The sequence below is a fragment of the Myotis daubentonii genome, chromosome 3, assembly GCF_963259705.1.
Source record: "Myotis daubentonii chromosome 3, mMyoDau2.1, whole genome shotgun sequence".
Taxonomy (NCBI): Eukaryota; Metazoa; Chordata; class Mammalia; order Chiroptera; family Vespertilionidae; genus Myotis; species Myotis daubentonii.
Genome location: NC_081842.1, coordinates 17,101,390 through 17,389,747, shown reverse-complemented (window position 1 = coordinate 17,389,747; position 288,358 = coordinate 17,101,390). Strand labels below are relative to the sequence as shown.

The 288,358-nt window shown below is 39.6% G+C and overlaps 1 long non-coding RNA gene, 2 other non-coding genes and 1 pseudogene across 3 annotated transcripts; all 4 read right to left on the bottom strand.

Moving 5' to 3' along the window:
- Nucleotides 1-144,891: 144,891 nt before the first annotated feature.
- On the bottom strand, nucleotides 144,892-268,883 carry LOC132229210 (uncharacterized). Its single transcript, XR_009451654.1, has 3 exons — nucleotides 268,611-268,883; nucleotides 252,160-252,250; nucleotides 144,892-145,007 (listed from the first exon to the last, which is right to left on the bottom strand). It is a non-coding gene; the product is annotated as an uncharacterized LOC132229210 (long non-coding RNA).
- On the bottom strand, nucleotides 158,512-158,618 carry LOC132232037 (U6 spliceosomal RNA). Its single transcript, XR_009452201.1, has one exon. It is a non-coding gene; the product is annotated as a U6 spliceosomal RNA (small nuclear RNA).
- Nucleotides 182,284-182,397, bottom strand: LOC132231938 (U2 spliceosomal RNA; annotated as a pseudogene).
- LOC132232263 (small nucleolar RNA SNORA81) lies at nucleotides 216,707-216,875 on the bottom strand. The gene has a single exon (XR_009452380.1). It is a non-coding gene; the product is annotated as a small nucleolar RNA SNORA81 (small nucleolar RNA).
- Nucleotides 268,884-288,358: the final 19,475 nt, after the last annotated feature.

Genomic DNA, 288,358 nt, shown 5'->3' with positions numbered 1-288,358 from the left:
ACCACAGCTTTGTCCAGAAGGATGTCCAGAATGATATCTGGAAGGTCATTCAGCTCTCCAGTCTAATTAGCATACTATACTTTTATTGTTGTAGATAGATAACAAAGGGAAGGTGGAAATTCACAGTACTAAAAGGAAGTGGGAAAGAATTATTCATTCATTTATATTTAGTTTATGCACAACCCATTTTAATTATAATTGTTTTTACTAAATTTCAAAAAACCATGGATCCACAAACTAGAAATTAAATTGTACCTGAGAGTTTATTTCACCATCGATATAAGATATGGTAAGTAGGGTAGAGACTAAGTGGTTGTTCTGTATAGCATAAATTAAAACATCTCACCATGTTTTCATTTCAAACACATTTTAGTTACATATAAAGCCAATCCTTTAGAATAAAGGCTAATAAGCAAATCGACCGAACAGTGGAACAACCAGTCGCTATGAAGCACACTGACCACCAATGCAGATGCTCAATGCAGGAGCTGGCCCCTGGTGGTCAGTGCACTCTCACAGGAGGAACACCACTCAGCCAGAAGCCAGGGTTACAGCTGGTGAGTGCAGAGGCAGTGGCGGAAGCCTCTCTCACCTCTGCAGCAGTGCTAAGGATATCCCTCAAGGGCTCCCAGACTGTGAGAGAGTGCAGGAATTGAACCATGACCTCCTGGTTCATAGGTCGATGCTCAACCACTGGTCTGGCTAATAGTTGCATTTTTATAAAGTTTTGCATTTAAAAACATATGATTTATTTCAATTTTCAAAAAAAACACAATCAAAATATTTCCTTAAAATGTTCATGCTTATCTTACCTAATAATAGACAAACATGTAAATTGACCATCCCTCCACTAAGCTCACCAGCCAATCAGGAGAGTATGCAAATTAACCCCAAAAAGATGGTGGTTAATTTGCATACGTAGGCGCGAAGTGGTGGAGTGAAGACTGAAGGCTCCAGCAGGAGCAGTGAAGACTGAAGGCTCCAGCCGGAGCGAAGGACTGGGTCCCGGGTACCAGAGGAAAACCGGTGCCGGCAGCCAGCAAAAGGGAAGGCCTATTGCACGAATCTCTTCGTGCAATGGGCCTCTAGTCTACACTAATAAAATCAAACATGCAAATTGACCATACCTTTGCTATGCCTTAAGCCACACCCACCAGCCAATCAGAGCGACTATATGCAAATTAACCCAACCAAGATGGCGGCCGGCAGCCACGGAGCTGGAACAAGTAGGAGGCTTGGTTGCCCCAATGATGGAGGAAGCCAAGCTTCCCGCCTGCTGTGGGCAGCTCTGAGCTCCACTCAAAGCAACAACGTTTCAATTATAGAAGGTAACTAAACCACAGATACCTGCTTTCAGCCAGCCGTGGCCGTGGAGCTGGAGCAAGAAGGAGGCTTCCCTCTTCCCCACGCTGGCCAGCTCTGAGCTCCTCTCAAGGCTATAAAGTTTCCAGCCGGCCCCCACCCATGCACCAGGCCTCTATCCTATATAATGAAAGGGTAATATGCAAACTGACCCTAACAGCAGAATGACTGGTCACTATGACACACTCTGACCACCAGGGGGCAGACGCTCAATGCAGGAGCTGCCCCCTGGTGGTCAGTGCACTCCAAGCCAGGCTGACGGCTGCCATACAGCGGTGGTGGTGGGAGCCTCTCCTGCCTCCTCAGCAGCGCTAAGGATGTCCAACTGCAGCTTTGGCCTGCTCCCCGCTGACAAGTGAACATCCCCTGAGAGCTGCCGGGCTGCCAGAGGGATGTCTGACTGCCAGCTTGTGCCCAATCCCCTGGGGAGTAGGCCTAAGCCAGCAGGTGGACATCCTCTGAGGGGTCCCAGATTGCAAGAGGGCATAGGCCGGGCTGAGGGACCCCCCCCCCCCGGAGTGCACAAATTTTTGTGCACCGGGCCTGTAGTCTATAATAATAAAAGGGTAATATGCTAATTAGGCAGGACGTCCTTCTGGACAACCTTCTGGACAAAGCCAGGGCTGCAAGGGAAGCCCAGGTCCCGGGGGCCAGAGGGAAGCCAGTGCCGGCAGCCGGGGGATGGAAGGCCTACTCTTGCACAAATTTCGTGCATTGGGCCTCTAGTTAATTACACGTTTTCCTTAAGTTTAACAGATTTTTTTATTTTAAAAGAAAAAATATTTAATACATAAAAATAATTTTGATTTTTCACTTATGTGTTTAATATTTTTATTAAAATATGCTCAGATTTTATAAATTGTGCACAGAATTGCATTTAATTTTTAATCTCTTTGATATTGAGAAGTAATATAAGTTGATAACTTGATAGAAATATAACAGAGAAGCAAGGCTCAAAAAAGATAAAAGTCTGAAAAGATAAAGAAAGAAAATCTTCAAAGGGGAGGATTGCTTACACTTTTAAAAACAGAAAATAAAGGGGGCTGATTTCTGTGGAGCATGACTTACATAAAACTTATAAACAGAACATTTTAAACATTTTATTTTAAAAATGTAACTACTGATTGAAACAATGAGAATGAGCAATATAACTCTCATCAGATTTACAACTGGAGCAGGTAAAATGAAATCCCTGCAACTTCTAACTATTTAGTAAAGATTTTATTACTGATCAAAACAATGAAATTAATAAAGAGAATTTTCATATCAGATTTGCAACAAATGTAACTCTGGCTGCTATTTAGAAGATAACAAAAATTAAATTTATAACAAAAGAAAAATTGAGAAAAGAAAAGTAAAACCTCTGGTTTTATTATGTTTTTTAAATTACTAGAGGCCCAATGCATGGATTTGTACACATTGAAAGGAAACTAATTAGAAGAAATATTTTAGGGACTGCAGGAGGTTGGCTAGCTATAGGGCATGCCCAGCCCGTCTCGCCCAGTCCCGATAGACCAGACTCTAGCAAGCTAACCTACCAGTCGGAGTGTCTGCCTCTTGGTGATCAGTGCGCATCATAGCAACTGGTCGAAGGGTCAAATGAATGATTGGACACTTAGAATATTAGGCTTTTATTATATAGGATGATTCTGAAAAATGACTACTGCATTCCTCTCATGGTATGAGAATGCTTCTAGCTAAACACAATCTGACTCAAATTAAATTTTGAGATGTTTCCATTGGATGACCAGAGTAGAAAATTTAATAATTTATTAGATATCAAAATTATTTCAAATTAAGAAAGTTGAATGTTATATATCAGGTTGTTGCATGTTTCAAACCAATTTTTAAGAACAGCTTTGTCAAATTTGTTATTTGAAATACTTTGGTTTTCAATTAAAAGAATATGAAACTTCATTTACATTTTTAAAAAGCACACTTTCAATTATTAGATATGAAATAAAAGGGGCTGGATAAGTAGCAAATTATCAGTAGTATTAGATATAAACAAATACACAAAATATGATATTCTTGAAAAATGTTATTTGACACTAATTTGAGAGGATATGTTACCCCTATGTTTACTGCAGCATTTTTTACAATAGTCAAGATATGAAAGCAACCTAAGTGTCTATCATCAGATAAATGGATAAAGATGTGGTGTAGATATTCATATACAATGAAACATTATGCAGCAATAAAAAAGAATGAAATCTTGCTATTTATGACAATATGGATGCATCTAGAAAGTATTATGAAGAGTGAAATTGTCAGGCAGAGAAAGACACATACCATATGGTTTCACTTATATGTGGAATCTAAAGCAACACACATATACAAACAAACAAACAAAACAGACTCATAGAAACAGATCAAAGGGATGGTTACTAAAGTGGAGGAATTTAAAAAAAAAAAAGGAATGAGAATATAGTCAATAATATTGTAGTAAGTTTGCACAGTAACAAATGATTACTAGAATTAGAAGGGGTAAGGTATAAAAATGTCAAATCACTATATTATACACCTGGAAATAATTTAACTAATATAATATTGTATGCCAACCATACCTAAATTTTTAAAAATTAAAAAAAATTTAATTTTGGCTCATAATTAGCTGATCATAATAATGCTTTTCAAAGCACAAACAGCACAGTGATCCCAGAAAATAAATGAAATTTTCTAGTTCAGTAAAAATCATTTCAAATTTGATTTCAAAAATGGCCAAATCTATGATCTACACTAATAAAAGAGAAACATGGTAATTGGCATACGACCGCTACCCTTTTCATTGGCTAATCAGCGAGATATGCAAATTAACTGTCAGCCAAGATGGCGGTCGGCAGCCAGGCAGCTTGAAACTAACATGAGGTTTGGTTGCCTCAGTGACGGAGGAAACCAATGTTCCCCGCCTGCCGCTGCAGGCCTCTGAGCGGGCAGTTTAAGAAACTCTGTAACAAATACCACCGGACTTCAGCCAGCAGATTCGCAACATTGTAAGCAAAGGCCAGAAACCTACTTTCAGCTGTGGAGGCCTAAGAGCTGGAGCCAAGCCTCAAGGTAAAGCTGGCTCAGAATAAAAAAAAAAGAAAAGAAAAAAAGGAGCAGTTGGGAGCTTCAGTCACCCCCAGCCTGAAAACAGCCCTCAGCCCCTCACCCAGACTGGCCAGGCACCCCAGTGGGGACCCCCACCCTGTAGGGTGTGTGACCAGCTGCAAACAGCCATCATCCCCTCACCCAGGCTGGCCAGGCACCCCAGTGGGGACCCCCACCCTGATCCAGGATACCCTTCAGGGCAAACCAGCCAGCCCCACCCATGCACCAGGCCTCTACCCTATATAGTAAAAGGGTAATATGCCTCCCAGCACCGGGATCAGCAGAGCCGAGAGGCCTCCCGGCACCAGGATCAGCGTGACAGGGGGCAGCGCCCAAACCCCCTGATCGCCCTGCGGCTCTGTGTGTGACAGGGGGCGGGGCCACAACCTCCCTATCCACCCTGCTCTGTTCATGACAGGGGAAGGCGCCCCAACCCCCCGATCAGCCCTGCTCTGTGCCTGATAGGGGGGAGCTCCCCAACCCCCCCCCCCACGGGCCCTGCTCTGTGTGTGACGGGGTAGAGCCACAACCTCCCCATCGGCCCTGTCCTGAGTGTGATAGAGGGCGGTGCCCCAACCTCCTGATGGGCCCTGCTCTGTATGTGACGGGGGCAGCGCCCCAACCCCCCGATTGGCCCTGCTCTGTGCATGACAGGGGGCGGCGCCCCAACTCCCCAATCGGCCCTGCTCTGAGCCCGACCAGGGGCTGCACCTAGGGATTGGGCCTGCCCTCTGCCACCCGGGAGCAGGCCTAAGCCAGCCGGTTGTTATCTCCCGAGGGGTCCCAGACTGTGAGAGGGCATAGGCCGGGCTGAGGGACCCCCGCCTCCCCGCCGAGTGCACAAATTTTTGTGCACCGGGCCTCTAGTATATTTATAATAAACAATTATCACTACTTAGGATGAAGAAGTCAAAGTCAGATTCACTTAATAGACAATAGAGTGAGAAAGAAATTTTACACAAAATTAAGAAGCAAATATTATTTACCAGTTCAACCAGAATGCACAGGGGGTGGGAAAAAAACCTAACCTGAAAATGACATTGACTGCACATATTGAATTATCAGGGGCACAAAACAGGGGAGTTGAAAGTAATGAATATTTCACTTATTATTTTTAAAAGTACATGTTTTGACTTAACTGAAAAAAAAAACAGGCATTTTTTTAAGTGTTGGATAAAAAGATTATCGAGGACAAAGCTATCATGATGTCATTAGAATGACTGATTAAGAAGGAGGCTAACAAGTTAGAATTTTGGCGGATGATCCTGAAGCATCTCATTCCAAGTGCAGCACATAGTTTGAATTTGTTATCAGGAGACCTCAGCCAGACCCAAAGGAGTGATGAAATACTTTGAAAGAATTTTAAGACTAGATGTGATATTTTCTGCATCTGCCCAGAAGATGTAGTATCTTGAAGAAAGATATCAATTTTACAAAATTCTTGGAAGCATAATAGGAATGCTAACTGAATACTGATAAAAATATCCAAAATGAAAAATGAACTTGAAAAGATAAGCAAAACAGTCAAAGAGGCTCAAACCAAAGCAAATTTTGGTCTTTGGTGAAAAAGATAACATTGAATTAGCATAATTCAAAATTATTTGATATTAACTTGTTGAAAGTTATTAACATTTTTATAAAAGTTATAATAATAAATGTATGTAAGTTTGGCTATTTCACTTTTAAATGATTAAAGTTTTAGAGAAAATGCTCTTACATATCTATAGAAATTTGACATATATAACATGAGTGGTATTCCAGTCCTGGCCAAGCAGCTCCGTTGGTTAGAGTATCATCCTGATACACCAAAGTTGCAGGTTTGATCCCCTGTCTGGGCATATACAAGAATCAACCAATGAATGCATAAATAAATGAAATATAAGACAATTAATATAAGAAAATGAGAATTTTTGCATGACTGTGAAGAAGAAAATACACATAAATAATTCCCAAACTATTAATAGAGACTAATTTCTGGCCATTATAGATCAAGGTATAGTCTCAACTTTGTTATTTTGAGGATTCTCTATCATAGACCAGCATTACAATTTTTTAAGGAAGAAAAATTTAATAAGTATTCATTGATATAAGCTAGACAGCTTAGCCTCTCGGGACATAGATTAGGGCAGAGAAGGATGGAGAGTAGATCAAGCAGGGAGAATAGTTACCTGGTGCACTACATCCTCCCCTTAGAATAGTCTCAACCTTCACCACTTGGAATTTTATCCCCACACAGGAAACATACAAATAGCATCAGGTACCATATAATTGTGGTGATATTAATTTGGCCATCCTCCTGCCTGAAACTGAATAGCACCTGCCATTCAGGTTCTTTTTTTTTTAAGATTTTTTTTATTGATTTCTAGAGAAAGAGAGAGAGAGAGAGAGAGAGAGAGAGAGAGAGAGAGAGAGAGAGAGAGAAACATTAATGTGAGAGCAAATCATCCATCAGCTGCCTCTTTCATGGCCCCTACCTGAGCTCAAGCCCACCTTGACTAAGAATCGAACCAGAAATCTTTTGGTGCGTGGGACAACACCCAACCAACTAAGCCACACCAGCCAGGGCTGCCACTCATATTCTTCACTTAAAAATTTCAAGAGATATTTAGAGGGGTATTTTAACTGTAAAATAGCTGCAACCTTCTGCTTCTTTTGCTGATTAAAAGGCTTTAGTCAGTAAACAAAGTTGTCTACTTCACAACTTATTCCATGTTCCCCTTACATTCTGCTAGCACCTCACTCAGCTCAGACCACTCTTGACACCTACTGTCACAGATTCTTGGAAACAGATGGTGATTGATTTGCAGGAAGTTCATTTTGACATGCTCAAGATCAACAGCTATGAAGTGAAGAAATAGAGAGAATTTGAACAGTAATGTAGTTAGGACAAAGACCTACTGATTCTACGGCTTACTTTGGAGTTGGAATTATTCTTCAGAGCTGTTCTGAACTGTGGCATAGCGTCAGGCCTTGATAACTCTGCATGACTAATTCTTACATAGGGCTGTCCCCAGGAAGGAGGCCTGACTTTAAGTGGATAGACTCTCTTCAGCTAAGAGAGTCTTGGACAAGAACTCAGTTGAGAACAGTTGGTTGCCAAGACTCCCAACTCAGGAGAAATGAGCCCGTCAGTCCGAGAGGACAGACTCAGGACAGTACACCATGACATCAACTACAACCACTGTCTTTCAAGGTCACTTTAAAAGCTACTGTCTACTTCTATCTCATGTTGGCATAACAGTCAGATCTACCAGAAAACTAGGTACATTTTTTTTTCCCTTCTTCGTGGTGGCAAAGCAGTAAAACAGGTACCATGTTAACGAGTCTCCCAGAGCAGCGAGGTTTGCGCTCAGTCTACTCTATACCATCTCTCTTTTATAAAGTAATGCTGCTGTGCTTATCTAATTTTATAATGGATTGATCTGCTATACCATACATTCCATCTTGGAAAGTTTGATTCACATAATCACAAGATGTTACAAGGCCAAGCATCTACTTTCTACCAGAATCCAATAGCAAACTGGAAACTTTTCAAATGGAAATAGTTGAAAGAATAGGGAGAGCATTGCATCACTCCTACTCTGCAGATGCCTGAGCTGTGATTTCTCTTATTTGAGTTTGGAAGAATTTCACACAGCACTGTGTCTGCCACAAATACTTCAAAAGAAAATCACTGGGTGTGTTAGGTTATTAGACCCAAATGGTAAGATGGCTTGAACCAAACCAGCCTGTTGCAGAGCTCTTTGGTATTCAAGACCCAGATCAATACTAGCACCTTTATAAGTCTGGATAATTCAATGGGTTGGAGAAGGCTGATGATGTACTATATACTGCCTCCAACATCCAAAGAGGCCCGCCAAACTGTGTCTCTTTCTTTGAGTTAGGTAGAATAACTAGTCTCAGAGTTTAGAAGGGGTATCTTACCTAGACACCAAAAAATTTCACTGATTTGGCATACCACTGAACTATTTCAACATTTCACTTCTGTTCTCTAGCACACATATGCCTGGCTAGGACATTTATGGTGCCTGTTACTACCTGTTCACCATTTTCAATTAGCATAATCTCTTAGATGTAAAAGATTAGGATAATTTTCAGACCACACCCAGCTTATTCCCCAGACTGAATCTTAACCTGCATTTCAATAGGATTCCCAGGTGATTCATATGTACATGCAAATTTGAGAAGCACTGCCCAAGACTGTTTCATGCAGGAGAGCAGATTTGACACAGCCTTGAGGCAAAACAGATATGTACGTTTTTGTCCCTACCTTGTAAATATTCCTATTTCATACATAAGGGTTCTATTCCTTCCCCACCATGGTCCTTATCTTACTGTGAGATAATTAGCAAGTTTGCATATTAAATTAATGTTTACAATCAAACCCTGTTGGTCTTCAGTTTTTACATTCCTTGTAAATTCATGAAGGATTTTTTCAAAACAGCCAACAGGTCTTCTGGATCTCCACAGGTATTCATAATTGTCTGTTCATACCTAATATTTTTGCTTTTCTTATATGTACATCTCTAAGGCTATAAACTGAATCCAGGGAATCAAACCATCGGATAATCACTGTTGTTGCCATAACTACAAAGCACCACAGCCACTTGATCTCCCTCCATCTGTGCTTCCTCTAATGACTTGATTTGATTAATTGTAATGGCACTCTATGCCATGGATTAGCCAGGCCTTATCCCCGTTAGCAAGGAGTTATTATCCTTGTATCCTTTGCATATATAAGTGATTCTATTCTAGAATTTCATTCTGAGGACCTGTTTCCTAAAGCTATTTCCTGAACCAATTACTGTATTAGTCAAGACCAAATATGGCAAATCTAATTCTCAGTATGGTCCCAGTAAGGCACACTCTACTTAGGATATTTTGAAAAAGTGAAATCACAAGGGGACACTGCATTAACCCATGGCTAGTAACAATGGAACTGTCAACACCTCTGGACAGTTTACCTTTGTCAGTCATCCCAAGTAGATGGTTCAAAGATTTTATTCTGAGGTAATATATTTTGGCCTTATGATTTGATTGCTGCCATTCCCAAGTCTTGCTTAAAGTTAAATGAGAATGAATTCAAAGCACTAGATCAGCATTTTAGGAAATTTAGCTCTGAACAGAAGAAATATTTTATATTCTGATTAAATTGCACCATAAGAAATATCAGCATTGTGAATATGCACATTATAGACAGACATTAGATAGATGGATAGACACAGAAATACACAGAGATTGAGCTTGATCATATCCAAGTAGAAATTTCTAGAAGGCTGAAATTGACCATTATACACACAAAAAGTGAATTGAATATATGAAGGAACAGGTTTCCAACATTTTTTTTAAAACCAGCACACACAAAAAAATGCTCATATATCTTCCTCTAAGAATTTAAGGAAAAAGAGAAGCAAGTGAAGATACAGGGTTTATGATGTAGAACAGAGGAATTTCTCATAGAAAAGAACTTTTTATATCAATAAAATTGGAAATAAGATTGGAAATACCACTAGATAACCTTATTGTTTGAATAGTGAACAACATAATAGAAGTTAAGTAGATACAGAGGCCAGAAATGTATTATGCATTGAATATAAAAATTTGTAATTCCTAATGACAGGAAGATTACTGAACAAGTGTGAAGAGGTTGGCTAAAATTAAATAGAATAATGTATTAGTGAATACATTCAACCTGTGGTTAATTTTCTCTGATAAGCTTTAATAGCAGGAAGAAAAATTGGAAAAAGGAGATAAATGAATTAGTGTGTAAAGTTAAGGAGAAAAATTTAACGACATTAAGAAAATAAATGCTGTTCTCTAATTATAAAACAACAAGCAACATAGCTTTCAAATACTTTAAGGTCTGATCTTACATTGGGAAATAAAATTAATGATTTATAGAATAATATAAAAAAATTAGTTAAGAAATGCAAGTACTATTTACATCATTGTCTTTTATGTTAAAGATAATCATTAGTACTATTATCCAAACACAGGGGCAAAAATGAAAACTACACTTGATGAGGCCATAGGCTTTTTCTCCCTTTTCAACAACAAAAGTGATTAACTGCAGGGGTTGGTGTTTTTATGTAGTAACTAGAAGCCCGGTGCACAAAATTCATGTGAGGGCAGGGAGTCCCTCAGCCCAGCCTGTGCCCTCTCACATTCCAGAACCCCTTGGGGGATGTCTGACTGCCAGTTTAAGCCCAATCTCTCCAGTCGGACATCTCTCTTGCAATCGGGGACTGCTTGCCCCTAACTGCTCACCTGCCTGCTCACCCTTAACCACTAGCCTGCCTGCCTGTTTGCCCCTAACTGCTCACCTGCCTGCCTGCCTCCTTGCCCCTAACTGCTCACCTACCTGCCTGCTTGCTCCTAACTGTTCAACTGCCTACCTGCTCAGTGTGCATAATAGTGACCAGTCATTCCAGTCATTCTGGTTGCTCTGCTGTAACCTTTTATATATATAGATACCAGACTGCCTCAATGACTCTGTTCTGTGAAATGAGTGTATTCATTGAGGATCAATAACTAAGTGTTATGGATGTATCCAGTCTGTGATATTTTGTTATGGCATCCCTAGCAAACTAATACAGATTTTGGTACTGAGAAGAGGGGTGTTACTGTAAGAATAAATATCTAAAAATGTAGAAATAGCTTTGGAAGGCAGTAATGGGTCAAGGCTGAAAGAGTTTGGAGGTACATATCAGAAAAAGGCAAGATTGCTTTGAAAAAATAGAGAAGCAGCTCTGGTGAAGCATCAAATGGAAATGAGGAACATGTTATTGGACCCTGATAAAAAGATATTCTTTGGCCCTCACTGGTTAAGCTCAGTGGATAGAGCATTGGCCCTCAGACTAAAGGGTCCCAGGTTTGATTCCAGTTAAGGGCAGGTATCTCGGTTGCAGGTTTCATCACCAGCCCTGGTCAGGGCATGTACAAGAGGCAACCAATTGATGTGTCTCTCTGACATCAATGTTTTTCTCTCTGTTTCTCCCCTTCCCTTCCACTTTCTCTAAAATTCAATGGAAAAATATCCTCAGGTGAGGGTTAACAAACAAACAGAAAGTTATGCTTTGTTATAAATAACTTGACTGAATTGTGTTCTAGTGCTTTGTAGAAAGTAGAATTTGTAAGCAATTAGATTGGGTATTTAGTTGAGATTTCTAAGCAAAATATCAAGGTGTGGAATAGAACCATAGAGCCAGATGGCTGCAGATAATCAATGTCCTTCAATATAAAGGAAGAATAACCCTGAAGGCGAAGCAGACATCAGCGAGGTTGCTACCATGGGTGCAAAGGGCACAGGACCACAGGACAGGGCTGTCTCTTTTTCAGTTTCAGAGGGAAAGGACTGTCACCCCAGTTGGCTCAGACAATGAGACCACCGCATCGATGGGCCTGAAGGAGAGCATTGAGCCAAAAAGGAGTATGTCAACCACTAAAATCTAAAGAACTTGTTTGGGATCCATGCCTAAATTCTTCTTTCTAATTTCTCCCCTTTTCAATAAAAATATCCTATACCTGCCACACTATTGTATCTTATCAGCACATAACTTGTGTCGTTTCACTGATTCACAGCTGGAGAGAATTTTACCTCAGGATGAATCACCCATACTTGAATCAGTCATGGCCCCGGAATTGATTTTAGAAATCTCCAATTTTTTATAATGGGCTGCAAGGAAGCCTGCTCAGCCTTTGCCCAGGGCAGGTGCATTATCATTATTATACTTGACAACAAAGAAACCTGTCATCTGCTTTAGAGAAAAGACCCTTTCTCTATCTTGTAAGGCTGTTTGCTATCCCTGCCTCCTGGAAAAAATGGTCTTAAAAAAACTGTGAATGCCTCTGCTGGCAAGTTCAGCAAGGAGAGACCTGTGAAGAATTCTCTCCCAACAATTGTTAATGGATAGACTCGAGAGTACTCGGGTACTTACTAAGTATAAGTAATAAAGAAGCACACAGACTCAGGAGTTAAATTACTAGTAAAATTATACAATCATTGATTATACAATCATTTACTTCTAAGTAAAAACAGAATTGTTTAAATTTAGGCATGGTGAATATGAAGTGCCTATAGGACATAAAATGGATTATCTAGCATGAAATTGGAAATTGGTCAGGATATCCAAGAAAGATTAAATACTGGTTATACCAACATGAGAATACATTACCAACATGAGAATCATTCTTATGGCAAAGTAAACAGAAGCTTTCTTATCCTTTTTTAAAAGTATATTTTTATTTACCTCAGAGAGGAAAAGAGAGGAAGAGAGAGAGAGAAACAACAATGATGAGAAAGAATCTATTGGCTGCCTCTTGTATGCCCCCAACCTGAGATCGAGCCCACAACCCAGACATGTGCCCTTGACTGTAATCAAACCCAGGTCCCTTCAGTCTGCAGGCTGACGCTCTAGCCACTGAGCCAAATCAGTTAGGGCAGCTTTCTTATCCTTTTTAGGAAGATCTTCTAGCCCAACAGTCAGGAAAACTAGGCCCATAGGTTAAATCCTGCCCACCAACTCCTCCATATAAACTAAAGTTTTATCAAAACACAGCCACACCCTTTCATTTATATATCATCCATAGCTGCTTTCACACTACAGTGGTAGAATTTGTTACAACAGAGACCATTTGAACTGCAAAGACAAAAATATTTACTATCTGGTTCTTTAGAGAAAAAGTTTACTGACCCCTACTCTGCATTCTTGACTTTGTGCTATCATTTTTGCTTCTCTAGGTCCTTTCTGGACATACAAAGCCATTTGTGGAAGTAGACAAAATTCATTCTTCCTTTCCGAAGTCTTGTATCATGAAACCATACCTACTTTTTCTCTGTAGCTTTGGAATTTGTGGTTACACAAGTAATTATAATCCAAAGAAAGAGTTAAGTGCTTATCTTTGTGGTACAAATTGCAATGATAGAACCAAGAAAAAAACTAATTCACATGGAAATAATCTGGAATGTCCTCTAAGAAAATACAGTTTAAGAAAGGCCTTGAAGAACATTTGAGGCATTCACAATCAGAACTTCAGAGCTGCCCTGGCTGGGTGGCTCAGTTGGTTGGGACGTCATCTGGTACACTGAAAAGGTTGCAGGTTGGATTCCCAATCAGGCACATACCTGGGTTGTGGGTTTAATCCCCGGTCAGGGCTCATTCGGGAGGCAGCCAATCAATGTTTCTCTCTCACATCAATGTCTCTCTCTCTCTCTCTCTCTCTCTCTCTCTCTCTCTCTCTCTCTCTTTCTCTCTTCTTCTTTAAAATCAACAAACATATCCTTGGGTGAAGATTTAAAAAAAACAAACACACACACAACACACAAAGTTCATAGCTGGCGAGGGCCTTACATGAGCAAAGAAAAGAGGTTGTAGAAAAAAAGGTGGACACTTAGAGGCAGGGAACCAATTTGCAAGGTCAGGTCAAAGCAATAGGATATGAACATACTTTTTCATGTTGCTTTGTGATTCAAATTCTGTAACTGCTGAAATGTCTGGGACATATTTCACGTGTATTATGCAGAACAAGAAGAAACAGGCAGAGTCAGCAAAAAGAAGTCCAAGATAACCTGCTGTGACAAGCAGAGCAAATGAGAAGCTTGTCTGACAAAAAATAGATTCCACAGTCCACTGCCTGTTCCTGATGTTAACAGAGGCAGAGGAGATGTGCATAATATAGAGCCGTTTTCAAGGTGATGTCAAAGGATAGTGATTGGGAACTCAGTCTAGAATTGTGATTTTTAAAGAGCAAAGAAAGGCTGGTGAATGTAGAGTTTATTGCAAAAAAAAAGAAAATCTATCATTACAATTTTTTTTATCATAATGGAATTTCTTAAATTTCTCATCAACTTAAAAAGTTATCCTTTTGGAATTGTATATTAAAATGTTTTGGATGTTTGGAAATTATATATTAAAATATTTTAAGGATCTTGGAGATTAAAAAATATCTTCCAGTTTCCCCAGGCTATGACAAGTAAGTAATGATTTCATTAACTCTATAGTTTACCGCATCTTAAAAAGTTTTTGAAAAGTATTTGAACATCTCCTGTATGTCATATAGCTTGTCTTTGGCTTAAGGCCAGTTATCTGGTTATATTATGGTATGTTGTAATTACCCTGTGAATGTATAACTGATGAGTGTGAACACAAAATATCTCCATGCTTGTCACATTGTCAGGGACAACTTCATGATACTTTCTATAAAGCTTTTTCATCCTGGAACTATATTTTCAATAGACTCGGTGTAATGTCAGCTGTTTAAAACTCAGTAATCCCCAAGAAATGAGTAAGGAAGAAGTGTGGAATTCATCACTATTTCATTGTGCTATTGAACTTTTTTTTTTTTTTACAGCAAAAAACCCTGGTCACTTCTACATGTCCCATATATAAGTTATAAACATAATAAATTGAATAACATTAATAATGCTCTTATACAAAGAAGAATATAACCCTGGAAGATCTTTTCTCTTATGTTTTCTTGTAGAACTTTGTAGCTGAGATCCACATCTTAGGCAAATATCAGAAATATTTCATGTTCATTGCTGAAAATCTGATCAGTAACATAAAGCAATAATTTTGACAAGCTCTTGATTAAATACTTAGCCTCCATAGATTCAGAACTAGAAGGAATTATCTTATTAAATAATTTGTATAGAGTCTACTGTTTTGAGGTTTAATTAATGAGAACTAAATATGTTTTTGGTTAGACATGCTGCTCATAATTCATTTTCACAAGATATGAAAGGGACAAGTGAGATTTTTTTTTCTTGGAAGACTCGTGTCCTAATTAATATACTAATTATAAGTAAATAACTAAAATTCAAAACTATTTCAGTTTAATGTTATGAATACTAGTTTCTTACTTTAATTACTTGAAGTTCTTGATCATAAATGAATATAAAATTATATTACCACTAGAGGCTCAATACACAAAATTTGTGCAAGAGTAGGCCTTCCTTCCCCCAGCTGCCAGCACCGGCTTCCCTCTGGCACCGGGACCCAGGCTGGCTTCCCTCCGGCCGCTGGCAGGCACCAGGACCCGGGCTTCCTTCGCAGCCCCGGCTTCGTCCGGAAGGACATCCGGTCTAATTAGCATATTATGCTTTTATTATTATAGATACTTAATTAGTAAAGTATTTAAAATAATATCCATACATTTTAACTGATGTATTTTCAACACAAAATATTTAGGAGGATTTTCTACTTACATCTAGTATGTTCTATTCATCTATAATGCATATTTAGATGCCAAAAATAAATTTCAATGATATAGCTATGTTCCTGAAGTTGATTGGATGTGATGAAAAGCTATGTTCACAAATGATCATTGATAACATATTAATTAAATGTGAAAAAAATGACACTGCATTAGGCATTCACTGTTTGATATCACAAACACTAAAACCTGATGAAATCTTGTCAACCACAAAAACCAAAGCTAAATGTTGGAACATACAAAATCAAGGCAAAACATGTTATCCAATATTCTTGTATTTTATAATATATTTTTATTGATTTCAGAGGAAGGGAGAGGGAGAGACAGAAACATTGTTGATAAGAGAGAATCATTGATCGACTGCCCCCTGCATGCCCCACACTGGAGATCGAGCCCACAACCCAGGCGTGTGCCCTGACCGGGAATGGAGCCTTGATCTCCTGGTTCATAGGTCGATGCTCAACCACTGAACTACACCAGCTGGGCATCACTCAACATTCTTTGAGAATTTGCCAGGCATTGGACAGGCCACCGGGACATTCCAGAGAAAGTGCAAACTTTACAGTTTGCCTGAAACAAATACACATAAACACAGAGAGGTATTCTTAATGTTCTTTACTTGATGTAGCCAACAACATTAATACTTATTTTCTTGTAGAGCCACAAAAATTTGCAAATAGTATCTGCCTTCACCTACACATCTGGATTCAAGGGACAATAATACCTTCAAACTGCAACAGCGACTTTTCAATCTAATCTCTTCCACTTTTCCATTCACTGCCTTTTTCATTGTATTTCATTTGGTTATTAAAATTCGCATAACTGAGCTGTTGAAATAGATACCTGCAGAATGCTACTCAGATTTGGTTCTCTGTTTATATTTACATTGGCCACGTGGGAAAATTCAAAACTCTTAGTTGTTAGGTTTCCAAAGAGAAGGGAGAGAATGTGAATCTATGTGATTTCAATGGTTTTGAATATATTTTGGAAGCGATATCTATCCTATGTCTTTCATGCACATTAAAACTTTTGAAGATAAAATACCCATTCTTGAAACCAACACTGTTCTTTCCTCACTGTGTCTACTTTATGCTCACAGAGCTCTACAACAGACATTTCTATTGACATCAAAGCAAGTTCTAAGTCCTGCTGCATTCAGCAAGCTGGGGATGGAGGGCAGATCCCAATAGAAATCTATTCTATTGTCTTCATCATAAACATATTTTATTTCAAACTCTGTCAATACTACGGCAAGAAGAGAAGAATTCCCAGAGGAAACTACAGATTAAACTATGAACCACAGAAGTGAACACACAGGGCATAGATCTATTTAAGTGTTTTGTCAATAACGGCTCTAGTATTGCCATGGGCTTTATAAAATTTTTAGGACTTAGTTTTACTATTTTCTTTTAGAGAAGCTTTGAGCTAAATTTAAGATATTGTGATCAATCAGAGGGTGGAGGTATTTTTTAAAATCTGAGTTATCATTTGGCGAGAGTTTAAGAGTTATAACTTGCCTCCCACCGCCACCCAAGAGGGTCCATACAGATTTCCCCATTCTCCCTTTTGAATCTCCCACAAGAAATATCCATTGTGTCTTATTCTCGACCAAAACTCTTCCTGAGCTGCCTTAATCATATTTCCTTTGGCATGGAGCAACCCTGAAAAGGATATGGAATGAATAAAAAAAACATTCATGAGTTTTTGCAAAGTAAACCCATGGGTTTGTTTTAAAAACAAACACCAAGTGTTGTTTCAGGAAAGTCTTGCCATTTCAGTAGAAGTTGTAAAGGAAAAACATTTTTTACATCACTATCACGCATTGGGTATGTAGTGTCCTGTCCAAACATCACCTTTCTTAGTTTTTCTTTTTAAGGAAAAAAAAGTTATATAAATTTATGCAAAACTGTGTGTTTAAAATAATATTCACTTAACAAAAGCAGTATGCAATACAAACACTGAACAAATCTATATGGACTAAATCAGAGTTTAGAAAAATAGTTCCCAGAGATTTGAAAGCTCTAAAAGAAGTCTTCTTAAACTTATGGAAAACAAGATTATCTCCACACTATACAACTGGATATCCTAGTAGAGTAGAGTGAAAAAGTAACATATAAAAGAAAAGTGCTGTGCAAATGGGTCAGTTTGAGGAGCCCTGTAGGCAGCGTTGAGATATATATATATATATATATTAGAGGCCCGATGCATGAAATTCATGTAAGAGTAGGCCTTCGCAGCCACGGCTGCCTGGATCCCTCCCTCACAGTCGCAGCCGGCTGCCTCAATCCCATGGCTGCAGCCCTGGCTTCATCCCGAAGGATGTCCAGAAGGATGTCTGGTCAAATTAGCATATTATGCTATATATATATATATATATATTCAGAATCTACAAATTTATTACAAAATAAAATCTTAAAATGGAGAAATAACTAAAATACTTATTTACCAGTTCTAACCTTTGGAATGACCATGTACTGGAGTTTAGCAATTTTCTTCACACCAAAGGATTCTTCTGGAACTTTGCGTCCTAATTGTCTCTTACTAAATCTACATGACAGTACTCAATTATCTTCTCTTCCAAGAAATGTTGCCTGATTTGGAGTCCCCTCCTGTGTTCCTCTACCACCCAGTATATACCTTCATTGCATTTCTCAACTTACAATTTTTGGTTTCACTGTTTTCTCCACTGGACTACAATCATTTTGAAAACATAGGTGTGTTTTCTCCATTGTTGTGTATACAGTGCATTAACCAAAGTAGCGTCTCATTCAATGTTTGCTGCATGACTGCTTAGTTGCAAATGCCAGGAAAAGACAAAGCGTGCAAGAACTAGTGCACTTACCAAGTACCTAGCCCCATGCTAGACACTTAAATATTTTACCCATTTATTTCCCCCATCAACACCGTAGAGCGGCTGTTTTATGTGTGAAGATGCTCAAGTTTTAAAAGGATTGAGTTCCATGCCCACGTCTTCACAACTAATAAGTGATGGAGTTCAGAATTTAAATCCAGCAGTTCTTGGTTCAAACGATCACTGTCTCTTCCTGAGGCCAGCCTCCAAGAGGTAGAATCAGCTTTAGGAAGTAGATTAGAGAATCCAAAAACAAAGCAAGGTTCTATACCGACTGCCAAGAAACAGCTTCACATCCTTAACCCTCCATGCTCTTGTTTCTTGTTTATCCCTGTATCAGCAGACACTAGCTTTCTGAATACTTCCCTCCTTTTGATGTAGGATAATTTCTTGGACTCAAACTTGGATTCCTCCCCTTTGAAGTTTCATGAGTTTGGAAATGCAGAGGGGTGACATCATGGCACTCATTTCATGGTACATTATCAGCATTGGCCCATGCAAACCCACAGTTGCTTTAAATAATATTTAAATATTCCACTTGATTCCCATAGCTCATGCCTTTTCCCCTCCTACCACAGGCAAGCATTCTAACAGGTTGAACAGGGTTTTTGCTAATATGTTCTTTCAAAATGCATGTTTTTGGTACGCACATATTTTTAATTTAGATAAATTCGTTTTGTTGTATATCTTATCATTTTTTACATTGTTATGAACACCACATGTTAAAACAGTAACGGTGAACCTATGACATGCGTGTCAGAGGTGACACGCGAACTCATTTTTGTTGTTGATTTTTCTTTGTTAAATGGCATTTAAATATATAAAATAAATATCAAAAATATAAATCTTTGTTTTACTATAGTTTCAAATATCAAAACATTTCTATATGTGACACGGCACCAGAGTTAAGTTAGGGTTTTTCAAAATGCTGACACGCTGAGCTCAAAAGATTCGCCATCACTGTGTTAAAAGGTCATCTTTGTTGGTGTGTATACATTTAATACATTGCTCCATAGTGTGCACCTAATTTTCTATCAGAATCACCTGGAAGTACTCACCCTTACCTGCCTCACCTGTCCTATGTGTCAAAGCAGGTGGAAACCAGATAAACGGGAAGTGAAATAAATTCAGTGTCACCTAATCTTTCACCAACATAGATTAAAATAAGCTATATATAATGTGTTTATTAATAAAGCACATTTAGTGTGCTCAGAATACACATGTTCAAGACATTCACCTGTTCATATTTAGGGATTTCATGGGGATATTTCTTTGTATGTAACATATAACATAAGGTAGAAGAATTATAAAGAATACTAGAGGCCCAGTGCATAAAATTTATGCGGGGGGCGGGGGGTCCTTCAGCCTGCCCTGCACCCTCTCCAATCCGGGACCACTTGGGGGATGTCCAAATGTCGATTTAGGCCCAATCCCACAGGAATCGGGCCTAAACTGGCAATTGGACATCCCTCTCGCAATCCGGAACCAATGGCTCCTAACTGCTCACCTGAAAGTCAGGGAAAGATAAATATCACATGCTCTCACTCATTTGTGGAATATAATGAACAATATAAACTGATGAACAAAAACAGATCCAGAGACAGAGAAGCATCGATCAGACCATCAAACCTCAGAGGGAAGGTAGGGGAGGGTGGGGGTAAGGGGGAGAGATCAACCAAAGGACTTGTATGCATGCATATATGCCTAACCCCGTGGTCAGCAAACTGCGGCTCATGAGCCACATGAGGCTCTTTGGCCCCTTGAGTGTGGCTCTTTCACAAAATACCACGTGGGGGTGCACAGGTACAGTGTGATTGAAACTTCGTGGCCCATGCGCAGAAGTAGGTATTTTGTGGAAGAGCTGGTATTTTGTGGAAGAGCCACACTTAAGGGGCCAAAGAGCCTCATGTGGCTCGTGAGCCTCAGTTTGCTGAGCTGCAGTTTGCCGACCACTGGTCTAACCAATGGACACAGACACTGGGGGGGGGGAGGGGGAAGCGGGGTGGTTAGGGCATGAATGGGGGTGGGGTGGGCAAAGGGGGATAAGTACACATATGTAAAATCTTAATCAATAAAGAAAAAAAAGTAAGTTCATGGAGCACTAACTATAATATAGTCATTTTAATTTAATTTTGATAACCCATAAAGTTTAAAGTTATTACCCTGATGTATTGATAAGGAAACTAAGATATTGAGTGATATGAAAAAGTTATAGAGGTAAGGCAAGGCAGGAATTCATCCAGACCTAGAGTTGGATGAGTACAGGCTCTGCTCAAATATTTGGCTCAAATCTCAACTCTGCTACTTATCAAGTCTCTGACAGCAAGTTACCTACACTCTCTGTGCCTTAATTCCTAAGCTGTAGAATGAAGTTACTGATTCCTCTATAAAGAATTACTGTGGATATTAGAGATGATCTATGTAGTGTCCAGCACAGTGTCTGACACATAATTGTCATTCATTCATTCTTACTAAATTCACACATTTCATAAATGGCATTAGAACCCATGCTTACTATATACTTCTGAAGCATCTGATCTAACATGTTTTGTGTCTTTATGTGTTCTGTTCTCTCTTCCCAAAACCTATTGACCAGAGTAATCTTTCTTCTGGTCTTTGGCCTGGATCATGTTACTAATTTTCAAGAGAAGCACCATATTTAAAACTCCTGACAACCTAGACTCCACCTACATTCCAAATTCATCTGCTTCTATTGTTTGGGCGTCAGCTTGCGATAGGTCTAGTGTTTACCTTGCCTCCACTTTTGTTCACCAGTTCCCTTGCCCCTTCATGGCAACCTTTCTGCCTCTTCCTTTCAAATTTGCACCTGTCTTCGTGGCCAATAAAGCTTTTGTCTTCCCATTAACTTGATGTGTGTAGGACAGAGCTCCTTTGACCTTTGAATTTAAGACAAAGTTTTAAATTCCTCTTTTTATATGACAATTTACATAGAACTTCAAATTGTAGATATTCATATTCTTACCTCATTCTCCCTCTATTAATGAAAGTTTCCTGAAAACAAGAACTGTCACAGGCCAGCGTGGCTCAGTGGTAGAGTGTCGACTTATGAACCAAGAGGTCATGTTTGATTCCTGGTCAGGGCATATGTCCAGGTTTTGAGCTCTATCCTAGTGCAGGGCATGCAGGAGGCAGCCAAGCAATGATTCTCTCTCAAGGGTGATGTCTCTATCTCTCTCTCCCTTCCTCTCTGAAATCAATACAATGAAATATTTTTAAAAAGAACTGTCTTACTCATTTCTGGTCAGCTGCTCCATCTAGTAAAACCTTATACACAGTTGGTACTTAGTAAATATTAATGATTACATTAAAAGCTTGAAGGTTTTCATCCCTGGGCTGCTGGAACCATGTTTCTGAAACGACTTCAATCTTCCAGGTAACATACAAAAGCAAAATTAACTCTCGAGAAGATGATCAAGAACAATGATGAATAAAAGAGTTCAGCTTTCAGGGAGCAGGGACAGAATTCATTTTCTTCACCAGCCAAGACAGACTCAGCAATGCAATTAAGAGCTATTGAAGTGAGCTGGGCCCCTTGATGAAACAACACTGCATAATATCTTACAGAGGCTCTAAGTCACCACCGTGGGTTAAAGCATTTTCCACTTGGAATCCAAGGCAACTTAAAAGGATTATTGATTTTTTCCCTCTACTTATAAATGAGACTCACATATTAGGAGTGAGAGCTGCAGACACAACATAATGACCTTTCTACTTGGCTTCTTTCTCCTAACATAAACAGAATTACTTTCAGTGGTTAAGAGGATATTAAGCAGTAAATCTTGTAATTGTGTGTGTTTGTGACTGTACCTTGAGAGCAAAACTTAGAAGCCACATTTTTTCATTTTAAAAATATCAGCTCTGCTCATTTAGCGTTAGACCTCTCAACATCACGCTGTGTTCTCTTCCTTCTCTGGTGTTGAAAAGTCTCATGTTTGTTCATGCCTCAGCACTAATACACAAGTTCAACTTGAAACAATGACTTTATTGAAGACATAAGACCTTGCTTGACCTCGTTTTTAGATGTAAGATTTAAATAAATGTATTGATTCCTGCCATGTTATCTTAAGGAGAAAGATTCTAAAATAGGAAACAGTGGGGTAGCCCATTTTAAAGTTGCCCCGCAACAAAAGCTATGAAGGTGATAGTCATTAAAATCAGATTTTGTTTTCTACCTGTCAGATGTCATCGTCATGGTTTAATTAGGGACTTTCTGAAAACAAGTTGAAGCTTGGTGGGTTTCCTGGGTTTGGTGCTAGTTTCTTTCTCGGGGATTTAAAATAATTACTTTCTCAAACTTTTCACTCTTTGGAGGTGACCTCTTTAAATCATGTCTGTGTTTGCTATAAGAGGTTGTTTTTATTTGGTTCCCCCACCCCTTCTCCCCAGCTATTCAGTGAGATCTATTATCCCCAAAACACCCGAATGGGAACATGCTCCCATGTGGTCACCCACACCTAATTCACTACAAGTAATCAAAGACATTTTTATGATTTGCAAGGTACTAAGTAGGTACTTGCTCTGCATAAACATACTACAGTACACACTCACAGAGCCAGCTATATCTGAAGTTCTCCCATTAAAAATCTGTTCAGTTCAGTTCAGTTTATTCAGCAACAAATACATATTTCACAGACTTCCTATGTGAGAGTCATTCTGTTAGTTATTGAAGTTGCAAAAAATAATAATATTCTGCAATTTACCCTGCACCATCTGTGTGCCAAGCACAAAGTGTCATATATATTTTTTTTTCTTACTTCATCCATATATATATATATATATATATATATATATATATATATATATATATCTCACTTCATCCTTATAACATCACTATGAGGAAAGTACTACTATATCCCTTATTTTTATATGAAAGAAGTGAGGTTCAGAGAGTTAGGTGACTTAGCTGAGGTCACAGAGCCTGTGTCAAAATGAGCAGGTTCTTCTGATTCCAAAGGTTGGGCTCTACCTGAAATTATTTCTATGAATAAGGGTGTCCCTGTGTAAATGGTGGCTGGTCAGTGGGGAAATGGAAGTAACTTTTAAGAGTTTGAAAAGAGCCTTCAATTCTGGCAAGGATTCCATCTTTACAGATAAGAAAACAGGTTCAGGGAATTTTTTAATGCTCCAAGTTTATAAACTTGGTGTGTGAGTCATCAGTTTGTATTATTTCAGCTTCCAGTGCACTCTCCACTATCCACCAGTCAGTAATACAGTGGGGCCTTGACTTACGAGTTTAATTCGTTCCGTGACGGAGCTCGTAACTCAAATTACTCGTATGTCAAATCAGTTGTGAACGAGTGAGACACGTGATGCTGGGCTGATATTGTGGCGTTCACTGTGACATTCACTGCGCCAACTAGCGGTGGGGTATCTGAAGCTGGCTCGTAACCCGAATTTTAGCTCACAACTCAAACCAAAAAATCGGCCGAGAGACGGCCCGTATCTCAAAAAACTCATTAGTCGGGACACTTGTAAGTCAAGGCCCCACTGTATAAACAGACCCTGGGTATTAGTTTGCTATGGCAGCTATAACGAAGTACCACAGACTGGGTGGCTTACACATCAGAAATTTATTTTCTGATGATCCTGGAGGCTGGAAGTCTGAGATCAAGATGTTGGCAGAGGTGGTTTCATTCTGAGGCCCTTCTCCTGGGCTAGCAGGTGGACATCCTCTCTCTGCATCCTCACCTGATCTTTCCTCCGTGTGTGCCTGTGTCCCAGTCTCTTCCTATAAGACACTAGTCAACACCTACTCTGATGACTTCATTTAACCTCTTTAGAGGCCACAGCTCCAACTAAAGTCTCATTCTGCAGGACGTGAAGTTAGGGCTTCGATTTATGAATCTGTAGGGGCTCTCCCGGAAATTTGAATTCCATCCGTAAGACCGTGCAAATGTTTCTCCTTTGCAGCCTGCAGGGTGCTAAGCTCTGTCAGCAGGAGGTGCTGATGGCACACTGGAGGAGGGGGTTTCTCTTCCTGGTTCGGATGTGCTTCCATGGACAGACTCCAGCAGCACTGTGGCTTCTGCATCCCGTGGCTCTAGCAGCACCACCCGGAGGCAGCACGGGGCAATTCCCATGGGCAGCTTCTACCAGCTGCCTCTTCAGGAGCTTTTTTGTGAAGAGTCGCCAGCATGACTCCAGCTGTGAATGGCTTCTTCAGGCATCCTCTTGAGTGGCTGTACAAGAGAATGCTGCTAGCCAGTACTCTCAAGGAAAAGGCTTTACCAGGCTCACCCTAGAGGCAGTTTCCCAGAGACTTCTCCACGGCAGCATCCCAGCATCATAGAGAATGGCTTCCCACAAACACTGCCAACATGGCAAATCCCTATGGATGGCTTCCCCTGGATCCCACCCAGGACCCATTTGGATGGCCTGGCAGCCTCAGTTAACATCTCTGCCATCCAGTGGGCCATGGTTATAACCTTTCCCACGAAGTCTAGATCTCAGGCCTGGGTAGGAGGAGTGTTCCTGATGTTTTCCTTCCTTGAATAATGGTTGTTTCCTGTATCTGCTGTGCCTCTATTCTTTAGAGTATTTTGCTCTTCACTCATCAATCTTTTGTTACTTCAATCCCGTGTTAATAATTATTTATATTAATTGCTTCTTCTTCAATTTACTTTGTGGTTTCTGTCTTCTAGTTATACCCTACCTGATAAAACTAGTAAGTGGCAGGCTCTTTATTCAAATATTCCTAAAAGAAAGAAAACTGCATAGGTGCTCTAAAGGTTGGAAAGGAAACTGTAAAACTACCATTCTTTCCAGAGGATAAGATCATCTATCTGGAAAACCCAACAGAACCACCAGAAAAGTTAATAGAACTAACAAGAGTATTTTATAGAGTGGCCATCTCATGCAAATAAATAGTATTCTTTATGTTCCCAATAAACATAGAAAATGTAAAAGAAAAAAATAGGAATGTATTCTTACATCAACAAATTTGTAAAGAATCTAAGAATTAAGCTAACAAAGAATGCATAAGATCATTATAGAAGAATTTTAAATAAAGGATATAAAGCCCTAGTCGGTTTGGCTCAGTGGATAGAGCATCGGCCTGAAGGGTCCCTTTCAATTCCAGTCAAAGGCATGTACCTTGGTTGTGGGCACATCCCCGCTGGGGGGTGTGCAGGAGGCAGCTGATCGATGTTTCTCTCTCATCGATGTTTTCTAACTCTCTATCCCTCTCCCTTTCTCTCTGTAAAATATCAATAAAAATATTTTTTAAAATTATAAAAACTAAATAAATTAAATTTTAAAAAGGATATAAAATATGACCAATAAATAAAAAGAAATATATAAATAAACTTAATAAATATTGTAAGTCAATTCACCACAAATTAAATTCAATCAAATTTCATTAAGAGTCTTGAAAAAATTTTAAGAGAATTTGAAAATTAATAAAAATTTGAATAATTGTTATAAAAATTAGATTTAAATTAAAAATAATGTTTAAAAAATAAAACAACGTATTATAGAAAATTAATATATGGTAAAAGTAAACTAGAGCAAGGTGAATAAAATACATTGTTATATAGATGACTTTGGGAGAACTGGTGCACTCTAAAGAGAAAATAAAACAGAACTCATGCCTTATACTATGCACAATGAAAAATTTAGAATTATTGAACTACATCAAAAAGTAAATTTATAGTCACAAGAGAAGAAAAGTAGTAGAATACCTTTTTTCAGTTGGAGAAAGACTTCAACAAGCTCAAATGATAAAGAAAATATAATTGGACTCCTTTGCAATTTAAATTTTCTTTCATAAAAAGGCCATTATAGATCAAGTTAAACACATAGACTGAGGAAAGAGTTGCAATATCTATAAATGATAATGTGTTAATAGCTGAAATATACCAAGAGCTCCTGAAAAATCAAACAAAATGACAGAACAGCCAATAGAAATAATAAATAAAGGATATAAATAGGCAGTTTGGAAGATACCCACGCATATTGTAAGATGCTAAAACTCACTAAAAAATAAGGAAAATAAAAATTTTTGGAGGAAAAAAAAATTAAAAGCCAGGTTTTAAAGAGACATTTGCACACTCATGTTCACAGCAGCACTATTCACAATGGCCAAGAGGAGAAAACCACCAAAATATCCAACAATGGATGAATGAGTAAACAAAATGCTGTATATACACACAATGGGTGTTAATTAGCCTTAAAAAGGAAGGAACTTCTACCACATGCTACAACATAGATGAACCTTGAAGATATTATGCTAAGTGAAATAAGCCAGCCACAAAAGACAAAAACTACATGATTCCCCTTATATGAGGTACCTAAAGTAGTCAAATTCATAGAAACAAAGTAGAAGGGTAGTTCCCAGGGGCTGGAAAGAAGTTTAAAGGGGAGTTGTTTAATGTTATTTAATCTAACAAGTTTCAGATTTGCAAGATGAAAAAGTCCTGGAGATCTTTTCCATAACAGTGTGAATATACTTAACACTACTGAACTATATACTTAAAAATGGGTGAAATGGTAAATTTTTATGATGTGTGTTTTTACCGCAATAAAAAAAAGGGGGGGGGGGGAATGCTTAAGGGAGATAAGATAAGGGACAAAAAAATAAAAAGCAAGAAATGAATAATAAAAAGAAAATCAGTTTCTTGAACAAATTAATAATAAATGGCTATAAATTTGAGTGTGATGAATATCTCTCCAATAATTTCAAAAAGTGTAATAAAATGTAATGAGATAAGATAAAGTAAAAGGCTATCAGAATGAATGAGATCACCTACAGAGAAATGGATAACTGGAGAAGACAGGGCTGATCACAATGAGAAATGTAGTGGAGAAAGACTAGCCAGAAAAGGGTCTGAATCAAAATGAACAAAAAGTGGGGAAGAAATTGTGGATGTGTGATGTAGACACCTAAAAAAACAGGACAAAGCAAAACTATAGCCTGGGAGTCAAATCTGAGTCTTTTTCCACTCCCTGACTCCAAACTCCCACCCCACCTGTTTTTGTTCAACCCTGAGCTAAGAATGGTTGTTGTGATACAACAGAAAAATTGAATAGTTCCACAGAAACTGTATAGGAGGCAAACCTAACATATTTATTATCTGGCCCTTCACAGAAAATATCTGATGAACCCTGCAAAAGAATGATGTTAAGAGAGAGGAATTGGTGAGCCATGTCAAATGCTATTGTCAGATGGAATAAAATGAGGACAAGAATATAACCATTGGTTGTCTTGGGTTCTGTGTCTATCGAATGTGAGTTTCACATCACTAAATCGTAGATACAATTTAGGAAAAATCCAACCTTTTCCCCCCTAAAGTTGAATTTTACCAACTCTGAGCTACAATTCTCAAAATTCAAGATAAAATCAGTCACATTTCCATTGTGTTTTCCACAGATTCTTTAGAGTAAACAGTCAATCCATTCAGATAACCCTGTGCCTAAGGGTTATCCAAATTCCAGGAAGTTTGCTTATCATTTAGAATTGAGAAGGGCTGTCTGATTCACAACAATGCTGTCCTCTTTTAGGGTGGAGATGTGGGATCTTAATGTGTTTAGCACACTGCATAATGTAAACATTGAAAGTTGGATACTTGATATCAAACTCAGTTTCTCATTGTAATGACTAGTCTATCGTCACCTTGATACTAAACTATTTTACTTTCCATGGCACTTAGAAGTTAAATTATTCTCTTTTTCTCCTTATGTTTGTATAGATGGGTGCTTTAATTCAGGAACTACATAATTATAGTGACCTTAATACTTACGTAAACTTGTTTTAATCAATAATTTACTATACACTTACTTAATATGTATTCTTCCTAGAAGTATTCTTTGCAATTGCTATTATGTTGACTTTCAGAATTCTTTTCTCTGATATTCCTCATCATGTTTGGTAGCAATTACACAAACTTTGATCGTATCCAAAATACATCTAAAATGAATTTACTTTGGAATCTTATTTTATACATATTTTTCAATACACAAAGAACAGCATTGAAATTTCAACAAAGATTCTACTATCCCGGTGACAATAAATCTCTACTTTAAAAGCTAGAGCTGAGTCAAAGTAATTTTCTATATGTGTCCCTTCATAACTAATCACATTATTTTTACACCGCTTGACAGATATTAGAGAAAATATTTGAACTCTGCTGCCTTAACATCACTCCAGGCATGAAACACAAGAAAATGTAATCATAATATCAGCAGCTCTGTTTAAACATACTTCAAAAAAAGTTTGAATCAGGTCTCCCACTGTGTCTGAAAGTAGATATTTATAAATTGCTTTGAATTATATGACACCTTCCTTCTCCTAAGGAGCTTATTCTGATAGTGTTTATTCTGTGGCATTTCAAATAATTGATTGTTTTGGTGTGCATGTCCAGAGGCCCTACGGACATGGCCATGGTTTTCATAGACCTAATAAGTAAAATTAACTTGGGGCAAAAACCAATGAAGGTAAGCTAATGCAATCTAGTGAGAGGAACGAGGACTCAGCATGCTGTGTGTCATTCATCTCGTGGACTGTTTTTTTGTGTGCTGCAAAAATATTGAAGATATATAAGTTATTGAATTTTCCAACTCCATTCCTGGCCCTTCACTGACTCAGTAACTAACCATGAGTAGGTCATCACTAAATTCTTTGCAGCTGCAATACATTTTAGTAGAAGTTATGTTATTGGTCAGTTGTGTCTTAATAGCATTTACTGCCAGACATTGCAGTGACTAATGAGATCATATTACCATAAATTTGTATTCTTTAGATGGTGAGAAATAGAAAATCATAGCTCATATCATCCTTAGTGCACATGAGGCCTCCTGCCACAGTTTTAGACTGGTCCCACCCTAAAGTTACTTGACCCATGAAAATTCCTTGAATTCTCTAATAAATCCTTGCTTCAAAAGAATTTTACAATATTGCCTGAGTAGAGGTACCAATGATCAGAGTTTATCTAATACTAGAGGCCCAGTGCATGAAATTCGTGCATAGGTAGTGTCCCTAGTGGCTGCCAGCTGCCATCCAGGGCCTCCCTTCATTCCGTGCCGCCCCTTAGTGGTCAGCGCATGTCATAGAAAGCAACTGAACTCCTGGTCGGTCAAACTCCCGAGGGGACACTTTGCATATTAGACTTTCATATATATAGATAATAACAGAAATTGGTATAGAAAATGGTGGTAACATTTTCAGTTTTCAGTAAGTACATTTCATAAGACAATGATACTATTCCTTGAATTTACAATATATCTATTTTCTATTCTCTGCCCTGAATATAACTCTAATGTTAGTTAAATTAGGCTTTCATGAAACACTGTAACCTTAAAAAACAAAACAAAAACAAAAAAAAACAAGCATTTAAAGTCACCATTTATGTTGTTTCACTCTGAATCTAGAGTCTATTTTTACCCTCAATAAAGTATTTGTTTTGTTTCAGTTTAAATAGATATTAAAAGTTCATACATTTCCTTGGAGTATATTTCTTAGCATTACTGTATGCCCAAGCTGTTGATGTCAGAATTAGGAAAGAAGAGAGTAAAAAAGCATGATGTCTATGTGCACATTTACTTTCTGTAAGTTAATGGTCACTCATTTCCTCTTGAAATAAAATGCAATTAATATATTAACATAAAATGCTATCTACCATTCTTGGTAAAATCTTAGCATTAAAAACAGAATTCAATAAAAGCCTTTTTTTAGACATGGTCCATTTTCTACTTCTTTCCATTAGTTCATAGTTCCATGGGACTTTGCCCAGAGCCAATATTCAGGTTCTGATCTCACATTTCTAACAAATATCGGCCAGTGTGGGCAACAGATCTGAAGTTGCCTGCCAGTTTTCAGTCCTTACCTCTACTTCTCATTGCTCTGATGTCCTCAGCATCCTATGTGCCAAAATGAGCTGTATTTCACAGCTCCATGTGCTTGAACCAGTTTCCACAAATAGGAAAACACCTCCTACTCTAAGGCTCCTTTCCAGATGTACAGGTTTAAGCAACTCTATACATTCACTATGTAAACTTCTAAAAGTTTACTAGGTCTAGTTATGAAGATAAAAATCATGTAAGACTCTTCAAATCATTCTATGTTAACTGTTTTAGTTTATTTAACAACCTTGATATTAGTCTTTTAACTTAACACATATATGACAGTGATGATGGATTTTAAGGGGGAACCATTGTCCTTGTGATTTTCTCCAGTGACTTTCAACTGCACAGGTGTAGGCACTAAGTATGTGGAGAGATGGATTTAACGTGGGTTAAGGCAAGGGAAGTAAAGGCAAAAGTAAAAGAATGGGACTATAACAAACTAAAAAGTTTCTGCAGAGCCAAGGAAACTGACAACAAAACAAAAAGGCAACCAATTGAATGAGAGATGATATTTACAAACAGATCCAACAGGGGTCAATAACTAAAGTATATAAAGAACTCATACAACTCAACATCAAACAAACAATCCAATTTAAAAATGGGCAGAGAACAGACACTTCTTCCAAGAAGACATACAAATGGCCAACAGATATATGCAAAGATGCTCAACTTCACTAGGTATTAAGGAAATGCAAATCAAAACTACAATGACAGCACTAGCCTGTTTGGCTCAGTGGATAGAGCATCAGCCTGCAGACCAAAGGGTCCTGGATTCGATTCCGGTCAAGGGCACGTACCTTGGTTGCAGGTTCCCATTTGGCTGGACCCTGGCTCATGCAGGAGGCAACCAATCGATGTGTTTCTCTCACATTGATGTTTCTCTCTGTCTTTCCCTCTCTCCTCTACTTTCCCTAAAAATCAATGGAAAAATATCCTCGAGTATTAATAAAAAACAAAAACTACTAGTACAACGAGATACCACCTCACACCTGTAACAAATGTTGGAGAGGTTGTGGAGAAAAAGGGACCCTCATTCAGTGCTGGTGGGAATGTAAACTGGTACAACCACTATGGAAAACTGTATGTTGGTTCTTCAAAAAATTAAGAAGAGAGTTACCGTATGACCCAGCAATCCCTCTTCTGGGTATCTACCTGGAAAATTCAAAAACACTTATTTGCAAAGATATATGGACCCCTATGCTCTTTGCAGCATTATTCATGGTCATCAAGAGATGGAAACAACCAAAGTTTCCTTCAATAGAGGACCAGATGAAGAAGATGTGGTACATATGCACTATGGAATTTTTACTACTCAGCCATAAGATGAAATACTGCCATTTGCAACAACATGGATGGACCTTGAAAATATTACGCTAAGTGAAATAAGTCAGTCAAAAAAAGCTAAGAATCATATGATTTCATTCATATGTGCGATATAAACTGAAACTCATAGACCCAGACAACCGTATGGTGGTTACTAGAGGGAAGGGGATGGGGGAGTAGTAAAGAGTAAGGGGGGCAAATATACAGTGATGGAAGATGATTTGACTTTGGGCAGGTGGGCACACAATGCAATATGCAGATCATTTATGATCAAAATGTACACTTGAAACCTATATGATCTTATTGGCCAATGTCACCCCATGTACACAACTACCTATTTTACTATTTTTAAGTAAACTTTCAGTCAAATAAGTACAACTCAGAGATGAGATAGAAATAATGATTTGAAGAGAAAATCATAACAGAAAACAAGGGCACTGAGAAAAGAACACACCAAGGAAAGTTTTTCCTTACCTTATACAACTTTTTATCCACTTTATTGTGCTTGCATGTTTGTTATTTCATTTAATCATTTCTACAAATCTATGAGATAAGAAATTAAATGTTATTATCACCATTTTCCAAGCAGTTAAGTAATTTTTCCAGGGTCACCAGGCTGGGGATTCTAATCCAGTTGTCCTACTTCAACCCTAATGTTCCCTCTACCAGCCCACACTGCATGTATGAAATGTCCTTGCAAGAGACACTGTGAAGATCTCTTTCAAGTTCACATATAAAAGGTTCAGTTAAAGACCAAAACAAACACCCTGAGGCATTTGCTCTCATGCTGAGCCAAAAATCTGAGTTTGATGTTAAAATCAAAATTGGCTTTGAGCTAAAAAAGCATATAAACATATCTTTATTTCAAAAAGTTCTATTGTCTTTTCACCTAAAATGAAACAGCAGTCAGGGTTAAATTTTATGGTAAAAATATAGAACTTCTGAGATTTTTTTTTCCAATCTGGAGAGGTTTTTTCCATCAAGTAGTTAATTCTAGTGATTTCCAGATGTCATGTTTTAAAAGGCACGGTTCTCAGACTTCTTTCTACTCACCAAAGAAAATCTCCCCTTTTTAGGTAAATTCACTGTATTTCTACAACCTTTTATCCTGGAGTCAACCATCTATTGTATGCTTTTTTTTTTCCTTAAATGACGGTTCTCCTTGATTTCTTCTTAAAGGGCTTGACAGAATAGATAAAAAACGACACCTAGAAAAGAACATTTCTGCTTCTGAGAGTCATCAAATTTCAAACTTAAACTTGGAAAAATATCTGAAGCAAGCCAAAATGAGCACAGAACAAGCACAAAGACAAATGTTCCTTTTTCTTCTTCTTTTGTTTGAGTTTGGGGTTGGTGAGGGGGAGGGTTGTTTTGTTTTACATTTGGTCAGCTGGCCATGGCACAGAAATTTGAGATTTTTTTCTTCTCCTCAATTCAGTTGTTGGATGTGTCCTAAATTAGCTTTTCTTTACGTCTTAAAGGGAGTTGGCCTCCATTCCCTAAACGAAACAATAGTTCCTGTTGGGTGAGAGTGCCAGCTACATATATTATGTGTCCTGCTCCCAGCAGGGAGGGACCTTCTAGTGCTTGCTTAGAAAAATTAGGCACTGGATTTTTAAATTTGGGTGGGGGTGGCTATCATCAGTTGTCATCTTTAATTCGTGAGAAAATTGTACTGTTTCTCTTTTCATGTCTCCCATGCACCCATTTTAGACTTTGGTACGGACTTCATCTTTTCTTCACGACAGTCAAGAGTGAGCCCATCTTTGGAATGCTCAAAGAACTGGGGGCATGTCTAGCCTGTTAATGCGTCTTAGTTGGCCCAATTCCAACTTTGGCTAATTATATTCTGTTCCTCAAAAAAAATCTCCTTGCATTTTCATTTGGAGGTAAAAAAAAAAAATCCTTTCAACCTCCTCTTCTGAGCTAAAGCTCAACTCTTGAAAGCCCAGCACGGATCCACCTGAAGTTGCCTAAGGACAAATGCCCAGAGTGTGGGAGAATCCAAAACACAGCCATTCCCAGAGGATAAAGCAGCCATCTCGCACCCACTCCAAACTCAGTATTCAAAGAAAAATATATGATCAGTGGTCCTTCGTCTTAAAGAGATACTTCACTACCAAGGAATAGTGATGACATACTTGAGGATCCACACCAGTACCACCCAAAAGAGGCAGGAATTCCCTGGAAACACACTGTTTTGTTTGCTTGTTTGTTTTGTTTTTAATAAAAAGCACTGCAAAGTAATCCCACAAGTCAAATTCCTATAGTTTCTAACGTCCTCTGTGATGCTGCATGTTGCATGCTCCAAATGTGTGTACTAAAGACATTCATTGAAATACATACATCTTACCAGGGTGGCTTTTTTTTTTTTTTTTTTGCTGCAATGTTTATAACAAGAACTCTTCACTTTTATTTCAATTGCATGAAACAATGTGACATTTGCCATTGTGGTTTTAGCTTCATTTCAGAAGTTTCTAAAATGCTTGTCTCTGCAAGATTTCCTTGATAAGGCACAGGAAATTGCTTTAAGCTCTGCTGACTCAACATTTACACATTTTTCTTCTGATGAAATATTTGTTTGCTTTAAAACCAAATGATGTAAGGCAACTACAACAATGTAGAATTATACTAATTACGGTTTAAGTTGACAGATTTAGATAGAATCGTACTTTATGTCTGTCCTTGTAGCATACATAGTCATTATCTATCAAGTATTGACATGTACATCGGGAATTTTCACACCAACTGTCAAAACTACAAAACAACCACTTAATAAAAAATTAAACTTCAAAGGCTTACAGGTATAGTTTGGATGGCAACACCAGGAAGTGATCCGTGAACAGATTCATTTTGCCAGTCTTTGGGATAAGAAAGTTCCCATGATTAAGCATTTTTGGAGAGGTGCATATTAACTTTAACATTCATGGGCTAAAAATAGGTTCATGAAAAGTTTACTGTTGGTGTCACGCTTTTACATTTTCTATCACAAGTTTTGTACAAATGAAAAATTGCATTATTTTCTATTTCATAAATAGCCTCAAGAAAAAGGGATGGCCCAGCCTCAGGGGCTCAGGGATTGAGCATTGACCTATAAACCAGGAGGTCACAGTTCGATTCCCAGTCAGGGCACATGTCCAGGTTGTGGGCTCAGCCCCCAGTAGGGGCCACGCAGGAGGCAGCCCATCAATGACTCTCTCTCATCATTGATGTTTCTCTCTCTCTCCCTCTCCCGTCCTCTCTGAAATCAATAAAAATATATTTTAAAACAATTAAAAGTGATGAATCATGATAGAATTTTACTCCAGATATCAGTGGTGATAAGGTCTTAAGAAACATAGTTTTAGGTGATTAAAAAAAGGGGAGACACTGGAAAATCTAACAATCTTCACTCAACCTTAAGCTTTCTTATACAAAAGTAAATGAAGTTGCAAAAATTCTCACTAAGCTCAATAATATGGCAGAGAAATGATAGACAAGCTTCCACTTGGAAGAATAAAAGATAATCTATTTATGAAGAAAAAAATCACTATATATGAATCACATAGACTGGTCTTAGAAGAAAGTATCCTAATAAGAAAGGGTTCTTTTTAAGTCATTTTGCTTGTGTCATCAACATGAGTTCTTGACTTTAGCAGCTCTAAAATCTATACATCGGTGGGGGCAGTAAAAGAAACCAAGCTAGGTATATTCATAGAAAAGTATCCATAATGAATAAATTATAAGCTTAGATCTATTTAAAGCTTTTAAAAAATCTAGATATCTTTACCTGAAAATGTGACTACATTTGGAAAATGCAGCTACAATAAAAATAAAAATAAAAAAATATGTGAAGATTATGGACAGAGTAAAAGCCAAGTCTTAAAATATTTTACTTAAATGTCACTCTCGTACTTGAAAGAAGTAGAGTTAATAAAATACTTAATAAAAGGAAGAAACATTTTTCCAAATATGTAGTAAATTTGTGATATTCATGACTCCAAGAAGAAAATATTCTGTGCTTTAGATAGGTGTGGATTATTCATTAAAGATAAACTGCAAGCAATAGAGGATAGTAAAACAGGTTTATAAAATTTAGTTATAGTCCTAAGCTTTTTATATCTATAGTATAAAGATCAGTTAGCATGCTCAGCTAAAATACCTTAGTTTTATTCTCAAAGAAAATTTGTGAGAAAATACAATACTTGGCCAAGGAGAGCTTTTTTTTTTCCTAGATAGCCATTATCTATAGGACAAAATTCTGATGGTAATGGAAGCACCGAGGAACAACAGGTGGTGAAATATAGATAAATGCATCCTGAAGAACAGAATTTCCAGAATGATGTAGACTCCACTGAATCCTTTATTGCTCTCTCTTCAGCCCTTAAGGCACTTTTTGAACTTGGAAAAATCCCAAATACTTCACAGATATACTTTCTTTTATAATCTTGGTTACTATCCAATTTATAAAATGTTGTTTCTTTCAGTAGTCCTATCCCACATTTTTTAAGTTTCTAAGTATATGGAAAATGATAGCCAGACTTCTGTTTCTAATATGAAGTGCCATCTTCCCCCTGAGGGACCAGAGTCTACATAAATTAGTCCTTAACAGCTCTGGTTGAGTTGCTTAGTTGGTTGGAGAATGGTCCTATACATCAAAAGGTTACAGGTTTGATCCCTGTTTAGGCATGTACAGGAGGCAACTGATCAATGGGTCTCTCTCACATCAATGTTTCTCTCTCTCTCTCTTTTTCCTCTCAGCCTTCATCTGTGTTACTCTAAAAATCAATAAAATAAAAAAAAACATATCCTTGGATGAAAATTCTCTTTAATGTTCTTTAACATTTTGTTACTTTCTCTTTGAACCTCACAAAAATAACAAAATGAATGCCTAGTAAGACTAAAGCTATGTAAGATCTTTAGTGATATTTTTTTATTTTGACCAAGAGATTTTTTTTCTTCTCCTCATACTAAAATAATTGAAACAAAAAACTGATTTCTACTTCAACATGGAATAACTATTGAAGGAGCAGCATGTTACTCGTTGGTTTTCTCAACTACATGTGACTTTTAAAGATAACATACTTTTGACAGCAGTAACCCAAAGGGGACAGAAGAAAATGTTATAATGCCAGTGACCTCTGCTTCGAGGCAAGCGTAGAAATTTAGGATTTAAAATGCCTAAATACTTTGACAGTGTTATAATCACCCTATCCTTAATTTCATTTGCTTGCTCAATTTTAGCTATGTCATTTAGATGATTTAACACAATAACAAATGAACATTTAAACAGTGCCATTTGGGACATACTAAACTATCTTTCATGAGCAATGTAATTATTCCAAATTCTAAGTTGTACAGCAAAGGATTATACTTGCATGAATATTAGCTGGAGAATTTTGGCTTCGATTTTAACTTTTGTAATAGCTGCAGTAAAATTTTCCTATCTGAATTTTTTAAGGCAGAATGTCTTCATAAATGAGCAAAATGTTGGATATCTGGACACTCCCTGGAAGTAAAACATAGGCAAGTGTCCAAGGGCAAGTTTTCTCATTTATATGTAACAGAGTTTGGATATAACTAAGCTGTTTAGCTATTTCCTAATGAAAGATGTGGGCGTAAGTACTCTTGTTAGGGCTCTGTCACTCTACCTGCTTGGCATCTGGGCCAATCGTGCATGGAAGATTTTATGGTGGAGCATGGATAAAACAACCCCTGATATTCACGTGGGCTAATAGAATTTAGTTGTTTCTAGCTGGTAAAACACAGGCCAAGACTAAAATGAGAAGATGAGAGTAGAAAGTCACAGAAAACTCATATATATCTATACTAATAAAAGAAGAATATGCAAATTGTCCAGGATGCCATCACAGTAACAGTAACAATCAGCAGGCTGCCTGGGACGACAAGGCCAGCAGGGGGGTTAGTGAGGGATGACCAAACGACTGAACAGCAGGCTGCGTGGGGTGACCAGGCCAGCAGGGGGGGAAGGCAGTACGGGGCAACCAGGCTGGTGGGGGGGGTCAGTTAGGGGCAACCAAGCTGGCAGGAGGGTCAATTGGGGGCAACCAGACCAGCAGGGGGGGCAGTTGGGGGCAACCAGGCCAGCAGGCAGAGGTGGTTAGGGGTGATCAGGCTGGTGGAGGGGGGAGTTAGGGGCCTAAACTAGCAGTTGGACATCCCCCGAGGGGTCCCAGGTTGGAAGAGGGTGCAGGCTTTGCTGAGGGGACCCCCACTTCATGCACGAATTTTGTGCACTGGGCCTCTAGTATATATATATATAATGATTGCAGACTGGCTAACCACAAAATTTAATTTTTAGGCAAAGTGACATCTTGGAAGAATACATAGACTCTTGCTCACTGGCATTGTAATGTTTCTTCTGTCCTCTTTGTAAAGTAAAAGGCATGGCCATATGATAAGCTCAAGCAGAAAAAAAAATCAAGAAGAAAAAAATGAATAAAAACTGCAAATAAGGGGAAGGTGCTGGCACTGAGCTTCCTGAGAGCATCAGTAGCCAAAATCTAAGTCAGAGCAGTCAGAAGCACACTAGAAAGAGATAAGAAAGCTAGGTTGAATTATAATATAATAAATTAGTTCATGGAATTGGTGACATCTTCTGCTCTCCTTCCTTCCTTGGAATAATTCTTTTAAGGAGAAAGGGAAAACTAACATTTTCCAATAGCATACTATGAGGCTGGTAAAGTGCTACATTGACATGTGATGATTAATACTCATGATAATGAATGGTGGGGATGAGATCCTGTATGTAATTCAGTGCAACCTGCAGTTTGGGAAAAGACATCCAAAGGCAACAGAGAGAGTAGAGAGGGGTGGTAGCAGGGGGTTTCCATGATAAGCAAAAAGAATGGACCTATGGCCCAGCCAGCCTGGCTCAGTGGTTGAGTGTCAACCTATGAACCAGGAGGTCACAGTTCAGTTTGATATCCAATCAGGGCACATACCCAAGATGTGGACCTTTCCCCCAGTGTGGGACAATCTTTCTCATCATTGATGTTTCTATCTCTCTCTTCCTCTCCCTCCTCTCTGAAATCAATAAAATTATTATTTTTTTTAAGAAAAAGGGACCTATGGTGTAAGACATTGCTCAAGGTCTGAATGGTCCATGAACATTTTTAGTAACCCAAAAAAGACATCACACCCTATTTCTGTTGAGGAAAGTTAAGCTCAAAGATATCTGTGCTGTGTCCAAGGTCAACACCTAGCAAATAATGGAGTTGGAATTCAAGCACAGCTGTGATCTACTCCAAGGCCCATAATCATGCTCCTTCATCACAATGACAGGCAGATGAGAAATTTAAACCAACAGTGAGAAAATGGAGCCATAAGAAACAGAGGACAACTGAAATATGTAACAAGAAAGTTACTTAACATACATTAGTACAGCTACTTTAATTGAAAAAAGAGAAAATATTTCCAAATTTAATAAAATATTACAGCATGAATATTTATTATTCTAATGAAGTACAAGTTGTAGATGAGTAAAACTTTGGTGAAACCCCCTAAGTTAACATGAGAAAGTGTGATATGCATGAAATCAATCAGCAGATACTTTTGAGGAACAGGTTGGGAAGAACTAAGTTCCGTTGTCACTAAGTAGTGGGATCTTATGATAGCCTGCTTTTATTACATCTGCGCATTACTGGACTTATTCCCTGTAGTTTGGAAAGTACAAAAGAACCCTAAGCTGGGCCTCTGATCCTTATCTTGTTATAATGGCTACCATAAATCACTGCCAGGCATGTCTGGACCCCAGTTTCCTCACTTAGCCAAGTGAGGCACTTGGCCTAGAACAGTGGTTATTATATTTTGTTTTCTTGTAGAATTCCTTTTTCCAAATAAATGCTTCAGTTCATTTCAAATAGTAATGCTGATAAAATGGCAGCATGACAAATACCAAAAAATAAAGATATTTTTCCTTGAGCTCTTAAATTTATGTTTTATTGGAGCCTTAAAACAAGTGGAAAATGACATTAAAATGAAATACATTTTAGCATTTCACATACTGGTATTATAGTCTAAAAAGGCCTCGTTCTTGGAAGTAGTGTTTTAAAAAGAATTATTTGGTTAATAATATCATTGAATGATGAACACCGCACCTCTCTTTTAGAGAGAAATAATATATGTAACATATTAAGAAATCGGTGAGATTCTGAAGAAAATAAACTAGTTTCACTTTGCTTATTCGCATGTATCACAAGCAACCTCAGCTCACTTTTTTTCATCTGAAGGGAATATTCCAAGAATCATGCCTTTAAATATGATTACAAGATCACAAACTCCAGGGACATAAGTTTAAACATCTTTGTCTGCTTACAGAGTCTGAACTCACCCCTACTATTTAATGGCCACTCAATGAACGTTATTTCCATGAATGTCAAATTGAATTCCATAAGCACAGAGTTAACTGACCATAAACCATGGTATATGTAAGGTATCTTTTGAAAGGGAAGTGAAGTTGATGACACAAAGGATATTCTTTTAAAATCTGAAATGGTGTAACTATACATACACAACAGGGAAAATACTTTGAAAAGTCTTCTATCTCCCCTTTTCTCCTTAGCTTCAAGCCATTTAAGACTTTGTCCTTTGTTCCTTTTCTCTGTTTGCCAGCCTTTCCTGTAGTCAAGGTCAAAAGAAAAAAATCTAGCCTGGCCGTTGTGGCTCAGTGGTTGAGCATAAACCTTTGAACCAGGAGGTTCAATTCCCAGTCAGGGCTGCATGCCTGGTTTGCAGGCTTGACCCCCAGGGGTTGGGGGCATGCAAAAGGCAGCTGATCAATGATTGTCTCTCATCATTGATGTTTCCATCTCTCTCTCTCCCTCTTCCTTCTTCTCTGAAATCAATAAAAATACATTTTTAAGAATCTAAAGAAAGAGGAAATGCTGGAATCGCAGTAGCTGCCCCACTCTACCCTGCTCCTCTCCTAGCCCTTGTCATTCCTACTGGCACTGTGTCTTCATCAGCTGTTACCCTGGCTTCCACAAGAGCTTCTCTTCATCCCAGAGCCAGTGCCTCTGAGAAAGCTCCAGTGTGGCCTCAGACTGGCTGCCATGGAAATGAGGATCGATGTCTTTAAACCCCTCTTGTACAGAGATTATCTTCCATCGTCCATATGCACCTTTAAAATCACTAAGTGAAAGGACAAGGCTGATGCCACATAGGAAAGACTGCTATTGCTTTATTCCTGCAAGTGGAAAATAAATAATGAGACAAAGAGAATTTCTGTTTGTTTTAGAAATGGAAAATAAAGAAAAAAGTAACACTTTTTTTCTATATTGGTCCATGAGGAACAAATACTTCACTTCTAAGCCATTGATGACGTTGTGAAAGAAAAAAGATAGAAGATTTATAAAAAAAAAAAAAAAAAGGGGGGGGGGAGTCAATGGGGCGGGAAAGGGGACATATGTAATATTTTCAATAATAATGATTTGAATAAATAATTAAATAATAAATATACAAATGGAAATTAAGGACAGGACCCAGTATCAAAAAGAGAGTTTATCCCCAACACTTCGGCTGCTTAAATCCCTAAGCTGACCCTGGGGGTACCCACAACCATTAGTCTAGGAAGATTGCCCCTGCTCTTGCTTAAAAAAATAGGCATGTTGGGGAGACTTCTGCTATGCCGTCACAGTATAAGAAGATGCATTGTTGCCATGCCAAATTGAAAATGTGTGGTTTTTCATGAAAACAGTTTAGTGCGCAGTGTTAATTTTCATAGCGTTATTGACACAGTGCTCGACTTTGGGTATACAATTTGACTGGTGAGCTGGCTTTGGGGCTGAAACTAGTTGTAACATGATTCCTGCCCTTTTGAAACACAACCTGTTCATGAAATGAAGATTGCATTTATTTTCAAGAAAAGTACTGAGGTTTCTCTAATCCAGCATAGTTTAAATATAGGAAATGTTCCAAAGGATAGCAATCAAAATGATGAATGAGTTAGATGGTTTCATTCATGTGGAAATAGAAATGAAGCATAAACTATCCCTGAGAAGTCTGCTGAGAAAAAAGCAATTTCGGAAAATTGCATGATGGTCTACAGAATGTGAAAGGCACAGACCTCAAGGCTAAAGAAATAACTGAGTATGATTCAAGTGTTAGTACAGATCATGAGAATGTTCAGAGTAGAACAGAAGCGGCTTCTCCGATTGAAAAGGTAGCAGAGAAATGACATTGATTTCAATGTGGTCTAGAAATCCAAACCAGGTGAGAATTTAGGAATACACTCTAACAGCATGAAGTATATTAAAAGACATAAAACCACATAACTAGGGAGCCAATAACAAGTCCTCTACATTTTCTATACATGTCATTTGACTCATCCGGGTCATATTCTTTCATAAATATTGGACTCAACCAATTAATTACCAACCCTTCCTACCATGGGAAAAGTCTATCGGAAACATTAAGGTTTGAGTGCCAAACTGTGCTTTTTTTCTGCATATACAAAAATATCAGTAGATGCATGCTAAATAATTCAAAAATCACAATCAGCTTATTTTCAGTAAAAAATAAATAAATCTCACATACACTTTAACAGTCTCCAACACTATCTAATAGAAATATAATGTGAGAGACATATGTAATTTTAAATTTCCAAGTAGCTACATTTAAAAAAAAAAAGTAAAAAGAAACAGGTACCATCCTCTCAATATCTCTGTGAATTTAGAACTTTTTAAAAAATAGTCAATTAATTAAAAAATGAATATTCTGACTGATGCATACTTTAATATAAGTAATATTAACTTTTGGAACCAACACAACTGATAACCACACCATTAAAATGAAGTGCCAAGAAGATCTTGTCTGGGGATTTATTCTGGGGATGCAAGGCTGGTACCATATTCGCAAATCAATAAACGTTATGTATCACATAAACAAATTGAGAGACAAAAATCACATAATCATAGCAATTGATACAGAAAAAGTATTTGACAAAATTCAACACCCTTTCCTGATAAAAACTCTGAGCAAAGTGGGAATAGAGGGATCATACCTCAACATAATAAAAGCCTTACATGACAAACATATAGCCAACATCATACTCAATGGGCAAAAACTAAAACCATTTCCCCTAAGAACAGAAACAAGACAGGAATGCCCACTTTCACCACTCCTGTTCGACATAGTACTGGAAGTGCTAGCCATAGTGATCATACAAGAAAAGGAAATAAAGGCATCCAAATTGGAAAAGAAGTAAAACTGTCATTATTGGCAGATGACAAGATATTGTACGTAGAAAACCCTAAAGATTCCATCAAAAAACTACTAAACTTAATAAATGAATTCAGCAATGTAGCAGGATACAAAATTAACACCCAGAAATCTATGGCTTTTTTATACACCAATAATGAACTCAGAGAAAGAGAAACTAAAAAAAAAAAAAATCCCATTTACCACTGCAACAAAAAAATTAAGATACCTAGGAATAAACTTAACTAAGGATGTAAAAGACCTATACTCGGAAAACTATAGGACATTGAAAAAAGAGCTAGAGGGAGATGTAAACAAATGGAAGAATATATCAGGTTCATAGATTGGTAGAATCAATATCATGAAAATGTCCATACTACCCAAAGCAATCTATAGATTCCATGCACTCCCCATTAAAATACCAATGACATATTTCACAGACTTAGAACAAACTCTCCAAAAATTCATATGAAATAAAAAAGACCCCAAATAGCCACAGCAATCCTGAGAAAGAAGAACAAAGTTGGAGGGATCACAATACCAGATATCAAGCTGTATTACAAAGCCACTGTTCTCAAAACTGCCTGGTACTGGCACAATAACAGACATATACACCAATGGAACAGAACAGAGAACCCAGAAATCGACACAAGCCATTATGCTCAATTAATATTTGACAAAGGAGGCAAAAGCATACAATGGAGTCAAGACAGTCTCTTCAATAAATGGTGATGGGAAAAAGACAAATACATGCAAATGAAACTAGACCACCAACTGACACCATACACAAAAACAAACTCAAAATGGCTAAAGGACTGTAAATGTAAGACAGGAAAGCATAAAAATCCTACAAGACTCCCTAGGCAGAAAAATAGCAGACATATGTCATAGCAATATCTTTACAGACACAGCTCCTAAGGCAATGGAGACTAAGGAAAAGATAAACAAATGGGACTACATGAAAATAAAAAGCTTCTGCACAGCAAAAGAAACCATCAACAAAACAACAAGAAAGCCCACTGCATGGGAGAATATATTTGCCAATGCTATTTCAGATAAGGGTTTAACCTCCAAAATTTACAGAGAACACATACAACATAACAAAAGGAAGATAAACAATCCAATCAAAAATTGGGCAAAGGACCTAAATAGATACTTTTCAAAAGAGGACATTCAGAAAGCCTAGAGACACATGAAAACATGCACAAAGTTATTAATCATCTGAGAGGTGCAAATCAAAACAACAATGAGGTACCATCTCACACTGTCAGAATGGTGATTATCAACAAATCGACAAACAAGTGCAAGCGAGGATGTGGAGAAAAAGGAACCTTCATGCACTGCTGGTGGGAATGCAGACTGGTGCAGCCACTGTGGAAAAGTTGCCTCAAAAAATTAAAAATGGAACTCCCATTTGACCCAGTGATCCCACTTCTAGGAATACATCCCAAGAAACCAGAAACACCAATCAGAAAGGACATATGCACCCCTATGTTCATAGCAGGACAATTTACAATAGCTAAGATTTGGAAACAGTCTAAGTGCCCATCAGCAGATGAGTGGATTAGAAAACTGATACATCTACACAATGGAATATTATACTGCATTAAAACAGAAAGAACTCTTACCATTTGCAACAGAATAGATGGACATGGAGAGCATTATGCTAAGCTAAATAAGCATATCGGAGAAAAGTAAATATCACATGATCTCACTCATTTGTGGAATGTAATGAAAAACATAAACTGACGAACAAAAATAGATCCAGAGACAGAGAAACATCGAACAGGCCATCAAACCTCAGAGGGAAGGTGGTGAGGGAGGGAAGTAAGAGACCAACCAACGGACTTATATGCATGCATATTAATTAGCATAACCAATGGACATGGACACTGTGGTGGTTGGGGCATTCCATGGGAGGGTGGGAGTGGCTGAGATGGGGGAGAGGAGACATATGTAATACTTTAAATAGTGAAAAATAAAACTTGTGGTACATCTACAAAATGGAATACTACACTGCTGTAAAAAAGAAGGAACTCTTACCATTTGCAACAGCATGGATGGACCTGAAGAGCATTATGCTAAGTGATATAAGCCAGTCGGAGAAAGATAAATATCACATGATCTCACTCATTTGTGGACTATAATGAACAACATAAACTAATGAACAAAACTAGAACCAGAGGCGTAGAAGCATGGAACAGACTGTCCAACCTAAGAGGGAAGTTAGGGGAGCGGGGGGATAAAATATCAACCAAAGGACTTGTATGCATGCATATAAGCATAACCAATGAACACAGACAGTATTGGGGTGAGGGCATGTTCTGAGAGCTGGGAGCAGCTGGAGAAAGGTCAATGGGAGGAAAAGGAGACTCGTGTAATACTTTAAACAGTAACGAATTTAAATAAGAATAAAAGAAGATCCAGTCTGAAGGAATTTGCCATTCTTCCTCATTCATTATGAAACCTATAATTCCACAATTCTCTATAAAACCAATTCTTACCGGAATATAAACCTCTCAAGTCTCCATAGTCTTGCAACCTAGTCCAACAACTATCCTAACTCTTTCTTCCCATTCACAGCTCATTTTGGACGATTTCTCTGTAGACACTATCTCCTTATTTTCCATTCATTCTTTAATCCACAGTAACCTAGCTTATGTTCCAATTCCTTTGTTAAGGCCAAAACAGCCTACCTAAATCAGTGGGCACTCACCTATTCTCTCACTTTAATTTTTTGGAAATATCTGACATATTATCCACTCCTTCCTTTTTAAAATATTTTCTCCCTTTGCATTCATCACATTTCATTTTCCTGGTTTTCTTTCCACCTGTCTTGCTTCTTCTTGGTGTGTGTGTGTGTGTGTGTGTGTGTGTGTGTGTGATTCCTATCCTGTCCTTAAATGTTATTGTCCTTAAAGTCCAGCTAAGCAAATTATTTTCACTCTACATTGCTCTCCCTTAATTTCTATGGCTTTAGTAACTACTATATCTTGATTTCAATCTCCTCTCCTGGGCTCTCTTCTGAGCTTGAGAAAATATTATTCTACTTACACTGGTATTTCTACATTGCAGCTCCATTCACATTTCAAAGTCAACATGTCCCAGAATAATCCATCATCTCCTTTTCCCAAAACTCCTTGCCTTATTACATTTTCTATCTCAGCATACAGTATCACCACTGTATACTCAAGACAATAATGTAATCATTATAATCAGCTTTATCCTCTCTTCCAACATTTAATTGTTCCTTAATTCTGCTCAGCATACCTCCCAGAATTTTTGCAAATCATTGACTTCTATCCATCCCTAGAACTACCATCTTGGTTTCTCATCTTACATATATTCCTACAATAGCCTCACAATGGTCTCCAAATCTCTGTGTTTCTTTGCTCTAATGCCAGTGATGGCGAACCTATGACACGTGTGTCAGAGGTGACACGCGAACTCATTTTTTTTGGTTGATTTTTCTTTGTTAAATGGCATTTAAATATATAAAATAAAGATAAAAAATATAAATCTTTGTTTTACTATGGTTGCAAATATCAAAAAATTTCTATATGTGACACAGCACCAGAGTTAAGTTAGGGTTTTTCAAAATGCTGACATTCCGAGCTCAAAAGGTTCACCATCACTGCTCTAATCCATTCTCCACTCTATCTCATCATTCCCTAATTCAAGACACTTTAATGAGTTCCCTTTGCTGATGGCTGAGTTTCAGATGATTTGATGTTGCCTTTAGGGTCCTTCATAATTAGAACTCTGCTTAACACTTCAGTAAACTTTCCTATTTCTTTTCCTACTTTCCTACTTCCACCTCACACTATGCTAAACTGCTTTCAGTTCCTCAAATATCTCTGGTGCTTCTCTGCATGTGTCATTTCTCTACCCCACTTTCATTGTCTCTTACTCTAACTTCAGGGTTCAGTCTAAATAGTCCTTCTTTCAAGAGACTTTCTACGTATCCTTAAATCCCAGATAGTTCCTTTTCCTATATATCACCACAGAGCCTTTTACTTCTGCTCTCAAACCTTTAATACACACACACACACACACACACACACAATTTTAAATTTCCTGATTACTTATCCCTACTGATAATCAAACTCCAAGCTCTCTAAAAGTAATGAGAATATCTATATTATTAATTATTACCTCCTCCAAAATACCTGTGACAATGACTGACACTCAGAAAATATTAGACATATGGGTTGATTGATGGAAACATAAAGGGATAGTTGAAGTAGCTCAGAAAGAACTTGAAAGGTGGAAAATCTATTTAAACTTAGACATTTGGAAAAAAAAAAAAAACACCTCTGGGTTGAGTTACTGCTTGTCTGGTGCTTTTGATTCTAGTACCTTCTCCCAGAAATAGCCTTGGTTTCTGTGTGTATGAAAAAATCATAAAGAATACCCATTGTATCTGAGGTTTAAAGTGAGGATTTTCCAAGAGAGTATTATTGCTTTAGGTTGCAATAGTCATGTTAATCACCTAATACCAGGTTTGAACTGCACATGAATGGACAGGACCAAAATTCCAAGACATCAAAGGATTCAAGCTTGCTAATAACAGATTGGAAGCAACCAGAGGATGGTTAAGGAAAGAAATGTCAGCAACGGAGGGATAAGAGTAGGAATTAACCAGTATCTATCATGCGGCTATGACCACGAATTCAATATGGACTATGTAAATAGCTAGAGAAGCCAGAATGCACCCTGGCTCAGGCAGCCTTTAGTATATATCAGTGATGGCGAACCTTTTGAGCTCGGCGTGTCAGCATTTTGAAAAACCCTAACTTAACTCTGGTGCCCTGTCACATATGGAAATTTTTTGATATTTGCAACCATAGTAAAACAAAGATTTATATTTTTGATCTTTATTTTATATAATATATTTAAATGGCATTAACAAAGAAAAATCAACCAAGAAAATGAGTTCGTGTGTCACCTCTGACACGCGTGTCATAGGTTCGCCATCACTGATATATATTTTATTGATTTTTTACAGAGAGGAAGGGAGAGGGATAGTTAGAAACATCGATGAGAGAGAAGCATCGATCAGCTGCCTCCTACACACCCCGTACTGGGGATGTGCCTGCAACCAAGGTACATGCCCTTGACCGGAATCAAACCTGGGACTCTTCAGTCCCCAGGCCGATGCTCTATCCAGTGAGCCAAACCAGCTAGGGCTTAGGCAGCCTTTAGACTTGACAGTGGGACAGTCCAGGAAGATTTCAAAGCTCAAAAACAGACCTAAAGTAGGTTAGGAAAGTTTTAATATTAGCAGCAGCAAAATATATAGAATAATAGAGGTTATAGCAAAGATATGCTACCATGTTTATGTGCAAGAGAAGACTGAAAAACAAAAACATGGAGTGAAAAACTTGAAAAGTCAAAGATACATACATTATTATCTCCAACTCAGCAACAATAGCCAGATAGCTTCAAAATGTTTTATTTTTACTTTTTCTTTTGGGTGTACTTAAAATTTTTAAAAATTCCACATAAAAAAACTAACCTATATATATAAAAAGCCAGCAACCATAACGCCACAACAACCAGAATGGCTGGTCGCTATGACGCCCACTGTGGCCAGCAAACCGGCCTGATCAGGGGGTGGGGCCAGCTGGCCAACCTCCCACAACCCCTCCCCCTGGCTGGCCCCGCCCCTGATTGCCCCCCCCACTCTGACCCCACCCCTGATCAGCACCCCGGTCAGCCCCCTACCCCATTCGGGGTGGGGCCAGTCAGCCCACCACTCACAATGCCTCCCTATGGCTGGCCTCACCCCTGATCAGCACCCCAATCAGCCCACAGTCCCTTCCCCAAGCCAGCTCTGCCCCTGATTGGCCCCCCAACTCCAATCAGGGGCAAGGCCGGTGGCTACCACCCACAGACCCTCCCCCCAGCTGGCCCCATCCCCAATCGGCCCCACACACACCAATCAGGGGTGGGGCTGGCCAGGCAACCTCTCATGCCCCTCCCCTGGCTGCTGACCCCCGATGGACCCCCCACCCCATTCAAGGGTAGGGCCCACCACCAATCACCCACGGCCCCTTTCCCTGGCCAGCCCAGCCCTAATTGGGCCACGATTAGGGCGGGCCAGCCAGCCAACCTCCCGCCATTTCCTCCTCCCAACAGGCCTGGCCTTATCCGCCCCAATTGGGGTCAGGCCGGCTGGACCCCACCCATGCACAAATTTGTGCACTGGGCCTCTAGTCAATCATAAAATAGTTTATTTTGCCTTCTACTTTAAAATATATTATATTACTTATAATTGTTAGTAAGTAAAGACACTGTCAAAAACCAAATGGTTATTAATATTTCATCAATTTTGATCTCCTACCATTATATCTTTCTTCACTACTGTCATATCCACTTAGATCATTCACAAAATTGTTTGGTTAGGCAACAGCTGGGCTTTGTTTTTATCCTAAATGTTTTAGAAATTCTAGCTAGAAAGAGCCAAGTTAATGGGTTGTTGCAAATCCTCCAATGCCCTTTCCGGATAGATTTCACCTACCACCTTTTCAGCATCACTCAAAACCTCTTGAGTCCATGAGCATGATTCAGCTTTTCTTTTTTATCTCCCCTGGGTAGCATAGCAATAACCAAAGGAAATTGTCATAGTAAGTGCTCAAAAAATACTTGTTTGATAAATGAGTAAGGCATCAGTAAGAGAAATAAATCCCTAATCCTTTGCTCACCTAGGGCCAGGTATTATATCTAAATGAAAGGAATGAATTAGACATATTTGACCGCCTATCACTACCCACAATATCATGCTACTGAACTGCTAATTTCTGAAAGGTGTGAGATAACTTGATATATCTCTTTTTTAAAATTCTTTTGTTAATTTACTTCTAGGAATGTCACATGTTCTCATTACCTCTCTTATCCTGCAGCCATTTGTGCATGTGATTGCTTTTAAACTATAAAGTTTTCTTACCAATAGTGCTCTCTTTGATAAAGACTATACTTGACTGATAAATGATATTAAATTATTTAGTAACCTCCTATCTTTAAATAAATTACAAGAAATGTAATTCATTTGTTTATTTTTAGTCCTCAGACTTTACATAGGCAGTTAATACATAGGAAGGAATTAGAGCAAACTCATTTCTGCCTCAGGAACTGGAGTTGAGCTCTTCTTCCAACGCTGAATATTTATTTTAATTTTCATGCAGAGTCAAGTGCCAATTACATAAAACAATCTGGACATCTTTAAAACCTAAAGTCCCATTCACTGGGTAAGGTGGACTCCAAAATTTATGGAAATAGTAACTTCATAGAAGTCTGGAGTAACTTACTTGTTCCCTTGCCTAATGTGCCCATTGAACTAAACAACACAAATGCAAAATTTTAAGGAAAAAAGTTATATTAGGTAGCCAAAGATAAAAACATTTGACTTCTCAAGATGTTTCTCTTAAATAAAGAACATTAAGTACCATAAAATAAAATCTACTATTAGATGTATATCCCCCTAAGACTAACCATTCCTAATTTTAGAAAACAGGCCTACCTGTTTATTTAAATGTATTGTAAAAATGAGAATTTGCTTAAGTGTTTTCTGTTTACTCTTTTAACTCTTATATTTAATTAGATTTTTTTTTTGGATTTTTTTTTTTGCATGTGTTTACTTGTTTGATTTTGTTTTTCTCAATGTAAATGCACTTCATCTAATTTCCTTTCCATATTTCCATTTGCTTTGTAAAAATAACAATGTACACAGATTTGAAAAGAACCCATTGTAGGAATACAGAAGATTTTAGTGAATTTAATTTGATTTTTATGAAATATTATCTTTTTTAAAATTTGTAGATAAGTTTTAAAAAACTACTTATTCTTGGTTTGTGAATATATTACCTAATTTTCTAACATACATTTATCTGTTTAATTATGCTTTGTTTATATCAGTTGTGACATTCACTTTCAGTTCATAACATAATTTTTTAAATTTCAGCACATCAGATGTCCCACATTAAGTATACTTACTTAAATTTATATACTGTGACAAGTATTATGATTGCACTAGAGCCACAGAAAAACCTTCATTTATACATTTGTTTTCCTTAAGATTCCATGTGGTGGTGGCTGGCTGCTTCTCACCCTATATAATAAAAGCCTAAGATGCTAAGTGCCTGGTTGTCCAGTCAGCTGTTCAACCAATCAAAGTGCAATATGCTAATCATATGCTAAGGCCACTCAACCGGTGGCTATGATGTGTACTGACACCAGGGGGCAGATAGTCAACTGGTTGGCCAGTCGCTATGATGTGCACTGACCACCAGGGGGCAGACAGTTGACCAGTCAGCCAGTTGCTATGATGTGTACTGACCACCAGGGGGAAGATGCTCCAAACGGTAGGTGAGCTTACTGCTGGTGTCCAGCCAAAAAGGACTGAGCAAGACAGGTTGGACATGACCTGGAGCCCTCCCGTGACCCTCCCTGGCTGGCCAACCTCCCGCATCCCTCCCCGGCCCTGATTGTTCACTGGTGTAGTCCCTTGGTCTGGCCTGCGCCCTCTTGCAATCCCCTCGGGGGTTGTCAGAGAGTCAGTTTCAGCCCGATCCCACAGGCTAGGCCAGCTGTGGGCAAACTACGGCCCACGGGCCGGATCCGGCCCGTTTGAAATGAATAAAACTAAAAAAAAAAAAAAAGACCGTACCCTTTTATGTAATGATGTTTACTTTGAATTTATATTAGTTCACACAAACACTCCATCCATGCTTTTGTTCCGGCCCTCCGGTCCAGTTTAAGAACCCATTGTGGCCCTCGAGTCAAAAAGTTTGCCCATGCCTGGGCTAGGCTGAGGGACCCCACTGGTGCATGAATTCATGCACCGGGCCTCTAGTTTAAGTATAAATGTTCAAAACTGTAACTTTTCTTTATGGCATACTTGAACAACAATTTAAAAATCATTCTTTTAGAAGATATATTTTCCGAGTAACATTTAAGGAAATGAATGCCTTGGATAACCTTCAATACTGATACATAACATTTACTTTAATACATTTTGTGGCCTAGCTCTGTGTTCTACATTGTACACAATCTTCAGCTCAGGCCTGCAGTCGAAGTTCCCATGGCTGCTTGTCTCGGCCTGGGCACTTACTGCCTTTCTCATTGACAGTTCAATCACTACATATAGGTTATTTGAAATAATCACAGAAAGGGAGTTTACTTTTTCAGATTTCTACTCTCATCATGAATTCCAAGTTTGTATTAATCAGGTGTCTCCAGAGAAATAGAACCAATAGAAGAAAAAGTATATATAAATAAATAATAAGTGTGTGTGTTTTTTTCTGCCGGATTATTGATGGGACTTTCAGTTCCCATCCAATGATTGTTCACATTCTCTTCTCCCTGCCAACTCAGATATGAAATTTGGCCTATTTTTTCTTGAATTTCACTAAAATTATAATAATAAACAAATTAAAAATGCACATACAAAGCATATAGTAGGCCTTACTGGAGATTTTGGTATCAGAGAGAGTTCTATATCGGAGTGATGCAAATGTCTTAAAATTCAATATTACATAATTCTGTTCTTAAAATATTTCAGCCATTTGCCCCACAGTATTTATCACTGTAATTTCAGCTCACTTCCTTCTTCTGTGCACACTCATCATTTTCCATAATTCCAAGTTCATTTCTTGTGCAGGGAAATTTAGCAATATTTTTTAAATCTGTCTTTTGCTAACCCATGTCCTGGAAATCATACTTTCAAGCCATGAGCAGTTTATATTATTTTTCTTACACAAACAATTCCTTTCCTTCAAAAAATAATATCATCAGTTAAGATCATAATTTTTTATTACTCTATGTCATACTTTTAAGTTTATAGTATCTTCAAAATAATAACTAAGTGACCTTATTGACAATACATATTTTCATTATGAAAATAACTGCATAGTAAGAAATTTCATTCCGCTACAAAAAATGGTGACTTAAATCAGGGTGTTTGCTTTTCTCGTTTGAATGGAGTTCAGAGTTAGACTCCTATGGCAGGTCTGAATCTATTCAGGAATCTTCATTCCACTCAGATGTCTTTAACACATGCTTGTCACCTCATATTCACAAGATAAATGCCTCCTCCAGAGCATTACATCAATGTCCCAGGCAGGAAAATAGAGAGATAAAAGGAAGAAGGCATGTGCCACCTTAATCTGTCTGCTTTTTAAATAGATTGCACAGAAGCACCAGCAGGTAGTTCCATTGCTATCTCATTCTCTAGATCTGTTTCACATAAGCACCTTTAGCTTCAAGGGAGGCACATGATTACTCTCATCTAAATTGAGGTACTCTTGTTAGCGAGAAAAAAATCATGACACCTACAAAGTATTTGGGGTATTTTCTATATTCTCTCTCTAAACAATTCTAAGTTTATTTTTATTTTATTTATGTGGGAATGTATATTTGTTTGTTTATTTATTTAGAAGAAGGGAGGGAGAGAGAAAGAAACATTGATCAGCTGCCTCCTGCACACCCCCTACCAGGGATTGAGCCCGCAACCCAGTAATGTGCCTCGTCTGGGAATCGAACCAGCAAACTTTTGGTGCACAGGCTGATGCCCAACCAACTGAGTCACACCAGCCAGTTTATTTTTGTAGCAAGGTCCTGTGTCCTTGTTTCTCTTCTTACTGTCTTTATGCCTATCTCATCGATATCAGGTTGAATACATCCAAGGTCAGAAAAATATTTTCCTTTTCTACTCTGTCCCAAACCCCAAGTTTATCTCTCTTCCTGATGTCTCCCTTTCTAATACATCTATTTTAGTTTATTAAGTTTGCCATAACAAAACATCAGAAACTGAATCACTTACCCATGTAACAACCAATATAAAATGAGCCACTTTAAAATGGAGGAGTCGGAACTGCCATCCCAGAGAAATGGTCTTGCATATCTTATGTCTCAAACCTTTGGAATGTTAAAAAGGGTCAAAATAACCTTGGGACTAGGCCTAAAGCAACATCGTGTCCCAAGGAACTGTTTGTAAGTTTAAAAAGACAGCAGATATTTATGGCTGCTGGACTGAGCACTACCGGACTAAAAATTAAAAGCATTGTTTACAATTGTGTCACTGCGTATAAGTTAAGGTTAATAAGGACTCCATTGTAGTTTTAATAAATAATTCTCTGTATTGTGTCTAAAATACCTGACCGTTATGCTGGGTATTTTGTGTTTTTTCTCATCACAATACCATGCACTTGAGAAGTATAGAATGACTAAGGTTACTGATTCAGTGAAAGCCATTAACCTGGCAAAATGCTTTGGGGAAATCAACTCCTGAAGGTCTGGACTTCAGATCCAAACCCTTCTTATCAACACACAAATGAAAAAGAAAGGGCTCCTTCCTGAATCCCAGGTTGTCTTCAAAAGACATAACCCCCGGCCTCATTCTGCCACCTCAATAGCGCTCTCTCATTCTCTCATCTCCTGTCCTCTCAACCCTCATCTTTCTGCTCCCAATAAATTCTAATGTTTGCATCTGGTAACAGTAAAAAACAAATGGTACTCAGCAGAAACCTAGATAACCAATAAGTCAAGGTCAGCAGTCCCAAAGAATGCCCCTTTAATTTTATCCTTCCAAGTATAAGGGGGGTGGGGGGTGGGGAGGAAAGAGAATAGATTTCATGAAAAATGGCAAACATATTGTATGCATTTAAAATGGATGATCTAAATATAAAGAAAATTCCTTTCTCCCTCAGTTCACTCTTCCTCCACAATGAGGGCATGAAACTTTAGAAGGAATCAAGAGGGCTGTAAGACATGAGAAACTTTTCAGCTACTCCAAATCATTATCCATATGTGGGTTTTAAGAACCATTACTCCTATGAGGTTGCTTTTCATTTCTAAGGCTCCAGCAGGCATTCTCTGGTTTTATATCCTGCATTCCTCCTTTGTTCGGATGATATAAAGTAGTACAGAAACTCTATAGTTCATTCTGATGGATACCTTGATTTACTCGGAAATATGATCTTTATCTCAGAAGGACTAGATGTAACTTTTGACACAGAGGTCTCCACTGCTATACTGCTTATGAATTATGAATTTTAATAGCCCTTCTGCCTTCCTCTTTATACGCCTGGCATAAAAAGAAGACCTGTTCTTCCAGCAGGTTAAATGCACAACACTACGGTTTCTGTTTAAATGAAATCATTTTCAACAAGGCCTCTCATTAGTTCAATTATGCATACGGAAACTTGATGGAAGCTGTAACTTGATACTGCTCTTATGTTGTTCATTTGAAATATGCTATTTTAAATTACATTTTCAACTTATCATATCTTTTGCTAAAATATTTTAAGCCAAAATTTCCTGTCCATCGAAGAGTTTGGCCAATTTTCAAATGTTTTCTGAAAATCTCTAATGTATGTCAACAAGAGGTGATGGCCACACAAAAGAAAGACTATGCGCCCTGCTCTGCCCTATCTAGCTGGGCTCAGTGAGGGGTTGTGCTCACACAAAAATAATAATGATAATTAGTAAATAATTTTGAAGAAATTAAATCTAGACTGATCCCTAGTTTTGCAAACGCAATGGCCTATAAGGCCATGAGTAGACTAGCAAACAAATGCTCCATCTCATTGACTGGCCACTCTTGGCTCCATGTAGGCTTGCGGTCCTTGATGTGCCAATTTTTCTAGCTTTTCAAAAATGAGCATCAGATTTTATAGGTGAAATAGATCAATTTATAAATGTTGGACACTGACTTGATTTTGAAAAAAACAACAACACTCTATGAACAAAACTAAAAACACATGCAGACCAGATGTGGCTGGCAAGTCGTCAGTTTGCCAGCCCTAGTTTAGGCTAGTGACTCCTAACCTTGTTGATTACCAGTATCACTCACTCAATTATTTGCGGTTTCTACATTGAACCTACATCCCTCTATCTGCCTGCTTCACCCTTCTATGTTTTACTAGAGCGAGATGGGCTCTTCGTTACTTTGTTTCCTCTGAACCTATGCAAATGCCCTCTTAGAATGCCAGGGTCCAACCCCAGCAGGTCCAGGGGTCCCCAAAGGCGTGGACGGAGTCGGCGAAGAAGGAATGACACGGAGATAGCGTTCAGTTGATCAGCAGCCTAGCCAGGATCTCCAGCCAAGTTGTGGTCTGGATCTCCAGAGAGGTTCTGCTTCGGATCTCCAGTGAGGTACTGTAGCCATGTTCCCTCGCTAGGTTCTCCAGCCAGGTTCTGTCCAAGTTCTCCAGCGAGGTTCAGTCACCATGTTCCCTCGCTAGGTTCTCCAGCTAGGTTCTGTCTGAGATCTCCAGCCAGGTTCGGTCACCAGGTTCTAGTCAGGTTCTCTTGCCATATTTCTGTAGTCAGGTTCAGTCCAGGATCTTTTGCCATGTTCTCTCCAGCGAAGTTCTTCTGTCTCTAGAGAACGTTCTGTGTAGGTTCTGTGTTCTGAATTCTGTCTGTTGTTGTCTTGTTGCATCTGTATTTATACCAGTTGATTCTAATCCTGTCAATTTCTATTACAAAGGTTAGGGCGTTTCTTATCTCTATTCCAGGGAGTAAAGATTATGTAGCTTAAGCATGATTGTTTGTAGTTAAATTGATTAACTACCCGCCTGGCACTTAGTTAAGGAGTTTCATCCCCTCCCTAACTTCAGGGGAAAATCCCTACCTGGGGATTCAACCTTTCTCGGAGGGGTGACCTTGGTTAAAACACAGCACCAAGAAGGTGAGCAAACATATTAAGAACCGTATGCTATATATGCCAGGTCCCTAGAAACAGCAAGGATGGACCGGCTCCCGGCATTAGAACATGATTATGATGCAAAGTTACAAAAGATAAGCCCTGGTACAAATCCATATATACAGAAGGATACAATTTTATGAGGAGGAGAAAAGATAAAAAAGACACACAGACACATGATTGAAAGGAAATAGAGCAAAATGTCTCCACTGTATATACCTCTGGGTAATAAGATGATGAGCACCTTATTTTTACATTAAACTTCTGTTTTTTTAGGAAGTAAATGTGAAGGCGTGGGCGTGGATGGGAAGGATGAAATTAGGGGAAATCATATTTTTCCTGGAAAAGAATGACAAGGTTGACTGTGTTAACGCCTTTTCAAACACAGTTTATCCCATCCTTTTTTAGAGTTATAAATGTTGTAAGAATAAAAACTAATTTTCACCAACAAATAAATGCATAATTCAGTTTTGTGTTGTTTTTTCTTTTAAGAGGTTGCTACACATTGGTCATCAAGCCTGTTCCGTTCTGCTTTCATGGAAGTAAGAGATCGCTCAGCGTCTGAGCAGCACACCCCACAGGGCTCTATCTTTCATGCTGGCATCATCTGAGTTTTTGAGACCCAACATGCTCAGCTCAAGGACCATTTTTCTTTTATATGCACAATTAACATTGATGATATATATATATGATTTGCCTGAGAATTCTCAAGAGGTCCTCCATAGAGTGGGCAGACCCACATAAGGAAACAGGCAAACACTGGTCATCAGATGGGCCTTCGTTCCACTGAGAGTCATCACATTCTTCCTCAGAGCAAATGTCCACATCTTTGCAAATCAATGTCATCATAGGCATTTCAAAATATGTTTTAATAAATTAAGGCATTTGGAGACTAATGCAGGTAATTAGTCACATAAATTATATTACATTTTCAAGTTCACTATTATATTTTACTTTTTTAAATTTATCCCTTATTTTTCTTTCATGATAACCCCTCCAACTTTCCTTTCCTACAACCTCTTCTCTTCTGTCTTTTCTCTTTCTTTTTCATTTTTTCTTTTCCTACTTTTCTCCCTGAAAGCTTCTAAAGGTATCTGATATTCATATCTACAAACACACACCTCTTAATATTAAATGCATCACTTAAAAGTAGATTTGACTACAAGTGACAAAATGCCTAAGAATGACTTAAACAAATGGAATTTATTTTTCTCAAATAACAATAAGTCCAAAGGGACATATTTCTAGCATGAGCTTAGCTGCTCTTAGATACCAGGGACCCAGGCTCCTTCCACCTTCTCCTCCACCACGGTCATTCTATTGACTTTCATCGTCTTGCTAGTCACCCCATGGTGACAAGCTCTAGCTCATGCTGCCACCCCAGATAGTACATCTACACCAAGCATGTCAAACTCAAAGGCTAACATGGGCCAAATAAACAAGGTTTAAGTTTATGTGGGCCGCAAAAAAACAAAAGCTTCAATGTTCATAGAAACATCGGTATATTTCAATAGAGACATGCTGAATACAAAGGGCTGAAGTAAATGAGTAATCGTTAACATAAAATAATAGAACATTTTAATAAAAATTAATATTTTTTCTTGAACATTAACTTACCAGATACTGAATAACTGCACAAATTAATAAGCATAACACAAATAAACCTATTTTATTTTGTTCTCCAAAAGTGAAATATTTCCTGTTGCTCACATCAAACAAGTCAGTGCAGGACTAATGACGTGGCAATCAGCTGCTAAAATATTTGCCGCTAGTATTAGTGGAGAGAAATGGTGCACCTGCAGGTAAGGCACATAAGGGAAATGAATGCAACACGATTACAGTAATCAGTCATTATCGAACATTATAGCTCGTTATTAATAATTATGTATAAAAGGATATTATAAAAATTAAGTTATGAAAATGTTATTAAAACGTTTCTTACATACCGTTATATTGGCTGAGACAAAAAAATATATTCATTGTGGGCCGTTTATGGCCCGTGGGCCGCGAGTTGGACACGCTTTATCTACACTATGAAAGAACGAAAATATAAACAGTAGTGCTGCCCTTTTATTGAGAAAACTGAAGCTTTCCCAGAAACCCTTGAAGACATTCACTTTGAGCTCATTGATTTTAACCCTTCAAACTATTAGAACTATGTCATGTGGTCAAACTTAGCTGAAAAGGAAGTTGGGAAAGAGAACATATTAGTATACCTAAAGCTATTGTCACATCACACAAAATTGTTGTTTTGTTTTGTTAACAGTATGAAGAGGAAAGTAGATATGAAGTAAGCAAATAACAGTATTTACCACTGTGTACTATTTAAAGGGTAGCAAAAGCATTCCCTGTTCTCATATGCACCAACTCAACAAGGCTAACAGCGGATTAAGTAAGACCCTTAGAAACCTACTTAATAATAAATTGTAATGATCTTTAATTCACATAATGTTGTTCTCAGTGGAGTGGGTACTTTTGAAGTGCTTGGTGCTTTTGAAAAAAATCTTAGTATGTAAAATTTTACCATTGAAATTGAAATAATCATTTAAAAAAAAACATTTGTTTTACAAAGATAAACTGAAGCCCTGACTATTCATATTTTACCAATTCAAAGCCAGTAAAATGTGAATGTTCTATCATTACATTGCTTTAAAACAAAGCATGATACTTAATTCAGAATGGTAAATTTCGATATTGGAGTTGGGTATTTAATAACACACAAACAGTACTAAAGCTCCCATTGAAAAGACAAATGCCTTCATTTCAAATCCCATATAGTTTACAAGGTCCTAATAATGTAGTTTTGACTAAATAGAAGTTGTCAAAATCTATGATGTTGAAAATAGCACTTACAGACCATAAAAAAGACATAGCATGGTCCCACATTGCCAGCAAAATAATAATGGTGACTCCAAGGAAGCCTAATTTCTTGATTTCTAAGATTGGTAAATTGTCTCTAGGAGAAATTGTTTCACTCACAGGCTCCTACCATTGCTTTCTTTTCTAAACCTTCTGGAATATACAGATGTCAAACATCTGAATCATTTTTTTTTCCAATTATGCCACACTTCTCCATTTGTCTCACCCTCCTTTCAGGTCTGCCCTGGACTGTGCAGATTCCCCGTTAGTCCCAACCTTCTGCCACTTCCCATCTTCCCAACTGTCTCCCTTTTCAATTTCCTTATGTTGTCCCCAGGTCTCTCAGAAAGTCAGCAGCAAAACTAGGGGGAGGGATCTGGTTCCATAACCCTGAGGCAGGGTGCTGTCAGGATGCACCTTATAATTTGGAGCTTGGCTGGTACAGGAGTAACAACCTAAATTACTAACACACTGTCTTAAGAGCTTCACGACCCCAATAAATTTAATTAAAAAAAAAAAATAATAAGCCCAGCTGGTGTGGCTCAATGGTTGAGTGTCAACCTATGAACCAAGAGGTCATGGTTAAATTCCCAGTCAGGGCACATGCCCTGGGTTTCGGGGTCGATCCCCAGTGAGGGTGTGCAGGAGGCAGCCAACCCATGATGTTCTTTCATCATTGATGTTTCTATCTCTCTCTCCCTTCCTCTCTAAAATCAATACAGATATTTTTAGTTATTTAATTAATTAATTAAGTAAGTAAAAAAGAGTGTCATGGTTTCAGTTTGGTTTTTTGGTCGTTTTAGAGGATATTTTCAGCTAGTTGACATTTTTTCTTACTCTCATTTTGTCCTTTTTTTTCCTTTTCAGTTTCGTTATTGTTTTTAGATATTTCATACCAAATGATTTAAATTAAACTTAATTTATGGTGACTGAGAGGTTTTTCAATTTTAGAAAATGAAAAGGCCTCTTGGTACTTGTCAGCCCCCTTCACTCCTCCTTGCCACCCACACAACCCTAGTCATCCAGTACAAAGTTGCAGTAATAGATTCTGATATGGGCTGCAAAGAAGGGAAGGAATTTTTTCAAACTAAAACTCCCTTTGATAATTTTTAGGCCTCTTTAAATAGCCCAGTTATGTGTCATTAAATTTATCTTTAAGGCACCTCTTTAAATGACTAACAACTCTCATTTCAACTGGCATAAAATTTAAATGCAATTACGTATACACACGCACAAAAATTACTTTTTTCCTTTGTACCTGATAATGGTAAGATCATAAGCTGTCCTTAAGCTATATTCTTTGCTTAGCCATTTACAATATAGTTGATTGTAAGTATTAAATGCTATTTAATGAAATGGCTTATAATAGTAAGAAAGCATTGTGTTCTCTAGAGGCAAAGTGGTAGCTCTTTAGACATTAACTCAAAAGCGTTTGAAAACTGAAGGTTCCAACCTGGTTGTGGTATGTGAATTAATTGTGTAGTTACCTGAATACTTTGCCCTGACCCATCACTCCACATTTCTTGATTATCAAAGCAGAGCCTTAAGGCACACAATTGCCTTTCTTGAGAGGAGGTTTTTAATTGTGAGTATTAGATATGTTCTGTTTAGTTTATTCACATATTCACTCCCTTATGTAATACATGGGACCTGCTATGTGCTGCTTAAGTTAAGGGGAAAAGGTCACAAAGAAATAGGTTTGTCACCCTCAAGTCAACCAGAGCTGAAAAATGGCAGTCACTCTAATGACTAATTACATTGCAGTTCCTAAAACATACCAAATAATTTAAGAAGAAGAAAAAAGTGAGGAGGAGTCTCATGGCTTGAAAACTAGATTTATGTGTTTTGATTTTTTTCCCCCTGGAACTGGGAATGGCCTTGGAGATAAGCTGGTACAGACTCTTCACTCCGTTCTGACTGAAACCCAGAGAGGCAAGGCCAAAACCGGACTGAAGCGAGGGTCATTTTCCCAGCGCCCTCGCTCTGGAGCTGTGGCCTCTGAGGTAATGTCTCAACCTTCTTCTCCAGACACAGCGAGAACTTACTAATGCATGTTCAGCATGGTTTTAAAACGTGGCCATTTTCCTTCAGAGGAGGGAAACTGAACTGAATGAACAGGATAATGACTTTTAGGGGAGCTTTTAATTGAAGGCATATATATGGTATTATTAATGTATGGTATTAATTAATATATGGCATTAATTATAAATACCCAAAGCCAGGGCGTTTCTAAGAAAGTGTGTGAGGAGGGTTCAAAACTAGTACGAATACCTGAATCAATACTAATGTCTTTGTGGGTTTATGACCTGCCAGATGTGAATTCTCTCCTCAAATACACATGTGAATTGGGTGTTGATTATTATTCGACAGGACACATTTTACCTGCAGCAAAATTCAACATTTTACTACTCGTAGCATTATGTGAGAGCTAATCAATACTTCTTGCTAAAGCTCCGGGCACTAGACGCCAACCATAGGCAACACTGCTGGATAGAAAACATAAAATCAGATTTACATGTTTCTGACCCCCTTTAAAATGGTAATAGGGTTATAAGATTTGCTATTGGATCATGAGGCTTTGGATTAGCTGTTAAGACATGAGAGTTTCAACAAACATTGACTATGTTTCTGATAATATTTTTACATTTAATGAGATGATCAATGTCAGGTTAGGAAAAAGAGTGACTCAGAACTATATTTTAGCTCAGAAATGCAGAAAAAAGTGGTAAATGTAATAGTAACCATCCAAGAGAGGGTCTGGCTTTTGGCTCAGTTTAGTGAATGAGAATGTGAAGAAACTCATTTACTGAGATTCAAAACTATCCTGGTATCAGCAGACTTTCAGACCAAGAAAAGAAAGCTTATAGCGGATTAAATTAAGAGTATACATTTGCTTGGGATAATTATCACCTTCAGTCATATACTCTAGACTGGACATATAATTCACAGGTGCAGGAAACCAGGATTACACTGTCTTCTGCAAAATGCTTACTCGGTAACTTAAATATTATAGGATAGTTTACTGTAAATGCCACTAAAAATTTAAAAATTCAATGACATCTACTGTTTATGTTTTAAAACTTGACTCTAAGAAATAGTCAAGATATTATGATCACATTTCACAGAGGTGACAAAGGCGGGAAGCCAATATGCTAACATGAAAGATTAATTCTTTAATCATGTTCCTCTATTGCCTGTGTATTTTTAAATATTGGTATTCATGTTGCATGCATCATATATCATCCAGACTCAACCAACAATTCACCTTGATAAACTATTAATAATAAACTAATGCAGCTATTAACATAAAGGTTGGTTTACATAAAATCTTAAACCCAATTCCCAATTCATATATTATAATATAAAACTAAGCAGTGGAATAAACAGCATTAGTTTTGCCCTGCTAAAATACAAGGTTGCTTTTAAATTAAGTCAGTTTACTGTTGTAACTTATGAGTTAATGTGCCTTATAAATATGCCTTGTTAACTGATTAATGAAATGCTCATAATTGCAAATTGTAAATTAGATTGAGGCAGACGGATAGATAAACTGATCTATTTGGAATGTCTTTCCTATGGCATTAAACTCAGCCTTCATTTGAGCTTGAATAATAATAAATTTTTAGGTAATTTGGGGTGATTTTCCTGCCCTGAGTCTTATCACACTCTCAGTCAACCTCAGAGACTAAAATGAACATCGTTCTCCACCCCGACACTCAACACGTTAACTCGAAATTGATTTTTTTTACTCATTTTTCAAGAATGGAGCAATCCACGGGTGATCACTTCAGGAAGAAAACCAGTGTCTTCATTCCAGCCCCCCTCCCCCACCACCACCACCCCCTCCTGGTGCCCAACAACAATGGCTGGTGACCATTTATGGCCAGCAAACTCACAGTGAATTTTACTTGGATTTCATCTATGCTCCTCCCTCTGACACCTGCTTTCCTAATAATCCCCCGAGACTTCAGCCCTCGTCCACAAATTTAGCAAAAATGTAATAAGGGCTGGCTACACGAGCAATGGCAAGATATTCCAAAAGAGAGCACGGTCTACATGGGAAACGGACAAACACTATTTAGTCAAATTCAATATAAAGATACTGACCTCATGGTTGAACAAAAGGAGGAAAGATTACTTGAAGAGGAAAAGAGGAGAAGTCATTTAAATGGCCTTAAAGATCAAAATTTCATCAAAGGTCTCAGATTGAAATCGCATCTTATTCTAAAGGAAAACTGAGCAACTACTATGAATTTTAATTTCCCTTCTTAAATTTAATGCAAATCAAATTACATCACTACATCTTTTCTGAAAAGTTAGTAGAGCAAGTTAAAAACCACTCACAGTGGACATCTTTAGAAAGAAAAAAGAGTTGAAGTCAGGAAAACAAAAGGGAGGTCGGGTAGACAGAAAAGAAAATCAAGCAGATTTTGGAAAAAATCAAATAGATAAAGCCAAGGCACCTTCTCATTGAAATTGCATGGCTGTATCTGCCAATGGGAAAAAGTTCTAAAATTCATTCTCAAGAAAGAGATGGATCCAGGTTAGGGGATGTGGCTGTACACTTGCGTGTCTATTGTGAAATTTTTGTGAGACTCTGGGAATTTTCATAAACACATCTTGCCATACTTGGGATGTGCCTGCTGTGGTATATTTAAGAAGATCGTAAATTTTTTGTGGAAAGACTATAAAATGGGAAGGGAGGGTGGTGAAGAATTATATCTAATTGTATCCAGGGTTTTCTCTGGAGTAAATTCAAAAGTTAGTTCCAGCCTGGCCGGCGTGGCCCAGTGGTTGAGTGTCAACCTAGGATTCCTGGTCAGGGCACATGCCAAGGTTGTGGGCTCAATCCCCAGTAGGCATGCAGGAGGTAGCCAATCAATGGTTCTCTCTCGTCATTGATGTTTCTATCTCTCTCTCTCCCTCTCCCTTACTCTCTGAAATCAATAAAATTGTATTTTTTTTAAAAACTTAGTTCAAAATTATATGAAAAGAACTAGCTTGAATAAAGACTTAGGTTTGAGTGTGGGACCTTCCATGTCCTTATTTTGAGTCTTTGAATAATGTACTAATTTGATTCGTTAAAAACAAGAAAATAATACTTGTCAAACCCAGTTCTCTCAGTCATTCATTCAGTCAGTCAACTATTTATTATGCACTCACTACCCGTTGTACTGAGCCCTGGCTTGTGATGGATAAGTGCAATGCCTGTATAAGCTCTGATGAAAGAAACACCTAGGATCCCACAAATATTCACCCACAGCTCGCCTGACAATCCAGTGCATCCTGCTCTACCACGCTTCACACCTGTCTTTTGCAACTATTGATTCCTTGGCCACAGGCGCCTCTGCCTTCAAAGACTGAATGGGTGTATTCCTCCATTTCTGCGCTTGCTGTCTATCTCATCCTCTTCCGTGTGCTCTATGCTGAGGAAAGGATTGTTATCACTCGATCTTTCCAGACCACATCCTAGCTGGGGCCACGTGGACGGCACTGCTGTGGGACGTACATCAAGTTATAATGTAACAGGTACTGCAGGTACTAAAATGTTCACGCCCACGTGCTCATTTCTTAAGTAACATATGAAGAAGTGATCGCAATTCATTAATATGTGAGTTTTAAAGGTATATATTTAGGGGTAAAAGAGGGGTAACTGATGGTAGATAAGGGTCATCAGAGAGGGGGATGGACGTTGGGATTCAAGGACAAGGGCGATAAAGTGCCAAAGCAAAGAGAGTGATATGCCTGAGCAACTACAAACATCTTCTGATAAGGACAGCATAGATAATTCCTACAATGTTTTTTTTCCCCCAAGCAACTATGAACAACTGGGAAAAAAATAAAATGGGTTAGGACATGAGTTAGAGGACTAAAATTGCTGTAAAGAATTAGAGCAGCAGCGAGAACACTGGAGGAGATTTCTGCCAAGATAAAAGACTGCCAAATGACTTTCTTTCAAAGCCCAACTGAGATTAAAAATCTCAAGAGTGCTCACAGTTTTGTGATTGCTCCAGCACCATTTGTCAATATTAGAATCAAAGACTAGGAAAGGAGACAGGCCAGCACAAAAGGAGTGAAAGGACAGATTTAATAGAGGGCAATGAGAGAGACAAGTGACAATACAGAAACTGAGCACAGAGAGAGGATTCTTTTCTAAAATTGTGTGACCATGATGCTCCTTATAAACTCTAAAGCCCTATGCAGATGGGAGGTACCGACTTTATAATTGGAATATTGTGTACATGTTCCTTCTAACCACTTGGAAAATGGCTACAGGTGACCAGCAGTCAAAGGAAGAACATGCATAAGACATGTGCTCTGTGCTTTTACTTTAATTCACCAAAAAGTTATTAAGTATCTAAAATTAAGACTTGAAACTTACCATCTTACTGTCAGTGATGGGAGACAAATACATAATTAGAAATTTTCAAAATAATATGCTAAAATCTACATTAAAAATCGGGAGAGACAATCTGAGGATCCTAACACTTTTCTTCTCAACAAACTGCTCTGGTTGTGCCCTCAGGAAAAAAAAATGGCCCAGATAAGAAGTAGAAACAATTTTCAGATACAGGGAGAGTCGATTTAATGAAATTGGGCAGTTCTGTGAAAGTGCCTAGTCCAGTGCCTGGTGCATAGTTGTAGATGATCAAGAAGTAGTTGATGCGTGCTCACGATAAAAGCTCTCCTGGGGATTTTCAAGTTCATGCTCATTTGCATTATGATGGTGGCCGTGTAAATCCTGTGGCCTCTTCAATGGTGCCGTTAAGAGAGCAAAAGTCAGGAAGGTTCCAGCTTTGGGTTTTCATGGAATTTTCAATGTCTGCTTTGACATTTAAGTTTCTGATTTTCTGTGATCAGTCACTTAGGAGTGCTGCCCTGAATAAGTAGGAGCCATGCAACAGCTGCCCGATCTGGAGGACTTTTCACAGCCCCATCCCAGGACTCTGCAGGGGATTGGTGAGGATTAGGCACAAGAAAACAGACGGGCATTTTAATTTGAGTGATATTAACATCCACAACTGTCATATTATGGAAGCGTTGGCAGAGTGTGAGCTCTGCCACTGAAGCAGGGGCAGGAAAAGTAATGCCACGGAGCTGGGAACTTCCAGGATGTCTTCAGTGCTTGGCAGCTGACGCAACCGGGGAGCATCTAGTGAGGCCTTCAGGAGGAACAGGTGCAGGGCCGAGGAAACATCCAGGAAAATCCCAGCCAATCCCAGGGTTCTCTAAAGCACCTTTGCCCTACTATAAGGCATTTCTACAAAGAGGCCACTGTGTTCTAGTCCTGGGCCAAGAGCCAGCGATGTTTCTTTATTGAGAAAAGAACATTAGAGAGACATAGGAAGGTAACATAAATCGATGGATGACACAGTCCCTGAATTCAGGGGCTCTTGATGAAACTATTTATACACACAGGAACCTACATTAAACCAATAGCTGAAGTACACATGGGGAGATAACATGTGAGTGAATTTAGCTTGCTATACCTCAAAATGCATTTCTGAATACTGTAGCAATAAAGTTATCAAGACTGTGAAGCTAAGCTAATCATGAATAACTCCTTATAAGAAATTAATTTTGGGATGAATTTTGACAGAAACAAAGGATAAGGACTGGTGTACAAAATGGAAAAAAATGCACAGATAAGAAAATCATATTCAACATGAACAACATATATAAAAATGCCAAGACAAAATCCTAGGGCACAAAGAAGAAAAATATGTAAAGAGCATAAAATAAATCAACGTCATACAACCTCATGATTAGCTCATATAGCTTCAGGTATTTGTAGTTGCTCAGTGGGTACTAATCTGGTAATATCTTTGCCAAATGCAAGCCCAACCCCAACCACTCCTGAAATTAAAGACACATGCACAGTTTCACAGGGGAGTACTATTTGGGAACATAACTGAAGGTCTCCAAGTTATATGATGAAAGGAAGATGTGGTGGGCATCAAAGTGACAGTAGCTGGAGCTCTGTGACTGGTGAAGCACCAACTAATAACACTCTTGGCCCTTAATTATATAACTAGAAGCCTGGTGCACAAAATTCCCTCTCCTGCTGCCCCACCATTTTTGCACCCGGCTTCTAGTTATATAATTAAGGGCCAAGATTGTTATTAGTTGGTTCTGTTCCATGTTAGGGCAGAGTCCAACCCAGCCTTTGGGTTAGCTTGGTTTGTGTTTCCTCCTGGAGTCCATCAGTCCATTGTGTGTGGGGTCCACATAGCCATCGGCCATGCAGCTATGGAGGGAACACAAGCAGGAGCAAAGCCAAAGGAATCAGAGAGCCAAGAGAGAGCCATGCAAGAGAGTGGGCTCCCTTGTTTGGGGGATTATGTATCATCAAATGTTCATGGAGTTGCATAGGCTGCACCCCTTATAGCCAATGATTTCTGTTCCTAGGTTTGACTGACAGCAAGCACCTTCCCTGGGTTATCTCAACTTCACTGCACATGCATCCATCCTCCCCTTTGTCCAGTCCCTTCCTCCAGCAATCTGCAGGGAATGTGAAATCACAGCTTCCGGTGAAGCTGCCCAAATGACATGCCTATCACGTCCTTTGTTCCTTTCCTACTATTAATAATTAGCTAATTACAACAGTGTTGTTTTCATTTCTTATTATTTTTCAATTAGCCTTAGCATTTTGTTCTTCATCTCTTAGTCAGATAGTCAGAAAATAATCAGTTGACACTTAACGCTTAAATGAAACTAGAGGAAAATCAAAGAATCCCTTCGTAATGCTGACTGACTTATATACATATCGAAGTGACTTTCTAAGACTTAAACATATCTTCATGTTCTTTATTTTATTACTAGAGGCCCGGTGCACGAATTCATGCACAGGTGGGGTCCCTTGGCCTAGCCGGCAATCAGGGCCTATCAGGGCCATCTCACCCAGTTCCCATTGGGGCCGATCAGGGTGGCCGGCCAGCCAGGGGGAGGGACCGTGGGAGGTTGGCTATGGAAGCGCACTGACCACCAGGGGGAAGCTCCTGCATTGATCATCTGCCCCCTGGTGGTCAGTGTGTGTCATAATGATCAGTTGACCCCGGTTGTAACAGTTGCTTAGGCTTTTATATATATAGATTAACCATATCATCTTTACAGTTGGACTTCTCAGGTATTAGAATTAGTTTATACTTATTAAAAGTGGGTGCTTATATTCTTCAATATTTTTCAATCTAATGACACATGAGGCATCTTCAGAGGGCTCAGGGGAAAACATACATTGAGAAGACAAACATGTCTCACAGTACATCTAATAGGTACTGAAGAAACTCTGTAATGCTGTAGAAATTTATGACAAGAGACCCTAACCATGACAGGAATCAGGAGGGCCTACAGGAGGAGCTCTCACACCTCCTGTCAACACAAAAGCCCTCCAGGAAGAACTCTATGTAACAGTTTCCCACCACACCACTCCCTCTTCCTCTCCATAAAAGAGCTTCCTCTTCTTTGTTTCACTCTCTTCTTGCACGTGCTTGCCATGGCTCTCCGGACTGGATTGCAATCCTTTCTTTATCCCAAATAAATCCTTTTTGTGGAAGGAATACCTGGACGACCTTTTGTTTGTGACTGACACTGCTTAGTTCAAAAAGAAGCAGTAAACCCTCTGTGCTATCCCTTTTTAAAGAGCTATGAATCAGTCATTTAAGGAATATCTCTCATTTTCTACATCGACGCTTCACTGTAATTCTTACTGACAAAATATGTCAAGATAATATACACATATGGATAAAGCTTAAATTGCCTAGGTATGTATGCAGTCTTTGAAACATCCTCTCTTAATTTCAGGTTTTCAATTATTTCAAAAGTAAAGATTTGCCTTCTCTAGTGCATTTTCTGAAATAATAACACTTCAATAGAAATCAAGCAAATTTTAGCAAGTATGTATCCCTCCAAGATTTTTCTTCCTTTGCTCTTTAAGCCTCTCTCTCATCTCACAACATGCCTTACTAGCTATAGACTCATATATGAAATATACTAGTATGCACTCTATACTATAAATTCTTATAATGTATTTAGATAAAGGCATTTCAACACAATGCATTAAACAGGTGAGCTATGTTTAATTTTATCAAGGGAAATATGTGAAGTTAATGTGAAAGAAGATAAAACAGAATCCCAACTCACTGGTTTTTTTTTTATTGGTAAAAACACTCTAGATGTTTTGTGAAAAGAGAAAAACCTCTATAGGATTGGGTTGCAACAGAACTTTTATGTAAAGCAGTTTTATTCGAAATACGTTGTCCCAGACGGCAGCAAAGAGAACAGCTATAATCCAAAATGCTTCCAGGCTCAGTCCCTTCTGGCCAATTAATTTGATTTCAGTAATGCTCTGGTTGCCGCTGCTTCGCACTAGCTATTAAATATAGTGCTGTGCCTTTTAGAAAACTTTTACTTTACATGAGAGCCAAAAGGTAAATCTGTTCAAAATTGGACTGGGAGTTGATTCTGAGATGGAAAAATGTATTAGCTCATATTCTGACAAATGGGAATTTTTTCCTAAATTAGGTGACAAAAAGGACCAGTCAATGTCTGTCAACAATCAGTCACATTTAGACAAAGACTGGGCAAAGCTCACGACTAACCACAGGTTTTTCAACTGTTTCGCTTGGATTTAATTCAAGTTTGGGGGTAAAGCCAACATTTTCTGATAACATTAGGATTAAATTTAATTACTATTGGAAAGCATTGCAACAGGCACTGTATAGAGATAACTAAGAACAGACAAGCTCTGCCCTTGGGTAAAATTAGGTAAGTCTTAGAATAGAGAAGGAGTAAGATGACTGTATCAGATATCTACACAAACTCTTAGTAGTTTAAACATCAACCACTTATTTTGCTCACAATTCTCATGGGCAGTTGCTGGGCTGGGCTGGGTTTCGCTGATCTGGCCGGGGCTTGACCTTGTATGAGTGGCATTTGGAAAGTCAGTTATGGGATGCCTGGTCCCAGATGGCCTCATCCACGTGTTTTGCCATTTGGCAAATAATAATGATAATAATAAATAATTCCTGCCAAAACTAGTATAGTTGGGGAGGAAGTAGGGAGTAAGGTGTACATATACACCTTAGAAATAAAAAGAACATGCATTTCGGATTTAAAGCTTACACTGGTATAAACTAGGTAAATTAATTTATTTTTAAATGAGGTATTTCAGTACTGGTTCATTTGATTCCATTTTAGTCATCTCACTGTTGTCTCAACTATCTTCTTAAAAAAATTATATAAGATATAAGGTCAGGTTAATAAACCCTTTTACTCTTCCAGTACATAACGTAAACCTTGGCTGGTTGATGGCTTGGTATCCATAACTCAATACAATGAAAGGGAAAAAGGATCAGACCAAAATCACATGTTAAGAATTAGCAGCTCTAGTTCCCAAAAACCTATCACCAGCATCGTTGCCATCAGAGGAGTGATCCATGATGGGGATGGCCAAGTGGGCTGGTATCCCTTCACCTCTCCCTCCCAATGCTCCGGCCACCCTACCTGTCACTCATCTCCACCCACACGCTGGTGCTGTCTCCCCCACAGATCTATTCCATACACTAGTTCTTCTCTCCTAGACCACCAGCTCTTCTTCATTCATCAAATGTTCCTACCCATCTGAACTTGTTATGTCATGAATGTCATTATGCTTTTTCATTTTGTCTTTCGAACACATTGTAGACTTCCACGAACGTTTCAAAAAATAGTACACACTTTCCATGTAGTATTCCTCACTTAGCTCCCCCTCATGTTAACTTTTTTATTCTCCCTATAAAATAAATTATCCATTTCATTGTGTCACTAAAATTAACTTAATTCTATTTTTAAAAACTTTATTGTTTTTAGAACAGTTTTATGTTCACAACCAATTTAAGAGGAAAATACAGGGATTTCCACATTCATAGCCTCTTCCATTAACAGCCCAACCAGAGTGATACATTTGTTACAATTGATAAACTTACACTGACACATCATAATTACCCAAAGTCCAGAGTTCACGTTAGGGTTCACTCTTGGTGTTGCACATCCTATAGGTTTGGACAAATGTATAATAACATCTGTCCACATTATATTATTATACAAAGTATTTGCACTGCCCTCCAAATCCTCTGTGCTCCACCTATGCTAGCCTTTCCTCTCTCTAAATTCCTAGAAATCACTGATATTTTTACTTTCTCCATAGTTTTGCCTTTTTAAGGATGCCATATAGTTGGAATCATAAACATTGTTCTAAGTGCCAGGAAGGGCCCTAGGTTTCAGGAGGGCAAGAAATAGGTCTGTCTCGTTCACTGCTATATTCCTAATGTTTAGCGTAATGCCTCACCCACAGCAGACACCCATCAAATAGTTGTTGATGAATTCATGGTGAATTCACCCCAGACCCTCCTCATTACTTCTTCTGTATTTTTATTTGAAGAGGACCCCAGGCTACCTACACAGGACAGGAACTAGTTAACCTTTTCATTTCCAAAAAGGATAAATAAGGAACTATACAACTCGCCCTCGCCGGTTTGGCTGAGTGGATAGAGTGTCGGCCTGTGGACCAAAGGGTCCTGGGTGTGATTCCAGTCAAGGTCATGTGCCTTGGTTGCAGGCTCCTCCCCGGCAGGGTTTTGGTCAGGGCATGTACAGGAGGCAACCAATCAATGTGTTTCTCTCACATCAATGTTTCTCTGTGTCTTTCCCTCTCTCTTCCACCCTCCCAAAAAAATCAATGGAAAAATATCCTCAGGTGAAGATTTTAAAAAAAGAAGAAAATTTAAAAAAAGAAACTATACAACTCAATTTGCAGAGAGTATGCAACTGCTATATTTCTTAAACATAAACTCTTTTGCATGTTAGTTATATATATGCTGCCCCTGGTGCAGGTAAATTGGAATGTTATTTGTGAAAGATATTTTACCCCTTGATTTATGCCCTCACATTATTCTTTATTTCTAGGTATAAGAATCCATTTCTTACTAGTTTGTCCTTCTCATTTTGAATTGTAGGTCTAAAATTTTTGTAAAAGTAGATCTTATTCAGCTAGTTTCATTCACTTTGGCATTCTTGGTCTATAGAAGTTTAGAAATGATAAATCAGAAAGAATAGAGAATACAAGAAGGAACACTATAGAAGTAAGAAGTAACATCTAAGGAAGAGTGACAGCAAGGGGAGAAACAAACAAAAAAAAATGACAAAGAACAGACAAGGCAATAAGCTTAGGAGCCTGGCATTTAAATAAGATCAAGAAACCTTCCAGAAGAACATCTCTGCATCAAGATCACAGTAATAGCTGCAAGTCCCCAAGAAGAAATTAAATAATGCCAAAGGTGCCTCAACATAGAATGTAGAAAGTTCTACCCATTTCAAATGTAAAATGATTAAAATAAGATGCACTTAAAAATATAAAGATGATAGTTTCAATTATCTTAAAAACTAGCTTCAATTCATTTCTAACCAATAATAGATTAAAGATGGTTACTGCACTTTCAACTTAAGTCGGCATTATAAACAAGTATTCTACTTCCTTTTGTGAGATATCTATTATGTCAAGTATTCAATTTTTAAATTTTGTGTCAAATATTTTCACTTGAAAATCCAACTTTTAAAATTAAAATACAAAAGAATGAATTGGGGAAATATGCTTTACTACCACCTAGAATCAAAATTGTTCTCAAGGTAAATCCTAAAATGACCCCATAAAGGCATTAGGTACTAGTACATGTAGAGGGTAGAATTAAATTCTTACCCTCCTGTATAATTTTTAATGATTCCATGAAAATGAGTGGATAATTCTCATCCCAAACCTCGAGCGCAATGCAAGAACCATTTCATCATTAGGTTTCTAAGATTTGTATGTAAGATAAATTTGGATCTCAGATTTTATCAATGAGAAATTGAACAGAGTTAGCAATTAGCCTGTCCAAAGGAACAGAGCAATTTATTGGTAAAGAACGGGACTCTAAGTCATAATATGCACATCTGCCATTCCAAGACAAGTGCGATTGTTTGCTTTATAATCTGGTTTCCACAAACAGATCTATGAGAGTGAGAGAGAGAGATTCACTATAGAATTGCAAAATTCATAATCTTCAAGTTAAATCATAATCTATCACCCTAAGTAGATGCTTCCTTGAGTGGTACACACTTTATGCTATCACAAATCCCATCTGAACCATAACTTCACACATTTAAAGAATAGAATCTCAAACAAGAAAGACTCCTGAATTCAAGTGATTTTTTTTTTGTTCCTCTTGAATTCTACGTTACATAACTGATGTTACTGACACTAGATAGTATTTCTCAGGGTATATTTCTTACATTTATTATGTATCTTACCTGGTAAATTCATTCCCCCTAACCATGAAACTGATATCCTACCAAGCTGACCTCCTTCAAATTACTTTTCTCCTTCTCTCAGAGCCTGTAAATCCAATTAAGTAAAAGAAATTTCCATCTGTTCCTGTATTTTACTAGACTATGGGCCTTTGTGTCCCTTTCCTGGTCTTGAGAGAGCACATTCTTTCTAAACAGAAAGTTTCAGATCACTTGGTGGTTGTGAAGGACACAAACAGAACACACACACAAAAATGCAGTGTCTTCTCTGTTCTCAGTCTCAATTTGGGTGTTCAAATATTCTTTCCTCTCTTTTCCTACTATTGGTAGCTGAATAGAAGTAATTGTCAGTTTTACTTAAAACTTACTCCTTTCTTCCCTCTCCTATTCACGGGAAACCCCAAGGGTTTAGGAAGAAGTGTGACTAAATCACCTGAAGAAATGAGAGACTGGAAGATGTAGACTAGAGGAATCAGGAGTTAATACATATATTATAATAAATATGTAGCAAGTAAAAACGGTGCACGTGTATCCACTAAGGTAGGAAAGGAAGCAGTGACCTAGTTACTAGATGCATGGCTCATCTGCAAAATTCATAGCTGCTATTCAATAAGGTAATAATACCCAGGAGACAGAGGAAATGTTTAATGTCTAGCAATTTCTTAAACACTATGAATCACATTGAGACTTGTACAGTTACCTATTTCAAGTATTGTATAGAAGAAACCATACTTTCCTTAAATTCTGAAACTGTTCCTGCTTCAGCATTAATACAAACTCAATAAACCCCACCACAGATTTAGGGACCATCAGATCTCACCATCCTATGTAAAACAATGTTGGCAGCTCTAGAACTTAAATCTAGGAAGTAGTAGGAAGGAAAAGATAATTGGAGGGTGGGAATTAAGCTGCTTTTGAAACAGCTTTGCTATAACTAGTAGATCATTGTCTTTACATAGATTTTATAAGCATTTGAGACAGCTATGGGGAGAGGAATGCTCTCCAAACCAAAGCCACAATCATTGCTGCCACTGCTTCATAAAAATATTCTGCAAAATGAAGTGCAAGGATGAAGCAGGAGGGATTATTTTCATGCTCCATACTTGGTGTGGGTTTTCTTTTCTTTTTTTAAATGTATTTTTATTGATTTCAGAGAGGAAGAGACAGGAGAGAGATCAATGATGAGAGAGAATCATTGATTGGCTGCCTCCCGCACGCCCCTTACTGGGGATCGAGCCCACAACCCGGGCATGTGCCCTTGACCAGGAAGCAAACTACGACCTCCTGGTTCATAGGTGGACATTCAACCACTGAGCCATGCCAGCTGGGCTAAACTCCACACTTTTAATCCTGCTTCTCTAAAGGTCAGAACAAGCAAGATGGATTTCTAGAACTTTTGCTTAGACTGTGTACTATGTACTGAACCAAAGCAATGTCCCTCAAGCTACTCAAATAAATAAATACAAAGTTAAAAGCAAAAACAAAACATACATATCTTTTTTAGATGCTCTTGAACTGGAAACTAATTGATATAAGAATTCCCCTCCGCTCCCCACCCAATTTGTTTGCTTTGGAAAAAGTCAAGAAAATTAGTGCCATATTTTAGCTAATTGTTCATTTAATAGTAAATGTCTGTCACTGAATGTTTATCTATCATCTACTTTGCATTTATTTCCTGCTTTTGGATATTTGACAATAATCCATCAACCTAGTGCTGAAGTTTTATTAGCTCATGCCACCAACAGTGGCTACAACACTGTGCCTGGGTCTTCCATGTAGTAGGTAGAGAGTTAGGTATTCTGCCTGGACATTTGGAGACATATGTTATGGGAAGTGGAATGTAAGTCTCCTTTAAAAGTCAATGAAGGACTCTAGTTAGCCCCATATCTGAGCAGAGATGACTGGGAGAGGGTGCTGGGCAGGGTATGGCAGGAGAACAGGAAATCATGGTTAAGGGAGAGTTTATCACTTTTAGAAATTGAAAGGAACTCAGAAGCTAGGTCTGGACATGACCTTGATCTAGCCCCATGGCCTGAAAAGCCACATTAGTACCAATAGGCATTTTTTAAAAATGTATCTGATAACCGCCCCTCCTCACAATAATACAAATAAATAAACAAGCCTCTTGAGCAAATTATGAAATGAATCAAAATTATAGAACCTCCCTGCCTGTCACTTGAAGAAATAAATCAAAAATAGTAAAATGTTTACAAAATGAAATAACGAAAGGGAAATATCTCTATGCCATGAACCTTGAGAAGTGATCACCCGGGGAAAAGTCAGCAGATCTGTTACCCCCACTATGCTCTCCACACCAGACGTGCTTAGATGGACAAAGAGGACCAGCTGAGCCCAGCTTTCTATATTGTAGGCTCTTTGCCCTACACATGCTCCAAACACTCTAAGACCCTCGAACGACCCTTTCCCAGGGGTTGCCTAAGACCATCGGAAAACACATATATAATTACATATTGTTTTGTGATTAATCACTATGCTTTAATTACATTCAATTTGTAACAATGAAATTGGGGGTCACCACAACATGAGGAACTGTATTAAAGGGTCGTGGCATTAGGAAGGTTGAGAACCACTGCTCTAAGATTACCTGAAAGAGCACAACCTGTGGCCTGGCTATCCAGCCCCCACATTCCAAACAGATACCCTTCTCTGGGGAATGTGTGGGTAATTCAAAGAAACTTGAGGGGAGAAGTGATGGGAAAATATCTGAGCCGTACAAATACCAAGAAAGACAATAAACCATTAAAGGAAAAATAAATAGATAAGACAAATAATACCTATTTTAATAAACTTTTTCCAAGAATATAGGAAAGTAAATTTGTCAACTCATGTATGAAGTTGGTATAATTTTAATATTTCAACTGCATGTGGAATAGGACATAATATAAAAGTTAATCCAAGTCCACAGAATTTAATATACAAAGATATAGTTATACATAAAGAGATATAATGATACTGAGGTAGAAATTTTTCCAATAATGCAAGGATGATTTAGTCCCATATGTGCAATTTAGCATAAGAATGAAAGAAAAATATACAATCTTCTGAACAAGCGCAAAAAAATGATATAACATTCAATGTCTATTTATGATTATGAGGAAAAAAAAAACTTTTAGCAAACTGAAACCAGCCCAGCCAGTGTGGTTCAGTGGTTGAGCATCGACCTATGAACCAGGAGGTTATGGTTCGATTCCTGGTCAGGGCACATGCCTGGGTTGCAGGCTTGATCCCCAGTAAAGGGCATGCAGGAAGCAGTTGATCAATGATTCTCATCATTGATGTTTCTATCTCTCTCTCCCTCTCCTTTCCTCTCTGAAATCAATAAAATATATATTTTCTTTTTTCAAAAAGAACCATCCAGCCCAAAAGTCCATAGAAAGGCTGTTGAGAAATCCTGCTCCACACCAGCAAAGTAAGCAGTGAGAAAGGATGCTTTTTAAAACAATGCCATTTACAACAGCAATGCAGACTGCAAAGTATTTTGGGATTAACCTAACAAGATAGTAACTTAATGGAAACAAGGTTAAATTCTCTTAAGTGCCCTAAAAGAAAATCTGAATTCATGGAAAGATATTTTATATGAATGGGTATATGTACTTAATATTATAAGAATTATTGATTTTTTTTCCTGAAGTAACGAATAAATTTTAAATAATTCCATATTAAAAAATCACCCGTATTTGGGGAAGTTGTTAATCTGATTCTAAACTTTTAATCTTACCCTACATTATTTGAATAATTGGTAACTTCTTCCCCCCAAAACAAATGCAATAAGAGGCAGATGTAGAAACAAATTGAACTCTGGTATCTACAGGCCTTGGTTTCTTAGTCCAGTGTAATTTGTAGCAATCCTTAATATATAGAGTTTAATCTATTTGAAGATAACCAAAGCTTTTCATATGAAGAATAAAATTATGTGTCTACACTCACTAAAACGTTAGTTTTAAAAACAATATGAATGATCCTTTAGCATCCCCATTGTTTAAAGTATGCATACTAATAGCTGCCCACTAAATAAAGACCAGATAATCAGATAGAAAGTTTTGAATATCATTTTTCCTTCCTTCTGCCCTGGCATGGCATTCTAGTAATTTTGGTACATGTTTTATATCAAAACTCCTGAACTCTAATCTCTCAAAAACTCATTAATCTGCATTAATAGGTTTTCTGGAAAGCTCTAAGTTTAATCAATTCTTATTTGATAAGGGTCTCTAATGCTTTCAATGATGGCAGACATATTGCGCAACAAACTGTTTCAGAACCATCAGCATTTTCTAAAGGCCGGTCAGATGTTGATAAAGTGAAATTCCTCATACAGTCGCAGAATGTAATTCTCAATTCTTCATCCACTGAGAAGGTTAATCACATGGAAGGCCCAAAATGGTATCTAAATACTTGAAGAAAGATAACTTATTAACACATAGTATTTCTTCGTAATCTGGGCATTTTTATATTCGGTGCCAGCTGTTTCCTCAGCGCCCTGATGGAACTATAGAAGTCACAGTAAGACTCAGTTTTTAAATGTCTATCCACCATAACGAAGGCGATGGCTGTAGTTAACTACCACTTTTTTGCAGCAAATGCCCCACCTCTGAGCTGCACCATAATTCATTATTTCTATGTGGCGGGCGGGGGGAGAGGGGGGAGGTTTGTAGCTCACATAACCCTTTACATCAACCATTTTATCGCCGCAACTCTAAGAGGCAGAAGATAGGGGTGTGGCCTTTGCCAATGGGGAAAATGAGACTCAGTGACCTTCTATGCTGATGTCTGGAAAGTAACAGAATTAGAATCAGACCTGGTACACTGCCCTTCTACCGCATTGTGTTTGACAAGAACCACGATGGCCCGAGTAAAGCTGCTCCAGGAAAAGAATTAAAAACGAATGGACACAAGTCAGGCTTGAAGGAATTTTGTAATATAATTTATTAATTAGGTGCATAACTCTAATGAGCCGTTCTTCACATGAAAAGTTAACATGAAAAGTTAACCATCAAAATAAGTTAGCCATCAAAATAAGGTGTTTGTTATTTGATTTCCTCCAAATTGGGATGGTTTTGTACCAACTCCTGTTGCTTTTCTTCTGTGAATGCTCTTATCCATGCTGGCAGGACACACAGAGTAATTTTATTTAGTGTAGACATCAGATTGTTTTATTCATAATAATATATAATTAAGGCTTTGGTTCTGACCAGATTTTAGCATGCATAAATATTTGAGAACTCCAGCGTATAGTGTGAAGTCAAGATTTATAAATATAAAATAGTATCCCTTGACCTCCAGTTTGAAATGAAAATGAATTAGCTTTGGGAATACAATCATTAAAAGAAACATGACTCATGAAATTGCTAATATCCTTCTTCTTTGGAAATTTTTGTGATTTTTCTGAACATAGAAATATCTATATATTAAAACCAGGAGGAAACAAAACAGTCTATATATTTCTTAACCATGGATTGAACCTCCTTCTCTGACTGATCTCTTAATGTGATAAATCAAAATGGATCTAGCTCGGCCTGCATTGCTCAGTGGTTGAGCGTCAACCTATGAACCAGGAGATCACAGTTCAATTCCCATCAGGGTACATGCCAGGGTTTCAGCTACATCCCCAGTGGAGGGTGTGCAGAAGGCCGCCAATCAATTATTCTGTCTCATCATTGATGTGTCTATCTCTCTCTCCCATGCTCTTCCTCTCTGAAATCAATGAAAATCTATTTTTTAAAAATAAATAAAATAAAAATATATTTTAAAAAACAAAATGCATCTAATGAAAAAACATGAAATCACTTGGAAATTAAAAAGTTCTGTGTGTGTTTAATAATAACTGTTACTGTTCAACTGCACTAAACTAAACCATCTAAAGATCAATAATTTGCCATCAGTTTTTTATTTTCGTGGTTCCAAGCTAACCATTGGCTTATACTGCCTTTGTTAGAATCTCTGCCTAGTCAACTCTAGGAAGAAAAGCAAACAAATCTAAAATATTTTTCTCCCTGCATATTAGAGGAAAATCTTTATGGATAATTCCAAAGAGATAATCAAATCACTTTAAAAATTATTAGAGCAAGTAATGTGTGTTCTATTTCATTTTCAATTTGGTCTGCTGTTTGCTTTTTATTTTGCTTATTGAAAAATATGTTTCCCATTGTTCTCATTTTCTAGAAACCATATAAGTTGACTTGGGTCTCTGGTTTTTGCTTATTGAATTTTCTCACGTGGCATGGAAGTTTAGCTTCACCTTTTCTAACAATATAAAAGGATAGTAAAGTACCCATGAAGAAAGCTTGATTTCTCCCATTGTACAGGTTTAACATAAACTTAGGCAGGCGAACAAAATGTCCTATCTGAGTGAAGGCAGGTCAGGATGCCAGCCGACCCTGAGGGATGAGACCCACAGCAACACTCGGGAACAAAGGGTGGCGATCCGGCTTTCTCGTGGCCTCTGAAACCGGAGTTATTGTAATATTGTCTAGGAAGAGAATGCATTTTCATTTTCATTTTTTACTTTAGTTAAGCATGTCTGTTCCTGCCATGGACTGAATATTTGGATCCTGCAGATATAAAAAAAAAAAATAACACAAAAGTCTGAAACTCCTGCTGATAAACCATTTTCGCTCTGACAGGGGAGAAAGAAAGAAGCCTGGGTTTATATTTGGCATGCTGGAAGCTCTCTACTTTGCCTTCCAAATGGAACAGGACAGTGACCTTTTACAGGATCTTACACACTGGAGCGTGAGAAATGCTTTCATGAGAAAGGCTTTACTCACCTTCCGTGGGAAGCTTCCCACAATTACATGATTCTCTTTTTGAAGAAGTGTCTCTTTCTCGCTTTCCTGATGTTTAGTCAACATGTTTTTCTTTCTAGACTTAGTCTTATTAATTACAGTGTACTCTGTCTTGCCAGGTTAAATAAGTCTCTTTGCTCCTTGAATCTTTTTAAGACCCGTAGGTGGTTATTATGTTCCCTTCCTTGTCCTTTTGCCAGGCAAGACAAATGCTATACCCTTTCTTTTCCCTCGTAGGATTAATTCTTCTATTGTGTAAATTATTTCAATTTCTCTTCTCTGAATTCTCCCCCAAGATTGTTTGCAAATCTGAAGTGATTAGATGTCCCAATACTAGTTGACCCTGTACCATCACTATGCTGGACTGTTACCATTTATCAGCCCATTTAATCCTCACAACAGCTCTACACGACTCAGCCTTGGATTTTAGCAATTTTTTAATATATTTTATTGATTTTTTTTTACAGAGAGGAAAGGAGAGGGATTGAGAGTTAGAAAGATTGATGAGAGAGAAACATCGATCAGCTGCTTTCTGCACACCCCCTACTGGGGATGTGCCCACAACCAAGGTACATGCCCTTGACCGAAATCGAACCTGGGACCTTTCAGTCCGCAGACCGACTCTCTATCCACTGAGCCAAACCAGTTAGGGCTATTTTAGCAATTTTGCTGAAAAGCATGGGAAGGTTCAGTAGTGTGCCTAAGTCACTCATCTCAGAGGTAGCAAAACTAAGATTGGAATTCAGGCCTCTGGGTCTAGACCAGCTGTGGGCAAACTACGGCCTGCGGGCCGGATCTGGCCCGTTTGAAATGAATAAAACTAAAAAGACCGTACCCTTTTATGTAATGATGTTTACTTTGAATTTATATTAGTTCACACAAACACTCCATCCATGCTTTTGTTCCGGCCCTCCGGTCCAATTTAAGAACCCATTGTGGCCCTCGAGTCAAAAAGTTTGCCCACTCCTGGTCTAGACTATGTCTTAACCACCATACCACATTGCCTTTCAGTCACTGCTGGCCTTTCGCGTTAAATGTGAATTATTATTTCTACGCCAAAACCGGTTTGGCTCAGTGGATAAATGTGAATTATTATTTCTTTTTAGCTGCCATATGAGCATATTTATAGAAAAGCAAATGTCAAATCAGAGTGAGGAGAAAGTATATGTAACTGACTTTTTCTGATGCTGTGACATACAATTCAGTATACTTCCTATCTTCTCTTACTACTTAATCCCAACTCGAAATACAAATCAATCTGCCATTTTCTGTCATTTCATGGGCTCCTTGAGATATTTTTACTCCTTTTACAATGCAAGTATTCCCAGAGAGAGTTATGTTTTAGCTATTATCATTTAACCCTGTATGTATATCTTATTGCCATAAAAAAATAAGTGAAAGTTAGGTGACAACATAAATTGGACACTTGCATATATTTTGCTTGCCTGAAAGTGGACACCTCTACTCTCTGATTTTCTACAATTAACATTTATCAATAGGTAAAAAAAAAAAAATTCACTTTTTAAATGGATTACTCTGAATTGTAGAGTATGTTGGGTTATATAATATCTGCAATCATTATTTTTTTGTTAATTTTGACCTGAGGATTTTTAGAGAGTGGAAGGGATTGAAGGAGGGAGAGGAAGGCAGGGAGAGAGAGAGAGAGAGAGAGAAACATCGATGTGGGAAAGACACATCAATTAGTTGTCTCCCACACACTCACCCCAACTGGGTGGGGGATAGAACCTGCAACACACGTACATGCCCTCGACCAGGAATCAAACCCGTGACCCTTTGGTGTGCAAGCCGACGATCTAGCCACAGAGCTACACCAACCAGGACTTCAATCATTTTTAAGTTTAACACCATCTGCCTGGCCAGTGTGACTAGGTGGTTGAGCATTGACCTGTGAACCAGGAGGTCACAGTTCGATTCCCAGTCAGGGCACATGCCTTGGTTGTAGGCTCGATCCCCAGTGTGGGGTGTGCAAGAGGCAGCCAATCAATGGTTATCTCTCATCATTGATGTTTCTATCTCTCTCCCTCTCCCTCTGCCTTTCTCTCTGAAATCAATAAAAATATTTTTTTTAATTTAACACAATCTAAAAAATTATATATTCACTCCTTCATTCACCAAATCTTTGTGGGGTACCTGTGGTGCCGTAGGCATTGAAATAAGTGTGATATATTTAAGTGTGAGAGAAGTTGTCAAATAAGTGGGTGTCCTGCCCTAGATCATAGTAATGGAGATGAAACAAGAATTAAAAACATTTAACACTGATAAAACCACTACAGACAGGACATATCCCCAAATAGAGATGGCAAACTAAACTCTTATCCTAAAATTAAATCTGAGTAAACATATGTACTTACAAAAATTAAAGCCATGAAACAATCAATCTACTGCCATAATAAATTGTGTACTGAAAAAGTTAACAATAAGACTTTCTTAAATAGCATAACTAATGAATAAAATGACTAGCCTAATACCTTACTTATAGAAAATATTAATAAATATTTTTAGAAGGAGCACTCATGTACACAATACAACTCCAGCTGTGCAAAAGTTGGTTGCTTCTTTCCTTTATATCATGGATCTGAATCTATCATCCAGGAGCCCACCTACTCCTAGGAAACAGGGGAATTACGTCATCATTATCATGCAAATAATTATCTTACTCTCTTCTGTTACAAAACAATCTCTTTCCGGTAAGCCCAGTCTCTAAATTATAGACTTTCAGTGATTTCCCCAACCTTACTCTTTGAACATCAAAAAGAAACAAAAATAAAGAAACAGTGTGTCAAGATGGGGGAGGAGCATGTTGTCACTTCACTGTAGGTAGGGCCTTCACTGTTGGCTAAAACTGTGTGACTCCTCTGGTCAGAACCCCACACAGCTGGCTACCTCCCCACCTGAAGTCATAGCTGGGGGAACCCTGGTCTCCTCTCTCCTGAATCTAACTACAGATGTCCTCACACCTGTCTAAGGTTGGCTCTCCATGAATTCAGCTAATGGCTCTAGCCAAGTAGCATATTCAAAGCATCTGGGTGTCTAAGTGAGTACCTTCTGTAATCTTCCAGACGTGGTGACCCTAAGACAACTCTCCCTCCCACCATCCTATTTCTCTCATCTGAGCCTCATTCGCATATATCAAGAGATCTGAGTCTGAAAATCTAACTGCACAAATATTGAAAACAAAACCAATGGAATGAGGAAAGGCAGGGGAGGGTGAGTGGGAAGAGATCAACCAATGAACTTGTATGCATATACACATAACCCTTGGACACAGACAATGGGTTGGTAAGGGTCTGGGGTGGGGCGGGGCTGGCTGGAAGAGGTCAATGGGAGGGTAAGAGGGGAATAATATAATACTTTCAACAATAAAGATTATAATCAATTTTTAAAAAGCCAATGGAATGGCTCAATGTCTTCTTTGAACAACTAATAACCATTCAGTTGCTCTCTATTGCCTTCTCAGTTTATGAGCCCTTGGCCCAGTTTGCTATTGTTGTCTCCTAATACTTTGAACATTAGGGAACCTGTTCACTTTATTTTAACTTTTGGTATTTGTTATGTTTGCTTAATATGTATAGTCTTTATGTCAGGCACATTCAAATTCCTTAACCAACATTTTTTCTAATAAAGGGGAAAAGTTTGTCTTTTCTTCATAAAGTACAGAATGACTGGCTGTACAAAAATATTAGCTTTCTTTTCTTCCTAATCAGATTCATGTTTTAGTGTATACATTAAAAAGAAGAGGAGAGAAACATGCTGAGAAAGAGCTATTTTTATAATCACCATGGACTTGCCCTTTACCTCATCCCCAGTTTCAAAAAAAGATAATATAAAGCTTCATGCTGGCATCTTCACCACAGTCAGGAAGAGAATGAGCTCAACTGTGTATGTAAAAACTTCGTTGTTTTCCTTTGATTCATCCGATAGCATCACACTGGGTCAGTTTCTTGTTTATGCTATCTTTATTGTTTCTGGTCTTAAAACAATAAACAACCCTAAGTGGTTTCAATTACAGCAGCAAAACTGAGCAAATGAACTTTGGCTTTGTTTCATGTTGAATCGGGGGTTTTTATGATTTTATAAATGGTGATGTTTAGGAACCTAGCCAATGCTGTTCTATAAACAGTGAAGAGTCACATTTGCCAGCTCTAGGCCTTTAATCACCCAAATATTCTTCCCCTGATATAAATAAAATACTTTTAACTTTGTTCCATGGAGATGAATAGGGATGATTAAATTATCTGTGGCTTCAACGATTTGCATAAACAAGATATTGGAATGATTTTGCAGGTCATGTATCCACAAGCTGATACTGGAATTTTTTTATGTCTTCTTTAACTGCAGGAAAATATTAGCTGTCACTCATTTTTAACTAATATAATGCACAGTGGTATCAGAAAGGATAAATTAAATGGTAAATGTGCGGTGGCAAACAATGACCTCCCCCTTCCCAAACTCAGTGGCTTCACAGAGTGAAAGTATACATTCAAAAGCATATAGTCAGTCAGGGAGCAACCCTACCTCATGTTTCCACAATCACCTGGGCAGAGGGAATTCTGGAGGTTCTTGCACCAACAATTAAATGCTCCAGAACTAGTGACATTGGCCCTCAATAAACAAAGAGTCCAGGAAATCCAGCCTTCCATTTGCATTAGAGCAGTGAAAGCACTGATTCATTAACAGAACCTGGTGTTTCAATCTTATGGCATACTCGAGGCCCAGTGCACGAATTCGTGCACCAGTGGGGTCTCTCAACCTGGCCTGTGGGATCAGGGCAAAACCGGTTCTCCAACATCCCCTGAGGGGTCCCAGATTGCAAGAAGGTACAGGCCAGGCCGAGGGACCGCACCGGTGCACGATCAAGGTTGGGGAGAGATGAGGGAGGTTGGCCGCCAGCTGAGGAGGGACCACGGGAGGGCTCCAGGGCAGGTCCAGTCCATCTCACTCAGTCCCAATTGGACGGACCCCAGCAGCAAGCTCACCTACCAGTTGGAGAGTCTGCCCCCTGGTGGTCAATGCATTGCATAGTGAGCAGTTGAACAGCCTTAGCATATCATCAGCATATTATGTTTTGATTGGTTGAACAGCCGACCGGACAACTGGACAATTAGCATATTAGGCTTTTATTATATAGGATTTGGAGGGGAAATATCATCTGTTAGTGAATGTATCAGTCAACTATGGCTGCCATAACAAAACTCCATAGACTGGGTGGCTTAACCAACAGAAATTCCTTTCTCACAGTTCTGAAGGCTGGCAGTCCAACATTAAGGTGTAGGTAGGTTTGGTTTCTCCTGAAGCCTCTCTGCTTGGGTTTCAGATGCCTGCTGGGAGCCGGTCCATCCTTGCTGTTTCAAGGGACCTGGCATATATGGCATACTGTTCTTAATATGTTTGCTCACCTTCTTGGCACTATATGTTTTAACCAAGGTCTCTGAGAAAGGTTGTTTTCCCCAGGTAGGGATTTTCCCCTGAAGTTAGGGAGGGAATAAAACCCCTCAACTAAGTGCCAGGCGGGTAATTAATCCCTTTAACTACGAACAATCATGCTTAAACTACATAATCTTTTCTCCCTGGAATGGAGATAAGAAACGCCCTAACCTTTGTAATAGAGATTGATAGGATTGAATCAACTGGTATAAATACAGTTGTAACAAGACAGAAAGACTCAGAACTCAGAACACAGAACTAAGGACACAGGGCTTGGAAGACAGGATCAAGAGAGACAGAGCCTAGGCACAGAACCTACACAGAACGTTCTCTAGGGACAGAAGAACTTCGCTGGCGAGAGCATGCCGGAGGATCCTGGACAGGGACTGGCCTCGGAGCCTGGAGGCGGAGCCTGGCGAGAGAGCATGGCAGGGGATCCTGGACTGAACCTGACTGCGGAGATTGGCAGGAGAACCTGACTGGAACCTGGACACTGAACCTGACTGGAGAGCCTGGACAGAACCTGGCTGGAGAACCTAGTGAGGGAGCATGGCTACAGAACCTCGCTGGAGATCCAAAGCAGAACCTCTCTGGAGATCGAGACCAGAACTTGGCTGGAGATCCTGGCTAGGCTGCTGATCAACTGAACGCTGTCTCCGTGTCATTCCTTCTTCGCCGACTCCGTCCACACCTTTGGGGACCCCTGGACCCGCTGGGGCTGGACCCCGGCATATGGCGCCCGAACAGGGACCCCTAGGTAAACGCCCCACACTCGGGACGGATCGGACTCCACCGTAGGAAGAGGGTGGATAGTCTTCGCCAACTCCGTCCACACCTTTGGGAATCCCTGGAACAGGATTCCCCTAGGTAAGCCCCCATCCCCCACTGAGAACCCCCACACTCGGGACGGATCAGACTCCACCATAGGAAGAGGGTGGATAGTCTTCGCCGACTCCGTCCACACCTTTGGGAACCCCTGGAACAGGATTCCCTTAGGTAAGCCCCCCCCCATTGAGAACCCCACACTCGGGACGGATAGGACTCCACCAGGGTGCTACAGACCCCCCTATAGAGGATAAGTAGGGTAAGAAGGTGGATAGTACAGAACTTAGATTGAGAAGATGTGCCATACTGAGTCCAAAGAAAGAAGACTCTGTATTGATTCTTAGATTGAGAAGATGTGCCATACTGAGTCCAAAGAAAGAAGACTCTGTATTGATCTTTAGATTAAGAAGATGTGCCATACTGAGTCTAAAGAAAAAAGACTCCATATTGATCTTTTAACATATATGCTTGTTAGCAGAGGAATTAAGGTTACTCCCAGTCAGACAGAACATTTTATACAAGAAATACGTCCATGCTTTTCTGAGGAAGGAAAGGTGCCGGAAAGGTAAATGTAGAGGCATGGGAGAAGGTAGGCCCAAGGAGCCTTATCCTTAACCCCACTGCAGCCTTTCCACCCCGGGAAAGTGCAGGATTGGCAAGCTCTCCCTGGGGTGATAGATCAGGACTCAGGTAATAGGAGAAAGCGCCAATCCTACTCTTAAAATGGATACAAGAGAGCGTTTGAGGTTTTTCTTTTTAATGCCTGCTTTTAAAAAATAAAAAAGGGGGAATTTGCCGGGAGCCGGTCCATCCTTGCTGTTTCAAGGGACCTGGCATATATGGCATACTGTTCTTAATATGTTTGCTCACCTTCTTGGCACTATATGTTTTAACCAAGGTCTCTGAGAAAGGTTGTTTTCCCCAGGTAGGGATTTTCCCCTGAAGTTAGGGAGGGAATAAAACCCCTCAACTAAGTGCCAGGCGGGTAATTAATCCCTTTAACTACGAACAATCATGCTTAAACTACATAATCTTTTCTCCCTGGAATGGAGATAAGAAACGCCCTAACCTTTGTAATAGAGATTGATAGGATTGAATCAACTGGTATAAATACAGTTGTAACAAGACAGAAAGACTCAGAACTCAGAACACAGAACTCATGAGACAGAATTCAGAAGACAGAACCTACAGGGAGCCTGGAGACAGAAGAACTTCGCTGGAGAGAACATGGCAATAGATCCTGGACTGAACCTGACTACAGAAATTGGCAAGAGAACCTGACTAGAACATGGCGACCAAACCTGGCTGGAGAAGTCCCTGTGTCATTCCTTCTTCGCCGACTCCGTCCACACCTATGGGGACCCCTGGACCCGCTGGGGTTGGACCCCGGCAGATGCCCACCTTCTCACTGTGTCCTCACATGGCCTTACCTCTGTGCACATGCATCCCTACTGTCTCTTTTCTTCCTTATAAACATACTACTTATATTAGATTAGGGTCCACCCTCTTTATTGGCCTCATTTAACCTGATCACTTCTTTGAAGGCCCAATCTCCAAATATAGTCACGTAGATTAAGGCCCACCCAACTGATATCATTACATCTTTCAAGTTTCATTCTCCAAATGCAGTTACATTCTGAGGTACTGGGGGTTGTAACTTCAACATACGAATTTGGGGGAGACTTAATTCAGCCAATAACGGTGAACATCACAGTGTGTCTTAGCAATTTAGATGTACAAGTTGAAAATAATTTGCAAACAAAAGTGAGATGGAACAATACTGTGATGCCTACATGTGGAATTTTAAAAGCCTCAAGTATGAGAAAGTTTTCTAATAGAAAGCCCTTCTCTAATTCAAGTTTATTAGGAGATACTAATAGAAAACTTTGACTAGAAAATTTAGAATATTTCCTACGTTGTTCCAACAAGCTGGTTCAAGTTTTCACAGAATATGGTAAGTCTCAATTATCATTAAATTTAAAAGAAAAAAATTCCAAGTAAAAACTATTTTGATATTAAGAATTAGAATTTATTCCTCATAAAAGTGAACAAATTATGTCAATAAAACTATTTGCCTTTAGAGGTCTGTGGCTTATTCTTCATCTAACCATTCATTAAACATGTTGACTCAGCAGGCTTAGGGAAAAGTATATTTACATTTATGCGCAATGCATTTTCAAAATGTAGTTCTGTGGAATAAACTTGTCTTGCACTTTTAACTCTAAGCCCATAATTATTTATTATTTTTATGTATCCTTTTGCTAATCTGTTAACCTCACTGAGCTTCAATTTCATTATATGTACAAAAGAAGATAATAAGACTGACTTTTCACCTTTAACAGATGATAATAGTTGAAAGTGGGTTGTAAATAGGCAATCATATAAAATGTAATGAAAGCCAACATTAGAAGATAAAGATCTCTAAAATATAAGAGCTGAGTTTTATGAGGGGTTGGCGGACATGGTGAACCATCAACAGAGAAAGGTTGTTAATTTTTGTAAGATTCATTTATACTCTTCTCTACTGTAGATGTATAAACAAATTCAATAATTCAATTCAGATTTATTTCAGTGGATCTTTTATTATATCATAGAACTGTATTTCAACTAATATAAATCATAGAGGTCATCTAATATGAGGAATAGTGCTGATCACACTAAAACTAATCAATTTAAAATACACTGAACACGTGCCAAGACTGCATAACTTTATTTTTTTAAACTGCACAGATGTTTCTGCAAAGAAAGCAATATTGCAATGAGTCCAGAAGTAATATTAAATGCTATTTAAGAAATAGAAAATAGGAAGGGGATAGTAGAAGGCAAGATTAAAGAACAGAATGCAATTTGTACAAATTGTCTAAATATAGGTTTTGTGCAATGGTTTAGATCATTACCCCTTTAAGATAATTATACCATTGGTATTAACAAATAATATGCAAATCATAGTGCTCCAATTCTTTACACATTTAAAGGCATTCTTAGTTTTTTTCCTCAAAGATCCCTTTCTATAAAAATATTGGGTAACAATTTTTACCCAGGACAACTCAAATCACATTCATTTCTAACCTCCTTCCGCTCCTTATAAGAAACATTTATGCGTTGTATATGACCATCGCACTGAATTTTTTAATTTCTGAAATCCAGAACTCAGGATATCCCCTGTCCTGCCATCATGTCCATCCTAATAATCCTGTTGTCCTTTGCCCTCACAGGCTCTATTTCCTCCTCTCCCTGGGTCCCCAGGCAATTGTCTCTCAGCATTGCTTTGTCTCCTAGGCTGCCCTGAAGTTCACAGATAGTCCATTTAACCAGGTTCTCACCAGCATCTTAAAAGCCCATATATACCACCTACCCACTTTATTCATCCACAATATTTAGTATATTTCACAACTCATTTTCCCACTTTAGCACAGAGGCTACCAAGGCAGTGCCAACTAATGACCTCAAATGACCTCAAATTCTTGCATTCCAAACACCTCCAAATAATGAACACCTTTTAATTTACCTTTTATCAAAATTAAAATTAGTTTACTCATAAGAATTCCTTTCCTTGCGAAAAATACAGGAAGGAATACAAATGAAAGTAAAAATGACTTAAAATCCCAGTCTCCAGAGGCTATTAACATTTTAGTTAATATCCTTCCATCTCTCTCACTCTTCACCTTTCAGAAAATATTTTGGAGAGGATCAAATCTATCAGTCTTTTCTTGTAAGTTCTGAATTTGTTGGTAAAGAACCACCTACCCCAAGAGTTCTCAAATATTCACCACTTTTATTTATTTAACCTTGTTTTTATACTTAAATCTCTGGGTCATTCAGAAATTTTGATATGTAGAGTAAGGGAAAGATTGGACTTTATTATTTTTATAAGGTTAGCCTGGTTTTCAACAATTGAAAGATACTAACAATTTTACAAGGTTGATCCAACATATATTGAAAAACCCACCCTCCTCTGATGAGCCTTAGTATCTTCCTCATTATATGTTAACTTGTTATATTTACTCAAATCTATTTCTGGACTATGTATTTGGATCCACCTATCAGCCAGCCTGGTCCTGTGGCAAATCCATGATGCTTTAATTGCTGCAACTTTGTTATATGTTTTAATATCTCACCAAGCACATTTTCCCTCATTATTATTCTTTGCAAAACAATTTTTAAAATTTTATTACTTTATTTTATTTGTATTAATTAAAAATAGCTTTAACTTTTGGTGATCATTCACTTTTCCTCTTCTTTCAACAAATCCTCTACCATTCAAGAATTTTTTTTCCTCTCAGCAAATTCAGTGACCTCAGCATATAAAGCACATGGAAATTGTTCAACCTGAAATCTTTACCTTCCCAGGCTACCTCTCTAAGTGTCCTAGATTAATCTCCAATGTCATATTATACCTGTCTCAAGGCACTTATATTTTGGCTTGTATTGCAGTTATTTAGTGCATTTTTTATTTCATTAGTAGATTATAAACTCCATGAGATCAAATATTTCTCGTTACATGATACACATCTACTTGGAGGCAGCCTATACTCCTTGGCTCATGGCTCCTTCGTTCATTTCAGTCAACAGTGGAGTGTTTTCCCGCTGCTCTAACATCTGCCTCCATCTTTTATCTTCTCTCTCACTCACTCTGATACTGCCACCTCCCTCTTGTAAGGATGTTTATAATTACATTACCCATATAACCCAAGATACTCTTCCCATGTGAGATTCTTTTTTTAAATTTACTTTTTAATTTTTCCCTTTACACCCATCCCTCCATGCCCCTCTCCATTGTTCAGCTGTCAACTTGTCAGTATCTATGTTTCTGTTTCTGTTTTGTTGGTTCATTTGTGTGTTTTTCTATTCCACATATGAGTGAAATCATGTGGTATTTTTCTTTCTCTAACTTATTTCACTTAGCCTAATACCCTAACTTTCTGGCTCTTTAAATACAGTTCCTCATATTGTGACCCAACCATAAAATTATTTTTGTTGCTACTTCATAACTGTAATGTTGCTACTGTTATGAATCATAATGTAAATATCTGATATACAGGATGGTCTTAGTGACCCCTGTGAAAGGGTCGTTCGACCACCAAAGGGGTCGCGACCCACAGGTTGAGAACCGCTGCAGATGCATTCATACTGTTGCAAGTGGCGAGGTTTCATTTCTTTTTTATTGCTGAGTAACATTCCATTGTGTATCTATTATCTATTCATCTAATAATGGACTCCTAGGTCTCATCCATATCTTGCCTACTGTAAATAATACCACAATGAGCATAGTATTTACAATCCTACTAACAGTGTATGAGGGTTCCCTCGTCTCCACATCCTCACTAGCACTTATTTATTTATTTTCCTCATGAAGATATTAAGAAAACAAAAAGCTTAAACACAGCTGTTAGAGCCACATTTCTAGAACATCATGTTCTCTAGTTGATAGAAGAATGCTAAGCAGGATGAAGATGGGGAGTGGCAAGCTGTATCTACCACCTCCTACGGATTCTGCTGTCTTCTCTGACCAATAATTCAGCCAGAATGAGCAACGCTGGACATGAACAAAGTAGTGCTAAGCAGAGAACAAACAGAAAGCAAGGACAAGCCCAGGTGGAAAGTATTTGAGGACATAGCTATCACAATTCTATCACTGTGGTGGCCCCCCTTAAATTCATCTTGGGGGTGAAACCCTCACCCTCAAGGTGATGGTATGAGGAGGTGGGGACTTTGGGAGGTGATTAGGTCATGAGGACTCCAGATTAGTGTCTTTCTTTTTTTAAATATATTTTTATTGATTTCAGAGAGGAAGGGAGAAGGAGAGGAAGATAGAAATATCAATAATGAGAGAGAATCATTGATTGGCTGCCTCGTACACACCCCGTACTGGGGATCAAGTCTGCAACCTGGGCATGTGTCCTTGACCAGAATCAAACCCTTCAATCCACAGGCCAACACTCTACCCACTGAGCCAAACAGGCTAGGGCTGGATTAGTGTCTTTCTAAAAGAAGCTGGAGAACATTCCCTTGCCCCTGCCACCACGTGAGGACTCAGTGAAAAGACGGCCATCTATGAACCAGAGGGCAGGCTCTCCCTAGACACTGAATCTGGAGAGGCCCTGATCTTGGACTGCCAAGCCTCCAGAACTGTGAGAAATAAATGCTTGCTATGTATAAGCCACCAGTCTATAGCATTTTGTTATAGAAACCCAAATGGGCTAAGATAACCACCAAACAATAACAATAATCCTATATGATAAAAGGCTAATATGCAAATCGACCGAACAGCAGAATGACCAGTCGCTATGACGCACACTGACCACCAGGGGACAGATGCTCATCGCAGGAGCTTCCCCCTGGTGGTCAGTGCACTCCCACAGCGGGAGTGCTGCTCAGCCAGAAGCCTAGCTAAGGATGTCTGACTGGTGGGCCTAAGCCATCCATCGGACATCCCCCAAGGGCTCCCAGACTGCAAGAGGGCACAGGCCGGGCTGAGGGACCCCCCCCCAAGTGCATGAATTTCATGCACTGAGCCTCTAGTAGTAATAATAATTAGCTAGGTAATTATTACTTAGACACTTTGCTATTTACAAATAGCATTCAAGATACCCCTGACCAGAAAATTCTGGTGGACTCAAGATGTGTGGGAGTTCAAGACTCAAATAGAGCCCAAGATAAGCATGTTGTCTTCATGACTAAGTGGGTATATGGAGCCCTGAGAAGTCATGCTACCCATTAAACCAGCACTTGCTTCAATTGCTGAAAGAAGGTGATAGTATTCTAAGAAATAAAAAAGCCAAAGGGATGCCATCCTGTTCTTTTTTACTTATGTTACTTCCCTGTGTTACCCAATCACTTATGCTGAAAATGATTACATAAAAGGCAGGAGAAAGATAGGATATTCCATAGTACTTTTTTCTTTTTCTGATTCCTTTTCAGAAAGCTGAAGGTAGAGGCTATTGGTAGAATGTGTGCTCACATTATATAAAAGTAATATCAAAGTAATATAAAAACAGTTGAGTTAGTTTTGGGTAGTGTTTCCACTGTTCTGGTGTGAATAAAATATATATGCATGTAGGAGCTACAAAATATGAATTGTATAATTTGGGTGATTCCTCATAAGAGTGAAATGCTCCTAAATTTGCATTGAAAGCTGTCAGAGGGGAGGGGCCTTGGGCAGCTGGGTGAAGAAAAGCTATTATGGATTACCATCAGATCGCACCCTCCCTTGTGGGTCCCCGAAAGTGCTTTTCCTTCTGACACTGCAAGAACCCCACTTCCACAAGCAACAAAGGAATTAAGCAAATATATATGATACATAGACCGGGACAACAGTATGGTGATAGCCAGAGGGAAGGAGGATTGTGGGGAGGTAGATGATGGCAAAGGGGGAATAAATGGGAACTTGACTTTGGTGGTAAGTGCACGCTGTAGTATGCAGATGATGTTTTATTGAGTTGTACACTTGAAACTTGTATGGTTTTATTAACTGATATCACCCTAATAAATTCAATTAAAAAAAACTGATATTGCACAAAATAAAGATGAACAGTGAAATTCATGCTAATTTAAATTTTTTATTTTTCTTTACTTCGAACAATATGAAATAACAAATAAAATTTATCATAATAAGTCAGAGAGAAATCATGAAAGGAATAAAAAAAAAAACTATGTTAGTACCTTTAGCAGAACTTTTTTTCTGCTTTTTGAACAAGGCTACTCACATTTTAATTTTGCGCTGGACACTAGCTTATTGGTTTGAGAGCAAGATAATTGACATGGAGTTGGGTTGCATGAATATCAAAACCTTGAAAGAATGCAATCGCATTTCTGCTGTCCTCTCTTGAACATAGCTTAATTCTAAACATTCACTGCTTTCTTTATTAACTGCATCACGTAAGTCTCAAAGGTTCCTTTGTTCTGCCTTAAGACCCTTGGTAATGTGCCTCTTTCCATACATAAAAAGTTATGTCCTCTCTTCCTCATGTTACCTGGACTCTGTAACCTTTGGTTCCACAGCACCACCCCGCAGATTACCCTCGCTCATATTAAAATAAAGGCTGGTGTGTGTGGCACGCTGAACCTGCATGCAACTGTCTAAATAAATCTTTTATGGCCTTAATTACAGGTAAGACCACGTAAAATTTAACTCCTACAGATGTTCCCCATGAAAATGAGATAACTCAATCATTTTAATGGCAATGTTGTAATTCAAACATTTCCTTGGTAGGAATTGTAAACTCCTCAAAGCTGACCAGAGTTTATAAACTCGCAGTGTTTTAGTGGAGCTATTTTTAAAAGTGTTGATGGTAAGAGGGACAATATGTGTATTTATTTCTAAGAGCAGAGCTGTGTTGCTTTATACTTCAATTTAGGGGTTTAAACTGGCTTCTCCTGGGGCGCAGATCTGCGGAGCTGCATGAGGGCCAACAAAGAGAAGAGGATCAAGGTGGACTCCGGACCTCTTTCCTACACCGCTGCCCCAGGCATGGCAGCTCCAGGTATAAAACTACACCCCCAGCCAAGCTTTTGTTTGAAGAAACCATTCCAAGGCCTCGAGGGAAACACAGCAAATAACAAAATTCTCCCCATCATTTCACAGAATCGCCTGCTTTAAAGGACAAAATGAATCAAAGATAAAGAGAACATGAAGAATTTTCTAAATAAAAGAAGTTTCTTCTTTCAGCAATGATTTTTATAAGCTCGCCACTGGCAGACCAACTGAAATTATGCATTTTATACCCTTTTCTTCTGAAATGGAAACTTATCATTTTCACATTTCTTTCTTCTTCTACTTTTTGGGAAAACAGTCTAGATTATGAAAATCGAGGACCTAGAATAGCAATGCATTCCTTCCCATATCACAGGATGCTGACTGTCTGAACTCTCATTTGGAGGCATTGCAGTAGCATGCTTTGGGACATTTTGATTCATGCTACCCAAATCAGTGTGAACTGAGAGAAAAAATCACCAATCCACGAACCACATTCTCAGAAGATCATAAGCTGGGTGTCAAATATAGCCTGTGCAGACCCTGGATGCTCCATACTCTATCATCCCTTTGTGTTCATAAAGAAAACCTTGCATTTCTATATTTATTTACATCAAAGATATCCAAGTTTTCATCACTCACTTTTTATACTGCAAAGGCTACATGTTTTTTATGAACTTAATAAATAAAAAGAGATATTTCTATAAATATTTAAATGTGTTTCCTTCTGGTATTTTCCCCAATACATAGCTGTATAAATAATTTTTCCTTAAAAATAAATGATTTATATATGTATTTTTCAACCACAAAAAAAGTGAAATAAGACTTTTTGGCATATACTCTCTATATAAACTTTTACCATAACAATATCATGAACATTTTTCTATATTATTAAGTGTTCTTCTATACTATTCTAATGAATAAATAGTAGTGTAGAATAATAATGTATCATAACATTTTAACAAATTCCCTTTGATGGGAGTATATCTTGCACAAGGCTGTGATGACTCTCCTCATAAATCCATTTTTTCAAACAATTTGTTTGGTTAGGTTTAATTCCTAGATAGAAAATTAGCAGATCAAAAACTAAAGAACATGTTTAAAATTTCTGGGTATATTATATTAATTTTCCCAACTAACCACTTCCTTTCCCTTAAGAAAACCTATCACCCATTGCCATGTGATTAAAATGCCTTTTGTAGAAGGAATATTTCTTCTTGTCCCAGTATCTTTGATCATGAATACACACACGCTTTGCTTTGGCCAAGTGCATATAAAAAGATGTGACCCGTACTGCAGCCAAGTAGCCGTCTGAAGGGCCACTGCATTTTTGCCTCAGCTTTCTTGCCCCTTTTCCTGACTGCATGTTCCAACTGAGGGTTGTTCCATCATCTTGAGTTCCAGCATTTAAATGACCCACAAAGGAGCTATGTGGATCACAGCTATCAGTAGCCAGAGACACAGCCACGGCCAACAGGAAGAGAGTGAAGCCCATCACAAAATAAAATAAAATAAAAAGACATATAACATCAGCAAGAAATATACCTTTTTCTTTACAACCTACTTAGATCGGAGGGTTGTTTGTGACTAATACACTGTAGCAAATGTTAATTATGATAAAGTATACAAATGGCTGCATTTCTTCACATTTAACCTGTTTCCACACTTGTATCACTCAGGATGGACTCCAAATTGATGTCAAGACGAATGATGCCACACACACACCAAGAGGGAATGAAAAGATGTACCACTTGGATAATAAGAATATTAGGGAAGGGAGAGCATTCTCCCATGTTGATTCAAACATGGCTTGAGCGAGCAAGAAAAAGATCTGCCTTGGGGTTTTATGATAGTCAGGAGGTGCTGCCGGGGTAAAGGTCCCTGCGTGGGCAAGGGCTTGAGTGGTTTGAACTTCCCACTCGATCCAAAGGAAGGTGCACCGAAGCTTTCTTACCAAGTTACCCAGATGTGGGGAGAGGGGAAAGAGGGAGGAGTGAGGATTAAACGCTGCCAGCAGTTGAACATAAAAATATGAGTCAGACTCTTATTACACATGCTTTTACAATGTGGCTATGCAGCACTGCTCATTGAAAAGTGATATCTATTTCTCCACCCCTTGAATTTGAGTTGAACTAATGACTTGTTTGGTCAATATAATTTGGCAGAAGGGACTTGGCAAATCCCAAGCCCAGATCTCAAGAGGTTTTGCATGCTTCTTCTCAGTCTTAGAATCCTGCCACCACATGTGAACAAGCCTGTTCCAGCCTGCTCAGCACAGAGGGGAGAGCCCATTTACCCCAGGGAAAGCCATCCTAGACAAGCCAGTAGTGAACTGATTTCAGACATATAAAAGAGTCCAGCCAAGATCAACAGAGCTACCCACCTGACCCCTAGCGGACCACAGATATGTGACTAAGAGTAGCAAATACTAACAGGTCCTTTCCAGCCAACTTATAGACTTGCAAGGAGTAATAAGTGCTTATTATTTTAAGCCATGAAATTTTGAGGTAGTCTATTATGCAACAATAGCTAAATGGTATACTGTTTAATATAAATACCTACCCAAATATTTATATTAATTTGCACTCACACCAGTATTATAGTAGGATATCTATGGCTCCATATCCTTGCCAATTCTCATTGTGCATGTTTTATTGTTTCTTTTTTTTTTTTACTAATGTAAACTGATCATTGCTAAGGCAGATACAGAATACTGGAAAGGATTGTCTTTGTTAAAAGACATTATCACCTGAGTGAGCCATGTTAGTTATGCATGGTTAAGGCAAAGAGATAACAATTTTTATTTGATTTTGTAAGTATACTTTAGCCTTTAATATTTAAAAAAATAGGTTCATACCACCACCCTTGAACCCACACACTCACACATCCCAACAGGAGCTATGGATTGAGAGGGGGATTTCCCAGATTGCGAGAGGGTGCAGGCCAGGCTGAGGGACACCCCCCACCCCTCGTGCATGAATTTTGTGCACCAGGCCTCTAGTATTTATATATAATACATTAGAATATTTTATTATTTTTTTAAATATATTTTATTGATTTTTTACGGAGAGGAAGGGAGAGGGATAGAGAGTTAGAAACATCAATGAGAGGGAAACATCGATCAGCTGCCTCTTGCACACCCCCTACTGGGGATGTGCCTGCAACCAAGGTACATGTCCTTGACCGGAATCGAACCTGGGACCTTTCAGTCCACAGGCCGACGCTCTATCCACTGAGCCAAACCAGACAGGGCTAGAATATTTTAAAATGTACAGTTTCTGCTTCTCTGCTTAAACCCCAACTGATACAGATAGTTAACAGACATCGTCAAGTCAACAAGTCCAAAACTAAACTCCAAAACTTGCTCAACCTGCAGCCTTTCCCATATCAGTTGATGGCAGCCTTTCCCATATCAGTTGATGGCAACCCAATTCTTCCAATTGCTAAGGCCCAACCCTTAAAGTCATCATTGATTTCTACTTTTGCTCAGACCTCATATATCCAAACCATTGGAAATGTTATTGTGTCTTCTTTCAGTACACATCCAGAAAAAAAGAATAATTGACAGAATTAGAAGATTATCCATCTAAAATGAGTCCCAAAAAAATGATAATCAATGGTTGCTAATAACACAAAGAGAAACCATCAGAATTATGTGCCTCCTAGGTGTAATGTAAGTCTATAACACAACCTCTGGAGTAACCTTGCCAGAAAATCAGGCCTGAGTAAAATCAAGCCTCTAGCTACAATGACAAATTTTCATGAATTATAAGAGACAAAGGAACTTATGTGACCCAGCAATGATACAATTAACATTATCTAGAATATGTCAAACTCCCAAGGTCAGAGTGGTCAAACTTTGTTTGAATTTCTTTTAGGGATCATATATTGTTTTTAATTTGAAGGGGAAAAAAACACTGTTAGGACAAACAATTATAATGACTTTTCATTAGTAAAAAGCAACTGTTTTCAGATTAAGCATACAGGAAAACTTCAATTCATAACTTTCTAAAAGCATGCTAGAGTACTTTCCCTTTTCCTTCCTCAGTTCCTACCACATGATTCTATGCTATTTTTAAAGAAAGACATTTTGCCAAGTGGAAACGGCTTTTATGTGCTATAAAAGATAAAGAGCTCTTTTTTCCAAGCATGTTTAGCATATTAACCTGTCTTGCTTTCTGACTGTTAATCACTTGCCCTTTGCTCGTATCTATTGACTTGTTTTGCACTGATGAAGGAAAAACCATGCTTGTGAGGAACATCAAAGTTATTGAAATCCTCCAAAGATATGAGTTCCTCAATAAACCCATGTCCTATGCCTGCTGTTTCCAGACCAGAACTTTGTCATCGGGGCTATTGACAAGCTTCTGCAAAGCCGAGCGTTGGCTCATCTCGATAGCAGCTGCCGACTGTCATCCCCTCGGTTTGAAACCCAAGGTCCCGCTTTGGTGTGGAGGCAGAGATTTTTTGGCAGGTGAAAGGCTGCTAAGAGGAGGAAGTAGTGTCAAATGGAATATGTCAGACACCATCTGCGGACACGGTCACCCTGACCCTAAATGCATACCACAAAAAAACGCTGGAAACATTGTTCTTCAGATCTGGACTTCAAACTAAAGGGCAAGAGGACCAAAGTTACCCCAACCTTTCTCACCCTTTAGACTGAGGCCTGGAAAATAGAATCAAAGGCTCTCTTCATTTTCTCCTCACTGCACCCCTTCCCCGCGTGGATTCTCAAGGTGGCCATAGGACAATAGGAAAATAGGTGAACACAGATGGACCCAAATGAGGATGCTTTGCATTTGTAGAAGACCAGTGCTGTACACAGTTTACCAAAGATTGCAAATATTCTTTCTGCTCAACAACATCACCCTCATGGAAGAGTTATGACTAACCACATTTCATGAGCAATAAAATGAGTCCTGTCATCTCAGGGACCTATGAGTAGGCCACACATTGAGTAAAGAGGAAAACGTTGGGCGATCCATCCTTGTGCAGAGCACTCTTGTGGCAGTTGTTCAACTATAGTGAGGACTTATCTTCCTACCTTTCTGCCATTCTCCCACCTTCCTCTCCCCTGATAGTACCCAAGCCCCAAAAATAAAAAGCCTCAAACTCTTCCCTAACCACATATTCCCTTGGCTGAGGACACCCCATGACCAAGCAGTGATTGGGCAGCACCCTGAGGATCCCCACTGTGGCCAAGTAGCAATAACTCTCAGGAATGTCCTATCTACCCCATGAACCAACACACTGTAAAAATGTCGTTTTCACATTTCCCCAATAAAATCCAGACAATAAATCTGGTTCCTTTTATATTTTTAATGGTGGAAATGTGTTTGTGATTAAAAAAAAAATCATTTCTTCCCTAAGGAAGTATAAATACATATTATTCAACAGTTTCAGGATTCCTCGTCAACAGAAACAATTGCAGAATTTAACATAATGGTATGGTAAATAGAATATAGAATATGGTATAGAAAAAGAGCTTATAAAATGCAACATGGGTATTATCTCATATAGATGATATCTGAAAATATTCAAGTCAGTATTTATAACCAAATGACAGGGCAGTTCAAGGAAGCATGGCATCAATTCTGCTGGAATGGATTAAGTAGAAATGAACATTTTCTTTCACTGGGAATAGCTCCCAGGTTTGCATGGAAACACAGATTCATGGGGCTTTGTAGCAGCTCCACAACTGTCCCTAATAATAAGGACAATTCATATTTTCTTCCCCTAACGATTGAGGGTGATGTTTAGAGAAGTCGTCTGTAAAGGGAGCACAAAGGAACTCTGTGAATCTGCCCTCAGAAAACTAGAGTTGGACAGTTTAACTTCAAACATTATTTAGAAGAGACAAAGACACTGCTTGTTACCCATGACTCACCTCTTTCTCATTGTCACACTTTCACCTGTATTGGTTGGTGCTCATCAAATTTTAACTTAAGAAAATGCTGACACTCTTTCAGGATTCTGCGTCTTCCCAGATCATTCTACCAGAAGACTCTGCCTTTAACATAATTCTCATGTCTATGAACTAGCCCAGCACCTACTGTATATTCTAATCACCATCACTGGATAACAGATAAAACTCACAAAGAGTCTGCAGACATACTTTATACACCCTGGACAAAAATTCAATAACATTGCCATTCCTATAATAAGTACTGAAAAAAAAAGGGCTTTAAATGATTTGATCTACCTAATAAAGGATAGCACATATAAGGTAAATAAATATTCTAGATGATGATGGAGAAACTAACAAAGAGATTACTACTGAAGATGAGAAGACTTTTAGGGATTAAAGCGATTCTAAATGGAGACTAGTAAATAACAATTTTTCTAGTGATCAATGGCACCTGCAGCTGTGTTTGAGGTGGAACATGAATTAGAAGTTTTATTTTGGAGAAGTTTCAACCTTTGCAAAAGCAGTCAAGTTGAGATGCCCAGCTAGAATACTATCTTGAGTTTTGACTTTCCTATTCAATTTCTCACTCTATATTATTCATTATACATTTAACACCATTGTACCATTGAAAAAAATTTGCCAAACTGGTACATTTTTTTTACCAATAAATAGTCATCTCTTTATTTTCCTACTTCTGATTAGATATTAGACCATCAGGTATGAAAAACAAGAAGCGCACAAAATTGGTTTTACAATCACTTTAAAAAGCTAATCAAAAAAATTATAAAGAATAGCTAACTTATCAGGAAGAAAAGAATTTCTAGTTTTGCCCTTTTTTGGACAGACTCTTCCTGGCAAAATTTAATTTAAGGAAATCTTTTTGTATAGATATTTTTAATTTTCCCCAAAAACTAATTCAGTCTATTGGTTGTCGTTGATGGATAATTAGTAAATTAAAAAACTCATTACCTTTTAGGAAATTTTATTGTTTCTGTTGTTAGATATTGGCTTTGATCAAACTGGTACATATAAATTATAGTCTATCGTTATAAAATGAAAAAAAATTGTTGAGCAAAGGTGCATGTTTTCATTACCAGAGAGTTTAAAGAACGAGATAGGAACAAAGGTATAAGCAGAGCCTAAGAGAACTCAAAGGAACCATAGTATGTTTCCTTCCAACTCTTTCAACTTCACACTGGAGAATCAGCTGAGCCCCCCAACTAACAATAATATTTATTCCCCTCGAGTCCCACAGAGTAGTTTTATGTTAAGAATGTTTTTATGATTATAATTAACATAATGAAAATCTTATACACATACAACAGGCAAATACATCACATACATCATTAAAGGTTCGCCAAGCAAAAATTTCCTTAAGGAAAGGCAAGCTTAGAGCACTAGAGATCTAGATTTAGTTCATTCCACCCAGATTTGCTGGATGACCTTTAAGCCATTTATCTCCTCTTTATCCATTCTTTCAAGTGAAAAAAAAAATGAGAAAATCATTCCTGGATACCTCAGAGAATTGGTAAAAGCATCAAATAAAATAATCATAAAGCATAAAATGCTCACCCAATCTGAAGCACTATTTTTTTTTTTATTGTGTGTACTGAATGAGAAAGGAAAGTTTGAGGTCTCCAGCTAATTGTCTTTAAAATCTGAAACACATGTTGTAGTAATTATCCTTTTGTGTCTTTGTATCTCTCCCCTGCCCCCCTTCTCTCTCTTTCTCTCTCTCTATTCTAAGAATTCTTGAGTGATGGATGCTACATATCTGAAAATCATTACACTGGAAAATTTCCAGCCCTCCCAGCCACAAAAATGTGTCTATCAAGCAAGACTGTATGTTGCTGCAACTCCCTAACTCCCTAATGGTATTAATAGAAGCAGGGATTCTAAAATATTGTTACAAATGTTTAAAAACTTCTCCATTTCTAATAGGTTAATGGATATTTAAGAAAAATCATTAGTTTATTTTGAGGCAACTCAGAATAAGCTTTACTCAATCCCTCTATTTAATTTCGATGCGAGACTCATGTGATAAGTTATACCAAGGTTTTCAATAGGCAGTAAAGAAGTGAAAACAGGACATTGCATGGTATCCTTGGGAAAAATTAACAACTAAACTGTCAATGATGGAAGTATGCCAGTTTATAAGTACATTACAGATGTTTTCCTGCCAATGTTTAGAGCAGCTGTTTTCCTGCTCCAAAGTGGGGTACGCATACCTCAAAAGACACGCTAGAGGGGCTACATGGAGGTATATGAAGAACATATTAGAACTTCTAACATCTCTCCCAAAGTCAGTGATCAAGCTTTATTAATAGACTTACGCGTTTACATAGTACAACTTATAAGTAAATATATATTGCAGAGTGTTGGTTTGCTCAAATATTTCTTATAAATCGAGATACAAATCAAATATTTTGGCCCTACCCAGTTTGGCTCCATGGATAGAGCATTGGCCTGTGGACTAAAAGGTCCCAGGTTCGAGTCCAGTCAAGGACACATGCCCGTATTGCGGACTCAATCCCCAGTGTGGAGCAGGAGGTAGCCGATCAATGATTCTCTCTCATCACTTCTATCTCTCTCTCCTTCTCCCTTCCTCTCTGAAATCAATGATAATATATTTTTAAAGAAATTTTGGAGCAGAAGAGATTGAGACAATGAGAGAAATTTTACATTAGGTAACATTCTCTCTTAGAATAACAGAGTCCACAGAGCAAGGTCTTTTAACCAAAACTATATTAAGTAGCAATCTTAAAACTAGAAAATGCCCCACGCATCTAATTCACTGTTACTTAAAATGAGTAAAACTTACTATGAGGAAAATGGAAAAGAAAACAAGAAAGAAAGAGAGAAGCAGCAGGGGAGGGAGAGAGGGAAGGAGTTGGCAGAGAGAGGGAGGGTGGTTGGTTGGTTGGTTGGTTGAGGAAGTGGAATAGTGTGACAGTAAAGGCTAATGTTTTATATTAACAACAAAAAGAAAATATTTTAGTGGCTCATACACTGTTTTGAAACCTGACTTTGGCAGATCTACTTTTTTTGTTCCTCAGTTAGAGACACTCCAGAAAACTCTGGTGCAGAACAGTATTAAAGCAAATTGTCTCTGATGTGAAATTGAAAAAAATAAAACTGCTGTCCTCATATTTTCTGCCATGTTATTCTTAAGCCTCTAGCTCTGCACAGTGTGTGATTTGAAGAAGGAAGTAGCCAGCCACTGTGGGTCCTACTTCATTCATCCTGGGAACTGAAATTACACAACTTGATACAAATCCTGGTTCAAGATTGTCAAACTAGGAACCAGAAAACATAGACTCTAGAACTATTTCTATCTGAGTATGACTTCAACAGGGCATTAACTTTGGAAAAGTGGGTGGGGTTGTTTCCCCTTTTGTAAAATCCTAATGTTGTCCTCATTGATTTCTAAACACTTACCCTAACTATCTATAATCTTACCTTATTTCATCACTAGAGGCCTGGTGCACGAAATTCGTGCACTGGGGGGTGGGGTTCCCTCAGCCCAGCCTGCCCCTCTCACAGTCCGGGAGCCCTCAGTGGATGTCCTACTGGCAGCCACAGTCTGGCAGCAGAGGCTCAGAGCAGTTGCCATGTGTGTGCGTGTGTGTATGTCCCTGCTGGGGGCCTGCCCCCAGCTGAATTGGAGGCTCAGAGCAGGCGCTGTGTGTGTGTGTGTGTGTGTGTGTGTGTGTGTGTGTGTGAGAGTGTGTGTGTGAGTGTGTGAGTGTGTGTGTATTCTGGGGGCCTGTCACCAGCCACACCACGGAGGCTTGGAGCAGGCGCCCCTCTGTATTGATCTCTCAGGCTCTGGCCTCCACTGCATGTTGTTCTCTCCCTTGAGCTGTGGTCAGGGTGGGGTGCTACCTGCAGGCCGCGCTTTCCTCCTCACGGATCACCGGGGAGACCCAGGACAGGCCCTGCTGGGTGCTGCCTGTGCTGCACTTTCCTGCTCTGGAATCGCCATGGTGACCCAGGAGCAGGCCCACCTGGGGGCTGCCTGCCCTCCGCACTTTCCTGCTATGGGATCGCCATGGGGTCCCAGCTGGGGGCGGGTCTTAGGCGGCGGGGCTTAGGCGGCACATGGGGGAAGCTGGGCAGCCATATGAGACCCAGGAGGAACTGATTCCCATCAACCCCTCACTTCCACTGCCCAACTCAACTAAAGCTCCTACTACTACTCTCTGTGTGACTATCAGTATTACTATGACTAATAGTAATCATCTTTTCTATAAACAACTGACATGTTTTAGTAAATTCTTAGTACAATCCTCTTTGAAACACATTTCTAACTTTTTACATCTATCTTAAAACATAAATAACATTTTAAGAAAAGGCAGCTTTAAGACAAGCCCCCTAGATCCCTCTCCTTTCCCGGCAGTCATAACTGAATGTTGCTCCCAGATAGAAGTTCATACCCTAAAAACTGCAAAAACTTACAATGGGACAAAAAATGATCTGCAAGAATCTACTTACTTACGGAACCAGCTTGAAAAATGAAATTAGTAGCCAGTCCTCCGTACCTTATCTGCCTGAAAATGTCTTTTGTTCCCTCAAAATTCAACCAAGTGCCATGGAAGGCAGCCCGGGGCAATGGCTAAGAATAAGTGCTCCAAGGTGGGGTCACACTTACAAGAGTGGGCCAAGTGCTTTAAAGTTGACATCCTGGGTTTATGGCAACTTGCTGGAACGCCAAGGACACTGTTTTGACAGAAAGATAGAGGGGGTGAAAAGAAAATTCTTAAGACCTTGAATACTTTCTACATGCAGAAACAAAGGATCATGTTGTCCTGCTAATCAAATGTTAAAAACCAAACAGACATCTTTAAGGATTAGAGAGCAGGGCACGATATGAGTAGCCTTAGGAATTTAAACTTGAAGGAATAATGTAGATAATTATGAGGTGGCTTCCTTTTTGGCAGTTCATTTGGATACATTAATCATAATCAACTCTCTTTAATCAGAAATTGGGATTTCCTGAGGACTTTTCATTAATTGCAAACCAGAGCGGTAGGCAAATTATTCTTCACTATAGATCAGAGTACTCCTTTGTGGGTTATGTTCATATCCCACAGAATTAAGTTCAAATAGAATTTTTACTGAATTCTGCTATCCTATTACCACACATGTCCCATTAATTCATTATTGCTAATAGGAAACATATGTGTCCTGAAAAGGGCATCCCATGAAATGACTGAGCTGATGAGTCAAGTGAACTTCAGCAGGTACAGCTGGGAGCATGTAGGTGAATGGTTTAAGGGCTGATGTTTTATTTAGCACAGAAGCAGTTAAGCCAGCTCCATCTTTGCCTCTAGTTTGCACTGGCTCCCAATGACATCAAAGCAAATGATATTTCTTTATAAGATTTCATATTTAGCTGCTCCAATTTTACTTTTCTAATGAAACTGTGCGGTATTTTGGATAAAACTGAAAGTGCCCACAGCTATGTTCTTTAAACTAAATAGCAGCCTTCTTTGTTTAACTTTAGTAAGTGGTCCAATTGTTTTATGTAGACATTTTCTACCTCTTTCGTGGAAATTTGACCAAAAGCTCTGAAATTGCAAGTGAAATTACCTATCATAAATGGAGAATTCCCCGACAGAAAAGTTTACTCTTAATGCAATTGTTTGAATTAATATGTTTGTGTTTGATTGTGTATATGGTGTACGTGTGTGAGTGTGTGTGTGTGTGTGTGTGTGTGTTTGATATTTACAGTTAGCCATTCATGTCCTTTCATTTAAGGCAATATCACCAATGCTGTGGTTTCCAGAATCACTATTCTCTTTCATCATGAACTTAAAAACTCTGTGTGAGGGACATCCTTGCTCAGGGAAAAGCACTGGTGTGGGACCCAGTGGCCATCATCTCTTTTGGGTTCTGAAGCAGCTAACTACACATCTTGCCCAAGTCCTTTAACCTCTTCTGGCTTCTTGTTTCTTCAACTATAAGATTAGGTAACAACGGTAGTTACATGCATCACATAGTATGCTGTAAGATCTCATTTAATCATCACAAGGGCTCCATATACAGGAAGAATTATTACCCCATTTTACTGATAAAGACAGTGAGATATTCAGAGGGTTGGAAACATTCCCAAGTTCTCATAAAGGGCAGGGTCAGAATGCTAACTAAGGTCTAAATTAGCAATAAAATATATTGAAAGGTTCCTTCAGTTCTAAAGTTCAGATTAAAATATGAATCACCTGCTGGATTATCAGGCTGCAAAAAGGGAAAACTGACTTCTTTTAAAAAGCATACTATGAAAATTATATTTATAAAATAAACATATTACCCATAATTATAAAAATTATTCTCTGTTGGAATAATTTTATAATAATATCTAATATAATGTATCTTAAAACTTTTTTTAAAAAACAATTATTTGAAAGAAGGAACTACCTTTAATTTTTATACAAAATACCAGGCAAGGTAATATTACTTCTTGCTAATTTTCAATTGTCCCTTTTCCACTTTTAAGTCATGTCCATCTGATCTTTATGGAGGGGCAAGGGATGTGCAGGGGGAGGGGGCGGGGCTCGGGCAATTGAAATCTTTGACTGAGATTTCATTATTTGTAAAGGCAGAAACAATAAAACTGTGCTCATATGAGTTTCAGTAGAGCATGTGCTCTAAAATGTGTAGCCAGAATAACAAAATTCGAGTTAATCCTAGTTATTGTCAATTTAGACATCTCTTGGACTTGAAACCCATTGTGAAGCCAATGTAAAGGTTGGAGTCTCTTGGTAAATCAGGATGGACTAACTTACTAAACTTCTAGGAACATGGACTAACTACCTTCATAGTTTTCTTCATAGCATGTTGGAGATTGCCCCTCTGCCTTTGCTCACACTGAATTTTGGCTTCTAGTATTTTCCCACTTGGTAAACTTTTCCATATCCCTTCCATTCTTTAAGACTCAGCTTTAAAGTGTCACCTCTTTCTAGACATCTTCCTCATGCCCCAACAAAACCCACACACATTCAGAAAAAGTTGGGTAGGTGGCCTTCTATGGAGAGCTCTATTGCTGCTTATACTTCATTATAGTACAATTACCTGTTTTTGTGTCTTTCTTCCCTACAAGATAGCATATTACTTGTTTCAAGCAGCTTTTGTATGTAGAAAACCACCACAAAATTGCAAATGGGTACAACAATAAACATGTTTCTAACAGATCTGTGGATCACCTGGGAGTTGGCTGATCTAGGCTGGCTCTCCTGGCCAATTCTGCTTCAAGCTGTGGGTCCAGCTCCTCATTTTGATCAATATGTGTATGATTTCTAAGGCCCAGTTTCTACTCATGGTGGTAGAGAAGAAATAAATAATTCAAGAGAATATATAAGCCCGGCCAGTGTGGCTCAGTGGTTGAGGGTTGACCCATGAACCAAGAGGTCACTGGTTCAATTCCCAGTCAGGGCACCTGCCTGGATTGCAGGTTTGATCCCTGTAGGGGGTGTGCAGGAGGCATCCAATCAATGTTTCTATCTCTATATTCCTCTCCCTTCCTCCCTCTCTATAAATCAATGAAAACATAGTTTTTTAAAAAACGCCTTTACATGTTCAGTATAGATGCCATCATAGGCCTAACTACATAGTACACATCGGCAACAAGATAACTCTTTTTCTTCCAAAATATGTTCAATCTGTGGTTGGTGGAATCTGTGGGTGTAGAACCAGCAGATACAGAGGGCCCACTGTCTGCTGTTTTCCCTCCTTTCTCGTGCACCCTTTTTCAATGTGACTATGCCACTGCTCCCATGGAGGCATGGAGTCTACTTCCACTCTCCTTGAATCTGGGATATCCTCAGCTCTTGTGTGACCAAGATCAAGTAGAATACCGTGGACCTGATCATGTGCAATTGTCTTAAAAGATCTTACAATGTTTGTTTTTGATCCTTCAGAATTCACCTTTTATAAAAGAAACTCAGGCAAGACAACCAAATGGTGGAAGACTAGATGAAAAAAAGACAAGATGCATGGAAAAGAACCAAGATGCCTGCCAACATTCACACCAAAGTCCCCGTATGTGACTGAGGCCATCTCGGATCCTCCTGCCTTGATGGAACCACCCTGGCAACACCAGATAATGCACAGACCAGCCATCCCCACAGAGCTCTGCCTGAAATCATGACCCACAGACTCATGAGTAATAAACTTGTAGTTTTTAAGACATTAAGTTTTAGGATGGTTTGTAACACAGCAATAGATAATAACTAAAAGAGGGTTCAAAACTGCCCTCAACAGAACAGAAAACTGGTGCTGCAGACTCTGAAATAGACCAGCTGGAATCATTTTACAAATAACTATTACAAAATTACTTCATCTGAAATAAAGTACATTTTGTATTAACATATAAAGAAAATAAGCACAGAAATGTTCAGACAAAAGGAAAGCAGACCTCCCACTGTCTTGTCTAAACTTGAATGTATAGATATAAATATTGTTCAGTTTAACTTTGTTAAGAAAAATCAGCAAGCTGTCAGAGTATTTTAAACATTAATAAGTGTGATCTAAATGATATTGATATACTTGAGTATATTACGATTTTAAAGGTCTCCACATTCATCTAAATAATCTTTGTACTATTTTTTTAAATCTCCAGTTTCTATACCACTTAAAAATTAAGCATTTAAACTCATGTAAAAATTGCAATCAGTAGGCAAGTAAATTAGAAAAACTTAATTCCTAGCAAAATTTAACTGGCTAATTTTTAAAATATTTTATTAACTTTTAGAGAGAGGGGAAGGGAGAGGGTGAGAGAGAGGGAGACATATCAATGTGAGAGCAAAACATTGATCAGCTGCCTCCTACATGCTCCTACTGGGGATCAAGCCTGCAACCAGGGCACATCAGGAATTGAACCGGCAACCTGTAATATATTGTAGAGAGGAGTCTTATAGCAAGGAAAGTCTTATAATCATCCACCTAGACATCTGACTAAGAGTACAATTTTATTGGGGAGAGTTGGTGCACAGGATGACACCTAACCAACTGAACCACACGCACCAGGGTCAACTGGCTATTTTTTTTTAAAAGGTCCACTGATCATATAAACGTAAACTGATCTTCTGAAAGGTGTGATTTCAAATCAAACAGAAGAGGTAACATTTTCTAGGAATACTATTTTTTCCATCTTAGTGATATGAAAATGCGCTCACATGGATGCCAAGTTTCTTGAAAGCTTGTGTAATGAATGTAAAAATAAACACATTTCAAGTTTGAATTCAATTCCACCTGAATATACTACAAAGCAAGCATGTCACATCTAATATTGAGGGAAACATGAGGCTTCTTAGGAAGTGTAAACATTTCTACTTTGGCAAGTCTAATCTGATTCATCATCATCAGTGAGTACCAAAAAAAGGGGGAGGGAGGATAGCTTGGAAAGATTCCAAAGACCATTAAAAGTGACAGAGAAAAATGCTATTAATTTTTTCATTTTTACTATAGAATTAGCAACAGGAGACCATTTTAATTAAGATCACACTCCTTTCACATTATATTTTCTAATTCTTTATTGTTATGAGGAATATGTGCTCCCAACATGTTAAAGAGAATCTCTCTAAATTGTGATTGTTTTTCCTGAGGGAAAATACTGTTCATGATTACTGTGGAGAGACTAGAGTGGGCCATGGAGAAAAGAGGCATAACCAAGAGTGCTTCATGCTAAATATTCATATAAGAATGATTCTGTGATAGTCCACCCCGCCTCCTTTGTTGCAGGGTGTGTTGTAACTTGGCTTCTCCCTTTGAGTACTGTATATATATAGTTCAAGTTTTGCCCAAAAGATCCACTCATCTTTGCAATATCTCTGCTTGTTCCCCAGCGGGCCACAGTTACAGCATGTTATATGAATATGTGTATCACTGCATCCTGAAACCATTGTTCCAGGTTGCTATTGCTGGCCTTCAGCTCACCATGCAAGAAGCATGTGGCTATCTGGTCCATACCCTTCAAGCACATGAGGTGCGCCATGATGAGTTTTCATTCTAGAGCCTGTCTTGTCTTTGTTGCTGAGTTAATTAATAACTGGATGATCTCGAATATGTTGCTTATCCTCACTAGGCTTTAGATCTCTTGCCTGCTATCAGAGTTGTAATTTTTGCTGAACATATGGTAGGTCCTACTTCCTCGCCCCTATATATCAGGTATGGCCAGGTGACTGGTTTTATCCAATGAAACATGAGTAGAAGTGCCATGCAATACTCGGGAGCAAAAATATTAGGTGTCATTGTGCAGATTTGCCATATTTCCTCCCTAACTTGAAAATCATGGCAATATATTTAAAATGGAACCTCTGTCAGCTTTTATCTCTCACTGATCAGAATGAGCAGAGCCCTCGCCAACAAGGATGAATATGTGGCATTTATTATTTTTAAGCCACTGAACATTGGGGGTTGTTTGTGATGCAGCGTAATCTAGCCTTTGATTACTTAATATGAGTACAGCTTTCACAGTACTGATTAGCAAACATTTTTACAGAAGCGTACCCTGATTTTCTGTATTTAGGACAGGAGATGTGTAATGGTGTTGACAAAGGAATTAATTCTGAGAAAAAGAAAGAAATGCACCTGTAGCTTGGGCCCCAGTCATGAAGATACTTTCCCTATCAAATGTTCAGAACACCTGTTCCAAGTGCAGTGCAGCAAAGAAGGGAGCACATAAAATGACCCACTCAGTAGGGCAGAGAAAAGAGGTGCATGTGAGCAGAGAGAGGAAATTCACTTTGATAATATATAAAATAGACAGCAAGTATTCTAGCAACCTTACAGGAAAAAGCAATCATCTCCAATAATTCACAAAAGTGATAAAGGCTGTACGTTAAGTAAGATCATTAGCATACACTAAGTATTAGAGTCCAGATACACAAATGTGACCCACAGTACAGAAGGGAGTGAAAAAAGACCATTTCAGCAAGCAGAAGTGAACCAAGAGAACAAAAAGAATGGCTATTCAAATAAGACCAGAATCAGATTTCAGAAAATGGCTTTCACGTCATAAAGTAGAAATTTTATCAGAACCCTAATGATTATTAATTATAGTCATTGTTTACAGTTAGAGTTCATTCCATTACATAATGTAGGATTTCTTTTGCTATCTTTAAAAAGTCATAAATTAAAGAAACATTGTAGTTTCTAAAAATAGTATCAGATATCTACCTTGAAGGGGTATACATACTTTCCAATGACTAACGCAAGTTATGGTACCCAGAGTAAGAAAACCAGAAAAACAGTATCAGGTACTTAGTGTGGTGTGTACCTATTTCTGTCTGTGTGGTATATTTCACAAAATAGATGGCCTCTTATGTACTTGTCAAATTTTAAGTAGAATGAATCTAGATCTTGCTAATGAACTATTCCTGAAGCTAAATATATTAGGAGTCTTATCTCACAGATAGATAGATATAGAGATAGAAATAGATAGCGATAGAAATAGATAGAGATTAGAGATGGAGAGAGAGAGAGAGAGAGAGAGAGAGAGAGAGAGAGAGAGAGAGAGAGATAATTTACAATTGCTTTAGTTTGGTCTATTGTCTAATACCATGTTGGTTACTATATTCTGTCTGCTAACCTTGAAGCTCTGTATTGTCAGATAATTATAAAAAGCAATGGTATATTATGACACAGAATTGTTTCAGTGAACTTAAGAATGAATTTGGAATTCTGTTATCTGGGATTTTAAAAATCAAAGACAATCCGTACTGATCTAGAATATGGTCATGATTCCTTTTTATACATAATAATTGCTACCCCTTGCTATATTCACATTCAAATGACTAGAAAATAGCAAGTCTGAAATGTAAAAACATTTTAACAACAAAATCCTTTTGTGTTCTTTGTACTGCACAACTTCCATTTAATTAAACAAGGGTAATTAAAAGACTGTCTTACAATCTTATAATGATTCTTTCTCATATTCCTTCTCTTATTCTTAGCCAAATCTAACTGCTTGCAGATTTTTGTATGTGTCCTCAGTTTTTACTCACAGCCTTTCATTCTTGGCTTAGTCAACAATAATTTTTTAAAATATTCTTTTTCTCCCAGACACTTGTTTAACCTTTGGAAACTCAAAAATGGTCCTTGATCATGATGATATTAGAATCTGGTAGAAGAAGAAGAAACACACTACCTGCCCTAACTGGTTTGGCTCAGTGGATAGAGCATTGGCCTGTGGACTGAAGGGTCCCAGGTTCGATTCCAGTCAAGGGCATGTACCTTGGTTGCAGTCACATACCCAATGGGGGGGGGGGGGGTGTGCAGGAGGCAGCTGATCGATGTTTCTCTCTCATCGATGTTTCTAACTTTCTATCCCTCTCCCTTCCTCCAAGAAAGAAAGAAAGAAAGAAAGAAAGAAAGAAAGAAAGAAAGAAAGAAAGAAAGAAAGAAAGAAAGAAAGAAAGAAAGAAAGAAAGAAAGAAAGAAAGAAAGAAAGAACACACTACCTGGTAAAGCTAAAATATGGGCTTTCTTCATTCTTTTCTGAATGTGTGTGATTATTAAGAGCATCTACTTATGTTTTTATAAAACCATAAGACCATTGGAGTCCCTCAGAGTTTCAGAGATCGGAGACCAGATAGAGGAATTCATCAATACTGGTTGAATTTTTAGGATTTCATGACTTTCTTAATCCATAGGAAATGTGTGATAGAGGGAATATAAGTGGAGGGTAGGGTGTGAATTTCCACCTTTGGGTGAAACTTTATGAGTTTTACTCCTAACGCATAACTGAACATAAACACCTTTTCTACTTATAAAGGGAACTTTTCAGTGGAGTTTTCCATAGCTAAACAGAAAATTGTAGAGACATGTTTTGTGTCTAAATAAATCATGAGAGAGAAAAATAATAAACCCTTCAACAGAATTAATGTTATTTCTGCAGGGTCAGTGACTAATAAATTTACAACTCAATGAAATACATACTGTCTTATTTTTATATGGATGTGTTGCATATGATTTTCTATCAAGGTTCTCAGGACATATTTTCAGGACATATTCTCTGAGGTCTTTTCGTTTTTTAGAAATTTTAAATTATGAAGATACTCTGGAAAACAACTAAGAAATTCCTCGAAGAGCTAAACAGAAAGTTACCATTTAACCCAGCAATTCCACTCCTACACATATAAATCAAGATAATTGAAAACATATGCTTATTTAAAAAAAAAATCTTGTATAGGAATATCATAGCAGCATTATTCATAATAGCCAGAAAGTGCAAACAATTCAAATGTCCATCAGTTAATGAAATGATAAGTAAAACGTGTCAAATTAACACAATGAAAAATTATTCAGCCACAAAAAGGGATGAAATATCAACACATGCTACAACATGGATGATTTTGAAAACTTTATACTAAGTGGAAGAAGCCAGATATGAAAGGCCATACATTGTAAGATTTCATTTATATGAAATATACCATATACATAAATCCATGCATCCAGAGAGGAGGTTAGTGGTTGCCAGGGGCTGTGGGGTAGGGGAAAAGGGAGACAATGTCTGCTGGGCATGGGCTTTATCTTTGGGGTGATCAAAATATCCTAAAAGTAGGTAGTGCTGATAGTTGCACAACTCTGTGAATATGCACTTTAAAGGGATGTATTTTATCTGTAAATTATCTATACATATAAAAGCCAAAATACCAGAATGACCAGTCGCTATGACGTGCACTGCAGCTGGCCAACCTCCCGCAGCCCCTGTCCCACCCTACCCCCCGGCCCTGATCAGCCCCAATCAGGGCAGGCCAGCTGGACCTCACCCAAGCTCAAATTCCTGCACTGAGCCTCTAAATAAAGTACCATAAAAGTGTATTAATAAATAAATAAAATTCAGCTGGATTTCCAAAAAATAAATGCCCAAAGTCATCAGCTAAAAGGCAAAGAAGCTGGCAAAGAAATACACTTTTCTTATTCTAAGCCCAGTTTAATAACCATTTTACTATGGTGTGGCCATCTGTAAGTAGTAAGTTGAAAAGATCATCAATGAAATGTACTCAATCCCTAATATTTCTCAATTCAATGATTTAGTGCAGGAAAGCTGTATAGGTTTATACCTTATTAATACAGAAAAAAAATGGATATGAGGAAAAACAGACTCCAGGGACTTTAATGTGAAATCAGAATTAAGACCTAACTCTGAACTCATAGTGTAAGGATCATGATTCTAGAGCACTAGGCAAGAAGTTCTCAGCTTTTAAAAACATACATTTTTCCCCTCCAGTATGTTGAATTGTCCATTATTGACCCATTTCTTCTCTCTCTACCTTAATCACCAGTACTCTACTTCTCAACACTCTGCTTATCAGCCTTAGTGAACGAAGTCCCCCATCATCAAAGACAATTTGCCTCATAGAAGTACCTCTGTGATTCCAGAAGAATTGATTATGTTCAATAACAGGTCAATCAACAAGTCAATATAAACTGAATCGCCCAATCAGTGTTTTTCAAATGTTAAATTAGTAAGGCATAGATTTCTAAAATCCAACAGAACAGAAAACAGAGATAAGAAAGATAGTGGTAAGTGGGGTGAAACATTCAAATATTCACACGTCTTTGTCAGATATTTATTACCAATTTATTATAGTCAGTATATTAAGGAAGCACAAATGTTTCAGTTCTTAGATAAAGCAAACCTAGAAACATCTGTTGAAGAGACAGAATTCAAACCAACCTCCTTACTTTACAGGCTAGGATGCTACACTGTTAAGAAAACCGATATGATTCGCTCATATTTAGCTGCAGATGTGGGACTTGAATGTGGGTTTCTTGGTTCATGGACCAGACATCCTTTGGCAAGTTTTAGTTCCACCTCTTCAGAGCAACTGTAAATTGTTTGGGAAAGTTGCCCCGTCTTTTCTAATAACTAAAAGTGTGCAACCTATAGGAAAGTCTATATGAGGAAGTTTATTTTACTTATTGTTTCCTTTTTATTGAATTTATTGGGGTGACACTGGTTAACAAAATTATACAGGCTTCAGGTGTACAATTCTACAACACATCATATGTGTTCATCACCCCAAGTCAAGTCTCCATCTATCACTATTTATCCCCCCAAATCCCTTCTCCACCAGCCCCCAGTAATCACACACTGCTGTTCATGTCCATGTGTTTTTTCTTTTTTGCTCAATCCACTGACCCCACTCAACCCCCTTCCAACATCTGTCAGCCTGCTCTCTATCTATGAGTCTGTCTCTATGTTGCTTGTTAGTTCATTTTGTTTATTAGATTCCACATATGAGTGAAAGCATATGGTACTTGTCTTTCTCTGACTGGCTGATTCACTTAGCATAATGCTCTCCAGATCCATCCATGCTGTCAAAAAGGGTAAGATTTCCTTTTTTTTTTTAATTCTCACCCGAAGATTTGTTTATTGACTTCAGAGAGAGAGGGGAGGAGAGAGAAAAACATCCATGTGAGAGAGAAACATCGATCAGGTGCCTCTCATACCAGATGCCATTCAAACCAGAAACTTAGGTATGAGCCCTCATCTGGAATCAAACCTGCAACTTTTGGGTTCTAGGATGATGCTCCAAAACTGAGCCACCAAGCAAGGGCAATTCCCTTCAATTTTTACAACCAAGTAGTGTTCCGTTGTGTAAATGTACCACAGCTTTTTTTATCCACTCATCTACTGATGGACACTTGGGCTGCTTTCAAATTCTGGCTATTGTAAATAATGCTGCAATGAACATAGAGGTGCATATATTCTTTAAAATTCATTCTTTTGGCTTTCTTTGGATACATTCCCAGAAGTGGAATTGCTGGGTCAGAAGGCAGTTCCATTTTTTTTTTTTAGATAAACCATATGAGGAAGTTTAAGTTACTTCTCTTGACCCCCTAAATTGCTGAGACAATCTTAGTACCATGAGATCTGTTTTCTGCATAGTCTCAGATCATCCTCTTGATTTAATACTAAGAAAACTACGAAGCTAGGTTAACAGTCTCAAAGACATGACTCATTAGAAGACAGCAAGGGTCACTGGGTAATGTCCTTTATTAGAAACCAATAATTCAACCTTATAGATGACTCAAGAAAAAGATAGTTTCTTCACCATTATTCCCTCCATTTCTCTTCTGTTTCTCTCTACTGCTTTTAAATGCCTTTCCATTCCCCCTTGCCTTATTTCCACCTCTGTGCTCAAAAAGTCCAAATATCTAGCAGAAAGGGTAGGACCAAGTCAGAGGGTGGAAGACGGAATGTTCTGCTCCCTTTGCTCACCACAAAGACTCCCACTATTCTCACCACCCATAACACATGGACAAGCTTCACTCACCGCCTGCTTTCCATTGGTCCCACCCCCGTTTCTCTTAGGCTCTCAGCACATTGTGTATAGATCCAGTCCCCTCATAATCCTTCATGAAATGAAAATCTAGCAATGGATGGAGGGCAGGATTGACATTCTGATCATCTATTATAAAAGCAGTATTTTGTTCCTTTATTTTAAACCCAGTGCATTCGGGAAAGCAATGTACTTTGTTTATCATGTCAAGTTCTGATGAAAGGATTTGAATTGGATTTCATCCCAAATCTATAACTCACCATGTAATGCATAATTTTGCTGTCATAAAGCTGCAAATTTCAACACTTATTTGCCAGAAAACACAGGTCTGAATATGAAAGAGGCCCCTCTGAAAGTTATTGCTTAGTGGCCTACTAGTCTCCCAGTCTTTCATTGTCAAAGCTCTCAGCGTCTGTTATTTACCAAGCAGATTTTGTTTTCCTTTGTTTCTGCTCAGACTCACTTAAAAATCAGCCTTTGGAAGGTCCATCGGCTAATATATTCATTTTAACTGATGTCCATTATTTCAAATCCTTTGATATGAAATGCCATAAACTGTCCTGGACAAAAGACTTTCATAGCAAAAAAAAAAAAGTGTAGATAGATTAACAATTCCCTTAAAATAGTCATAGTTGTAGACATTAACAGTGATATTTTTATTATTTTTATTTCTATTTTACATATTCTCACTCCTTCCCTTCATGTTTAATTGCCTCCGAAGTCTTTGTATCAGGTACATGAGGCATTATTGAAAGAAAAAAAGATACTTTTTCAATCAAAGAACTACTGAAATTTAGATAACTCCAAAATTCAGCATTTTCTGGGTTAAAGTAGTGCACTACTTCAGTATCTGCAATTTAAATAAGTCCTCTGAGAAGTTGGCCTCCATAACCGGTGACGTGCCGCTGAACTGAACAGATCTCCAAAATAACCTAACAGATTTCTTTCATTGTAGAATTGTTTCCATCTGGTGCAGAGCTATTAAACCTGGAATATGTAAAGGCTCTCCCCTCTCACCCTGTTTGACTTCCAAATGCTGGCAAATAATTTGCATTGTCAATGAATTGAGGATTAAAATTTTGAATTCATCTGTGTAGTTGTAAGATGCACAATTTAAAGTGATAGATTCTGAGAGCAGATTTTTCCTTCTTTTAATTTTTGGAAATGAAGACTTGAAATGTTTGTTGATTGTAAGACTATACTAATACAAGCCTGTTTGCCTGAAAAGAATAAAACTTTTCTTGATTTTTTTCCCCAAGCTCAGGATGATGAAACATGAATTTATGAAGAGTATTATAGGCCAGTTTTGTGAGTATATATATATATATATATTTATAAGAGAATGTGAGCATCTAAGAATATATATATGTATATTTAGATGTATCCATGTAGAACTTTCCAAGATCCTAGGTCACTGACAGAGATTTCTTCATGAGAATTTTAAGGATCCTTCACAATAACAGAAAATGTCTGACTTTTAAGACTGGCAACATTTTTCATAGCATGTTAATTGGAAAGCTCAGAGTTACTTCTAAGAAACATAATTGCTTCCAGAAATGTTTAAACCACCAGGGAAATGTTTATATGAAATGAGCAAGAGTCACAGAAGTGAATAAACCAAGTCTACGCACGTTGCAGTGTAAAACCCTGGGAGTACACCCATGGAGACATATAAGAGAACCATGTGTGGGACACAATCGTTATGTTCCGTCTCTTTCTTCTTGTCTTAATCTTGCAACTCCTACCCACCCCTCCTTAGCCTATCAATGGGCTTCAAGAGCAAAGAGATATCAGTTCTCTTCAAATCTTCACATTTTGTGCCTGTCCTCCCTTCACCATTCTTTTCTTTTTGATGTCCCATCTTACTTTTCTTACTTTTATCACATTGTCACTTATTTCATTGCTTCCTTTGATCTTTCTCTTAAATTTAATCTGTCTTGATATTCTGAGATATTTTCTAATGCTCTGAAGTACAATTATGCATTTCTGCATTTCATATCCACTTCATGGCTAGTTAAAAAAAAAATAACTGTGCATTCCTACACAGCACATGAAACTGCTTACCATCTTTGTTCATTGTGCTCACATTTAACTTGTTTAAAAAGTTTTAAGAGACACACAGGAACTTACACAACTTCGGGAAGAATGTTTTGCTGATAAGCATATAATCACTTGATTGATTCTAATAAATATTTGAAGTAATCTTTTAAAGGATCTTAATTCAGCTACATCTCAGCAGGACCCAGCCTCCTGACCCCAAAATCTCCAAACGAAAAGATTCATTAAAATGAGTGAATTTTCCAAGATGCCTTCAAGATGTCATGGAATGAGTTTCTATAGTTCCCAGCCATGCAAAATATTACGGTACAAATTTAGAGCTAATACTGGCACTAAACTAATCTTCTAGGACAGATGTTCTCAAAATATTGTGTTTGCTTTAAACTAAAATCTGAGAAACACCCATTACAGTTGGCAACATATAAGTATTACAGAAAAATCACAATATGTATTTCTGGCTAAAAGTAGCAAACACAAGAAAATTCCATGCTAAGAAGCAAGCATTGTCCTTACTTTGCATCTCTTCATCTATCCAGAAGGCAAAATGCAAGGAGAATTCAAATTTATTTGATGAAAAGTTGCATTTTCTTTGTTTCCTTTTTCCATCCCCTTCCCATCTGTCCTCCACTCCACTGTCTTCCCCTTGAAGTTGTCTCCATTTGTATTACAGTGGCATAGATTCAGAGAAAGGATGGAGTCTGATCTTTTGGGTGGTCTTAGTAAAGCTTTAGTCTCTGGCTAACCTCTCCTTAGACTGGAAAGTAGCCAAGATTTCCAATATTAGGGAGAGTCCCTCTGAAAAAGCTATATATGCATGTCGGGGTGCATGTGCTCTGATTTAACAAGCAAAACTGAACAACAACAGGGCCTTGTCAGCCAAACCAGAAACTGTTTCTCCCGAACTTAAAACATATCCTTGTGCGAGTAGGTTATGGTTCTTGTTTGGTTTCGGTGTTCATTTATTTCAGTGTATTGTTTGACATCTCCCACCAGCTGTGCCAGGAAACTCTTGGCTGTGCTTCAGCAAATAGCGCCACCCCCACGTTTATTTTTTAATTTGTTCTGATTCTTGACTCTTTCTTACACGCCACAGTTTCAGAAATAAGTGCGCAAAGGGGGTAGTATTTGCTTTTTGGTAACTAAGTGTAGTTTCAGAAGCCATACATAAAGTTTGCCTCCCCGCATCTCCTCTTTAATATGAAATTATATTAGACTTGGATTTGTTTTTTGAAAAGCCAGTTGTATTGTTTTAATTAAGGGAAATAAAATATCTTTTTTATTAAAGCAGACTCACAAAGAATGTAGAAGTCATTTCTCCCAATAATGAATTCACAAAAGAGATTTAAGTTTCCTGAATTAGGGTAGAGATAGAGGGAAAATTATCTGTATAGTGAGCATACATTATCATGAAATTTAAAAGGGCCAATCTTGTTGGTACCTGGAAACACATAGTAAAAATATCCACAAAGCTAAAAAAAAAAAAAAAAGCCATCATTTCAATGAAAATAGCCAAACTGATGCCAGTTGGCAAAGTAGCAAATTTGCCTAGCTGCATTGATGCCTCTCTGGACTTTCCAAATGAAAACCTTGCATCAAAGGATGGTTTGAGCACTTCCCTACAAAATCAATCAAAACTAAACTACAATTGATACAACTTTTTAAGAGTGACAAATTTCCACTAGTCTAATCTCCAGCCCTTAAAAGCAATTTTATTTCATTTGAAGTTGAGTCAGAAGAGGGGGCGGGGGGAGGAATATTTAAAGTGGAGAATTTGTTATACATCACTCATTTCCTTTCTTAAGTTGCTTTCCCCGGAAGAATGCCAAAACTTTCTGAACTTGATCAGACTGGTCCTGGAAAATGTAAACAACACTACAGAATAGTGATGAAGAACATTTTATCCAGGTTAGTTCAAATGGAAACATTCCACAGAAACGGATGCACAAAGAGAGGGAGCATTTCAAACTCACTCTACAAAGGTCACTGGCAGGACCAACGACGGAGTACTTCGTGTGTCTGTCCTGGAACAAAATGGGGATTGGTTGAGTAGGGTCTTGAGCCTTCAAAGAAATAAGTCCAGGTACCACAGATTCATGTTTTAAAGAACTGCGGGTATTTATTTTCAGCATTCCCCTTATGTTTTTTTGAGTTCTTTAATAAGTTAAATAAGTCCATAAGCCAAGCCATATTCAAAATGATAATGTACAGGGGAAGCCCCCAAGTGATCACTCTTCTTTGAATGCACTTCTCTTCCAGAAGAATGCGAGAATGAGGTTTCTCCCTGAAAGTGAGAAACTCAATTTCAATGACAATGACTTCTCTGTATTTTCCCTTGAGAAAGGGGCAAAAATGTAACCTTCTGTCTGAGGTTTTATACGTCTACATTTTGAGAATATTTCTTTATCCTGAGAAGATTTGGAATAATGCTAACAGTTAAGTTACTAATGTTGACTCTGCTTCAATATGGTAGATTGACCACATGCGTCTAATGACAATATTTTCTGAAACCCTACAACTATAAAGTAATTTTAAAAAACAAACAATGTATTGAGGTGTGACTGACATACAAAAAGCTACATATATTTAATGTATTCAATTGTATGAGTTTGAAGATAAGGATACACCCATGAAATCATCATCAGTCTCATAAATATATCCATCACTTCCAAAAGCTTCCTCCCATCCCATTTGTGTGCGTCTGTGTGTGTGTGTGTGTGTGTGTGTGTGTTAAGAAGACAACTTCAGGAAAATGCAAATAGAAACCACTACAAGATATAACCTCATATCCATTCGAATGGCTATTGTCAAAATAACAAAAGTTAACAAGTACTGAAGAAAATGTGAAAAAGGGGGATTCTTGTACACTGTTGATATAACTTGGAATGTAAATAGATACAGCCTTCCTGGAAAACAATATGGAGTTTCCTCAGAAAATTTAAAAGTAAAGCCACCATATGATTCATTGTCTCACTTCTGTATATATATATATTATCCGAGGGAAATAAAATCACTATCTCAAAAAAACACCTGCACTTCCATGTTCACTGCTACATTATTCATAGTAGCCAAAATATGGAAGCAACCTAAGTATCTACCAATGGTTAAATAGACTTTTAAAAATCTAATCTAATAAAAGAGAAACATGCAAATTGACTGTACTTTCACTATGTCCCAAGCCATGCCCACCAGCCAATCAGAGCAACTATATGCAAATTAACCCAACCAAGATGGCAGCCGGCAGCCAGGGAGCTGGAGCAAGCAGGAGGCTTGGTTGCCCCAGCAATGGAGGAAGCCAAGCTTCCTGCCTGCCCTGGCTGGCTGTGACCTCCACTCAAGGCAACAAAGTTTCAATTATAGAAGATAAATAAATCCCAGATACCTGCTTCCAGCCAGCCTCCACTGGGAGCTTGGGTGGCTGGGGGCTGTGGCCAGCCTGCAAACAGCCATCAGCCCCTCACTCAGGCTAGCCAGGCACCCCAGCGGGGACCCCCCTCCCTGAATGGGGCTATGGCCAGCCTGCAAACAGCCCTCAGCCCCTCACCCAGGCTGGCCAGGCACCCCAGCAGGACTCCCACCCTAATCCGGGACACCCTTCAGGACAAACCAGCCAGCCCCCACCCATGCACCAGGCATATAATAAAAGGGTAATATGCAAATTGACCCTAACAGCAGAACGACTGGGAATGACTGGTCACTATGACACACACTGACCACCAGGGGGCAGATGCTCAATGCAGGAGCTGCCCCCTGGTGGTCAGTGTGCTCCCACAGGGGTAGCTCTGCTCAGCCACAAGCCAGGCTGCCAGCTGCCAGCACAGCAGTGTTGGCGGGAGCCTCTCCCGCCTCCTCAGCAGCGCCAAGGATGTCCAACTGCAGCTTAGGCCTGGTCCCCACTGACAAGTGGACATCCCCCAAGGGCTCCTGGGCTGCCAGAGGGATGTCTGACTACCAGCTTAGGCCCGATCCCCCGGTGAGCAGGCCTAAGCCAGCAGGTGGACATCCCCCAAGGGGTCCCAGACTGCAAGAGGGCACAGGCCGGGCTGAGGGACCTCCCACCTGAGTGCACAAATTTTTGTGCACTGGGCCTCTAGTCCTATATAATAAAAGCCTAATGTGCAAATCGTCTCCTGGACCGGAAGTTCCACCGCTCGCTATGATGTGCACTGACCACCAGGGGGTGGCGTGGAACATGGTGGGCGTCAGTGATGCGGTGCTGGCAGCAGGTGGCAGTGAAGGCTCTGCTGGCCCCAATGGGACCCAACGAGAGTGGGACTGCGGCAGGATGGTGGAGCAGGTGAGTGGGTGGCACCAGGCCAAGGCGGGTACAAGCAAGGCCTAATCACCCAGCCAATCACCCCACAGATAGTGACCAGCTGCAGCCGGGCATGGTGGGGCAGGGCCACTGCCTGGCTCCCAGGTGTTGAGGGAGCTGGACAGGGGCCCAATGACTCGGGCAGAGGGGGATACACAGGACCCAGGGGCCCAGGCACTGCCCAGGGCCCAAAGGTCATCTGGGACCTGCCCTTCTCCAGATGCTCGCACTTCAATCGCCTGCCAGGCCTAGGGACCACACCCATGCACGAATTTCATGCACTGAGCCTCTAGTCTGATATATTTATATAATGGAATATTATTCTACCTTAGAACAGAAAGAATTGCTGCCACCTGTGACAATACGGACAAACCTGAGGTCATTCTGCTAAGTAAAATAAGCTAGACTCATGAACTCTCTTATATGTGGGATCTAAAGTAGTCAAATTCATAGAAGCAGAGAGTAGAATGGTGGTAATGAGGGACTGGGGGTGTGGAGGAAAGGGGGATCTGTTGGTCAAAGTGTACAAACATTCAGTTATAAAATGAATAAGTTCTGGAGAACCCAATGTACATCATGGAGACTATAGTTAATAATAATATATTATATATTTGAAATTTGCTATAAGTTCTCACACTTGGAAAACAAAGGTAACTATATGAGATGATGCATATGTTAAATAGATTAATTATGGTAATCACAGTGTATACATATATAAAAACATCATATTATATACTTTAAATATATAAAAATGTTACAGGTCAGTAATACCTCAATAAAGCTGAAAAAAAACTACCAGGCATGCAAAATGCAGAAAAATATGACTCATAATGAGACAAGCAACACTCATATAGATCAACCAATATAAACTGACCCAGAACTGACACAGATGTTAGAAGTAAGCAGAAAAATACATTAAGACATTATCATAACTATATTCCACATGCCCAAAAAGTTAAATAAAGACATAAAAGAATTTTTAAATGAAATTATTAGAAATAAAAACAACATGGACTGTCCAAGGTGAAAATTCTCTGGGTAAGATTGATGGTGATTAGACTTTGCAGAAGAAAAGAATGGTGAACTTAAAGATATATTAATAGAAACCATCCAAAATAAAACATGGAGAGAAAAGTGAAATTAACTCACCCCCCAAAATGCATATAGCATCAGTGAGCTGAGAAACTTCAAGCAACCTAATATATGTATACTTAAAATCTTTCATGGAGAGGACAAAGAGAAGGGGCAGCATAATACAGGAAGAAATAACTTCCAAACCTTTCCAAATTTGACTATGTTTATCACCCAAAAAGTTCAATGAATCCTAAGCACAAGAAATATAAAGAAAACTAAACCAGCATACATCATAATAAAATTGTTCAAGCCAAGTAGTAAAGAGAAAGTTTTAAAAGGTGCCAAAGGAAAAAAAAAAAGAGAGAGAGATAACGTAAGATAAAAAGACATGAAAATGACAGCCGATTTCCTGTTGAAAGCAATGCAAAAGGGAAGACAGTGGAGCAATATGTCTAAATTACAGAGGGGAAAATAACTGTCAACCTAGAGTCCTATCACTAAAGAAACATTTTTGAGTATTTTGGGTTGTTTTTATTGTAGGTTATTTCTAATATTATGCCATCGTGGTCTGAGAAGATGCTTGGTATGATTTCAATCTTCTAAAGAAACATTTTTGAAAAAATGAAGCAAAAGTGAAGATTTTTTCATAAACATGAATTTATCATAAACATACTAATAAAAAAAATTAAAAGTCCCTAGTATTTGAAAACTAAAACTAAATAAATAAATAAATAAATAAATAATAAAAACATTAAAAAAAATATTTTTTTTGTTAATCCTCACTTGAGGAAATTTTTCCATTGATTTTTAGAAAGAGTAGAAGGGAGAGGGAGAGGCAGAAAGAGAAACATTGATGTGAGAAAGATACATTAATTGATTGCCTCCTGCACATGCTCCAACCAAGGTTGAGGATCAAGCCTAAATTGAGGTATGTGCCCTTGACTGGAATCAAATCCAGGACCGGACCCTCAGTCCGTGGGCTGATTCTATCCACTGATACAAACTGGCTAGGGCAAAAAAAAACAATAATAAAAATAATAAAATAAAAAATAAATTAAATCAATGAAACCAAAATCTGGTTCTTTGAGAATATTAATAAAATTGACATTCTTCTAGCCAGACTGACCAAAAAAGAGAATTAAAAGGGGAGAAGACAACAGTTACCAATATCAGAAATGAGAGAGGTAACATCATGATAGATTACATGAATATTTCAAAGATAATAAGGGAACATTGTGAACATATTTATGGGAATAAATCCACAGCTTAGATGAAATGAACAAATTCAATCAGAGATATAATCACTAACACCCTGCTCAAGAAGAAATAGAAATTTTATCTATTAAGACAAGGTTTGCACTTTTCTGTACATTTTATATATTTCACATTTTATTAAAGCTACTAGCCTTCTTAGTCTAGTAATCATATTTGCTGATATTTCTCACCCATTTCCTTTGTGTAAACTCAACCTGGTGAGCTTCTCCTGTAATGGGCAGCATTCGTGACAAAGATATGGTGAACTATAAAGTCATAGCGGCATTCTCCAAGGAAGTCTTTTTTAAATACAAATGAGCTTTTTGTGATATTGGCAAGAATAATTATAAAATGTTCTTCAAAATCTATACATTTTATGAGAAGAGATTCAAGCAAAGAGACTTGGTTATATTTATCTTCCATTCTTGCTATCTGTGTAGGTGGTATTTTTTTTATAGAAACAAAAATAAAATAGAAAAAATCTCATATGCTACTGATATGCTTTCAGCAGCAAAGTATGCAACTTGAACATTTCACCTCTAGCAATTTCAGTGTTATTTTATTTAAATTAACTAGGTCATTGCTGTTTTTTTTATAGCTGCAGGTATAAAATAGAGTGAAATTTCTACAGTGATTAAAGTTGTTGCCAGTATTTTGGTAGGAATTTTGAATATACATCTTTTGCTTTCCCCCCCACACACACACACACACCCCTCTTCCTTTTTAAGCATCAAAATACCTGGGGAAATTAAATCAATTATGAAGTGTTCTCTTACATCCTTAGTTTAGTTTTTTCAAGCTTTGCACTATTAGAAAGTTGTGTTAGCCATTATTAAAAGGCTAACAATCAGAGAAACAAACCCCCCCAAAAAGGATCATATTATATATTTCTGAATTTGCAAGTAGTGTGATAACTCCTAAGGAAATAAGATAGACTTTAAGGATTTTTTTAAAGGAAACTATTAAAAAATATTTCTCTTTTCTTTATTTTTTTCTATTTTTAGTAGGAAAGCATTCCTCAGTTTCTGCTTCCCATGTCTACACAAGGCAGCTGAAAATTTCCTCTCACTTTAATCTATGGAAATGATTTCTTTATTCAGTGGGGTACTGTTCTGTTTACACCTCACATGGTCTAACATTAATTGGATGTACTGCAATTCAATTATAAAGCTTAAGTTAGTGTCAAACCCCACAGTTTAAGGGCTCAGTCTTCCACAAGACTGCTCTCACTGTAGAGGCCACTGCAAGTCTCAGAGCGTCCCCCAGGCCACCTGCACTTCGGACCAACTGGCTACCAATCCAAAAGTTCCCTGTGACCCCTTTTAGGTTCAATAATTCACTAGAACCACTCATGAAACTCAGGAAAGTGCTATACTTAGGAGTACAGTTTTGTTAGTATATAGGATACACATATGAGGGCCAGACAAATGAAAAGACTCATGGAGCAAGGTAGGAAATGCAGAGCCTCCATGCCATCTCCCATGGAGTCAGGGCCTGTCACCCTCCTGGCATAGGTATGTGTTCACTAACTAGGAAACTCTACTGGGCTTCAGTGTTCAGAGTTTTCTCTACATGGGCATGATTGATTAAATATTCATCACATGATTGAAACCAACCTCCAGCCCTCCTCTCTTCCTCTGAAGTCAAGCTGGCCCAAAGTTACAACCTTCTAATCACGTGTTTGGTCTTTAGTGACCAGCTCCAATCATCAAGCTATTTAGGAACCTACTATAAGTCATCTCATTAGCATAGAAAGATACTCCTATGACTCAGGAGTTCCAAGGGGTTTTAGGAGTTCCATGCCGAGAACATAGGACAAAGCCAGAAAAACTCTTTATTATGATACATATGCCTAGCTGATTCTAGTGCCTTTGAGAAGCCATTATAAGCTACCTCCATATTGCCTGTTCTCCAGGGTTCTTTGCCTTGAATTATTCTATTCACTTGTTCGGATTTGATGCTCACTTCATTTTTTCAACTGCTACTTGTGACTCACCAAATAGGTTGGTCATTTCATCATCACATTCTTGCCTCCATCTTTCAGCCAACCCATATCTCCATTTCTTCCAGATTATATTTCCAATTTCTCCTGCCCACAAATTTTCTTCCATTTAATTAATTAAATAATGTCCTTGGATTGACAAATTAATGCTTTGAGAGAACAAGCTGCCTACAACTAAAATAAGATAAGAAGTACGTATATAACATGACTTTATTATTGCAGGAAATGCTTCCCCAGTAAGATAAAGCTGCCGAAATACTGCAAAATCCATTTACCCAAATAATCAATTATTCAACTAGCCTTCTTTCAAAACAGTAGATTGCTCATCAGAGTATATAGCTCCTCCTGTGTACAATACATACTCCTAAGGGCAAATTAGTTGCTTATTAAATGACTGTTTAATTACCAAACTTAATTCAAATTAGTGCTATGTTCACTAATCCTAAACTACGATATCATGAGGATTGTTCAGTCCCAATGAGCCCCCTAAAACCAGAACCCAAATTCTTATAAATATCTGTCCTTGATCTCTCCTTTCCCAAGATACTACTAAGATTCTGACAAGGAAGTTGTCTCTCTTACTAGAGAGTAATAAACTTTGCTTTTCTTAATCAACATATTATTCCAGTGGTCTTTCCAGTGGCTGGCTGTCAATAATAGCCATTAAATTCTTCTCCCTGTAAGATTCAGATAAGAATCACCCTTTCCCATCTAACCAGTTTGACCTAGTCTCACAGAAATGATTCTGATATGGGAAGTTGATGATACTCTGGCTACTGCTATTTCTCTGAGTAATAAACTTTGACTCTGACCCAAGAGTCCTGTATCTTCTTACAAAACCCACAAAATTGTGGCCAGCTAACTTCTTACATCACAAGCAGGGTAAAATCTTAGGATCTTCACAGTTCTTGACAACCTATTAAATTAGAAAACAGAAATAAAGAGCTTCCAGATAACAACATGAGAATGATGATACTCTTAAGTGGCTCTCTTATATGAAAGAACAAAATAGAAAATTGAATTGATAAAAATCCATTCTGCTTAACTTCTAGTGGATTTAGGTATTTGATTTTGAGTAGTCCACAGAACGTCAAAGAAAGAGTTGGTGACATAATTCAGATTTTTTAAATAAAAGAGATATAAACAGCCCATCTGGGAATAAAATAGAGAAGAGAATCAACAACCACATCTCCTCCCTCTTTGCCTGTGAATGTATATATAGCTGAGCCGAAATCAAGATAGTAACAAGCAGAGTGATTTAATGAACTAAAATAGTTCTCTGGTTTTGGCTCAAAATCATAGTATATTAAATCCAAAAAAATATTCATTTTTCAATACAGCTGTAAACTCTCAATGTATGCAAAATTAATGTACATTATGGATTCAGAAATAAAGTTCTCAATCTCTAGTAAGTTCAATTCAGCTAAAGCTATCCTAGATTTTAATTGTAAAAAAAAAAAACTCACAAGATTTCATCCAGTTTCATATGACACAAATTTCCCACTGCTCAAATCTGCCTTGCAAAAGCCTTGCAAACTTGAAACTCCAGATGGGTAGCATGATCACTGCACAGAATATCCCCATTATTTTAATACTGTGGAGTAAATCTAGGGCTAAGTCACAGTGAGTCTAAATGCTGCTTCAGTCTGGGGGAGTAGCTCAGGATAGCAGGATGATGGCTGGTGGAGGACCAGCTGACAGTGAGTGAAGCAGGCGTTCAGAGGCCGAGCAGGGTATTGAAAACCTGGGAGTATCATACCCTTTTCATACCCCACTGAAGTATCCACTCACTGTGTGAGGCCCAGTAGCAGGGAAGGCAGGAGTACAGGGACAGACACTGACAATAACTAGAAGTCAGGTAGGCTTCAGTCATTGCTAGATATTGTTCCCTGTTAAGCAGCCAGCATCCTATGAGGGGAGGTAGGAAGGACTGGCTTGGGGCAGAGACCCAAAATATATAAGCAGGTTCCCAGCCACTAGATCCAACAGCAATCTAGGTAAGGCCTTCACTGTAGAGGCAGCTAAGGGAATAAATAACTGAATTATCTCCAACAGGATATTTATATTAAAGATTCTTTTAAAAGGCCAAGGCTCACTTACGTCGGGAGTGTTCTATTCTAATAGACAGTGTTGGGTGCCTCCCAGATCTGACTCTCACCGCCTCCTTATTCCAGAGGCTCCTGGGAGTGCTGATTGCTGACAGCTTACAGGAACTGCCTCGGCCAAAGGAAGCCACTGAGCCCTGCATCATGCCCCTTCCCGAGGGGCAGCATGCAGCCAATGAATGTTGCAGTGGCATAAAGACCCAGCCCTCTAACTCAATTAGAAATTCTCTGAAGGATCACCATTCCAGATCTCCCCATGGAGAACTGAGACTTCTGTTGCAACTGCATCCCAACACAACTTCTTCTCCTAATCCTGTTTCCTTCACGCCTCTGTCATGCTTTGAAAGCACTCCAGTGGTTTTATCAAGTCACCAGTGAAGAATTTTACTACAGCATATTCATACACTTTTCCCTTCCTTTTATCCTTCCCACCTTCCTTCCTTCCAATTGGACAAATTCACAACAGATTTGAGGCAGCTGCAGTTCACCATATAGGAAAATATCAGTAGTTACATAGATCCTTCTTCCTTCTTACAACAATGTGCACTTTAATGACTTATAGTTTTATTCTGAAGAAAAAATAATATATGTTCTATTTAGTTTTGATCATTGATAATATTTTTATGTATAATTGACATGGACTATGGCAGCTGGACTCAGAATTTTAGTTTAAAAAGTTAAGGTTAACCTAACAGTATCAACCTAATTCCTAAGGAAAATTTGAATTTTCTATTAAAATGTAACTTCTTCATGTTATATTGAGGTATACTGAAGTCTTGTAAGATTTCAAATTCACTAAACTTTTGGAAGTGATTTTTAAAGAGTAAAAACTAGATTATTGCAACAAATCAACTATTATTTTTAGATATATTTATAGAAGAGATAGATGGGTAGATAAACACATAGATAACAAATATAACACCTTAATGAGGGGAACAATTGGTGGATTCAGATGGTAAAAGCAACTATGCAAATTCAGACTCCCAGATAAAAGATGAATCCTTTATAAAATATGATAAAGCCATTTTTGTTTTTAAAAAATGGGTGCTAATAGCACAAAAGAAGATTTATAAATGAAATAAGCACAGTTAAAATTATTCTGACACCTCTGACCATAACTCTTGTTATTGTAAAAGCAATGTAATTGAACATAACTTTGATACAAATTCATAGCTTGCCATTCATCTTCCAAAATAAATTAGTTAATGACTGTTTACAGGGGAATATGATAAAAGAAAGCAATCTTTTATCACTGAGTTATAATTCATGTTTATTATACACTGTCTATATACACAAAACAATGTGTGTGGTAAAGTAATTACCTGATGGACTATATCAATGTAGGTAAAGTATTAGGTTTTTTTAAATGTCACTTAAACCTCATGCCATTCACTAAAGGCAGTTTTACCTAAATTATCTCAATAATCAGTTTTTCAATGATTAAATCAATATCAATACAGCATACTGCCAAATTTAACAATTTAGTTCAACTAATATTTTTAAAAAAGCAATTGTCAACTAGGTGTGTTTGGAAATGTGATCAATCCTTTTCAGTGATTTTGCTGACATTTCTTTTTTTAAATTTTTTATTGATTAAGTTATTATATATGTGTCCTTATCTCCACATTACCCCCCATGCCTCCCATCCCCCCCATTATTGGTCAGTCTAAGTGTTTGTTATCAATAGTTGACCCAAATGTGCATGGAAAGTGCTATTTGCTCTAAATTAGCAAAATATGTAACCAATTATGGAGACAAATATAAATCTGTATGTGTATGAATACATCCTGAATATACCAAAATAGTACACACATTTGCCTTTTAATCACTTTTCATTGGAGAGAAAATTTAATGTGGTTTATAGCACACAACTGGAGTTAAGAGGAATTTTTTGGTTGTGGTTGCTGCAGTTGTTGTTAAATGTGTTTTAATCCATTCCTGTCATAATTCATTTTAACACTCAGAATGAAAGTTCATTCAAGCTGGCCCCTGTATCCTGGTGACAAATCCACATTAGCATTTAACACTGTTTGCTGTGTTTCTTTTTGGAAAATAAATATCCCCTTTTCTCTTATGCAAAGGATAGCATACTTAAAAAAAAAGGCATGTGTTAAGCACAGCAGAAAAATAAGAGAAGTAAACGTGTGTTAAAACCCTGCTGGGTGACTTATTTGCTGTATGTTATTAAACAAGTTGTTCAACTGTCTGAACATCTATCGTCACCTCTGTGCAATGGAAAAATTAACGTCTACCTTGAAGAGTTGTGAAAACTTGGGAGATTGTGTAGAAAATGTCTGGGACAATACCAGGTGCACAGTATGCACTCTCTATATATTGATTGCCTTCCCGCCCAGCCCCAGTCCTGCTATTAGTGCACTACATCCCCAATGTCATGCACACTGTTATGTCAGGAACAACTGGGCAATGTGTCACAAGTAGTTCAACCTGATAATCATGAAAATACCAAGATGTACACATAGTTTTCTTTTAATGTACAGGTGTTCCAAGGTTATCCCCACTTATGCCTGGTATTTTCTCAGTAAGCATCTTTGCAGTAAGTATATTTGCTGTAAACGTCTCCATAAGGCAGTCTTGCCATGAAAGATAAAATAACTGGCTGACATTTGGTTTACATGTGGCAGACAAAGTATGTAAGCTAGTTGTCAGTTTGGTTTCATATTTCCATTGATGAAATTCTCACAATACTCCCATTCTTATATAAATCTTATCCCCCAAAACGGTCTATACAGTGCTGAGTAGACATGGTGGTCTTAAAATAGCGGATGATAACAACTATGCATAAAGCCAGATTTCAAAGCTATATGGAAAGCCAGATTGTGTACTGTACTAGAAAATGACAACATACCAGTTTGCAAATCCTTTGGTGAGCACAGTCATCCCTCCCACCACTCAGAACCAAAAATCTGCCAAGCTATGGCAAATATAAAAGAGGTGACTGCTAATTCGTAGTCTTTAAGACCATTAATTATAAATTCTTTAGTTGGAATCTGATACTTCTCTTAATGAAGAAACTGAAGGAAAAAATAAAAAGTGCAAGGCCAAGGAGACAAATTAACAAACAAACAAAAAATTGATAATGCTATGAACAAAAGACAATGTATTTTAATTTTTCACAACAAAGTTTTTTTAGTTTTGCTCATTTTTTATGTTTTATTATGTCCTTCATCATGTCCCTCTTTTGTTTTTCATTATTTTATCTTTAACAGCAAAACTGCCTGATGGCCAATTAGTTATGTGGCGAAAATTCTTGCAGCAAGATGTTTATGGAAAAAAAATGGCAAGAAGTACATACTTATCAATAGTTACTTTAAATGTAAATGGACTAAACGCTTCAATCAAAAGACATGAAGTGGCTGGTCAAAGACACACAGACTGGAAGTGAAAAGATGGAAAAAGACATTTCATGCAAATAGAAACAAAAAAAGCAGGGGTAGCTATACTCATATAAGGGGTGTCCCAAAAATCACGCAAGAAGTAATTTTGATAGAAAACACAGGTTTATAATTAAAAATTGTAAATTTTTATTGATTCATAAAGTACACAATATAGGGTTATGTACAGAATAGCATATCAGGTAAATGGCCTCCACGGCTTTGCTGGCACATGCGCACTCTTTTGTTATTGCCTGAGCAGTCGCATTTTCGAAGAAAAATGGTCCGATGATGCCTCCAGCCCCAAATCTGCACCAAATAGTGACACGTTGTGGATGCATTTGTTTCTCAACAATCACTCGTGGATTTTCTGAACCCCAAAAGCAACAATTTTGTTGATTAACAAGATGAAAATGAGCCTCATCAAAATTCAGCCACATTTATGCAAAATGGTCTTTCAACAAAAGAGTGCATATGTGCCAGCAAAGCCGTGGAGGCCATTTACCTGATATGCTATTCCATACATAACCCTATACTGTATACTTTATGAATCAATAAAAACTTACAATTTTTAATTGTAAGCCTGTATTTTCTATCAAAATTACTTCTTGCATGAATTTTGGGACACCCTTTACATAATAGACTTTAAACTAAGACTGTAAAAAGAGACAAATAAAGGCATTACATAATGATAAAGGTGTTCATCCAAGAAGAGAATATAACAGTCATAAATATTTACACACCCATTACAGGAGCACCTAAATATATTTTGCAAATATTAACAGACATAAAGAGAGAAATTGATAGTCATACAATAACAGTCAGGGACTTTAATATCCCACTTACATCAATAGATAGATCATCCAGACAGAAAATCAATAAGGAAACATTGGCCTTAAATGACACATTAGACCAGATGGACTTAATAGATATTTCCAGAACATTCCATCCAAAAGTTGCAGAATACATTCTTTTCAAGTGCACATGGAACATTCTCCAGCATAGATCACATGTTAGGCCACAAATCTCAATAAATTCAAGAAGATCTAAGTCATATCAAGCATCTTTTCCAACCACAAAGGTATGAAACTAGAAACAATTACAAGAAGAAAACTGGAAAACAAAACCACATAAAGAGTTCCTCAGGACAAAAATCTCAAATGAAAAGGGGTTTCCAGGTAGTATTTCAGCCAAAGCAAAGGATAGGAAGAAAGAAAAAAAAGGATAGAAGAAAGGAAGGGAGAAAGAGGAAAAGAAAGAAACAAGTGTTGTCCGAGGACTCGTCATTTGAATGATTGGCTAACAAAAGATATTTTGGAGCATAGAGGCATAATACAGGGACAAAGTATAGAAAAACAATAAATTTATTTTTCACTTGAAGAAAAATCTAGAGAAAATATTATATATTTAGAGTTTACCATATACATTTGACCCTTGAACAATATGGTTTGAACTGTGTAGATCCATTTACATGTGGATTTTTTAAATACCTGTACTGTTTTCTATCTACAGTTTGGAGTCTGCAGATGCAGAGGACTGATATATGCATTAATCTACATCATTTTATTTTTTAAAATATATTTTTTTTGAATTTAGAGAGGAAGGAAGAGGTAGAGGGAGAAAAAAATCAATGATGACAGAGAATCATTGATCAGCTGCCTTCTGCACACCCCCAACTGGGGATCTAGCCCCACAGCCCAGGCATGTACCCTGACCGGGAATTGAACTGTGACCTCCTGATTCATAGGTAGATGCTCAACCACTAAACCACGCCTGCCAGGCAGATCTACACCATTTTATACAGGAAATTTGAGCATCCATGGATTTTGGTATCCACAGTGGTCCTGGAACCAATCCTCTTTGGACACCAAGGCATAGCTAAGTTTTGGGGGAGTCAAAAATTACAAGCATATTTTCAACTGCACAGGGTGTCAGTGCCCCTAAGCCCCCACATTGTTCAAGGGTCAACTGCACAAAATACTACTGATGGAATTCAGGATGTGCCACTTTGGTATATGCATTATTTTGAATTAAACTTACTTGAGAAACACTCAGCATAAGAGAACACTTTCAGCTTCCTTTATTCCTTTGCAGGCAGGAAATAAACCTTCCATGTGAAAGCATCCCCCCTATGCCGGGAGCATGGAGGGCATCTTTTTCCCCGGAGACAGGGAATTCCTGGCAGAGGAAGATGTATAAACAAACTTTGTTACTTCTTCATTAATTACCTACTCTAAGCCCAAATCCTTTGTTTTGTCAAATCCTCACACACATGAAATTGTTTCTTTGTCTATAAAGGTATATAAACAGCCTGCTTTGGTCACTTCTTAGGCCTCCATACAGAATAAATTTGGTTTTCTCCTGTTAATTACTTATGTCAATTTGATTATTAGACCAGTCAAAAGAACCAAGAACCCCTCCCCAACAATACTCTAAGTTTCTAATATCCAGAAGAGAAAAAAATGGCATAGTGCATGAGTTCAATATCTATACTAATAAAAGGGTAATATGCTAATTAGCCCAGGTCAACTGGCCATCTTCCGGATGTCTGATTTCCTTCCAGACAAACCCATGGTGGTGGGGGCCGAGGTAGGGGCAGTTAGGGGCAAGATCAGGCTGGCAGGGGAGGGCAGTTGTGGGTGATCAGGCTGGCAGGGGAGCAGTTAGGTGTCAATCAGGTTGGCAGGGGAGCAGTTAGGGGGCAATCAGGCTGGCAGGCAGAAGTGGTTAGGGGCAATCAGGCAGGCAGGCAGGCAAGTGATTATAGCCAGTGGTCCCAGACTGTGAGAGGGATCCCAGATTGGAGAGGATGCAGGCTGGGTTGAGGCCCCCCCCCCCCCGCTCCATGCATGAATTTCATGCACAGGGCCTCTAATAATAAATAAAATTGTGAATATATAAAAGCCATAATAACATTGTGCTAGACACTTGCTTCATAATAAGCCAGAAGGCAAGAACTGTTGTTTCCATTTTACAAGTAAGGAAACTAAAGCTTAGCTTTATCAACTTAATTACTGCTTATAAAGGTCAAGATTCAAACATGTTCCTCTTGAAATCTACTTGATTCCACAGTCCATTCATTCTCTATTGCTCCCAATGGCCTCTCTTAGGAATGCTCACAACATTTAGGGAAATAGTTGTAACTGCACAGAAACTTAATTTGTTTAATATAACCTTTTACCTTTCTTTCCTTTTGATTCAAACTGACCTCATCCAGCACCCTGACTCACCTGCCTCCTTCTCCCTTGAATGTCCTCGCCCTTAATCATTGAGCCCTCAGGACAATGAGGTTCTGATCTGGATCAAATAATTTTAGCAACAAAGTCTCAGGTCTGTTGACCACAGAGACAGGGTTTTGGTCAAACTAGAGATAACATCTAGGCTTCAGTTGTGTGTTAGCTTCAGGCCCAGAAAAGTGGCGAAACTAGACAAGGCGACGCCATGGCTGAAATCGGGACTAGAGATACTGATCAGTGACCCCCTACCCTAGCACCGACCAATCAGTAGAGATCACAACCCTGACAGTGACCCTAACTCCCTCAGTCACCGTGATTAATAATTTTTCCCTGTATAACCCGTCTCCTGGCAGCTATGGGGGAAACAGGTCTTTAGGCATCAGCTCACCTGTCTCTAGGCCTGGGCCACTCTCTAAAAATAAACCCTTACATTCTTTGCTGCAAATTTCTGTTCCTGTCTTATTGGGCTCTGACGCATGCAGGCAAAAGGACCCCTTTAGTTAGGTAACATGAATATCCTGTATACACAGAAAAAAACCTCTTCCCAACTCAACACTGAACTGACTTTGCCATGGTCTACAAAATAATAACTCCATAGAATACACACACACACACACAAAAGGTGTATATATTAAAAGGTGAGTTTTATTCCTTAGACACGACTCACTCCTCATGAATAACTACATCATTTCTTGTGGATCATTTCAGAAATTTCCAGGACTGTGTATTCTTCTACATCTTTTAAAAAACAAAATTGAGAAATATATGTGACACCTTATTCTGTACCTTGTGTTTGTGTGTGTGTGTGTGTGTGTGTGTGTGTGTGTGTGTGTGTGTTTGGGGGGAGGGGGACAGTTCCTTTCTCTTTTTTTCCTAATAAATACAATATTTTTTCTCACTTTATAAAGATCTGCCTCATTCATTTCTTTTAAGCCTCACCTAAGGATATGTTTTTATTAATTTGAGAGAGAGAGGATAAGCAAGAGAAACATTGATGTGAAACAGAAACATCAATCAATTGCCTGCCATGTGGGCCCCAACCAGGCTCGAACCTTCAACCTAGGTATGTGACCTGACCAGGTTTCCACCCAGCAGCCTTTTTTGGTGTGTGGCAGTGGTTCTCAACCTTGACTGCACATTAGAATCACCTGGGAATCTTTTTTAAATCCTGATTTCTGGGCCTCATCCTCCGGAAATTCTGTTTCTTTGTTATGGGGTGGGGCCACAACATTAGTAACAAAGAAACAGAATTTCTGAAGGATGAGGATCCAGAAATCAGCATTTTAAAAAGATTCCCAGGTGATTCTAATGTGCAGCCAAGGCTGAGAACCACTGCTCTAGGGAGTATCCTGCCTGCTTTTCTCTATAGAGCTTTAAGGACAATGAGTAAGCAAGTGTCTTGTGATCTAGATGTTGTGCTTATCGAAATCAGACTCTCTACAGGTTAACTTTCAACCCAATCATCTATTGCTAACCAAAGAAAAAAGTTTAAGCTGCGATAAAGAATAAGCATTTATTTGAGCAAAGGATTGCAATCTGCAGTTACAGATTCAGGTAGTATCCTAAATTGTGCTCAAGAGAACAAAGAAAGGCTGGGTTTTATGAAGGCAAAACCCACACGCGTCCTTTTCATTTACACCCTCCATGTAAAGGAAGGGCTCTGGCTAGGTTAGCAGGGACTAGTTAGCCCCAGTATGCAAATGAAGGAGGCAAAATCCACAAGTACCAGTTTCATTTAGCTCCTCTACATAAGTGAAGGACGCTGGCTGATGAAACAGATCGGCTTCTTTCAAAATGAAGAGTCTAGATGGTCTGGGTGTGTTTTGTTTTCGTTTTCTGTTGTGTGTGTTTTTTGGGGGGGTTGTTTTTTTGTTTTGTTTTTTGGTAAGAGAGAAGTAGAGTCTAAGATGTGGTTTCATAGTTGGTTTTAAAAGTTCAAAAGTTCATGAGTGGGTCAGGCATAAGGCAAACTTCTTTCCAGCCTCCTGGCTCCATTTTCGTTCCCTTGATGTAAATGACGCTATGTTGGCACTTTCTATTCACACTATACAATGTTGCAACAAAAAACATAGCAAAGAAACTAAAACGTACTTACCACAGTTGAAAGAAAGCAGTCACGTTTCATTATACTTCTTAAAATTTCATTTAGCTTTATTTGGCAGCCCCTACCAGCCTGAAAATTCGTTCATTGTTTTTTTAGTGATTCCCTACCATTTATGCACATTTTTACTTGATAGGCAGAGACCTTTGTATTGACTTGATTCTCAACAATATCTCCCTTTTTCTTTGAATATTGTTATTAACTTCAGAGAGGAAGGGAGAGGTGGAGAGAGAGAAACATCAATGATAAGAGAAATCATTGATCGGTTGCCTCCTGCACACCCCACACTGGGGGTTGAGCCCACAACCCAGGCCATGTGCCTTGACCAGGAGTAGAACTGTGACCTCCTACTTCCTAGGTTGACACTCAACTACTGAGCCATGCCAGCCGGACCTCTCTTTTTTTACTTACGTTGTTTGGAGCACTAGATGTCTAAATAGATATCACATGAGCCTGCCTTCTAGTAGCACTGGGGCACAATTAATCATTATTGTAACCCTATTATGTAATCTTTGCAAATACCTTTCAGTCGGCTTTATTTATAACAGATAGGATCCATACCATTTCATAAACTATTCAATTAAACCTTCTTCAATAAAATTAATGCAGTGGTAGGACAAACTGGTAAAATGCTCAATAAGTTTTTGCTAATATCAGAAGAAGAATAAAGAATTAAAATTATTGTTTGGGCCAGGATAACCCATAACTTTTCTTTTTCAATAAATGTGTTGTCATAGGGCAGATCAGAACCTGATAAATGTCTGTTCCACAGGACACTTTTCACATAATTTAATAGTTATAAGAACAACAAAAAGAAAAAAAACAGGCATTTTGTGTGTACTTGTGCATTGAAACTCCAAAAAGGTACAAAGGATGCATCTCTTCATTTTTTTACTCCTCAGCCCACTAGCTAGCATTTCCTGGTATTCCAGAAAGATGAGTATTAAACCTTAATTATGTAGTTATAAAACAGCAATCCTACAATAATATAACCAATAGTGAACTATCCCCACCATTATGAGAAATGCTTTTTGAAATTCTAGCAACCTTAATGAAAATAACAAATGTTTCTAAACATATAAATCTCTTGAAAAAAATCACTATTTGACCTGTGATAAAAAACTGATAGTATTCTCATTTGTGGATTATAATGAACAACATAAACCGATGAACAAAAACAGATCTAGAGACAGAGAAGCATTGGTCAGATGCTCAAACCTCAGAGGGAAAGTAGGGAAGGGTGGGGGTAAGGGGAAGAGATCAACCAAAGGACTTGTATGCATGCATATAAGCCTAAGCGATGGATGTAGACAACAGGGGGTGAGGGTGAGGGCAGGACTGGGGGGGGGGGGAACAATGAGAGAATAAGGACACATTTGTAATACCTTAATCAATAATGGAAAAAAAAACTGACAGTATTCAAAAACTGTTTCCTGCTTACATTTCCCAATCTTCTCTTTCCCATTCCTAAATCCATGAATTTATTTATTGAGATTAGCTAGCAGAAGGTTAGCTCTCCTGTTGAGCATTGAGTCCTCAAGTGCCACCCACCTCCTCTCATAAGTTCCCCACACTTCGTTGCATTAATCCCATAGCTCTGTTATTAGGCATTTATTTTTCTGCCTGTTTTACTAGATCCAGAGAACCTGAGAGTGAGAGACAAATTATTTGTATCAGCATTAGTGTTAGTATTCATATTTAGAGGCACAGCATGCTAAGTAAACACCTGGAATTCTGCATCGGCCAATAAATGCCCACTAAATAAACAAATGAGCAAGGGTGTCAATAGAGCTCCTATGCTATTAACGTTTTTTGTCAATGATTTAAGTCAGAGACTGAATGAGACCTGAAGAACATTTTTAAATTGATTTTTGCCAGAGAAGCATGTTGTTAAGTTAAATTTTCATATCTTTAGGCGAAGCATGTGCTCCTCTTACCAGAGTCCTATCACCACTCTGTTCACTCCTATCTGGCAGCTCCAACCACACACGTTTGCTACCTGACTGGCCCTCACAGTAATTGAGTTTACTGCTCCTGAACTACATATTACATGAGGAATGGTATTCATTATGTTTACAGATACAAAATATGTTGTACATATAGATTGAAATAAGATGCATTTTAATAGAAATAAAAGGTTTGTATACATAGGTGGGAAAAGAAATGATAAAAATCAATTGAAATGATATAATATGATAGACTTTTAAAGCAAGTTCTATAATACCATATCTAACATAGTAGCCATTAGGCTATTTAGTCATCCCACATCCTCAATACCCACCTACACCAGAACCAGAGGCTGCCATGGAAAACATAGAGACGGGGCCTGGGTGGCCACCAATGTCATTAGAGGTTAGAAGAGAAAGCCCGATCATGGGTAGTTTCTCCAAGGAGACTATAGAACCAGATCATGTGGCTGTTTTTACAATGGAATAGGCCCAGCAGCATAGCTCAGTGATTAAGCCTCAACTTATGAGGCAGGAGATCACGGTTCAATTCCTGGTCAGGGCACATGCCCAGTTTGCGGGCTCTATCCCCAGTGTGGGGCATGCAGGAGGCAGCTGATCAATGATTATTTTTCATCATTAATGTTTCTCTCTCTCCCTCTCTCCTCCTCTCTGAAATAAATTTAAAATATATATATTTTTTTAAAAGATGAAATAGAATGAGCAAAAGCAATGTCACCATTTATTTTAGTCAACCAGCCAGAACTCTAGAAACAGGAGGGGAAGAAATTTTTTAAAGGAAAACAAAAATTTGTGTTTAAAACAAAAGAGTTGTAAAAAGACAAATTCTGCTGAAGAGAGAACAGAGAAAAGTCAAGTTTTAGGCAACATTCTGAGGACACTCCCCTTCTCTGGTTAAATAAACAATTGGGTTCTTCACGCAATGCTAACCGCTGCCAAGAGAGAAGCTCCAGTAGGCATCAGCCCAAGTCAGAGAGCGTGTCCAACTAAGCACACTGTGTGTATTAGTCAGAGTTCTCTAGAAAAGCAGAACCAATAATATATACACAGATATATATAAGGATATTTGTTATAAAATTTGATTATAGCAGTTATAGAAGCCAAAAAGTCCCATGATCTACCATCTGCATGCTAGAAGAAAGCATTTGGTATAATGCAGGCTGAGGCCAAAGGCCTAAGGGAGTCGGGGGTATGGGGGGTGTCTAATGTCCAAGGGCTGGAGAAGGTGGAAGCTCCAACACTGGTGAGGGTGGATTTTTACTCAGTCTATTGATCCAAATACTAACCACTTCCAGAAACATCCTCACAGACACCCAAAAATAATATTTTACCAGCTATTTGGGCATATCTTAGGCAGTCAAGTTGGCACATAAAATCAACTATTATACTGTATAAACACACCCTGACTTCAGTTTCTTTCCCTAGTACAAAAATAGATCCAAAGGCATTACTAAAAATTATGGAATATTTCCTCTGTGCTAGGTACCAGGATGGTTGCTGAGAAAAAGAATTACAAAGGACATGCTCTAGTCCCCACACAGTCAGGTGATACTGTGTCATAACCTCAGTCTTCTCTTTGTTACAGCATACAATTTACGTGCAAAACAACTGTTTTCATGCATACAAGTCCTTCAGTTGATCTCTTACCGCCCCCCCCCCTCAACCCTCCCCTACCTTCCATAGTTTGCACAAGACACTGGGGGTGGGGGGGTGAGGGCAAGTGCTGAGGGGTAGCGGAGGCCGGAGGGAGGTCAATGGTAGGGGAGGGGGGGAGGAGACATATGTACTACTATTTGTAATACCTTAAACAATCAAATAAAATTTAAAAAATAATAATAAAATAAAATAAAACTGCTTTCAGTAACATGTCTCTTTACAGTCAATGACTGTTCTGAACAGTCCCTTACACTCTAAGGGTATATATCAGAATCTTTGAGAAATCATGGTATTTGAGGTAGTTTGAACAGTCTCCCTTTGAGATTCTTATATGTGTTCCTACTAAGAATATGCTAGCCCTAGCCAAACTGGCTCAGTGGATAGAGCGTCGTCCTGCAGACCAAGGGGTTCCAGGTTCAATCCTGTTCAAGGGCACATACTTCAGTTGCAAGCTCCTCCCTGGCCCGAGCCCTGCAGGAGGCATCCAATTGATGAGTTCCTCTCTCTTTCCCTCTCTCTTCCACTCTCTAAAAATATTTTCAGGTGAGGATTAAAAAGAAAAAAGAAAAAAGAATATGCTATTAACTCCTATAAGCCCCAGTTAAGAACAGTAGGTTTAGTGGGGCTTGGGGATTAGAAAATGGAGAAAGAAGTAGAAAATATTATCAACTTATACACAAGATTTATTAATTCTAAAGTCATAACATAAGCCAAAATTGTGTGCCACAAAGTCAGCCGTAAAATTTTCTAAATTCTCTATAAAGGGGTACACATGGTTTTATATAAAAACTTTATTCTGTAATGTGTACATAAATGTGCTATACACTGTACTCAATAATGTAAAGATCTATTTCCATAGGTCATATTTTGAAATTATAGCATGTTTCAGAACTTGAAAAGCTTAGGCAAGTTTATGAAAATATCAACTTGTTAGCTCTTCCTATTTCTTATAATCATTTTCATCTTAAAAATGGAGACCATTTTTATCTCTTTCTATAACTCTTCTAATCAATGTTTCTCAGTACAATATTTATTCCTACACTACTTTTAGGAAGTCATTATCATTCCCCCATAAATGCTACATTTCCCTTCTTTGCCAAAAATGGAAAAGAGAAAATCCTCAATGCAATTCACAGCCTTCTTGCTTTAGTTATAAATAGCCTGTTTCAGATTTGAGTGCATCCACAGCTTAAAGCTTACACTTTGCCCCACCTTTCAAGTTCTTCCTCTCACTGGCAATAGATAGAGATGAATTTATATAAGTTAAATGCCCATCTGATACAATTCCACTGTAATTACAAGATGAATTAACAGTTTCTACAGTGAAGGCATGTAGAATGTGTTACAGATACACTGAGGAAAAAGTCACTAACTCTCTTTCAGGGGAGAGGGGGAATTTGGAAAACCATAACCAAGAGATAATATTTAGAGTCTTGAAAAATGTATTTAAAACTAACAGTGAAAGATGATGGTAGTAGATTGAATATTCTAGCAAAAGCATAAGTGAATAAAAGAGACAAAATAATGCAGTATGCTAAAGAAATGATGAAAAGATAAAACATTAATATATATATATATATTGGTGAGCATATATAAAGAGGGAGGAATAGAATCAATAAATACTGGTTCCAGATGATGGCTAGTTTCATATGTCTTGGGAAGATATATAGCTTTTACCCTATTATCAAAAGGTAACTAATGAGAGAACTTCAGCAAAGAGTAATATGATTAGGGTTTTTTTGCTTGCTGGTTTTGGAAACATAACTCAAATAGCAACAGGGGATATGGATTGGGGTTAGAAAAAGGAATAAGAAAAAAGGAGTATGTACATCTATTAGGACTTTGCTTAAGCTCAAATGGGAATAAAAAAAAGAGTGACAGAGTCGACACATGGCCTTGGCAATTTGGTTGATCACAATACACTGCGGAGGTTAATAAGCAGGCTTTGGAACTAGACTCCCAGGGTTCCTGTCTGATTCCACCATTGGAGGACCATGGGGAAATTAACTCCTATAAGCCTCAGTTGCCTGTCAGTTAGAGAGTGTCTCCCACATAAGATTATATTTGAAATATGTATGCAAAGTACCCAGTGCTATTCTGACACACAGTAAAAATTCACTAACTGTTAGGTATCATTCCTGGCTACGATAAGAGGAGAGAGATGAAAGGAGGGAGAAATAAAGGACAATTCCCAGGTTTCCTACCTGAGTAACGAAGTGAAGCGCAGTACCTAGAAACGTTGTATTGCAATAGTGGGTAGGCTGAATTGACAGGCTCCTCTCCCTCTTGCTTCTTATTGGATCCAACCTGTGAGGAGCACCTAGAAAGAACCAGAGAGAGAAAAGGGTGTCAGGGCACCTACTCTCCTTTTCCTTGTGGAATTGTTACAAGCTGTCTGCTTCCACTGAAGACCCCCAACTGCTGCTTGGCCATTCTGCTATTTCTAGCCCCCAAATCCTGTGCTGTCCTTCGTGGTTTCTCCATGCCTTGGAAAGAGTCCCTCTATTAAGCTCTTCTAAAATTGACCAGTTTGAGTGTGCCATTTCTGGTTCCTCCGAGACCCTGAGTGACACACTGAGACGGAGGTATCCTGGAATCAAGACCCCTGTGGAGAGTGGGGGGACAGAAACACATTTGAGTATATTGGGGGCGGGAAAGGATAGATGTAAAAGTTTGGGAGCTGATTCTTCCCTGGGCATAGACTGGGGAACCTTCCGTCAGTTAAAGAAACTAAGTAGAGAGCGTGCTACAATATCCACATGAACACTGTAGAATAACAATTCATGGGGGAACTACCTATACAGAGAGCCTGGGGGCAACCTTACAAGGTAAGTGTGGCTCTGCGGGACAAGTGCAGAAAAGGTAGGCTAAAGAAGATGCCAGGCGACAGAACCAAGATGGCGGCATAGGTAAACGCCTGTACTTGCTGCCTCCCACAACCACATTAAAATTACAACTAAAAGACAGAACAACTATCATCCAGAACCACGGGAAAGCTGACTGAGTGGAAATACTACAACTAGAGAGGTAACGAAGAAAGAGCATTGAGAGTAGGAGGAGCGGAAGCGCGGAACTGGCTGGTCTGGCACCCATGTGGGCCGCTTTTTTAAATCGGGAGGGAAATCCCTCTGCAGAGGCCACCTGGAGGAGCAAGGAGACCCAGCCCCACACCAGACCCCCAGCCCAGGGTCCCAGAGCTGGGGAAAGAAGTCCCTATGGACAGTAAGAACTACGGGCTGTAAAAACCAGTGCGGATTGGGGCTGAGTGACACACAGGCTGCTGGAGACCCCGCAGCTCCTGGTAAAAGGCTGGCACCACAAACTGAATTTACAAGCTCCTGCTTCCTCTGAATCCCAGTGCCTGGGTGAGACTCTGGGGGACCTAGATACATACAGGGAGAAGCTGGACTGTCTGGCATTAGGGCAGGAACTCAGGGTCAGCTTTCTTCCAGATGGAGGTGCTCGCAGCAATCATTGTTCCTGTGCTGGGACCTCCCTGGTTGCAGGGCTAACTGGAAGCCATGTCTGTTTTCTCTGCCCTGGTGATTTCCTGAGACCCTGCCCTACCCAATTTACAACCCCACCCAAGCTGTGAGCAGCAGCTTTTTCATTAGAATGGTCTGTCCTTTCTCAGGCTAAAACTCTGTTAAACAAGCTGCAGCTGTGTCAGGAAGCCCCAAACCTATCAATAAGAGGCCCCAAGACTGGCACCAGCACCAGCCTGCCTTCCTTCACAGGTGGGCCTCATCTGGGCACCTCCAAATCTGATACAAAAAGGAGGAATCTGCAGATCTCTCTGTAGCTCCTGCTGGGTGGCCCCAGGCAGTGACTAACTTTGTACCTCCCTGGAGATCCAAGAGCCAGTGTACCAGTGGTCAGTGTGAGACCATACCAGATTACAACACTTTACATCCAAAAGCAACACATTCAAGGGGCAGACTCAGCGAGCACCAAAGCCCCACTAAAGCAAGTCCTGCTCCATAAGGGTGTCTCCTACACAGTAGCTCCCCCACTGTAGTCACAGCTGGTCCCTACAGCCAATTGGACTGGAGGTCAACTCCTCCCAGTGACACTAACAGCAATCAAGGCTCAACTACAAGACTGTGCTCACAGCCCACAAAGGAGCGCACCAAGAGTGTCCACCTCAAGTGATTGGGGAGGCTGAACCACTGGGCCTTATAAGACACCTACTACACAAGGCCACTCTATCAACTCAAGGAGACTTAGCAGCTACCCAATACATAGAAACAAACACAGGGAAGCATACAAAATGCAGAGATAAAGAAACATGTCCCAAATGAAAGAAATGGAAGAAAGAAAACTACTGGATATAGAGTTCAAAACCATGGTTATAAGGTTACTCAAGAATATTCTAGAAACCTCCAGCATGCATGGAACTGGAGAGCATTATGCTAAGTGAAATAAGCCAGTCAATGAAGGAAAAATACCACATGATCTCACTCATTCATGGATAATAGAGACCATTATAAACTTTTGAACAATAATAGATACAGAGGCAGAGCTGCCTCAAACAGATTGTCAAACTGCAGCAGGAAGGCCGGGGAGGGTTGGGGAGCAGGAGGGAGGGGGGTAAGAGATCAACCAAAGGACTTGTATGCATGCATATAAGCATAACCAATGGACATAAGACACTGAGGGGTAGGGGAGGCCAGGGGATTGTCAAGGGTGGGGGGGGGGGAAGGACACATATGTAATACCCTTTGTAATACTTTAAGCAATAAATAAATAAATAAATAAATAAATAAATAAATAAATAAATAAATAAAAATCTAGAAACCTCCAAGGAATTTAGTGAGACTTTCAAGGATCTTAGTGAGAATGCCCAAAAAAAATGGAAAAGGACTAGTCAGAAATTAAACATACACTGAAACATGACTGAAATAAAGAATAATATATGGGGATTCAACAGTAGACTAGAGGATCCCAAGAATCAAATCAATGATTTGAAATACAAGGAAGCAAAAAACACCCAACCAGAAGAGCAAAAGAAAAAAAGAATCCAAAAATATGAAGATAGTGTAAGGAGCTTCTGGGACAGCTTCAAGCATACTAACATTCAAATTATGGGGGTGCCAGAAGAAGAGAGAGAGCAAGATACTGAAAACCTATTTGAAGAAATAATGACAGAAAACTTCCCCTACCTGGTGAAAGAAATAGATTTACAAGTCCAGGAAGCACAGAGAACCTCAAACAAGAGGAATCCCAAAAGGACCACACCAAGACACATCATAATTAAAATGCCAAGGGCAAAAGGCAAAGAGAGAATCTTAAAAGCAGCAAGAGAAAAACAGGTAGTTACCTATAAGTGAGTGCCCATATGACTATGAGCTGATTTCTCAACAGAAACTATGCAGGCCAGAAGGGAGTGGCAAGAAATATTCAAAGTGATGAATAGCAAGGACCTGCAACCAAGAAGACTCTACCCGAAAAGCTCTCATTTAGAATTGAAGGTCAGAGAAAGAGCTTACAGACAAGAAAAAGCTAAAGGAGTTCACCACCACCAAACCAGCATTATATGAAATGCTGACGGGTATTCTTTAAGAAGAGGAAGAAGAAGAAAAAAGTAAAGATAAAAAATATGAACAACAAAGTGACACATACATATCTATCAACAAGTGAATCTAAAAATCAAATGAATAAAATAAATCTGATGAGCAGAATAAACTGGTGAATGGAATAGAATCAGAGGCATGGAAATGGAACAGACTGACGATTCTCAGAGGAAAGGGGGTTTGGGGGGTGCGGAAAGAGATTAGACAAAGATCTTATATACATGTATGCAGTACCTATGGACACAGACAATAGGGTGGCGAGGGCCTGGGTTGGAGTGGGAACCAGGTGGAGGGGAGCTATGGGAGGAAAAAGAGGGACATCTGTAATAATCTCAATAATAAAGATTAATTTTTTTAAAAAAATGAAAAAAAAAAGAAGATGATGCCAGGCATTTGGCAAAGACAACCACATCATTAGAAGTGGTGAGGAAATAAGTCATCAAGAGAACATACCTCAAAAAAAAAAAAAAACATAGTGGAACCATTCACACCTTAGCTGAGACCAACTCAGGATACGTGATAGACCAGGCAGGCCAGTCTACCCTGCAAGAGGCAGAGACTGGTGTCAAAGACCAGGCGAGGTGGGCTGGACATCAGGGAGGGTGAGTGGAGTAGGGTTATTGCCCAGATGCCCCTCTCCCAATGCCAGAGGACATAAAAGCTTCTTTTTACACCCAAATGCCCGCTTGGAAAAAGAAGGGGGACAAGAGAATCCTTCAGAGTGGAAGGAAAATTTGAGAGACTGAGACATGAGAAAAAAGTATAAGACATTCAAGACTTGAAATCTGCGAAGAAAGTTTAAAAATTTCCCAATCATTGGCCCAGTTCAGATCCATTTTTTAATTAGAGGAATTAATTAACCTCCAGCATTCCCAGTGATTCTTATGGAAATGTGGAAAACCACTATTCTACATAGTCAGCTAATTTAAAGTTTTATTTAATAACTGAACAATTAATGAAGATCTTGGTCATTTACCTAAGGCATACCCTAGCCCATAGATTCAGAGTTTGGTACATAATTTTGAAATTATTGTTTTTTAAATAACTATGCTGTCTTCTGAAAAAAAATAGATATTATAGAACATAAAATTATATTTTTTATTTTTCAATTATAGATGAATGCAATATTATTTTGTATTAGTTCCACTAGTACAGCATCGTGGTTAAACAATTATATACTTTAAAAAGTGATGCCCCAATATTTCAAGTATCCACCTGGCACAATACATAGTTATTGGCTATATTCCCTATGCTGTACTTTTACATCCCCATGACTATTTTGTAACTACTAATTTATACTTAATCTCTTCACCTTTTTCACCCAGCTCCCCCGATCCCCTCCCCTCAGACAACCATCTGTCTGTTCTCTGCATCTCTGCATCTATTTTTAATTTGTTTCTTCATTCATTTTGTTCTTTACATTCCACATATAAGTGATATCATGATTAAAATTACATTTCTGCTTCACAGTCTGTGACTCTTCAAACTGAACTATGTGCATGCCTTGCAGTGGTTCTCAACCTGTGGGTCGCGAACAATGAAAATACATCCTGCATATCAGATATTTACATTATGATTCATAACAGTAGCAAAATTACAGTTATGAAGTAGCAACATGAGGAACTGTATTAAAGGGTCGCGGCATTAGGAAGGTGAGAACCACTGCGTTAGAGCATCCTTATAGTGAAGGATGGTCCACTATGTCTAGGAACAGATTTGGAAGTCACTGGCATACAGATCGTGTTGTAGTCATGGAAGAGGATGAAGCAGCAAAGACAGACAATGGAGAGTAACACAACGTAGAGGACAAAAGCAGAACCAGGAGTAACACCCACATTTAAAAGATAGAAAGGGAGAAATTACTTGAATAAATAAGGAATAAACAGATTGGAAGGTAATCCAGAGACTACGGTTGGAAAAAAAAAAAAAAAAGGTTAGGGAAGATGGCGGCGATATAGGCAGACGCGTCCCAGGTTGTGTCCCGGAGCAAATGGAGTGAGCAGCTGAAACTAATAACATCCACCCCAAATTGGCGAAATTGCTCAGCTGGTGAGAAGGTTTGCAGCTGGGAAGAGCAGAACTCCCCTGGAAAGGTAAAAAAACCAGGGATTTGGGCAGAAAAGTTTGCCAGACCTCTGAGCCCAGAGAGTCGGAGGGAGACCGCGTGGCAGACAGCCGCGTCCCTTGGTACAGGCACAGCCCCTGACGGGGGAAAGGAGAACCGCGGGATTCCTGGCGCCACCGGGGGAATTGAGAGCTGGGTTCTGTGATCAGGGAGGACTGAGCCTAAAGGGGGCAGCCTGAAGAGCTGACCTGACCATACAGTCCCGGTAAGAGAAGAAGCTTACAGAAACCAAGCCTTCCCCGTTTCCGTGGCCGGCGTTTCTTTGTTTGTTTTCACTGAATCCTGTTCATGGGACATTTCGGATACAGACACTCACCTGTGCTGAAGAGAGGGAGAGTGTGCGGAGGAGTGGAATCTGGGGAGAGACTGAGGAGAGAAGGGGGGCCGGGAGAGGTGGCAGCGAATTGAGTGCTGAGACGCCCCTGAGCCCAGGACTGGGGCAGCCATTCTCTCCCCGGAGGAGTGAGACTCCTCCCCCCAGCCCCCAGGCAAGGAGCACAGCCACACCCAGATTCCACCCTGAACGAGATCAAGGATTAAAATAACCTGATCAGTCCCTGGGAGTTAACAGGGTCTGGCCTATAGAGGGATTTTCAATCCCAGCAACAACACAGCGCCGGTAACTAACTATTACGCAGCCAGCTCTGGGCAGTGAACTTCCACTGGACAGAGAGGCCCTATAGCCTCAGAGGCCAACCCCAGAACACTGCCACCCAGAGGCTGACCCACAAACTGACTCTTTGCTAAACACAAAATAAGGCAGTCTGGGAAACAAATGCAGCCTGCTTTAAAATAAGGACTGTGGTTTACAACACAGAGGAACAGTGTATCGCAGGGAAACTCAACACTCTCCTGAATACCGGGCAGGTCTAAGGCGAGCCAGACTGAAGAATAGAAGAACCAAAGGACCTTCACTACTGCAATTTTTTTTTTCTTTTTTCACCTTTTAACTAAGAAACCAATTTTTTTTTCTTTTTTTTTTCTTCTTTTTTTTTTTCTTCTTTTTCCATCACCTGATTTTACCCTTTTAATTACTACCTTCTTATTTTTAACCAGTATTATTACTGCTACCATTTTACCATTTTTTAAAGTGCCACTTTATTTTCTCTTTATTTTATTTTGGGATTAGTGTTCTCCATTCTATTTTCATCGTTATATTATTGGTTGTTTCTAGTTTGCATTCATCTCCAGGGAGCTGTTGCTGGAATTTGTTGGGATTAGTGGCGGTTCTATAGGAGTATTCTCCTCATATAAAAAGTCTCTTCCCCTCTTCCACTTCATTCTCTCTTTTCGCTCATTTTTTTTTCTTTTCTTTTCTTTTCTCACTTTTATTTCCCCCCCTCCTTTTTCCCAATTTCATTTTTGCACTCCTTTTTTTGGTCCCTACTTTTCTTTTCTCTTTTCTCTTTTCTCTTTTTCTCTTCTTTCTTCCTTATCCCCTAATTCTCTTAATTCAGGTGGTCACCTTTATTTGGGGTTATTAATATTGTGAATATATTTGTGTATAGTGCCTGGTACGTGGTGCCTTGTTGTGTTGTATTTTGTGCCTTTAAATCAACGCAGCAGATCCAAGCAACAGCAACCTCCTGAGCACCACACCCTGTGCTGAGGAACAGCAGCTGTACGTGAAACCTCGCCCCACCAGCCAGAAGAGCCACCACAGCTGTGAACAGCACCCACCAGAGGAGCTGCTGCCAACTGAAGAGCAGCTGCTACCACAACCACCCGAAGAGCAACCACAGACCAAGGAGTCACTGCCACCAAGGGAGCAACCACTGAACGACTCAACGTCTAGATATGTCAGTGAGATCAAACATGGGTAGACAAAGAAACCCCCAAAGGAAAGAGAAGGAGGACTCTCCAGAAAAGCAGCTAAGTAATACAGAGGCATGCAACATGACAGAAAAAGAATTCAGAATAAGGGTCCTAGAGTGCATAAACCGGATGGAGGAAAAAAAAAAAAAAACTGGGAGAGGAGGAAATAATTCTAAAGAGAGAAAAACCATTGCAGCCAAATTCTTCAGAGGAAGAAAAGATAAGATAGGACATAAAAGAGGACATTAGAGTATGTTCCCTAAAGGCCAAAAAAAAAGAGAGAGAGAAAGAGGAAGGAGGAAGAAGTGGGAGCAAGAAGTTGCAGAGAAGGAGGAGGGAAAGGGAAGGAGAAGGAGAAGAAGGAGAAGGAAAGAAAGAGGAGAAGAAAATCCTAAGTCTATAAGTCTGTCATGCTGCCAATGACTTGAAGCCTCACCTAATTCTGGCTAATACTGTGTCTAAACACCCCAGGAACAAAATATAAAGTTTATTTCTTTTATGTTATGCATTTTAACATCAAATATATTCATAAAGCTATTAAAAAGTAGGCGACAGCTACATAGTAAACTAACAGCATTTTTAAGAACAAATATCTCTTTCTGAGTTTAAATGTATGACTCTTTGGTGTTCATTTCAACACTCTCATCAAAAAGTTACAAATAGAACAGTGCCCATTTGGGTTTCAGTTAATTGCACACTTGTCCATGACCTCTACTAGCTATTTATACTCAATAAATGAGGCAGGAAGAAAGGACAGTAGAAACTGATGAGAGAAAAAAATGGAACACTTTAGTACCAAGATTTTATATAATATAATTACTTGATTGTAACACTGAAATTTCTCACTGTCAGCAAAGCTTCATCAGAAATTTTAGAACTTGATGATTGATGTGGCTTAGTGCCCAAAAGAAATTGTGCTTAAGTTATATAAACGACTAAAGTCTGTGACAGAAGATTGCACCTAAATATAACAAAAAATGACATAGCAATATTAATCACATAACAAATGAAAATGTTTGGTCTCATATTTGATTTACTGACCCGTAATCTAATTTTTCTTTGAACTGAAAGAGTCAAAACTGTTTGTCCAGAGAGATGCTTGCTGGGATAGTCTAATGGGGATGTGATGTATCTATTTCAGTAAATATTCTGAGAATGTTGTATCATGGACAAAGTTATTTATATACAACTATTATACTGAATGGGGTAACTGAATTGGAAGACTTCTCTTTTCTGGCTGTTGCCCCCACTATAATTTTTGCACATATGTTCGCTTAGTCTCCACTGAGATATTTTCATCATTTATTGACAGGAATTTATCAGTGATTGCCCACCTGCTCAGCATGAACTAGGCCAGCCTTTGAATACTATAATGGGAGAGTGTATTCAGGTCACAAAAGTGCAAATTTGCAGAAGCATAACTTCCTCTGTGATTAGAAGAGAATTCTAGTAATTGCTAGAGGATTTCACCTTTAACATCCACAGCAGGGAACTCTTTCAGATGTTCCCTAATGCAAGACACAAAATCCAGGATTTAACTTTCCTTTTGTTTTCCCTTTTTATTAAATTTATTGGGGTGACACTGGTTAACAAAATTATACAGGTTTCAGGTGTAAAATTCTATGACATATCATCCATACACTGTACTGTGTGTTCACCACCCCAAGTCAAGTCTCCTGTTGGTCACCATTTATCCGCCCTATACCCTCCTCCATCTCCCCCAAAACCCATCTCCCCACAATCACCACATTATTGTTCGTTTCCATGAGTTCTTTTTGGTTTTTTGTTGTTGTTTCTTAACTTTCAGATGTTGCTCCCAGGCATTTCCTGACCTCTGCCTTGAGAACAAGGGCTGAGAGTATTGTTCTGTGTATTCTAATCTTTCACAAAGAAGCTGATCACTCTATGCCTCGGATCTAATGGAGTGCATCCCACAAGCACCTGTGGACCAAGGCATGCACATCCCAGCTTCCAGGAGTATAGGCTGCTGATAGGTCATAGCTGAGTTTCCCTCCTGGGATCTGGGAGCCACCTACGCCAAGGTTATGCCCCTCCCCAGTGGCAGTCCACATCCAATGACTGGTTAAGGAAGGGGAATATGGAGGGGGAAAGGACCAGTCCTCGTACTTTAATTGGGGACAGTTCTAAAGAGACATATAAACTCCAGAACTTGTTTATTGCAACTACCAGTTTCAATCTCTCCCTCTGCCTAATCCTACTTCTTTCAATGCCCCCACATTCAATTCCTGAGAGCATTCGTCAATAAAATTGGCTCATGCAAATCTCCATCTCAAAGCCTGAACTAAAGCAGTAGAAGTCAGAGTGCTCCTAAAAAGCAGATTCTAAAATAGAACATATAGTCAATAATATTGTAATAACTATATATAGTGCCAGGTGAGTACTGGAAATATTGGAGGAAACGCTTTGTCTAGCCACTATGCTATACACCTGAAACTAATAGAAAATAATATTGTATGCAAACTGTAATTGAAAAAAATTAAAAACTTAAAAATAATAAAATAAAATGAGATTTTTGGAGCTGAATCATCTGTTGATAGATAGCAGTAAATACCCCATCATTGGTAATAGGTGGGTGCTAATATCCTCTAGCACAGTGGTTCTCAACCTTGGCTGCACATTAGAATCACCTGGGAATCTTTTTAAAATCCTGATTTCTGGGCCTCATCCTCCGGAAATTCTTTCTTTGTTACTAATGTTGTGGCCCCACCCCATAACAAAGAAACAGAATTTCCAGAGGATGAGGCCCAGAAATCAGGATTTTAAAAAGATTCCCAGGTGATAATGTGCAGCCAAGGTTGAGAACCACTGTTCTAGCAAACTATAGCAATGCAATAATTAAGACTTTCACTCAAAGGCTGGGAAAGGAAAGCACTAAAGGCTATAGGTAATATCTCAAGCTTTTAAGAGATTTGGGGGAAGTATTACAAAATTATGGGAACTAGGGAAGGAATGGCTGTGGCTGAGGGCTATTAATTCATTGGAAGAAAACAATGAAAAAAATGGAGATAATTAATCACCAATTTAAGGAAATGTGTGACAGCCAGGGGGATTCGTTGGCAGCACATAAAGAATCTCTGCTCTACTGTAGGTGAAAGGCCAAGAAAGCTGAGGTTCTTATCCAGAACTGAATGATAAAGTTAGCAGAATTCTGGAGCAGGTTAAATTCTAAAATAGGCAACTCCGCAATGTCAAGACCAAAACCTGGATTTAGTAAACCTGGACTAGGAATGTCTAGATTTATGCACTTAAAATTCTTGGATACCCAGATTCTCTTGACCGTTCTGGGCTTATTGGTAGTGGTCTATTCCTCCCTGTTAAAAACCAGCATTTCCCCCCTTACTTGAAGACAATGCAGAGACTTGTGCCTTTCAATACAACACGTCTTTCTCAAGATCTACCCCATCCTGTATGGACCTCCAGTAACTGAAGATGTCAAGAATCCATGAGGAATCACCATGCAATACCAAGAGGAACATTACACGCTAATAATTCGACCAGCCCACCCCCCCCTTTTTTTTAAGGAAACCTGTGACCATTTACTCAGGTAATTATACACTGGAGAAAGAGAATACCCAGAAATTTCAAGACTATATTTATTATTCAGGATCCCAAAGTCATCTGGGACTCCATGTCAGAATGAGGGCACATGGTAATAAATAGACTCTTTAGGTCCAGTTTACAATGGGTGCAACAGGACCATGGAACTACCCAGTAATCATTTCCTCTATCCTTCACGTTATGTTGGAGTATACAAACATGGCAGTTAGCAAACCCCACCCCCTAACTCAGGTTGGTGTCTTGGCCTCTGGAAGTAAGAGCCATCAGTGGGAAAGACCAAGTGGATACCTCTGCCCAGATTTGACAGTAAATTGTTAGGCTGCTTATGGCCTGAAAAAGACTTGGGCAAGGTCACTCACTAGATAAGCCGTCTAAATTAGCAAAAGTGATAACTAAAGGCGAAGAGAACCCAGAATGGGTAGAGAAGAGTAAGGCAATAAGTATCAGGTTAGCGTCAAAACCAGTTCCAGTATTGGCACTGCTTTTTTTTATTATTATTTATTGTCTAAAGTTTTACATATGTCTCCTTTTTCCCAGATTGACCCCCCTCCCCCGCCGCCCCTCACTATTCCCACCCCCGAGGGCAAGCCCCCACCACCCCAGTGTCTGTGTCCATTGGTTAGGCTTATATGCCTGCATAAAAGTCCTTTGGTTGAGCTCTAACCGCCCCTCCACCATCCCTGCCATTTGTCTCTGGATCTATTTTTATTTATTCATCAGGGCATGTTGATCATTATATCCCACATATGAATGAGATAATGTGATATTTATCTTTCTCCGACTGGCTTATTTCGCTTAGCATAATGCTTTCCAGTTCCATCCATGCTGTTAGAAATGGTAAAAGTTCCTTCTTTTTTACAGCAGCGTAGTATTCCATTGTGTAGATGTACCACAGTTTTCTAATCCACTCCTCTGCTAATGGGCACTTAGTCTGTTTCCAAATCTTAGCTATGGTGAATTGTGCTGCTATGAACATAGGGGTGCATATATCACTTCTGATGGGTGTTTCTAGTTTCTTGGGATATAGTCCCAGAAGTGGGATCACTGGGTCAAATGGGAGTTCCATTTTTAACTTTTTGAGGAAACTCCATACTATTTTCCACAGTGGCTGCACCAGTCTGCATTCCCACCAGCAGTGCACGAGGGTTCCTTTTTTTCCACATTCTCGCCCCCACTTGTCCTTTGTTGATCTGTTGATGATAGCTATTCCAACATGTATGAGATGGTATATCATTGTTGTTTTTAATTGCATTTCTCGAATGATTAGTAACTTTGAGCATGTTTTCATATGTCTCTTGGCCTTCTGTATGTCCTCTTTCAAAAAGTGTCTATTTAGGCCCTTTGCCCATTTTTGATTGGATTATCTTCCTTTTGTTAAGTTGTATGAGTTCTCTTTTATTATATATTTAAATAATATTACTTTGGGTATATTGCACTAAAGAAAATATATCATTAACTTAATTTTAACTTTTTTTGTGTGGCTACTTGAAAATGTAAAATAACATGTGGCTCATATTTGTGGCTTGAATTATATTTCTATTGGACAGCTTTATAACATCTACATGCAACAAAAATTTCACCTAAAACCTTTAACCAATAGAAAGCCATCAGTTGCTAAATACATGTGATTTAGCCAATAGAGTAACAGCTATTTAAGTGGCCATGGTCTGCTAGGCAGAAAAGTGCATAATGCAAGCTAAGGAGAAACTAAAAACGAAAAACATTCTTCCAGCTGACTCCTTTCTTCCTCTTTATAGGCCTGGCATGAATAGCACCCATAAAGCAGGACAGGAGGCTGCAGAGATCTGATTATTTCATAATTTTAACATTTCATGAGAATCTTTCCTTAAATGCTTTGTCTAAACTCAAAATCTATATCCAGATCACTTCATCAAATAATTATCTCTGCAGCAGTTGTCCTGTTTCAATTGTAGAGAGTCCTGCAGATCTTCTTGCATAAAGGAAATAAATCTTAAAAACGAAAGCTCTAAATAAAAGATAGACATTGCATTTTAGAAACAAAGCTTAAAATAATGCAGTAACTACAATATTCAATCATCCACTGTAAAATTATCTGCTGTAATCTCCACTCCTGGTTATGGATAGCTAAATAGGGATATATAAACAAACAACATCAAAGTGCCTTTTTGGCTAACTGCCACCCTGCCACTTCTGAACTGAAGCCAATTATAATGACATCACCCTAGCTTCATGTCCTTTACTGACCTTCCCACTTAGGTTGCCAAAATGTATTAAATTTCCCCTCCACAATTTGTCTTTTTCCCTTTGTCTTTGTTTCTTTAAATAATGACTTGACATCACTTGACCTCAACCTACAATTTTGGCTGATAATATCACTGAGCAATACACTTACATAAATGGCCTTGTGTAATCATCTGTTGTGTCTCAGGAAAATTCATGCAAGAAGAAATTGAATTTGTATGACATGCAACTGAAGAAAATTCTTTTAAATATTCAAAAAATCACCATAGGAATGAGTTTCTAAAGATCATGGTACTTGCCTGGCCAGCAGGCATGGCTCAGTGGTTGAGCATCGACCTATGAACCAGAAGGTCATGGTTTGATTCCCTGCCAGAACACATGCCCATGTTGCTTGATCCCTAGTGTGGGGCCTCCAAGAGGCAGCCAATCATGATTCTCTCTCACCATTGATGTTTCTATCTCTCTCTCTCCCTATCCCTTCCTCTCTGAAATCAATTAAAATATTTTTTTTTAATATGAAATGCTTCATGAATTTGTGTATCATCCTTGCACAGGGGCCATGCTAATCTACTCTGTATCGTTCCAATTTTAGTATATGTGCTACAGAAGCGAGCACCAATTAAAATATTTTTTTAAATATTCTAAAAATCAGACTTCCATTAGATAGCTAAGATGAAATACTCTATAAAGCTGTAGAAATCCGGTTTCTATGGTACTACAGTTATAAAAATATAGAGTTGTAAATCCACCTGCACATGTTTATTTTAGAACTTTTTAAGTAAAAGTCACCCTGCCCACTAAATTGAAAATGAAAGTGATTTCCCTTTGGCTGAGGTCTTCAAACCTGATCGAAGTCTTGAATGTGTTTGAGAATCCACAAATATTAAGAAAGAAAACTATATAATTATTTATCTTTTTGAAATAAAATTAATCCCTTTAGAATAGTAAAACAGGATGTTACTTTTCTTTTAAAATTATGGCTCAGTTAATAAAGAATTTTTACTGATAGGGTACTTAGTAATAAAATGTGTGCTAATCTATATTATTGTGTTGACTCATCTGTGAATTCACACATGCTAATAAGTCAAGGATCATTACAATTGTTCAAGTATGAGGTTTTTCCCTTTGTTCAAATTAAAAAAAATTCTTCACCTCCACAGATAATTAAAAGACCTCAAGTAACCCTGCTCTTCCTTTTTGTACCCTCTGTACTTAGCACAGTGCCTAGCACATATAATATATTAACTGTATTACTGGGGGGTAGTCCCTGTGCCCTCTTGCAGTCCGGGACCCCTCAGAGGATGTCTGACTGATGTCCCTAAGCCAGCAGTCAGACATCCCCCGAGGGGTCTTTAGCACTGCTGTGGAGACGGGAGAGGCTCCCACCACTACCGCTGTGCTCGCCAGCCATGAGCCCAGCTTCTGGCTGAGTGGCACTCCCCCTATGGGAGCACACTGACCACCAGGGGGCAGCTCCTGTGTTGAGCATCTGCCCCCTGTGTTGAGCATCACAGAGATTGGCCGTTTCACCATTTGGTCGATTTGCATATTAGCCTTTTATTATCCTATCTAATAAAAGAGAAAAATGGAAATTGGCGTACGACGATACCCTTTTCATTGGCTAATCAGGGCTATATGCAAATTAACTGCCAACTAGGATTGGCAGTTAACTGCCAACTAAGATTGGCAGTTAACTGCCAACAAGATGGCGGTTAATTTGCATATGTAGGCACAATGCAGGGAGGCGAAAGGGAAAGCAGGAAGAAGCCCCACTGACAGTGATCAGAAATCCAGGAGGGAGCTAAGAGCTGGGGGGCAGGGCAAAGGCGGCCCTGGGGCCACCTTTGCCCTGCCCCCCAGCCATGATCGGAGAATCAGGTGCCTTTGCCGCCCTGGCCAGTGATAGCAGGAAGTAGGGGTGGAGCCAGCGATGGGAGCTGGGCACGGTCGAAGCTGGCAGTCCCAGGAGCTAGGGGTCCCTTGCCTGGGCCTAAAGCGAAGCCCACGATCGCGGGGCCACTGCAGCTGCGGGTCCCTGCTGCCCGGGCCGGATGCCTCAGCCAGAGGTGTTAGGCCTGGGCAGGGGCAGAGCCCGCAACCACGGGGAGCTGGGGGTCCCCTGCCCAGGCCTGACACCTCTGTCGGAGGCCTCAGGCCTGGTCAAGGGGCCGATCCGGTGATTGGTGATCAGAGGGAGATGAGGGTCAACTCCTCTGGCTGAGGCATCAGGCCTGGGTGGGGGGCAGAACCAGTGATGGGGGGAAATGAGGGTCCCCTGCCCAGGCCTGATGCCTCTGTCAGAGGCGTCAGGCCTGGGCAAGGGGCCGATCCTGAGATTGGAGGGTGATGGGGGTCAACGCCTGAGGGCTCTCAGTATGTGAGAGGGGGCAGGCTGGGCTGAGGGACACTCCCCCCCCACACACACACACACACAGTGCATGAATTTCGTGCACCGGGCCCCTAGTATAGGATATATGTGCTCTGAATATATTAGTGTCAACTTTACAGAGTGCATTTGCGGGGAGCCGGTCAATCCTTGCTGTTTCAAAGGACCTGGCATATATGGCATACTGTTCTTAAAATGTTTGCTCACCTTCTTGGCATATGTGTTTTAACCAAGGTCTCCTCTCTGAGAAAGGTTGTTTCCCCAGGTAGGGATTTTCCCCTGAAGTTAGGGAGGGAATAAAACCCCTCAACTAAATGCCAGGCAGGTAATTAATCACTTTAACTACGAACAATGATGCTTAAGCTACATAATCTTTACTCCCTGGAATGGAGATAAGAAACGCCCTAACCTTTGTAATAGAGATTGATAGGATTGAATCAACTGGTATAAATACAGATGTAACAAGACAGCAAGACACAGAACTTAGAAGTCAGAACTCAGAAGACAGAACCTACACAGAAGCTACAGACAGAAGAACTTCGCTGGAGAGAACATGGCAAAAGATCCTGGACAGAAACTGGCCTCAGAGCCTAGAGACAGAATCTAGCGAGAGAACATGGCAAAAGATCCTGGACTGAACCTGACTACAGAAATTGGCAAGAGAACCTGACTAGAACCTGGCGACTGAACCTGGCTGGAGAACCTAGCAAGAGAACATGGACACAGCACCTGGCTGGGGATCCTAAGCAGAACCTCTCTGGAGATCCAAACCAGAACTTGACTGGAGATCCTGGCTAGAGATCCTGGCTAGGCTGATGATCAACTGAACGCTGCCTCTGAGTCTTTCCTTCTTCGCCGACTCCGTCCACACCTTTGGGGACCCCTGGACCCGCTGGGGTTGGACCCCAGCATCTGGCGCCTGAACAGGGACCCCTAGGTAAGCGCCCCACATCGGGACGGATAGGACTCCACCGTAGGAACAGGGTGGATAGTCTTCGCCGACTCCGTCCACACCTTTGGGAACCCCTGGAAAAGGATTCCCCTAGGTAAGCCCCCCATTGAGAACCCCCACACTCGGGATGGATAGGACTCCACCAGGGTGCTACAGACCCCCCTATAGAGGATAAGTAGGGTAAGAAGGTGGATAGTACAGAACTTAGATTGAGAAGATGTGCCATACTGAGTCCAAAGAAAGAAGACTCTGTATTGATCTTTAGATTAAGAAGATGTGCCATACTGAGCCTAAAGAAAAAAGACTCCGTATTGATCTTTTAACACATATGCTTGCTAGCAGAGGAATTAAGGTTACTCCCAGTCAGACAGAACGTTTTATACAAGAAGTATGTCCATGCTTTTCTGAGGAAGGAAAGGTAAATGTAAAGGCATGGGAGGAGGTAGGCCCAAGGAGCCTTATCCTTAACCCCACTGCAGCCTTTCCACCCCGGGAAAGTGCAGGATTGGCAAGCTCTCCCTGGGGTGATAGATCAGGACTCAGGTAATAGCGGCAAGCGCCAATCCTACTCTTAAAATGGATACAAGAGAGCATTTCAGGTTTTTCTTTTTAATGCCTGCTTTTAAAAAATAAAAAAGGGGGAATTTGCCGGGAGCCGGTCCATCCTTGCTGTTTCAAAGGACCTGGCATATATGGCATACTGTTCTTAAAATGTTTGCTCACCTTCTTGGCACTATGTGTTTTAACCAAGGTCTCCTCTCTGAGAAAGGTTGTTTCCCCAGGTAGGGATTTTCCCCTGAAGTTAGGGAGGGAATAAAACCCCTCAACTAAATGCCAGGCAGGTAATTAATCACTTTAACTACGAACAATGATGCTTAAGCTACATAATCTTTACTCCCTGGAATGGAGATAAGAAACGCCCTAACCTTTGTAATAGAGATTGATAGGATTGAATCAACTGGTATAAATACAGATGTAACAAGACAGAAAGACTCAGGACTTAGAAGAGAGAACCTACAGACAGAACCTACACAGAACCTACAGACAGAAGAACTTCGCTGGAGAGAACATGGCAAAAGATCCTGGACTGAACCTGACTATAGAACATGGCAAGAGAACCTGACTAGAACCTGGTGACTGGACCTGGCTGGAGAACCTGGAAAGAACCTGGCTGGAGATCCTAAGCAGAACCTCTCTGGAGATCCAGACCAGAACTTGGCTGGAGATCCGGGCTAGAGATCCTGGTTAGGCTGCTGATCAACTGAACGCTGTCTCCGTGTCATTCCTTCTTCGCCGACTCCGTCCACACCTTTGGGGACCCCTGGACCTGCTGGGGTCGGACCCCGGCATGCATTATCATTAAAAGCAAGGGCTGTACTGTCAAACTCCTGGGTTCAAGTCCTGGCTCTGTCATTTACTGAGTGTGTGCCCTTAGACAAGTTATTTAATCTCTTCTATATTTTCTTATTTGAAGAATGGGTATGGTAATAGCCCTGGCCTCATTAGAATGTCATGAGGAATAATGAGTTGGTACATGTGAAACTTTTAGAACAGTATCTGAAGCATAGTTTAGAGCTCAATCAACTATAACTTTTATTAAATAGTAGCACTTACTTGTACTTTATAGTTTACAAGTTCTTTCACATATTATATTTACAATCTACAAAATTGTGTGACCTAGGTAAGACAAGTACCGAGTACTCTTAGCCTGATTTAACACTGAGGAACAAAGGCCCAAGGTCACACAATCAGAAAGGAGCAGAGCCAATATTTGAATCCAAGATCTCTGAATCTAAATTCCAAATCTTTCCCATTACATACAGCTAAAAGGGATTCTTTGGATTGTTTTCCTAATGGTGTCTGCAATATGAGTGTAGATATTTAATGATGATAGAAATGTTGGGATTCACTACTCTCTGTAACCAAATTATGGCAGAGACATAAACATAATGAATGATCACTTTTTGTTGTTGATTTTCTCATTTGATCCTGGTAATTCTTAAGCACTAGTCTTGCTGAAAATGATAACATAGGTTGACAAGTTCTGCCTGCCCTCAAAGTTCATAGCCTAAAAAAAAAAAAAAAAATAGAATATATACACGTGAATATATAATGTGGAGAGGAGTGTCAAACAAAAGAGCAGACAGCATAGAGAAGAGAAATGCTGAGAAAATATTGTAGTATATAATAGATTATCAGAACTGAGTGGATGCCTTGGTTTCCTCCCTAGGAAAGAAACTTGTCATCTGATCTAATGCATGGAAGATCAGTGGGCCTTGTTTTCACCATATGTAAAACTGACGTGTGGATCTCCAAGACCATTTGCAATTTCACATCATTATTATTATTATTATTATTATTATTATTATTATTATACTAGTGGCCTGGTGCACAGATTCATGCACATTGAAAGGAAATTTTGTATTGTTTCATTCTGGGTTTTAGCAACATCTATTTTAGCTTTAGGTGCAATATTATCAAGTTTAAAAACCACCACTGCCAAGTCACTGCAGCTTGGCAGTAAACCAGATTTGGGGCCAACAGTGCCCCAGCAACAACAGATCCCACAGCTGAAGGTGGAACTGCACAGCCCCGTGAGGAATCGGGCTCCCTCCCCTCTGGTTCCAAGGTGCGTCACCTGAGAACCGCAGTTGCCAAGTCACCACAGCTCAGCAGTGACTGCATTGAGCATCTGTCCCCTGGTGGTCAGTGTGCATCATATGTACTGGCCAGTTGGACCGTCGGACAGAAACTTAGCCTTTTATATATATAGATACATTCACGTACCATTAGAGGAGTGTGAATAAGTAAAATCTTTTTGAGAACAATTTGCAAAATTGACAAACCACATACACATTGACCCAGCAAATTTACTGGAGCCATTTACTTCCATCTCTACTATTAGCCCTGATCAAAGCTGCCAGCATGCCTTTCCTGGATGACTACAACCCCCCTGCTTCCACTTGAGACCCACTACAATCCGTTCTTCATAAGGCAACTGGAACAATCATCTTAAAACACAAGTCAGAGTGCCTCTTTACACTCCTTAAAATCCCACAATGACTTCTCATTATACTTGGGAGAAAATCCAAATTCCTTTCATGGCTTACAGAGCCCTGGGATTTGCCTATGTTTCTGATCTCAGTCATACCACTTCTCTTGCACACCACACTTCGACCACTATAACCTTCTTTCTGTTCCTGTCTTTGTGTTTTGCACAAGCTATTCCTTCTGCCTCAAATGTGCTCTCTGCTCATCTGTTCAGATTTCAACCTAAATGTCACCTGTTGAAACAGGCTGCACCTGACAACTATCTAGAGTGAGCACCTAACCAATCTCTATCAACTAACTGTTACTTTAATTATCTGCACAGCACTATCATGACATGATGCTTTCTTATTAACTTATTCAACCTTTTTTATACACATATTTTTAATGTATTTATGTATGTTGGTACACTTTTTAGCATTTACGTGTTTATTTTTCCCCTTCCTCCACACATTCCAGAGAATTTAAGTTCATTAAAACATGGGCATTTGTATACAATAGTGAATTTACAGAAAGAGAGATATTTTTTTAAATCACATTTATCATCACACCAAAAAAATTAAGATATCTAGGAATAAACTTAACTAAGAAGGTAAAAGATCTCTACTCAGAGAACTACAGGACACTGAAAAAAGAGATAGAGGAAGACATAAACAGATGGAAGAACATACTGGGTTCATGGATTGGTAGAATCAACATCATTAAAATATCCATACTACTCAAAGCAATCCATAAATTCAATGCACACCCCATTAAAATACCAACGGCATATTTCACAGACCTAGAACGAACTTTCCAAAAATTCATCTGGAATAAAAAAAGACCCCCGAACAGCTGCAACAATCCTGAGAAAGAAGAACAAAGTAGGTGGGTTCTCAATACCAGATATCAAGCTGTATTACAAAGCCACTGTTCTCAAAACTGCCTGGTACTGGCACAAGAACAGACATATAGACCAACGGAATAGATTAGAGAACCCAGAAATCAACCCAAACCACTATGCTCAATTAATATTTGACAAAGGAGGCAAGAACATTCAATGGATTCAAGACAGTCTCTTCAATAAATGGTGTTGGGAAAATTGGACAGATACATGCAAAAAGATGAAACTAGACCACCAACTCACACCATACACAAAAATAAACTCAAAATGGATAAAGGACTTAACCATAAGACAGGAAACCATAAAAATATTAGAGGAATCCACAGACAGCAAAATCTCAGACATATGCCGAAGCAATATCTTCACCAATACAGCTCCCAGGGCAATGAAACCAAAGAGAAAATGAACAAATGGGACTACCTCAAAATAAAAAGCTTCTGCACAGCAAAGAAAACCATCAACAAAACAACAAGAAAGCCCACTGCATGGGAGAACATATTTGCCAATGTCATATCTGATAAGGGCCTAATCTCCAACTTTTATAGGGAACTCATACAACTTAACAAAAGGAAGATAAACAACCCAATCAAAAAATGGGTAATGGACCTAAATAGATACTTTTCAAAAGAGGACATAAGGAAGGCCAAGAGACATATGAAAACATGCTCAAAGTCACTAATGATCGGAGAGATGCAAATCAAAACAACAATGAGATACCATCTCATACCTATCAGAATGGCTATCATCAACAAATCAACAAATGACAAGTGCTGGCGAGGATGCGGAGAAAAAGGAACCCTCATGCACTGCTGGTGGGAATGCAGACTGGTGCAGCCACTGTGGAAAATAGTATGGAGTTTCCTCAAAAAAACTAAAAACAGAACTCCCATTTAACCCAGTGATCCTACTTCTAGGACTATATCCCAAGAAACTAGAAACACCCATCAGAAAGGATATATGCACCCCTATGTTCATAGCAGCACAATTTACAATAGCTAAAATTTGGAAACAGCCTAGTGCCCATCATTAGATAAGTGGATTAAAATCGGTGGTACATCTACACAATGGAATACTATGCTGCTGTAAAAAAGAAGGAATTCTTACCATTTGCAAAAGCATGGATGGAACTGGAGAGCATTATGCTGAGTGAAATAGGCCAGTCAGAGAATGATAAATATCACATGATCTCACTCATTTGTGGAATATAATGAACAACATAAACTGATGAACAAAAACAGATCCAGAGACAGAGAAGCATCTATCAGACTGTCAAACCTCAGAGGGAAGGCAGGGGAGGGTGGGGGTAAGGGGAAGAGATCAACCAAAGGACTTGTATGCATGCATATAAGCATAACCAATGACACAGACACCAGGGTGGGGAGGGCATGAGTGGGGGGTTGGGGGGCAATGGGGGGATAAGGACACATACATAATACCCTTAATAAATAAAGAAAAAAAGTCAAGAACAAAACAAGAAAAAATCTATATATATAAAAAGCCAGTGACCATAATGCAGTAACGACCATAACGACTGGTCGCTATGATGCCCACTGTGGCCAGCAAATTGGACTGATCGGGTACATATGTCTCCTTTTTTCCCCACTGACCCAAGAGCTCTCTATATGGTTTGCTGAGGCTGATCCCTGGCCAGCATTGTAGCTTTACTTATTCCTCTGCTCAAACCTGCTCTTTTTCCATTCTTCCCAGTTACTGTTCTCAAAAGTATCTTTTTTTAAAAAATATATATTTTATTGATTGTTCACAGAGAGGAAGGGAGAGGGTAGAGAGTTAGAAACATCGATGAGAGAGAAACATCGATCGGCTGCCCCCCTCACACCTCCTACTGGGGATGTGCCTGCAACCAAGGTACATACCCTTGACCAGAATTGAACCTGGGACCTTTTAGTCCATAGGCCGATGCTCTATCCACTGAGCCAAACCAGTTAGGGCTCAAGAGTATCTTTTAATAAGTACTGCCCACTACTGGACTCTCCCACCCTGATCAAATGTGGGCCAGCTGGCCAAACGCCACACCCTCTTCCCCCTGGCCAGCCCTGCCCCCGATCGGCCTGCCCCACCATGATAGGCCCGCAGCCCCTCCCCCCAGCCAGCCTTGCTCCTGATTGCCCCCCCCCCAATAGGAAGAAGGGCTGGCCAGACAACCACCCATGACCCCACCCCTAGGCCGCTGGCCCCCAATCAGCACTCCCCACCCCATTCAGGGGGCAGGGCCAGCCAGCCCTCCCCATGGCCAGCCACACCCCCAATTGGCCCCCCAACCCCAATCAGGGGCGGGACCTGCCGGCCAATTGCCCGCGCTCCCTCCACCCAGTCAGCCCGGCCTTGATTGGCCCCGATCAGGGCGGGTTGGCCGGCCAACCTCCCACTATCTCCTCCTCCTGACAGGCCCAGCCCGGAACCGCCCTGATTGGGGCCAGGTGGCTGGAACCCATCCGTGTAGGAATTCATGCACTGGGCCTCTAGTAAATAAATAAATAAAAATAAAAACATGGGGTTTGCCTGTTCTGTTCACCAGTGCATCCCCAGCCTCAATAACAATGCCCAGCATATAATGGGCACTTGGTCAATGGATAATTCTAGTAATATAACCTATGAGCATTTTTCCACACACGATAGTTTCAAGTATGCACATAGAATAAATTTGCATAGAATAAATTTCCAATTTATTTAACGCATCCATTAAGTTTCTACTAGTTCTGCTGTTTGAGGAACAGAGAATAAAATGGATGAATATCAAATGACCTGATGAAAATTTGACTTCCTACCCATGCAAACAAAAGGTTTAAAAGATAAAGAAAAGATATTGAATAAGAAAGAAAATTTAAATGTTAATAGGATCAATCTGGGACATACAACATCCATCTAAAGAAAACAAAAAAGCCCAAATGAAAGAAAAACACTTCTGAAAGCTAAAGAAAGACCAGAGTTCCCAAATAAAAAGGGGCTAAGAAGGCAGAATTATAGAAGAAAAATAAGTAGATAATAGATAGCTAGATAGATGATAGATTAGATAGATAGATAGATAGATAGATAGATAGATAGATAGATAGATAGATAGATAGATAAGATAGATAGGCAGACAGATAGATGTGAGAGATATATAGATCTCTTCACTAAAGTTTAAAATACCAAACATAACTAGAAGACCTTAAAACTTCTTTCACAATCCTGAAAATTGCTTGCTGTTACACTCCTCTGTGAGGGTGTTTCCAGATAAGATTAACATTTCGATCAGTGAAATAAGTAAATTGACCCTCCCCGTGTGGGTGGGATGCATCAAATCCACTAAGGGTCTGGATAAAACAAAAATCAATGAAAGGGAGAATTTGTTCCCTTCCTGCCTGCCTGGTTGAACTAGAACTAAAACTTCAGTCTTCTGCTGCCTTGGACTGAGATTTACATCACCAGGTACCCTGATTCTCAGACTTGAACTGGAATGACACCACCAGCTTTCCTGAGTTTCCAGCTTGCAAATGGCAGATCATGAGACTTCTTGGCCTCCATAATCGTGTGTGTGTGTGTGTGTGTGTGTGTACTTTGTTTCCCTGGAAGACCTTGACCAATACAAAAGGCTGGAAGAAAAATGATTAGAAACCAAGAGATAGAGAGCCCTAGCCAGTGGTCGGCAAACTCATTAGTCAACAGAGTCAAATATCAACAGTACAACGACTGAAATTTCTTTTGAGAGCCAAATTTTTTAAACTTAAACTACATAGGTAGGTACATTGTTATTAACTTAATTAGGGTACTCCTAAGGCTATGGAAGAGCCACACTCAGGGGGCAAACAGCCGCATGTGGCTCGCGAGCTGCAGTTTGCCGACCACGGCCTTAGCTAGGAAGAACAATTCATCCTCTGTAGAGGACTGAAGAGAGGAAGTATGCAGATAGATTTGATGATGAAAAATTGAAAAAATTCATCTAGTAATTTCTATATACTCTAGGAAGAAATGTAACAAAGTTGCATCCAGATGTTTAAGGAGAGTAGAAAAGTTTTGACATCGTTTCTTGCAGCAAGTGGAAGAGTTGGCCCATAAATTGTAGCAGGCTTGCTGGACAGTGTTAGGGTCCAAGTAAAAAACTAACAAATTCATGTTAGAAGCAATCTGCTGAGTTCATGATTTTGTCTCGTAGCTCGCATTTGCTCATGCACAAGCTTAGAGAAAACAGATACTTGGGTTGATGCAGAGTTGGTGTTTTGCCATAGAAATGTGATGATAGACAGAAGAGCAAGCCAATTTTGCTATTTAGAGAGGTATTTATATTGGTTATTTGTGGAAAATAACATAACATTCTATTTTCCTTTAATTGAACTTGATTTCACTCTTGATCTCCATTTAGCCCAGAGGCAGAAAAGAATATATTTTTTAATTATTAATACATGGAATCTAAGCTGGACAGGAAGAAATGTGAAAACCAAGAGGGATAATGATTAGGAGGGTGACGCAAGGCAGTCTGGGCTCAAGTAATTCCCACCTAAGGAATTATGGGCTATGAATGTGCATCCAGCCTGGTCTAGGGTTGGCTCTGAAACTGGATAGCACTGCACCTGAAGGGGCTGTAACTCTGAGTCCAGATGATCAGTCCTGGGAAAGGCAGGGCTGGCAGTAAGCTACTGCCAGATGCAAAAGCTGACCAGAATATTAAGAAGCTCATGTCTTGGCAATTCTAATGCCCAAGGGCATATCCATCCATTTTTTATCCAGCCCTATTTTGTCATCTGATTTTTATTTAGATGGAGAATGAAGATACTCGATTAGTATACTCGCGTTGTTGCCTGCTTTAAAGCTAATGCCATTTTCAATTCTTGTTCCCAAAAAAAGTAAAATTATTTCTGACTGTATAAGCAAGGTGCTATTTAGTGGTCTAAATCCCTCACCTATACTGAAAATTAGTTTCTCTCTCCCTGGCTTTAGTTATACAACTCTCTACCTTTTGCATTTTAAGTGAATCATAGCCACAAAAGCTTACTCAGCTGAGTTATTTCTTAATTCCATCAACTCAGGTCAGAATCATCCTTTTCCACCCACATACACTTAGCTTTCAAATCTAAAAATCCAAAGAAACATTTAAATTATTAAAGTCAATCTTGTGAGACAGGATTTTGTCACCCTGATGGCAAGTAATTTAAAGCAACTTCAATGTAAATTTGAACTGAAATTGGCTAACCAAGGCTCTTTCTCAAATCAAACCAGTAAACTAATACTGGTATGTTTTGCTGCTTCATTGACCAAGCTTGACAATTATTTTTATGTTATTATTTTGTATTACTTCTAGTATATGGAGTAATAATAAAATAATTAATTAATTAACTATCTATTGAGTATCTGCTATGCTTAAGACAGTACGCTATGAGCCCCAGACTTAAAAAGGTGAAAGTCACAATTCTTGATATATAAATTCTAAATCCCCTCGTGTGGTTAAATCAAATTTACAAGCACTGGAACTCAAATGGGGAAGGAGTGTGAGTTGTCAACTAAAGCAGTTATAGGCAGAATAAAAAATAAAAGAGATATCTGATTAAACAGAGATGAAAGACTCCATATATTTTAGGCTAAGTCAAAGGGAGAGAAAAGCATTACATTTGGTAGAAATTGAAAATTTAGGCATAATGAGTTGTGCTGTGGAGGAAGGTGATAAATCTGGTTTGAGAAATTTTTAGTTGAAGAAAACTGTAGAACATGCAAATAATGATGTCTAGCAGGCAGTTGGAAGTGTGTAGCTAGAGCTTCATAGCAAAGTCAGGGAGCAGAACTGTAGAACTGGGAGTCATCTGCATGAAGCAATAAAAAGCTGCCACATCTTGAATGGTGAGAATTGGATAAAAACAAACTGTGTATGGGAGGATGGTTATCTGAGAAAAGAAATCTGTGGTATCATGGGAAGAAAAAGACACAGCAAAAGGAGACAGCAAAGGGATAAGTGCAAAATTAGTATTCAGAGATAGCCATAGAGCCAAGATGGCATCAAAGAAATCAGAAGAGAAAAACCTCTCATTGTAATATAGTATGATCAACGCTGTTAAATGCCACCGAGATTTTGGAAATAAGTCATTTCCAAAATTACTCCGTATTGTTCATCTTGGGAATAGAGAGCATGTTGCTCCTAATAAGAGCTACCAGTATTAATTAATTTTCAAGCTAATAATTATATTTTAATTCTCTTTTCAGCAACATACCCATAAAATAATGTCTCTACCTGGAGAGCATTATACTAAGCGAAATAAGCCAGTCAGAGAAAGACAAGTATCATATGGTCTCACTCATATGCAGAATCTAATGAACAAAATAAACTGATTAGATCCAGAGACATAGAAGCATGGGACAGACTGTGGAATCTCAGAGGGAAGATGGGGGAGGGTGGGTGGATGGGAAGAAATCAACCAAAGAATTTGTATGCATATATACATAACACATGGATACAGACATTAGGGCGGCGAAGGCCTGGGGTGGAGGTGGGGGAGGGGGTGGGCTAGAAGAGGTCAATGGGGGAAACAGGGGGACATATGTAATACTTTTTCACAAGAAAGTCCCTCAGCCCAGCCTGCACCCTCTCACAATCCAGGACCCCTCAGGGGATGTCCGACTGCCAGTTTAGACCTGATCCCACAGGGATCCCTGCAGGATTGGGCCTAAACCGTCAGTCAGACATCCCTCTTCCAATCCAGGACTGCTGGCTCCTAACTTCTGGCCTGCTTGCCTGCCTGGTCACCCCTAACCCCTCTTCCTACCTGCTTGACCACCCCTAACCACTTGCCTGCTTGCCTGATTGGCCCTAACCACTCACCTGCCTGCCTGATTGCCCCTAACCACTCGCCTGCCTGCCTGATTGCCCCTAACCACTCTGCCTGCCTGCCAGCCTGATCACCCCTAACCACCTTTGCCTCAGCCCCCGCCACTGTAGCTTCATCCAGAAGGACGTCTGGAATGACATCCGGAAGGTCATTCGGCTGTCTGGTCTAACTAGCATATTACTCTTTTATTATTATAGATTATATTTTCTTCTTTGAATATACTTGATCATCATTTCCCTTCTCAGATGCTGTTTCTTTTTTTCTAGAATATGAAAATAGATGTTATTTAAATTGAGAACATTCAGCAGTAATATTAAAAAATATTAGTCATATAACTGGGGCCTGGGAGAGAAGCCAAGGCAGCCAGGCACATAGAATGTCTCTTGGGGTAGGAGGGAGAGGACTCAATAGACGAGCATTTAACAATGGAGAGAAGAGGGGTATTTTGATTTTTTTTAACAACTAGTATGGTCATATGGGTCCCTACTAGCTGCATTTTGACTTTAAGCAAACTTTTTCTTTAAAAATGATCTCTCCCTAATCCAAATTCTATTTGTTAAAACACAAGAAGAGCTTTCCATATGCCCTTCTCCGCTTGCCAGGTTAAACCTACTAAAGATGGTGTATTCATAATCTGGGACTCAGCTCTGGCCAGTTAGAAAAAGGAGACGAGAGCAAGGCTGTGGTGTTATTTTCCATTGCTGGTTACTCTGCCTTCCCTAACACTTTTCCCTCCCCCACTGCTCACCCTGAAAATGTACACACACACACACACACACACACACACACACACACACACGCCAGAACATTTGTCCTTGGGAGCTCTTGAGTTAAAAAGCTCCAAAATTTCTTAAGAACATAAGTTGAAAGTAAGAGATATAAAATTGGTACAGAAAGGAAGAACAATTTATTTTTAGTTATTCTTAAGCACAAACATACATCCTGGATATTATCATTTCAAATAGCTTGTGCCTTTTTTTTTTTTTTATCATGTTCACCACTTTTTGGTTCACTCACTGTCGTCTACAACTGCAGCACATATAACGAATCTTATGTAAAGCATAAAAGTACTTAGGCTCTGAAAAATTAAGAAAGCCAACTCTATAATAATAAAAGCGTAATATGCTAATTAGACTGGACAGCTGAACGACCTTCCAGACATCCTTCCAGATGACCTTCTGGACGAAGCCGGGGCTGCAAGGGCCAAGCCCCTTGCACAAATTTTGTGCATCAGGCCTCTAGTATAAGAATAAATACATGGTGAGGGATAGAAAAGTATGGTATCTAATGGGTTTAAGTACTTTCTTTTTGCTTTGTAAATTAATCAGGAAAGTTTAATTGAAATAAGGGCTTAGAGACCATCTTTCAGCTTTAAATAACCAGTCCCTCAAGTAGACCCTGCAAGAGTATATTTTCTCTGAAATTAGTCAGTTTAGACAAAGTTAATGAATGTGTGGCCACGCCTCAGAACTTTGGGGACTGAGTCACTGAGAGCGTTGTCACTTGAAAATACAGTTGTAATACATTCCCACCCAAGTTGCTTCTCTTCAGCTGCCCACAGTGTCTCCTAGTGTCTCCTAAACCCAAATACAATTAATTGTTTTTGATTAATAATATCTAGACCTACATTTCTACTCTTTTTATTTTTTTGAGGAAAGCACTCCACCCTTGCTTTATAACATCACAAAATATAAAGCTGGAAATAATTCTCTTACTCCTGCAACAATACCTTTGCCTGCCAACTTCAGGCGCAGCCTTTTATGCCACACCTTGATTTCACAGATGAGAAAGCTAACACCGTGATTTAAAATACCTGAACCAAGTTCACAAATGAGAACACACTTGTTTTGGAAAACAGAAGCACGTTGAGTTTATGAAAACAGATTGTTTAAATCCAGTTGTTAATCCAGTTGGTTTCTTTCTTCTGAGCCTTTCAGGAGAAATATTAATGTAGGAAAAAATCTGCTATTACAGTTATGCAGTATGTATCTTCATGCAACAAAGAACTTTATAATGATCTGATCACCCCATTTGGAAAGATGGTTTAGGTTCTTGAAACTAAGTATGGTCCTTGTATCAACAGCATCTGGGAGCATGTTAGAAATGCAGATCTTGGTCCCACCCCACAGTACTGAAATATTTCTGCATTTTAACTATATCCCCAGGTGATGTATATATGTATTAAAGTTTGAAAAGCACTCTTTTAGATGAACTTGGAATCTCCTTCTCATCTTAAAAATGTATGAGTTAAAATGTTTGTGTTAACATCAACAGTATCTTATTATTCAAAGTAATTCTATTGTGAATGTTTTCATAAAGTAAAGAATCTCTTTTAAAACAAATTATCTCCAATTTATCTTGGGTGTCAATAGGGAATTTTTGTATATGGACTTCGAATTACAAAAGATGAGGCCAATCTAGGGATCACAGAAGTAGAAGTATGAAGAAATACAATGCTCTCAAAAATATATATGTTAGACAAGCAACACATAAGTTAGTTTTATTTGAAAATGCATTGGCTCTATAGTTCATTAGTTCAAAGCTGATTTATATAGAATTTATATCAATTCAGTCAGAAGTTGTATGAAATTACTACTGTACTACTTATAGACAAGAAAGCCTCATAAGTTAATTCCTGAGAAAAACAATTTTCTTCTTAAAGAAAAACATCATTTCACAAATTTACAAGTCTCTACTTTCATGCAAGTAATTGCTATTTAAGCAAGGGCACGTATTGTTATGTTGGTACACTCAACTAATTACAAATGGTTCTTTGTAATTAAAGCAACTTTTAAAAGACAACATTTGGTTTACTTGGTTTGCAGGGCTGTGCACTTAAAAATAATAAAAATGTTTTTAAGGCCTGTATACTATCCGTGAATTAGACAAGTCCAAATTAGGCTGCATTGCTGAATTTTAATTGATTACCCCCTTAATATCTGAATTTTTTCTTCCCTAAATAATATCCTTTGAAAGAGCTTAAAGACAATGTTATCATTTCTATTTTATGAATTTCTAAATATCTAAATAGATAGTATGACATTTCTATCAAAACTAAATCAATCTCCTGCATTTAAGATCACCATCTTAACCTCTAGATTCGACATTTTGTTTTGTAAAGCAAAAATCCTTATAGATTTAGACATACAATTTTATTACTTTTAGGTACATACACATTGCCTTGTAGTTATCCTTCAACAATGCCCCCATATTAAGTGGCTTTTTGCTACCTGCAAAGTAGGTTTTGGTGAATACTTTGAGGACTGTGCATAAAATAAAAATGTTGCACATATAATAGAAATTAATAAGATGCAGATCTTTTTTTAACATAACACAAAAGTGCTGCATTTCATACCTGGAACTTCCACAGCTATCTATTTCCATTATCTTCCTTGAAAAAGACATGAATTTAGAATATGCATGTATTCCTAGCAAATGCAATTTCACCTGACTTTTTAGACTGCCTCTGAATTTAAAGTTTTCGAACAGTATGACACACAACTTTGGTGGTACATAGAGCATGTGTTTTTATTGCATTTAAGTCTTTGGACTTTTATTTTTATTCGTGTATTTAAAATCTTTCCCCATGTACAGAATCCTCAAGTCATTAATAACAAACATCTGCTGGTCATTTTCTTACATCTGCCACACAGTGTCATTTATTTAGTGGCCTTATATGACATCATCTTTCTAAGTTCCTGAAAGAACGTTATGACCAGAATAACAGTAAAAGCAGTTAAAGAATACATTACTCACATCTATGAACACATTGTTTATAATAATATAAATGAAAATGACAACAGAATCTTTTCTGACCTTCTCGGGAGTGCTAAGCAGTGTTAAGGAGTGGGTTAATAAGGAAGAAAGTTAAAAGTAAACAGCACTTATGCAGAGTTTAATAGTTGTCTCCTAGGACACTATTTTATGAAGATCTTATGGAAAAGAAATTTTCTTCTGACTTCTTTATGCTGTGTAAATATTACCTCAGATAAATGCCATACTTTGTCTAAATAAAACTGTTTTATGTTGGTTTCCTTAGTTTTTCGACATTAATTCAAAATTCAAACCATGATTACCCCTAAAACACTCTATAAAAATAGTATGCATGACTTCATACACTAAGGATGATATTTTTCTTTATAAATGTCACATGAAATCTGTGGTAATTTTTTAAATTGAAAAATTGTGAAAACCCCAACTTAACCACAGATTGCCCTCCATCCCTTGTCCAGTAAATTCTAACTTTAGGTTCTTACTATCTGACAGAAATCCTCTATAATCTTGAGGAGGGGAAAGGAGCCTTTTGTTTCTTGTACATCTGTCTGTGTGACTTTCTCTTTTCCAGTAGAAAACACATCGAAGATAAACATTATTATTCATATCTGCATAGGGAAAGTCCAAGGAATATGTTTTCTCCAGAAATAATGTTCAGAAAACTTAAAAGAGAAATAACCATTCAGGACAAAAAGAAACAAATATAAATAAAATTTTAAAATATACATGTTGTTACCAAAAAATATACATGAGCCTGAACCAACTAACCTTCTATCAAAAATAAAATAAAAACAAATAAAAATAAAATTTGTGTATTTTAAATTGACTTTGAATGTTATAGTCATCAAAAAGAATTTGTTGAACACAGATGGTTAAAGCTTAACTTATATGAAGTTTTTATGTTAGAATATAAGTTTAAGTTTTTCAGTCAATTACCAAAATTAGCAATTGCTACCAAAATGTAGGAAGTCGTTTAAGTTAGCTGCAAAAATACTACATTTAACTTCATAGTCAGTATTAGAAGCAGTAAATTTTTATGCTCCGGACTTTTTAAGAGGAGGAAAACCCTGTTTTAGTCACATATTACATAATTGACAACAAAATATCAGTGGAAATTTTTCTGCCTAAAAAAAAAAAAAGAAGAAGGGAACAGATAGCTAATATGATAACTGCTATCTATTCTAAGTATATATGGGCGGTAGCTCTTTATACATTCATCTAAGAGGATCCGGCCTCTCTGCAGATAAAATAAAATTTAAGTTTCTTCTTTATTAGCTGAAGTGAAAGAGCACATTGGCATCTCGTGATATCATTCCATTTCCCTTCATGTAACAGGTTTCTAGGTCTTTCCATCCCATACATTGCATGCTATCTCTCCCTTTGTCTTGTTTTTGCCCTCATTTTGGAAAAAAAAAATTGAGAGGTAGAAATATTTCGTGCACATGCAGTATTTTCTATCCTGTTTGAGAGAGACTCGGTGGATTTCAGGTTCCCAAGAAGATCGCTAGAAAAATGAATACAAATAAAAGCAATGCCTTGCCCAGTAGACTATTAGAAGCTCCTTCTTACTGCTGTGCCCTCGATAATAACATCTCATATTCCAGACTGTAAGGACAGGAAAGCAAAATACTGTGTTCAGTAATGAAAGAGAAGATTTGTCACACGGCAGGTATTTCCCCATTGACCAATTACAGGAAGAAACCCATCTTCTCTTTAACTGAGGATGGTCACAACAAAGGACTTTTGAGCAGGATATAAAACAGAGACACTCTGATGAGCCTCTTGAAGGCTTCTCGGGGACATCAAATGGCCCCTAAGAAAGACTAGATGTAAGAAACACACTGATACGCTTCACTTTCTTTTGGAATAGTTGGGCATCTTAGGCAGGAACTGGGAATTTTGTCCTTTGAGATCACAGAAAAAAGAAAAGAAAAGAAAAAGAAAACTACATTCAACCATGTCAAACCCACTTCAGAAAAGAAGAAAAAGTATACAAAATGCATAGCCCATTAAAGCTGTTATTTCCCTTCTTTAAATATATCACATAACCACACAGTTAAAAACCAATCACAAAAGTGATATTTACAGCTAAAAATGAATATGCATTATATTTTGAATCATGGTTTTAATGTTGTTGGAGCTCATTATCTCTCAGTATCACCCTTTAATTTGCTTTTGACGTGTGGAGTCTGGCTTTTTAAGTGCAATTTATTCTTTTATTTGCACATTAATTATTTTTTAAAAAATATTAAAGAAAACCAACATATGTGAAGAAATAATCTGGGATAGAATGCTTTCTTTGACTCCAATGATTAAAATATTAATAAAGTGAACAAGCAGCACTTTCAAGAATATGAAGCCATAAACATGAGGGAAGAAGAAGGTAAAAAGAATAGTAATGTGCCTGTCAATATCAAATACTGACTTCTCATTATCAAAACGGAAGATCATTCACTGCAAGCGTATTACAGTCCATACCTTAATTAAACGACCACCCCCTCATCCTGAGTCAGCCAAAGGACAAATCGGAAGCTGCTCTGTAAATATTTCTTCTCTTTGCCCTAGCTGGTTTGGCTCAGTGGATAGGACGTCGGACTGCGGACTAAAGGGTCCCAGGTTCAATTCCAGTCAAGGGCACATGCCCGGGTTGCAGGCTCGATCCCCAGTGGGGGGCGTGCGGGAGGCAGCCAATCAATGATTCTCTCTCATCATTGATGTTTCTATCTCTCCCTCTCTTTCCTCTCTGAAATAAAAATATTTTTTAAAAAAATATTTCTTCTCTTAAAAAGTTTCCCTGAATCAGCTAATGGTGAACATGATCTACTTAGAAAATGTTTTCAAAAATTATCCATAGTCTTTGTTTGTTAAAAGTGAGGGTCTATTGACAACATGGTTCATATGGATGAAGCCAGGACAATAAAAGTGTTCTCTTGTGCCTTAGCCGGTGTGGCTCAGTGGATAGTGTCATCCTGGGGACTGAAGTGTCCCAGGTTTGATACTGGCCAAGGGCACATGCCCTGGTTGAGGGCTCAATACCCAGTAGAGGGTGTACAGGAGGCAGCTGATCAATGATTCTCTCTCATCATTGATATTTATATCTCTCTATCCCTCTCCCTTCCTCTCTGAAGTCAATAAAAATATATTTTTTTAAAAGTGTTCTCGTCCTAACTGGTTTGGCTCTGTGGATAGAGCATTGGCCTGCAGACTGAAAGGTCCCAGGTTCAATTCCGGTCAAGGACATGTACCTTGGTTGCGGGCACATCCCCAGTGGCAGCTGATCGATGTTTCTATCTCATTGAGGTTTCTAACTCTCTATCCCTCTCCCTTCCTCTCCATAAAAAATCAATAAAATATATTTTTTTTTTAAAAAAGTGTTTTCTCGTGTGCTTAGTGTTTAAAATTGTCATTAAGTTTTCATTTGGAAGCTTCATTAAATAATTTTCTATACAGGTAATGATGTGTTTCATTTCTTTCCCTGTGTAGGTAACACTGAAATCAGAGACTTGGAACTAATAAAATCTAGGGAAAGGAACATCTAAATTATAAACCATTCTTTTATCTATTCCATGACTTACCCTGGGCAAAATTAAGCCCATCCTCCCACCTCAGGCTACAAGAAAAGTATTTCTAATTTTCAGGTATTAGTGATTAAATAAATATACATTCTCCTTGAGTGTTTACATTATAAAGGAAAAATTAAAGACAAAAAAACTTAATGCAAAGCAATAAACTGTTAATAAAATTTTCTTAGAACACAGAGAAAGCAAATTATTTGCTTCTCCTGAGAACATGATATATTTTCTCTGTGGATGATGAAAACAATTTGCTTTGAATATCAAGAAATATAGAGGCAAATTTACAGCCTGCCTTTATTAATTTTTTCAAATCCTAGGCCTATATTTTTCTCATTCCTGACCTATTATAATTTACTAGAGGCCTGGTGCATGAAATCATGCACAGATAGGGACCCTAGGCCTGACCAGGGCCAATCAGGTTCACCCCCCAACCTCCTCATTCCCTCATTCCCTCAGCACCTGCCACCACCACTGGTTGCCCAACATTGTCTGTGCCACCCCCTGGTGGTCAGCACACGTCATAGCAAGTGATTGAACTCCCGGTCTCCCAGTCAAACTCCCAAGGGGACAATTTGCATATTAGCTTTTTATTACATAGGATATCTTCTCTGGTCCTGAATCTTTGTAAGCTGCCTTGCTTTCTTGGGAATAAAGATACGTGCATAATACCAGTGCTTTGTGTCTTCAAGATTTGCTCCCTACCATCACTACTGCCCCATCCCACCAGCCCATCAACAGTTTGGAAGTTTTTCCTTTTCACCTTGCCTCCTTTCATACTTAAGCTTTCTTACGCATAATAGAGTCCTTCTACTTGAAGAGAGATTAATTCAGAGTGATCCTTATAAAATCATGAAATAAGATCAGTCCGTGTTCTTTTCCTCTGTCCTCTTTTAAGCCCTCCTGACTCCAGGCTTCACGGTCCCCCACCATAGGGACCTCAAGCTTTTACTGAGCTTCATCATCCCTAAGCTCACAAAACTTCTCCAGTTCTGCTTCAAACTTGTTTGGAATTGCTCAGTTCCATAATAAATTAGCCTTGTAGCCAAGCTTGAAATGGCTTTATGTAGTTGGTGTTGGTCTCTTAGTATGACTTTGACATTGAACCAAGCCAAATTTCTCTTGAGTGCAGATGAATAATGTTTTCTAATTTATATGAGGCTTGCACCTTATCTCATTTACTCAAGCAAAAAAAAAATCATAATAACTGAATTTACTGTAACATACACATTTCTCAAAAAGCATTATGACCCCAGCCAGTTTGCCTCAGTGGATAGAGCGTCGGCCTGCGGACCGAAAGGTCCCAGGTTTGATTCCGGTCAAGGGCGCATACATACCTCAGTTGCAGGTTCCTCCTCAACCCAGGCCCTGGTCAGGGCTCTTGCAGGAGGCAACCAATCAATGTGTTTCTCTCACATTGATGTTTCTCTCTGTCTTTCCCTCTCTCTTCCACTCTCTCTAAAAATCAATGGAAAAATATCCTCGGGTGAAAAATTTTTTTAAAAAAAGCGTTATGTACAGGATTCACATTAGCTGTATTTATTTTAAATATTTTCTGAGAAAGCATTCAGAGGGAACACTCTAGTCTCATGTCTTGTCAAATAGAAAACAGAGTGTTTTTTTCATTTCTTTTCTTTTTTCATATTAAATATCGTGCATTAATTGGTCTAAATACTCCTATTGGAGTTTCCACATTTCTAATTAAATTTCAAGCAGTCCCTACTTCTTAGGAAACATAGAATGAATGCCCTAACTCAAAACAACAGCAGATGAAATGCTGCATCTTAATGAAAGTCAAGCACCATTAATATACCTTCCTAAATTTCAATCCACCCTCAGGTTGCACAGTGGTTCCCATTCAGCCGGGGTAGCTGGTTTCTAAATGCTACAGATTTTCATTTTGCCCTTTGTAGCTTTTTAACAAGCAATTAGCATGCTTAGATACCTTTCTGCATGATCCTAATTTTCTCCCATTAGCTTTTAGCTCTGTGGTATTCAACATTCATTACTCTTTGTTTTTAGAAAGTATTTTTAAACAACTTGAAGTTATCATCAGACATAAAGAGTCTAATTGACTTATATTTGTGTTATGTTGAACAATAATTTCCCTAAACTTCTATGCTGAGAAACATACTACACCTGCCTCTACCTCTTGATGTATTCAAAATGAGTTTAATGAATCTTGTTCCCTTATTTAAAGATTTAGGAAATAGCAATTAATCACCATTATTCAAGCAGGCAATAATTATGGAGACAATTGTTTCAATAAATAAACTCAAAAGATCTCACAAATAAAAGGGCTTTCTGGGTTAACATTGTAAAAACTTTGTAATCCTGAATAGTTTCATGATTCTTTTACTATTAATTATTTAAACAACATATCTCAGCAAAGGTACAGATGTCATTTTATATCTGTCCAATTCATTAACTTCATAATCAGATGAGATGGGAGGAGAATGGCAAAACATGTGATTTTCCCCAATACTCAAATGAAATTTTTCAGAAACTCATTTATATACATGAAAGTTCACTTACTTGATTATGTATGCTACCATTACTTTAAAAATTCATCAAAACAAAAAAATCTTACCATAGGCAAAAATATTTTATGACTATTAAGAAATTTGGTCTGGGTATAGAAGGCAATATTTTATCATGATATAAACTATGGGACTATAGTTTTATATGTCTGAAGAAATATTTTGGTGGAAAGCTTTCAATTCAGTTCAAACATGTTCTGTTTTTAAAACAACCAACCACTAAGTAGTTGCTTACCAACTGATTCCCGGCTATTTTAACTAAATAAGAAGTACTATTTGCCTACACAAATAAATCATGCCAACAATTTAAGATTAATTGGTAAAGTATTTGAGATTTTAAGGCTAATTTAAGTTTAGAGTTAACATTTTTATTAAACTGATAAGAACAGATACTACACTTGATCTTAGCCAAAAGGCCGAGAAGCGATAGAGTTAACATTTTTAAATTATGAAAATAGTCATTGATCACAACAGTCAATATAATTAAAATGATAGAACCAAATTATAGAAGTAGACAAGTTGCCGAAGCTAACAATAACATTTGTTTGGAGGTGAAATGCAAATTTTTTTTTAACTGAAACCACTGCAAGATAAAGAAAAGAAAGGAGCTCTGAAGCATATTCCAAATAGAATTATATAACCAAAAAGACGTATTTGCAAAAATAAAAATTCTTCTAGACTAAGGTGCCTGTGTAGAACCCTATAAGTAGAACCTATATGATTTATGGGGAAAGTTGGCACATTCTCCAAACAAACCTATCAGAGTATACTATTATAGTACCAGCTATGTTGAAGACTTTTAACAAGATGGCTAAATTTTTCATTGGTAACTTTAAGACTTGAAATAAATAAATTCAGTACTGCAAATAAAAAGAAATAATTTTTCTTTCCACCTGCAAAATTTTTTGTTCAACTCTATGCCACTTCCTGCCTGAAACACTTATTTAGAACTGCTCTTTTGTGTTAATTGTTTTTCAGATTTCACTGGATGATCTCAGAAACCAATAGGGATTTAAATCATCATGAATAATGCAAGATTGATGTGCTATTAAAGCAAAGATAACTTACACTTACAACACTAGTTATAAATAATAATAGGAAATCAAAGAAAAAATTGCCTGAAAAAAACTCCCTTTTATCAGGTTAACCTTCTAGGATTTCTCAGACAAAGCAAATTATTCTACAAAACCAAAGCCAATGTCCAAGCCTGCTTGTAAAAATCACCAGTTCAAAATGCTACCATTTGTCCTTCTCATTTAAAATTTTTAAATGGTCTCTTGTCCCCTTTTGTGCTGTCGATGAATTTGCGGGCAGTACATTGTTATTCCAGCTCAAAAACCTCCTGTGTGGCAGAGGGCTCCGCAGCCCCGAGAAAGGCAGCGAACGGTGTTGAATTCAGTGCAGTGCATCTGGTAACACGAGGAGAGCATGACTAATATTTGGAGATCTAGCACACCTTAGTGGAAACAATTATAACTACAACTGCTTTAAAGACATTTAAATTTTAAATTCCATTGTTTCAGTGAAATTCCATTTCACCTAAATAGAGGGTGTGTTTCTTCCCCAAACTCTTTACAAATGAGAAGATAAATTTAATCATGAATTTCTAAAACAAGAAATCATGATTTATTTTCAGAATATCTTTTTTTAAATTATATCTTTATGGTTGAAAGTATTACGTATGTCCCCTTCTTCACCCCCCCCTATTGACCCCTTCTAGCCCACCCCTGACCCCCATCTCAGGCCTTCACCGCCCTATTGTCTATGTCCATGTGTTATACATATATGCATACAAGTTCTTTAGTTGATCACTTCCCAGTCTCCCACCCTCCCCTGCCTTCCCTCTAAGATTCTGCAGTCTGTTCTATGTTTCTATGAATATCTATAAATATCTGTACAATCCCCCAGAATCTATTAAATTAAAGACAATTCCATTTTATTTGCCATTACGGTCAGGTGTGAAAGTATCAGATTTCTTTTTTCCTTAAATGATTGCAATGCTCTTGACCAGCAAAAGCTTTTCCGGTCAGTTCTTGCGATGCTTCAAAGGCTTGGTTTCAAGTAGGTTGTGCATGTTTTACCATTAATGGTTGACTCCCTTTACCTCAGACTACTGAAATGTCATCAAGGAAAAGAGAAGACATCTTAAAAACCCATTCAACTATCTATACAATATCAAGCGCTTTCAATTTTATCTCCTGTCCCATCACCTTCCATCTTACAGTTCAGATAGGTAAAGTATTCAAGAAGAAGTACCAAACGATCATTCCAGAACATGAAGTAAGTTAGTGCTGTTCATGTATACATCCATTCATACATATATGTCCAGAAATCAGAATGTAATATTTGTGGACCCACAGGTAAAATACTCTTGTTTATTACTCAGTTATCGGCCATGTGACTGGAAACTGGGAAATAAGTAAATAAAGCTTGCCAGCAATTAAATATTCTAGCACCGGGGACTTCCAAAATGGTTAAAGAAGCTCAGCAAATGCTCTTCTCAAAAAGCAATGACAGCCCGGCTGGTGTGGCTCAGTAGTTGAGCACTGACCTATGAACCAGGAGCTCAGGTTTGATTCCTGGTCAGGGCGCATGCCTAGGTTGCAGGCTCGATCCCCAGTAGGGGGTGTGCAAAAAACAGCCAATCAATGATTCTCTCTCATCATTGATGTTTCTATCTCTCTTGCCCTCTCCCTTCCTCTCTGCCGGTTTGCTCAGTGGATAGAACTGCAGCCCAAGGACTTAAGGATCCTGGGTTCAATTCCATTAAAGGGCATGTATCTCTGTTGCAGGCTTGATCCCCATCCCTCTTGGGGGGGGGGGGGGTGTGGGAGACAACCAATCCATGTGTCTGTCTCACTTCAAAGTTTCTCTCTCTATTTCTCCCCCTTCCTTTCACTCTCTCTAAATCAATGGAAAAATATCCTCAGATGAGGATTAACAAACAAACCAAAGAAAATTGCCAAAAAAAACCCCAACTATTTCAAGACTCTAGAAATTGACCAATGCATACAACACATTGAGGTGCACTTATTCAAGACAAACCTTCAGAAAGAACTGTTGGTGTCTGTATCATTTTTTTCGAGGGCTGCTCCCTTCTCCATTGTCCTCCAGCCTTGCTGGCACCATATACCAGGGCAGGCGCACTGTGAGAAACAACAGCTTTGCTCCTGTGGGGAGACCCCTTGTTTTGGAGCAGAACACTGAACAACCCCATCGCTGCGGGCGTTGTCCAAAACAGTAACAACCTCTGGGCAAACAAACAGGGAAGGCCTATGACAAAGCTATCCTGGGTTGTAGCCCTGGTCGGAGCAAGCAACAAAATGGCACACTGGCTAGTAAAGGAACAAGAAAATTGGGAAATGAGGCCGCCATAATCTCACGGTCTCATTCAAGCAGGATTTGGTAAGTTCTCAGAAGTCTCTGGAAATCTGGAGGACCACATGGCTGTGCATGTGAAGAAGGGACCCAAAAGGGCCCTGGCTGTCCGCTCATCCCTGGCCAACCGTGAGGCCCTGCGCAGGCACAGGAAACAAGCCAGGGGGGCTAGAAGAAAGCTAACGCTGGGACAGACTTGTAAACTGCTTGACTTTTTAATATGTTCCCAAACATACAGTCAGGCCGACAGGAAGGAAGTAGGAGTCTCACTGGGTTGAGGTGGTTGAGCCAGGCCTGTGAACTGGCAGACAGACCACCAAGCTATTGCTGTCACAGGGGGGACCCCTAAGAGGCCTGGCTTAAATATATATACAAGAATGTTTACTGACTTTTTCCCAAAGAAATCTTCATTTCTAGTCTTTTGATTAAGAAAAAAAATAAATTGAATTATGATTGCTACTGTAGTTGGAAACTCACAGAGCAATTTAGAGACAGAAGAAAGACCAGAGAAGCCAACACATGAACTTCCAAAAAAGGGTGGCTATTTAGTTTAAGCATAAACAATATTAACTTTTTTATTTGTCTTTGATGGCAGTCCTGCATTTAACAGCAGTACAGTAACTGGATTTCATAATGAGCAAACCTAAACCCCCAAAATCTAACTTAATTTTTAAAATTCACATAACTTATATCTGCTTATGTGACAACCTTCTCATTTCTAAATTATTTCTTAAAGTATGAAGATAGGTAGAAGCAAAGAGCCTTGTCTTGGTTTGGGATCCTAAATTAAATATGTCACCACCACTGCCTTCAATATTTCATACTGAAACTTTTTCTTTGCTATCCCTTCAGAGGAATACATTCTTAAACAATCCCATTAATGGTGGTCAGAGGCTTTTACAACTATAATGTGCTATAATATGGTTTTAAAAGGGTGAGAGGTATGTTATTCTTTTGTAAGGTAAAAGAAAGAACATTATGAAAGGAGGTAAGGGAAGAGACCTGGAAAACCACAGAGGTTCTCTGGCAGATTAATTTCAGAAGAGTGCATATGGAAGTTATAGATACATTAATTAATTTCCTTTTAATGATCCATGATGCTGTGTCCTCTAGAAAACTTTCAAGGTATCCAGGAATATGTGTACTTCCATTGAAAGGTTACTATATTTGAAGACTCTATGTCTATAAATGAAAACTGGTATCTTATTTTACTAACTGTATATTTAAGTCAAGTCGAGATTTTTAAATTCATACCCTGGTGATAAAGAGCTAAACAGTAGCCAATATTAAATTCATATTTTAAAATGTATAACTGATGCAAAAAAATGTTAAATTGCAGTGTAATATAGTATAAGGTCAGTAGCTACACAGCCATTGTTTAAAGCTGTGACAGTTGCTCCACCTCTGCACTATGGGAATTTTAGCCGATAAAAATCCAGGTTGTGGGCACTGGCCTGTGCGTTGCAGGATGAGTAGCAGCATCCTGACCTCTATCCACTAGATGCCAGTAATCACCTCTAGATGAGAACCTTTAGCCAAGGACAACCTTGCATGGTCCTTTCTAGGATCACATGGAGTGTTGATGTTTGTTGTTGTTGTTCGCCATAATCTGATTTTTTGAGATATAATTGACTTTATATTAGTTTCAGGTAAACAATGCAATGACTTGATTTTTGTATATATTGTGAAATGATTACCACATAAGTCTTGTTACCATCCATCGCCATCCATAGTTATAATTTTTTTTCTTGTGATGAGGACTTTTGAGATTTACTCCCGTTTGTGCATGGGATTGACCCTCAGGCTGGCTGATTGTAAGGCTCAACCCCAACCACAGCATCCAAGTTACTATGCAGGTGCTCTTATGTTGTGGCCAGCACTGTGTTTCTGCCTCCCATGTTTTATATAGGTAAGACTATTACAGTGTTCAGACTTCATCTTGGAATGGCTATACTTTTTAAAGAAAGAAAACCTACACCTCATCCTATGTATATGCTATTTTTGAGCATCAATATTTTTTCTGATATTTGGGGAAGAAAAAAATGGTTTATATATGTAACATAGTCATATCAAAATTAAGAAAAAAACTCTTATAATCATTATTTCTGAAACTATTCATGTGATCAAAATTAGTATTTTAAACAGTCTTCTTCTACTACCAATTCCCCTTTGCCCTCAGCAAGCTCCTCAGCTGGCTGTGGCTTTGCCTAGAATGGAGACTCAAACCTTCATTCCTAAGGGATCTGGACCATTGGCATCCTGTCTGTTTTAGGTCGTAGTTTCCCCATTGACTTCAATTTGAGGACATGGGAGTAATAAGTTACACCTCAGGGAATCTCCTAAATTCCAAAAATATTTCTCCTTATCTGCATTAGATAGAAGCAATGTAATTTCCTCTTTATAGTCAGGATTAATCACCGCAGCCAGTAGAATGACACCCTTCTTTGCTTATTAGTATACTGGGCTAAAGAGTCTAAAGTGGTCAAGTGACACATTCAACTTCCAATTTAGTTTAATTACTGCTGTATTCTCTGGTGAAGGCATTCTTCCCTTGGAACTACACTTCTGACCAGTTCAGTTGACACAAGTCAAAACTCCACTGGTCACCTGATTTTGTTAAGCTCCAACTCTGATTGGTGATCCCTAATGATATTTAGCATCTCTATGAATTAGTGTCAAAGTCAATGTCCAAAATCCATTTTAAAAATCAATTATTTAGTCTTCCCCAATGCACAATCATCCTGGAAAGTGATCATGGGACTCTCTTAGGAAGACTAAGGGAAATATTTATAAAATACAATTTTTTGCTGTATAGTGAGGTTTTTTCTCAATAGGGCCCAGCCTCCCCCCACTTATGAAGGGTGCCTAGGTCTATGAACTTGCTCAAGTCTGGGAATTGATTGCAGGATTATTCTTCTCTTTTCAATCATTAAGCTCTGAAGATTCCCCAATATCATTCCTTGGGTGCCTTATCTTCTCACTCTATACTCTTACAATAATGAATTCATCCACACTTGTGGCTTCAGTAACTACCCACAATCCAATGCCCTACATTTTCATTTCCTCTTCAGAACACTCCACTGAGCCACAGGCAGCCTACATGAGTGCCTATCAATATATACCGCAGATTCAACAAGTCTGAAACCAAATACAACCCCATTTTAATGCTCCACATCACAGCAGAAGACACCATCATCTGTCTTTCTAACAGAATCCCAATCCTAACAGTCATCTTCAGTACCTACCTTCAACTCATTCAATTTAACATTGAGTCTCATGGATTTTATATCCTAAATATTTCTCAGACCCACCAATTCTCTCCATTTGCAACACCACTATCCTAGTCAAACTTTCTCTTTTACTATTGTAAGTAAATTCTTTTGTTCTACTCGCATTGCTTATTGGTTTTCTCTAATTTTTTTCCACACTGCAGGCAGAGTTTATGAGATTATAAGGTTCTCAAAGGCCATGTATTTCTATATAATTTATATACCCAGCAGAGTAGCTTCCCCAATTATTAAGCATGTAATTACTGCTTCTGCTATATATCTACCGCTGATCAATTTTATGATGAAAAATTTTTAAATGGACACAATGGTCCCTCGTCCAAAGAAATCTTGGAGAAACAATAACAATAGTTTGATTCCAGGAAGACACAGCAACATCCAATTTAAATTTCTTCCTGCACATGAAAGGCCTCATCCACAGACCTTATAATATCAATGAGCCCCCACTGACATGCCTTTGTGAGCCTTTGATTAATCCTATGGTTCATAGAGGATGAGTTGGTTCAGATATCAGAAGGGAGTTAAATGCCTTTAGGAGAGCTGAGATATTGTACTGATTGAGAAACCTCCATATTAATTTACAGATTGCTTTTTTTGTATCATATTTCTTCTTACCAATCAATATGGATCTATATTTATCAACTTACTGAGTTAAGTTGATTTACGGACAAAATTTCGTCATATAACTTGACCAAGAAATATGGTCTAATTCTATATCCAGTAGGAAAATATAGCATTACTGCTAGTATGGTTTTAATAGAAAATTTGCTCTACTTTTTTTTATGAATTTAAATCAATTCCCCAGCTTATTTTTCAGTTATCATCATTCTACCTTTTTACAAGCATTTCCACATCTGTTGCAGATGTCCATGGTTGCAACTCTAGCCATTCAGCCTTATAAAAGAACCTGCCCACATCCACTTTTCTGATAGCCTGCTTCCTGAAAAACAGACAGTAGGCCACACATATGTTCTCAATATCTGGCAACAGAAGTTACAACAATGGTGAATTAGTTTCCCAGAACTGCTGTAACAAAGAACCACAAACTAGATGGCTTTAAACAACAGAAATGCATTGTCTCACAGTTCTGAAGGCTTGAAGTCTGAAATCAAAATATCAGATGGCAGCCCGGCTGGTGTGGCTCAGTGGTTGAGTGTCAACCTATGAACCAGGAGGTCACTGTTCGATTCCCAGTCAGGGCACATGCTCGGGTTGCGGGCTCGATCCCCAGTGTGGGCATGCAGGGGACAGCCAATCAATGATTCTCTCCCATCATTGACGTTTCTATCTCTCTCTCACCCTCCCTTCCTCCCTAAAATTAATAAAAATATATTTTAAAAAACATATATCAGATGTCCATGTTCCCTCTGAAACCTTCAAAGGACAGCCACTCCTTGATTCTTCCTGGCATCTGATTATTGCTGGCAATTCTTGACGTGCCTTGGCTTGCAGCTGTAGCACTTCCACCTTTGCCTCCATTATCACATGGTGCCCTCCCCTCCTTGTGTTCATGTCTCCTCTCTTGTCATAAGGATACCAGTTTATTGGATTATAGACTAATCACATCAGCAACAGCCCTGCTTCCCAATAAGGTGCTTATTGTAGGAGGTGCTTAGGGTTATGACTTCAACCTATCTTTCTGGGGACACAATTCAACCCATGGCAAATGGGTGAACATCTGACACAAGCCAGCCTTTCTCAGCATGGTCTCCCCAAAAAGCAGAACCTGTGGCAAGACTGGTGAGCAAGTTGGCTTAGATATCAGAAGGGAATTAAATGTGTTTTCCAGGAAGTGATCCCAGTGAGCGGGTTGAGGGATGAAGAGTTAGAGAGAGAAGGAAGAGACAACATAAGGGTGTGTTATTGGGATTTCCACTGTGGACACTAGGGGCTTGACTCTACTTGGACTTCCAGAGAAGTGTACAGAACACCTCCCAGAATCATGTGCTGGAAGGATAAAAGGCAGGAGCACTTACACAACAGCTCTCCCTCATTGAGCAGATGTCAACCCCCAGGGATGTGGACTCCCTCACACTTACAAGCCAGTGGACATGGACAAAGTGAGCTCCCAGGGGCATCGCTAGCATTGAAGGAATTCCAGGGCAGAAAGCAATGATCCATGTCTGAGCCTGTCCAGAGCTCTCCACTCCAGTCACAGCTAAAGCAGAGGTGAGGCTGAGTAGATGTGAACCAGGCCATAGATTCTCTCCTCTAGGGACATGGAATTGGGATTAAGAATCTATAATTAGTTGGTTGGTGGCACTTAAACAGGCAGGTATTGCAGGCGCCTACACAAGCCATTACAGGAACATGGTTTTGTCCTGAAGAAACAGCAGATATACAGCAAGATGCATATAAATAAGTCAGATAGACAGCAAATACAAATTGTAGAAAGTGTGCTTTTTACTAAGGATCGCTTTGCTGCCTGACTTCTCTTCTCTTTTAGGGGTCCCTGTGACACCCACTGACCCACCTCCATTGATGTCTATAGGACAACTCTATATCCTCTGAAGAAATGTCTCTTTTTATTTGTAGCCCAGTGGTCATATGAAGCCCCTCTGCCACTCAAGATCCGGATACAAACTTGAATCCATCTCTATATATGTGAAAACCTAAATTACTATTCTAAATTTACTATGAATATTCATATTCCTGTGACTATTATTCATCATGTGAATTAATTGAGAATGAATAAATAAAGCATTATGGGAAGAAGAAAACATTCTGGAGATAAATGATAGTGATAGTTGCACAATAATGTAAATGTATTTAATGTCACTGAACTCTACACGTAAAATGATAAAGATGGTAAATTTTGTATTATATGTATTTTACCATAATTTTTTTAAATTAAAATTTTTTAAAATATGAGTTTAGTGGATTCCACTGAAGATTTTGTGGGTCTAAGGAGGATTCTCATTATGCAAATACAGTCTTCTACCCTCCTCTCTGTCGCTCTTCCCACATCTGTCCCTCTCATCTTCTCCCATTGCCCTGGGCATACCAAGTTTCACCTTCTCTATTACAAAGATCATTATTATTCTAAATAAAGATGCCTCTGTGAAAAAGTAATTATGGTGATTGCTATTTGAAAAACAAAATTGTCTCCTCCTCATTAAATGTAAGTTAGACTGACTGACTTTCTAATTTCTCAGGACAAACATTTCTGACTAAAGCACAAGTACTTGTATACATAGTTTGTTTAAAAAAAGAGTCAGATGCTCCTAAGACAATCTTTGATCTATGCATGTGTGATACCATCCTAAGAAAGTTGTAGCATAGAGAATGGGGCATATCACACATTAATATTTCCATGTCTTGGAACTATGTTACAGCAGAGATAGAAAAGATGAGGTGTGGGAGAGATATTAAAATAGAACATTCATCCTTTGGCTTCTACATTAGCAGCATAGTAGAAAGCCGTGCCTAGATATCTGAGAGCTAATTTAATACCAAACTCCCAGGAGTAGTTTCCTGTCAGAGCTTTATCATGTATTATGGAGACAAGCATTGGCAGGCTTCCACAAGATCCATATAAGCTTTTATCTCTTCTCTGGATCAAGCATGTGACCGATGGCAGGGTCCTTATACAGGCTTTTACCATCCTTTTAGTAATACACTTGGTGATTGAGTTGAGGCCCATAAATCTAGTCCAGAGTTATGACCCCACTGGAATTTTATCCTGTTGATCCTCAACCATCTACCACACATGTGCATTAACATTTCATAAAAGCCCTACTCACAGGTCTCCTAAAAGCTTTCTCATATGTAGACTAGAGTCTTCAAAGACCTTTTTCTTTCTCAAGGACTGAACACAGTTGCGTAATACCTGAATAATTATTCAAAAACAGAAGATGACTAATTTCTATTTTCTGCATTAAAATTCCACAGTATGTTGCTTAGGCAGCAACAGTATACCAAAGTTATTAATAGTTGGCTCTGACTTAATAGTCTTCATTCTTTCTAGTCCTATAGAATCAGAAAATATCAGTATTTGAAGATTGGTTAAGCCCTAGCTGGTTTGGCTCAGTGGATAGAGTGTCGGCTGTGGACTGAAGGATCCCAGGTTTGATTCCAGTCAAGGACACATACCCCAGTTGCGGTTTAGATCCCCAGTCTGGGGGTGGGGGGTGCATGAGGCAGCTAATCAATGATTCTCTCTCATCATTGATGTTTCTCTCTCTCTCTCCATCTCCCTTCCTCTCTGAAATCAATAAAAAATATTTTTTAAAGAGACTTTTTAAAAAAATTAGCTAATTTAAGCATTATAGACTCCTCATCCATAGGACTTATTTGGTTTATAGAGATATGTTGTATAGCACACACAATCTTTTTGAACCTTTTGAATTATTTATCACATTTTAAAATGTGGAGGTTGCACATCGTTATTGAAAGATCTGACAATACCCTGTTGGTGTTCCCATGTAGTAATGATGGGCTGGAGCCTGGTAACCACCGATGTCTGTGGACAGGGTATGTATTCTCTACTTCACCACAGTCTTCACCAAGCTGTGCTGGCTCTCATTCATCATGTGTCCTGCCTGAATCTTGTAGGTATTTAAATTTTTTACTTATGTCATTTTAGAAGTTAGAAAATATATGAGTAAGAGTGATGAAATGATTCTCTTAAGAGTAAATAGGCATTAAGTAACAAAAAATACCTGAACCCAAATCCTGTTGTCTGCACAAGTTACTTGTGGACCATGAACTTATGCTCATGAAATGCTGTCGTGTTCTAAGGGGTGCAGTTTGAGGACATCTACACTATACTACACTTTTTTAAAAAATTTTAATTCTTTATTGCCTCTATTTTTAAAAATATATTTTATTGATTTCAGAGAGGGAGAAAGAGATAGTAACATCATGATGAGAGCAAATCATTGAGTGGCTGCCTCCTGCACACCTACTACTGTGGATTGAGCCCACAACCCGGGCATGTGCCTTTGACTGGAATCAATCCTGGGACCCTTCAGTCCACAGCCCAATGCTCTACCTACTGAGCCAAACTGGCTAGGGCTATTGCCTTTAACACAAGCTTCAATTTAAGCAAAAAATGATCAAAAATCATCAGTTCTGAATATCTAAAACAGAGATGGCCTAATTATTACTTAATATTATAATCCAGAGTCTTATAGGCTATCAATGTTAAAGGAATTTCTTCAAATTGAAGGAAAAATATACTAGAGGTAAACTCAAATCTTCATGAAGAAATTAAAGCATCAGAAATAGTAAATATCTAGGTGAATATGAAGGCTATTCTTTTCCTGTATTTTAAAATACATGACTACAGCAAAATTATGACTAATTTGTGGGTTTTATAACGTATGTAGATGTAATATACATAACGCATGTAGCATAAGGTACAGTGGGAGAAGTGAATGTATTGATACAATTGCAATATTTCCATATGTTATGTGAAGTAGCACAAAATTATCTCTTAAATAGACTGTGAAATTAAGGATATTTATTCTAGTAGCTAGAGTGACAACTAAACACAAAGCATTGGTATATATTATTTTATATATATTCTATAAAACATTAAAATAAACTATTGACAATATTTTTGCTCCCCATATTGTGATCTTGAGCCTGGTGTGTCTATAAGTCATATAGTCCGAGAGGAAGTCGTTTTCATCAGAGAATGTGGAATGGCTCCTGAGAGTTGGAAGCAGAAACTGCCCCTTGACTAATTTGAATTACTCATAACTCTGAACCACAAGGCACAGAAAGAAGATTAATTTTCTGGGAAGAGAGATCGTTAGCAACTACCTGAGAAAAATGGAGTTACTGGTACATATGGGGATAAAAATTTTTTTTTGGAACCCAGGGAATTCATTGGGGCAGCTCTCAATATTTTCATGCAATTTAGGCTTAATGACCACACCTATAAAGGTGGGAACGTAGCAGTGATGTTTTACATCACTATTTTTTATTCTCCTCCCCTTATTACATTATATGGAGAAAATGGTGAATAATCTAAGTTTCAGTAGGAGTGTGACTAGGTTGATGGTATCCCACCAGGACACGATAGCTATTAAAAATGTATTGTCCCCTTGTGTTGGAAATTCAAGCTTACCACCTACACAAAAAGGAAAAAGAAAAATGAATGCCTAAAGGTTGAACTATACCAAAATCCTCCATTTTACCTCTCCACCCTTCTCTTGGCACCGAGGAACTGATCTACATCAAGATTCCCATGCCCTCTACCTACTAGTTGAATGAAAATCCCTGCTAAGAGAGTTCATGGAGGCAAGAGAGTTGAACCAGTGTATTTACTCCCTAAATCTATCTTTGCAAGGTCACCCAAGCTGGCTAATATCCTCCATCCAAAAGTCAACACCACATTCATGGAGACACTATACACAACCTCTTCCTTCCAAGTTCTAGAAACCATTCCCTCTCCTTGTTGCTTTAGACCTAGAGGTTGATGCCATCTGGGTTGCTACGAAGCTCCAAGTCCATGTACCATCCTTGGTGGATCCTCTCTGCACCTTTATAAATAGTCTTCTTGTAGCCTTAGCCGGTTTTGCTCAGTGGATAGAGGGTCGACCTGTGGACCGAAGGGTCCGGGTTTGATTCCAGTCAAGGGTATGTATCTCAGTTGCAGGCTCCTACAAGGCCCGGCCCTTGGTCAGGTCTCGTGCAGGAGGCAACCAATCTATGTGCTTCTCTCACATCAATATTTCTCTGTCTTTCCCTCTCTCTTCCACTCTCTCTAAAAATCAATGGAAAAATATCCTCAGGTGAGGATTAGAAAAAAAATTAGTCCCTTTTTAAACAAACCCTCCTTAAATTTCCTATTTTGGATGTACTGTTCATATTGGGACCAGGCTGATAACAAGAGTCATATTTTAAATTAAAACAAATGAAGTGAAATACTAGATGAATGTAAATATTATGCAAAATTACTAGAAGAAGCGAAAAGGAATTTCAGCTCTAAGCAATTTATCAAAAGAGCTTTCTAAATAAACACAGCTTCCTTTCTAAGATGAATTATAGTAAGATCTATTAATATAATTCTTTCCCCTTCACCAAACATCTTTTTTGCCATTTCTTCATCTCTTTTAAAGATTTGTTCCACTTTATTAAATTAATATATGCACTGTTGCTTCTTTTTCCATCTACAATTCCATATTCTAGAAATAACTATTCTACCCCCATATCATTTTTGCTTGATTTTTACTCCTATATAGTTTAATGGTATGCTTTTCATCCTATTTCCTAACTTGTAACCTTTAGATATAATCTAATTTATCATAATAAATAAAGAATGAGCTGGCTTACAACCAGCTCCCTTCCAACCAGTTGTTATATTTCTATTTTGAGTTCCTCGTGTAGTTACTTTGTATATTTATGGAAATACTAACATCTCTTCTCCTTATTCCAACAGCTGTGGACAGTATATTTTATAGCAGTAAACCAAATGTGTACTTTGGCCAAATACCAAGGCAAACCCAAACATGCTGCATCCATAATTTTTCTTCCCACTTTTCAACATGATATTAATGACCACAGTGTTCATTTCAGCATAACTCTGGTCTTTCTCCTGCAACTTCTACCATCTACATAACAACTCTGGCAAGGTTAAGGTGAAATAGTATTTGTGTATGATTAATTCTGCTATGTTTTATACATAAGTTGATGGAAAAGATGAAAGTCAATACAAATATTAAGATTGCAAATATGGTTTCCTGCAAATCCGAGCAGGGTAGATAGATTATTGTGACATGTTTTTAACAGCCTTTGTCTTCAGTTTTCTAATTGTAGTGATTTCTTGCCTTTATCCCAGTACCAACAGACATAAAATAATAAGTGGTCATTGAATCACCATTTCTCCTGCTGCCTCAGTTTAGACTGGCTGAACGAGCCAGGCCTGCTGCATAACTGTAATTCTGGAGTTTCCTTTTGCTGTTCTTCTAGAGACAAGTTGGCTCCACTATTTCAAGGATGCCACGATTTTTTATGTCTTAATTTTCTTCCTCATTTGGATATAGTCCAACCTCAAATAACGTCCCTTTCAAGGGTGCAGGAAATGTTTTATGAGTCTTGTGACATTATTCATTAGAACATTAAAGCTATTTCTCCACTGTCTTCTAACATTCAACACTGTTGATGGGAAATGTGATATCAGACTTGTCATTCTTCTGTAGGTTACATTTTTTATTTCTCAAGAAAAATTTTAGAATCTTCTCTTTATCCTTAGTCATTAAAATTTTCACAATGGTGTGTCTTGGGATGTGTCTTCATTCATTGCTCCAGGCACTCAGTGCAGGCTTTAATTGCAAGGTTCATCACTGGGAAATAACTTTGTATTTAGATTCACAGAAAAGTTGCATCCCCATACACACCATTCCCCCTATTGCTACCAACATCTTGTTAGTATGGTTGCACTGTTCTCCATTCCATTTTCTTGGTTCTTTCTTTCTGAAATTTTGGGTTTCATTTGTCTCTAGATTATTATCCTTTTTAGCTTTGTCCTACTTTCTGGCCAATTTCTCATCCTTATCTTCCAAAGTTTCTATTACATTTTTTCTAGAAATATTTTGCTTCCCTCAGGGCCAGTGCCTTGGACAGTTCCTTTGGCAGTGGGTATTATGGAGGGCACTAGGGGCAATGGCATGATGAGGGCAACAAACACCAAGCTAGTGTGAGAGACAATAGGGAGCTGGAATGCAAAAATGAAAGAACTGTTTGTGATATCAGAAGAGAATCCCACAGACTTCCAATACAACCATATGAGGTATGTGGGTAAGGAAGAAAAGCAAATTAAATGGGCATCTATTAAGTTATCTGCCCAGCACTGTTAGCTTGGATTTCTCCACTAACATTCCTGCTTAGCTTGGATTTCTCCACTAACATTCCTGCTTCCCTACACATACACACATACACACACACACACACACACACACACACACACACACACACACACACTTGCACACAGCCACATACACCAATATGACTATGGCTACAATAAGCTACCATGTCAGAAACTTGGCCTCACCACTGTCCATCTCAGTTGATTGGCTCAACCTGGCTATCTGAATCAACATTAGTTCACCAGTCCCTTCTCCAAGGATGTCTTTTACCCAAACTTTTTATTTTAGTGTAGATTTAGATTCACAGAAAAGTTGTAAAGATTGTATCCCCATACACACCATTCCCCCTATTACTACCAACATCTTGTTAGTATGGTTGCAGTTAATGAACCAATACTGATACATTACATTAAGACGTGTGTTGTTTTTTTTACCTTGACAGTTTTGAGGAGTACTGATCATGTATTTTGTAAAATGTCCTTTAATTAAAATTCATCCTATGTTTTTCTTATGATTACACTGGAGTTACGGTTTTGATCAGAAAGTGATACCATTGTAATTAGCTAGATATTAATAATAGGAAAGGAGTAAAGGGAAGGCCATGTCATTTGGGCAGCTTCACCAGAAAGTTGCAACTTTGCACTCCTCAGGAAAACACCGGACCATTCCCTGCAGATCACTGAGGAAGGGGTCCAACAAAGGGGAGATAGACTCATGCCCAGTGAAATTGGGGTGACATAGTAAAGGTACTTATCTGTCAGTCAACCTGGGATAGAGATAGTTGGTCAGAATGGGTGGGGCCACTGCAAGCCCATACAAACAAAGGAATTCTCTCTCTTGTTGCACTTGACTCTTGGCTCATGGGGCTCTTCTGCTCCTGCTTCCTTGCATTCACTCCATGTGGCCTTGTGGACCCCACATGCAATGAACTGATGGACTGCAGCAGGGAACACATGCTAAGCTATCCCGATGCTGTATCAGATTGCTCCACTTAGAAAGAAAGCTCTGGACACTGGCTCTGATTTCAAGCCCTGCTGAAGGCAAAATGAAACTTCTTCCTTGGGGGCACTGAGGAAAATGGGACCTCGGATACTCAGGGATGTCCCACAGAAATATCACTTTCTACAATATTTCATCCACCCGTGCAAGTCTCAGGAAATTCTTTTTCTCGGGATATGGCAAGAATTCCACTCCCACAAGCAATAGAGATGGGGATAGGGATGGGATGGGGATGGGGATGGGATGGGGATGGGATGGGGATGGGGATGGGGATGGGGATGGGGATGGGGATGGGGATGGGATGGGGATGGGGATGGGGATGGGATGGGGATGGGGAGTAGGGAGGGACAGGGACCTCTCTACACCAGTAACAAAAGAACACAGAGATAAATTGTCATTCTCATCACATCATAGAAAGGGTGCTCGCTATCAGCATGACTTATCACCGTTGATGTTCATCTTGATCACCTAGCTGAGGCAGTGTTTGTCGGGTTTCTCCCCTGCAAAGTTACCTTTTCCCTCACTGTCCAGAGTGTAGTAATTGGAAGACAGTCACTCTGTAAAACTGACTCTTAGGGACTGGTAAATTATGTACCTCCTCCTTGAAGACATAGAATCTATGTAAATTGTTTGGAATTTTTCTGCACGGGAGATTTGTCTCTTCTTTCTTATTTATTCATTTATTCATTTATTCAATCATTTATTTATATTAGCATGAATTCATGAATATATGTGTTTATTTGAATTATAATTCAATACTATTTTTTTGGTTGCTCACACTGTTCTGGCTTTGGCTATTGGCAGCCCTTGCCCCAGGGACTTTTGACCTGGTAAGAAGAGACGGAGCAGCCTTTCTCTGGGTGACTGAGCCTGTTTCACATAAAACCTGAAAGTTGCTGGAAGCCAAATTCTTTTGACAGAGGAGAGAGGTGATGGAATCAAATGTACAGAGAAAAGGGGGGGAAAATAAACAAATGTAAAATAAAATAAAATAAAAGAGCCAGAAACAGACATGCCTTCATGTCTTTGTTAAACCTACATCCTAAGACCCTGTTACCCCATCTGAGGTTTTGTGTACCATTCCAGTTTCTGCAAACAAAATCTCTCTCCTTTTTTTTCCTCTTTACTCGAGGGTATTTTTTCCATTGATTTCTACAGAGAATGGAAGGGAGGGAGGAGAGACAGAGAGAGAGAGGGAGAGGGAGAGGGAGAGGGAGAGGGAGAGAGAGAGGGAGAGGGAGAGGGAGAGGGAGAGGGAGAGGGAGAGGGAGAGGGAGAGGGAGAGGGAGAGGGAGAGGGAGAGGGAGAGGGAGAGGGAGAGGGAGAGAGAGAGGGAGAGGGAGAGGGAGAAAAGTTGGTTGCCTCCTGCAGGCATCTCTACTGGGGTTAGGGAACCTGCAACCAAGATACATACCCTTGACCTGGGTATCGAACCCTCAACTCTTTGGTCTGAGGGCCCAACACTCTAACCACTGAGAAAACCAGCCAGGGCCCAAATCTCTCTTTTTGTTTAAATTAGATCTATTTCTTCAACTTAAAAAGTTAAAACAGCCACAGGAAGGTACTGCATTCAGGTAAGGGCACAGGCGAAGAAAATTCAACTTATGGCTATTAATATGATCCCACTGATACCTAGAGGCCAGGTTCCGTGTGTGTCCTGTCCCGTTCTCTATCCTCAGCCCTGCCTCAGAGACCTCTGATGATGACTGCCACCAGTAGGTTTAGCTCAATCAGATCCACACCAGGTAGTACATCAGGAGTCCTTTGCCTCTAAATTGAATTCAGAGCCCCTTTTATTCCTAATCTATTGGAGTCCTTGTGTCTGAGTAATTTTGATTACTGCAGTCTACCACTAATCTTTACCAATGTCAACGATGGTATGAGAAAGTCTATTTTGTCAAAGCTGTGCATAACCTAAGTCTTGGTTATAATCACTATGCTACCTTGTTTATGAACCCATTGAGTAGTAGGGAAACTAGAAAGAAAAAAAAAACAGGGTGCCAAGTCTTCTTGTCTACTTGCTCATTGAGATCCTCTCAGCAGGGTGTCACCTCCCATATGCATACACATGGAGCATATACATTTTCGCATCCCAAAAGATGCATCTACCTACCATTTCCTCAAGTGTCCCAGTCACCAATCCTCTAGTATAATTGCATAAAACTCTCTGAAAATATTCTGGATAAGGATCCATTTCCACAGGCCATCTCTCCTGCCAAGGAAATTAGGCAGTAAAATGTCCTGGTCCACGTTTTGCCCACTGGGAGGATTTATCTTACCCATACTCCTTCAGGGCCATCGCTAAGTCTATAATTGGGTCAGAGTCCAGTTACAGCTGGTTCATAGCCATCAGTAAACACATTTATTCTTTTTCTTCCCAATAAACTCATCTAAAGAAAACTCCCTCTGCAACCAAAGGCAGGAGCTGAGGGGAGAGGTGCCTGGGTAGCAAGAGTAAGCATATTAGCAGTATGAACCACCTGCTTCTTCCATTTAATTTGCTCTTGTGGAACTGAACAATGCCTTTTCAAATGGAAAGGGCTGCTAACCCACCTGAGTGTATGGCTTGGGTTCAGATATCAATCAGTCCTTGATGGGCAGTGCAGGTCCTTGGAACACCTAGTGTGCAGAGGCCAAGAATTTAATCTCTATTAGAAATAAGGGGAAAAACAAGAGCGGCTTCCCAATAAGAACTCTTTTTTAAAAATATATATATTTTATTGATTTTTTTACAGAGAGGAAGGGAGAGGGATAGAGAGTTAGAAACATCGATCAGCTGCCTCCTGCACACTCCCCACTGGGTATGTGCCCGCAACCAAGGGACATGCCCTTGACCGGAATCAAACCTGGGACCCTTGAGTCCGCAGGCCGACGCTCTATCCATGGAGCCAAACAGGTCAGGACCCAATAAGAACTCTTACCTGTCAAGGAGAGCATTGCAATTCCCCAGTAGGGCTGCCATAGGCTTCATTCATTCAGATTTGCCATGGATATTTGTATCCCCGGGGTCTTAAAAAATACACAGCAGATCTGCTGGGCCAGCTAGAGAGCCTGCTCCTGCCCTGGAGCCCACTCCAAGCTGGCAGACAGCCTTTCAGGCCAGAATTAAAGGTTTGGAGTAGATCTATATGCCGCCTCTAAAATCCAAAGGAGACCACCAAGCTTTGTGCGGCGTTTTTAGTGACAAAGAAAGCAAGTCTTACAAATATTGAAAAAGCAAACACAACCAGATGTCTTGCTTTTATCTACACTCTGTCCAGGAAAGATTTACATTTCACAGATCTGAGAAATATCAAATATTAAATATCAAAATATCAAATATTAAAAAAGAATACACTATCTAAAATTTTTGCCTGGTATTAAACTCTGGAAGGGAGAAATAAGTAAGGAAATACCTTAATGTAAAAAAAAAAAAAAAAAAAAGTGGAGCCTAATAATACCTATTCTGGGAGTTATTTTATCTTATTTATTAATTATTTAAACTTATTCATCTTTAATCTCCTGCACTTTTGAAAAATACCAAGATTAATAAGGCACCTGCAAAAAGATGACTCAAACTCATTAAAGCATTTTGCATTTTTCCACTACCTACCACGGTGTCTGGTTCTTTTCATAATCTCAATAAATGTTTTTTGAATGACTGATGGGATCCTCACCAGAAACAGTCTGAACTTTGGAAGCTAAAAACTTCTAGATTCAAACTCATCTTTAATCCTTACCAGTCCTGTGACCTGAGGGAAATTAGTTAGGCTGAATAATGAACCCTCCAAAGATGTCCATCTCCTAGCCACAGGGACCTGTGACTATGTTACTTTAGATGGCAAAGGGAATTTCATAGATGGAACTAGATGGAAGGATCTTGGGTTATTCGGATCGTCTCACTGTGATTACAAGTGTCCTTAGAAGAGGAAGGCAGGCAGGTCTGAGTCAGAGACGGAGCTGTGAGATGAAGGCAGAGGTCAAAAAGAAAATGGTCCCGCTGTAACCATGATTTTAGGACTCCTGACCTCCAGCACTGCAGGAGAATAAATGGGTGTTGTTTTAAACCATTAAAATTGTGGTAATTTGCATAACTGAAAACTAATCAGGGAACTCTGAGCCTTAGTTTCCTTCTGGAAAACCCTGAAGTAATGTATTTGGACTCTGAGGATCAAAAATAATTTTAAAGTACTCAACATACTCGGCCGACATGGCTCAGTGGTTGAGCATCATCGATCTATGAACCAGAAAGTCACAGTTCGATTCCCAATCAGGGCACATGCCTAGGTTGCAGGCTTGATCCCCACTGGGGGGCATGCAGATGCAGCCAATTAATGATCTCTCTCATCATTGATGCTCCTATCTCTCCCTTCTCTGAAATCAATAAAAACATTTTTTAAAATAAACTAAGTACTCAAAAAGTGGCAGCCATTGTGGCACTGTATTGTTAAGAGGTGCAACTTAGAGTACTGATTAAAAGCCTGGATTCTGGAGTCAAACTGAAGGCTATTCCTTTCCAGGCTTGGGATTCCTCATTTATAACATGGAGTTCAGAATAGGCTCCTATCATAAGACTGTTGTGAGGATTAATTGAAATATTTCATATAAAATACTGAGCCCCATTCCTGACACAAGGTTAACAATAATAAATGTTGGCTACAGCTACTACTGCTACTCCCACTCGGGCTATTTGTTTTGCAATTTCAGCACAGAAGCATTCAAAGATTATCTCTGTAATTGAAAAAGATGTCCTGGAATTTCCTGCCACCAGACCATGGTCACTCACTATGAACTTCAAAGACTGGAGTTAGCCTGGGGCCTACATGGTAGCTTTATCCTGAGCTCACCCAGATTTAATCTTAACCAATAATGTCCTCCATTCCATTCCAAAAGGGGGGGGGGGGGAATCTCTTTATTAAAACAACTAAACTAGGCTTCAGTAAACATTAACAAAGAACAAGGCCAATAATTTTTTAGCTTTAGTAAACCAAACCCTTAAGATACAATTACAGCCCAGCCATTGTGGCTTAGTGCTTGAGCATCGACCTATGAACAAGGAGGTCATGGTTTGATTTCCAGTCAGGGCACATGCCCGGGTTGTAGGCTTGATCCCCAGTAGTGGGTGTGCAGGAGGCAGCCAATTGATGATTCTCTCTCATCATTGATGCTTCTATCTCTCTCCCTCTCCCTTCCTCTTTCTCTCTCTGGAATCAATAAAAACATTTTTTTAATCAAATGGGAAAAAGAAATCATTTGTGGAGAATGGAACCCCTAAAATAAGGACCAATCTTCAAGGCATTCCAGGTCAAGGACACAAAATAAAAGGGCCAGAGCCTTGAAAACTTGGTGTGGAGGAAAACTCTGAACATCCTGATATAAAAGTATACAGTGCAACTGATGGATAGCGAGTGTGAAGATGGCTTTAGTGGACTCATGAAGGATTTTGTCTGCCAACCCAAGACGCTTAGATTTTAACCTATAAGGAAAGAAAGCCATAGAGGAGTCTACGCAGAGTAGGGCATGATTCAATCTGTGCCAGAGCATCACTCTGGGTCAGTACTGGAATCCATGAGAGGATTAGAGCAGGCCCAGGGAGCCCTGCCAGGCCCTCACTGCACAGGAAGGGCCTCTGCCCTGGATGAGCGTCAGAACAACCTGGGAACCTTTTAAAAATAGTGATTGGGCCTCATCCCCAGAGGTTCTGGCTCTGTTGGCCTAAGGTGGGTCTGGAAATTATTAAATATACATGTTTAGGGTCAGAGAGATTCAAATGCACTGAGGTTGTGAGCCACTGAAACAGGAATATTCTTAAGCTAGAGTTAGGCGAAGCGGGGAGGTATGAGAGACTGGGGATAAAAACCAGTGGAATGTGGTGATTAAAGGGATGGCGACGGAGTAAGGAACAGGGATGCATGTGGAACTTAGGTACATCTTACTTTCTGTGCTTGGGCCACTAGATTGATTTTGATGACATTAAACTGTACCAGACAATGTTTAAGAAGACTTCACCAAAGGAAGAAGATGTTTCTCAAAAAAAAAAAAAAAAAAGTGACATACTACTTCAGCAAGCTACCCAATGAATCTGAACACTACTTGGTGGTAGAACAAGAATTTGGAAGAAGCTGACATTTTCAATTTTTATGCTAAGAATTCAATACCTTTGTCGTCTTTTGGGTGAGTGCAGAGGATCAAAAGAATATCCCTTTGGTAATACACACACAAAGCAATTCCCAAACGTCCCTCTGAGGAAGATGCTACACACAGTGCCAAGCACTGGCTTGGCAGGGCTTTTAGCAGAATGGTTTAGTTTTCATTTAGTAATGAGTTGTAAGAGGAGGGTGTAGAATACTGAATAGTATCTTTCCTGTTTTCAAGATTTGACAACTGAAAACCACAGCTGAGCGCAAAAGGTCTGACATTGAAGGAACACAATGCCTGTTCTTTTCCACTTATTTCCAAATGTCTAATCAGTTCTTTGATGAGCAGCACAATATTCTGTTTTCCCTGGCACATCATTCTTTAATGTGAAGAAAGGAGTAGGAGAGAGATAGTGGAGCTGACGAAAAGCAGAGTAATTAGGAAAAGCACTTAGACAGTACTTACTGTGTGCCATACACTGTTCTCAACATATTTAATTCTGTCCTAACAACCCTCTGAAGGACACACTCTTATGATCCTCAGTTTTCATATGAAAGTGGAGGCCTAAAGAGTAACTTGCTCAAGGCCACACAGCTAGTAAATAGCAGAGCTGGAACAGAAGAACACAGCGGGGCTCCCGTCACCACTCCTAACCTGGTCAGAGGGGGCGCTACACCTGCATCTTTTTATATTTAATTTATATTTATATTATTTATATTTAGAGAAACATCAATGATGAGAATCATTGATCGGCTGCCACCCACACAATCGGGGATCAAGCCTGCAACCAGGACACATGCCATGACCAGGAATTGAACCGTGACCTCCTGGTTCACAGGTTGATGCTCCACCATTAACCAACCTCGGCCATGCCACCTGCACCTTTTAGCCCAACAAGGATTTGTTTCCACTCAACTCCACTGGACACTATGGGAGTTGCCTGGGAGTTAAACCAGTTTACCCAGCAAGAGGGTGGCTCATAAAGCATATGTTTGCACATTGAGGAGATGAACCAATGCAGAGAGAAAGGTTGAAGACCTAGGAGAAGGGAAAATTGATGGAACAAGGTTCTGGAGAATGTAAACCAAGGTGAGTGAGGCTCCCATCACCCAAATGAAGGGATTGCCTTTTACCAGGAAAAAAGACAAGAGGTCAGGATGCAGGTAACTAGACACACTATGGGAACTGACGACACAAGAAGCAAAACGTGTGCTGAGAGAGAAAAGCAGGAGTGGTCTGGGGTGTTGGCTTGGAGTTTCCACTTTGAGGTTGCTAAACTGGTTCAGCAGCCTCAGAGGCAGGAGCGGCCACATAGCTTGTAGGTAGGTTAGGGCCAAGTGCAAAATGAAAAGCAGGGTTTCTGGCCCGAGAATTATTTAGAATTTCAAGACAACAAAAGCACAGCATTGAAACAATCAGCATAAATGGGTCCTGGCGAGTGTGGAGCCCTGAGCGACGGCCCACGCTGTGAGGCCGGCCCTGACCACAGGTCATGGGTGAAGTGAGTCTGTGCTGACATCAATCGGAATGCACAGACCAGATTTCTGATCCACTCTACAACCTCTAACAACACTCTCTTTGTGTGGAAGGAGGAGAGAAACAGGTGGTGATTAAAAGCCTTCTGACCACGGGCAGTTCTCCATCTTTTGATTTTGTAGCTGAGTGCACACCCTCTTTCCATAATGGAGGGTGTTGATTTTTATTCGTGAGCAATTCTTGCTTATTATCCCAAAATCTTTTGCTAGATTTTGCTTTAGTAATAACATCAGAAAAAAAATGATCAGCTTAAGAACTTACTGTTTCACTCCTTTAAAAAATGATCAATTCCTTAATATTATTAAATGTCTAAAAAATGTTCAAATTTCAAAAAAGTGTGTTTCCTCAGAGGTCACATTTCTTAACAAAACAAAATTATTTCATTTAAAAAGAATAGACAATATCATCATAGGGCAATAGAATAAAAATAATTTCTGTAAAGGAACTTTGAAACTAACTAATATCCTATATCCATGTGGAGAATAAATGGGTTACAAGTCATATTGTATAAATATTACATAGCAAGGTTCAAATTATATTTAATTTCAGAAAATTGATATTTCATTAAGGTTTTCCCTTCAAACATAAATCTCACTTTCTTCCAAAAAAATTAATTTTTTTTTCAAATAGAAGTGTTTTTAATCATTAGTTGGAAATATTTGTTTTAGAGCTAATGAGATACAAATATTTGTTTAAATACTTGAGCAACCTGACTTGTGTATATAACTCTTATAATTATTTTTGTTTCCATGAACTCTCAAGATACTAAGTGTACCTGCTGGTTATGTTTTCAAAGACATTCGTGCTATCAGACCAGCTGAAACTATTTTAACTATGTTTATAGAGATTTTGTGGCAGCCAGATTGCACATGAGGAAACATTTTCAAAATAAATAAAATTGCAGAGATAAAAAGAAGCAGGTAGTATCTTCTAGTCCTCCCTCCTGTCTTAAGAAAATTCACTAATATAAACATTCCATTTCCAAAAACCTTTAGGAATGTAAGTTACAACAGTTTGGTTATATATGCACCTCAATTTTTCTTTCTACTACCACTATAGGAAATTCGTGCAGCCTTAGATCAAACTTTGAGCCCACTAATTATTATGTCTGTGCTTTGAGAATTCTGTCAAAATCTCTGAAACATCTTCATTGGTGCAATTTGAGTTCTCATTCCTGAGATGATTATAGAAAGCATATAGAAAGAGGAGCTATTCACATCATCACCCTATTTTTTGTGTGTGCTATTTAACCCTCACCCGAGGATAGGGTTATGGATTTTTAGAGAGAAGGGAAGGGAAAGAGAGAGGGAGAGAGAAACATCAATCAGTTGCCTCCTGTATGCTCCCCAACTGAGGATGGAACACAATACCTAGGTATGTACCCTGACAGGGAGTCTAACCCACAACCTTTTTGATTGTGGGACGATGCTTCAATCAACTGAGCCACCAGGCCAGGCTCATCACTCTGTGCTTTAACCCTGACTTCATTATAATGGAGGGAGTGGACTTAGACATTTGACCTCCCTAAGCAATAATCCTTTCAGCAATACGAAGGGCTATTATTGGGAGATAAACCAAGATGGCAGCATAGGTAAATGCCTGTACTCACTGCTTCCCACAATCACATCAAAATTACAAGTAAAATACAGAACAACTATCATCTAGAACTGTCGGAAAGCTGGCTGAATGGAAGTCCCGCAACTAGAGAAGTAAAGAAGAAAGCACACTGAGACTGGTAGGAGGTACGGAGGTGCCGAACAGGCTGGGCTGGCACCCACGTGGTCTGCTTTTTTAATCAGGAGGGAGATCATCTCTGCAGAGGCTGCCCAGAGGCACAAGGAGTCGCAGTCTCATACCAGACCCCCAGCCCAGGGTCCCAGAGCTGGGAAAAGAAGTCAATGTAACTACGGGCTATAAAAACCAGTGTGGATTGGGGCTCAGTGGCACAGAGGCTGCTGGAGACCCAGCTGTTCCTCTTAAAAGGCTGGCACCATGAGCTAAACTTACAAGGTCCCAGTACCAGGGCAAGGCTCTGGGGGACACATTTATCTGGCATTGGGGCAGTAACTTGAGGGAGGCTTTCTCCTAGATGGAGGTGCTCGCAGGGATCATTGATCCTATGCTGGAACCTTCCATGTTACAGGGCTGACTGGCAGCCATGTTTGTTTGCACCACCCTGGTGATTCCCTGAGACTCCACCTCATCCAATTTACAGCCCCACCCAAGCTGCCTGCAGCAGCTTTTGCATATGAATAGCTAGTCCTTGAAAATCTCAAATAAGCTGCAGCGGGGTCAGGGAACCCCAAACATACCAATAAAAGGCTCAAGACCCGGCACCAGCACCAGCCTGTCTTCACAGCTGGGCCTCATCTGGACACTTCCAAACCTGATACAAAGAGGAGAAATCTGCAGATCTCTCTGTAGCTCCTGCTGGGTGGCCCCAGACAGTGGCTGACTTTGCACCTCCCTGGAGACCCAAGAGCCAGTATAACCAGTGGTCAGTGTCAGACCATACCAGATTACAACCCTACACATCCAAAAGCAACACACTCAAGGGGCAGACTCTGTTAGCATCCAAGCCCCATGGAAGCAAGTCCTGCTTCATAGTGGTGTCTCCTGCATACCAGCTCTCCCACTGTAGTCACAGCTGGTCCTCACAGCAAATTGGCCTTGAGGTCAATTCCTTCCAGTGACATCAACAACAATCAAGTCTCAATTACAACAAGACTGTGCTCACAGCCCACAAAGGGGTGCACCTAGAGTTCCCAGCTCAGGTGATTGGGGAGGATGAACCACTGGGCTCTACGGGACACCTGTTACACAAGGCCACTCTACCAATTCAAGGAGACATAGCAGCTCCACCAAACACATAGAAACAAACACAGGGAAGCAGACAAAATGTGGAGACAAAGAAACATGTCACAAATGAAAGAAATGGAAGAAAGCAAACTACTGGATGTAGAGTTCAAAACCGTGGTTATAAGATTACTTAATAATCTAGGAACCTCCAAGGGTCTAAGTGAGACTTTCAAGGATCTTAGTGAGAATGGCAAATACATGGAAAAGGACTAGTCAGAAATTAAGCATCCACTGACTGAAATAGAGAATAGCATACAGGGATTCAATGGTAGACTAGAGGATTCTGAGAATCAAATCTACGATTTGAAATATGAGGAAGCAAAAAACACCCAACCAGAAGAGCAAAAAGAAAAAAGAATCCAAAAATACAGATAGTATAAGGAGCCTCTGGGACAACTTCAAATGTACCAACATCCGAATTACCAGAGTGCCAGAAGAAGAGAGAGAGCAAATACTGGAAGCCTATTAGAAGAAATAATGACAGAAAACTTCCTCTACCTGGTGAAAGAAATAGACTTACGAGTACAGGAAGCACAGAGAACCCCAAACAAGAGGAACTCAAAGAGGACCACACCAAGACACATCATAATTAAAATGCCAAGAGTTAAAGACAAAGAGAGAATCTTAAAGCAGCAAGAGAAAAGCAGTTAGTTACCTAGAAGGGAATGCCCATACGACTGGCAGCTGATTTCTCAACAGAAACTATGCAGGCCTGAAGAGAGTGGCAAGAAATAGTCAAAGTGATGAATAGCAAAAACCTACAACCAAGATTACTCTGCCCAGCAAGGCTGTCATTTAGAAGTAAAGGTCAGATAAGGAGCTTCAAAGACAAGAAAAAGCTAAAGGAGTTCATCACCACCAAACCAGTAATATGTGAAATGTTGAAGGGTATTCTTTAAGAGGAGGAAGAAGAAGAAAAAGATAAAAAATATGAACAACAATATGGCAACAAATACATATCTATCAACAATTGAATCTAAAAATCAAAATAAATGAATAAGAAATCTAATAAACAGAATAAACTGGTGAATAAAATAGAATCAGGGGCATAGAAATGGAACAAACTGATGATTCTCAGAGAGAAGGGGCTTGGGGGGGGTGGGAAGAGATTAAACAAAGATCGTATATCTATATATGCATTACCTATGGACACAGACAGGGTGGCGAAGGCCTGGGGTGGGGCAGGAACCAGGTGGAGGGAGGCAATGAGGGGGAAAAAGAGGGACATCTGTAACAATCTCAACAATAAAGATTTTTTTAAAAAAAATGTGTATAATGAGCCCTAGCCGGTTTGGCTCAATGGCTAGAGCGTCGGCCTGCAGACCAATGGGTCCCAGGTTCAATTCCAGTCAAGGGCACGTACCTTGGTTGCAGGCTCCTCCCCAGCCCGGGCCCTGGTCAGGGTGTGTGCAGGAGGCAACCAATCAATGTATTTCTCTTATATCGATGTTTCTCTCTGTCTTTTCCTCTCTCTTCTACTCTCCCTAAAAATCAATGAAAAAAATATCCTCAAGTGCGGATTAATGAAAAAATCAAAAAGTATAATGACAATAATAATAACAACAACAATACCTACAGGGCTTAGATGAGGATCAAATGAGATTATATGGAAACATGCTGTTCAACTACACATATGTAGACAGATAATAGATCTGATGCTGGAGGAGCAGGATTTGTACTCTCAGAAATTCCCAGTGTAATAGAAGACATAATATAGCACATGGAAAGATTATAACTGCCCAAAAAAGTAGTCTATGGGAACACCACTTTTTGTTCCTGATTTCTTCTTAGACAATTCAGGCACCCTGATAAGACTAACTTGTGTTTTAGAAAAAAGACATATTATCAGTCAACATTGTTAGATACAACAGGACCGGCTACACAATTTGTGGGGCTCAGTATAAAATAACAATGCAGATCCCCTTGTTAAAATTATTAGGAATTTCAAAACAGTGACGGCTGAGCATTAAGCCAAGTGCAGGGGCCATTCTAAGCACAGAGAGCCCTGTGTGCTTGCACAGATCACAAGTGATCCTGGGTACAAGCAAGAAATTGACTCTGGCTCATTTCAGCAGCAATTGTTAAATTTCTAAGAAGGTTGCATACAGGCTCAACGCTGCCCAGAAAAAAACCATCATGCAAAATCACAGCCCTGAATTAGTCTACTGGAGATGTCATTGCCACTGCCAAGAGTACTTCAGGCACAGCTTGTGTTGCTGCCACCATAGACCAGAAAATTTAATTTTATTGCAACCACTATCGATGCTAAAGAGAAATTCTCTCTAGTTCGTGATTTCTGTGGGTCACTAGCTCCTGATTCAGTTTCTGGGGTGGAAACATCCAATTGACAGAGCCTTAGCCACGTGCCCATTCTTCCAACTGCAGGGAATCCTGGGAAAGCAAGTACCTAGCATTTTCTTCATGTAGCAGAAGGTGGGCTATGCCTCCCCGTAGGTCACTTAAAACAGGGAATTCCTCAAACATAATAAGGAGGGGCCATGTGCCAGGTAGCCAGAAAAGACAACAAAAGTCCATTCGAGAAATAACATGCTCAGGCAGGTAACCAAAGTTATGAAGTTGATACACTTGTTTATTTCACTCTGAAACTCACAAGTTTATCTTATAAAGGAGACCCTGAAAGTGACAGGTGTGTATCCTATCCTATCTAATAAAAGCCCACGACCTAACAGCAGAACGACCAGAATGACTGGTGGTCAGTGCACTCCCACAGTGAGAGCTCTGCTCGGCCGACCAGGATGAGCGGCTACTCCTGTAGTGGGCTGATCCCTGCAGGCCACCACCCCACACACACACACCACCACCACCACCAGTGCATGAATCCCATGCACCAGACCTCTAGTAATATATAAAATATCTACACGGGTACTCTCTTCTTTCCAGCATCTTTCCACTATAAACAATCTTAGACGTCCCAAATTTGTGATCAGTATTTTCTCAGAAGTAACACTGATCTTAAACCATTCCTTTCTTCTGACCAAAATTCCTTTCTTCTGTCAGTTGCAGTGGTAATGCACTGGTTTTCACTGTCCATCCTTACACCTCTTCAGGATTGCATTCTCTCACCCAATCATGTGATTCTGATGGTCCTGCCCATCCCCTTCCCGTTTTCCTACATGCATTTTAATGCCAATGAGATCCAGGCTCAGTCAATTATAAAAACCCCTTTTCCCAGTCACAGTGGTTCCATGTGGCCACTCTCACACTTCCATGTGCACACCAATCAACGGGGCACCTTTTAACATGCAGATTCCCATGCAGTAGATGTGGGTAGGCCTGAGCATCTACATTTCTCACAAGCTCGCAGATGACACTCGCTCTGCTGCTGATCTGTGGACAACACTGGGCATAGCAAGAACCTAGATCTCCAGGGGTCTAGGGCTGTGTACTCTTACCAAACCAGGCCAATTAACCAACACAGAGAAAGCCAAGGGAGAGGAATAATTATGTTGTTTATACTTGGAGCTAGTTGTACCTGGTACCAGTTCCTCACTCCAGTTACACAGGCCAATAAATCTCCTTTTTGTTTAAATAAGACGGGGTTGGATTTCTTCATCACAACCAAAAGAATGCATAGACTATAAACCTTCTTTAGACATCATCTAACAGGATCCAAAGTGTCCTGAGCAAAGCTAGTCCTCATTTGCTAGACTTGCATCCTACCTACCTACCTTAAAGAATTAAGGATTCTGACTCATGATTATCAGAAATAAGAAGAAACGAATACATAATTGCCAAATTATCCGTTACAAGTTTGAAATTCAAATTTTTTATTATAACAGTCATCATATATGTAAAGCTAATATAATTCTTTTAAGGCTTCTCTTTGAGTGGGAAAAATAGTATTCATTATAAATGTTCATTTCTGCCCTAGATGGTTTGGCTCAGTGGATAAAGCATCGGACTGAGGACTGAAGGGTCCCAGGTTTGATTCCAGACACGGGCACATGCCCAGGTTGTGGGCTTAATCCCCACTTGGGGGCCTGCAGGAGGCAGCCAATCAAATATTCTCTCTCATCATTGATGTTTCTATCTCTCTATCCCTCTTCCTTCTTATCTGAAATCAATAAAAAAAATTTTTTTTTAAAGATCTTATTTTTTTTAAAAAATAAAAATAAACAAATGTTTGTTTCTACTCAGCTAGCTTGCTATAAGTGTTTCTCAGGTGACTCTCCATAGGTGACTATACCTCTGGAACCAGGGAAAGAAGTACAATACAGCTTCTACCTGTTGTGAGGTACAGACACTTGTAGAGCTAAACTAGTATTTTAAACAACTTGCTGTTGGGTCCTAAAATTCCACCATGTTCGTATGTGTCTACCAACTACACTCATCCATAAAAGTGTAAACTAATTGTTTTTCATTCACAGCAAAGATTAGTTGAGATCATTTTGCAGTTCTAAAAGTAAGCTCTCTGGCAAGTGCACTGTAGATCAAATCAGTCCTCCTCCATTCGCATGGCCTAAATTATTAATCACCCCTGGAGAATAGAAGGGAGGCAATTCTGACGACAAGGTTAAGTAAACACTTGGAGAAGTCTTCTGAGTGAAAAATGACTCATTGTTCTGAGGGGTGATAATGTCATAGTTCTCAAACAAACAAAAATGGAATAGATATTCCCATTAGAAGTACAAATAATAATTAGCAAGTGCACAATGCATAGTTGCTATCCTTTTTTAGAGGAATTTATTTCTAATCCAAGCAACAGTTTATTAAAGCCTTTCTTTTCTGAGGTTAGAATAAATCAAGACAGCAAAACTGTACCAGGTCAGTTGTAACTCATGGCCTTTATATGCCTTTTCCTCCTGGAGGCCTGTCTGTCGTCTTGGACCCAGAAGGGGGAGCTTTGTCTGGATTCCCATAGCCTCCCCAACTTCCCCCATCACACCACAATGGTTCACTTTTCTGAGTCCCTCTCTGCCTCTTCCCACACCCCTCTACACAGTTAAGTATTTAGCACAAAGTTAGTGTTTTAAGTGTTTGTTTACTGCATGGACAAGAAAGTTAGAAGATACTAGGTTATTGCCAATTTAATTCATAATTTGAGGGGCACCTTTTTTGCTTGTAGGTTGCTTGCACACTGCTGATACAATCTGCTTTGGTAAAATTTTATAGCTCATCCAGTTTGTTCTTTTTATTATTATTTTTTTTTATGTATTAACATGAAAAGGTTGGTTTTTTTCTACATAAAATGAAGCTACCCGCTGCTGCTAGATTTGGCTTTAAAAGCCATAGGTGTTATGCTTTTCAAAAACTTCAAATCCAAAGTCATAGCAAAGGGTTTAATAGTATCAATAACAGAAACAGGTTAAATATCTTTACTGACTCAGGGTAAGGAAGGAACTTGTGCTAGGTTTTTCTGCCATTGAATTATATCAACAAGTGCCACTAGAGGGTGCCTCGTCTCTTCTTATTTCCAGTAAACAGGATGCTGCATGGAAAGCTCATGTTGCTTTCCCATAAACCAGTATCTTCATTCTTCCTTGTATATGCAAGTTTCTTTATTCTCAATATCATGTTAGCCTTTACAGTGGCATCTATAAGCCAATAACTTCATTCATGTTTATTGAATACTAGCCAATTTACTCTCAAATGATCAATTTCCTTAATGAAGTTAATTGTACATAATTTTTTTTTCCTGTTTTCATGGCTCCACTGACATGCTAAGAAAACAAGTGTTCAGTATCAGAAGTAATAAACTTTTCCATTCCAAAAATAGAAAACAATTATGTGTATGCTTAAAGAAATTCAAGGAAAAAAGACTTAGCAACTATCTTTAACTTAATGATGAACTTCGCAAATTTTGTCAGTACATGAGACACATAAGTATCTCAGTAACCTTTTCATGATGTCTCAAGACAAAAAAAAAAAGTTCTGTTTATTAAGTAGTTAGGTTTAATAACTTAAGAGTATTTTAGTTCTCACATTTTAAATAGCTGAGGTTTTTGTGGTTTTGTTGTGTGTGTGTGTGTGTGTGTGTGTGTGTGTGTGTGTGTGTGTGTGTTTTGTTTTTTTTGTTTTTTTTTTTTCAAAAAACCAATAAACAGAAAGAAAAGAAATACATTTTATTACTTCACACTTCTATTAGTTATCTATTGCTGCCTAACAAATTATCCCTAAAATGTAGTGGCTTAAACAAGTACTTATTATCTTATTATTTCTGTGGGTCAGCAATCATCGAGGGGCTCAAATGAGTGGCTAGGTCTCTGGAACTTCTCTGAGGTTGGAGTCAGGACATCAGCTGGGGCTGCGGCCACCTGATGGCCTGGCTAGGGCTGGAAGATTCACTTCCAAAATGGCTCCCTCACATGGCTACCAGCAGGAGGCCTCCAGTTCCCTGCTAGTTGTTGGAAAATGGGCTCAGTTCCTTGGCATGTGGGCACCTCCATGATGCTGCTTGAGTGTCTGCACAACATGGCAGGCGGCTTCCCCAAAAGTGAGTGATTCGAGGGAAGAAACAAGGAGAAGGTTGCGAATAATAATTAGCAAATGCACCATGCATAGTGACATAGACTTGGAAGACTCACACCATCAATTCGGCCATCTTCTATTTTTTAGAAACTAGTTACTAAGTCCAGGCCATATTCAAGGGGAGGGGATTCAACTCCATCTCTTAAAAGATTATTGAATAATCTGGGACCCAGTTTAAAACCACTGCACTTACCAGTAGAATAGAATAGACTGAATAGAAGGGTGGGGTAAGGCATATTTACTTTCTGCCTGAGCTGGGACATCCACCTTCTCCTGCCCTTGGACCTCAGCACTCTTGGTTCTGGAGCATTTAGACTTGAAATGGGACTTAAACCATTGACTGGCCTGGATCTCAGGCCTTCAGGTTTGGACTAGAACTACACCACCAGCTTTCCTGGGCTTCCAGCTTATAGGTAGCAGATGACGGGACTTCTCAGTCTCCATAAACACGTGAGCCACTCCCTCATGATAAATCTCTTTCTACTTATCTTCCTACATGTGTCCGATTGCTTGTCTCTCCGGAGAACCCTGTCTAATCTAGGCGATCTACACTCAAACTTGGGAATCAGATTAGAAACCACTACCCTCATTTTCTGTTCCACGTTGATTTTCATGCGCTACCTGCTTTTTATCACAGCAACCACTGAACACCCAGCCTCACAAAGATAGGTCTTCTAAAAAAAGTAATGTAGCTCAGGCTCAGGTTGCAAAAGGGAGCTACCTTGAGCTAGTAGTTCATACAATGGCCAACAGGTGTTGCTGTGTTTCCCTCGAAATTTTCAAGTATGTCATCTATCCCCTATGACTTCACTCACATCTCCCTAGACTGGCTCAGGGCACAATTTGGGAACCACAGACTTAATGGCCATCACAGAGGTGAATATTAAGGTTGAATGCATGTTTTAAAAATCTTTCTAGACATGCAAAAAAATAGTTTCCCATTGCTCCAGGAACATTATAAAAGAAAAATGAGGAGGCTATTTCTATCCATGGTATTAAAGTAGAATGAAAGTTTTATTTTGTTATAAATGCTTGAAGAATGTAAAAGTATTCTAAGGGCAGAACTCTTTTTCCTCCACCCGTTTTAGCCAAATATCAGCTGGAAATGAAGAGAAGGCGATCCAAGAATTTAAAAAAAGAAAATACAACCTAAAATTTTGTATAAAAATTTTAGTATCCAAAAAAATAACTGTCTTCTTTTCTTTTCTTTCCTTTTCTTTTCTTTTCTTGTCTTGTCTTTTCTTTTCTTTCTAAACACCTATTAAACCAAATCTTAAGGGAAAGGGCACTGGACATTAAGAAAGAGGTCCACCCATCTTTACAATTTAGTGCAGTTCTCTTCTTGTGTGTACTCTGCTAACATTATTACAAAAAACAATAATTCCCTCCTTTTTATAAAAAAAATATTGTCTTTTCCTTTCTAATATAATAGCATTTTAACATCTGTGCCAAATGATTACATAGTACACCATTTCCTCATTCACAGGAAATTAGTCATCAATAAAAAGAAAGCTCAGGTAATGAAAGATCTTCCTGTTAATTTCAGTGGATAGAAAAACAAAACAAGAAAAGGCCCAACATATTTCTCTCTGCTCCTTCCTTTGAAACCCCACTAAAATAACAAAAATTCATTTTTAATGGCAGGATCCCACACAAAAGAGAGAGCAAAAGAAGAGGTGATGATAGCAGATGACTATTTTCCACGAAATACTGAAAGATAGAAAGCTGTTAACCAACAGTCATAACTTAGGTTCAGCGTTACCTGTTCTCCTAAGCAACCAAAGAAGAAAAAAGCCAACTGGGAACAGGTTGGGTCAGACCAAAGAAACCCAGGGCATTTCCATCAATAGACGAACCAGGGGCTCTGCAAGCATTGGCTTTGCATTTGGAACTGGAAACAGGAGGCTTTGTGTAAAGCCTGACTAAAGAGTTAGGATGATGTTCAATGAGTCTACTTCCAGGGAAAGAGGGGCAGAGCGGTGTGTCTACTTTCCATCTGGTAGAGCTAAAAATATTAGTAAAAGGTCAAGTGCAGTCTATATTTGACTGGATTTTCCAAGGTATGCTTATTTTGTTTTGGTAGGTTGAAGGCAAAGGGGTGGGCAAATTCTCCAAAAGAAATAATACTCAACATTTCCAGCAACAGGGAAGCAAGGGCAAACTGAGATGGTGCTGTAGCTGCCTCGGAAATATTGACTCAGAAATGAGTTATTCAGAAGGTCTTGCTTTCAAAGCCATGAACAGTGGGTTTATCCTAATTTTTTAAATTACTATTATTATTATTATTATTATTTTAACTTAATCCTCACCCTACGTAGAACATGTGTAAAGGGAGGAAGGGAGCACGCGAGAGAGAAAGAAACATCAATGTGGGAGGGAAGCATCAATAGGTTACCTTCTATACGCTTCCTGACTGAGGATCAAACCTGAAACACGGGTATGTGTCCTGACCAGGAACCAAACGTACAACCTTTCGGTGCGCAGGACAACACTCAACCAACTGAGTCACTCTGGCCGGGCAAGAAGTGAGTTTAATTAGCCAAGTTTTCAGTCACCAACAGATGATACTGAGCAATCGAGCAAAGAATATTGTGAAAATAAAAGGGGATGGGGGGGATACCATCTACCCTCGTCTTTTCTTTGCTATGCTCTTGTGGTTGCTACTTCACCCTAACATATACTGGCTATATGAAGACACCAACTGCCTGATTGCAATTTGACTTTCAGAAATCTTAACCAACATGTTCTGATTAGAACTAAAGAAAAGATAGTGTAGATGACACTTTCTCATTGACTTACCCTCCTCGGGAGTTCAGGAAAAGGTCACTTTTAAATTTCCACCAATGATACATTTTGTGCAAAGCCCTGTATGGAGTGTATCATCAGAGGCTGCTTCCTGAGAGAGCTATACCCCTGGAACCCCCAAACTCTGTTACAGGGACATATTGTTTCCCCTTTCCTGAGTACATTTACTTATAAAGCCATGAAACCTTGATAGGTAAAAAGTAGCTCAATTGGCACCAAATCCTAAGAAGAGTGTCCATACCACTATTTTTATAGGATTCCATTATAAAACATTTATAATTCAACCCAAATCTCTGAACTCAAAAATACAGAAATAACCTAACTTCATGTCGACAGTTGCTATAGGCCAGTGATGGCGAACCTTTTGAGCTCAGCGTGTCAGCATTTGGAAAAACCCTAACTTGACTCTGGTGCCGTGTCACATATAGAAATTTTTTGATATTTGCAACCATAGTAAAACAAAGATTTATATTTTTGATATTTAGTTTATATATTTAAATGCCATTTAACAAGGAAAAATCAACCAAAAAATGAGTTCGCGTGTCACCTCTGACACGCGTGTCATAGGTTCGCCATCACTGCCTATAGCACAGTAGGACCAAGCACAGTAGGGCCTGAAAAGGAAACACATCTAGGACTGAATTCTTACTCCATGACTGTCTATAGCTGCTGTGTAATTTTTTAGATATCTAACCACTCGGCACCTCAGTCTCTTTATCTGCAAAATAAAGAAGCTAAGTTTTTCTTGACTGTGGTCTACCATAGCAAGTACCTTACATAAGGAGGACATTTAAATATTAGATCTCCCTTTCCTCTTATTTCTTGGGGCATGAGGGAAAAGTGTGGTAGGCATTTTCCTTTCAAAGGACCAGATTCTACACTCTCTTTCCTCATGTGGGATGCAAGAAGAAAGAGAAGATATTAGCCTATGAAAGACCACCGTGTGAGTTTGCGATCAAATCACATTGGAGGATTTGAAAAATCAGTTCCAGCCCCAGGTTCTGCTCTTTCACTCTGGCGCCTGGACTTCCTTAAGTCATTGGCAGAGATTCTTTTTCTAGTGGCATTGTCATAGCAAAGGCGAGCCAGTACCAGCTGGCTTGCCCTCTTCGGAATTGGTCTCTTAACAGAGATTACATGAAGATAACCCATTGATCTTCCTTTTCAGGAAAGTTAGACAGAAAGTCAGTGAAGAAAAACCGCAACCACATACGAGACATGGGGGAATAGGGTGATAAAAGTTATTTCATAAATTAGCAGAAGATTATAATCAGGAATTCCTCATCTTTTCTCCGTAGGTATCATCTATAATGTAATCTTGCCCTTGTGGAGAGTAGAATACACAAAAATCTCAGGAACTGGAAAGCGTAGAGGTTCTTAAAAGAGATGACCCCAATTTATAGATCTAGAAACTGTTCACAGATGTCAAGAGCCTTCTCCAAACTAGTGCAGCTAATTAGTGGTGGGTCCCATTTCTATCCATACACATTCCTCTTTAGCTGTTGAATTCCAGTGCGTGTGAAAATGTATTTCTGTGTGTTGCATTGTTCTGCTATTTAGGAATTAGCTAAGAAGCCTTACGTGTATTTTAAGGAATTCTCAACAATAGTCCTGCTTTCTATTTAGGTGAGATATTTTCAGGGGTGAGTGGAAAAAGAGAGACTGGATGTTTTAAGAATTCAAAGAGAAAATAAGAAAATAGTCTGACACCCTGTTGCTCACTCTAGAAATAAAAAGGAGAATGTCATTTCCCTCCTTGGTATTGTTCTCAGGTTTTTCTCCCAACACAGAAATTTCAAAGACGCTTTGCTAAAACCCAGAAAGTTGCTGTGCAACCTACCCCTGAAATGATTTCTCCCCATTTTTCATCCTGGGGATCTATCATTCTGCTACTTGAGGAACAAGCATGCTGTGTCAGAAGGAAGGAGACTGTAACAGTAGCCATCGGAATCAATTGTCAGTGGAGCTTTCCAGCTTGCCATGGCTCCTTAGACCCTGAAGAAATCCCACAAATGAAACTGATTTACCATAAGATGTGCCTGTTTCCTATGACATCTTGCTCATTGCTTCACGAGGCACCAGAAGTACCAACGTTTCATTGGTTGACCCTGCGGGGTCACCTCTAGGTCTTGTTAGCCCAGACCCTGAACCGTGCCCAAGAGAGGCCTGGGAGGAAGAGGTTTTATTCCCAGCAGTTGTTTTGCCCATTGCTGAAACTAGACATGTTAGCAGTTCCTCAAAGATAGCAGCATTAGTCAGGCTGGGGGGGAAACAGTGAAAAATGAAACCTACCCTTTCACATGCTTGACAGAAACATGTCAGTTGAGACAGGCACAGGGCAGAATATGAGAAGTCTGTCTTCAGGGTGGTGGTAGAAAGGGTGAAGGCATTACAGCCCTTCATATCCCAATTAAAATTCCGGAGCTGCCACGTACCCACTGTATGACCTTGAGGAAGTAACTTAACCTTCAAAATTTACTTTCTTCATATATACAATGGGCATGAGATGACTAACTCAAGAAGTTATTATGGGCAACAACAGAAATAACATAGGTAAAGTGCTCATCCCAGGTGTGGCCAGCAGTGTGCACACAACAATCCACGTGTGTATGATGCTGATGATGATTATTCTAATCCAAACTCTGCCATTTGCCAACTGTATGTCCTTGGGTGAGGAATTCTGCGTACCATTTTCTTCCACTGGAAAATAAGGAGACTAATACTGACACTGCAGGGTTCTTCTGAGGACCAGAAATGGCATGTGGGAAGTAGCTAGCTACAGTATCTAGCCTAGCACAGGCAGAATCTTGGTAACTTGCTGTTGTTATTGTTTTCGATAGCACCTATTTTTTACCTAACAATCTTTTTAAGCTTGAGAGAATTCATGTTTCATATATGTTGGCTCTTCTTGATATGATCAATTTCTATACCAGTCCATCTGTAACTATTCTTTTTCGTAATGTATTTTATTGACTTTTTAGCGAGAGAGGAAGGGAGGGATAGAGGAATAGAAACATTGATGAGAGAGCGAGACATGGATGGGCTTCCTCCTGCACGCCCCCTACCGGGAATCAAGCTCACAACCGGGCATGTGCCCTGACTGGGAATCAATCAAACCTCTTGATTCCCGGGTCAACGCTCAACCACTGAGCCACACTGGCTGGGCCATCTGTAAATGTTTACTCAAGAGATAAACAAGATTTCTTTGTCTCTTAAGTCCCTTTCAAGCTCTGTTAGGCATAACTCCCCAAAAAGCTGTGGCTGAACATCAAACCAGTGTCCCCTACTATGAATAGGGCTCATCAGAGCCACTGTGAAAGGAACACACTAAAACTTCCCCAGCGTATGGAAATACGCACTTTGGGCAATTTGGATTAAAGCATTTAGGGAGCATTTTATTCTCTTTGGCCTCAACTCTGGAGTATCTTATTGTCATGAATTGGTGTATCAGTCAAGGAAGAATGGGTTTTATTCAAGGAGCATTCTGGCTAGCCACCTGGTCTATACACCCTGGACACCAGAATCTTGATTCCATTAGCAGTTGAATCCACATGATTACAGCACTTCTTTTAAAGCAGTGGTTCTCAACCTTCTGGCCCTTTAAATACAGTTCCTCATGTTGTGACCCAACCATAAAATTATTTTCATTGCTACTTCATAACTGTAATGTTGCTACTGTTATGAATCGTAATGTAAATATCTGATATGCAGGATGGTCGTAGGCGACCCCTGTGAAAGGGTTGTTCGACCACCAAAGGGGTCGCGACCCACAGGTTGAGAACTGCTGTTTTAAAGAATGCCTATTTTTTTCAATTGAGAAACACAAAAAAAGACGATAGTTGAGAATACAGAGCTCAAAATATGGAAGAACAATATGCACTTTCTTTCAAGTCCTCAGTTCTGCAGTTTCGGGCCCTGCAGTGCCAGTCCACCTCCCCACCTCTCCCTAACAAATTCAACCCTCCGTGGCATCCATGACTTAAAGATTCCCACACCAAAATCCAAGGCACCAGGATCCTAAAAGCCCTACTCTTCATCTTGGCCAAAAATGTCAACCAGGCATATATTTCTAAAGAAGATTTACAAATTATTTTATAAAGATGAACCTCCCCTTCAGAGAAATTAGGCCCCTTCACCAACTCTTCTATGATATGTTGGTTCACCAACTGTCCTATGATGTGTCAGTTTAGATGTCTTAGCCTAAGTTTTTCTCAAAAAAAAAAAAGAGTCTATGACAATGTAAATGTAATTTGGGGCTAGTTAATCCTAAGGAACAAGAGTAAGGGGTTTAGTAAAAGTGAAATGGGGAAGAGAAAGATAAACCAAGGTTGTAGAGTAAGTAGTCCCCCCCCCTTATCCAAGGGGAATGTGTTCCAAGAGCCACAGTGGATGCCTAACACCATGGATAGTATCAAACCTTATATAAATTATGTTGTTTCCTACACATATACCTTTTCACTTGCTTTTCTTTGGCATATCTGAAATGCCAGCGTCACTCCTCCGGTGCTTTGAGGTCATTATGAAGTAAGATAAGGTTTACTTGAACACAGCACTGTGATACCACACCTAATGGGCTGGTAGCGTATACAGTGAAGACATCCTGACTAAGGGATGATTCGTGTCCTGGGTGAGATAAATGTAGATGGCACAAGATTTCGTCACGCTGCTCAGGACAGCGCCCAATTTAAAACTTACGAATTATTTCTTTATAGAAGTTTCTCTTAGTCAGACGGCAGTTGACTCAGGTAACTAAAACCATGGAAAGTGAAACCATGGATAAAGAGAAACTATAATATCAAATCGGTCTTCACTGTGGGCAACTGGGCCTTGATCCTACTAGAGCCTCTTTGAGAAATTGCATAGAATGTGATTCAGCGTTGTTCACACGAGGGATAAAAAAGTAGATGAGTTGTCCAGTCTCTCATCCTCGGCTGGTGAAGGGTTGCCCCCATTGAAATGGTAACATTTCTCCCTTTTGCATCTGTCCACACAGCAGAATGGCTTGAAAAGGTTCCCACGGGCATCTCCCCAGGTCTATGACAGAGACACCAAGACAGAAAGCAACAGCTTTGCAGTGTGGCTAAGACTGATGCAGTCTGGTTTTACCTGCCTCAGCTGGTAGCCATAGCAATGATTGGATTTAAAACAATTTACTCTAAGGTAAAAATGTAAAGCAGAGCATAAACATGACCTTGTTGCTCATGTGACCTCAATCTCATGATTCACATTAAGATATTCTTCAATATTTTATCAACCCTCAAACACTATAAACATACCTCATCGCCTTTCGTTCCAAAGCCTGAACCCTGTTTTGGCAAGAGATACAGTTCTTCGAGAGTCAGTGCACATTTTTAAAACTTCCCATGAAGCCGCCTCACAAATGATTTTTGAATTAGACATTTTAACAGTGAATTTTTTAAACAGTCGTTGAAGAGACAGAATACAAAAAGAACAAAACATTGCCCCTTCCCCGAAGGAGTTCATAAACTACTCAAGGTGATAGGATAAGACGGATCATTTTAAAAGTTAAATGAAGCTAATAGAGAGAATAGGAAAAATATTGAGTGTATACTGCCCACATGGCAATTACTCAGAAGATAATAGTCAATGCTACACAATCCTACCCAGACATGATGGACTGGTCTGACTTGAATGGAAACACACACAGATACAAACATGTAGCAATGATGACCAAAATAAAATTAATTTATTTTAATAGCTCTGCTTCAAAGAAGAAAAGGGCTATTTCCAGAAGCAAAAATAAAAACTGCCCTAAGACTCTAGGGCTGAGGTTTTAATACCCATGAGAGAATGCAGGTGTGCCGTCAGGGGGCTCAGTTAGTATAGGAGCTGGAATTGAGCCCCCAAATAAGAGAAACACAACAAGCTTCCTAGTTTATGAAAAAAGCAAATCTAGAAAAATTACTCACCTAACCAAAGTAACAGGGAAAATCTGGCCATCTAAGTACAAATTTAAATCATCTGTTTAGTGGAAAACTTACAAGCCATAGAATTAATATTATAACTCATGCAGACCATTGAACTTGCTAGGGTTCATTCAGAAGAAAACTCAAAACGGTTATTTTACATTCATAACCTAAGAATCACAGAGCCCTTCAAATAAGTCTTCACTGCAAATAGGTCTCCATAAAATATCGTAATATGCAGGAAGAAATGAACCACCATGACGAGAATAAGCAGGTGCGGCAACCAGAAAAAGTGGTCACTTGGATGCTGAATCCCTATGTTGTACATTGAAACTAATACAATATTGTATGTCAACTATAATTAAAAAGAAATGTTAAAAAGATAAGAAATCAAACAACCAAAAAAGTTTTTTAAGATTGGAACTTTGTAAACTGTAAGTGGTAAAAACAATTTGAAAGACATTCTAAGATGGGATTAAACATGCAAGAGATGTATTTAAAATACCTACTAGAGGGGAAAATGGGAGGGGGTGGAAAGGAGGTGAGGCAAGGCTCAGACCACCGTGCAGGTCTGTCTATGTGAAGGCGAGAGGAAATGGAGGAGGATTGGGTAAGTAGAGACTCTAAGATGCCTCATCCAGACCATTGCAGAGTGCTCAAACCAAAGTTGCCCTGAAGAGAAAAAACTGCTTTTTTTGCAAGAATTGACTCACCTTCGTGTGCCTGCCATGCTTAGCCACTGGCTAACAGCTTGTGCAAAGGGTGTCCTTGGGGGAAATGCAATGATAGATTGAGAGGTCAGATGCTGGGCTTTCCATCAATTACACACAGCACAGCAGGGGATCTGAGCAGTACATTTCCTTGGCTGCTGTGTCATTACAGGGGGTGTGAATTGTGAAAATTCCAACATAGCAATGTACATAAACAAGACACAAGACAATTTGAATTGCAGAATTATTACCCTACTAGAGGCCCGTGCACGAATTCATGCACCAGTGGGGTCCTTCAGCCTGGCCTGCAGGATCAGGCTGAAATCGGCTCTCCAACATCCCCCGAGGGGTCCTGGATTGCCAGAGGGCACAGGCCAGGCTGAGGGACCCCATCAGTGCACAATAGGGTCCGGGGAGGAACGCAGAGGTTGGCCAGTAAGGGAGGGACCGCTGGAGGGCTCCAGGGCATGTCTGGCCTGTTTCGCTTAGTCCTGATCGGCCAGACCCCAGCAGCAAGCTCACCTACCAGTCAGAGCATCTGCCCCCTGGTGGTCAGTGCACGTCATAGCGACTGGTCAACCAGTCAACTGTCTGCCCCCTGGTGGTCAGTGCACATCATAGCAAGCAGTTGAGCAGCCTTAGCATATCATTAGCTTATGATGCTTTGATTGGTTGAACGGCTGACCAGTTGACCAGACACTTAGTATATTGGGCTTTTATTATATAGGATTATGTTAATATAAATTATCAATACACTAACAAATTTTTATAATCACTGCCATCAGTAAGTCCTTGAATACTTATGAAATGGCATGGAGCACTATTATTTTCCACTAAAGACCAGGGCAAACAAGATTTCATGACCACTCAGGCCTAGCTGAGAAAAAAGGCTAATACACAACGCAATTTCTCTTCCTAAAGCCCCAAGAAGCCTGTGGAGCACTTCTGGTAAAAGCATTTGGCTTTGTCATTCAACACTGATAACCAAGATGACAGAGAAAATTCCAGCAAGTGGATTGTGTAAACCTTTACTGGTATCCTGGCTTAGAGTCTGAAAAGTCTAAAAAAAAATATGACTCCTAATTATAGGCATTTAACGGCAGCATGCCAGACCGTAACAGAAAGTGAACAAGCTACCAGCCCAGCCCATGTGCTCTAAGGGGATGACAGTGTGGAGAAAATAACTAGTTCTAACAATGTTTCCAGCCCCTTTGCTAAAAGCAGGAGGGGACAGGCAGGCTTTCGTGTTTGCCATTTAGAAGTTTTTTCTCAAATACTTCAGCCTCTCCTGTTTTTCATACCATCCTTGTGCTATGCAGGAATCTACTTAAGAGTAGATTAGAAATGTCAACGCACAAAACAAGTCCACAGAGGAGCAAATTGGGAGAACTGATGTGTTTTGGTGACTGGTACTTCATATTTATATTCACAGAAACTTACTAATCCTTGGGTTATATCGTGGTTTCACAGAGGAAATGTTCTTACCTCAACATTGAATTTTTCAACTGGGCCTCTTTTTCTATAGGCAAAAAGCCAGGTGAAATAAAAAGAGAAAAATGTGTTGGAAATTAGGTCAGAGGTGTGTTATCTTATTACAAAATAAATACACTGCTGCTTACTTACTGCAATGGTTCCAAATCCCTCAAGCTCGTTTTCAGAGGTGATGGAGGCACCATCATTTGAAAATGTTGTTCCCTGTGTTGTAAATAAAATGGCAGCATCTCCGTTTCCAAGTAAATGAAGGGAAGCACTGAACCACTGAATGTGAAACAGAGTGAAGCTGAAAATCAGGCTTCTTTTTCCCATCATTTTGCTGGTATTACATGAAGCGGAACCATCTTTCTCATCACTGTAAGTATGGTAAGGAGGCACTCCGATGTTGGAGAGCCAGCAGGGCAGCTGGGGGCAGTTAGGATCTGTCCACAGCTCCCAGAGCAGGAACAGTGCCTGTAGCCAAGCCGCAGCCTTCTGGCCAGATGTCTGATGTGCTGCCTCCCTCCTAGCCTCCTGGAGCTGCCGGCTTCTTGTCAAACTCATCCTGCAACCGCTTGCTGATACCTGGCGCCCTCAACATCTTTCTAACAAGACTTCTTTCTGCTTAAGATGACTAAAATCTTAAATGCTGGCCTGGCCAGTGTGGCTCAGTGGGTTGAGTGTCATCCCATTGACCAAGAGGTCCCAGGTTCGATTTCTGGTCAGGGCACATCCCCAGGATGCGGGCTCGATCCTCAGTAGGGGTCCTGTAAGAGGCAGCCTATTGATGTTTCCAGTCCATGTTTCTGTCTCTCTATTCCTCTCCCTTCCTCTCTCTCTAAAATCAATAAAAAGCATATTAAAAAAAAAAAGGCAGTTCTTCACTGAAGGGCAACCTAACTGATGATACCAGCCAAGCAGGCAAAGTTCTGCTGAAATTCTAGTCCCAGTGGGGATCAGAGAGCTGAGCAGGAGCATGAGGTTAAAAGTTTGGTCACAGCATGGGAGGACCTAGAGGGTATTATGCTAAGTGAAATAGGCCAGCCAGAGAAAGACAAATACCATATGATCTCATTTATATGTGGAATCTAATAAATAAAATAAACCAACAAACAAAGTGGAGACAGACTCATGGATACAGAGAACTGACAGACAGCTGTCAGAGGGGAGGGTTGTTGGGGGGCTGGGTGAAAAAGGTGAAGGGGTTAAGCAGGACTAATTGGTATTTGCAGAACAGCCACAGAGATGTGGAGAGCGGCATGGGGAATATAGTCAATAATGTCGAGCTGCCAGGGTATGGGGCCAGGTGGGTGCTTGGCTTTCCAGTTCCTTGCTGTACATCTGAAACTGATGGGGAATGCTATTGAATGTAAACTGTAGCTGAAAAATAATTTTTTTTTAAAGTTTGGTCTCAGCCCTGACCGGTTTGGCTCAGTGGATAGAGCGTCGGCCTGCGGACTGAAAGGTCCCAGGTTCGATTCCTGTCAAGGGCATGTACCTTAGTTGCAGGCACATCCCCAGTGGGAGGTGTGCAAGAGGCAGCTGATCGATGTTTCTCTCTCATCGATGTTTCTAACTCTCTATCCCTCTCTCTTCCTCTCTGTGAAAAATCAATAAAATATATTTTAAAAAAAAAAGTTTGGTCTCAGAAAGTTAAGGGAAAATAAAGGTCAGCTGGAAGACAGTTAACTTGGGGCTCTCCCCAGGCAGCTGACTATTAACCCTTCAACAGCTCAGCTAATCCTCACAGACCCCCTGCTCTGGGTACAGTGCATCTGAGGAAATGGCAGCTACTGGGTCTTCCAGGACCAGGCCAGCATGTGCCAGTCTCCGTGAGATCAGACCCAGGAAAAGTAGGAACCAAGAGGTTGTAAACATAGGGAACACACGTGGACCTGACTCATCACTGGTAAAAATTCTAGAACTGGCCAAACAATGGAGTCAAGAATAACCACGGAAAGATCTTTCTCCACTGACTGCTTCTTCTTTTGAGACAAAAGCAGAAATTGGAAAGATGGGGAACAAGACAACAAGGTTGAAGATAAACATAGGTGAGGTGAGTTACATTGGTGGCTTCTATTTTCTATATGAAGCAAGAAGCCAGGGCAGCTGCTAAGAATGAGGGAGGGCCCAGCCAGTGTGGCTCAATGGTTGAGCGTTGACCTATGAACCAGGCGGTCATGGTTCGATTCCTGGTCAGGGCAAATGCCCAGATTGTGGGCTCCATCCCCAGTAGGGGGCATGTAGGAGGCAGCAGATCAATGATTCTCTCTCATTGTTGATATTTCTATCTCTCTCTCTCCCTCTCCCTTCCTCTCTGAAATCAATAAAAAATATATATTAAAAATAAAAAGAATGATGGAGGGAGAAAATGGGTAGAGATTTTAAGAGTAGGTAAAAGTTTTGAATGGTCAATAATACAGAAATGTCTGAATAAAAAGAACACTGAATGGTACTTCTGTCCAGATGAATTAAAAACAACTTAAATGGATTCTGTCTAATTATGTGCTTTCACTCCAGCAACACTTTACCCAGAAATACTAGCTATAAAAATAATGGTCAGATCTCTCAAAGGCTAAGGATTACCCAAAATTAGTAGATGGCTCAAGGGCAGAGAGAAGTAGGGTGCTGCTCATAGGGTAGTAGGATGTGGAAACATTGGTTCTGGGAGAGTTCAGGGAGGGAAGTGAAACTAGTAAGAACTTAGCAAATGGGAAGCCAAGAAAGCAGCCAGAGCTGGGAGGTGTGATAGGCAGAAAACCAGGTTCAGTAGGGAGGAAGGAAGAGGGACTGGTGGGAGCAATGACCGGATAGAGCTTTGAGGTTAGAAATGGAAGAACTTTGTGGTTAGAAAATTTTAAGATGCAGTTTTTGAAATAAGTGCTGGGGAGAAATAGAGGTAAAGGTCATCAGAATAGGGGTTCAGTGTCCCTGTGGTAAGGGTGCTAGACATGACATTCCAAGGACATCAAAATGTCCAAGGATGATGGCAAAATTTGAGAAGAAAAGACACATATTACTAAGGTGTCAATTTCCTAAACGAGTACAGAACAATGATCTCAGAACCAAGGAGATGATTGTGGAGGAAAGCAAAAGAGCTGGGTTCATGGTCTGAAAAGGAGGGGTGGCATAACACAACAACAACAACAAAAATCAATGGAAAAAATATCCTCGGGTGAGGATTAACAAACAGCAGCAAAAAAAGAATCAAGTTTGCATTGGTGTCACTTGACATACTACTCATTTCACATCATTTGCATGGAGACAGAATCCTCCCAGTCGCAAATGGAGATAGTGCTGCAAGCATATTCCATTCTGTCTGTACAACCACAGCAACCTCATGGTCCCTTGCTGAGGCTCCGGGATAGTCCTTATGCTTTTTCCACTGAGTCTACAAAGATTTTCCTCCAGCTACACATCCTAATGCCCCATTGCTCCAGAGTTAGGCCTCTACATCCTATCTGCCAAAGCTGGAGACCATGAATGGTACCTGCATCTGAAAGTTCTTACCGACTCCTGTAGCAGACACAGGGACAGGTGGGCAGACTCACCAAATGCCAATTGAAAATAAGACTTTCACTGTCCTGCTTAAAAACGTTTGGTGGCTCCACAAAGAAAACAGTGTCCCAACCCCTTGTGAACTATGTAAAGGACTATTTGCATGGAGGCACCTCCAATCATACCAGCTTCATAGCCCGCCTTGCAATTGAAACACATTCCTGAACACTCCTTTTTTATCTCAATGCTTTTAAAGATTTTTCTCCTCTGTTGAGAATTCCTTCCCCTACTTTGATACTTATCTCATTATTTGTTATTGATATAACTCACTATATTAACACACTCAGCCAAACTTGCCAAGTAGTTGATGCTTTAAGAGAGAGAAAAAAAAAACAGTCCAGCGTTTTCTGACTTTCTCACCTTGGTGTGTTTTTAATTGTAAGTAGTCAAGTACAGCTTTGTGAAGAAATTGTTGGATTACTCAGTGGTTGAGCATTCACCTATGAACCAGGAGATCATGGCTCATTCCCGTCAGGACACAAGCCCAGGTTGCAGGCTCAATCCCCAGTAGGGGGCGTGCAGGAGGCAGCCAATCAATGATTCTTGCCGGGAGCCGGTCCATCCTTGCTGTTTCAAGGGACCTGGCATATATGGCATACGGTTCTTAATATGTTTGCTCACCTTCTTGGCGCTGTGTTTTAACCAAGGTCACCTCTCCGAGAAAGGTTGTTTCCCCATGTAGGAATTTTTCCCTGAAGTCAGGGAGGGGATGAAACTCCTTAACTAAGTGCCAGGCGGGTAGTTAATCACTACAAACAATCATGCTTAAGCTACATAATCTTTACTCCCTGGAATGGAGATAAGAAACGCCCTAACCTTTGTAATAGAGATTGATAGGATTGAATCAACTGGTATAAATACAGATGTAACCAGACAGAAGACAGAACTTCAGAGACAGAACTTCAGACAGAACTTAGGAGACAGGGCTTGGAAGACAGGACCAAGAGAGACAGAATTCAGAACACAGAACCTACACAGAACGTTCTCTAGAGACAGAAAAACTTCGCTGGAGAGAGCATGCTGGAGGATCCTGGACAGGGACTGGCCTCGGAGCCTGGAGGTGGAGCCTGGCGAGAGAGCATGGCAGGGGATCCTGGACTGAACCTGACTGCAGAGATTGGCAGGAGAGCCTGACTAGAACCTGGCTACAGAACCTGGCTGGAGCTCCGAAGCAGAACCTCTCTGGAGATCCAGACCAGAACTTGGCTGGAGATCCTGGCTAGGCTGCTGATCAACTGAACCCTGTCTCCGTGTCCTTCCTTCTTCGCCGACTCTGTCTACGCCTTTGGGAACCCCTGGACCTGCTGGGGTTGGACCCCGGCAGATTCTCTCCCATCATTGATGTTCATATCTCTCTCCCTCTCCCTTCCTCTCTGAAATCAATAAAAATATATATTTTTAAAAACTGAATAGCCAGATCACATATTGTATAATTTCATTTATATGAAATATCTAAATAGATCAATCCATAGAGATACAATACAGATTGTTGATTAATGGAGGCTAGGCGGCAGGGAGAGTAGAATGGGAAGAAGCTGCTTAAAGGGGAAGAGCTGTTAATTTAGAGTGATGGTATGTTTGGAACTGATTAGAAGTGATAGTTGTACAACACTGGGAATGTACTAAATGCCACTAAATTGATGCTTAATTTTATTTTTCCTTAATTTTTTTCCTAAAAAATTTAAAGAACTACTACACTCTTAAGTAAAGGAACATATGACCATATAAAACTTTGTCATAAATGTGCATAGCAGCTTTGTTTGAAATAGTCAAATGGAAGCAACCCAGGTGTTCATCAACAGGTGAATGGATTAACAAATTGTGATACATTCATAACTGGGACTACTACTCAGAAATAAAAAGGAATGAACTCTTGATATCTTCAAAAACAACAACAACAACCGAATGGCTGGTGAGCATCTTTAAAATGTGTAGGCAGTTTTCCTGGCGGCCAAACCCACTGGGTGGCTTGTTTTGAAAAAACCAGCATAACCTTCTTGAGCAATTCTTTTATTGCATGTAACACACACATGAAATTACTGCATTAGGAAAATTAGTCACTGTGTTTACTTTGTTCCTCTGCTAATAGACCAGAAATGATTTTTTTTCTTTATAAGATAAGGGCATCATAAATGCTGTTCCCAGGCTGGGCCAGTTACTCCCACCACATTCTTCTTCTGAAGCACTCAACTCCCATCTCATCTGGGCTGTTCTTGTCTGGCCTCGTTATTTCCTAATTATGTCATCCCTTTCACTATTAAGGATTGACATGAGCTTTAGCTTCAGGGCTTGAAGTAAGATTCATCGCTGTACTAAATACCAGGTGAAAAACAATGTAAAGTGTAAAGCTGTCTCCTTGTTCTATTCCAAATCCCCGTGTTAAATATCTGATAGGCCAGGGAGGGAAAGGCGAAGAGGACCCACAGTTCCTGAGCCCATATTGTGTCCCAGGCAAGGCTTCTAGATTGTAACTTCCCCAGAATAGAGATAGTGTCTTAGTCATCTCTAGAGCCCTAATACCTACCACCTAGACAGATGATAAACAACCATTTATTTACTGAACCAATCTAAATGCATTCTAGATCTTATTTAATCCTCACAACCATCCCTGGAATTTAGAAGTATTTTCTTCATTTAGCAAAGAGATTATATAACTTGTCCGAGGTCACATGAAAGGACCTGGATTACAGACAATGAATGTAAGACTAAAAGCCATCTCTGATGTCATCTAGAAAAATGCAACTTTTAATAGAGGAAGCAAAATGTCCAGTGAATCTAAGTGACTGTCCCACACGACACGTCACTATAGAAGTGAAAAATCAAGACAAACACATGCATTCAAGCTTAAAACATTCTGGACCATGCACACTCTAATGTATGGAAAGCCATTTGACTTTTTAAAAATTTATCTTTCTTGTTGAAAGTATTACAGTGTCCCCTTTTTCCCCCCCACAGACCCCCACCACCCTGAACTCCCCCCATCCCAGGCCTACTACACTATTGTCTGTGTGCATGGATTATGCATATATGCATATAAGTTATTTGATTAATCTCTTCCCATCCCCCTGCCCCCTTGCCATTTTACATTTGACAGCCTTTTGAGTATCCCTGCAATGTGTTAGGAAGAAAAATAACTAAGCAATAGACTCTGTCACGTGGTGGAAGTGAAAGACAAAAATAGTACAGTAGGGCGGACTCTCTGCTTTTACAGACTTGCGAACCAAGCACTGTGGGGGACACAAATGACAGAACAAATAACTCCATACTAAAGAGCAAGACTACTGAGGATTCTGTCCAGCAGTGTTGCTCTGTGGTTGGGTGTTGCCCCATGAACCAGGAGGTCATGGTTCAGTTCCAGGTCAGGCACAATACCTGAATTGTGGGCTCAATCCCCAGTAGGGGGCATGGAGGAGGCAGCTGGTCAATGATTCTCTCTCATCATTGATGTTTCTCTCGCTCTCTCTCCCTTCCTCTCTGAAATCAATAAAAACATATTTTTAAAAAGAGAGAGGCAGGATTTTATTAAAGAAACAAGAGTAGGCACAAAGGACAGAGTCATAAAAGGTCCTGATGTGGAAAGAGAATCATAAGGAACTCTGGAGGGTGGTTGTGTAGAGTCCTGGGAGGATATTGTAGGATGTGCCCAGGCAGCGTGGCTCAATGGTTGAGCATCTACCTATGAACCAGGAGGTCATGGTTTGATTTCTGGTCAGGAAACATGCCTGGATTATGGGCTGGATCCCCAGTGGGTGCAGGAGGCAACCAATCAATGATTCTCTCTCATCATTAATGTTTCTCTCTCTCTCTCTCTCTCTCTCTCTCTCTCTCTCTCTCTCTCTCTCTCTCTCTCCTTTCATCTCTGAAATTAATAAAAACTAATTTTTAAAGTGCAGGTTGTCATCAGATATGAAGGGTTCTGCCCACATCCTTTGCTAAAGGGATGAGGATGATTCTCTGAAACTTTTTGTGCCACTACCCAGAGGAAGACTCATGCACTGGGTGAGCCATGGCATCCGAGTACATCTTCTATCAGATAGCTCCCTTCAACTTTTGGGGGTTCCTGCCCAACCTGCTTGTTTCCTTCTCTGTCTTCGACTATTCTGGAAGGGAAAATAAATCCCCAAATTGAATCTTGATCCAAACTCACAACCTATTATCTCACATCTCATAATCTCAACAGTATAAAAGCATTACATTGCCCTGGCCAGGTGGCTCGGTAGGTTGGAGCATCATCCCCTACACCAAAAAAGGGTGCGGGTTCAATTCCCGATCAGGGCATATACCCAGGTTGCGGGTCCCATCCCTGGTACAGAAGGCAACTGGTAGATGTTTCTCACATCAATGTTTCTCTTTCTTTCTCTCTTCCTCTCTCTCTAAAAATCAATAAAGCCCTGGCCAGTTTTGCTCAGTGGATAGACTACCATTCCTCAGACTGAAGGGTCACAGGTTCGATTCCAATCAAAGGCACATACCTGCATTGCCAGCTCAATCCCTGGCCAGTAGGGGTGCGTGCAGGAGGCAACCAATGGATGTGTCTCACGTCAATGTTTCTGTCTCTCCCCCTCCCTTCCACTCTATCAATGGAAAAAATATCCTCACTCATTGAGAATTTTTTAAAAAATCAATAAAAATATATCCTTCAGTGAAGATTAAAAAAAAATAAAGCACTATATTCCCCTAATAGTGTGATAAGGATGAAACTACCTTCTTCCCATGATAGAGAGAGGGTCGGTGCACAAGGACTTGTTTTAAAACAACACAGACAGGACAGTTCACATAGAGCATATAGGTCAACAAGATGGGCGGGTAGTTTAGAACACTAAAACATAATTAAAACAACTTGGGCAATTGTTTTTAAACTGAGTTTTGGGAAATGATTTCCCATTAAAGATAGTCATATGCCTTTAACAGCACTGCTATGATCAGCAAATATTTTTGAATAAGTAATATAAATTACAATGTTGCCTAATATTTGAGAGGATCCCGTCCCAAATACACCCACCACATCGCTTTCCTAAGAGCCCGGAAGCCCCATGAGCCTGTGTACCTAAGGAGGGCATGAGCGCATGACATCATGATTTCACTTATCAAGGGATAACATGAGTCACCTCTGAAATTGCTTCATCTCCTGGAAGCCAAACAACCCGTGAACTTCAAAAAGATGGACTCAGTTTAGCCTACAGAGCTCACAAATGCAAGTGCTATTCCATTCTCCTGAAGCAAGAAAAGGTCACGTCTTCTGCTGGGGGTACCTCCAAGCCTGCTTCTTCATTGAGGAGCTTGTGTTACTTGTAACAGCAGGACACTTCTTGCTGGTACAACGTTCTCTTCAGTCATAATTATGCTTCTAGGATTCCATTTCCTGATACTGTTTCTTTCCTCCTGCACGCAGGCCCACCCGAGTTTCAAACATTTCACCTGCTTCTTCAGTAGATGCCGGGAGACTCTGCTTCCTTCCCTTTCCCTTTGCTTTCTGAGCTGAATGAGTATCTGGTTTTCTAACACATTCTCTAGTTTGGGCCTGTGGAGTGTCACTAGTGACAAACATACAGGGTGGAGCAAAAGGAAGTTTTCAGGTGTGAGATACCAAAACCAGAGTTTAGCCCAGCCCCGGTGGCTCTGTGGCTGACCATCCACCTATGAACCAGGAGGTCACGGTTCGATTCCCATTCAGGTCACATGTCCAGATTGCAGGAGAGAATGTGCAGAAGGCAGCCGATCAATGATTCTCTCTCATCATTGATGTTTCTATCTCTCTCTCCCTTTCTTTCCTCTCTGAAATCAATAAACATATATTTTTTAAAAAACAGAGTTTATTCTTGTATTATTATTAATTATTGTATTATTTTCCATACAAACAAGTGTAAACCTATGTTTGCCCCACCCTGTAAATGTAATGACTTCTGGGTTTGCCAAAAACACCCATCATCCAAATATATCTTGTCCATCCTTATTTTTCCTACTTGGATAAATCTGCCTAAAATTCATCCTGTCATCAGCCTAATGCAGTGATGGCGAACCTATGACACCTTTGACACGCGAACGCATTTTTTTGGTTGATTTTTCTTTGTTAAATGGCATTTAAATATATAAAATAAATATCAAAAATATAAATCTTTGTTTTACTATGGTTGCAAAGATCAAAAAATTTCTATATGTGACACGGCACCAGAGTTAAGTTAGGGTTTTTCCAAATGCTGACACGCCGAGCTCAAAAGGTTCGCCATCACTGGCCTAATGCATCACAGACCTGATTTCTATTCATTATTGCCCTGGACGGCCCCCTCTTAGTGTGCCTCACCCTGCCTTTCCTGGGGTCTGCAGATCTTCTGAACATAACCCCTAGTGACATGTACTTTACAAAGTTCCCTACTTACTACAACTGTGTCATTTTGAAACTCACCTTCTAGGGCCTGATCTATTCTGTGCTAAATTCCCCAGTCTTCCCCTCTCTCAAATCTGTCCACACTCTAACCCTCCCTCTTCTATAGCTCCTTCAGTCTTTGAGGACTGGCTCTCCAGTGGTTTTTACTATCCAAAGCTTTCAGGAAGCACATCTCAACACTTTCTCAGACCCTTGTTCCTTCTGGGGAAGTCAGGGCAATCTACCCTCTATAATCTTGCCTCTCTTCTGTTTTTAGAAATCTTTGGCCAAATTCCTCTTCAATTGTCTCACCTTTCAGAGTAAGGGAGGCTGATTTAAACAGAGAAAGACATTTATTGGCAGGATATCTAGCTACCCACCTCCTCAGGAAGACTAGAGAACTGTGTTCAGCATGGACAGAGAAAAGAGAGGCTACACCACCCAAACCACAGCCAAAATCATGCCACAAAACCAGTCCCGTGAGGACACACCACATGTTAGGGTCACTGCCAAGTCCGTCCACATTGCCAGCACTGACACTGGCCCAGCCACTGCCCTTGTTGCCAGTGTACACACTGACACTACACAGCCAGAAAGGTGTCCCCAATGTTCCTGACCCTTTGTATCAATCAATAAACCCAAAATCCAGGGTGGGGGATGGGGGAGATGGAGGTGGAGGTGGAAGAAGGCACAGAGAGGATAAATGGTGATAGAAAAATAAAATAGGCTCAAAAGCTGAAACCCGCGCCGAAACCGGTTTGGCTCAGTGGATAGAGCGTCGGCCTGTGGACTGAAAGGTCCCAGGTTCGATTCCGGTCAAGGGCATGTACCTGGGTTGTGGGCACATCCCCAGTAGGAGATGTGCAGGAGGCAGCTGATCGATGTTTCTCTCTCATCAATGTTTCTAACTCTCTATCCCTCTCCCTTCCTCTCTGTAAAAAAATCAATAAAATATATTTAAAAAAAAAAAAAAAAAAGCTGAAACCCGGGGTTCTGATGGCTGAGCCTAGAAACCAAAGCCTTCACTCAGGGAAATTAGAAACTAGGCTTCATGTCTATTCAGAGTCTACAATGGAAGAAAAACTCTACCACCCAAGAATTACATACTACAGATTTTCTAAAGGGGATTTAGATACTAAGCAAACAAAAAAAAGGCCACTGCACGCAGCCCCCTGCTGTACGGGACACTTAACTGACCACAGAGCTATGTGCCGTCCTATGCGTGGGCTCCAGGTGTGGAGTATGTCTTCTTCACCTTCCTTCACCGAGCACTGCAGTTCCCAGATTGTGTCCTGAGGGGCTCCAGGTGCCTCGGATATTAAAAATTTTTAAGAACACAGCAGCACAGCAGCATCTGTCTGATAGCACGACCACCTCGAGATGGTTCGCAGTTTCATTAGATCACGCTACATTCCTTTCAATGACACTCATTTCTTTGCAAGCTGGGCTTTCAACAGTTGCTGCAATAAGAAGCAAGTACTTCATGAAACAATGTGGAACAGGAAATGAGAGCGGTAGTGTCCAGACTTCCCAAAGTGGGTGAAGGTGGACAGTGCCCAAGAGGCACACACATTCTGCTAGTAAGTGTATTTATTCAAAAACTAGAGGCCCGGTGCACAACATTTGTCCACTGGGGGAAGGGAGGTCCCCTCAGCCCAGCCTGCACCCTCTCACAGTCCAGGACGCCTTGGAGGATGTCTGACTGCCGGCTTAGGCCCACTCCCTGTAGGACAGTCAGACATTAGGCAGGGAGCGGGCCTAAGCTGGCAGTCAGACATTAGGCAGGGAGTGGGCCTAAGCTGGCAGTCAGACATTAGGCAGGAAGTGGGCCTAAGCCGGCAGTTGGACATCCCCCAAAGGGTCCTTAGCGCTGCCATGGAGGTGGGAGAGGCTCCCGACACCGCCACTGCACTCGCCAGCTGTGAGCCCTGCTTCTGGCTGAGTGGTGCTCCCCCTGTGGGAGCGCCCTGACCACCAGGGAGCAGCTCCGGCATTGAGCATCTGCCCCCTGGTCGTCAGTGCACATCATAGCAACCAGTCCTTCCGCCATTCGGTCGATTTGCATATTAGGGTTTTATTATATGGGATAAAACTATAGCCTGGCTGGCATGGTTCAGTGTTGACCTATGAACCTGGAGGTGATGGTTCAATTCCAGGTCAGGTACATGCCCTGGTTGCAGACTCCATCCGCAGTGTGGGGAGTGCAGGAGGCAGCCAATCAATTATTTTCTCTCATTGATGTTTCTATCTCTCTCTCCCTTTCCCTTCCTCTCTGAAATCAATAAAACATCTTTTTTGAAAAAAAGAATAAAATGACATATTGCTTTCTCTTTATATACATTTTTTTTCTCAAATAGCTACTTGGTTATGAAAATATAAATACTTCTATTAGGGTGTTTGAACCTTATAAATGGAATTGTTAGTTATTTCTTTAGACTCTGGGGGATGTTGTAGGGCAAAAAAATTATGAAGACACCATGAACATTAATGGTACCATGAACAAAAGAGAATTTAGGAAATTCTGAAATAGCACAATATCTATTGATTTAAAAAATTAATAAATCTTCCATTTTTCACAGTTATACAGTGTTCATGAGAAACTAGCACTGTCATCTCTCAAAGATGGATAACTTATGAGGAAAGCTAAGGGTTAATAGGAAGGCCACAGCCTCTCACTCATATGGTAGGTGATGACTATAAGTGATGACATCAGGGAGAGCCCCAAGGAACAAGGACAGAGCCAAGGAACCTCCCAGGCTTCTAGAAAAAAGACTCATGCACCCATTACCTAGCAGGATGGTACAGTATCGCTGCTGGAAACATAAGGATGCCCAAGTACATGGTAGAGAGAAAGAGGCTGGGTTTTGAGGATGGACTGACCTTCCATCTCAACCTGTCCTACTTCACTGTGGGCTGTTACAGGAGTGAAAGGCAACGTTCTCTCTTCTTAAGCCATGGCAATATCACCATCTCTGTTAAAGTGGCTTAGACCGCATGCTTAGGATAAGGCTTTAATATAGACACAGGCTTTGACTAAAAGATTCTACAGCTCAAGCTTAGCAAAACATTCATTTGTTATGGATATTTACCATCCCTTCTGTGTTTTGGGAGAGTAAACAGGCTGAGAAATATTGCATTATCTATCACACCTTGCAGAAGAAAAGATTTACCTCCCTTTTCCCCATAACAGAAGCAAAGATCGGTTCTGAGTCCCATCAAAATACAATGAAAATGTAAGAAGTCACAATGTTATGGAGAAAGCTTGAATCTACTGAGGCCAGCTTTGTCTTTTTTATAAGACCCAAGGCAAAATATTTAATCGTGGTTATGGGTTGAATTGTGTCCCTCAAAATTCTTATGTTGAATCCCTAACCTCCAGTGCCTCAGAGTGTGACTATATTTGAAGATAGCGTCTTTAAAGAGGTGACTGCTTTAAAATTCAGCATTAGGGAGGGCCCTAATCCCATCTGACTGGTGTCCTCATAAGAAGAAGAAACTCGGACACATAACGAGACACCAGGGAGGTGCCCTCACAGAGAAAATTCCATATGAACAGGCAGGAAGCCGACAGCTATCTGCAAGCCAAGGAGAGAGGTCTCAGAGGAAACCAAACTTTTGCCTGGGTCTTGGACTTCCAACCTCCAGAACTGTGAGAAATGATTTCTGCGATTTAAGCCATGCAGTCTGTGGTACGTTGTCATGGCAGCCTTAGCAATTTAATACAGTCGTTTACTTTCCAAATCAAGGAAGAACCCAGCATCTATTTCCACAGGATGATGAGCTCCGTAAATGAATAAGTGGACAGTGATGGTGCAACAATGCCGGGAAACATCAACAACATTTTGCTCGACAACAAGCAAAAGTACATTTTCATTCAGCTTGACTGAGGGAGAAGAATGGTGGCATGACCTCACTTAAATATGTGCAGGAATCGGAAAGGACAGAAAAGTCCCCATGAACTATTCCAACTTTTGCTAAATATAAAATGACATTGGTCTAGATGCATCTATAGAGAAGTCAAGAAATCTGAAACGATGAAGCAGCAAAATCCTGAACCACAGGCTGAGCAACTGCATGAATTTCCAAAAGTGAAGAGTTTCTTAAATGAACCATTAAAATTTTATCAAAAGCAGGACACAGGAGGTCAGAAAAAAATGAGGTTACACAACTCTAAAATATATACACACATTTCATATTTGATTTTTAATAATTACACAGTTAATATACAAAAGTCAATCTCCTTCCTATAAGCCAACAATAAACAAGTATATTTGAAATTTAAAACATAATACCATTTATATTAGCACCTCCCCAAAATGAAACACTTAGGTATAAATCTAACAAAATAGGTATATGATCTATATGAGGAAAACTACAAAACTGATGAACAAAATCAAAGAACTAAATGAAGAGATATTTCATGTTCCATAAATAGAAAGACTTTCTATTTTCAAGATATCAGTTCTTCCAAACTTGATCTTTAGATTCAATTCAATACGTGTGCCAACCAAAATCCCAGCAATTATTGTATGGGTATTGACAAACTGATTCTAACGTTTACACAAAAAGGCAAAAGACCCAGAATAGTCAACACAATATTAAGGGGAATCCAGTTGGAAGACTGGCACTACCCAACTTCAAGGTTTACTATAAAGCCACAGTAATCAAGACAGTGTAACACCATAAATAGAGTCAACTGATCTTTGACAAATAAGCAAAGGAAATACAACGGACAGTCTCTTCAACAATGATGATAGAATAACTGGACATCCACATGCAAAATAATGAATCTAAACACAAACCTTACACTCTTCACAAAAATTAAAAATGGATAATAAACATAAAACACACAACTTTATACTCCCAGGGTATAACATAAGAGAGTACACTCCCAAAAGTTTTATGCTCCCACAATATAACAGAAGAAAATCTAAATGACCTTATGGATGGGGATGACTTTTTAGACATAACACTCAAGACACAATCTATGAAAGAAATAATTGATTAGCTGGACTTTATTAAAATTAAAAACTTCTGCTGCTCTGAGAAAGACAATATCAAGAGAATTAAAATGACAAGCTACAGTCTGGGAGGAAATATTTGCAAAGACATATCGGATAAAGGACTGTTATGCAAAATATACAAAGAATTTTTTAAACTCAACCATAAGAAACAAACAACCGGATTAAAAAATGGGCCAAAGTTCTTAACAAACACTTCACCAAAAATATATATATACAGATGGCAAATAAGGTATGCAAAGATGCTCCACATTGTATGTCAGGGAAATGCATATTAAAACAAGGATATAGCACCACATACCTATTAGAATGGCTTCAATCCAGAACACTGACAACACCAAAAGCTGACGAGGATGTGGAGCAACAGGAACTCTTATTCATTGCTGGTGGGAATGCAAAATGGTACAGCCACTTTGGAAGATAGTTTGGTGGTTTTTAACAAAAACTAAACATACTCACCCTTATGTCCCAGCAATCACAATGTTTGGTATTGATCCAAAGAATTTGGAAACCTATCTCCACAGACAACCTGCATACTAATGTTTATAGCATCTTGATTCAAAATTTATTATCAACCAAGATGTCTGTCAGTAGGTGAATGAATAAATAAGGTATGGTACATCCAGACAATGGGATATTATTCAGTGCTAAAAACAAATGAGCAATCAATCCATGAAAAGACATAGAGGAAACATCAATATACACTGAGTGGCCAGATTATTATGACCACCCCATCAGTACTTTGTTGGGCCACCTTTTGCCTTCAATACTGTGGTGATTCTTCTTGACATTGACTCCACAAGATGTTAAAAGGTGATGCAAGGAATCTGACACCATGCCTGATGAATAGCACTGTCCAGTTCTGTGAGATTTGATGGTTGTGAACCAGCTGCCTGATGGCTCTTTTAACTTCGTCCCACAAATGATCAATTGGATTGAGATCTGGTGATTGTGGGGGCCACCTAAGCAAGGTAAAGTCTCCCTCATGTTCTTGAAATCACTCCCGCACAATATGAGCACCGCGGCATGGCGCATTGTCTTGTTGGAAGAAACATCTCCATTGGGATACGCCATCAACATGATAGGATGAATTTGATCAGCAATGATAGTTAGGTATGTTGTGCTATTCAGATGTTTATAATGGTCTGGCCCTCTAGCAACTTCAGCACAAAATTATAGCTAATTTGCCTACAAACGTCAGGTGGTCATAATAATCTGGCGACTCAGTGTATATTACTAAGTGAAAGAAGCCAATCTGAAAAGGCTAACATATTATTCCAACTATATAAATTTCTTGAAAAGGCAAAAATGGAGACATTGAAAAGATCATTGGCTGCCAAGGGAGGTGAATAGGCAGAGCACCAAGGATTGTTAGGGCAGTGAAAATACTCTATATCATATATAATAAAAGGCTAATATGCAAATCAACCGAATGGCTGAACGACCAGTCACTACGACGCACACTGACCACCAGGGGGCAGATGCTCAATGCAGGAGCTGCCCCCTGATGGTCAGTGCGCTCCCACAGGGAGGGCACCACTCAGCCAGAAGCCAGACTCACAGCTGGGGAGCACAGCAGCAGTGGCAGGAGCCCCTCCCGCCCCCGTGGCAGTGGTAAGGATGTCTGACTGCCAGCTGTCTAAAGATGTCTAAGCCATCAGTCAGACATCCACCAGAGGCTCCCAGACTGTGAGAGGGTGCAGGCCAGGCTGAGGGAACCCCCTCCCCAAGTGCATGACTTTCATGCACCAGGCATCTAGTATTATTATAATGATGGATATATGCAAGTATAACTTTGTTGAAACATATATCATATACAACACCAGGAGTGAATCGTGTCTTGGTTGGTGTGCTCAGTTGGTTGAGCGTTATTCCATGCACTAAAAGGTCACAGGTTCGATTCCCATCCAGGACACATGCCCAGTTGCAGGTTCAATCCCGGGTCAGGGTGTATATAGGAGGCAACCAATTGATATTTCTCTCTCACATCGATGTTTCTCTTTCTCTCTCCCCCTCTCCCTTTCCCTTTCTCTAAAAATCAATACAAACATTAAAAAACAAAAACCTGAATCATAGGTTAAAAAATGTTGATTGTGAGTAATTATGATGTGTCAATATGATGTGTGGATGGAGGTTCATCCTTGGTAGTAAGTAAACGCATCAATAATAAAATTTTCGGTGTGGGCTAGACGGGGTCAATAGGTACAAAGGGGGACATCTATAATACTTTCAACAATAAAGAAAATTTTAAAAAATAAATAAACTTTAAATGTAGCATTCTGGTGAGAAATTTTGATAATGGGGCAAGCTACGCTGATGTGGGGGTGGTAGGTATATGGGAAATTTCTGTACCTTCCTCTTAAATTTTGTTATAAACCTAAAACTGTCCCCCCTCCCACCCCCCCGCCAAAAAAAAAGTCTTTAAATAAAAAGGAGGAAGGAAAGAAGGAAGGAAGGTGCATATTAAGGGGCTCATAAATGAGGCAAGTGTTGCTATTATGGTATGATTTGAAGGAAATATCTCTTCGCTCAAAATTATCTTTAATACTGGCTTTCAACTAACTTTAAATTCCCACTATTAGAGATTCATTTTTTTGTTTAAAAATTAGGAGGGGGAAAAAAAGAAAAAATAAATAAATACAAATACAAATTGGGAGAAAGCAACCACTGAACTTGCAATCTTCCTCTGCGCTAACAGATGACAGCGTGTCCCCAAGGCTTCAGAGCAGGTTAACTGAGAGGAGGGGAAGGGCTGGGAAGAAAGGACAGAAAAACACAGACGAAGACGCATTCTGTGCCAGTTTCCCAGGGTGGGTGGCTGGGAGGGAGACAATGGAATGGCACAAACTCATCCACAGCAATTCAGGGCCCAGGTACGACATGTTTAAACACGGCCTTTGTGTGGGGGTTTTCCAGCAACTCAAGGGTGGCACACATTTCTTCATTTGGAGAAACCAAGCTCCTAAAAGATTAGATAGATGCAGAGCTGGCAGCGGCAGGCAACCTTTTCAAAACAGTCTCTCTCCCAGGCCAATGCCCTGTTCCAGGGAGAGACAGGGCTGCTCCCCTAATGATAAGGTGCTGATTGTGTCTGTTTGACTCGGGCTACCCCAGATCAGCAGACCATAATTACAGCTAAAATCCATGTCTCTGATACAGCTGAGAGAATGTCTGTCTCGCTGAACGGAACGCCCAGGGAAGGCTGCGCCGGAGGTTAAGCCAGGCAGCCTGGCTCTCGGAAAGCGATCCGCGGTCTCAGTGTCAACACTGGATACTGTGTCCGAGCAGTGGGATTTCCTGGGGCTAGGGTTTCCGATGGTTTACTTTGATTTCTTGGGCCGATAAAGAAGTTCCCTCATCTTCAAATGGTATTTTAGTGGCCACGCCATTGTAAAACCATCAGCACTTTCTTTTGTGTCGGGGTGGGACAAGAGCTGCCTTTTTATAGTTACACAACTCAATTCTTTTAAGAAGTACACACACACACACACACACACACACACACACACACACACACACACACACACACTTCTCTCCCTGTCTTTCAGGCTTTGGGGAAAATAATGAAGTCTGTCGTTAAGGGTCCTTCCTTTCCCTGGTCGACTCTGAATTGATGTTTAATTTCATGAGACTCAGAAATGGAAAGCAATGTGTTTGCTGGGTCACTGGTGGTCATCTAGAGCCTGTCGGGAATGTCCTTACACTTGGTCGGAATCTTTTATACAGTTTCTGCCCTCTTCTCTGTCTGGGCCTTTCTATATACACTCTTGTCTGCTTTTTAAATCATAAAGCAGATTGCAAACTGAATTTGACTAAAACGTCCAGAAATAAATCAAGGCGAGACACGAAAGCTGAGAGCAGAGCTGGGGATAAGGAGAGGAGCAGCTGAACCACACGCCTCATTTCCCCCTCCCGCCGCCCAGACTTGCCTTAAATAGAGCCCGGTTCGCAGGCTCTCTAATGAGTGGTGGCCAAGTGGCTGCCTCGCCTTGGAGGCCTGCTAGTACCTTTGCCCCCTTCATTCCCTCTCCTTAATTAGGAGCTTTCAAGGGAGGTTGCCCACGGTTTCTGACAAACAGCATTAGCGTCATCAGAATGAAATGCCTGATCCTGGGCCTCTTTCCCAGAGAACTGACTGATTCCATGGGGGCTGCATTGGATCTGTGGCTTCTACATTAGTCTGCATCTGTAGGATGCAGGGGGGATGCCTCCATGAGAAGCGGGGGGGGGGGGGGGGGGGCGGGGGGGGGTTGAAATCTCCATTCCCCAAGGCCTCATTTCTTAGGACTGATTTTATGTGCCGCAGTGATAAGGCAGGGGGATAGACTAGACCTGTTTTTCCTGAGTTTCACAGTTTGACTGAGATCCATAGTAAAAAAATGCACACAGGCACACAGACAACAAAATTTTCACAAGACAATATTTATCCCCAGTACTTACTAATCCCTTCTACTGTCCATTGTATTTTATTTCGTTTTTTGAATACAAATCTCCACCCACTGAATGGATTCCACACACTGAGGAGAGATGGACCCAGGGTTTGAAAAACACTCGCTAAGACGCCCTTTTATTTTTTCCCAGCCCTGTAATTCAATATAGAGCGGTTTTGAATTGAGGCGAAGCCTGGTGAGTTCGAGGTACAGAATAAAGGAATTCGATCAGCTCTGGTCTGCTGTGTTTTGAAATCTCTCTGTGTGTTCATTCTCTGCACCCCAGAGGACTCCATTATCTTTGCTCAAAGAGCAACACTGGGCTGGCGGTTTCCTGCTTCTCTTTGATCCCTGCAGCCCGCTCAGCCCTTCCCCCAAGCCCTCCCTGCGACCCTGGCTGAGGCTGTTCAGACTCTGGGGGTTTGCTGGGCGGGGAGCCCCTGAGCTTTCACTGTGCCCTGGGCTGTGCCCTGACTCAGACCTGCTCCACCACCACCCCACTCCCGCCCCCCACCCCCCACCCCCGCTGAGTTCTCCTTCCCCAGCCACCAGGTTAATGCAGCTGTTGTTCTTCCCTTATTGTTCTTCTCTTATTGTTCTCTTATCTCACACAGGCTTTATCGGTTTGTTCCTGGGACAACTTTTAGTTTGTTGCTAAATGACAAAAGTGGGTGAGGACTGTATTTTAGGAATAAGTGTTCATTCATCAGCCTGGGATCTAATCTGGGAAGATAGTATTCACCTTAAATTAAGTACTACTAGAGGTACTTTATAAATAAGACTTAAAACAGATAAAAAGACGATGCAATGCATCTTAAACTACAAGCTATATATTTTTTTTAAAGGCATATGTCATCAACATCAAATCAAGGGTACAGAATTTTAGGTTCAAGTTTTAATTATGGTCAGAATAGTCAACAACAACAAAAAAAAGTAAGAAAAAGAATAGTCAACAACATTTACTGAGCACCTCTTAAGATACAAAGCCAGATATGTAAAACACATTTCCTGACCTCAAGGCACCTAAACCTTCAGAAAGGAGGTAAGAAATGCATATAAACCTTGTAAAACAGATTTTAGTAAGTGATTTGGACACAGGACATTAGAAAACCAAATCAAATCCCTTTTCAGAACTCATGAGTGTGAAAAGAGAGAAATCATCCATTCCTGTTCTGTCTTTTTGAGATATGAGTTGCAAATTTCTCCATTCACTATTTTATTGAATGCATGATGGATAGAAGGAAGGAAGGAAGGAAGGAAGGAAGGAAGGAAGGAAGGAAGGAAGGAAGGAAGGAAGGAAGGAAGGAAGGAAGGAATCCTGTGGGCCTACTTTGTGCCATGTGCTGTAAGGGTGATGAAGTGGCCTTCCTGTTGATCTTCCTTTGGTTTCTTCATGTACTTCCCAAATGAACTGGCTGCCTAAGAATTGGACTGATAAGGAAACACAGCCCTGCACTAGGCTGGGTAGAGACTAGAATGCAAGAAGCGTGTAAATAAGGCCATTAGGACTCATGTCTTTCCTTCCCCTCTGTCGAGAGCAGTGATACAAAGTGAACCATATATGTGATTATAAATATTATAGTAGCTGCATTTTTTTAAAATAAAAAACAGATAAAGCTTATTTGAACAATATATTTGGACCAAATAGGTCCAAAATATTATTATGACATGTAATCAATATAAAAAATATTAAGATATTTCACTTTTTTTCTTTTGGACTATTGTTTTCAAACTCTGGCCTATATTTGTCACACATAGCACATCTCAGTGTGTGACTAGTCATATTTAAGAGTTCAATGACCACAAGTCACTAGTGCAGTGATGGCGAACCTATGACACGTGAACTCATTTTTTTGGTTGATTTTTCTTTCTTAAATGGCATTTAAATATATAAAATAAATATCAAAAATATAAATCTTTGTTTTACTATGGTTGCAAATATCAAAAAATTTCTATATGTGACACGGCACCCGAGTTAAGTTAGGGTTTTTCAAAATGCTGACACGCCGAGCTCAAAAGGTTCGCCATCACTGCACTAGTGGCTAACTGTATTAGACAACACAGGTCTAGATAAGCAGAATTGGACAAAAACCTAGATAATGAATGCATTTCTCTAACATTTAAATGAAGGGACTCTTGCCCTAGCCAGTTTGACTCAGTGGGTAGAGCATCAGCCCGCAGACTGAAGGGTTCCAGGTTCGATTCCAGTCAGGGGGCACATACCTAGGTCCTCTGCCCTCGTCAGGCACATGTAGGAAGCAACCAATCAATGTGTCTCCCTCACATCGATGTTTCTCTCTCCGTGTCTCTCCCCCCTCCCTTCTACTCTCTCTAAAAAAAAAAGAGAGAAAAAACCAACAATAAATTAATTAATTAATAAGTGAAGGGACTCTTAATTCATTAGAGGGAAAAGTCTCAAATTCTTTTTCTGGGCACATTATTGGATAAATAGGAGTTTCCACCTCTCAGGGTTCACTTCTTTCTCTTCTTCTAGCCTCTCAGACCTGGGGAAATGAGAGAGAACTGGGGTGGAGTCTCCCCTACTTCAGTGCTCCAGAACCAGCATCTGCTCCAAGGAAAACAAAGATGACCCTTCAGTCCTGACAGTAGTGTCACACCTTGCAGTTGATAAATGTTTTCACGTGCAATATCTCATTTGACCAGTTTAATCAGACCGTGCACAGTCAGTGGAAGTATTCTTATCCTCGTTTTATAAATGAATGACCGGGGGCTCAGGGAGAGTAAATGATTTGCCCAAAGTATCCAAGGGTTTAAAAGTTAGTGTAGTATGTGTCCCACTGAATCATTCGTTCCTGTTCTGTCTGGCGAAAGGAAGTAAAGAATATATTTTCAGAAGTATGGATTGATTTTCTTCTTTGGCAACACTCCAAGTCTCCCTCCCGCTCAAAAAAAAAAAAAAAAAAAAGCCAAAACTGGTAATCATTTTACAAAAGTAATATACAAATAACTATTTGATCATTGAGCTTTTAACTGGGTTTTTTGCGGTATTTAAAAGTGGATATTGTAGCCCTAACCAGTTGGCTCAGTGGATAGAGCGTCGGCCCACGGACTGAAGGGTCCCAGGTTCGATTCTGGTCAAGGGCACATACTTTGATTGCGGGCACATCCCAGTAGGGAGTGTACAGGAGGCAGCTGATCGATGTTTCTCCCTCATCGATGTTTCTAACTATTTTTCTCTTTCTCCCTTCCTCTCTGTAAAAAATCAATAAAATATATTTTTTTTTAAAAAAGTGGATATTGTCTAGCAATTTAGAACATCTACTATTGCTAGCATGTTAAGGCGTTACAAAGACAATGCTTTGGCCTGGTCCCTGAAATGTGTTGCAGTCATTTTTGTCTGGGAAAACAAACAAAAGTGGAGCAGCAGCATGTTTGTTATATAAGATGCCGGCCCAGTCCCAGCCCTAGAATGTTGGCTCACTTACCAACAATGCCTCCCTTTCAGGCAAGGCCAGCTGCTTATGAGAAGATCACCGTTGTCTGGAAGGAAACTGCTCTAGCCAGCAGGATGTGACTTTACTCTTTACTACGGCCATGTGGGGAATTACAGTACTTCTATCCCCTTCGGATGCATCCCCCTTCTGACACCGTGTGAAAAAGACGGGGACAGACTTTAAAGACAGAGAGCTCACTCCTTGAGAATCAGAACTCTGTCTTTGGAAAAAAGTTCCCTAGAATAAAGACATGTAATATGTTTATCACCCTCAACTTTAGAAAACAATGGACTCAGAGCCATAGTCATATTGCTCTGTGTTTTTTTGTGTGTGGTTTTTTGTTTGTTTGTTTGTTTGTTTGTTTTTTAATGTATTTTATTGATTTTTTACAGAGCGGAAGGGAGAGGGATAGAGAGTTAGAAACATCGATGAGAGAGAAACATCGATCAGCTGCCTCCTGCACACTCCCCACTGGGGATGTGCCCGCAACCAAGGTACATGCCCTTGACCAGAATCGAACCCAGGACCCTTGAGTCTGCAGGCCGATGCTCTATCCACTGAGCCAAACCAGTTAGGGCCACATTGCTCTATATTGACTACACATGTTTTTTTTCTGTTCTACCCAACCATGTCCCTATTTTTATCCCTTGCATTCTACTCTGGAGCCATTTTGCTTCCTAGTTAGACCACCAATTGTAGCCATTCGGTGTTTTTTAAACATATACATATATATATATATATATATATATATATATATATATATATATATATATATATATATAATTTTATTGATTTCAGAGAGGAAGAGAGAGATAGAAACATCAACAATGAGAGAGAATCATCAATTGGCTGCCTCCTGCACACCTCCCACTGGGGATCGAGCCTGCAACCCAGGCACATGCCCTGACCTGGAATCAAACTGTGACCTCATGTTTCATAGGTCGACGCTCACCCACTGAGCCACAATGGGTGGGCAGCCATTCAGCATTTGATTATTTTTGTTGTAGTTCCTTTTTATTTTAGACCTATTTTCTTAGTCCTTGGTTACGCCTTCTCTCAACCTTTGGCAAATCATAATGAAATAAGTTTAGGTAGCTGTGGAAAGCAAGAGTCATCATAGATACTGGGGTGATCTAAGAGCATCTTTAAACATCATTTGGATAGCCTTCAAAATGTGAACAAAATGGTAAGATCCAGCTTGGAGTCAGTGCTCTAGCTCATCTCATTCACAGTTTTCTTACAGCTGACACAGATGTCCAGAATGGGGACTCGTTGACTGAAGTGCTGAGTAGTGACTTCTATGCCCTACTTATATGCCACACACTCTGATTGCCTTAGCAGCAGGCAAATGCTGGAAACACAAAAGGAAGAAGACATCATGGCCCACTGAACCATTGTCATTGTCTAGCTTATCACTGAGTTCTAGCTCTTCCTTCCTCTATAGGAAATGGGCAGTACAAAATAACATAAACTTGCAGAAAAATATTAAGCAGCATTTTTTAAGTGGAGGTAAAAGGCACAAATAAAGGAATTTATCATCCGTTCCTGCCTCCCCAATAATTCTCTTTACAAATCCTACTCTGAACCTAGTAACCACTCAGTAGGGCAAATTTACTTGACCTGCTGGGCTGACAAGTGGTCTATTAGCTATCTTTCTTTAAACATTATTTTTAAAAAATGTTTAGCCTAATAATTTAGTAGCAATTCAGAAAAGTAGATGTGGTTCATTAGCAGTTTAGGATTAAGGTTACTAAACACAGTCTGATTCAAAGGAACAGGTATTGGGGCAAACACACATTTATTCCCTCATCTTCACAAATTTGTGCACGTGAGAGAACAGTCATTTATGGCAGATTACATTTTTTTTTCGTGTAAATTCTACTATACACTAAAAGTACCTCAAAGAATCCACATGCTGCTAAGATATTTCACTGGTAAGATTCTATCCTCTTCTCTGTATCCTACATTTAAGTGATTTCTCTTTCTAGGCTACCCCATAACTTCTTTGTAGGTTAAAAGATATATTAGCATTGGCTCAACTGGTGTGGCTCAGTGGTTGAGCATTGACCTATGAACCAGGAGGTCACGGTTCAATTCCCAGTCAGGGCACATGCCCAGTTTGTGGGCTCAATCCCTGGTTGGGAGTGTGCAGGGGGCAACCAATTATTCTTGCTCATCATTGATGTTTCTATCTCTCTTTCCCTTTCCTTTCCTCTCTGAAATCAATAAAAATATACATTTTCTGCCGAAACCGGTTTGGCTCAGTGGATAGAGCATCGGCCTGCGGACTGAGGGGTCCCGGTTTGATTCCGGTCAAGGGCATGTACCTGGGTTGCGGGCACATCCCCAGTGGGAGATGTGCAGGAGGCAGCTGATCGTGTTTCTCTCTCATTGATGTTTCTAACTCTCTATCTCTCTCCCTTCCTCTCTGTGAAAAATAAATAAAATATATTTAAATATATATATATATATATATATATATATATATTTAAATATATTTTATTTATTTTTCACAGAGAGGAAGGGAGAGAGATAGAGAGTTAGAAACATCAATGAGAGAGAAACACGATCAGCTGCCTCCTGCACATCTCCCGCCTTTCTCAATCCCCATGTTCCCAAAAGTATATATTCATCTTTTCAACAGGCATGTTAAAAGGTAACTTGAAGGTAGCTTACTTGGATTTAAACACAAGAGTAGCTGCAAACATTGGTTTGGTTTGTAAGAAACATAGAAAGTAGCAAGAAAAATGGTCCGATTGTCCACGCAGTCCTTCTGCTAGCTAGGTTTCGGGTCTTGTGTCTGAAAGTGTATGCAATGCATTCCCAGGAGCTCTCATCCAGCACTTCCTTTATTGTTTTACTAGCTCACTTCTTGGAATGTTACACACACACACACAATTCTCGGTTCAATAAAATTGCATTATGTGACTATGTTGGGAACGGTGCCATAACAGTAATAGTCTTACCGGTAAACACTGCTGGGGCTGGTGAGAAGACACCGACTCACTCTTGTTCCAGCTCTTTCATGCCAATATATACAAGGAAAGATGTAGCGCCCTGAGGGAGAGAGAGAGAGCTGTTGCTTCATTTTAAATGAACAGGGTTTAAAGTTACAAACTAGAGTCAAGTCAGAACACAAATATTTTCCAAGGAATAGTAAAATCCTAGTAAAAGATCTGACAGGGCCATAAATCTTTCATTATCATCATCATGCTAGTTAGTCATGCTTATTTCACATAAAAATAGGAAACATAGAGAAGCACAGAACTTATTAAGATCCTCCACAATCCCACCTTCTAAACATGTAAACTGTGTTTGTAGAATAATAAGAATCTGATACAAATGTAGAGAAATGTTTCTTAGCCAAATAATACCACAACTTACATCTTTTTGTATAAATTGCCTGTTTTGTTTAACAGATCATGCAAATTTCACCATGTCAGATATCTCACTGGTATGCCACATCATTGCTAATAGCATTCTGTAATGTAGTTATACTATAAGTTATTTAACAAATACCTTATGGTTGATTAAGTTCTTTCTAACATTTATAGTTATAAACAATTCTACAATAAACACTTTTCTACATACATTTTTGCATATGTTTCTGATGAAATTTTAGGGTAAATTCTCAGAATTGTGATTAATAGGTAAAATGTAATGATTTATTTTATTTAAGTTTATAAGTAAATAAAATTCAAAATTAACCTGTAGAAAAATACTGCCAATTCATATCACACCAATGTGCTTTACCTTAATCAGTAAAGTTGTGTGCTTTCTTTATGCTTAATTGACCATTTGTATCTTTTATTTTTTTAACTGCCTTTGCCCTTTTGCTTTTTGATTTGTCTCTTCCTAACTATATTATAAGACCACTCTTATTATAGAGGTTATTAGAACTTCATCTAAAATATTGCAAACCTATATGCATAACCGATGGACAGAGACAATAGGGTGGTGGTGGCCTGGGGTAGGGGTTGGGGGGGGCTAGAAGGGGTCACTGGGAGAAAAAAAGGAGACATATGTAATACCTTCAACAATAAATATTTTAAAATAGTAAAAATAAAAATAAATAAAATAAAATATTGCAAACATTTTCCCAAGGTAACCCAGATTTCAGATGTCCCCTGGTTTCAGGGAGGGGTGGCTTGGCGTCCACATAGCTGTCTTTGTGTTTATTCCATGGCTCAGACTACCATGATATGTGAATTCCCCATGTCTTTGATGCCCTTAAAAAAGTCTTCTCAAGCAAAAACCTTAGTGACCATAACTGGAGTTTTCATAGGAAATACAGAGAACAGGTTTTGCAAAACACACCCTCACAGAAAAATCCCTATTGGACATGCCTGTTCTTATTCATTATCAGCTATAACTGGGGCTGAAATAGGGAGTGGTTGGCAAACAATCCAATTCTTCAACTTGTTTTCTCAAACTTGTCTTGATGTCAACCAAAGGACCCTCTAGTCACCAAAAACTGCCCTCCTTAGAAGATAGTTTAGTGATCATCTTAACTGATTTTGAACATGCCCTTTGGGATATCATGCCCAACTCAAGCACTTTATCAGAGTATTTCTTCTGATCTTTTTATGTTAAATCTCTGGAGAGCATTAATTTTCTTCACCTAATTTCTACCCATTTCTTCTCAATTTTATTTTGAGTATCTTTTTTTTTTTCTTGGCTGCTACTATAATCAGTAACTTTGCCCCACAATATTATTTAACTATTTTTTTTAAATATATTTTTATTGATTTCAGAGAGGAAGGGGGAGGAAAAGACAGACAGGAACATCAATGATGAGAGAGAATCATTGATCGGCTGCCTCTTACATGCCTCCCACTGGGGATCGAGCCCCCAACCTGGGCGTGTGCCCCTGACCGTAACTGAACCTGAGACCCTCCAGTCCACAGGCAGATGCTCTATCCACTGAGCCAAACTGGCCAGGGCAACCAACTATTCTTTATATATAGGAAAACTATCGATTTGGAGATTGTTTTTTAAAAGAAAAACATGATTAATACATTATACTTAGCTGTGAATGAATAAATACTTGTGTGTGTGTGTGTGTGTGTGTGTGTGTGTGTGTGTGTGTGTGAAATGAACCACCTTACTAATTTCTCATTGTTTCTAATAACATTTTTTACTTTTGTTTTTCTGAATATATTATCATCATCTGCAAATAATGAAAATTGTGTCTCCTTTCAAATATTTATGCCTCTCATTACTTTCTCATGTCTAATTACATTGGTCATTATTTCTAAACCAGGAGTGCTAGTGGTGGTGATGAGGTTCTTTGTCTTTCGGCACAAAAAGTTCTAAAGCTTCCATTAAAACTTATGCTGGGAATGGGGGACACCTGTAATAGTGTCAACAATAAAAAATGATGCTGGCTTTGATACACTACACACACACACACACTAGGGGCCCGGTGCACAAAGATTCGTGCACTGGGGGGTGGGGGGTGGAAGGGGGGTCCCTCAGCCCGACCTGTACCCTCTCCAATCTAGGAGCCCTCAGGGGAGCCCTCTCCAATCTGGAAGTTTCTGTCTGTCTTTGCAATCATATGAGCGAATTGTCTGAGACCCCCCAACCCAGTTTGGTTTGTTGCTCACAGAATAATAGAGCCTTTTTTTTTTCTTTGCTCCATTGGTGGAGATTTCCTGGAAGTTTTAGGATATCTTCCCTTAAATTTTTCCTAGACACTCTGATTTTACTTATGTCTCTCACCTTTGCTTTCCCTAAATCCCCAACCACAACAGTGCTCCAGGCTCACTTTGCTCTAGTGTCTACAAGAGCCGTCTGCCACCAGAACTACGATTCCCAGCATTCCTGGTGCTCCCTGCACTCTGGGCTTCTGTTTCTGGTCCTGGGGCTGCCACCAAAACTACTATTCCCAAAATTCCTGGTGCTCCCCACGCTCTGGGTTTTTTCTAACAGAGGGACCCACGTCCCCCCAAGCCTCTGGCTCTCCTGCTCTGCTCTCCATCTGGTGACCGAGGGAGCCACATCCCCCCAAGCTGCCGGTTCTCCCACTCTGCTCTGTGTATGCAAATAACACGCCATCTTTGTTGGGTTAATTTGCATACCCACTCCTCATTGGCTAATGGGTGTGGCTTGGGCATGGCTTGAGTGTGGCTTGAGCATAGCGGAGGAACACTAATTTGCATGTTTCTCTTTTATTATATAGGATATATATATACACATACATACAGTGGGGCCTTGACTTACGAGTGTTCCGACTAACGAGTTTTTCGAGATACGAGCTGTCTCTCAGCCTATTTTTTGCTTTGAGTTGCAAGCTAAAATTCAGGTTACGAGACAGCTTCCGATACCCCACTGCTAGTTGGCACAGCAAACATCACAGTGAATGCCACAACATCAGCCCAGCATCAGGTGTCTCACTCATTCACTTTATGATTTGACATATGAGTAATTGAGTTACGAGCTCCGTCACGGAACAAATTAAACTCATAAGTCAAAGCCCCACTGTACATACATACACACACACACACACACACACACACACACACACACACACACACACACATATATATATATATATATATATATATATATATATATATATATATATATATATACTAGGGGCCCGGTGCACGAAATTCGTGCACTGGGGGGGGGGGGAGTGTCCCTCAGCCCAGCCTGCCCCCTCTCACATACTGGGAGCCCTCAGGCATTGACCCCCATCACCCTCCAATTGCAGGATCGGCCCCTTGCCCAGGCCTGACGCCTCCGACAGAGGTGTCAGGCTTGGGCAGGGGACCCTCATTTCCCCGTATCACTGGTTCTGCCCCCAGCCCAGGCTTGATGCCTCTGACCCAGGCGTCAGGCCTGGGCAGGGGACCCCCAGACCCTCCAATTGCTGGCTCTGCCCCTTGCCCAGGCCTGATGCCTCGGCCAGAGGCGTAGACCCCCATCACCCTCCGATCGCCTGATCGGCCCCTTGCCCAGGCCTGACGCCTCCACCAGAGGTGTCAGGCTTGGACAGGGGACCCCCATCTCCCCCCAATCACTGGCTCTGGCCCCCGCCCAGGCCTGAGGCCTCTGGCCCAGGAATCATGCCTGGGCAGGGGACCCCCATCTCCCTCTGATCACTTGCTCCACCCCCCGCCCAAGCCTGATGCCTCTGACCCAGGCTTCAGGCCTGGGCAAGGGGACCATCTTATCCCCCCAATCCCCAGCTCCGCCCCCCGCCCAGGCCTGATGCCTCGGCCAGAGGAGTTGACCCTCATCACCCTCCGATCACCAATCACCAGATCGGCCCCTTGACCAGACCTGAGGCCTCCGGCAGAGGTGTCAGGCCTGGGCAGGGGACCCCCAGCTCCCCGCGGTTGCAGGCTCCGCCCCTGCCCAGGCCTAACGCCTCTGGCCTAGGCGTCCAGCCCGGGCAGCGGGGACCCGCAGCTGCAGCGGCCCCGCGATCGTGGGCTTCGCTTTAGGCCCAGGCAAGGGACCCCTAGCTCCCGGGACTGCCAGCTTCGACCGTGCCCAGCTCCCATCGCTGGCTCCACCCCTATTTCCTGCTATCACTGGCCAGGGCGGAAGAGGCACCTGATTCTCCGATCATGGCTGGGGGGCAGGGCAAAGGCGGCCCCAGGGCCGCCTTTGCCCTGCCCCCCAGCTCTTAGCTCCCCCCTGGGTTTCCGATCACTGTCAGTGGCAGGGGGCTTCTTCCTGCTTTCCCTTTCGCCTCCCTGCATTGTGCCTACATATGCAAATTAACCGCCATCTTGTTGGCAGTTAATTTGCATATAGCCCTGATTAGCCAATGAAAAGGGTAGCTCGTACGCCAATTACCATTTTTCTCTTTTATTGGTGTAGATATATATTTAATGTCAAAGAAGTTTGCATTTCTTCCTATTATACTGATGGTTTGAATTTCTAATTGGTATATATTTTTAAAATATTTATTATTTTCTTCTTAGGAAAAACAGGAAGTTAGAGAAGCACACTACACTTTACAGCCCACGTTCATTTATAGTTGGTCCTAACCCTAACTGGCACAGCTGTCAACAGTATTCGCTGTTTAACCAGAACCAAGATGTTCACTCCTGATAGAATGTTAATGGACAACACTAGAGGACGGAAGGTTTTTCCCTGAGAGAAGCATGAGACCGAAGTTGCTGAGACAGCCATCTTCCCAAGCAGCCCCTCCTTTTCCATTTGGGAGGATTTGCCTGACGTAGCTGGTCAGCACTTAGAACAAGTGCTTCCTCTCCCTATAAAACCACCACCCTTCCCCAAATCACTTGGGCTCCCTAAGCTCTCACAGCCCCTGACCCAAAATATCAACTAAGATCCTCATCATTTCACCACTCCCCCCTAGTAAATTTGGAAGCAGGGCCCATAAACACCACCAACTTACATCTATGCACTTATAACCACAACTGGATATGGGGAGACAGGCCTTTTAGTCACCTTACCAGATCTTAAGATTAATTAAAAATGACATAAAGTGCTTTTAGGTCCTTAGAGATATTCATGATGTAAATAAGTGGTTTATGGTCAAGAATGACAAATACATAGGTAAAAATAGCTCTAGCTAGATGACCTTATGGCTCAGAGATGGACAGAAAGGGCATTCTTCCCTATTACATCCTTAGTCATTTTATTCATGCCTATTTTTAAAGATTTATTTATGTAAGGGAGAGAGAGAGAGAGACATCGACTTGTTGTTCCATATCCTGATGATGCTCTAGCCAACTGAGCTATTGGGAGGCCAGGGCCTCATGTCTATTATATGGAATCCACAGACTTAAGGTCACACTCTGAGGCTGAAGCTGTCTTTCTTTTTTTCTTTTATTCATGATTAAAAGTTTTTTAATTCAGTAAAATGTGACTGCTTTAGTTTTCTTTTATATTTAAACTAGAGGCCCAGTGCACGGATTTGTGCACTGGTAGGGGGCGGGGTACCTCAGCCCGGCCTGCGCCCTCTCGCAGTCCAGGACCCCAGGGATCGGGCCTAAGCCGGCAGTCAGACATCCCTCTCTCGCAATCCAGGGCTCTCGCAGTCGGGACCCCTCGCTCCTTACCGCCTGCCTGCAACAGAGGCAGAGGCGGGAGAGGCTCCTGCCACCACCGCTGTGCTCACCAGCCGTGAGCCCGGCTTATGGCTGAGCAGCGCACGCCTAGTACGGCGTTACAATTCCTCTCCTCTCCTCCCACATTGAGGCTGATGCTCTCAAATGACCCGAGTTCTAGCATAACTTTCGCAGTTTAACCAGTAGCTTTTGTACTATTCTGCTCCTCGCTCTATAATTTTAAGTGTCAAATTCAAAGGAACCTAGAGAAAGTCATGTCAGATGACTTCCCCTCCTCAGAAAATGTTTAAAGGGACTTTTGAAACTTTCCCCCAAAGGTAGAAAAAGCAACATCCAAAAAGGTACCAGTCCAAGGGAAAGGGACTCCTTCCACCTCATGACTACGACTGTTATTTAGGTTCCTAGTGCCCAAAATTAAATGGGCTGAAGTTCAGGGGTGGCAGGATAAAGATGTAGGAATTAACCGAAATATCTGTAGAGGGAGCAGAACAAGCAGCAAATATTTCAAAGGAAAAATATGAGTCTGGCCACAGTGGCTCAGTGGATGAGTGTAGACCTAGGAACCAGGAGGTCATGGTTCGATTCCCGGTCAGGGCACATGCCCGGGTTGTGGGCTCGATCTCCAGTGTGGGGTATGCAGGAGGCAGCCAAGCAATGATTCTCTCTCATCATTGATGTTTCTATTTCTCTATCTCCCTTCTCTGAAATCAATAAAAAAAATAAAAAATAAAAATATAGATTAGGTAGGAGAAGGAGTTCAAGTCAGGAAGTATAAGGGAAAATAATAAGGGAATCATAAACTTGGAAAGGCCCACGTAAATGGTTCATCCATTGGTTTCTAACCCTGGTTGAGCTTTTAAAAAAATGCCAATGACCAGGTCTTAACCCAAGGGAATCTGATTTAGCTTGTCTGCTATGGCCAAGGGGTAGTATTTTTTAAAGTTCCTCAGATGCTTTTACTATGGACTCAGAATCAAAAACAACTGATATAATCCTTCTCTTTCATTTTGCTGATGAAGTTAACACAAGAGGTAAAGTCACCGGGGTGGATTGGTAGGGGACACACTGAGAATAACCAAGATTCCCCAACACTTAATGTAGTTCTCTTTCGGTTAAGACATACTTAATTAAAAAATAATTACTTCTGTAAAGTTGAGGAGACAAATCCTATAAAGTCCAAAGAAACTGTGATTCATTACAGAAGTAATGATCAAGGAAGTCAGTAGATTCGGAAGAACCTCCTCAGTTAAATGACCACTATGGGTGAGATTCACTAAAGCAACCACAATCCGGCATGGCATCACTTCAAAACAGATATAGTGAGAAGTGATGGAAAGCAACAAATAAAAATAAAATCCAATTGCCAGGCAAAGGCAGGCTCTGTACAGGAAATAACTTGGCTGAACAAACAGAACTAAGAACTTGTCAAGACAAGCTAAGGCAAGATTACATAAACATGAGATTTATTTCTAAATCAGACAAAGCTGGACTATATGGCAACTCTATTTATTTGTAATTGCCTATGTGTACATAAATTTTATGCTGGTAATAAGCATGTATTTACAGATTTCTGTAAGTTTTATCCCTGAGAAAGAGAAATAAAAGGAGACTCCCAGGTTTGCGGGAATTGAAAATATAAATTACATTGGTGCTAAAGGTCCAATTTTTCTCGGATTTAATCTTGCAAATTTAGAATGTTTAAAAAGTTAAGTGGGGGATGACAATGAGGGAAAGTCAATGGAGAAGGTCAATTAATATTTATTGGCAGAGAAGCACGGGAAAAGGAAGAATTTGTTGTTTTGTTTTGTTTTTCCACAATAGCTCCAATCTCTTCATCCTCCCTCCAGATGGTCTTTAAGATTCAAGACTCAAAGAAATTGTCTTATCAAGGATAAAAACTGCCTCCCGTATTATCTGACTTTTTCATGTAGTCATCATTTTAGACTATTTCTCAGCTTCTTTAAATATATAATCTTTCAGTCCATACTCATCCTGTCCTAGTTTATGAGCCTGAGCAAATAACAAGTAACACAACTCTCTGAATAAAGTTTCATAGACATTTTTAGAATACTTATCTCAATTTCCAGCTTTTATATACACACATGCACATAAAATTCCATTTTTCATTTCAAGTTGAATTTTGTGCCTAAGGACACATGATAAAAGGCCCCAAATAGTGTTACTATCAGGAAATTCGTTAAAAATGTGGCTATAGTGCAGGAGGAATAACAAGGGCAGACCTGCCATGGGTTCCTATCATGTGCCCTAAACTGGTGTTAACATGGACATCTAGGTATTACAAATAGGAAAATGAAATGCTAAATACTGTCAAGTAAGGACTATTAGCAAACAGGTTATACTCATCACAGACAAATGGTAACCTTCATTTTCAGCAGGTTAGAATAACTTCTAGTCATTTCAAAGGCCGATTGATCAATGTTTAGGCAGTGAAGACCTTTTCCATATCTAGCTCCTTCGGGAGTCAAGCTCAAGTGATGTGGAAAGGAAGAGGAAGTGAATCTTCAACCCATCTCAACTGTCTCCTGTTAGTAGCTTTGGTAGCTATTCTGACAATTTGGATGAAGGACAAGTAATGACTTGAGCCTCAGAAATTATCTGTAGATATTATTCACCCAGATTCTAATTGTGGAAAACTGAGTTGGTTGAAATATTCAAATCACTGTATTTTATGTTATTGAACCATGTGTTTCACAAACTCAGATCTCAGAGCTACAGTCCCATTTTAGATCCAATTTATATGTCAGCCACATAGAAACGCTTCACCCAAATGTGACTTCCCATCATCTTAATGGTAAGCCCATGAGAAGATACAAGTTCGGAAGACTTTCTAGCTCCCTATATCTACCATCTCCTCTCAGAAGGCACAGCGGTATCTAATAACGAGTTGCAAGCTCTCTTTGGTTTTCCCTTATGGGACCCTTAGCAATTACTAAACTTCTCTCAGCCAATTTTATATCTTTAAAATAAGTATATCCATCTCTGCCTTGTATAGTTATTTTCCAGATCAGTGATAAAGTAGGCAAAGAGCCCTGACATATTTGAAGCACTCTACCATCAAGTATTAGTCATTGTATTAATATTTTCATCTATGTTCTCTGTATTCGGTCTCTCTGGGGAAAAATTCAAAGAGGTGTCATAGCCCTGGCCAGGTAGCTCAGTTGGTTAGAGCCCGATACACCAAGGTTTCGGTTCAATCCCCAGTTATGGCGCATACAAGAAGCAACCAATGAATAGGAAATGGATAGGTGGGACAGCAGATCTCTCTCTCTCTCTCTCTCTCTCTCTCTCTCTCTCTCTCTCTCTCTCCCCATCCCTCCCTCTCCTTCTCCGTCTCCCCCCTCTCTCTTTCCTCCCTCCCCCCAGTTGAGAACCACTGTTGAATGCCAATTACTTAGTACAGCTTGCAATAAATATTTGTTGGACTGAATTAATGAAATGAATTAATACATGTAAAGGTCTTTAAACAGTACATGTGCATAGGAAGCCCTCAGAGTTAGCAGGGTTAGATATTTTTTAATACTATTTTCAGACAAGACTACACTATATATAACTATGTCCACATTATGTGTACTTCACTGCAATTGGAAAATTTTCACTAAGAATATATCTTGGACAGCTTTTTATGTCACCACACATAGATTAGTGCTATTTCAATCATTTTTTTTAGAAGTTATAGTATTCTACTGTATATGTCCTATTATTTCAATCCATTTATTCAATTCACTATTGATGAATACTTAGGTTAATTCCAACTCATTGCTATTATAAATAAGGCTACAAGGAAGTTTTGCCATCAAGAATTTTTAACAAAGTAATGACACAATCAGAGTTATGTAATGTGTTATATTCTGATTTTTAAAAAAAGATTCTAATTCAGAATTATTCAGAGAAATAGAACGAATAAGAAACAGATGGATAGATGATAGATAGATAGATAGATAGATAGATAGATAGATAGATAGATATTTTAAATAGTTGACTTGTATGGTTATGGAGGCTGGCAAGTCCAAAATCAGCTGGGTAGGCCAATATGCTACAGACTTAGAGGAAAGATAAGGCTGGCTTCAGTTCAAGTCTGAAAGCCACCTGCTGCAGAATTCTCTCTTGTTTAGAGGAGGTCAGCCTTTTGTACTATTCAGACCTTCAACTGATTAGATGAGGCCCACCCATATTACAGAGGGCAATCTGCTTTACTCAGAGTTCACCAATTTAAATGTGAGTTCATTCAAATTAAATGAGTGAATAAATGAATGAATGAATGAGTAAATAAATAAATAAATAAATAAATATTAGTTAATTCTCAAACACCCTGACAGAAACATCCAGAATAATGTCCGACCACATATCTGAGCATCATGATCCAGCCAAGTTAATTCATAAAATTCGTCATGAACAGTTTTTTTGTCAACTGGATAGAATCCCATCACTGACAACACATAAGGAGAGGCTGTCCAACTGCCTCGGAGGAAAACTGTAGAGGTGCTGACTGGGAGGCTGGACTGGATGACCTCTGTACTTATTTGGGATTCTGTGTCTGAACTGTGGCACTGCCTCCTGGGAAGAGCGACACATGCCTTCTTTCTCCCTCCAATCACAGCTGTAGAACAGTATATTCTTGTGGTTTATGTATCTACTGTTTAAAAGTCATCTGTCTTCTTGGGGCTGTCAGGCAGTCAACTGCCACGTTCTGATGTTATTGCTGTGTCTGCTGCGAGCAGCTAATAATGGACATGAAAGCCCTTTTGTAATTGTTAATGCCAAGGAGATGTGTAGCTCTGGCCTTCTGTGGGCTAGATAGACCCAGATAACCCAGCTTATTATAACCATATCTAAAATTAACATAAATAAATAATGAGTAAGAGCCTGAGTAGTTTCTTCATGGTTGAAAAGTACTGAAATGACTTAATGCATGAATCTTGTAACATCTACTTATATCCATAGAAACTAAGGTTTATTTTATTTTCCCATCTGGGTTCTAGAGATGGGAGATGGCTGGATATAGGAGTGTGGCATCGGTGTGGTGTTGTCCTACATTACCTGTCGTTTCTGCCTAAATTATCTGTAGAACAAGGAGCCAAATATATAAGTAAATATCACAAATAATAACAATTCTCCAGTCTCAATTATTACTTCCCTACTCACACACTGAAGAATTAATACAGTCTTTCTGCCTTGCTGCCTATTAATAGGTTCCTTTACTTTCAAACTCACGTTCATGTTCATGAAATAAGGTTAGAAATGCAGGCAAGGGAAGACATCTACTGCTTAAAAATGTACCACTATTTATTTTTAGCTACCACTCTTCCCCACCTAAGTATTAAAATACATAATGATCAGGAGCTAAGCATATTCCATAATCTGCCCTCATTCTCTCACTTCACCAGGCCCATCATTAACCTTCCCATTAACTCTATATCTTTCAGATCTTCCTAAATCAACATGTACTCTAAATTACTATTTGAATTAAACCCTAGTTTTAAATCTGAAAAAAAAAAAAATAAACCCTAGTTTTAAATCTGAATTCTCTCTGTTCTAGTCTGGAAAGCCTGTGAGCTTTGCTGTCTCGTCTCCATTTCTGTCTCACTCCAGAATCTGGCTCAATGCCTGGACCTCCTCGAATCCAACTGCTGGCAAGCAAATCGTGTACCCTTCAGCTCTCTCACGTCTGCGTATTAAAAATAGCTAATAGGACTTACCAAACTAAAGGCCAGCTCCTGTGCCCCAGGGCTAGGAAAGTGGAGAAGGGCGGTATAGGAAGGAGAGCATCAATATTCAGAAATAAGTCCCTAAGTGTCATATTGATGTTGAATTTGTCCCTGCTATGTCCATCAGGAAACATATCTGCAAGTGATTCTATGCGGAATTATGCTTTTTTAACTGATCTTTCTGGGGAGGTACATTTTCTTAACTGTCTGGGATGGCTAGTGTGGCCCTGTCACTTTTATTTACGGGTCACCCTGTTTAGACTATTATTATAATAATGACCCTATTTTCAAAAATGGTTTCAAGTCAAACTGTCTTCTGCCTTAGCATTCTGAAATGACCCCTTTAACACCTTCATTCCTTCACTGAAGAGTCATTATGAGGCCCTGGCTGGTGTTGCTCAGTGGTTAGAGTGTCCACCCAGACACGGAAGGGTCTCGGGTTTGACTCGCAGTCTCAGGCACATACCTAGGTTGCAGGTGCAATTCCGGGCCAGGCATGTGTAGGAGAAAACCAATTGATCTCTCTCTCTCTCTCTCTCTCTCTCTCTCTCTCTCTCTCTTCCTCACTCCCTTCCACTCTGTCTAAATATCAATGGAAAAAATATCCTCAGGTGAAGATTAAATAAATAAACAAACAAATGAATGAATGAATGAATCATTATGGAATACCTTCTATGGTGAGCAGGGCTGCCATGTTCCCCAACTCCATTATTTTCTCTGGAGTAAGTTGGGGGGCAGGGGAAGCATATCCCGGAAGTTGTATATTTACCAAAGGAGATAAAAAAGTTGTCACCTAGCCCGGGCCCTCCGGGAGTAATCAATAAACACTTTTCAAAATGAGTAGTTCATTGTGCATTCACTGTGTCAGTCTCTCATACCTGCTGGTTATTCGTTAATGAATAGCCCGGGTTCATGTGTCTTGGCCTCTGTCCGGTGGCTTTCTCAATGTCCAGATTCTCTCTATCCCTGCATGAAAGTGCTCTTAGTAATCAGCGTAAGCCCAAAACAGGCAGAGCTTCGAAACCAACTGTGAACCGGGCAATAAAAATGCTGCCTTTCATATAAAGTCCCTGTCTTTTAAAATGTTGATAACTCTTATCAACCAATGGAATAAAGTCCAGCCCTGCACCCAATGCAGCTGATGACATGACCTTCGTAAATGACAAAAAGTCAAGCTTGGTGATCATAACCATTCCATCTAGTTTTTTTAACTGAGCAATAACAGAAAAATTGCTTGTCCAGGAAGGTCATAAAGTCTGATCGTGAGAGGTTTATTTATTGTCATTTGTAAAAATGTTCTTTCGGTCAGAAAACTTGTTTCCTAATAGTAACTGACCTTAGTCATAATTCTTTTGCACCTCTGTCAAACATTTCTAAGATTTGACATAACTACTTCTGTTAGCTGGATCGAAACACCTTGTGATTCAGGCAGAAAAAAATTCTTCAAGCAAAGAAATTTATATAACAGTGCCTTTTACCATTCATTAAGCAGCTTTTTATGTTGGGCCAACTTGTAATGTGTATTAATGTCAGCTTGTAAGAGGAAACCCGCAGTCGGCATTTTCGCTGGTTTTTAATAAGAAATCCCTATTTCAAATTACCTTCATTCAATACCTAGGCTGTGCTGAGCGCCAGAAGGAGGTACAAAGATGAACAAGACATTCTCTGGGCTCTCTCTGTGCATATAGTCTGGTGCCTGAGATCCAGGTCTCCTCCAAAGGCAAACTCACAAGGGCTATCACCCAGGATGAAAGGGAGAGCTTCGAGAATATGAGAAGATTAACTCCACCTGGGAGATTTGCAAGTGTGTATAGTGTATAGTGGGGATGTCAGAGGAATGGGAAAACGAGGCGATGAAGGAATGAAGAGAGACTTGAGAAGTTTAAGAGTGGAAGTCTGGTTGCGGAATTTGAACTTAATCTATGTAAATCCTGGGATTTGGAGGTAATATGTTCGGATGGGTGTTTCCTGAGCGTGGGCTCATGCATTCCTCCTGTTTCATACAGGGTGCAATCTGGAATGTATTAGTTCAGGTCTACAAAAACCTGCCCTAACCTTCCTTCTTGCTGATCCTCTTGCCCATTCCGTCCCTGTCTGAGGGCTCCATTAATGATAAGGGAGAATCGTCGATCGGCTGCCTCCTGCACATCCCCTACTGGGGATCAAGCCCACAACCTGGGCATGTGCCCTGACAGGGAATCAAACCACAACCTCCTGGTTCATAGGTCGACACTTAACCACTGAGCCACGCCAGCTGGGCAGTATGTGCTCTTTAAGGGTGGGGTCTGAAAGGGGGCATTGCATAAGTGTAATCATCCACATGCACAGAAACGATGGAAGGGCTTGTGTAAAGCACAGATAAACCTTTTACCAAAGAAGTTATATCCCCGGGGCTTGGCTACTGAATATAACCTGCCTGGTTAGCAATTTATGGTCAGATCACCCTGTGAGGTTTCTTTCCATAGAAGCCCCCTTGTCATCCACAACCTTCAACCCAAGACAATCACCTGAGAACTTTTGAAAAATACTGATGACCAGGTCCCACCCCAAACCAATTGTATTAAGTCTCTGGGGTGGGAACCAGCATCAATATTTTTCTTCCCCCTTGATGATTCTAATGTGCTGGGTGGGGTTAAGAACCACTGGATTAGAGCTACAATCAACCTGGATCCGAATTGCTCAATGAAACATTTTCATTATTAATTAATTCAAACTATTAAAGATTCTGAAAAGTAACCATCTGGTTATAGAGGAATGAAAGCTAAAGATTTAAAAAATACTTTTACCTTAAGTATAAGGTCTGTATTGGAAATAAATACAGTTATTCTCGCCACATTTTGTTTTTGTTTCTTAATAAAGCATAACAGTCACTTGACCCTGGAGGAAGGGGGGGTGTCTCTCTCTCTCTCTCTCTCTCTCTCTCTCTCTCTCTCTCTCTCTCTCTCTCTCTCTCTCTCTGTGTGTCCAGGAAATGAGTAACTCACCCATTAAGAGACCTTTTACATAAGCCACTTTCTTATCTGCTGGAATTTGAGTGAGTTCTCTCAGCCTCCCAGTTTGATTTCCTGAGTTTACACAATAATAAAATACACACAATGACCCTCTTACTCTTCTTTTACCAGCTGATTATTTAATACTGATTAGCTTGGAAATGCAAATAGCCCTATCAAATAGCCAGCTACTTGCCTTCACCTGAACTAAGACTGTATTAGGGTGTAAGTCAAAACCATTTTATGAAAAGACAACACAGTCCATCCAAAAGCCCCTAGGAGATCTTCTATTTTTTCAGGATTAATTTTCAGGATATGAAATTCTTTGTACTAACATGATTTTTTTCCCCTAAATTCCTTAGCCTTTTGCTGACCATTAACTGAACGTTCAAAGCAAACACGAAACTTTTAGCATTTGTATTTATACCAAAATATGACAAATGCACGCTGGCCAGTGTGGCTCAGTTGGATGGAGCATCGTACCATACACTAATAATTCACGGGTTCCAGTCCCAGTCAGGGCACATACCCAAGTGGTTGGTTTAAACCCCTATTGGTGAAGCAACTGATTGATGGCGCTGTCTCTCCTTCTCCCTTCCTCTCGCTTTAATATCAATTTTTTTAAAAATCCTCAGGTGAGGATTAAAAATATAGAGAGAGGGTGTCCCAAAAAATATATACATACACTTTGAATAATTATAAAGACAGTGTCTATTAAAATCCATTTCATTTTCAAAATTGAGCTACTAGCTGTTAAACTGTGTATACATTTTGGGGGACACACTGTATCTATAACAAATACCAGTACAAGAATTTCTTTCTGTAGAGAAACTTCTCTAGCCTATTACAACAAGATCGCTGTTTGTTTGTCTTACACTGAGAGTAACAACTTCAGGGCTGTAAAATACTTTCGAGATTACCTAATTCACCCTCTTCAGTTTACAGATAAGCACTGAGGTCTAGCATGCCTTTACTAGGTCAGTATTTGGGCTGGAGGAAGCAGGCTTGGGTTGCTGAATAGTAAATTCTTGGAGGGGTGAAAACTGAGCTGACATTGGCAAGTAGGTGTCAAACCAGCTGGAGTCCCTGAGCTGAAATTCAAGGCTTGAAAAGAAAAGTCAGAGGCCGAGCAGACCCTACAACAGGATATCAAGACTAGGACTGATTTCTCCAAGCAACAGGAGGAGATGGGGCTGCTGTCAGGCGCCCAGCCCAGGCAACACACACAGAGGACTCGGCTGCTGGACACTGCCTGGCCCCTGTAGAGCCAGGTGCTCTGGCCACACTGGACATTCCCTTGTGACGTTTATACAAAGAAGCCATTTTAAAATTTCAGTGTGCCCTAGCTGGTTTAGCTCAGTGGATAGAGCGTCAGTCTGAGGACTGAAGGGTCTCGGTTCAGTTCTGGTCAAGGGCATGTGCCTTGGTTACAGGCTCAATCCCTGGCCCTGATTGAAGTACGTGTGGTAGGCAACCAATCAATGTGTCTCTCTCACATTGATGTTTCTCTCTCCCTGTCTCTTCCTCCTCGCTTCCACACTCTCTAAAAATCAACAGGGAAAAATACTTGGGTGAGGATTAACTAACAAAAAAAACAAAACAAAAAAAATAGAAAGAAAAATTAAAATCTCAGCATGTTACCTACCGGTTCAAGAGTTCATGTGCCCAATGCTTCAAAAGGCCAATACTCAAGATGTTAGAGGTCGGGGTAAGGAAAGGTTTATCGATCAATAAGGCACCAGGCTGAGAAGATAGGGGCCTTGGTGGTTCCTCAAATCCATCTTAAGAGAGCCTAGAATTCAGGCTTCTTTTATGTAAAGAGAAGGGAGAATGGGCGGGGCAAGCAGTGATTGACTATCACAGACATCTGGGTGCCAACAGCGATCCAGGGAAGATCACAGCATTTCTAAATCTCTTCATTCCTGGTCAGCCCTTGACCCCTGCTGACTGCGCCTGGTCTTGAAGCTCCTGCAAATCTTTTATAAACAATCATTATTTTGTACATATTTCCCCACCTTCTCTGGAGAGGCACCCCCTAGCAAGAGGCTGTTCTTAACAAAAAACTCAAGCCTCCAGCAGAATTCCTCTAACCATTGAATGGTTAGCATATCTATAGCAGGAACTATTTGCCTGAAGTCCACATAAAAAAAATATAGAATTAAGATCCAGTCAGAGAGACTGAACATTTCACCTTGTTACAATTAGGATAGTTTAGAAATGGCACAGACCTGGGGGAGAAATGGAATGCCTGCCACAAGCTATGCAGGTGCCATCCTGTTTCCATGCTCCTTAAAAAACATCTGCTATGACCGATATCTGGCTGGTGGTTGTCAGGGATTGGGGGTGGAGACCAAAAAGGGGTTCTATGGAAAGTAACTTCACAGGGTGATCCGAACACAAATTTCTAACTGATTAGGTCATGGTGAGTAGTCAGGTGCCAGGCATATTTTTCAGAAGACAAAAGGGAGAATCATACCACGTTCCCAGAGCTGATGGAGGCAAAATAGAAACAGAGCCATCTAGAACCATTAGCCTCATATAGATGAAAAGTCTGAGCATTTCAGAATGAACCTTGAACAGTTGTTGACTGAGACTTTTGTACGGTTTCTATATTTAGCCCCATGCCAGGAAGTACCCAGCCGGGCATGAATCTGTATAGTACAATAAGGAAAAGGCTGGTACGAGAGTTTCGAAAGGATCAGCAGGTGATTCAGAGCCAGAACAATCAAGAGAACAAGTCAGAGCTGTTTATCTTACTTTCAGCTACAGGATTTTTCTGTTCATTTGTTTTTTAGAGAGAGAAGAATGGAGAGAGAGAGAAGAGAAAAGAGAGAAGAGAGAAAAGAGAAGAGAGAAGAGAGAAGAGAGAAGAAAGAGAAGAGAGAAGAGGGGGGGAAAAAAACTCAATTTGCTGTTCCACTTATTTATGCATTTTGCTTCTCATATGTGCCCTGACTGGAAATCAACCCAAAACTTTGGCATATGGTAGTGGGAGGAACGACACTCTTTTATGACCCTTTCTTCTTTCTTTCCTTTTGATGCAAATTGGCCTCATCCAGCACCCTGACTCACCTGCCTGCTTCTCCCTTGCAGGATCACTCAGGACAATAAGGTTCTGACCACCATCAGATAATCTTAGGAACAAAGCCTGGGGTCTGTTGACCACAGAGACAGCTTCCAGGTCAAACTAGAGATAAAATCTAGACCTCATCTGTGTTTTAGCGCCATACCTAGCAAAGTGGTGAAACCAGACCAAAAAAATGTCAGGGCTGACATCAGGACCAGATGCGATGAGCCACCTCAAGAGGGCCAGCTCCAGGTTTTTCTAACACCCTGCTGAGAAGGTGTTGAGAGTTAACACCCTTGTCCCGTAATAAATGCCCAAACCTGTAGCAAATTTTTATAAGTGTATATTTGTGCCAAACTGATGACAACTGCCAGGACGCAAGATCTCAAATGCTTTGGAAAGTGACAGTTGGAATTTATCTCATGTATTTGGAATTAAGAAGAGAACGTATGGAAGATTACATGAAGGTGGGAGAAAGCAAGGTGAGAAATGGACTACAGGATAGTTAACAAGAATAGGTCCTTCCTTGAGGGTGATTGTTTCCAAGGGGTCTGAAAAAGAGGATTGCTCTGGCATTTCAAAGGTGTATTAACCTAGACCAGGGATGGGCAACCTTTTTGTGAGTGCGTGCCAAAACCAGCAAAATCTCTGACTCAAAATTCTTCTGCATGCGAACCCTAATTTTTTGAGAACATGTTACGCCTACTTGATATCTCTTACGGTGTACATATGTGAAGAACCTTGAAGAAATAATAAAATTCATTCGAGCGACAAAAACACAGTATATGATGATGAAAAATACATTTATTTTTTAATGTATACATGTACACTGATAGTCCAACAGAAAACTTTATGACTCCACTTGATATTATCAGTGTGACTTTTGCTGCTGCATCACTGATGACAGAGATTTTACATCAGGTTTATATTTCGTGACCTTCAGAGATATGCACGAGCGACTACTTTCATCCGTCAGGCTACTCCTATTATGAGACTTAACAAAATTCATCACTGAGAACAAAGATTCACAATTGTAAATGGAAGATTATAAGTGAGGGTTCGAGTGCCAGCAAAAGTTACTGGCGTGCCATGTTGGGCATGTGTGCCAGGGGTGCCCACCCCTGACCTAGATCCACAAGAACAATGGACAGGGTTTACTTAAGGCAAAGATAAACCTTTTACCAAAAAAGTTACATGCCTGGGGTGTGACTACCCACCATGACTTGCCCAGTTAGGGAGTTATGATCAGCTCACCCTGTGAGATTTCATTCTGTAAAATCTCTTTCTTATCCAAACCTTTGTGGTCATATGTAATCTAATATCTTGGCTCTCAAGTATATCAGGGACTCTTATGTATTTAATTTAAGTAAGCTAAGCCGAGGGTAAAATTATGGGCAAAAGGAGCCACAAATTTGCATATCCCCTGATCTCCTCCTTTTATCCTGTGGGAACTCCCAATTTTCTCATATTCCTCCAGAGTTGTTCTAGGAGGGACTAGAGACTATTTTCCATGAGCAACTTGGTCTGTTCTTGAAACTATGTTTTCCCTCTCCTACTCCAGCTCACTGCGGTGATTAAATATGACGCCAGTCACTTCCAATCTGCTGAGCAGCGACGGTGACACCAGTGTCCGCAGAGGTTGCTGCCACGGCTGTGGAACACTCAGAGGTGTGTCATCCTGAGGCCAATGTCTAATGTAGAAGGCCACACCTCCTTTGTCTGATCTATGAGTAGCCGGATAGCCTCAGATCAAACTCCAACTTTGCCATCCACTAGGTGCATTAATATTGACACACATCCGAGTATTCGTTAGATGGGAATTTTAATAGCCCTCACCTCATAGAATTGTGGAAATGACTAAATAGCAATATAATGCACATAAAACATTTAGTTAATGCTTATTGAGTGCTTAGTGCACTGTCTTAATCCACTCAGGCTGCTGTACCAGAATATCATAGACTGGTGGCTTATACTAGTAAATAACACAATTTTATTTCTTGAGGCTAGAAAATCCAAGTTCAAGGTACTGGCAGAGGCCCTTGTGTGTGGAGTGAGCCCCCTTCCTAGTTCATATAGGACAACCTTCTCACTGTGTCTTCAAATGATAGGAGTGGTGTGGGCGCTCTCTGGGGTCTCATTTATAAGTGCCTTAGTCCCATGCATGAGGGCTCCACCCTCATGATCGAATCTCTTCCCAGAGGGCCCACTTCCAAATACCATCATTGGATGTTAGGATTTCAACATAGGAATTCTGAGAGGACACAAGCATTCAGTCTATAGCAGGAGCTAAGCAATGAACTAATGTTGCTATTATTGGCAAGAAGCATGGGGAAGATGTCACTCTCCATATTCCATGCAATAAGTAGCTCTGCCATTTTTTTAAACATTTTTATTTATTTCAGAGAGGAAGGGAGAGGGAGAGAGAGAAACATCAATAATGAGAGAGCCACAAGCCAGGTATGTACCCTTGATTGGAATCAAACACGGGACCCTTCACTTCGCAGGCCCATGCTTTATCCACTGAGCCAAACCAGCTAGGTCTCTAATGTGAACTTCTTAAAAAAAAGCATGTGGACCAAAGGGTCCCGGGTTCAATTCCGGTCCAGGGCACGTACCTCGGTTGCAGGCTCTTCCCCAACCCGGGCCCTGGTCAGGGTGCCTGCAGGAGGCAACCAATCGATGTGTGTCTCTCACATCCATGTTTCTCTCTGTCTCTCCCTCTCTCTTCCACGTTCTCTAAAAATCAATGGAAAACTATCCCCGGGTGAGGATTAACAATAACAACAAAAAGCATTTAGGTAGCTCCAATGTAGCATTTGAATTTCTGTGTAATTCCAACAGAAATGAAGTACCATCTGGTTTGACCAAGCAAAAATGCACTGAGTGCCTAATTGGACTCTGTTAACATGATAGCAATTTTCCACACGGTGTCCTGTAGATGTGTTAGGCCATATATTTTTTGAGTTTTTATTTCATTGTTATAGATTTCCTCCTTGCTTGATTAAAGAAAGAAATGGGCTTTTGGTGAGCAATCCCAGCATACCCCATATGGCTCTCAGCAAACGGCCGCTGGCTTCCCGGCATTCCTTTTGTGCAGATGTTCCTTCATGCACAAAATTGCTTAATGGACGGGAGAAGAATCAAATGGACAAACACTGGCAACTCAAACAGAAACTCAGATGACAGCTCAAAGTGGATAATTAGGTTTGGTCGCAGAACAGCCAAAAGCCATCTGCTTAAAGACATGCCTGCAGATTCCGGGGGGCCAACTTCTTAGAACACTACTAAGACTCCAATTACTCTCAAGAAGGAGGAGAGTCAAGAAAAGGTGGTAAGAAGGAAGGGTCTCAAGTCAGGTCAAAAAACAAATAAACCAAAGTAGGTTGTAATCTTCAACAGAATAAGGAAATACACATTTAGCTCCTGATAGCCTAGGTCTGTGATCGGCAAACTGCGGCTTGCAAGCCACATGCAGCTCTTTGGCCCCTTGAGTGTGGCTCTTCCACAAAATTCCACGTGCAGGCGTGCATGTACAGTGCGATTGAAACTTCGTGGCCCATGCGCAGAAGTCGGTATTTTGTGGAAGAGCCACACTCAAGGGACCAAAGAGCCGCATGTGGCTTGTGAGCCGCAGTTTGCTGAGCTGCAGTTTGCCGACCACTAGCCTATGTCAAATCCTTTTTCACTCCTTTTATTTTTCCCTTTGGACCCCAAAGGGCTGCTGAGAAGTTTTAAGTAACAATGCTGGGCACAATACCAGGAAGAGTAATGTATTTTCTCCATAAGTTACCTGTAGTGTGGTATGGAGTATAAGGTTGAACACAAAGTAGGGCTGAATGTAACCACTGCAGGAGGGATCAGTGAAACCATGTGGTTTCCAAAGATGGATATTAATTCGGCCCATTTAATAGGCATTCTGACTTGAGTATTGGTTGATTAGAGTGTAGTTGACCAAAGTGACACAGAATGAATGACCTACATGGGAACCCAAAGGTAGGGGTTTGACTTGGGCTATGGTGAGGTATAGATTTGAGTGCATGTTTTTATTTAGAAGGTGATCCCAGGCAGCTCAAGCAAAGAAATAGGGAAGTGAGACAACCATGGAGGAAAGCCAATACAGTGGTTCCCAACCTTCCTAATGCCGCGACCCTTTAATACAGTTCCTCCTGTTGTGGTCACTCCCAATTTCATTGTTACAAATTGAACATAATTAAAGCATAGTGATTAATCACAAAAACAATATGTAATTATATATGTGTTTTCCGATGGTCTTAGGTGACCCCTGTGAAAGGGTCGTTCGACCCCCAAAGGGGTCGCGACCCACAGGTTGAGAACCGCTGCAATAGAAGGTATGTTGATGAGCAGATTGATTCTGTGGACAATGGATCAATCCCAGTGGGAGATCCTAAAAGATTATGTAGAGTAAGTCTTGGTGTTGTCCCATGTGAAGTGTGAGGAGCTGGGGTATTTATCAATTGATGGCTAAAGGCTGTTCCTGGGGATATTAACTCGCCAGCATTCCTCCTCTTTAGGGGTCCCGCACACTCCTTCAGTTGGAGAAAGTCTCAGGCAGCCAGCCAGTCCTTGGTTCTTACCCATAGAAAACATAGGAACAGTAAATGCTGAGTGAATATGGGCCCTGCACCTACAGCATTTGCTACATGGTTCTTAAATTTTTTGGTTATCACCATATGGAGAATTTGATTAAAGTTATGGAACCTCTCACTATTGTTTAAAATTACTCATTATTGCCTGCCACAGTGGCTCAGTGGTTGGGCAGCAACCTATCAACCAGGAGGTCACGGTTCGATTCCCAGTCAGGGCACATGCCTGAGTTGGAGGCTTGAGGCAGCGGATTGATGATTCTCTCTCATCATTGATTTTTCTCTCTCTCTCTCCATCTCCGCTCATTTCTGAAATCAATAAAAATATATTAAAAATAAATGAAATCACTCATTATCATAAGATTATTATAAAATCAATATATGTAGATTATAAAGAATGTATGCAATGCAGAAAAGTACAATGAAAATGAAAAAATAATAACATTCTTTCATTAATAAATAATACAGTAGCAAACCTCAATTAAGACATTTTTCAGATTTTTATGCATGCATATAAGCCTAACCAATGGACACTGACAGTAGGGGGGTGAAGGCATGTGCTGGAGGGTGGGAGTGGCCAGGGAGAGGTCAAGGGGGGGAAAAGGAGATATAGGTAATACTTTAAACAATAAAGAATTTAAATTTGAAAACAAGACATTTTTCAGTTAAAGGAAGAAGAGTGAAAGATAAACTCTATAAAGGTGATAATAATATAAATCTTATTTCTAAACACAATTCAATTTAATATACACTGTAAGAAAAGAAACAAGTGAAACGAAAGAAATTATGGAAATTAAAAATCAGGACACAGTTCTTCACTATAGGAGACAATAGTTTCTAAAAGATTCCTCTTAAGTTAACAATTTATGAAAAATACAATGAGATTGGAGTCGTGTTTATTTTTTAATAAAATCTTTACAGCTTAGCTGATAGTAATTAACATCCTGCTGAGAAAAGATGTAGGACCTCAGTCAGCACTCCTCTCAATGTTGTTTTTTTACATTATTTTTATTATAGTTTACACATTGTATGATTTTTTCACATTTGTTTTTCCAGTCAATGGCAAAATTTCTATAGTAACTTAATATCATTTCTTTATTTTAACAGTCATTACTCACCTTTTTTCACCACAATTTCTGTTTCTGAATTCTTTGCTTTAATTTCTTCATTGGTTGAGTTCTCTGAACAAGGAGTTCTTTTAGTGGTGCTTGCATTGCCTAATGTCTTTAATTTATGAAAATATCTACTTGTTCCTTTTATTCTTGAACAATATCTTGTTTGAATCATTATTCTTGGGTTACACTGTATATTAGTTTTGGGCTCCATAGTATTTCCCTTTCTGAGGATTGTTTTAATTATCTATTGCTGTGTAGCAAATCCCTAGAGATTTTTGCCACTTACAACAAACCTTTGTTATCGTTCGGTTTCTGAGGGTCAGGAATCTGAGAGCGGGTTAGCTGTGAGGCTCTGCTCAGTTATCTCATGAAAACCTGTTCAAGTTATGGGCGAGGGCTGAAGTCATCTCAAGGGCTGACAGAGCCTAGATCTGCTTCCAAGATGGCTCACTCACGTGGTTGTTGGTGAGAGGTTGTTTCTCCCTGGCTGGTGGCAGAAGACTTCAGTACCACATCTCCTTGGGCCTTGCATAGCAGCTGGCTTACCGCTGAATGAATGATCCAAGAGCGTGCGATTGCAACCAGCACAGAAGCTGCAGTACCTTTTGTTTCTTGAAAAAACTTTGTTTCCATTTGGTCCAAGGCATGGGAGAGGGCTCCAGGGTGGTTGAAAGTCTGCCTAGTGGTTTCGGGGGGGGGGAGGGGGGGGGATGCTCAGGCAGAATCCAGAACCAGGGTGATGCAGAGAGATCGCTCATAGGCCTTGGGGCACATGCCTGGGTTACAGGCTTGATCCCCAGCTGGGGGCGTGCAGGAGGCAATGGATCAAAGATTCTCATCATTGATGTTTCTATCTCTCTCTCCCTCTCCCTTCCTCTCTGAAATCAATAAAAATATATATTTTTTTGCAAAAAAAGAAAAATTCACATTAGATATGTTTAAATGTTCTTTCTTCAGTTTTCTTAAGTTTCTACAAAGGGTCCACTGCCACCCCACCCCCACTCCCACTCAGCACCTCTTGCTAAATGGAAGTTTGTCTGACTCACTGACACAAGAGAAATAAATATTCCCTCAGTGATACTCTCTGTTCCCTCCTTCCTAAGTGCTACCATCTCCAGAGAAATAGAAAAACAACAACTCATGAAATCAGCCACAGTTTATTTTTATATGCAAAAAGGTTTACATAAAAGTGAAATTATAATGCTCAGAAGTGACAAGAATGCTTTTTGTTGTTGTTAATCCTCACCCAAGGATATTTTTTCCCATTGATTTTTAGAGAAAGTGGAAGGGTGGGGATGAGAGAGAGAGAGAGGGAAACATTGATGTGAGAGGGACACATCGATTAGTTTCCTCCGGCACGCATCCCGACCTGCAACCTTGATCAGGTGTCCTTGATCAGGAATCGAACCCGTGAACCCTTCAGTCCATGGGCCTACACTCCAACCACTGAGCCAAACCAGCCAGGGGAAGAATGCCTTTTAATAAAGAGCAACTTCTTAAATCTTCCCAGTGCTTTTGAATCAGGAATGCTTAGTTGACTTAAACCTATACATGTAGGAACAGGTAAGATCACCTTGATAACATGTCCATCTACACAACAGAAAGTTTCTCCTCTACCAGAGATTTACACGTTTCCCAGTCCTTTAAAGCTTGAACTGTGAGTTGGGATAACATGTTCTCACTATTAGCAATCTAAAACTAGAAATATCTAATATCCCCATGAATGGCTGAACTAGCCAAGGAGTCACCTTGTGGTCCAAGGAAAGCCTTTTTGTGCCCGTACCCACCTCCCACCCCAATCACCCCGCCCCATACACACACACATACTTCACCTTCCTTCTCTTCTTTACTGCTGATTAGCAAAATGCATGGCTGGTAAAGGTTCTGCTCTCCAACTGCAATGCATGTGTTGGGGGGTGGGGGGTGGGTGTGGAGGGTGTTTCTTCACAGCACCAAGCAATTCTCTGGCAATAGCTGGGTGTCCCACAATTCAACTCAATTCTGACACTATCTACCCAGAGATTATATCAGATTCCACAGGTTAAGGGCTTAGTCCTACAAGACACCCCCCAACACCCGCCAAACCACTTTAGAGGCCTGTAGAAAGACCAGATTATCTATCACCTGTGCCCATGCTTCTGAAAAACTGGCTGTAGACTGGGAGGTCCCAATGACCCTCTTCCTGGGTTTAAGGTTACATGTATTTCTGTTACTTCTGCCCAACTGGCTATGAATCAGAGGTTCCTTGAGTTCAATTAACTTGCTAGAGTGGCTCACAGAACTCAGGAAATCTATTTACTCACTAGATTAGAGGCTTATTGCAAAGAATATGAAAGGGTATGAATCAACGATCAGAGGAAGAGATACCAGAGCAAGGTCCCAAATAAAGGAGCTCTGTCCTCCTGGAGTTTGGGGCCCAGCACCAAGGCACATGGAAGAGTTCTGGTTCACCAACCTGGGGGCTCTCTGAATCCCTTTCTTGTGGACTTTTGCGGAGGCCTCATTACATAGGCATGATTGGTTAAACCACTGGTTATTGGCGATTTATTTAACTTCCGGTCCTACTCCCTTCTCTGGAAATCAGGGGGCGGGACTGGAAGGCCCACCCTACTATTCATGGTTATTTCCCCTGGCAACCCCCATCTTTATCGGATTTCCAAAAGCCACCTCATTATCATAAGCCCAGTGGTGGTGAAAAGAAGCTTGTTATAAACAATAGATACCCATTTCATATTTATGGCTCTAAAGCTTTTCTGAGACTTAAAAACAAGAGACCAGATATTATAACAAAAGATGTTCCCATTGCTCTTATCACCAAAAAAATTCAAAGAGTCTTGAGAGCTGTGAGCCAGGAACCATGGATGCAAACCAAATACATACAGAAGAAATAAATTTTGGTCATCTGAATTAACCAAATATGTATACATATGTATTTCTCATAAATTACAGTATCACAGCTGATATCTTCCCAAACCCATTCATAGGTCACCAAAGCCGCCTATGGGATCTGTGGTCTCAGGTTCTCCATCCTTGCTGATTCACCATTCCTGCCACTCACTCTTTCAACTCTAACCAGGCTCCTTCACTCTGTCCCCATCCACGTCTCTCCACGCTAGATCCCTCTTCCTGACCAAAAGATCTGCCAGTTCTCCCTCTCACTTCTTTAAAAGCAAAGACAGACCTAACTGGTTTGGCTCAGTGGATAGAGCATCAGCCTATGGACTGAAGGGTCCCAGGTTAGATTCCAGTCAAGGGCATGTCTCCAGTAGGGGGTGTGCAGGAGGCAACTGATCGATGTTTCTCTCTCATCGATGTTTCTAGCTCTCTATCCCTCTCCCTTCCTCTCTGTGAAAAATCAATAAAATATATTTAAAAATAAAAACAAAATAAATAAAAATAAAAGCAAAGATAGTCCCATTTCCCTAAAGCTACAAACAATACTAGTTTCACATCCTAACGTATGCAACTTGCCCTTAAACATTCTAGGCCCCATTGTTCCTGGGAAGAGAATAAGGTTTGGCAAAGATGTCTTGGCTCCCGGTTGGATGTCTGAGCGAGAAAAGCTGCTGTAAAGCAAATCCCCGAAGAGGCCTTCTCATGAATGACATTCCACCCTGCCCTATCAGGAACACTATAGTCTAAATGGGTGTTTACGGATGTCCTTGGAAAATTAGCCACACTTACAGCATGGCTGCAATGAGATTTACAACCCATATAAAAAGCAAGCTAATTCCTCAAAGGAGTGTAATCTAGGCTCGGAAATCTGGGTCTCCAGCCAGGTCGTCTCTCTTTCTGGCATCTCCATGTGGATGTCCCTCAGGTGCCAGAAACCTAGCATTTACACTCCACTAAACCTGCTTGTCCTCTATTCCCTGCTTAGTTAATAGCACCCTTATCCACTGATTGCCCAAACCTAGAAACCTGAGAAGGCTTTGATGGTTTTCTGTTCCTCTTTGTCTACATCCAGCTGGACTCAAATCCTGCGAGTTCTTCCTCCGAAATGCCTCCCAAACCTCTCTCACCGCCACAACTTGAGTTCAGAACCCATCAGCTTTTACTATCACTGTGACAATAATTTCTTCAATGATCTCCTTCCTTTTGTTTTGTCCTTCTCTCGGCAGATCCATCCTTGTTATTGCCTCTAGAGCACCGGTTCTCAACCTGTGGGTCGCGACCCCTTTGGGGGTCGAACGACCCTTTCACAGGGGTCGCCTAAGACCATCGGAAAACACATATATAATTACATGTTGTTTTTGTGATTAATCACTATGCTTTAATTATATTCAATTTGTAACAATGAAATTGGGGGTGACCACAACATGAGGAACTGTATTAAAGGGTCGCGTCATTAGGAAGGTTAAGAACCACTGCTCTAGAGGTTTTTGTTTTTGTTTTTTCCAAAAAAACAGATAGGATTATGACAGATCCTGTTTAAAACAAAAAACAAAACAACACACACACACACACACACACACACACACACACACACCTTGGTTGCCCTACTCTGTTAAATCAGTGGTTCTCAACCTTGGCTGCACATGAGAATCACCTGGGAATCTTTTTAAAATCCTGATTCCTGGGCCTCATCCTCCGGAAATTCTGTTTCTTTGTTACTAATGTTGTGGCCCCACCCCATAACAAAGAAACAGAATTTCCAGAGGATGAGGCCCAGGAATCAGGATTTTAAAAAGATTCCCAGGTGATTCTCATGTGTAGCCAAGGTTGAGAAGCACTGTGTTAAATCAAAAAGCCTGACTTCGAAGAAGGACTCTTGTTCAGTCGGCACATCTGAGGCTTTTGCCGGCAGCAACTCTCCAGGAGTATGAGTTGTGAAGCATTCAATACGGCCCGGAAACAGACAAGTCAAGTCAAATGCATAGTCTTCTCTCAGGCGTCCTCAGATGCCCTAGAAAAATCCCTCCTGACTATTCAAGTTAACGTGAAGGTGCCTAGAAGCCAAATATAAAGAGAGAAGCCCATGTTTTCAAGTGGGAACTCCTGTTAGAGAAATAACCATGGGCTTCCCTGTCTAAGCTCACATTTCCAAAGACCAGACCTAAAATCTGTAGTAAGCTGCAGTAGCTCCCCTTAACTGCAGTTTTTCTGAGCTCTACTCCTTTCACTATTTTCCTAATTTGTCTCTTTTCATCTTACTAGAGTTTTAAGCGTTTGGGTTTTAATTAAATTACTAAGGCATTTTATACACTTTCCAATTCAAACATGTTAGAATAATCATGTAAAATGCCAGCCATTTTCTTTCTGATTATAATTCCAAGCTGAAGCTCAGGATTTGGGTTCACATACTAAAGAACACCTTTCCTAAAATCTGAATTAGCTCAATCAACAAATTGTTTGAGCCCATATCTAGCATCACACACTACACTAGATGCTGGGGCTACCATAGTGAGGAAAAACAGGCATGTTCCCTGGCTCCATGGGACCTACAATTGGGTGAGTGGGATAGGCATCAGTCAAACAATCAAATAACACAGTCAAGTATAAAATTGTAGCTGTGGCAAGTGGCCTGAGGGGGGTGCCTGATACTTTGAGAAACTGTAATTCTGGGATTTGATTTAATCAGGATTCTTTTAGGACGGGACATTCAATCTGAAATGGGAAGGATGGCTAGGAGATACTCACTTGAGAAGGTCAGCTATTCCAGGCGGAGGAGACAGCATCTGCAAAGAGGCTGTAGCTACAGAGGGGGATAGGGAGTGTGAGATGAGCTTGGAGGGGTGCATAAGAGCTAAATTCTCCATAGTCAAGAAGTGCTATCCTTATGGTGAACACCACTGAGGCCCCTGAAAAGCATATCTGCATGGGGAGGGGATATATGCTACCCATCATGGTCTAATCCAAAGACAGGAGGCCTTATTCTGAATTCCATCTCTGATTCCTGAAATGCCTTGTTTAACACCTTAACACCTCCATGACTGTAGTCTCTTAACCAGTTTACCTCTGCACATCATCCTGAGTTTGGTAGAGCTATTTTAAGGAACGATGAGTCATAATTGCTGAGTTCTTTGAACTCCTTGGATGAAAGATGTTGTCCGGTCTCTAAATGTAAAGTGTTATTATTACCTATCGGACAGAAAGCTATCTCCGGCCAAAAAGAAACCAGCAAGGTATGAAGTATATGAAGGCTCCACTCACTTCTGTAATATTTAAACTTGTAATCTGGGTGTAAGTTAAATGGGCTTAATGCTGGGTATACACAGTATCTTTGATCTGAAATGCCCAGAGCACTATGCAAACATTGTCATCTATTCTCAAATCACCCTCTGTGCACATCACCAACACCAGCCATTATAAGTCTTCCTTCTGAGGACTATGATAGAGTTCAGAGTTTAATTTTCTTTCTAAAGGTTTCCACCACAGTTAGCGCAAAATCCCGGAAAGAGGATACACTCTCTGGGTTGATTCTACCAGTCCTATTTCTTTTCATTCAAAAAGGAAACAAAAACCTCAAAGCCAAATACAAGCTATGGAAGTGTGAAGATGAAGGAAAAGCTTAAATTTTATAAGCAACACACTTGTATTCCTAGGTAAATACCTGTCTCTTTCTCATCTTTAGTACAGGGCAAATTTGGTATTTTGTAGATTGTTTTGGTCTAAGAAGAAAAGTACAGCAAAGACACTAGAGATGAAGATACCCTAAGGATAGGAACTTTTGGCAAAAGAGATGAAATAGAGACAGAGATGAGAGGGATATTTGTAAGTTCATTTCTTTCCGTCCCTTTCAAAGGTAACCTTTGATATTACTGGTATCACTACAACGTATACTAGGGGTGGAGAGAGGGAGGAAGACAAGCACTGCTCAGAGCCAACGTATCCAGAGCCTGGAAAAACGTTTTCACTTCTCTTAAAATCAAAAGAAATAATATGATCCAGCGTGGGTTAAATTTGTCTTTATACCAACACACCCATGAAAGACAATTTTAAATATTTTTTGAGATGAGAGAGACCCACAAATGCAAAGTACCTAGGGCCTCTGAAAGTCAGGACGTGGCTCTGGAAATGCCTAATTGAGATGTTGGTAGGAGAACTTGTTGAGAAAATCCTTGACAAATTAATTTCTCTATCTGGATACTATGGAATCTCTCAAAAGCAACTAAATATAATATTTTCCAAGTGATTAACAAACTGAATGGAGCAAGCCAAGTAAAAAAAACCTGGAGGGGGGGGGGGCAAGAAAGGGAGACGTGGTTTGATTTCTCTACACAGCGCATCTACAGAGCAGGGGAGTATGCTTTTACCTAAAAGGGCTGTTGAAGGGAGGAGAGCGATGGACCTCATCTGAGAATTTATAAGGACAAGCCCTCCCTCATGCTGGCTTCTGACCCAAATTTACATTAACTGTGTAATCTGAGAAACCTAATGTCAAGAATTACTTTCAAGGCTTCCTGAATTGGTGGAGACCCCTAGGACCCTGGCAGAAGGTAATATGCATTCTCCCTCAAGAAAAGCACTTAAAACCCTTAAATAATTCACACAGATACAGTTCCACAAATATGAACTTATGAGAAAAAATAAAACACAAGAGAAAGGAAGCCTAAAATAAGCAAGAATCTGCATTAAAAAAAAAAACAAAAAATAAAATCAGACACAAATATTTCAAATTATGTAATTACTGCACACATATATCAAGTGTGTTTATTATATTTACAGAAATATAAGAGATAATTGGAATGATAAGAAGAAAAGAAGAAACCAAGCAGATGTAAAAAAAATTATTAAATATCTACACATAGATATGGATATGCCATAATCGTATCCATTGCTTCCAAAACTTTCCTCCCAACCTCGTTATTTTATTATTATTGTTGTCATTTGTGTTATGAACACAAACATAAGACCTATTCTCAGAAAAGTTTTAAATATACTACATAGTATTGTTAACTATAGGCACTATGTTGTACAATAGATCTTTAGGATTTATTCACTTTGTATAACTGAAACGTTGTACCCTTTAACTCCCCTATTCCACCCCTGCTCACTCTTGCCACTGTCCTTGTCAATTACCATTCCACGCCCTATTTCTTTAACTTTGATTATTTTATTGTATTTTTTTTATATATTCTTATTGATTTCAGAGAGGAAGGGAGGGGGAGAGAGGGAGAGTTAGAAACATCAATGATAAGAGAGAACTGAGCCACGCCCAGCTGGGGTAACTTTGATTATTTTAGATTCTTCATATATGTAAGAGGTAACATGTAATATTTATCCTTCTCTGTCTGGCTTATTTCACTTAATATAGTGAAACGGTTGTATACATTAAATATGTACAGCTCTTTGTATGCCAATCATACCTCAATAAGTGTTTTTTAAATAAAAAAAAACGTATAAAGGAAAAAAATAATTGTAATTAAAACCACTGGGAGCTGGGCCAGCATGGCTCAGTGGTTGAGCATTGACCTATGAACCAAGGAGGTCATGGTTCGATTCCTGGTCAGGGCACATGCCAGGATTTTGAGCTCTATCCCCAGTTTGGGGTGTGCAGAAGGCAGCCAATCAGTGATTGTCTCTCATCATTGACTAGAGGCTCGGTGCATGAAATTTGTGCACGGGTAGGGTCCCTAGGCCTGGCCAGCGATCAGGGCTGATCAGGGCCTTTCGGCTGCTGGCCAGGGCCTTCCTTCATTCCACGCCACCCCCTGGCGGTCAGTGCATATCATAGCACGCGATCGAATTCCCGGTCTCCTGGTCAAACTCCCGAGGGGACACTTTGCATATTAGCCTTTTATATATATATAGAAGACTTTCTATCTCTCTCTCCCTCTCTTTTCCTCTCTGAAATCAATAAAAAAATATATTTTTTTAAACCACAAAACTATTTGGAGAACTAAGAAGTAGATAACACAACTGAAGAACAAAGTTATTAACTGACAGATAAAACTAAAAAATATGACCAGAATATCAAATACAAGTACATGAAAAATATGAGAATAAGATGTGAAGGACAAAATGAGAAGGTATAACATACATCTAATTAGCATCTCAGAGGTGTTAATAAAATATGGGAAAAGCAATATTGAACAAGAATTTGAATACTGCCTGACCAGTGTGGCTCAGTGTTTGAGAACTGATCTATGAACCAGGAGGTCAGGATTCAATTCCTGGTCAGGGCATATGCACAGGTTGTGGGCTCGATCCCCAGTGGGTGGTGTGCAGGAGGCAGTTGATCAATGATTCTCTCCCATCATTGATGTTTCTATCTCTCCCTCTCCCTTCTTCTCTGAAATCAATAAAAATATATTTTAAAAAAAGAATTTGAAAATTGAATTTTTTTTCCAGAATTGAGGGATGACAGGAATTCTTTCAGGTTCAGGAAATCCTTGGCTGGATAAATAAAAATATATTTCAACCTAGACACATTGTATTGAAATTGAACAGCAAATCAGAGAAATATTCTAAAAATAGCCAGATACCAGGATTATTAGACTGCCTTCTTTGGGGCAGCAAAGGAAGCTATTATAGACTGGAATTTTATTTTGAAAGAATTGATAGAAAAGATCAGTAAGCCCCAAATGCTATACCAAGAACTCTACCTTTTAAGAATGAGGGGCAAATTAAATATCGATATTTTTTTATACACAGAAATCAAGTTTACTTTAAAGAGATACTTAGTAAGGGAATTTGTAAAGAACACACTTTTGGAAGAAGGAAAGTCATCCCAGAAGTAGTTTGAGATGCAAGAGAAAATGGTGAACAAAGGTATGTAGACAAACCTAATTAAACATGGGTATATATTTTTAAAATGTATAACTTATAAGATGATCAGAACAAAAACACTGAATTACAATATAAATTAGGAGAGGGATTTCATAGGAGTTAAACCAGTCTAGGATCCTTGTATTAATCAAGAGCAGAGTAAAGATGTTAGTTTTCTTCAGATTTCTAAACTTTTATATGCACGGGGACATTGTATCCTCATTGAGGGCAGATTTTAAAAATAAAGATGGGGAATTAAACACATGCCTCTACTCCTCCCCAAAACCACATTAAAATGACAGTAAATGAATTTTTTAAAGGCATTCTGATACAAGGACAATAACAGGACAGGAGATAACAATACCAAATTTTTGGAAACTGGGAAGCAGATGGATGAAAGTTTACTGATTGTACTTAAGAAAGCTGAGTCCTAAGCCCTCCGTGGCCCAAATGAACCTTCAAAGATTTTCGGGATTTGGTGGCATCAGGCCCACTTGAGAGTGGAATGACGGTGGGGCTAAAAACAGGGTGATTGGTTCAAAGTTTGTTTAAAAAGAAGTTAGACACTGAGATCCCACATTTACCCCTCTGCAAGATGGCATAAGGCTGGAGCTAAATAAAGGTCTTTGGACAGGAGCTATCAAGCAGGCTTAGGGTGGGGATACTATTGTATGTACAGGGATTTATCTACTGAAGTTCTTTTCTAGCCCTTCTTCTAGAAAGCTGGCTACCTAGGTTTAAGCCCGAATGCTGGACTTTTATAAAAGTAATTTTATTTGGCATCTCCCCAAACTGACCCAACCTGAGACCACGATTGAAAGTATCACCTCCACAATTCAGAACTTTCAACATGCTTCCAATATGCTTCTTATTTTCTGTTCTATTTTAATCTTTAAGCAGAAAATCATGAATTAGCAGAAACTGGAGGAAAGCAACTGGTGTGAAGTGACAAAGATCAAAACAAAGAAGAAAGCAACTAGAAGGAACATTATTCTTGGATAAGAGCATTTTATTTGTGTATATATTTTATTTCAAAGAGGGAGAGAGATAGAAACCTCAATGATGAGAGGGAATTATTGATTGCCTGCCTCCTGCACACACCCCATTGGGGATCTAACACGCAACCCAGGCATGTGCCCTTGACAGGAATCGAACCCGGGATCCTTCAGTCCACAGGCTAATGCTCTATCCACTGAGCTAGGGCAGATAAAGGCCATCAGTAAAATCCTCAGTTTTGGTCTGTATAAACATAACTTTTGCATATTCATTTTGGAATCTACATTATTAAGGAACTAAAAAAATTCTGGGTCACTGGCTAAGGGTTGATTTATAAATATAATATACCTACCATAAACTAAAAATGTATCTATTTACAAGTACATTTGCTTAAGGGTAAAAAGAGGACTTGGATGGTAGTAACCCATAAAACCAACGTTCTTGGTAATATAAGTAGAACACACTTGTGAGAAGTCTTCATTTCTTGTGAAGAACTGAATTATCATTTTCTAGGAAATATGAAAATCATCAGTGTCAGGTATGAAAGAAAGTTTCTTGCTTCACATACCTTCGTATTCCAGGCTGAGAAGAGGTGAAAACTCTAATTCTTAAGTGCAAGTCAACTTCTGAATGTGATCATAGAATTTGAATCACCTGTGGGTGAATTGAAAAATCCGTTACTGCTGTGAAATCTTTAGAAGACAGTCATTTATGTCTCTGTAATTATCACCTTCTGATGGGCCAGGAATCACCTTTCTGTGGTTTAGAGGCTATACAATGTGCTGTGCTTAGTGTTTTACTAAGACAGGACAATTCATTTAATTGAATGAGTGCTATTTATTTTGTTTTGTTTTTTGTTTTAATGTTAAAACACCAGAGGACATTTTTTCCATTGACTTTTAGAGTGGAAGGGAAGGAGGGAGGGGGGAGAGAGAGAAAAACATACCAGTAGATGTGAGAGCGGCACATCTATCAGTTGCCTGCTGTAAGTGCTCTGACTAGGGCCAGGGGTTGATGGACCGTGCAACCTAGGTACATGCCCTAGACCTGGAATTGAACCCAAGACCCTTCCATGCTCGGACCAACAATCTAACCATTGAGCAACACTGGCCAGGGCTCTGTGTGCTATTTCTTAGCTTGGTTTGAGGATAGCAAACAATTAACAATGTATCTTCCAGAATTAATGAAATTATTTCATTACAATTACCAAGAGATATAATTTCTAAGCTGTTAATAGCTACAAAGTCTTTTTAAGGTAGCATTTAAGAAGTTTCCAATAACTACATAATTTTAGCTACTGCTTACATAGGAACTAATGTAGTCACAAACCAAAGTCCAAAGATGATGTGTTCATTAATCTGAAGTATAAAACAGTAATTTTGCAAAATATACATTTTAAGTACATTCTAAAAAGATAAATTAAGATATAATAATTTGTGAGTTATTGCATGGATGTTTTTTCAATATACAAATACAGGGGTTGGCAAAAGTAGGTTTACAGTGTGAGTGCGTGAAACAGTTTATTATTTTTTTCAAAAACATATATTTTATTGATTTCAGAGAGGAAAGGAGAGGAAAGGAGAGGGAGAGAGGGGGGGGAGAGAGAGAGAGAGAGAGAGAGAAACATCGATGAGAGAGAATCATTGATCAGTTGCCTCCTGCATGCTTCACACAGGACTGAGCTGGCAACCTGGGATATGTCCTTACCAGGCATCAAACTGTGACCTCCTGGTTCATAGGTTGATACTCAACCACTGAGCCAAGCCAGCCTGGCAAACAGTTTATTCTTGTATTATTATTTTACTAATTATTGTATTTTCCATAAGAACAGTATAAACCAACTTTTGCCCACCCTCTATATGAATTGAATATATTCAACAAATAGTAGGGAACCGACTAT